The sequence below is a fragment of the Pleurodeles waltl genome, chromosome 6 (assembly GCF_031143425.1).
Source record: "Pleurodeles waltl isolate 20211129_DDA chromosome 6, aPleWal1.hap1.20221129, whole genome shotgun sequence".
Classification (NCBI taxonomy): domain Eukaryota; kingdom Metazoa; phylum Chordata; class Amphibia; order Caudata; family Salamandridae; genus Pleurodeles; species Pleurodeles waltl.
The window spans coordinates 1718801564-1719089921 of NC_090445.1; the positions used below are offsets into that span (position 1 = coordinate 1718801564).

The 288358-nt window shown below is 48.2% G+C and overlaps 3 protein-coding genes across 3 annotated transcripts; all 3 read right to left on the bottom strand.

Annotated features, from left to right (window-relative positions):
* Nucleotides 1–45805: 45805 nt before the first annotated feature.
* Nucleotides 45806–192830, bottom strand: LOC138301838 (platelet binding protein GspB-like). The gene is made up of 26 exons (XM_069242334.1): nucleotides 192596–192830; nucleotides 191687–191977; nucleotides 190763–191068; nucleotides 190415–190693; nucleotides 189134–189451; nucleotides 188390–188773; nucleotides 187109–187420; nucleotides 186044–186355; nucleotides 184979–185290; nucleotides 184175–184486; nucleotides 177995–178198; nucleotides 177626–177865; nucleotides 177119–177352; nucleotides 176516–176611; nucleotides 175568–175801; nucleotides 171710–171841; nucleotides 170954–171157; nucleotides 170585–170824; nucleotides 170078–170311; nucleotides 169175–169378; nucleotides 168806–169045; nucleotides 168299–168532; nucleotides 167804–168007; nucleotides 167544–167722; nucleotides 49351–49455; nucleotides 45806–45952 (listed from the first exon to the last, which is right to left on the bottom strand). The coding sequence occupies exons 1-26, from the start codon at nucleotides 192828–192830 to the stop codon at nucleotides 45806–45808; spliced, it is 6192 nt and encodes a 2063-aa protein (XP_069098435.1).
* LOC138301839 (calphotin-like) lies at nucleotides 192830–197027 on the bottom strand. The gene is made up of 3 exons (XM_069242335.1): nucleotides 196229–197027; nucleotides 195225–196039; nucleotides 192830–192847 (listed from the first exon to the last, which is right to left on the bottom strand). Exons 1-3 carry the CDS (start codon nucleotides 197025–197027, stop codon nucleotides 192830–192832), a joined length of 1632 nt encoding a protein of 543 aa, XP_069098436.1.
* A 110-nt stretch (nucleotides 197028–197137) lies between these two features.
* On the bottom strand, nucleotides 197138–210163 carry LOC138301840 (calphotin-like). Its single transcript, XM_069242336.1, has 4 exons — nucleotides 210085–210163; nucleotides 197966–198268; nucleotides 197262–197785; nucleotides 197138–197146 (listed from the first exon to the last, which is right to left on the bottom strand). The coding sequence occupies exons 1-4, from the start codon at nucleotides 210161–210163 to the stop codon at nucleotides 197138–197140; spliced, it is 915 nt and encodes a 304-aa protein (XP_069098437.1).
* Nucleotides 210164–288358: the final 78195 nt, after the last annotated feature.

A 288358-nucleotide genomic window follows, 5' to 3' on the forward strand; every position in this document is an offset into this window, starting at 1 on the left:
CCTTTGAAATTGCATTTCTCCACTCTACTGATTGGATCTTTTTTCATTTTTGTCTCAAATAATGTATTACATTTTACTCCATATTTTAAAATTTGTGTGGGATTTTTCTTGTGTTATGTTTTCACTTTATTACTGTTTGAAGTGATGCATAAATACTTTACACATTGCCTCTAAGTTGAGCCTGACTGCTTTTGTGCCAAGTTACCAGAGGGTTAAGCATAGGTTAATTTGGAGTTTGTTTGTATTTCACCCTAACAGAGACTCTGTGGATGACATGAAGCTATGATTTACAATTGGTAACTCCCAAGAATGGATGGAATTGTTCCAAACCATGATGCTGTTCATCGGTAACTGCATGAAGAGCAATCACCTTTGTAATAGGCCTCAAGAAAATGACAGAAGGCCTATTCTGGTCAACACACAACATAGAAAACAAATGTGCAGAAGTGTATATGATACGTGAAAAGTACAAGCCACGGGTTGTATAAAATGGTCACGTAGGGATGCAGGGACAGAAAGGAGAATGAGGAGAGAGGCCAGGTGCAGGGTAAAAACAGTCACAGTCCGACTTCGCTTGCCATAGATAATTTATAAGGATGCATACACAAAGGAGAGTCTGAGCCACTTTCTGATACCAAGGTTAGGAGAAGGGGTAAATCATGACAGGCTGAAAGGGAGACATGGCACTAGATGTTTGTGTTTCAAGGTTGGCAGCGAGTGGGAGACAGACCGTAAAACCTCAAAGGCTCGTAGATGTGTAGGGTGGACATATTGATAGAGTTCAAAGGGTAAGATCGAAGGTCACTGTGAATGTAGGAAGATATATGAATTATATCTGCAGTAACTGTATATTTGTAACAAGCAGTCAGATAGCATTTAAAGAATTATGGTCTTTTGTTAATTGTAAATGTATGAAGGAGGTGGAGGTGCCCACCAAGTGTATAAAAATCGCTGTTTGCAAGAGCTGAGTTGAGTATGGCTTCAATTTCAGAACTGTGCTGTACTCCCGGCTGTATTTTATTTACTTATAAATATACTCAATTATTATTAGAATTGTGTCACATCTTTATTTCTGACAAAAACTCGACTACATTTTGGCGAGTGGCAGCCAGGAGCCCGCTACTTTCTCAAGACCCTGGACGCGGCTGAAGGAAGCACCGCCGGTGACGCTTGAATAGAACATTGCGAGCAAACCAGGTTAGGATTACACCTGCCTGTCCGAGCGGACTGGCGAGGTTCCAGCGGCTGCTTCCCTAAGGTTGAGGAGGGGTTGGGCTTCGAACTCTGATAGTTAAAAGTGAATAATTCTGTCGTAATTTTAGTATGGGGAAGTAAGTGCATGCAGGATTTGTGTGGCTTTTTAAAAATATAGGGGGTCATTCTGACCCCGGCGGTCAGAGACCGCCGGGGCCAGGGTCGGCGGGAGCACAGCTGACAGACCGGCGGTGCCCCGCAGGGCATTCTGACTGCGGCGGTTCGGCAGCGGTCGGATGCGGGAAACCGGCGGTCTCCCGCCGGTTTCCCGCTGCCCTGCAGAATCCTCCATGCCATGGGGATTCTGACACCCCCTACCGCCATCCTGTTACAGGATGGCGGTAGGGGGTGCCGCGGGGCCCCTGGGGGCCCCTGCAGTGCCCATGCCAATGGCATGGGCCCCCGTAAGAGGGCCCCACAAAGTATTTCAGTGTCTGCTATGCAGACACTGAAATACGCGACGGGTGCCACTGCACCCATCGCACCTTCCCACTACGCCGGCTCAATTCTGAGCCGGCGTCCTCGTGGGAAGGTTGATTTGCCCTGGGCTGGCGGGCGGCCTTTTGGCGGCCGCCCGCCAGCCCAGGGCAAATCCCAAAATACCCTCAGCGGTCTTTCGACCGCGGAGCGGTATTTTGGTGGGGATACTTTGGCGGGCGGCCTCCGCCGCCCGCCGAAGTTAGAATCACCCCCATAATGTTGATGTAGAAATGAAATGTAATATCCCAGCCAAGCTGGAAGATGCACTATGTGTATTTGTGGATAACCTAGGAGAATAGCTCCTGGAAAACACACTAGGTTATTAGAGGATAACCTAGGAGAATAGCTCCTGGATGATGTAGGTGTGTGATAGTGGATAACCTAGGAAATAGTTCCTGGAAAGGACAGTTAGTATCCATTAGGTATCTCGGTTAGGTCCAGAGGGTGAGAGTAGAGAGTGGAGTGAATCAGGTAATGTATAAAGTCTGACAGAAGGCAAAGGGACGGCCAAGTGGTCGGTGTCCATTGACTTTACCCGGAGCACAGTCAGACCTTTCGTTGAAAACTAGAAAAAGTGTAATAATAATGACTAAAATATGTGATGTTAACAATGTCTAGTAAGGATGATAAAAATAATGTGAATTTCCATAATCATAGTGGGCAAATTGTATAGAACAGACAAGGATTCTCGCCCAAGGTTATAAAATCTGAAATAAGTGAGGAAGAGAGAGTGTTAGATCTTTGTCATATTTTTGATATCCCGATAGAAAAACTTGTAGTGTCCTGGGAGTGGGGAAACATCAGTGGAAATAAAACTGGAGAATAAAAATTATATGATATCAAGATTAGTGGAGATAAATAAAAAACCCTCATGAGTGAGATTGATAATTCCCTGTGGCAGGAAGCAGACACCCTCGATCTAGTTTTAACATTTCAATGGGCTCATTGCCAACCCCCTTGTCCGTGTGACACTCCTCAGTTTCACATAATAACGTGGGAAATTATTGTGGTAGAAGCCCTCCTAGATGCATTACAGATTTATATGAGTCTTGGGTTTTAAATGAAGAAAGGGACGTTATGTCCCCAAGTGCCACTGTTGATAATTCTCATTCATAATATGGTGTAACCTGTATTCGTTAGGTAACAATCTATTTCGTCCTCTATAAATGCACCCACACCCGACCTTGAGATAGAAGAAGTGCTATAGATTAGCGAGAATGACAAAAGAACACATACAGAGGAGAGAAAGGACATAAGGAGAGGGTGGTAATAAAGAATATATAGACATATAGGAAACATATGTCCTGGGGAAAATCATGGATGCTCCCCTGGAACATATGATGAAAACATTTTCGTCTGACAAGAAGAAAACACAGAAATATTGTAAGCAATGGTTTAGAGATACCAAAGACCATGCTCAGCCATTGCCTAAGGAAGGGACATTTGAGGAGGACATAGTTGAACATACATTGACTTACATTAAACCTAAATATCAGATGAAAAAGAGAAAGAAGAGGGAGCTATTTTTTCGTTATCGCAGATTTTCTGCGATACAAAGACAAATATAAAATCGACAATGTTTGAAAGGACAGTGACAGAAGCACAAGAAATATCCAGAGAAGGAGCTCCAGAGGGACCCCCACTGTATGGTGTCTACCCTATTCGGCCAGCGGCCGGATATCAAAATCCAGTACGGGTTGAATTTGAGGAAGGTGAGACAGAGGTGAAGGAGGCGGAGAGAACGCGTAGCCTAGTCCCGACAGCTCCTCGGGCAGAGCACGAACAGAGACGCAAGGGAGGAGCAATACCTAGCGTGCAACGCACTGGAGAACGGGCAGACAGATTTGAGAATGTTGACCCTCTTCGAGGGTGATGAACTACGGGCGGATTATTCTCAAATGAGGAGATACATCTGCGAATACGTTGAGAGAGGCAGCAGGAGAGTGGATTTGGAGGAAAGAGAGAAGGAAGAAGATGCAGAAAGGTCACAAAATTATAGATGTTTAGAAGAAACAAGAAGAGAAAAGGGAGCTGAGGCAGCAGTTGAGGATTGGGATGACGAGTCTGATACGAATGGGGGCACAGCAGGAAGAGACAGAAGCCTGTATAACTTTCAACCCCGTCCTATTCGAAGGTTACAACTAATAGCACGAGACTCAGGCGAAATAAAGAGAAAGTCAATTCTGAAAACAACCAAATTAAGGGTGTCACCTATTGAGACAATTGAACGAGAGGAGGGCAGGTATTTTTGCCAACCCTTTTCAGATTAATCAGCAGAATGGACTGAAAAAGAGGTGCGAAAACCATGGACCCAACATGGGTCTTTCCAACCCTATGATTTAGCTATAGCAGAAGACTGTATACGACAGGGACAGGGTGCCCCGGGTTAGGTTTAGACATACATGAAAGAGTGTCTTGCAGTTTGAGGCATGTATGCCGAAGACAAACCGACTGAAATGATATGCAGTAACAGGCCAGACCTGAGGTTAAGCCGTAGGTTAACAGGCTCCCCGCCTATCACCCAACTGCCTCTCATTTTTAAGGAAGGACAGGCACCAATAATATGTGCCTTGGCCACAGATGGACAAAAACAATTTAAAGAGAGCACAGCCCCCACTGTCTGAAGGTGCAGGAAAATAGTTAGGAAGTTTTGAAAAACATACTGCTGGAGTGAAACTTGCTCTGTGCGATGTCAAGAGTTTGTTGAGTTCTCTGGCAGGAGATGAGGTGAATACTATATTTACGAGAGCAGGGTTCCTCAAGTTACGTAGCACAAATACACAGTTTGATAGATCTTCCTTTAATAATGTCTGCCAGCATGTTTAAGATGCTCTGCAGCAGACATATCCAGATAGGCCAGATATTGGAGCTCTCCTGGCAGAAAGTATTAAGCCATCTGAGGACATTGCAGAGTTTATTACGAGAATGAAAGACCAATGGATACAGGAGGTAGTATGTACTTGAGAGAATACGGGAGGAAATGCACTTTGATTCTATAATGTGTTGAAGAGAGGCCTTCCCACAGTGATACAGGTAGATATAGATGGAGTAGTGCGAATTCAGGCTAAACCATGGCCAGAAACACAGGCTCACATAATACATTATTTTAAATGTAAACAAGAGTAAGATAAAGAGAGAACGGAGCAGGCAGAGAGAGCTATTGCTAAATTAGTGCAAAAGAAACTTAAGAAACCAAGTACAGAAGGAGCACTTGTGACAGCACCATCAGCGACTGTCACAACGCCAGTGCAAGGGCAAGTACCAGGAGGACAGGTAGTGAGTGAAACAGTGAGAAGACAAGGAGGTCCGACAGGAGAACAAGGAGCAATGCAGGCGAGAAGGCAAGGAGGGTGCCTAGGGGGTCAGCCATGTTATTATTGCTGTAGGTCGGGTCATTTTGTAAGAGAATGCAGAATTAAAAGGATAGATGAATGTATGCAGGGGTGGCCCACCTCGCAAAGACAAGTATTGAGACCGCCGCAGATGCAGTGGAGACCACAACAATTACGAGACAAGAGTGCCGCAAGACCCCTCAAGCTCATTGGATGGCACCTCAGGGGCCACTGCAGCAACATGGACCCCAGAGTGGCAGTAATACCATGGGTGGACAAGCGCAAGGGCAGGTAGGAGGAGTAGTGGTGCAAGGAGGTAACCCCTTTTGCACAAATATCTAGTGGAGCACTGACACCTAATTATGTCGAATGACAAAGCCCACAGGTAACAACTATGGGGGTCATTATGACCCCAGCGGTCGGTGTAATAGTGCCTCCACTATTAGGACAAACCGCCAAGTTAACACTCCGACCGCCACAGCGGTAACGACCACCAGGCTGGAGACTACATGGCATTTTGACCCCACCCACCGCAATGGTTTCCGTGGTTTTTGTACTGCCACGGAAACCATGGCGGTGAGCACTATCAGTGCCAGGGAATTCCTTCCTTTGCACTGATAGGGGTCTCCCCCGCCCCCTTCCCCTACCCTCCCCAGAGTCCTCCTCCATCCTCCCCCCACAAATACATACATACACGCACAAACATACACACCTATACACACACGCATACACATATTCACCCATGCATGCATACATTCATGCACACTCATAGCAACACTCACGAACATACATCCAGGCACACAAGCAATCACCCCCCCCCCACACACGAACACAACACCCCCCACCCTCCTCTCCTGCAGGTGGTCCTCCGGCAGGAGACGGGAAACGGCGCTGCTGCCAGCAGCAGCCTCCGCCAGCTAAACACCGCCAGGCCGTATCATGGCTCATGATACAGTAGGTGACGTTTTGCTGCATGGCACTGCCAGCAGCGCCTCCTTACTGCTGTCCGCCGCCATGACCGTTGCTGGAATTTGAATTACAGGTCTACCAGTGGTTCAACAACATTCAGTTATCCTGGTGGTGGTAGATAGTCTCACGAAATATGGACATTTCATTGCCTGTAAGAACTTGCCCACTTCCAGTGAACTGACAACTATTTTACTGAATAGAGTGGTTTGTTATCATGGACTGCCGAAAATGATCCTCTCCGATCGAGGGTTGCAATTTGCCTCCAATTTCTGGAAGACATGGTGCAAAACACTTCAAGAGATATCCACACTATCTACTAGCCATCATCATCAAACAGATGGTCAAAATGAGAGACTAAATCAGACTTTGAAGCAATACCTGCATGCTTATGCTGAAAAAGCACTTCATTCTTGGACATCAATGCTCTGGTTAGCCTACAACAACTCCTTCCACACTTCTACTGGCGTTACACCCTTTTTTGGCTTGTTTGGCTATCATCCTGACACCTTGCCCATCACGATCCCTCAAGAAAGTTCTCTTACACCAGCTGTGTCAGAAACCATTCAACATCTTCACCAAACCCAGATATTGATTCAACAGCATTTAAAAAAAGGCCAAACAAAAATACAAAAAGCATTAGGACAAGAAACATTGTGAGGGACCGCAGTATCAACCAGGTGATAAAGTGTTGCTTTCTACAAAACATATAGGTGGTCATTACAACCCTGGCGGACGGTGTTAAAGGTGCGGTAATACCGCAAACAGGCCGGCGGACAAAAAAGGGAATAATGACCCTGGCGGAAACCGCCAACTAAGACAGCCACTTTAACACACCGCCCGCCACGGCGGTACAGACAAGCAGCGCGGCGGTTACCGCCAACAGACAGGCGGGAGACAATGTACCGCCCACACTATTTCAACCCGCCAATCCGCCACCTTTTCCGGGGCGGATTCACCGTGGATAAAAACACGGCGGAAACAGCTTTTGCTATGGGAAAACGCTCACCTGAACACATCCCACGAGGAACCAGGACACCATGGAGGCCGAATTACAAATCCTACCTCCCCTTGTCTTTCTGCTCCTCTACGACCAACAGCTACGTAGGCACAGAAGACACAGGTGAGTACTGCACCTACGACACGGGGGAGGGGGGAGGCAAAAGTTAGGGGGACACCCACCAAACACCCCCACCATTGCATATTACAACATACACACCAATGCATTATCAAAAATCACGGTAACAACCCGCAATCCCCCCGGAAGAATGAAAAGACAATGCGAAATTCGGGCAAACATTGTAATGTGCTAATATACATGTCATACAAAAATATACAGATATATAACTCAAAATCACTCTTATTTACACATACAATCCGAGAAGTAGTGCAGATATGTACACAACAATGTCCGTGCACCAACAGTCCAAAAATGCATGGGCGAGGCCCACAATAGATACCTGACCAAAATCGAAGAGAACACTTCCCGGGCATCAGATAGAAACACTCCAGGCACCTCAGGGGGAAGGGGAGGGGGGGCACCTCAGCCAGATGAATGCGAACCCAGATCCACGACGGGGCTCCATGCCCATAGATGTATCCTGGGGAGTGCAAAGCCACAGTCTCTCAAGTCTCTACAGTGGGTGGGTTGTCCACTGTACCATCCTGGGGAGTGCAAAGCCACAGTCTCTCAAGTCTCTGCAGTGGGCGGGTTGCCCACTGTACCATCCTGGGGAGTGCAAAGCCACAGTCTCTCAAGTCTCACAAGTGGGTGGGTTGCCCACTGTTACATCCTGGGGAGTGCAAAGCCACAGTCTCTCAAGTCTCTGCAGTGGGTGGGTTGCCCACTGTACCATCCTGGGGAGTGCAAAGCCACAGTCTCTCAAGTCTCACAAGTGGGTGGGTTGCCCATTGTTACATCCTGGGGAGTGCAAAGCCACAGTCTCTCAAGTCTCACAAGTGGGTGGGTTGCCCACTGTTACATCCTGGGGAGTGCAGAGCCACAGTATCTCAAGTCTCTGCAGTGGGTGGGTTGCCCACTGTACCATCCTGGGGAGTGCAAAGCCACAGTCTCACAAGACTCTACAGTGGGTGGCTTGCCCACTGCCATATCCTGGGGAGTGCAAACCCACAGTCTCTCAAGTCTCTACAGTGGGTGGATTGCCCACTGTGCCATTCTGGGGAGTGCAAAGCTACAATCTCTCAAGTAGATGCAGTTCTCTACTTGTACTGGGTGGGACTGGTTCCCAGACTGGATGAGTCTCCCCGTGAAAGTTCATGTCCTGTCACTGTCCCAGCTGCACATGGGATAAGGATGCCTGATGTGGCGGCCTCTTCATTCCTACACGGTGCATGCCCTGTTCAGCGGTGCTTTGCCATGGTGGTCTTTGCCCTGTTCAGCGGTGCTTTGCCATGGCGGTCTTTGCCCAGTTCAGCGGTGCTTTGCCATGGCGGTTCAGGACTGTTCAGCGGTGCTTTGCCATGACGGTCTTTGCCCTGTTCAGCGGTGCTTTGCCATGACGGTCTTTGCCCTGTTCAGCGGTGCTTTGCCATGGCGGGCTTTACCCTGTTCAGCGGTGCTTTGCCATGACGGTCTTTGCCCTGTTCAGCGGTGCTTTGCCATGGCGGTCTATGGACTGTTCAGCGGTGCTTAGCCATGGCGGTTCTGGACTGTTCAGAGGTGCTTTGCCATGGCGGTTCTGGACTGTTCAGCGGTGCTTTGCCATGGCGGTCTGTGGACTGTTCAGCGGTGCTTAGCCATGGCAGTTCTGGACTGTTCAGCGGTGCTTTGCCATGGCGGTCTATGGACTGTTCAGCGGTGCTTTGCCATGGCGGTTCTGGACTGTTCAGAGGTGCTTTGCCTTGGCGGTTCTGATACGGACATTAGTGTGTGGCATGACGATCTGTACACTGGGCATTGGTGTGTGGCATGACGATCTCTACACTGGGCATTGGTGTGTGGCATGACGATCTCTACAATGGGCATTGGTGTGTGGTATGACGTTCCATCATTGCCCAGCGGGGCTGTGGCAGCCGGGCCCCTCCTGGGCTGTGACTCCGGCGGTGGTCTCCTGACCAGTAACAATACTTGTGCCCTCCTGGGCTGTGACTCCGGCGGTGGCGGTGGTTTCTGGACCAGTGACGATACTTGGGCCCTCCTGGGCTGTGACTCTGGCGGTGGCGGTGGATTCTGGACCAGTGACGATACTTGGGCCCTCCTGGGCTGTGACTCTGGCGGTGGCGGTGGTTTCTGGACCAGTGACGATACTTGGGCCCTCCTGAGCTGTGACTCCGGCGGTGGTCTCCTGACCAGTAACGATACTTAGGCCCTCCTGGGCTGTGACTCCGGCAGTGGTCTCCTGACCAGTAACGATACTTGAGCCCTCCTGGGCTGTGACTCCGGCAGTGGCGGTGGTCTCCTGACCAGTAACGATACTTGAGCCCTCCTGGGCTATGACTCTGGCGGAGGCGGTGGTCTCTGGACCAGTGACGGTACTTGAGCCCTCCTGGGCTGTGACTCCAGCGGTGGTCTCCTGACCAGTAACGATACTTGGGCCCTCCTGGGCTGTGACTCCGGCGGTGGCGGTGGTTTCTGGACCAGTGACGATACTTGGGCCCTCCTGGGCTGTGACTATGGCGGTGGTTTCTGGACCAGTGACGATACTTGGGCCCTCCTGGGCTGTGACTCCGGCGGTGGCGGTGGTTTCTGGACCAGTGACGATACTTGGGCCCTCCTGGGCTGTGACTCCGGCGGTGGTCTCCTGACCAGTAACGATACTTGGGCCCTCCTGGGCTGTGAATCCGGCAGTGGCGGTGGTTTCTGGACCAGTGACGATACTTGGGCCCTCCTGGGCTGTGTCTCTGGCGGTGGTTTCTGGACCAGTAACGATACTTGGGCCCTCCTGGGCTGTGACTCCGGCAGTGGCGGTGGTTTCTGGACCAGTGACGATACTTGGGCCCTCCTGGGCTGTGACTCCTGTGGTGGTCTCCTGACCAGTAACGATACTTGGGCCCTCCTGGGCTGTGACTCCGGCGGTGGCGGTGGTTTCTGGACCAGTGACGATACTTGGGCCCTCCTGGGCTGTGTCTCTGGTGGTGGTTTCTGGACCAGTAACGATACTTGGGCCCTCCTGGGCTGTGACTCCGGCGGTGGCGGTGGTTTCTGGACCAGTGACGATACTTGGGCCCTCCTGGGCTGTGACTCCTGCGGTGGTCTCCTGACCAGTAACGATACTTGGGCCCTCCTGGGCTGTGACTCCGGCGGTGGCGGTGGTTTCTGGACCAGTGACGATACTTGGGCCCTCCTGGGCTGTGACTTTGGCAGTGGATTCTGGACCAGTAATGATACTTGGGCCCTCCTGGGCTGTGACTCCGGCAGTGGCGGTGGTGTCTGGACCGCCGGAAATGATGGCGCACTTCTCCGCTGTGACGCTCACAACAGGCTGGGCAGACTTCCTCTGGACCTTCCCCCCCTTTGGTGGAGTTACAGCTGACTCACCAATCGCCTTCGAACCCATGTCACTTGTTGTCCCACCAGGAGTCTTAACACGGTCCCGTCGTCCACTCTCCAATTTCAGAGCCTTTACAGGGGGTGGGCTGCCAGTGCCTTGGCTCCGGGTCCTACTGCCTGCCCTGGTGGACGGTGCACTCCACAAACCTGGAACACGCACCACTGGTACTGGAGGCTTTTTGGCTGAGGCGCTACGACGGGACTGATGAATTGGAGGGGGCGGGCAAAAAGGTCAATTTGACATAGGGACAGTTTCTGACGGACACTGGGATGGGTAGCTGGAGGGGGTCTGGGAGTGGAGGAAGAGGAGATGGTTGTAGGAGGTGTCACTTTAGGTGTTTTGGGTGCAGGTGCAGGTACTGGAGGCTGTCGTGAGGTGGATGTATGTTGGGTGAGTGATTGCCAGCGTTTGTGTACTTTGGGAGAGGGCATCACAGACACACTGGGAGAGGACACAGGGGACGTGTAAATGGCAGTGGAGGTGGTGAGTGCAGGTGAGCGGCTTGTGGTGCTGGGTGTCCTGGTGCGAGTCCTAGTGCCTGTAGATGTGGTGCATGCAGGTGTGTGTGTAGACAAGACTGGGAGGGAGGAGGGAGAAGAGGAGGAGGGGGACACAGTGGAGACAGTGGATGTTACTGTGTCTGTACGTGGGTGAGGCTTGCGTGAGTGCCTGTGGTGTGTGTGGTGCCTATGTTTGCTTTAGCTACTTGTGTGTGTTGACTTGTGTGCATGCTGGTCTGTAGGTGTGCTTGGGATGGGCTGGGGTACAGGGGATTGGGTCTGGGTGGAGGAAGTTGGAGGGGGGAGGCTGGACACAGGGACAATGGCTGCCATCAGTGCTGAGGCCAGAGATTGCAGGGTTCGCTGAAGGGCAGCCTGACCAGAGTGAATGCCCTCCAGGAATACATTACCATGTTGCAACTCTCGTTCTACACCCTGGATGGCATTCACAATGGTAGACTGCCCAACAGTGAGTGACCTGAGGAGGTCAATGGCCTCCTCACTGAGGGCAGCAGGGGTGACTGGGGAAGGGCCTGAGGTGCCTGGGGCGAAGGTGATACCCACCCTCCTGGGTGAGCGGGCACGGGGCGACGCTGAGGGGCTGCTGGGAGGGCGGTGCTCGTAGGGGAGGTGGTGTAGGAGGCTGGACTGGCTTGTAGTGAGTACCTAGGGGTACTTACACCTTGCACCAGGCCCAGTTATCCCTTATTAGTGTATAGGGTGTCTAGCAGCATAGGCTGATAGATAATGGTAGCTTAGCAGAGCAGCCTAGGCTGAACTAGGAGACGGGTGAAGCTCCTACAGTACCACTTAGTGTCATTTGCACAATATCATAAGAAAACACAATACACAGTTATACTAAAAATAAAGGTACTTTATTTTTATGACAATATGCCAAAGTATCTCAGAGTGTACCCTCAGTGAGAGGATAGGAAATATACACAAGATATATATACACAATACCAAAATATGCAGTAATAGTCTTAGAAAACAGTGCAAACAATGTATAGTTACAATAGGATGCAATGGGGACACATAGGGATAGGGGCAACACAAACCATATACTCCAAAAGTGGAATGCGAACCACGAATGGACCCCAAACCTATGTGACCTTGTAGAGGGTCGCTGGGACTATTAGAAAATAGTGAGGGTTAGAAAAATAGCCCACCCCAAGACCCTGAAAAGTGAGTGCAAAGTGCACTAAAGTTCCCCAGAGGACAACGAAGTCGTGATAGAGGAATAATGCAGGAAAGACACAAACCAACAATGCAACAACTATGGATTTCCAATCTAGGGTACCTGTGGAACAAGGGGACCAAGTCCAAAAGTCACAAGCAAGTCGGAGATGGGCAGATGCCCAGGAAATGCCAGCTGTGGGTGCAAATAAGCTTCTACTGGACAGAAGAAGCTGAGGTTTCTGCAGGAACGCAAAGGGCTAGAGACTTTCCCTTTGGAGGACGGATCCCACTCACATTGGAAAGTCGAGCAGAAGTGTTTTCCCGCCGAAAGAATGCCAACAAGCCTTGCTAGCTTCAAATCGTGCGGTAAGCGTTTTTGGATGCTGCTATGGCCCAGGAGGGATCAGGATGTCGCAAATTGCGTCAGGAGAGAGAGGGGACGTCGAGCAAGACAAGGAGCCCTCTCAGCAGCAGGTAGCTCCCAAAGAAGTGCCAGAAACAGGCACTACAAGGATGCGTGAAACGGTGCTCACCCGAAGTCGCACAAAGGAGTCCCACGTCGCCGGAGACCAACTTAGAAAGTTGTGCAATGCAGGTTAGAGTGCCGTGGACCCAGGCTTGGCTGTGCACAAAGGATTTCCGCCGGAAGTGCACAGGGGCCGGAGTAGCTGCAAAAGTTTTGGTTCCCAGCAATGCAGTCTGGCGTGAGGAGGCAAGGACTTACCTCCACCAAACTTGGACTGAAGAGTCACTGGACTGTGGGAGTCACTTGGACAGAGTTGCTGGATTCGGGGGACCTCGCTCGCCATGCTGAGAGGAGACCCAAGGGACCGGTAATGCAGCTTTTTGGTGCCTGCGGTTGCAGGCGGAAGATTCCGTCGACCCACAGGAGATTTCTTTGGAGCTTCTAGTGCAGAGAGGAGGCAGACTACCCCCACAGCATGCACCACCAGGAAATCAGTCGAGAAGGCGGCAGGATCAGCGTTACAGAGTTGCAGTAGTCGTCTTTGCTACTATGTTGCAGTTTTGCAGGCTTCCAGCGCGGTCAGCAGTCGATTCCTTGGCAGAAGGTGAAGAGAGAGATGCAGAGGAACTCGCATGAGCTCTTGCATTCGTTATCTAAGGAATCCCAAGAGACAGGGACCCTAAATAGCCAGAAAAGAGGGTTTGGCTACCTAGGAGAGAGGATAGGCTAGCAACACCTGAAGGAGCCTATCACAAGGAGTCTCTGACATCACCTGGTGGCACTGGCCACTCAGAGCAGTCCAGTGTGCCAGCAGCACCTCTGTTTCCAAGATGGCAGAGGTCTGGAGCACACGGGAGGAGCTCTGGGCACCTCCCAGGGGAGGTACAGGTCAGGGGAGTGGTCACTCCCCTTTCCGTTGTCCAGTTTCGCGCCAGAGCAGGGCTAAGGGGTCCCTGAACCGGTGTAGACTGGCTTATGCAGAAATGGGCACCAAATGTGCCCATGAAAGCATTTCCAGAGGCTGGGGGAGGCTACTCCTCCCCTGCCTTCACACCATTTTCCAAAGGGAGAGGGTGTAACACCCTCTCTCAGAGGAAATCCTTTGTTCTGCCATCCTGGGCCAGGCCTGGCTGGACCCCAGGAGGGCAGATGCCTGTCTGAGGGGTTGGCAGCAGCTGCAGTGAAACCCCGGGAAAGGCAGTTTGGCAGTACCAGGGTCTGTGCTACAGACCACTGGGATCATGGGATTGTGCCAACTATGCCAGGATGGTATAGAGGGGGCAATTCCATGATCATAGACATGTTACATGGCCATATTCAGAGTTACCATTGTGAAGCTACATATAGGTAGTGACCTATATGTAGTACACGCGTGTAATGGTGTCCCCGCACTTAAGTGCAGTGTAAAATTGCTGTGAAATAACGTGGACATTATTTCACTCAGGCTGCAGTGGCAGGCCTGTGTAAGAATTGTCAGAGCTCCCTATGGGTGGCAAAAGAAATGCTGCAGGCCATAGGGATCTCCTGGAACCCCAATACCCTGGGTACCTCAGTACCATATACTAGGGAATTATAAGGGTGTTCCAGTAAGCCAATGTAAATTGGTAAAATTGGTTACTAGCCTGTTAGTGACAATTTGAAAGAAATGAGAGAGCATAACCACTGAGGTTCTGATTAGCAGAGCCTCAGTGAGACAGTTAGTCACTACACAGGTAACACATTCAGGCACACTTATGAGCACTGGGGCCCTGGGTGACAGGGTCCCAGTGACACATACAACTAAAACAACATATATACAGTGAAAAATGGTGGTAACATGCCAGGCAAGATGGTACTTTCCTACAGGTGGCAGCTGTACCTGTTGAAGTAGGGGGCAAAGATGGTGCCGCCACCACAGGGGAGCTCCCATCGGCGGACGAGTCCGTGTCGCTGGTTGGTGATCTGGTGGCCGACGTGAAGCTCCCCTCGCCCTCCGTCCCACTGGTGCATTCAGAGTCTGTGGTGTGGCCCTTCATGGCCATGTGGGATGCAGCTCCCTCGTGCTCCGGTGCCAATGTACCTCCGCCTGATGATGCTGATGTACAAAAGGACAGGGAGAGCAGGAAAAGGGGGGGAGACAGAAGATAGAGAGTTTTAGTGCCTGGCATTCCGCTACCGTTGGCGAACAAGACAGACGCAGCAGCCCACTGCATTACACCGTGCTCCTGCTCTCTGCACATGCAATTTCTGGGATAATGCCTACATGGCAATGGTGGACATGTGCGCACATAGATGCCAAGGGGCAACTATACCTCAACTTGCCACTCTGCTGAGGTGGGGTATAGTGCCAAATGGCCTACATTACGGAGGGGCCGTGCCTACCGAATTCCCCCTGGCCTAGGGACACCCACAGCCCACCTCCCCACCCAGACCCCTCCACTGCACGCAAAGTCCGCAGAATGAGGTTGTACTCACACCCTTGTGTCTGCTGTGATGTCCTCAAGCGCCCGTCCAACTCCGGGTAGGCCACCGCCAGGATCCGGAACATCAGGGGGGTCATGGTGCGACGGGCACCCCTCCCACGTTGGGAGGCCATCTCCAGCTGAGCCTCCGCCGTCTTCTTGCTGCAGCGGCGAATGTCCTCCCATCTCTTACGGCAGTGGGTGCCCCGTCTCTGGTGGGCCCCGAGCATCCGGACCTCCTTGGCGATGGCACGCCAGATGTCCCTCTTCTGGTGGGCGCTGACCTACATGACATGCACAAGTGAAGAGGAACAGTCATTACCAACTGCACCGTCAATGTGAGTGGCCCCCTCCCTACTCTGGCCATGTGGCCCATTCATTCCCATGCATTAATGTTCTATGAACTCTTCCCCCTTCCCTCTTCCACCCAGCCCTCTCCACCCAGGCCTAGCCCATCCAACGTGCTCCCAGTGTACTAACCTGTTGTTCTGGAGGACCATAGAGTAGCGGTACTGGGGGAGGACCCCATCCACAAGTTTCTCCAACTCCTGTGCAGTGAAGGCAGGGGTCCTTTCCCCAGACGCAGCAGCCATCGTCACTTCCAGACCGAGGTCACAGCAGCACTAGCAGTGTAGGTCCTCTCCTGTCGAAGGTCAGGTATCTAGTGATTCAACAGATAGAAAATGGTGGTGTCGTCCGCGGCGATGAGGTCCGCGGCGGTGCGCATCATCACCGCCAGCGCACCTGTTCATTGGCTCCTGGGACCCATAGGGTCCAATGTTAACCAATGCAGCAGTGCGCCGCGGTCTACGACCGCCTACCACAACGGTGTGCAACGCCAGAGCAGTTAACCCACAATCCCATTGTCCCAGTTTAGAGGTCAGGCAGACGCCATTTCAGGGGCCCACATGGCTTCATTTACTACTGCATCACACATAGCTGGGCCTACACTCAACAAACATACAGGAAGGGTTTTGTGTCTGGTGTAGTCTTGAGTGTAACAGTGCGTACATACCTGGAGGAATAGTGACTGGTTCTTCGCTGTTGTCCTTCGTAGGTACCGTCAGCTGGGACATATGAGAAGATGGCGGAATCCTCCGGTGTACCGACCACTGGTGGACCTGTTGACAATGGAAGAAAGACATGTCATCGTCACCTACAGGTTTGACCGTGCCACTATCCAGGAACTATGTACCCAGTTGGAGCCAGACCTGATGTCACCAATCCGCCATCCGACTGGAATCCCCCCTGACGTGCAGGTGCTGTCAGTGTTCCATTTCCTTGCAAGTGGGTCATTTCAGACAACAGTGGCCATGGCATCAGGGATGTTCCAGCCTATGTTTTCCAACGTGTTGTCCAGAGTGTTGTCTGCCCTGCTGAAACACGTAAGGAGATACATCATATTCCCTCAGGTGGAGGATTTGCCTACAGTGAAAGGTGACTTCTATGCCCTTGGACATATCCCCAACGTCATAGGTGCCATTGATGGCACCCATGTAGCTCTGGTCCCACCCCGCAGGAGTGAACAGGTGTACAGGAACAAGAAGAGTTATCATTCGATGAATGTCCAGATGGTATGTTTGGCAGACCAGTACATCTCGCAGGTAAATGCAATGTTCCCTGGCTCTGTGCATGACGCCTACATCCTGCACAATAGCAGCATCCCTGATATGATGGGTCAACTCCAGAGGCACTGTGTATGGCTATTGGGGGACTCTGGTTACCCCAACCTTTCCTGGCTATTGACCCCAGTGAGGAATCCCAGGACCAGGCCAGAGGAACGGTACAATGAGGCCCATGGGCGGACTAGGAGGGTTACCGAACGCACCTTCGGCCTTCTTAAGGCCAGATTCAGGTGCCTCCATATGACAGGAGGATCCCTATTCTACTCACCGAAGAAGGTGTGCGACATCATCATCGACTTCGCCATGCTCCATAATTTGCCATTGCGACGCCAGGTGCCTTTTCTGCAGGAGGATGATCCAGATGGCGGTGTTGTAGCAGCTGTGGAGCCTGTAGAGCCTGTGGACAGTGATGAGGATGAAGCTGAGGAAGAGGAAAACGACAACAGGGAGTCAGTGATTCAGCAATATTTCCAGTGACACACAGGTGAGAACATTTTCTGGTTTAACATTGCATTAACTTTCACACGTCTACCTCTATCCTGTACCTACATTTCACTCACTATTTGTTAATTGAGTTGTACCCTTCCATTTCAGTTTCACAAGTGTGGTAACCTACGTGTCAACTGCTTGCATCCTTGAAGGGCTTGTGATGTGTGACATTGGTATGTTAGCCTTACAATGGTTAACCCATTATGACTCTGTAATTGATAATACAATGTTCCAAATCATAGACTGACTCCTGTTTTTTTAGTGTTTCAAGGATGTTTATTTAAGTGCTCAAAAAATTAAGGGGGGTTGTAAAATGAGGATGGGTGATGATGGAGGAATGTCCATGGCAGAGTCCAGTCTATTAGTCTCACAGGTGCACTGCCCATCTGGGCATTGGAAGTGGAGCTGGGGCAGTTCCAATTTGGACAGGGTGATAAAGTGGGACAGTGGGGGGACAATCAGGGTGGTCTTATTTCCTGGCGGGGGTCTTGCCATCTTGCTCTGTCCTGTTCCTGGATCTCAGGGCCCGCTTGCGTGGTGGTTGTCCGTCTGCAGGGGGTGGGGTGCTGGTGTGGTGGTCCTGTGGCGGGGTGTCCTGTCCACTAGCGCCGGCGGAGGTGGTGGGTAGTTCGTCGTCCTGGCTAGTTTCAGGGGCCCCTTTGAGTGCCACGGTGTCCTTTTGAATGTCCGTCAGCACCCCTACGATGGTGCCCAGGGCGGAGCTGATGGTCCTGAGCTCCTCCCTGAACCCCAAATACTGCTCCTCCTGCAGACGCAGGGTCTCCTGCAACTTGTCCAGGACCGTCGCCATCGTCTCCTGGGAGTGGTGGTAGGCTCCCATGATGGAGGAGAGGGCCTCGTGGAGAAGAGGTTCCCTTGGCCTGTCCTCCCTCTGTCGCACAGCTGCCCTCCCAGTTCCCCGGTGTTCCTGTGCCTCTGTCCCCTGGACCGTGTGCCCACTACCACTGCCCCCAGGTCCCTGTTGTTGTTGGAGTGGTGGGTTACCCTGGGTGCCCTGTAGTGGTGGACACACCGCTGATTGACCTGTCCTGGGTAGGGAGGTTTGGGCCCGCTGGATGGGTGCTGTGCTGGTGTTACCAGAGGGTGGAAGCTCGGTGTTGGGCTATGGCTGGGCAAGGGGAACCGACTGTCCTGAGGCCGACGATGGTCCAGGCTGGTCATCAAGATCCAGTGGGGCAGAGCTGCTGTTGTCACTGTGGGCCTCTTCTGGGGGTGGAGTGGTGTTGTCTGGACCCTCTGGTGTGGTGACGTTCTTTCAGGTTCCTGCAGGGGTATAAGTACATGATTATTGCATGTGTGTGTTTCATGGTGTACAATGGTTGGGTGTGTGTGAACCCCAGTGCAGGCATTCCTGTGTGGGGGCTCGTTTGCTGATGGTTGGGAGGGTGTTCTGGGTATGTGCAGTGGGCATGCTTTAGTGATGGGTGTCCATGCTTAGTTGTGTCATGCAGGGCTTGGGGTTGGGATGGGTGGTTGGTGTCATGGGTACATTAGTGAGGATTTGGAGTGATAGGGGAGGGGGTGAGGGTGGGGGTGTGTGATAGCATGCAGGTAGGGTGGAGGATGTGATAGTTAAGATTTGACTTACCAGTGTCCGTTCCTCCACCGACTCCTCCGAGGCCCTCAGGATGCAAGATGGTCAAGACTTGCTCCTCCCATGTTGTTAGTTGTGGGGGAGGAGGTGGGGGTCCGCCGCCAGTCCGCTGAACCGCGATGTTGTGCCTGGAGACCGTGGAACGCACCTTCCCTCGTAGGTCGTTCCACCTCTTCCTGATGTCCTCCCTATTTCTTGGGTGCTGTCCCACTGCGTTCACCCTGTCCACTATTCTGCGCCATAGCTCCATCTTCCTGGCTATTGATGTGTGCTGTACCTGTGAGCCAAATAGCTGTGGCTCTACCCAGACGATTTCCTCCACCATGACCCTGAGCTCCTCCTCGGAGAAGCGGGGGTGTCTTTGGCGTGACATGGGGTGGTGTGGGTGAGGTGTGGGGTGGTGTATGTGGTGATGAGTGTTGTGAGTGTAGTGGTATGTGGTGTTTTGTGCGTGGATGTTGTGTGGGTGATGATGTTGTGTGCCTCTGAGTGATGGGGTTGTCAATAGCTGTGCTCTCTCTCTCGCCTTCTCTCAGAATTTCTGGTTGTAGGGGTTTGTGGGTGATGTGGGTGTGTATTTTATATTGTGTTGGGTGTGTGGGAGTGGTGTTTGTATGTGTATCAGGTGTGTGTATTTGGAATTGTCCAATGTGGCAGTGATTTGGAGCTGTGTGTGTATTTTGAGCGCGGCGGTGTGTACCGCCAATGGAATACCGCAGTTGAAGGACCGCCGCATGGATTCGTGGGTCGTAATAGCATGGGCGTGTTTCTGTTGGCGTGGAGGTGGAGGATTCGTTTCCGCATGTTTATCGCTGACCGTTGGTGTGGCGGTATTGTGTGGGTGTCTGAATTTCGGCGGTGTATTGGCGGTCTTATGCACGGCGGTAAGCCAATGTTGTAATGACCCCCATAGACTTCAAGAAGAAGAAGAAGAAGCACATGTTCAACCCTAAATTCATAGGTCCTTACACTGTCCTTCAGCAAATCAATCCTGTGACCTATAAACTGCAATTGCCAAGATCATTACAGATTCATCCAGTGTTCCACACTTCCCTCTTGAAAAAGGCAGTCCAGTAGGTCCGCCCTCATTCAGCTCCAGTTATAGTACAGGGGGAAGTAGAATACGAAGGGTGTAATCTATGGTACTTAATCTCATGGAAAGGTTATGGCCCTGAAAGTAACTCATGGGTTTCCACATCTGATATTCATGCTCCAGTACTTGTGAGGCGTTTTCATTGTCTTGATCCAGACAAACCAGGCCCTAGAGCGCGTCTGGGAGAGGGGAGTATTGTCAACATCCAGGCAGTGCGCGCTCTACGGGCGACTAGAATGCAAAAACCCAGCACTTTCAAGATAACGTAATTTATGCATTGTGCTGATATGCTGTTGTTTAACCTTTTGCATTGCAGAATTTAATCCTGAAGATTTATGTTCAAGGTGCTTTTAAATACCGTTCATTTGCAATGTATTGCTGCAAGCTTTCAGAGTGTGTCAGGGTGTGGTCCCTTTCCAGGGCCTTCTAGAAGCTTTCCCTGCAGCATGCCTGGGTGTGGTTTGTGGGCTTGGCCAGACTCTATATAAGGGAGCCAGCCCACCTCCACGTGCTCACTATTCAGAGGTCCCGGTGCAGAGCAGCAGCAACTTTCTGAACTCCTGTTCCGGAGGCCTACCTTGACCTTCGAGGCCATGCCCTTGCATTTTGTCAGTGATTCTTGATCAGGGCAGTAAGACAGAGGTCAGGCTGGGACCCCGATCCCGTTATCAAAGGTTTTCGAGTTCTTGGGCCTAATTAGCATGACAAAACAATTTTGCTCTTGTGCGTGTGAAAGTGCGCTTGATGTTTTATGGCATTTACATGCTGACACTTGAATCGGCAAGACGCACGATTCTTCACTTGTGTACAAATCTTCATATTTTTTGTGCGCTACCATTTTAGGGCATTTACACTGTAGCATTTGAATCGGCAAGACACGCGATTCATTTCCTGTGCTTAATTCATGTTATTCATTGTACGCTACCATTTCTTGGCATTCATATGGTGGTATTTGAATCGGAAAGTCTCACGATTAATTTCTTGTGCTTAATTTATGATATTCAGTGTGCCCTACCATTTCTTGACATTCACATGGTGGCCTTCGAATTGGCAAGACGCACGATTCATTTCTTGTGCTTAAATCACGATGTTCATTGTGCACTACTACTTCATGGCATTTACTTGGTGGCCTTCGAATCGGCAAGATGCGCGATTCATTTCTCGAGTCTAACTTATGTTATTCCTTGTGCACAATCATTTCATGGCATTTACAAACTTTTGTGGAAATCTGCAATGTGCGCAATTCATGTTCTGGCATTTTAAGAAAACTAAAGTGTTAGAATTCTAGATGTTATATTGTATGTGCATAATAAGTCTCTTAAGTACAATTCCTATGGTGTTATAGAAATCATTCAGATTATTTCCTGGTCCTCATGCAAAAGACTATACTTGAATTTGAAAGTGTATTTCTGGAAGGTTCTGATGTTTCTATTCCATGTGTAACATTTCATTGAGTGGTTCATTGGAAAGTTGTATTAATCTTTCTTGATTCCCTCACAGGTATCCAGACATCTTGCGGCCTAGTTATTTAAGTCCATGTTTAAGTTTTTCATGTTTCCAGTATGACAATGCTTAGAGTCATTGCCTAGTAATGATTAATATGATATAATCTTGATATTGTGTGTTTTAACCTTTTTGCTTCCTACAGATCTCCTTCCCAGTTGTTCCCTACCTAATCCCCTTTTCCCCACTTGGACTCTCTTAGACTCTGTGACATTCTAATCAGAGTATTGGAGCTGTCTTGTGGTGGACATGTTGGGAACGTGCACAGACCCCGAGGATCTGGTGACTCTGACACCAGGACCCCATTATGTGGGATTGATTAAAGGAGCTGAGGCTGTTAAAATGACATTGAAACCTGGAGCCATATTGTGCAGGACACGCCAGTACCCTCTGTCCAAAGAAGCAGAGGAAGGTATTCTACCTACATTTCAGGTGCTACTTGAGCAAGGAGTGATATATGAAAGATCAACACCATGTAATAAGCCTATTTTCCCGATAAGAAAAGCCAAAGGGGGAACTTGGAGAATGATTCAGGATTTACGCTCTCTGAATGATATTGTCATTCCGGAGTTCCCTGTAGTGCTCGATCCTTCGGTTATATTGACAAATATTCCTATAGATTCCACTCAGTTCTCTGTAATCAATTTGAAAAATGTGTTTTTCACTATTCCATTGCATATTGATAACCAATATTTGACCGAATTTACATTTAAAGATACACAATATTGCCATAGTGGGCTTCCTCAAGGTTTTTGCGAGTCCCCAAGTATTTTTAATCGAATAGTTAAAAAGGACTTAGCAAACAATCAATGAAAAAGTACGCTTTTACAATACGTGGATGACATTTTGGTTTTTAGTGCCACTGAAGATATATGTAGAGACAATGCATCAGCCTCCTCTGCACGCTTGCAGACAAAGGATACAAGGTGGATGAAAATAAGTTGCAGTACTTGCAGAAAGAGGTTCATTATTTGGGACAGATAATATCTAAAAATGGGAGGAAGATGACACCTGACAGAATAAAAGGCATACAGAATGCGCCCAAGCCAACCTCTACCAAACAGATGCAGCAGTTTTTAGTACTCTGTAATTATGTGATGCAGTTGGTGTTTGATTATGCTACGTTGACAGCACCGCTTCTCACTGCATTATAGGAGTCCCATGCGACTGCAAATAAAATACATTGGACAGGTGAAGTAGACACAGCATTCCTGGAGCTAAGTAAAGTAATTATAAATGCTCCATTGTTAGGTACAGCCGATTACAAGAAACAATTCTACCTCTTTTGCCATTGTAATGGAATGACTATGACTGCAGTACTGACTCAGAAAACATCTATGGGACATAAGGCAATTGCCTACTACAGTGGGCTGCTAGATCCTATCATGAAGGGCCACTATCCATGTGAGCAAGCCCTGGCTACAGCAGCATTTGCAGTTCAGAAGAGCACCACTATTGTGATGGGATCACCTTTAACAATGTATGTAGAGCATGCGGTATTCGCTATTTTTGAAAGAAGCAAAAGCAATCTCATGACTCAGAGAGTATCTGGGTAAGAAGTAATACTTTCATTACAGTTAATCCAGCGACGTTCTTTGCGCACCCAATTACTGATGACGAACTTGTGCATGACTGTGCCAATTATGTGCCAGAAGAAGAGAGTAAGGTTGAAGAAGATCCCATCCCGGGGAGTGTGCTGCTCTTGTGGATGGATCCTCTTTCATAGACCAGGAAACAGGGATTAGACATTCAGGAGCAGCTGTTGTAAGAGCCGAACAGCAGGGGTCGTCTGACACATTGCAGACAGTGAGTCAAGTACCATTACCCTCTCAGTTTTCAGCGCAAGCTGCGGAATTAGTGATTATTATTGAAGCATTCAACATGCTGAGGGGTTAGAAGTTACAATGTATTCAGATTCAGCATATGTTACTACTACTGTGCATTTGAGCATCCATTTTTGAAATCTCATGGGTCTCCGGTGATGCACAAAGATTTATTGGCAAAACTGATACATGCTCTAACCTTACCATCTAAGGTGGCGGTAATAAAATGTGCGGCACATACAAACAAGCAGGACCTTGTCTCCAGGGGTAATGTCTGGCAGACTGGGCAGCCAAGGAGGCAGCTAAGACATCTCCAAATGATAGTGAATCAGAAGAGAACACATTGGAAATGATAAGCAGACAACAGAATGATACTGAATTACCACCCTCAAATATTGAGACAGCACAATTACATTTACGTGAGTTGCAGGAACAGACCCCACTACATGAAAGGGAATTGTGGGAACAGCGAGGATGTATACAATCACCAACAGATTTCACCTACAGAAAGGAAAGTACTGCGAAACCGGTAATGCCACATGTTCTGTTGTAGTCAGCCCTGGAGCACCTGCATGTCCCTGCGCATGCGGCTTAAGAATATCTTCTAGCTACTTTGAAGGCAGATTGGTTTATCCCACATATATCCAAAATAATTACAATGTATATTGCTGAATGTGCAGTATGCCAACAATACAGGCCAAGAACTACATTGAAAGTTATTACATCAACAATCCCCTGCCCAACAGGTCCATTTAAGAATCTACATTTAGATTTCGCTGATTTGATCGATGGATGTAATAATTACAGGTACTTGATAGTCGTAGTCTGTCCTTTTTCAAGTTGGATTGAGGCAGGAACATGTGTACATAATGATGCTAAAACAGCAGCTAATTTTTTGATTCGAGAAGTAGCACCTAGATGGGGAATTGCAGAAACGATCCGCTCAGATAATGGCAGTAATTTTGTTAATGCCCTTTTTCATCACATTTGTACCTCTCTGGGGATAAAGCATATATTGTCATCTCTCTATCATCTCCAAAGTAATAGTATAGTTAAACGCCTTTACGGCTTGTTAAAAAACAAAATAAGTAAAGTGTGCGCTACATTGCATAAGAACTGGTTCTACTGCCTTCCATTAGCTTTGTATGCTCTTGGAAATCAGCCAGGAAGTGATCATCACCTGGCACCGCATCAGATAGTGACAGGATGGCCTATGCTGACTCCTTTAACGATAGCAAGGCAAAAGATAGACGCTCATAAAACCTCTGAAGTTTTGGGGAGGAAATGAATGGGTATTTGTCTCAGTTGTTGAAATCTGCTAAGTTATTTTTTAAGCAGGTGAACAGCAGCAGAAGTGCACCACCGCAGCCCAGCAGATTAGTCCAATTCCTGTGGTTAACACGTTTATGTACGAAACTTTGTGAGGCGATGGAAAGACAGCAAGTTCAAGGGGCCTTATCCTGTCACCCAGAGCACCCCCACTGCAGTGAAAGTGGAGGGCAGGATACCATGGATACATTTGTCGGACATTCAACTGGCCCCTGCCTTGTGTCAAACATCATAATTGGGACAGGAACTTTTAGAGGAGAGCAAACAAAAAGAGAAGTAACGTTGTTTTTCAAAGAGCAAGCGGAGCACCATATTAGCTCAGCCAACAGACTTTTTTGGACCATTGTATTATTTGTTTGTTTATATTTTTTTATATTCACTGCAGGTTTGAAGAGGTATTCTAGTTCATGTATAGTATCAAGTTTAAATATTGTGTGTTTGAAAAGAGAGACATATAAACATGAGAATATGTCTCATGTTGTACACCATAGGTTGTCCGATAATATGTGGTATCAGCATATGACAGACGTAGGGATGCAAAGCACTTATGAGTCTTGTCTAGTATGTTCTTTAATTTCACATGCCAGTGATTCAGATAGATTTCATTCATCTAAAGAAGTATCTTCTAATGTTACACAGTGTCTCCTCCATCTTTTTCTGTAAAGTGGGGGCATGGATGCAACCTTCACAAGTGCAGCAGGGAACATTTTTAATAAACATCACACAGTATGAGAAAGGGATAGCTGACATAACGAATGTTCTGTAAGGAAATAGAAATAGAAATAAAAATAGAAGCAATGACGAGGACAGGAGCTCCAAGATACAAGGGAGATAGGTGGAAGGCTAGAATATTAGGATAAGGATTCCTAGGGGTATCACGATCTACTCTTCTATGTAAGGATCCCCAGCCACACTTAAGCCCTACGACTGTCAGGAGAGACCTTATCTTAGGGCAAATGGTTCAGTAAATGTCCATGGTCAATGGCACCATGGAGCAGTATTTGGATGTAGAGCTCTCACTTTATGGAGAGGGAATGGAAATGACACTCACACACAACAGGATTGTCAGGCTATGTGGGATGAGAATATACAAAGTTTAACCTGGGTAGAAACACCTTCAACTCTTTGAGTGGGTTGAACACCTAGAGTTCTCTCCTTATGTTTTAAGGGAAACGGAACAGTTTCCTGTAGGGACAAATGTCAATTGCATCACCACAAGAGATAATGATGATATGCAATGAGGCACGTCCAGTTTAATGGACTATTATTGGCAGTATGGAGAATGGCTATATTTGCGACTTCCTTCAGGATGGAATGCTCTGTTCCTTAGTCACTGTGCACACCCCCTCCTTAGTGATTGCAGGAGTGGATGTTTCAAAGTTACATGAGCATTCTATGAGCCGTCCAACTGCTTTGTTACACCATCATCGGAGAAGAAGAGTTGCTGAATACTTTGGCACTGCAACATGGGCAGATGTTCCACAAGAATATCGATTGTTCAATGATGCCCAGTTGTCTTTTGGAAGCATCCTCCCATTCATTCAGGCTAAAGCCACTGCTCGTTGGCTGCAAATAACACATTGGGAACCGATGAAAGCCAGCAACGCAACGGAAGATGGTTTCAATGCAATCAAAGAAGAGCTACGGGCAGTGCGAGTGATGCTGATGCAACATAGATATGTGTTAGAGTTGATTATGGCAATTGAGGGTGGGGTTTGTGCCAAGATCGGTATGGCGTGCTGTACATATGTGCTGCTTCTTGCTCCGGTGGACAAAGATGGCTACATTTCTCACTCCGGTGGCCCTCATTCAAGCTGCTATTGCACTTGCTATCTCAAGGATGGATTAAGCTAATTCCTTACACTCTGGCATCCACAAATACCTCATTAGTATTCTACAACCTGTTCAAAATCAGGCCGCCCAACTTATATACAATTTTAGGAGGGAGGGGGGTGGGCGGGAAGCACACTCACAAGCATTAATTCACACATAAATGCACATCCATTCATTCACAACACGCATCAACATTCAAACATACACACATGCACCAAACATTCATTTAAAAATATACACACACACTTACCTTCAGCTTGGAGGTCTCAGGAGGATTGGGACTGCTGTCTTCCCTCACTGGCTGACCTTAGGTCAGCCAATGAGGGAAAGCAGCAGTCCCAACTTCATCACAGAGTGGGATGGGGTCAGTGAGACTTCTGACCCCAACCCACACTGTGACAAAGTGTCACTGATTGACACTCGCCCTGGATGCTTCAGGGCTTAAACCTGAAGCGCCCAGGTCGAAGTCAATGGGTGCCGCTTTCCTCGTCGCCGAGGGGGAGGGCCTTGAGGCACCTTTGCTGAGCCGAGGAGGTCACGCCCATAGGAGCTGTGACCTCTTCAGCCCAGCAAAGTTCTGCTCAAGCAGCCAGGAGTCTGCGCAAATCGCACATGTCTCACTCCTGGCTGCCTGTGCTGAACATGAAGAGTGTCTGTCAGGCTGACCTTTGCTCAGCCTGACAGGCACTCTTCATGAGGGACAAAAGGTGGGGGTCTGTGGTCCCTCCACCCTAAAGGATGGGCCGCGGCTGCTTAAATATATAAACAGCAAAATCGGTGCCATACTGCCCCCTCAGGTAAAAACGTCATTGGCTACCTATTGCACAAAGAACAATATTCAGAACTGGCTGTATCGTCTTCAAAAGACTCAACAATGAAAGTCCAGCTTTTATTGCCTCCCGCATTCAAAGATACACCCCCTGCCGTACTCGGCGCTCCACATACATGAATTACCTGTTGGTACCCACATTTATAAAAAAGAGGACGGACGGAGCCAGATACTGCCTAACATCTGGAATCTTTCCCTTCAGAAATCAGATTTGTCACTCGCTACCAGGAACTCAGGAAACAGGTGACAACCTGGTTATTCGCCCAAGCACACAATACCCCTCGGCTGCAGCTCGCTTACCCTACCTACCCCAGTTTAGCACCTTGAAACCGTTTTGATGTGTGTGCACTCTACACATATCCTAACATACCATTGGTGAGAAGGTGTATATGATGAGAATTAAAGGCTGGATTTATCCACAGTCTTCTGTGCTGGCCTTGTTTGTACACTCCCTCTATGTTGTTGATGACGGTTTATTCTTTAATGTTTCGCATTGTTCATTGTTCACTGGGTGAAATCTGACATTTCAACCTTATTATCAGATTGCACAGTAAACTGAAACAGATTCAGAAACATAAGAGAAAGTAGTAAATATTGCAATTTCTTTTTAATATCCGTTTTAAATACAATAATGGAATGATGTATTACTGTTCCACATTTGTGTCTGAAGTGGTGATTAATGTTGATTACTTGTATAAAGTTTTGCTCTTTAATACTGCAACACTTGTAACTGGAATGGTATTTTATAGTTCACTTAATAAAATATGGCCCTCATTACAACCCTGGTGGTCGGTGTTGAAGCGGCGGTAATACTGCCAACAGGCCGGCGGTAAAAAAAATGGGATCATGACCACAGCAGAAACCGTCAACACAGACAGCCACTTTAACACTCTGACCGCCACGACGGTAGCAACAAACACTGTGGCGGAACAGTCAGGCGGAAGACAATGTACCGCCCACCCCATCACAACCCGCCTATCCGCCAGCTTTTCCGGGGCGGTACCAGCGCCATCAAAAGCATGGTGGAAACAGGTCTTGGAAGGGAAACTACTCACCTCCCAACATTCAACGAAGAACCAAGACACCATGGAGCCTGAGCTGCAGGTCCTGCCTATACTGGTCTATCTCCTCATCTACCAGGAATACGAAAGGCGGTGACGACTACGGTGAGTACTGCACCTAGTACACAGGCGAGGGTGGAGGAAAGAGAGAATGACACACACACGCAACACGCAACACCCCCACCCTCACCCACACCACCATACACACAAACACATGCATCAACATTACAATTACAGCCCATAACCATCTGGAAGAATGCATTTACAAAAGAAATTGAGTTAAAGTGATATTTTAGAAATAGGCAGATATACCGAAGAAATAGAAATACAGTATTTACAAAAATATACAATATATATATAAGACGGTACATTGTCCATTCAAAATGTCGGTGGGCCACTGGGCCAAAAATCATGGGCCAAGTCCACACTTGACTCCTGCCTCAATATGGAGAGAACACTGCCGGGGCATCAGGTCGAAAACACACAGGCACCTCAGGGGGATGGTGAAGGGGGGGGCACCTCAGCCGGAAGATGGAATAACACCACTGCTCCTCAAGGGGGCTCCATGCCTACTGCTTGGTCCTGGGGAGTGCAAAGCCACAGTCTCTGTAGTGGGTGGTTTGTCCACTGCTCGGTCCTGGGGGGTGCAAAGCCACAGTCTCACAAGTCTCTCCAGTGGGTGTTTTGCTCACTGCTTGGTCCTGGGGAGTGCAAAGCCGCAGACTCTCTAGTGGGTGGTTTGCCCACTGCTTGATCGTGGGGAGTGCAAAGCCATAGTCTCACAAGTCTCTCCAGTGGGTGGTTTGCCCAATGCTTGGTCCTGGGGAGTGCAAGGCCACAGTCTCACAAGTGGATGGCTTCTTCCACTGGTCTTGGAGAGGGCCTTGTGCCCAGTGTGCTTCATCCTCCCAAGGATAGAGTGAGTGGATGCCTATCTCCATTGGTTCTGGAGGAGGCTTTGTGCCCAGTGTGCTTCATCCTGCCAAGGATAGGGTGAGTGGATGCATGTCTCCACTGGTTCTGGAGGGGGCCTTGTGCCAGGATGCAACACTTGGGGTGTCTGAGGAATGAGATTTGCAGGGAACAGGTTGTATGAAAGTCCATGGAGGCAGGGCTAGACTCAATCCTGCAGCTGCTAAGGCTGCAAACTGGTGGTAGTGCCGGTGCTGCTGGAGGTGCTGCCAGTGGTGGTGGGACGCTCCAGCCCTTCTCCTGCAGCCTTGGATGGCTGGCCACTAGGGCTGCTGTTGCTGGTAGTGGTACTACTGTCAGCAGTGCAGGTGGTGGTGCTTGTGGCGGGGCCTTCGGCGGTGCTGGTGGCGGTGCAGGCGGCGGTGTTGGCCTTGGTGCATGTGCCGGCGTGCCAGTGGTGGAGGAAGGCTCCAGCCCTTCTCCTGCTGCCTCGGACGGCTGCCCACTGGGGCTGCTGCTGCTGACAGTAGTGGTGCTAGCGGTGGTGCAGGTGGCGGTACAGGTGGTGGTGCTTGCAGCGGTGCTAGCGGCAGGGCTGGTGGTGGTGCTGGCTGCGGTGCAGGTGGCGGGGCTGGCAGTTGTGCTGGTAGCCACCAGGCCTTCACCTGCAGCCTCCGATGGCTGAAGTGCCTTGCCTGGTGTTTTCTGTTCCTTCCTCGCCTTGGCAGATGGTAGTGTGACCTTGGGTCTGGCAGCTGGAGTCTTTGAGGTGGCATTGCTGGGTGGTTCCTGCTCCTTGCCCTTGCTGCATGGTGTCCACCTCTTCACCTTGGCAGGTGGCGGAATGGTTTTGTCCTTTGTAGGGGTTGGTGGCACACTGGCTGGGCTGACGGGTGCCCCCTTTGAGCCACTGTGAGCTGCAGGAACCAGAGCGGACGTCGACTTAGAGGCTGCAGTGGTGGCCTGGGTTCTGGACACCCTGGACCGAGGGGAAGGACGGGGGGAGGGGTAGGGAAGAGGTCAATGTTTGCCAGGAAAATCTTCTTAGAGACACTGGAACGGGAAGAGGGAGAGGGTTTGGGAGTGCAGGAAGAGGGAGTGGTTGTAGGAGGTGTCTGTCTGCTGCGTTTGGGTGCAGGTGCATGGGCTGGATGCTGTTGTGAGGTGGATGGCTGTTGGATGGGTGGGTGCTTGCGTTTGTGTACTTTGGGAGGAGGGGTCACAGACTCACTGGGAGAGGACACAGGGGGCGTGTGCATGGATGTGGTGGTGGTGACTGCCTGTCAGGGGTGTGTTGTGATGGGCGTGCTGGTGATGGAGGTAGTAGATGAGGATGTAGTGCATGCAGGTGTGAGTGGAGATACTCCTGGGAGGGAGGTAGATGACGAAGAGGAGGGGGACATAGTGGAGGCAGTGGATGTTGGTGTGGCTGCATGGGGATGGTGCTTGAGTGAGTGCCTGTGAGATGAAGTGTGGTGCTTGTGTTTGCCTGACCCACTTTTATGTGTTGATTTGGGTGAATGCTGGTCTGAAGGTGTGCTTGAGATAGGCTGGGGTTGAGGGGGTTGGGTCTGGGTAGAGGAAGTTAAAGGGGGGAGGCTAGAGACAGGGACAAGGGCTGCCATCAGGGAGTAGGCCCGAGCCTGAAATGCTCTCTGTTGGGCTGCCACACCAGAATGAATGCTCTCCAGGTATGCATTTATTTGTTGCAAATGCCTCTTGACACCCTCAATGGCTTTCAGAATGGCTGACTGCCCAACAGTGAGGGACCTCAGGAGGTCATTAGCCTCCTCACTGAGGGCTGACTGGGGCAGGGCCTGAGGTGTGTGGGGTGAAGGAAATGCCCACCCTCCTGGGTGAGCAGGCACAGGAAACACGCTGAGGGGCTGCTGGGAGGGTGGTGCAGGTAGGGGGGTTGGAGGCTGTACCTGTTGTTGGGGTGGGCACAGAGGTGTCTGCCACCGCCAGGGAGCTTCCATCGGAGGAGGGGTCGCTGTCTGTGGTCTCCCATCCTGTCCCCCTCGTGGTACTCCCCTCGCACTCCGTCCCACTGGTGGCCTCACCCTCATTGGATTCGGCCTCCAGGACCATGTGAGATGCAGCTCTCTCCGTCGCAGGTGCCCCTGCTCCCATGGGGTACAATGCCTAATGCCATTAGCTGCACACCTGAAACCCACTGGATCCTGCCCAGTAGTAGATGCCCACTAACACTATTGCGGTAGGAGTGCTTCAGAGCCTGCCCAACAAGGGACCTACCCTGCCATCTTAACCCTGGCCTAGGGGCACCCATAGCTCACATCCCCAGGTAACTCTTAACGCGTGCAAAGTCAAGATTCAGAATCTGTACTCACCCCCTTGTGGCTGCTGTGAAGCCTTCAAGCGCCCATCCAACTCCGGATAGGCCACCGCCAGGATGCGGAACATCAGGGGGGTCAGGGTACGACGGGCACCCATTCCTCATTGGGAGGCCAGCCCTATCTGGGCCTCCACCGTCTTCTTTGCCCAGCGGTGCCGACCCTCCCAACACTTGCGGCAGTGGGTGCTCCGCCTGTCAACGACCCCCAGGGTCCGCACCTCCTTGGCGATGGCACGCCAAATACCCTTTTTGTGGTGGGCGCTGACTAGCATGAAAAGACAGCTGAATAGGGAATTAGTCAACCGTCTGGACCGTCACACTCGTGGCCCACCAGATCCCTCCCACCCCCTGAAGCACTTACATTGACCACCAAACATGCAGCACTCTGGCCTGGACGCCTCTGCCCCCCCCTACATGTGACTTACACACACAGCAATCCATACATTCATGGCCCACACATCGTGCTCACAGTGAACTCACCTGTTTGCCTGGAAGACCGTAGACTAATGTGTACTGGGGTAAGACCCCATCCATCAGTTTCTCCAACTCCTCCGCAGTGAAGACAGGGGCCCTTTCCCCAGACACATGAGCCATTGTCACTTCCAGACCCAGGTCACAGCAGCACTTGCAGTGTAGGTCCTCTCCTGTTGAAGGTCAGGTAGCAAGTGAGTGAACAGATAGAAAATGGCGGTCACGTCCGCAGCGGTGCGTACCTTCACCGCCGGCTTACATCGCCATTGGCTCATGGAACCCATAGGGCCCAATGATAACCAATGCGAAGTTGCGCTGCGGTCTTCGACCACCTACTGCGACGGCACACAACGCCAGCGGAATTACCTCATTTCCACTTGTCCCGTCTCACAGGTCAGGCAGCCGCCATTTCAGGGGGGCACAAGGAATGGCACCTAACTGCGTCACAGCAGACACTGGCACAGCAACTGATTCTCTGATTAACATACTGGTTCTGTAAAGGACAAAATGCATCATTAGTGTAATGGATGTGTGAATATGACCCTCTGCTCACCATTTTCTTCCATAGGCTTCAACCGCTGAGGCTGAATATGAGATGGCTGCATCCTCCGGTGTACAGACCCCTGGTGGACCTTACGACAGTGTAGGACAGACACATTATCATAACATACAGACTTGATCGGGCCACAATCCTAGAACTGTGTGCCCAATTGGAGCCAGACCTGATGCCAGCTTACAGGTATCCCCCTTCGAGTGCAGGTCCTGTCAGTGCTCCATTTCCTGGCAAGTGGTTCCTTCCAAACAACAGTGGCCATGGTATCAGGGATGCCTCAGCCAACGTTCTCCAACGTGTTGACCAGAGTGTTGTCAGCCCTGCTGAAACACCTGTGCAGCTACATCGTATTCCCCCAGGTCGAGGATTTGGCCACAGTGAAAGCTAACTTTTCTTCCCTGGGACATATCTCCAACATCATTGGTGCCATTGATGGTACACATGTGGCATTTCTCCACCCCCCCTGGAGAAATGAACAAGTTTTCAGGAATAGAAAAAGCTATCACGCAATGAATGAGCAGATGGTGTGTTTGGCGGGCCAGTACATCTCCCATGTCAATGTCAAATATCCTGGCTCTGTGCATGACACTTTATGTTGAGGAATAGCAGCATGCCATATGTGATGGGCCAACTCCAGAGGCACCGGGTGTCGCTAATAGGTGAGCCCAAGGTCCCCACACAGTATAAGTAGGTGCCTGGGTCTGGGGTTGTCCCTAAGGGTTAGTTCATATCTAACAGTTGTCCCTCGATATTTGCAGGTGAACCCCAACCTCTCATGGCTATTGACCACAGTGAGGAATGCCAGGACAAGGGCAGAGGAACGTTACAATGAGGCACATGGGCGTACAAGGAGGATTATTGAAAGGCCTTTGGCCTCTTGAAGGCCAGGTTATGGTGCCTCCATCTGACTGGTGGATCCCTGTACTACTCACCCAAGAAGGTGTGCCAGGTCATCATTGCATGTTGCACAACCTGGCCTTGAGACGCCAGGTTCCTTTTCTGCAGGAGGATGTGCCTGGAGATGGTCTTGTGGCAGCGGTGGAGCCTGTGGACAGTGAGGAAGAGGAGGCAAAGGAAGAAGATGTTGACAACAGAAGTATTATAATACAGCAGTACTTCCAGTGACACACAGGTAAGACACTGTAACTTCACTTTACTTTTCAATTTTGTGTTGGACATTGTACATGGCAGCCTGATTTCCCTATGTCTATGGACACTTACTGTACCCTTTGGCATCTCTATTTTCAGATCTCTGTGGCCCACTCCGGCTCCTGGTATATGTTCTGCTGCCCACTAAAGGTCATTCCAATGTAAATTTAACTGCACATGTGACTTGCAATGCTTTGATTATGTTGTACTAATACATAAGTGAATCATTTGACAGACTTCAGATTTGTCTTTGTTCCAAGGGTGTTTATTTAAATTTAAGTGCTCATAAGTAGAGGGGTTGTGCAATGGGCTGGGGTTGTGGAGGAGGAATGTCCAGTTAGAGTCCAGTCTCTTGGTTTTACAGGTGCATTGTCCAAGGGGGCCTAGGAAGGGGAGTAATGGCAGTTCAAGGTGGACAGGGTGACAGAGTGGGACAGAAGGGTGACAATCAGGAGAGTCTTATTTCCTGGCGGGGGTCTTGGCAATGTTCTCTGGCTTCTGCCTGGATTGCAAGGACTGTTTGAGGGGTGGTTCTCCTTCTGCAGGGGGTGGGGTGCTGATGGCCTGTTGTTCCAGTGGCAGTGCCTCCTGTCCACTAGCGCCGGCGGAGGTGGAGGTCTGTTCTTCGACGTGGCTAGTGTCAGGGGTCCGTTGGTATGCCACTGCCTCCCTTATGGTGTTGGCCATGCCATCCAGCACCCCTGCAATGGTGACCAGGATGGTGTAGATGTGTTTGAGGACCTCCCTGATCCCCAGGAACTGTCCCTCCTGCAGCCGCTGGGTCTCCTGCAACTTGGCCAGTATCTGCCCCATCGTCTCCTGGGAATGGTGGTTTGCTCCCAGGATATTTGTCAGTGCCTCCTGGAGAGTGGGTTCCCTGGGCCTGTCCTCCCCCTGTCGCACAGCAGTCCTCCCAGCTTCCCTGTTGTCCTGTGCCTCTGTCCCCTAAACCGTGTGCCCACTGCCACTGACCCCAGGTCCCTGATCGTTCTGGGTTTGTGGGTTTCCTGGGGTCCCTGTAGTGGTGGACACACTGCTGATTGACGTGTCCTGGGGACAGTGGCATGTGCCCGCTGGGTTGGTGCTGTGGTGGTGTTTTCTGAGGAGGGAGGCTCTGTGGTAGGTTGGGACTGTGGCAGGGTAACCAACTGTCCAGAGGTCCCTGATGGGCCAGGTTGGTCATCCTGATCCAGGCGTGCAGAGCTGCTGTTGTTACTGTGGGCCTCTTCTGGGGGGGGGACTGGATGTAGCTGGCACCTCCTTTCCAGTGAAGATGAGTAGGGGTCCTATGGGGATGCAAATGCAGTTTTAGTGTATCTCATCTTGTGCATGGGTGTGTTTCCCTGTATGATTGTGATTTCCCTGTCAGCTTTGCCTAGTGTGCGTCGTGATTTTGTGGGCTGGGTGATTCTCTCTACTGGGCATGCTGTGTTGATGGGTGTCCATGCAGGTCTGTGATGGGGGTCCATGCATTGGTGTTACATGCAGGACTTGGTATTGGGATGGGTGGATTGTGATAGTGGGGTATGTGTGAGTTGGTGGAGTGATGGGGGTGACGGTAGCGGTGGGAGTTTGTGATAGCATGCAGGTCGGGTAGGGTATATAGTAGTGAAGATTTGACTTACCAATCCTCCTGTTACTCCTGCGAGGCCATAAGGATGCATGATTGCCAAGACCTGCTCCTCCAATGTTGTTAGTTGTGGGGGAGGGGGTGCGGGTCCACCGCCAGTCCTCTGTACAGCTACCTTGTGTCTTGCAACCACGGAATGTACCTTCCCCCATAGGTCATTGCACCTCTTCCTGATGTCATCCCTAGTTCTTGAGTGCTGTCCCACGTCATTGACCCTGTCCACGATCCTCCTCCATAGCTCTATCTTCCTTGCAATGGACGTCTACTGCACCTGTGATCCGAATAGCTGTGGCTCTACCCGGATGATTTCCTCCACCATGACCCTTAGCTCCTCCTCTGAAAACCTGGGGTGTCTTTGGGGTGCCATGGATGTGGTGTGAGTGGAATGTGTGAGGATGTATGGGGTGATGTGTTGTGAGGTGCGTGGATGGTGTATGGGTGATGATGTATTGTGCTTCTGATTGAGTGGGTAATGTGGGTGTGTGTTGTATATTGGATTGGGTGTGTGGGTGTGGTTTGTGTATGTGTATGTGTGTCAGGTGTGTGTAGTTTGAATTGTCCAATGTGGTGTAGTTTTGTAAGTGTGTGTGTATTTTGAGGCCTTTGGTCTGGCGGACTTGTGTGGGTGTCTGTATAGTGGTGGATTTCTTAGTGAGGGTCATAATACCTGTAGAGAAATACCACCGCGGTCACAGTATGTTGGCACCAGTCAGCACGGCGGTAGGCGGCATTTACCGCCAGGGTTGTAATGAGGGCCTACGTTTCGATATTTTAGAATGAAGTTTTGATCAATAGTCTCTACAATGTTTCTGGTTGAACAATTGTATCTGGAATGGTCTTTTATTGGTTATCAGATTATGAATAATATGCTGTGTTGTCACAGCGTGTTTCTGGATTGCTTACATAGTTGAACACTGGTATGTGGAAGCTGTTAAGGTTTGACTGCTTGCATCTGGAGCAGCAGGGTATGGTCTAACATTGAAGCTGGAATGATGAATTTTTGGTAATTAGTTTTACCTGGAATACTGGTTCATTCCAATTGTTTGCTCTCTGAATCTATTTTTATGATTACACAATTTAAACTGGAATCCAGTTTTGCTGGTTATCATGTAAATCAGAAATATTTTGTTTATTGTTGATCGTTTTCAGGAAGCTTTTTTCCGTATAATGTGTAGACCTCCTTTTCCTTCTGGATTAGTTGCATCTAGAAGTTGTGTTACTACTGATTGTCTCTGGAATAATGCTTGCAAGTCATATGATTTTCACGTTTTATCTGACTTTGGGTCCCTCTGACTCACAACATTCCAGTTTCAAGCAACATTTTTCACTCATTCACCACATCCCAAATCCTATTTTGCCGTCATCAATTGCAGTAATTGTCTTTTCAGAAAATGAGTGACTAGGCTCTGTGCACTGAGCGCCACTCCCATAAACTTAGAGGTGAGGTGGGTGTGTCGGGGATGATCGCCAGGAGCGTGTACACAAGCATGTACACATTCACTGAAAAACACAAAGGTTACAGGGATGTTATAGTTCGGCTCAGACTTTACTCCCACAAAACCATAGAAATTCAGCAGTTATGGTTACCTGAGCTATCACTTACGCCCTCGTAATCTAGTGCTTATGGCCTCACATATTACATCACTCATGACATGGTCAGTGACATCACTGATGATATTTCAAATGTCAGAAGGTTCCGCATGATCGGGTACCACTGAAATATCCCGAAGCCAAGAAAGCACGATGAATTGCTCAGCCACATTAGCTCTTGTGGTAGTCTATAGAATTACTGCTTCCAGGTAACTCCAGGTAACTCCACCAGCAATATCTGGAAATGGTGCTGGGATAGAAGGTTTTTAGCTTCTTTTTAATGATTCACAGGATGGAGTTTTTAAATGTCAGATAGATTACTACCCTCTGGGAGCACTTCCAGAGAAGGATTGTTTGAAGGATTTGTTTTTCTGCAAGGCTGGGGTTCTTTCTTTCTTTATGTAATTTCTAAAACTGAAAATACCCAGCGGGTGTCCTTGCGGTAGCAGGAAACAAGTAAATAGTTACACACATTTTATGAGTGAAAACTGTCAGCCTGATCTGGCATTGTGAATGAAAATGATGACACTTCCACTTTGTGGCCACCTGAGAGGCACAGGATCTACTGTCTTGATGTGATTTTGTAATCTTGGGAGCCTTGAAGAACTGAGGAGAGGATGGCCGTAAAGTTCTCTCTGAGCAGTAGGGAGTGAACATTTGTTTGATAAATGCACAACCTGAATTGTGTAAAGGCTTTCGTATAAAAATATTTCTCGACCCTTAAAGCTAGTGGAGCAAATGCAGATGATTGGAGATGTGGACATGGGGTGGATGAGTACCAAACGAGCAGCACAGTTCAGCACCATCTGAAGCCTATGAAGATATTAGTCAGGTAGATCTAGATAAAAAGCATTGGCATAGTCCAACTAAGAATACACCAGTGCTCAAATGATGAGTGTAAGGAAATGCCTCTTTGACATGATTACCCCCTAACTTTTTGCTGCCTTTGCTGATGCTAAGTTATGATTTGAAAGTGTGCTGGGAACCTGCTAACCAAGCCCCAGCACCAGTGTTCTTTCCCTAAACTGTACCTTTGTCTCCACAATTGGCAAAACCCTGGCACTCAGGGTAGTCCCTTGTAACTGGTACCCCTGATACCAAGGGCCTTGGTGCCAGCGAAGGTCTCTTAGGGCTGTAGCATGTCTTATGCCACCCTGGGGACCCCTCACTCAGCACACAAAGCTTTAGAGGACTGCCCTGGATTACAGGACCAAGAAACTCCCGTGAACAGTGCCCCTGTTCAAAACCAGCTACTTCTTTGCAACAAAGAAGCAACTTCCAAAGACTTCACGTTTCCCGCCGGAAGCGTGAGACTCTACACTCTGCTCCCGACGCCCCTAGCTCGACCTGCAGAAAACCAGCATCTGAGGGAGGACTCCCCGGCGGCTGCGAGCCCTTGAGTAACCAGAGACGACCCCCCCCTGAGCACCCACAGTGACGCCTGCAGAGAGAAGCCAGAGGCTCCCCCTGACCGCAACTGCCTGTAACAAGGGACCCGACGCCTGGAACCAACACTGCACCCGCAGCCCCCAGGACCTGAAGGAACTCAACTTCAACGCAGGAGTGACCCCCAGGACACCATCTGTCTTGCCCAGGTGGTGGCTGTCCCGAGAAGCCCCCCCTGTGCCTGCCTGCACCGCTAGAGTGACCCCTGGGTCCCTCCATTGAAACCCATACAATACCCGACGCCTGCTTTGCACACTGCACCCTGCCGCCCCTGTGCCGCTGACAGTGAGTTTTTTGTGCCTACTTGTGTCCCCCCCCAGTGCTCTACAAAACCCCTCTAGTCTGCCCCCTGAGGACTCTGGTACTTACCTGCTGGCAGACTGGAACCCGAGCACCCCTGTTCTCCATAGGCGCCTACGTGTTTTAGGCCCCCCTTTGACCTCTGCACCTGACTGGCCCTGAGCTGCTGGTGTGTTAACTTTGGGGTTGCCTTGAACCCCCAATGGTGGGCTGCCTATGCCCCAGGACTGAGACTTGTAAATGTTTTACTCACCTCCTAATCTAACCTTTACTTACCTCCCCCAGGAACTGTTGATTTTTGCAGTGTGTCCACTTTGAAAATAGCTTATTGCCATTTTTACAAAGACTGTATGTGATATTGCTTTTATTCTAATTTCCTAAAGTATCTAAGTGAAGTACCTTACATTTAAAGTATTAACTGTAAATCTTGAACCTGGGGTTCTTAAAATAAACTAAGAAAATATATTTTTCAATATAAAAACCTGTTGGCCTGAAGTAAATCTTTGAGTGTGTGTTCCTCATTTATTGCCTGTGTGTGTACAACAAATGCTTAACACTACCGTCTGATAAGTCTACTGCTCGACCACACTACCACAAAATAGAGCATTAGAATTATCAAATTTTGCCACTATCTTACCTCTAAGGGGAACCCTAGGACTCTTTGAAATAGTATATACAGAGCCAACTTCCTACATTGGTGGATCAGCGGTGTGGTCTAAGACTGTGCATTTGCTGGTCTACTCAGCCAATACCTGATCACACGACTAAATTCCAAAAATTGTCATTAGAAACCGATTTTTGCAATTTGAGCTATTTTTCTAAATGTTTAAAGGTCCTGCTAGGGCCTTGTGTAACTCCCAGTTAGCATTTCTTTTAGAGTTCAAAAGTTTTGTAAAAGTGGATTAAGTTCTAGAAATAGTTTTAGATTCTTAAAAAGTATCCAAACTTTTAGAAAAATAATGTCTAGGACAGAAGAGATGGTGGTGGAACTCAACATCACTCCTTACCTGCATCTAAGGATGTCAGAGTTAAGGACTCTCTGTAAGATAAAAAATATAAAAACTGGATCAAACCAAAGTACAGCTTCAGGAGCTTTTGGCAGAGTTTGCAAGAGACCACCCCTCTGAATACAACCTTACAGAGGGAGAAACTAGTGACCAGGAGGACGATTCCCTCCCTCCTGTCCTATTTAGGGAGGCCAGGGTCCCTCAAACCCTGACTCCACAAGTGATAGTCAGAGATGCTGCTTCTCCCACAGGGGAGTCCAGCAACTCTGGAAGCATTGAGGGCATCCTCAATGAAGATGACCTCCTGTTAGCCAGGATGGTCAAAAGATTGGCTTTGGAGAGACAGCTCCTAGTCATAGAGAGCGAAAGACAAGAGATGGGTTTAGCTCCCATCAATGGTGGCAGCAACTTAAATAGGGTCAGAGAGAATACTGACATGCTTAAAATCCCCAAAGGAATTATAACAAAATATGAAGATGGTGATGACATCAGCAAATGGTTCACAGCTTTTGAGAGGGCTTGTGCAACCAGAAAAGTAAACAGCTCTTCCTGAGGTGCTCTCCTTTGGGAAATGTTCACTGGAAAGTGTAGGGATAGACTCCTCACACTCTCTGTAAAGATGCAGAATCCTATGACCTCATGAAGGCTACTCTGATTGAGGGCTTTGGATTCTCAACTGAGGAGTACAGGATTAAGTTCAGGGGGACTCAAAAATCATCGAGCCAGACCTAGGTTGATTTTGTTGACTTCTCAGTCAAAACACTAGATGGTTGGATTGATGGCAGTGGTGTAAATGATTATGAAGGGCTGTATAATTTGTTTATGAAGGAACACCTTTTAAGTAATTGTTTCAATGACAAACTGCATCAGCATCTGGTAGACCTAGGTCCAATTTCTCCCCAAGAATTGGGAAAGAAGGCAGACCACTGGGTCAAGACAAGGGTGACCAAGACTTCCACAGGGGGTGACCAAAAGAAAGTGGTCACACAGCCTCCCCAGGGGAAGAGTGTTGAGACATCCAAGGGAAAAAGTAAAGAGTCTTCTACAGGGCCCCAAAAACCTGCACAGGAGTGTGGGTCCAAAGCCTCTTCACAATCCTCATTTGGGTACAAGGGTACACACTTTGATCCCAAAAAGGCCTGGTGTCGCAGCTGTAGTCAGCATGGACACCAAACTGTAGACAAGGCCTGTCCCAAGAAAGGTTCCACTTCAACTACTACTCCAGTTAGCACTGGAATAGCCAGTCTCCAGGTGGGATCAACAGTGTGCCCAGAGCAATTCAGGGTCCACACTGAAGCTACATTAGTCTCTGAGGGTGGGGTGGACTTAGCCACACTAGCTGCCTGGCCGCCTAACACGCAAAAATACTGGCAGCATCTCTTTATTAATGTGACTAGAGTAGAGGCCCTGCGGGATACAGGAGCCAGTGTCAATATGGTGATAGACAAACTGGTTTCCCCAGTACAATACCTGACTGGACAAACTTATCCAGTCACCAATGCTGACAATCAGACTAAAGTACATCCCATGGCTATGGTAACTTTAGAATGGTGAGGGGTCACTGGCCTGAAACAGGAGGTAGTCTCTTCTGCTATACCAGTAGAATGTCTGCTTGGAAATGATCTGGAGTCCTCAGCATGGCTAAGGTAGAACTCAAAGCCCATGCAGCCCTGCTGGGTATCCCTGAACTGGTGTGTGTCAAGACTAGGGCACAGTGCAGAGCTCAGGGTGAAAAAGAGGTGTTGGAGTCTGGAATAATGGCTCAACCCTCCAAGAGAAAAGTAAAGAAGACTGGGGAACCAGCTTCAGCACAGAAAAAGAAACAGAACCTCTCTTCTCAGGAAGAAGTTCTATCCCCTGAGGGAACTGAGCCTATGGAGTTAGAACCTTACCAGGTTGAGATCTTGGGCCCAGGGGGACCCTCAAGGGAACAGCTATGCAAGGGGCAGGAAACTTGTCCCTCCCTTTAACGCCTAAGACAGCAAGCTGCTGAACAAGAAAAGGGAATTGTCAGTGGAATCCACAGGATCTATTGGGAAGATGGACTCCTTTACACTGAGGCTAGAGATCCCAAACCTGGTGCCACTAGGAGAGTGGTAATGCCTCAGAAGTTTAGAGAGTTTATTCTGACATTAGCCCATGACATTCCCCTTGCTGGGCATTTGGGACAAACCAAGACATGGGAGAGGTTAGTGAATCATTTCTATTGGCCCAATATGTCCCAGAAGGTAAAGGAGTTTTGTGCCTCCTGTGCCACCTGTCAAGCCAGTGATAAGACAGGGGGCCATCCAAAGGCCCCCCTCATTCCACTTCCAGTGGTGGAGGGTCCCCTTTGAAAGAGTGGGAGTGGATTTAGTGGGTTCATATCTTACTCCGCACTTTTTTACACCAGCACTGTACAGCACGGTTGCCCACCAAAACCTTTTCCCTCCCTTGACATTATTCAGTGTCCGTTTTGATGCATAACCTGTGTACCTTTACTTTTTAGGGCGACGGTTAAGAAAAATTTCCTTTTTGATGTAAGTGACTGGATACCTTTATGATAATTTCTAAATATATTTCCAGACCTCTCCCTTTTCATATCTAGGAGATACTCATAGCTGTTTATTGGTCCTGATGAAGCATCACTGGATCCGTATGGACCACCAGGATGCGAAACATGTTGACCCATGATAGGGATGGTTCCCCCACCCTTTCTTTGATTAGTTTGATACAGAGTGACTGAACATTATTTCGGTTTCACTCCTGTGACCGCTTTTAACCTTGGCCTCTTTTTCTTTGCATTGGGTTAATAAAGTAGTTACCCTGTGCCGATTTAGAGAGCCAATTTTAACCATCCGTTTTTTTTATCTCCTTCTATACATTCTCCCACATTTGGGGTCACAGCTTCACCACTACAAAAGATCTCTGGCAAAGAGCTCCCCCCTTTCGGGGTGGTGCCCGTCAGACATTGCAGCGCCGGTCTGACGAGGAGCAGCTCCGATGATGAAGCATGACATCCCTTGGGATGTGTGAGGTGCCTTGCTCCTAAAATTTAGGACCCCCTCTACGGTATCCTCTAGTCTCCTCTCACACATTTGGAACAGTGTATTATATATTTTTGACGTATTACTTGGGAGGATATACACTGGACCACAATACCTCCCCATCCCTCCTATTTTTCGACTTACTAGTACAGCAGCTTAGCTGTGGGATTCTCTTTGTTTTCTTATCACTAAACACCCTAAGATGGATAATTTCCAAGGGCTGAGTTTTGACGACGACATAGTATCTGCAATTCTTCAGACTCCTTCCATTCTGGGAAGTGATGGTGCTGGACCTTCGGGCCCTTCGAAGGAAGAGTGGGACAAATTGTCTACACTTAAACGTGACCTTGTAAAAACTGTCCTACATGGGACTATTATGACCGAATACTTGAGAGCAAATATAGCCCCTAATGGTCTCCTTGTCTCCAATATGCCCAGGATCTTTATTCAGGACTTGGCCTTTAGAAAAGACTGGGCGCAGATAGCATGGAAATGCACCAGGGACTGGCTGGTGCTGATGATCAATTCATCAAAACGGTTGGCTGACTCTATTATGGTGCAGATTACACACATGGAGGGCATGCTCAAAGCCACAGTTACACTGGCCTCCTTCAAAAGCCGATTAACAGAAATTAACTCTGAACTCAACGAAACTAAGGAGTTCTTAACCCAACAGAAGATCACAAAACTACAGAAAGACATCTCGCGGTTCAGCCGCGAGAAAGTTTAGCCATATATTACAGATGACTACACCTGCGAAACACACTCTGTCTCCTCAGACGAGTCATTTTCATCATTGAAGAAACCACGGAAATACAGCAATAGTTCCTCCTCGGACGGATGGAGCACGGACAATGAGGGCACTCATCCATTCTACCACTATCCACAATACCCTCCGGGACAACCCTTAGCCTGGCAACAACCCTTTCCCTTTTTTCAACCTCGCCCGATGTTACCATACTTGCCTTTTTTAGGCCACGGCCGGGGCAGAGGAAGAGGCAGAAGGAGAGGAAGAGGCAGGAGGGTACATTGGGCACAGGACGAGCCACAAATGGTGACCCGCAGCCAGGGGAAGAATCCTCCAAATCGGATTTAGTGGTTAATCTCTCTTCCAGAACTCTCTCACCTACTGAGATGCTGGTTTTGAACAAGGGACTGGGTTTTGTACCCACACCAAAAGAAGACACTTTTCGTCTCCACTGTGAAATGTCTAATTTTTTTAGGAAAATTAGATTACGATATTTCTTTAATGACAGACCCAACATTGAACAACCTATGGACACGGGCCTCAGAAAACCATCAAAATTTATGCCCCCTGCCTCATCAATGCCTTGTGAGGTGCTGGCATTCGAAAAAGCAGTCTTGAGAGACCTGTCTGCACTACAACCAAAGCACAGCTTCTCCAATGTTTCTACTATTGAAAGAGATGCTCTACGAACACTGGCCTCTGACACGAGCATAGTTACCAAACCTGCGGACAAGGGTGGAGCAATAGTGGTAATGAATTCCACTGATTACAGGCAGGAATGTCTACGCCTACTTGGTGACTCGACTTATTACGTCCCTATCAACATTGATCCCACGAAGAAACTACAAATTGAAATACGTGGCATGATAGAGGAGGCTTTAGGCAATTCATGAATTACACGCAAGGAAGCAGAGTTCTTGGATACTGAGAATCCACGTACTCCCTACTTCTACTGCCTTCCTAAAATTCACAAGAACAAGATCCCTCCACCGGGTCGCCCGATAGTATCGGGTATAGGATCTGTCCTTGAGCCCCTTTCTGTTTTTTGTGACCACTTCTTACAACCTATTGTACAGACATCCACCACCTACCTGAAAGACACTAAAGACGTCCTTAATTTGATAGATACCATCAATTCATCTGTGCAGGTTCACGCTTTAATCACTCTGGATGTCGAGGCCTTATATACCAATATCCCGCAGGAAGCCACGTTGCAAGTAGTTGAAACTGCTCTCCAATCAGCTAACCAATCTTTGACGTCTCCAGTACACTTCATTATGCACTGTGCAACTTTGGCTTTGAAAGAAAATTTCTTTCAGTTTGAGGATTTTCTTTTTCATCAGATCCGCGGGACTTCAATGGGGAGTACCTTCGCCCCCAGTCTTGCCTGTTTATACATGTTTGATTTTGAATCTCAATTCATACTTCCAGATACTAACCCTTTCCAGGCAAACATCAAACTATGGCGCAGGTACATTGACGATATCCTGGTAGTGTGGCAGGGCCCCCTCACTGAGGTTGAACATTTTACTACATGGATTAACACTCTAAACCCCTACTTACGCTTTACCTCCTCTGTGTCTGACACTCAGATACCTTTTCTCGACCTTCATATCAACATTGAAGGGGGCAAACTACATACACATACCTATCAGAAAAATACTGATCGTAACAGTCTCTTGCTGTATGATAGTCACCACCCTAACGCCCTAAGAGATAATCTCCCATACGGTCAATTCCTTCGACTCAGACACAACTGCAGTACCCCACATATGTTCAACTCCCAGGCCAGAGATCTTTCCACTAAACTTGATAACCGTCAGTATCCAGTTTCCTTGGTGAAGGCCGCATTTAAACGGGCTAAGTGCTGCAATAGGGATATTTTGCTTTCTACCACTCCTCGCAAATTGGACACTAAACTCACATGTGTGTCTACTTTTACTCCTTTGTCCATTTCCATCAAAAAAATCGTGAACAAGAGGTGGTCAATCCTATGCAGTGGGGGTGAACAGATGCCCAAACCTCTTTTTGCCTTCAAACGAACTACTAATATCAAGGATTTACTAGTCCACACTAGACCATGTATCACCCCCCCACCGGTCCGCCAGACTGTACTGTGGGATACTCTCCCTGTGGTGGGTCACTTTCCATGTGGGAATTGCAATGTCTGTACCTTGACGAAGAGACTGAAAACTGTTGACCTCGACCCCATAGGTACTTGGCGACTTGTTAACCACACCAATTGCAATACCCGTAACTGTATATACATGATTACCTGTCCCTGTGGATTACGTTACGTAGGGATGACCTCCAGAGAAGTTAAGCTGCGGATCAATGAACACCGTAGTAACATTAGATGTGGCCGCATTACCACCAAATTGAGTCTCCATTTCCTTGAAGTCGGACATGGTCCCGATGAGATGTGGTGGGTTATTCTACAAACAAACCCATTGAATTCCAGTAACTCCCTATTCGAACTAGAGCAACGGTGGGTGTTCAAACTGCGCACTCACGTAAAGGGTCTAAATGATGATATCCCGTGGATTAGTCAGACCAAGTAAACACTCTGGTAGATATGTCCTATTTACCCTTTGATTCCCAGCAGTGGCTACACTTATTTCAGATGTGTGCTGTGTTGTTCCCCTGACCACATTTACAGTTACTACACATAGCTAGCCTGCTCTTTACTGGTCCATAGTATTTATAAATTAAAAAAAAAAAAATCTTATTTGCCTCCATTGTCCCGTCTTCCATACCTTTTCAACTAGCTACATCGGACTACCGCAATCATTGTGAGTCCTTTGTTTATTTTTATTATCCAGGACTCTGAACTTGCGAGTCCTTTCTCTCTGTCTACACACCTCTGACCGGTACGCATGCGTCCCGGTAACTTCCTAGTTCCGGGTTACACTGTTTATTACCGGCGCCTCCGTGATTCCCTTTACTTTCCAGGGAACACGGACCCGGGTAGATGTACCAGCAGCGACGGCAGCAAAAACAAGTAAGCGACTTTGGTTTCTGGTTTCAAAACAACCCGTCTTTACTACGTACAGACTTGGGTTTGTTCACTCGTTTTACCCTATACCGACCGTGACTCGTACGGCAGTTTATATATGTTTTTTGACTTAATGATGCCGATTTTGGCTAACAAAATGCCTGCTTTCTATCCTGTTTCCACGTCCATTCTTTACATAACTAGTATGTTCTATAACCTGACAGATGCCTGGTTCCATTTATACTGATTCCGTGCGTTTTCCTTTTTCTTTAGAAAAATGTTACTGCCATTACAGATGGTTTGTTTTACTACTACAACTCCTGTGAATTCTACTCAAGGGTAGCAAGTTGTTCTTCCTTCAGCGTATTATGTGAACCTCAACATATAGGTTTTAACTATCTGTCCATACCCTCATGGTTTGTGTATCCCTGCTACAACCAACCGTTATATATATAATAATTCTTTGTTCTGTCGTGCACTTTTCCTGCAGATTCTTTTTGCGCTCGACCAAAGGTCTGTGTGGCCCTATGAAGTGCGTTTCCCTAATTGGGTTGGTAAGTTGGATATGACTTACATTCATATATATCTTACTCCGCACTTTTTTACACCAGCACTGTACAGCACGGTTGCCCACCATCACCTTTTCCCTCCCTTGACATTATTCAGTGTCCGTTTTGATGCATAACCTGTGTACCTTTAATTTTTAGGGCGACGGTTAAGAAAAATTTCCTTTTTGATGTAAGTGACTGGATACCTTTATGATAATTTCTAAATATATTTCCAGACCTCTCCCTTTTCATATCTAGGAGATACTCATAGCTGTTTATTGGTCCTGATGAAGCATCACTGGATCCGTATGGACCACCAGGATGCGAAACATGTTGACCCACGATAGGGATGGTTCCCCCACCCTTTCTTTGATTAGTTTGATACAGAGTGACTGAACATTATTTCGGTTTCACTCCTGTGACCGCTTTTAACCTTGGCCCCTTTTTCTTTGCATTGGGTTAATAAAGTAGTTACCCTGTGCCGATTTAGAGAGCCAATTTTAACCATCTGTTTTTTTTGATCTCCTTCTATACATTCTCCCACATTTGGGGTCACGGCTTCACCACTACAAAAGATCTCTGGCAAAGAGCCCCCCACTTTCGGGGTGGTGCCCGTCAGACATTGCAGCGCCGGTCTGACGAGGAGCAGCTCCGATGATGAAGCATGACATCCCTTGGGATGCGTGAGGTGCCTTGCTCCTAAAATTTAGGACCCCCTCTACGGTATCCTCTAGTCTCCTCTCACACATTCGGAACAGTGTATTATATATTTTTCACTTGAACCTCCCACAGCATAATCAGTATATCCTAGTAGTAGTGGATCATGCTACTAGGTACCCTGAGGCAATACCCCTTAGGTCCACTACTGCCCCTGCAGTAGCCACAACACTCATTGGTATTTTTACCAGAGTGGGATTTCCTAAGGAGGTGGTTTTTGAGAGAGGTACCAACTTCATGACAGCTTACCTGAAACACATGTGGAATGAGCGTGGGGTGACTTAAAAATTCACCACACCAAACCATCCACAAACCACTGGTCTTGTTGAGATATTTAACAAGACATTGAAGGGCATGATCATGGGGCTCCCTGAAAAAATCAAAAGGAGATGGGATGTCCTCTTGCCATGCCTGCTTTTCGCCTACATAGAGGTGCCTCAGAAGGGAGTAGGGTTTTCCCCCTTTGAACTTCTGTTTGGCCATCCTGTCAGGGGACCACTAGCTCATGTGAAAGAAGGCTGGGAGAGACCTCTCCATGAGCCTAAGCAGCACACAGTGGACTATGTACTAGGCCTACGTTCTAGGATGGTACATGGAAAAGGCAAATAAAAACCTTGAGGCCAGCCAACAACTCCAGATGATGTGATGTGACCAAAAGGCTGCAATGGTTGAGTTTCAGCCAGGGCAGAAAGTCTGGGTTCCTGAGCCTGTTGCCCCCAGGGCACTTCAGGACAAATGTAGTAGCCCCTACCCAGTGCTAGAGAAAAAGAGTCAGGTCACCTACCTGGTGGACCTAGGCACTAGCACGACCCTCAAGAGGGTGATCTATGTTAACCGCCTAAAACTCTCCCATGGCAGGGCAGATGTAAACATGTTAATGGTTACAGATGAGGACCAGGAAGCAGAGAGTGAACCTCTCCCTGATCTCCTCTCCACTGACCCTAAAGATGGCTCAGTAGATGGAGTGATCTATTCAGACACCCTCTCTGGCCAACAGCAGGCTGACTGCAGGCAAGTCCTCCCGCAGTTTGCTGAGCTCTTTTCCCTAACCCCTGGTCAGACACACCTGTGTACCTATGATGTGGACACAGAAGACAGCATGTCTGTCAAAAACAAAACATTCAGACAGTCTGACCAAGTTAAGGAAAGCATCAAGGTGGAAGTCCACAAGATGCTGGAATTGGGAGTCATTGAGCACTCTGACAGCCCCTGGGCTAGCCCAGTGGTCTTGGTCCCCAAACCTCACACAAAAGATGGCAAGAGAGAGATGAGGTTCTGTGTGGACTACAGAGGGCTTACTTCTGTCATCAAGACAGATGCCCATACCATTCTAAGGGCAGACGAGCTGATTGATAAATTGGGTGCTGCCAAATACCTGAGTACCTTTGACTTGACAGCAGGGTACTGGCAAATAAGAATGGCACCAGGAGCAAAAGAGAGAACAGTAGTCTCTACACCTGATGGGCACTACCAGTTTACTGTGATGCCCTTTGGCTTAAAGAATGCACCTGCCACCTTCGAAAGGTTGGTGAATCAAGTCCTTGCTGGCTTGGAGTCCTTTAGTGCAGCTTACCTTGATAACATTGATGATATTGCTGTCTTTAGCTCCAGCTGGCAGGATCACCGGGTCTACCGGAAGAAGGTTTTGCAGGCCCTGCACGGAGCAAGCAGCATGCCTCTGTATCAAGGCATCTAAATGTCAGATAGGGCAGGGTACTGTGGTTTACTTGGGACACCTTGTAGGTAGAGGCCAAGTTCAGCCACTCCAACCCAAGATCCAGACTATTCTGGATTGGGTAACTCCAAAAACTCAGACTCAAGTCAGGGCATTTCTTGGCTTGACTGGTTACTATAGGAGGTTTGTGAAGGATTATGGATCAATAATGACACCCCTCACAGAACTTACCTCCAAGAAAATGCCTAAGAAAGTTAACTGGATCTTGGACTGTCAAAAGGCCTTTGACACCCTGAAGCAAGCAATGTGCACAGCACCAGTTTTGAAAGCTCCAGATTACTCTAAGCAGTTCATAGTGCAGACAGATGCATTTGAACATAGGATAGGAGCAGTCCTGTCCCAAACAAATGATGATGGCCTTGACCAACCTGTTGCTTTCATTAGCAGGAGGTTACTCCCCAGGGAGCAGTGTTGGAGTGCCATTGAGAGGGAGGCCTTTGCTGTGGTCTGGACCCTGAAGAAGTTAAGACCATACCTTTTTGGTACTCACTTCATAGTTCAAACAGACCACAGACCTCTCAGATGCCTGATGCAAATGAAAGGAGAAAACCCTAAACTGTTGAGGTGGTCCATATCCCTACAGGGAATGGACTTTATAGTGGAACACAGACCTGGGACTGCCCATGCCAATGCAGATGGCCTTTCCAGGTTCTTCCACTTAGAAAATGAAGACTCTCTTGGGAAAGGTTAGTCTCGTCCTCTTTCGTTTGGGGGAGGGGTTGTGTAAGGAAATGCCTCCTTGGCATGGTTACCCCCTAACTCTTTACCTTTGCTGATGCTAAGTTATGATTTGAATGTGTGCTGGGACCCTGCTAACCAGGCCCCAGCACCAGTGTTCTTTCCTTAAGCTGTACCTTTGTCTCCACAATTGGCACAACCCTGGCACTCATGTAAGTCCCTTGTAACTGGTACCCCTGGTACCAAGGGCCCTGATGCCAGGGAAGATCTCTAAGGGCTGCAACATGTCTTATGCCACCCTGGGGACCCCTCACTCAGCATATGCACACTGCCTCACAGCTTGTGTGTGCTGGTGGGGAGAAAATGACTAAGTCGACATGGCATGCCCCTCAGAGTGCCATGCCAACCTCACACTGCCTGTGGCATAGATAAGTCACCCCTCTAGCAGGCCTTAGAGCCATAAGGCAGGGTGCACTATACCACAGGTGAGCGCATAGCTGCATGAGCACTATGCCCCTACAGTGTCTAAGCAAAACCTTAGACATTGTAAGTGCAGGGTAGCCATTAGAGTATTTGGTCTGGGAGTTTGTCAAACACGAACTCCACTGTTCCATAATGGCTACACTAAAAACTGTGAAGTTTGGTATCAAACTTCTCAGCACAATAAATGCACACTGATGCCCGTGTGCAATTTATTGTAACATACAACCAGAGGGCATCTTAGAGATGCCCCCTGAATACCTACCCGACTTCTACTGTAGGCTGACCAGTTTCTGCCAGCCTGCCACACACCAGACATGGGGAGAGTGCCTTTGTCACTCTGTGGCCAGGAACAAAGCCTGTACTGGGTGGAAGTGCTTCTCACCTCCCTCTGCAGGAACTGTAACACCTGGTGGTGAGCCTCAAAGGCTCACCCCTTTTATTACAGCGCCCCAGGGCATCCCAGCTAGTGGAGATGCCCGCCCCTCCGGCCACTGCCCCCACTTTTGGCGGCAAGGCTGGAGGAGATTATGAGAAAAACAAGGAGGAGTCACCCACCAGTCAGGACAGCCCCGAAGGTGTCCTGAGCTGAGGTGACCCCTGACTCGAGAAATCTTCCATCTTGAGTTTGGAGGATTCCCCCAATATGATTAGGGATGTGCCCCCTCCCCACAGGGAGGAGGCACAAAGAGGGTGTAGCCACCATCAAGGACAGTAGCCATTGGCTACTGCCCTCCCAGACCTAAACACACTCCTAAATTCAGTATTTAGGGGCTCCCCAGATCCCAGGAAATCAGATTCCTGCAACCTGAAGAAAGAAGGACTGCTGACCCTCAAGCCTGCAGAGAAGGAGGAAGACCACAACTGCTTTGGCCCCAGCCCTACCGGCCTGTCTCCAACTTCGAAAACCTGCTCCCGCGACGAATCCGACAGGGACCAGCAACCTCTGAAGCCTTAGAGGACTGCCCTGGACTACAAGAAACTCCTGTGAACAGCGACCCTGTTCAAAACCAGCTACTTGTTTGCAACAAAGAAGCAACTTCCAAAGACTTCACGTTTTCCTCCGGAAGCGTGAGACTCTACACTCTGCACTCAACGCCCCCGGTTCGACCTGCAGAAAACCAACACCTCAGGGAGGACTCCCCGGCGACTGCTAGCCCGTGAGTAACCAGAGACGACCCCACAGCGACGCCTGCAGAGAGAATCCAGTGACTCCCCCTGACCGCGACTGCCTGTAACAAGGGACCCGACGCCTGGAATCAACACTGCACCTGCAGCCCCCAGGACCTGAAGGAACCGAACTTCGATGCAGGCGTGACTCCCAGGCGACCCTCTGCCTTGCCCAGGTGGTGGCTGTCCCGAAAAGCCCCCGTGCCTGCCAGCACCTCTAGAGTGACCCCTGGGTGCCTCTATTGAAAACCTATACAAAACCCGACGCCTGCTTTGCACACTGCACCCGGCCGCCCCTGTGCCGCTGAGGGTGAGTTTTGTGTGCCTACTTGTGTCCCCCCCAGTGCTCTACAAAACCCCACTGGTCTGCCCTGAGGACGCAGGTACTTACCTGCTGGCATACTGGAACTGGAGCACCCCTGTTCTCCATAGGCATCTGTGTTTTTTTAGGCACCCCTTTGACCTCTGCACCTGACCGGCCCTGAGCTGCTGGTGTGGTAACTTTGGGGTTGCCTTGAACCCTCAACGGTGGGCTGCCTATGCCCCAGGACTGAGACTTGTAAGTATTTTACTTACCTCCTAATCTAACCTTTACTTACCTCCCCCAGGAACTGTTGATTTTTGTACTGTGTCCACTTTGAAAATAGCTTATTGCCATTTTTACAAAGACTGTGGTGGTCATTACAACCCTGGCGGACGGTGTTAAAGCGGCGGTAAGTCCGCCAACAGGCCGGCAGTAAAAAAATACCAATTACGACTGTGGCGGAAACCGCCAACAAAGACAGCCACTTTAACACTCCGACCGCCACGGCGGTACAAACAAACAGCGCTGCGGTCACCGCCAACAGACAGGCGGAAGACAATGTACCGCCCACACTATTATGACAGGCCAATCCGCCACCTTTTCCGGGGCGGATACAACTCGGATAAAAACACGGCGGAAACAGGAATTTCGAAGGGAAAACGCTCACCTCTACACACTCCACGAGGAACGAGGACACCATGGAACCGGAACTCCAAATCCTACCTGCGATAGTCTTCCTGCTCCTCTACCAGGAGCACAAACGCCGGTGGCAAAGACCACGGTGAGTGCTACACCTACGACACAGGGGAGGGAGGAGGCAAAAAACAGGGACACACACATGCAACACCCCCACCCCCAACCCCACCCTCATCCACTACAACACACACACTAATGCATATCAATACATCACAGTTACACCCCCCAAGCCCCCCCGGAAGAATGCAAAGACCAAAGAAAATGAGTGTAACCATCAGAATATATTACAAACAAGTAGGCAGATATATATAAATACACAATGTACAAAATATATACCAGACATAGTAGTCCAGGTTCTGCACAAAGAAAGTCAGTGGAACACTGGGACCACACGGTATGGGCGAGGCCCACACAAGATCCCCGACCATGACGGAGAGAACACTGCAGGGGCATCAGACAGCAAGAAAACAGGCACCTCAGGGGGAGGGAAGGGGGGGGCACCTCAGCCGCTTCAGTGCACGACACCAAATCCACGAGGGGGCCACATGCCCACTGTTCAATCCTGGGGAGTGCAAAGCCATAGTCTCTCAAGTCTATACAGTGGGTGGGTTGCCCACTGTTCAATCCTGGGGAGTGCAAAGCCACAGTCTCTCAAGTCTACACAGTGGGTGGTTTGCCCACTGTTCAATCCTGGGGAGTGCAAAGCCACAGTCTCTCAAGTCTCACAAGTGGGTGGTTTGCCCACTGTTCAATTCTGGGGAGTGCAAAGCCACAGTCTCTCAAGTCTCTACAGTAGGTGGCTGCCCACTGTTCAATTCTGGGGAGTGCCAAGCCACAGTCTCTCAAGTCTCTACAGTGGGTGGGTTGCCCACTGCCATATCCTGGGGAGTGCAAAGCCACAGTCTCTCAAGTCTCTACAGTGGGTGGGTTGCCCACTGCCATATCCTGGGGAGTGTAAAGCCACAGTCTCTCAAGTGGATAACAGTCTCCACTGGTTCTGGAGGGGGCATGGTGCCCAGAGTGCTTCATCCTGTGTAGGACAGAGGTAGTGGATGGATGTCTCCACTGGTTCTGGAGGGGGAATGGTGCCCAGAGTGCTTCATCCTGTGAAGGACAGAGGTAGTGGATGGATGTCTCCACTGGTTCTGGAGGGGGACTGGTGCCCAGAGTGCTTCATCCTGTGTAGGACAGAGGTAGTGGATGGATGTCTCCACTGGTTCTGGAGGGGGACTGGTGCCCAGAGTGCATCACTCACCCCGTGACGGACCCAGTTGCGTCAGTGCCCCTGCCGCTCATGGGCTAGCAGTGTTTGAGTTGGCGGTGCCCTGTTCAGCGGTGCTTGAGTTGGCGGTGCCCTGTTCAGCGGTGCTTGAGTTGGCGGTGCCATGTTCAGCGGTGCTTGTGCTAGTGGTCCTTCATGGCCCAGCGGGGCTTGTGCTGGCGGTCCTTCATGGACCAGCGGGGTTTGTGCTGGCCATCCTTCATGGCCCAGCGGGGCTTGTGCTGGCAGTCCTTCATGGCCCAGCGGGTCTTGTGCTGGTGGTCCCTCATGGATCAGTGGGGCTGGTGCTGGCAGTGGCCTCCTGGGCAGCTGTGCTGGGGCTGGCAGTGGCCTCCTGGGCAGCTGGGTTGGGGCTGGCGGTGGCCTCCTGGGCAGCGGGGATGATGGCAGTCTTCTCCGGAGTGCAGCTCTTCCCAGACTTGCCGGGTTTCTTGTGGCCCTTCCCTACCTTGGAAGGTGTCACAGCTGACTCCACACTCCCAACGGGACCCCTGGGAGCGGCTTTGGTGGCTGGAGACTTCCCCCTCTCCTGCCTGGCACTGGCCAGCTTCTGATGCTTCACAGGTGGGGGACTGTCTGTGCTGTGGCTCCGTGCCACACTGGCTGTCCTGGTGGCCGGTGCACTCCACATACCGGTGACTACAGGCACCACTGGTCCGGGAGATGTTGTGGCTGAGGTGCTACTTCGGGACCTATGAGATGGACAGGGTGGGGGAGGTGTGGGAAAAAGGTCAAGGCTGGACAGGAAACGTTTTTTGGACACACTGGGACGTGTAGCTGGAGGAGGTTTGGGAGTGGAGGAAGAGGTGGTGGTAGTAGGAGTTGTATGTTTGGTGACTTTGGGTGCAGGTGCATGCGCTGGAGGCTGTCGTGAGGTGGATGGCTGTTGGGTGGGTGTGTGCCTGCGTTTGTGTATCTTGGGAGGGGGCGTCACAGACACACTGGGAGAGGACACAGGGGACGTGTGAATGGTAGTGGGGTGGTGACTGCACGTGAGCGGGGTGTGCTGGTGAGGGACGTAGTGGCTGTAGAGGTAGTGCATGCAGGTGTGAGTGTAGGCGAGACTGGGAGGGAGGAGGGAGACGACAAGGAGGGGGACACAGTGGAGGCAGTGAATGTTGGTGTGTCTGCATGTGTGTGTTGCTTTCGTGAGTGCCTGTGGGATGTGTGGTGCTTATGTTTGCCTGAGCTTCCCTTGTGTGTTGAGGTGTGTGCAGGCTGGTCTAAGGGTGTGCTTGGGATAGGCAGAGGTACAGGGGATTGGGTCTGGGTGGAGGAAGTAGGAGGGGGGAGGCTAGAGACGGGGACAATGGCTGCCATCAGTGCTGAGGCCAGAGTTTGAAAAGCTCGGTGAAGGGCCGCCTGAACAGAATGAATGCCCTCCAGGAATGCATTAGTTTGTTGCAACTGCCTTTCTACACCCTGGATGGCATTCAAAATGGTAGACTGCCCAACAGTGAGGGACCTGAGGAGGTCAATGGCCTCCTCACTGAGGGCAGCAGGGGTGACTGGGGCAGGGCCTGAGGTGCCTGGGGCGAAGGTGATGCCCACCCTGCTGGGTGAGCGGGCACGGGCGAAGGCTGAGGGGCTGCTGGGATGGCGGTGCTGGTAGGGGGGGTGGCGGCTGTACCTGTAGATGCGGGGGGCAAAGATGTTGCCGCCACCACAAGGGAGCTCCCATCAGAGGACGAGTCCGTGTCGCTGCTGTCAGCTCCTGTCCCCGCCGTGGAGATCCACTCGCCCTCCGTCCCACTGGTGAATTCCGAGTCCATAGTCTCGCCCTCCAGGGCCATGTGGGATGGAGCTCCCTCGTGCTCCGTGCCACTGCTCCTCTGCCTGATGATGCTAATGCACACAAGAACAGGGTGACCAAAAAAAGGGGGGGGGACGACAGAAGAAAGACATGTTGAGTGCATGGATTACCGCTACCGTTGGCGGACAAGACAGACACGGAAGCCCCCTGCACTACGCAGCGCTCTTGGGCTCCACTGTTCAATTCCTGGGTAATGGCCTACAAGGCTATGGACAACATCTGCACACATAGATGACACAGGGGCATGAATAGCTGTACTTTGCACTCTACAGAGGTGGGCTGGGGTGCCACATGGCCTGCCTTACGAGGGGCCTTGCCTACGGAACTCTCCCTGGCCTAGGGAAACCCACAGCCCTCCTCAACCACCCAGACAACTCCACTGCACGCAAAGTAAGCAGAATGAGAGTGTACTCACCCCCTTGTGTCTGCTGTGATACCCTCAAGCGCCCATCCAACTCCGGGTAGGCCATCGCCAGGATCCAGAACATCATGGGGTCATGGTGCGACGGCCACCCCTCCCACGTTGGGAGGCCATCCCCAGCTGAGCCTCTGCCATCTTCTTGCTCCAGCGGCGAATGTCCTCCAATCTTTTCCGGCAGTGGGTGCTCCGTCTGTGGTAGACCCCCAGGGCCCGGACATCCTTGGCGATGGCACGCCAAATATCTTTCTTCTGGTGGGCGCTGACCTACATGAAATGTACAGGGGAAGAAGAGAAGTCATTACCAACTGCACCGTCAAAGTGATTGGCCCCCATCCCTACCCTTGCCATGTGGCACATGCATTCACCGTCTTTCATGCACGCAGCACTCTGCCCCCTTCCTTCTTACATCCAGCCCTCTCCACACAGGCATAGCCCATACAACATGCTCCCTGTGTACTTACCTGTTTGTCTGGAGGACCGTAGAGTAGCGTGTACTGGGGGAGGACCCCATCCACGAGCTTCTCCAACTCCTCCGATGGGCCCTTACCCCAGACACACGAGCCATTGTCTCTTCCAGACCGAGGTCACAGCAGCACTTGCAGTGTAGGTCCTCTCCTGTCGAAGATCAGGTATCGAGTGATTGAACAGATAGAAAATGGCGGTCACGTCCACCGTGGTGCATACCGTCACCGCCGGCGTACATCGTCATTGGCTACTGGGACCCATAGGGTCCAATGTTAACCAATGCAGCATTGCGCCGCGGTCTTCGACCGCCTACCGCGACGTTGTACAACGCCAGCGCAGTTACCTCACATCCCATTGTCCCACTTTACAGGTCAGGCAGCTGCTAATACAGGGGCCCACATGGCTTTATTTTCAACTGCGTCATATATACCCAGGCCTAGTCTCAACACACATACAGGCCACCTTTTGTGTATGATTGGTGTTCTCGGTAAACTGTGGGAACGTACCTTTGAGTTGTTTGACTCTGTGCTTGCTGTTGTCCTTCATAGGCACCGTCTTCTGGGACATATGAGGAGATGGCGGCACCCTCCGGTGTACCGACCGTTAGACCTGTCTACAATGGAGGAGCGACATTTGATAATCACCTACAGGCTTGACCGTGCCACAATCCAGGAACTGTGTACCCAGTTGGAGCCAGACCTGATGTCAGCAATCCGCCATCCCACAGGAATCTCCCCTCAAGTGCAGGTGCTGTCAGTGCTCCATTTCCTTGCAAATGGCTCTTTTCAAACAACTGTGGCCATGGCATCAGGGATGTCCCAGCCTATGTTTTCCAACGTATTGTCCAGAGTGTTGTCTGCCCTTCTGAAACACATGCGGAGCTACATCGTTTTCCCTCAGGTGGAGGATTTGCCTACAGTGAAAGGTGATTTCTATGCCGAGGGACATGTCCCCAACATCATAGGTGCCATTGATGGTACCCATGTGGCTTTGGTCCCCCCCCCAGAGGAGTGAACAGGTGTACAGAAACCGGAAGAGTTATCATTCTATGAATGAACAGATGGTATGTTTGGCAGACCAGTACATCTCCCATGTGAATGCCATGTTCCCTGGCTCAGTGCATAACGCCTACATCCTGCGGAATAGCAGCATCCCTTATGTGATGGGTCAACTCCAGAGGCACTGTGTATGACTATTAGGTGAGCACCTGGAAGCAAGTCAGTGGGAATGGTTGTCTGAGTCTGAGGTTATCCCTCCAGGTTAGTGTGTGTCTAACAGTTGCCCCTCACCATTTGCAGGTAACTCTGGTTACCCAAACCTGTCATGGCTACTGACCCCAGTGAGGAATCCCAAGGACCAGGGCAGAGGAACGCTACAATGAGGCCCATGGGCGAACTAGGAGGGTGATCGAGCGGACCTTCGGCCTCCTGAAGGCCAGGTGCCTCCATATGACAGGTGGATCCCTATTCTACTCACCAACGAATGTGTGCCAGGTCATCGTGGCCTGCTGTATGCTTCACAACTTGGCTTTGCGACGCCAGGTGGCGTTTCTGCAGGAGGATGGTCCAGATGGTGGTGTTGTTGCAGCTGTGGAGCCTGTGGACAGTGATGAGGAGGAAGCAGGGGATGAAGAGATGCACAACAGGGACTCAGTGATCCAGCAATATTTCCAGTGAGACACAGGTAAGAATACAATATTGCCTACTACATGTACTTTAACAATACTACCTCTCTCCTGCCTGTCGTTTTCATCCAGTGTATGGTCACTGAGTTGTCACTTTACCTTACGGTTTCACAGATGTGGGTCCCACTGTGTGACATCTGCTTAGATTCCTCATGGACTAGAGCTGTGTGACATAGGTATGTTGACATTACTATTTAAAAAACATTTTGTCACTGTAATTGCTAATACACTATTTCGAAATCACAGACAGACTCCAGATCATTTTGTGCTTTAGGTGTGTTTATTTAAATGCTCAAAATTGGAGGAGGTAGTGAAATGGTGAGGGGGGATGGCGGAGGAGTGTCCATGGCAGAGTCCAGTCTATTAGTCTCACAGGTGCATTGCCCATTTGGGCATAGGAAGTGGAGCTGGGGCAGTTTAATTATGGACAGGGTGACAAAGTGGGACAGTAGGATGACAATCAGGGTGGTCTCATTTCTTGGCGGGGGTCTTGGCATTGTTCTCTGTCTTGTTCCTGGATCTCAGGGACCGTTTGCGGGGTATTTCTCCCTCTGCAGGGGTGGGGTGCTGGTGTGGTGGTCCTGTGGTGGGGCATCCTGTCCACTAGCGCCGGCGGAGGTGGTGGGCAGTTCATCGTCCATGCTAGTGTCAGGGGCCCCTTGTAGTGCCACAGCACCCCTACGATGGTGCCCAGGGTGGAGCTGATGGTTCTGAGTTCCTCCCTGAAGCCCACATACTGTTCCTCCTGCATGCGCTGGGTCTCCTGAAACTTGCCCAATACCGTTGCCATCGTCTCCTGGGAGTTGTGGTAGGCTCCCATGATGGAGGAGAGGGCCTCGTGGAGAGTGGGTTCCCTTGGCCTGTCCGCCCCCTGCCGTACGGCAGCCCTCCCAGTTCCCCTGTGTTCCAGTGCCTCCGTCCCCTGGACCGTGTGCCCACTACCACTGCCCCCAGGTCCCTGTTGTTGTTGGGGTGGTGGGTTAGCCTGGCTTCCCTGTAGTGGTGGACACACAGCTGATTGACGTGTCCTGGGGACGGAGGTATGGGCCCGCTGGGTGGGTGCTGTGCTGGTGTTTCCAGAGGGGGGGAAGGTCTGTGGTGGACTATGCCTGTGTGAGGGGAACCGACTGTCCAGAGGTCCCCGATGGTCCGGGCTGGTCATCTAGATCCAGTTGGACAGAGGTGGTGTCATCACTGTGGGCCTCTTCTGTTGGTGGTGTGGACATGTGTGGACCCTCCTGTCCGGTGAGGTTGGGTAGGGGTCGTGCAGGGGTATAAAAGGATGTTTATTAAATCTGTGTGTGTAATGGTATGCAATGGGTGGGTGACCGTGTACCCCAGTGCTAGCATTCCTGTGTGGGAGCTTGTGTGATGATGGTTTAGGGGGGTGTATGGGTATGTGATGTGCAGTGGCCATGCTTTGGTGATGGGTGTCCATGCTTTGTTGTTGCATGCAGGGCTTGGTGTTGGGATATGTGGTTTGTGATGTTGGGACATTTGTGAGGAGTTGGGGTGCTGGGTGTGAGGGTGAGGGTCGGGGTATGTGATAGCATTCAGCTAGGGTGGGGGATGCAATAGTAAAGCTTTGACTTACAAGAGTCCATTCCTCCACCTACTCCTGCGAGGCCATCAGGTTGCAGAATCGCCAAGACCTGCTCCTCCCATGTTGTTAGTTGTGGGGGAGGAGGTGGGGGTCCGCCACCAGTCCGCTGAACCGCCAGGTGGTGTCTTGAGACCACGGAACGCATCTTCTCCCGTAGGTCGTTCCACCTCTTCCTGATGTCCTCCCGATTTCTTGGGTGTTGTCCACTGCGTTGACCCTGTCCACTATTCTTTGCCATAGCTCCATCTTCCTAGCTATGGAGGTGTGCTGCCCCTGTGATCCGAATAACTGTGGCTCTACCCGGACGATTTCCTCCATCATGACCCTGAGCTCCTCCTCCGAGAACCTGGCATGGGGTGGTGTAGGTGATGTGTGGGGTGGAGTGTTTGGTGATAAGTGTGGTGATATGTAGTGGTGTGTTGTGTGAGGTGCGTGGAAGCTGTGTGGGTGATGGTGTTGTGTGCCTGTGGATGCTGTTGTTCTTGCTGGTGGTGTCTCTCTCTGGCCTTCTTTCGGGATTTTTTGTCGTGGGGGTTTGTGGGTGATGTGGGTGTGTGTTTTATATTGTAATGGGTGTGTGGGAGTGGTGTGTGTATGTGTCTCAGGTGTGTGTATTTTGAATTGTCCAATGTGGCTGTGTTTTATAAGAGTGTGTGTATTTTGAGCGCGGCGGTGTGTACCACCAATGGAATACCGTGGTTGAAAGACCGCCGCGTGGATTCGTGTGTCGTAATAGTGTGGGCGTATTTCTGTTTTGTTTTTGCCAGTTTATCACTGAACGTTGGTGTGGCGGACTTGTGTGGGTGTCTGACCTTTGGCGGATTCCGAGATGTAGGTCATAATAGCTGAGTGGAATTCCGCGGCGGTGTGTTGGCGGTCTTCTGCACTGCAGTAAGCGCCTTTTACCACCAATGTTGTAATGACCGCCTGTATGTGATATTGCTTTTATTCAAATTTCCTAAAGTATCTAAGTGAAGTACCTTACATTTAAAGTATTAACTGTAAATCTTGAACCTGTGGTTCTTAAAATAAACTAAGAAAATATATTTTTCAATATAAAAACCTATTGGCCTGGAGTAAGTCTTTGAGTGTGTGTTCCTCATTTATTGCCTTTGTGTGTACAACAAATGCTTAACACTACCCTCTGATAAGTGTACTGCTCGACCACACTACCACAAAATAGAGCATTGGAATTATCTAATATTGCCACTATCTAACCTCTAAGGGGAACCCTTGGACTCTGTGCACACTATTTCTTACTTTGAAATAGTAGATACAGAGCCGACTTCCTACAATGAGGACATGGGTCAAAGTAGGGAGAAAAGCCAAACTTTTTAACATGATCTTAAGTGACAAAAGCAAGAAGACAATGGGGGTCATTATGACCCCGGCTGTCGGTGTAATAGTGACGGTAGTACCGCCAACAGGCTGGCGGTACAAACCTCCACTATTATGACATTGGCGGTTTGGCCAAAGCCAAACAGCCAAGTTAACTCACTGACCGCCATGGTGGTAACAACCACCGGGCTGGAGACTACAGTCTCTAGCCCGGCGGTCGTCACAACGCTGCCAACGGCATTTTGACCCCACCCACCACCATGGTTTCCGTGGTTTCTGTTCCGCAACGTAAACCATGGCTGTAGGCACTTTCCGTGCCCGGGAATTCCTTCCCTGGCACTGATAGGGGTCTCCATGGCCCCCTCCCGAACCCCCCCACATATACACACATGCACGCACATTCATACACACCCATACACACACGTATACACACATTCACCCACGCATGCATACATTCAGACACACTCACAGCAACACTCACAAACATACATCCAGGCACACACGCAATCACACAAAACAACATGCACATACACACACACCCACTCATGCACACAAGCATTACACATGCATGCACGCATTCAAACTCAGTCATACACACCCTCACACACGCACACAACACCCCCACCCCCTCTCCTGTTGGAAACTGGACGCGACGCTGCTGCCAGCAGTAGTGTCCACCAGCAAAACACCACCAGGCAGTATCATACAAGATACGGTAGACGGCATTTTGCTGGCGTGGCGCTGCTGCTCTCAGCAGCACCACCTTCCCGCCGTCTGCCACCATGACCGTAGTCAGAATTCCGCCAGCCTTCTGGCGGAATACCGGCTACGGTCATAATTCGACGAACAGTCGGTAGCCACGGCGACGGTATGTTGGAGGCTGTCGCTGTGGAGGAAGGCAGCATTTGCCGCCAATCTTGTAATGAGTGCCAGTGTGTCATCCATAGTGATTTCCAGATTTGTGATAGCTTGGACCATGGAGGGGCATGTGCCATGTTCAGCAGGCCACCAACTATCAGTTTAAAGTGAAGGACCTGCATCAAGAACAAGCATCTCAGCCTTGAATGAGCTCAGTTTCAAGTAGTTGAAGACCTCAAATTTCCTACTGTTTTTCACCCCAATACAAAATTATCTTGCTCAAAATCTTAGTTATATCAGTTCCTAATATAATTGAGTATCTGCATAGCACATGCAGGAGAAATGGTGGTGCCTGATAAACTCTGAAAGAGGGGTCACATACAAATTACAAAGAGCTTGACTCAAAGACCCCCCTGCGGAACACAACAGTGTAACATAGTGGTTATTGATCAGAGCGGTGCATGATTACTCTTTGGCTCCTTCTGATAAGTAAGGAATGTGAGCAATGCAGAGCAGGCCCTTTAATCTAACCTCTATAAAGTGTGACCAACCAGGTTAAAGGTGACAAAGAGATCACGAAAGTTTGGAGTTGTCACTTCGCCCCAATAAAGTATAATTCCACGTTCCTTTTGGACAGCAACCAGGGCAAGGTCTGTAGGCCACAGAATGGATCCTTGTGGTACACCCTAGGCTAAGTTAATGGGTCTAGATTATAATAATTTTAGAGAGAATGGTCAGAAAGGAAGTTGACCACCTGAGAAACAATGTCATCAATACCTGTATGCTCCATGACGGTACTGATTAGGATTGAATGACTGATGGCACTGAAGGCAACTGATAAACCAAGGAGCAGCTGCAGGTATACAGCAACACAGTCAAGAATCCCTAGCACATATTGTAGTAAAGGTGTCTTGGTCCTTGTAGGAGCTGGATTATTAGTTGGTAGGGTTGTGAGACATCATCAGGTAACACTGCCACAATTTACTATAAGGTCCAGTTAGGTCTTGATAGGTTTAACCTTAGCTCAACCCTTGGTAGCTTGGCACAGAGCAGCCAAGCCTAACATAGGAGAACCAAATGTATAAAGCATTTACCTACACCAAAACAGTCAAGAAATGGGGAGCACAACACAATAAAAATCCCATTCTCATTTGTGAAAGTAGCTTTTTTTATATTTAAATAAACTCTAAAATGACAATACATAATAGGGATTTAAAGTTATGAAATGTAAAAGATTAAAAAAATAAGTAATAAATGACTGCAGTTCACTGCAGTAGTCTGCAACGAGCCTAGAACAATAGGCTCCCTATGGGTTATTTCAAAGCTTCCTTCACTCTGGCAGTTCTCTACAGTGAGGGTAACAAATTCATCTCTTCCAGGGAAAGTGTCTGTGGCATCATAGTGACCTCAGAGGAAGGGGAGGCAGACTCCTATTCCTGCACAAGGGTGCCTTGGTCCATATGCTTTTGGCCCACTGCTGAGCAATGTAGGCAGACGTTTAGCTACACCACCAAAGACCTTCAACAGTCCTGGGTGGATTATGGGGATCTGTCAGTAAAGCCACTAGAAGGCTGGATAAAAGTTAACAAGGCGGACACTTATGACAGGCTTTATATAAGAGCACACCTTCAGCAATTGTTCCTCTGAGAAGTTGAAGCAGCATCTAGTAGATTAAAAGCTGTCTAATGCCAGGGAGCTGCGTAAGATGGCTGATGAGTCGACCCACCCTCAGGAGTCTAAAAAGCCCAAAGGGGGTGATTCCAAACTGTGGGTCTAGTCTCAAAGGTGAGAAAAGAGGAGAGCAGTAACCCTCCAAAGGAAACCTAGTTAGACTCCACTCCCAAGACCTGAAGAAGGGAAAAAGGCCCAATCCACTCCTGTCAGGAAGGGAAGTGGGTAACGAGGGGTAAAGAAACCCTTTGAGTACAAGTGCTATGACTGTAATCAGTCAATAACAGGTGAGAGGAGGCCTCTTGCCCCACGAAAAAGACTATCCCTACCGTAACAAGTATACTCTGAAGGGAAGAGCCCTCAGATGAGAAAGTATTGGTAGCCTGCAGTTGGGAGGCAGGTCCACGTGGTAAACTGGTGATCTCAGGAGGTGGTAGTAAACACTTTGATCAGGTCACAGGTAACAGGGTCCCTCCACTGCTCTGAAAGATTTAGATGCCATCAAGACCACAGGAGTGGAATGATTGATCTCCCCAGTCAGTATTTACTAGGGGAAGTTCTTAGGTAAAAAAAAAACAGGCCAAGGGCAGGCCACTGTCCAGACTGTGGCCTTGGTGTTCCTTAAATGGGGAGGAACCCTAACCTTAAGAAAAAATCTTCTAGTGTTCAAGCACAATCCCTTTTCCATGCTCCATGCCAAGAATTACTTCTAGTATGTCAGGGTATGCATTTTGCCATGTGTGTCCTTCCTTATTCAAAGAAGTATCTCCAATGTCAGTGGTAGCATGTTAACTTGAGGTGTCACGGTAATCCCAGATTTATATTGATAAACTATGGAAACAAAATCACTCTTACTCACTCACACTTTTCACTCTCAATTATACCTACTTCCTCTCTCATTCACTTCAATCTCACTCTAACCCAAACTTTCTTGCTTACATATTCTCACTCATCCTCATTCCTACTCACTGTTACACATACACACAGGTGCACTCACACACATTAATTCTTTCTCTCACTTGAAAAAAAAATACACACATTTAGCCTTTCATGCTCAATGTTTAACAGGATGCAGTGGGTCCCTCAAGCAGCTTGGCCCTGCTGCAAGTGCACCTGCTGGACCATTTATGGCTACCCCACTGACTCACTTCCCCTCCCTTTCATACTCTCCCCTCACTCTCCTTCAAGCACTCCCTTCTGATTGTGAATGCTAATGACTTCCCGCATTCAAAAAATCTTGTGGGATGTCTTCCTAGTAACTGGAAATAGCGTTAGGGGATGCCAAATCCCGCTTGTGCTTGCGTAGTTACCGTTCTGGAGCCTTGCACAAGAAATTATTCTGCCATGCGGTGATTGGTGGAATTTGGCGAAACTCCATATTACAAGGTACATTTGTACACATCTAAAAAAGCTCTTCTATCAGCCACCCTGAGAACAGTGGAAACATCTCAAATAAACAAAGCATCCTGGGGTTGCAGAAGCTTTACTTCCTCCACTTGCAAACTTTGGAACAGGATGGCTCTACATCTCAAATCCTACGCTATGCTTATCTGTTGTAGAAAACAACTTAACTCCTGGCTTTTTTTTATCTATGTTGCCCAATTAGTTCTACATACAGATACACCAGCACCAAGATGCCTCTGGGCTTTCGCGATGTTGTCCTTTTTGATAGTTAGAACCTGCTTACAACATTTGGCACAGTTTAACAATATCAATATCAAGAGCTACGCTGAGTCGCCAAATTCCACCAATTCTACAGGCGGAACTGAATATTCTACCCACCCCTACAAATATCCTCACATGTTTTCTGTACGTCCTAAATACTACCTTCCTTCATAAGTCACTCTTGAGAAACATGGACCAGATGGTGTTGTTCTCTTTCTATTTCATTTTTAGCAATATTTTCTATAGTGAGTGGTGATGGCATTAAAAGCATGAGAGTGCCAGGTATGGGGAATATTACTGAAAGGGTTTTAGTGCCAAGTGGATGATGTTAAAATAATATCCTTTTCAGTTTGAGCAAATGTTTTGCCTTGTGTAAATCATAGGTGAGAATGTGTATGGTATGGACAAATCATACAAATAAATATGGACAAGGAAATCAAGGAGGAGAAATTGTTGTTAAAGATAATTACATCATGAGTGAATATTTTAATATGAAGGTGTAAAACACTGCTGGTCAAGCCAGTTGTACACTAAGAAAGAGGTGACATAACTGCACCTGTGTCATTTGAATGGCTGCAGAGAAGGATAAAGCCAGATAGGAACACTTTGCAATAAGAAAGGATTAGCTGTGTCAGAAAGAGCCCATCCTTGCCCAAGGTGGTAGAGGATCACAGTTAATCTGATAATGAGAATTTGAAGATTTGATTACCAGGTTATTTCCTTCAAAGGAGGAGTGGGGTCAGCACAAAGCCATTTGCAATGAAGTGAGTTGTTGCAGAAAAAGCAAGACCTGTGTGTCGGGCACGTGGTGCCTGCCAGAGTGCCAACATGCCCATCAGGCCGGTCCGAAACTGCAGGCCTCCACCAGAGCTACCATGACAAATATAATAAATAATCCACTATACAAAAGAAGTGACATATCCATATTGTTCTGTGAAGAGGCAGGAAGCCGAGTCACAGTCAGGAATAAGGTTTCATGGGTGAGACTGACATTAGTTTCTGCCACTTCTGTTCAGAGCTTTGCTGCTGGTCCAAAGATGTTAGGAAGACATTAAAGAGGGCAAGAGGCTACTTTGGTGAGTGGTGTCTTGAATAATAGGCTTGAGTGGCATCTTAAAGAGGTTTTAATGACTGACTTTCCTATGAGAAGAATGACATGTGGTGGTCTAGGTTGAGGGATGATAGGAAAGTGTGATACAAGGTTGTGATTAGGGTGATCAAAGTTGGTAGAGGGTTTACAAGAGTTATCACAATCAAGGAGATTATTTATCTCTTCACTGAAGAGACACCAACTAATTCTGTCAGGACAAGGCTGAAAGTTGCTTTTGAAACAGTGCACATTGAAAGATAGCAACGGTCCAAGCAATGTCTCAGAACATGCAGCATGTCAGTGAGATTGGAGTGATAGGGAGAAGGTGGGAACTCGTTTGAGTGGAGAGTAGGATTAGGGGCACATAATCTATAGGAAAGGCTGTTCTATATACTGAATGAGAGCCTCGCGAGTATGTGAATTGGTATTTTATAGTGAAAGGTTATCCTGGAAATAATGTTTTATTGTTCTAGATTTGTAATTGATATTAAGCTATGTTGATGAACATTTGTGTGAGGAATTGTGTTTATTACTGAATAACTGTATCTTCCACTTCTATTATACAACTGTGTATGTTAAATAGTTACATTCCCAATGATATTTTATTATTGGATCGTTATACCTGGAGTGTTACTTTATTGTTGTTCAGCTATATCTAAAACACTGATTCGAATGGTGCTTGGAAATGTGTGTAATTGCAGAACATTTGATTCTAGAACAGTATTTTGCTGTTGAAAGTTTCATCTGGATTGAAGGTTTATTGTGGAAGAGCTGCATCATGAATAGTGCTTCCATGAGTGCAGTATAGTTGCACTGGTGTCTTACAGTTGTACAGAAAATCTGGAGTGATGGTTCATTTATATGTGATAGTATATTGTTCGGTTCTGGGAAGTTTTTTTTTTATCTTTGTATATCTGTGTATAAATGCTTCACAACTAAACAATATGTTTGGGTTGCTGTTTGATTTGATTGACAACATCAGTGCATTTTGTTGCTGAACAGTTGAGCCTCTCGTTGTGATTTATTTTACAGCAGCTGAACATTGGCTGGTGTTTTAATACTGAACAGCTCAGTTTAGATAGGTGGTTTAGAGTAAAGTTTCATATGGCTGCATCTGAAACAATGTTTATTGTAAAGCACATGGATCTTAAAACATTAGTGGCTTTTGTTGAAAATCTTTCTACACAAAGACATTTTATTCATCAACAGTCGTAGGTGTAACAGATTGTAGTAGTTGGATTTATCCAAAACATCTTGTGCTGTGCATTGTTTATTTCTATAATTAATTGTATTTAAAGATTATTCTGTCCGGAATCGCATTTATTGTTCAACAGTCATGTCTAGAAGGGTCTTTTATTGTCCAACAGTCATGTCCAGAAGGGTCTTTTATTGTTCAACAGTCATGTCCAGAGGGGTCTTTTATTGTTCAACAGTCATGTCTACAAGGATGCTTAATTGTTCAACACTCATGCTTAGGAGAATATCTTATTGTTCAACACTCATGTCTAAAAGGATGTTTTATTGCTCAACACTCATGTCCAGAAGGGTCTTTTATTGTTCAACAGTCATCTCCAAAAGGATATTTTATTGTTCAACCTTCATTTCTAAAAGGATGTTTTATTGCTACCAACTCATGTAAAGAAGGACCTTTTATTGTTCAACAGTCATGTCCAGAAGGGTCTTTTATTGTTCAACAGTCATGTCCACAAGGATGTTTTATTGTTCAACACACTGCTAGAAGAGTATCTTATTGTTCAACACTTGTGTCTAGAAGAGTCTTTTAATGTTCAACAGTCATGTTCAGAAGGATCTTTTGTTGCTCAACAGTCATGCCTTGAAGGGTCTTTTATTTTTCAACAGTCATTTGAAGAAGGGTCTTTTATTGTTCAACAGTCATGCCTTGAAGGGTCTTTTATTTTTCAACAGTCATTTGTAGAAGGGTCTTTTATAGTTCAACTCTCATGTCTAGAAGGATGTTTTATTGCTCAACAGTCATGTCAAGAAGGATGTTTTATTGTTCAACACTCATGTTTAAAACACTCTTTCATTGTTCAACACTCATATCCAGAAGAGTCTTTTATTTTTTAACAGTCATGTCTAAACTGATGTTTATTGTTTAACACTCATGTGTAGAAGGGTCTTTTATTTCTCAACAGCCATGTCCAGAAGGCTTTTTTATTGTTCAACAGTCATGTCCAGAAGGGCCTTGTATTGTTAAACAGTCATGCCTAGAAGGGTCTTTTATTGCTCAACAGTCATGTCTAGAAGGGTCTTTTATTGTCCAACAGTCATGTCCAGAATGGTCTTTTATTGTTCAACAGTCATGTCTAAAAGGATGTTTATTGTTCAACAGTCATGTGTAGAAGATTATTTTATTCTTCAACAGTCATGTCCAGAAGGCTTTTTTATTGTTCAACACTCAAGAAGGGTATTTTATTGTTAAACAGTCATGCCTAGAAGGGTCTTTTATTGTTCAACAGTCATGTCTAGAAGGGTCTTTTATTGTTCAACAGTCATCAAGAAGGATGTTTTATGGTTCAACAGTCAAGTCTAGAAGGGTCTTCTATTGTTCAATCGTCATGGCCAGAAGGGTCTTTTATTGTTCAACAGTCATGTCCAGAAGGGTCTTTTATTGTTCAACAGTCATGTCAAGAAGGTTGTTTTATTGTTCAAAACTCATGTCTAGAAGGGTCTTTTATTGTTCAACAGTCCTATTTAGAAGGATCTTTTATTGTTCAACAGTCATGTCTAGAAGGGTCTTTTATTGTTCAACACTCATGTCTAGAACGGTCTTTGATTGTTTAACACTCATGTCTAAAATGATGTTTTATTGCTCAACACTCATGTCCAGATGGGTCTTTTATTGTTCAACAGTCATGTCCAGAGGGATTTTTTATTGTTCAACAGTCATATCTACAAGGATGTTTTATTATTCAACACTCATGGCTAGGAGAGTATCTTACTGTTCAACACTCATGTCTAAAAGGATGTTTTATTGCTCAACACTCATGTACAGAAGGGTCTTTTATTGTTCAACAGTCATGTCAAGAAGGATATTTTATTGTTCAACACTCATGTCTAGAAGGGTCTTTTAATGTTCAACAGTCATGTTCAGAAGGATCTTTTGTTGTTCAACACTAATGTCTAAAAGGATGTTTGATTGCTCTACACTCATGTCCAGAAGGGTCTTTTAGTTTAACACCCATGTCCACAAGGGTCTTTTATTGTTCAACAGTCATGCCTTGAAGGGTCTTTTATTTTTCAACAGTCATTTGTAGAAGGGTCTTTTATTGTTCAACAGTCATGTCCAAAAGGGTCTTTTATTGTTCAACAGTCATGTCTAGAAGAGTCTTTTATTATTCATAACTCATGCCTAGAAGGGTCTTTTATAGTTAAACAGTCATGCCTAGAAGGGTCTTTTATTGTTCAACAGTCATGTCCAGAGGGGTCTTTTATTGTTCAACAGTCATGTCTACAAGGATGCTTAATTGTTCAACACTCATGCTTAGGAGAATATCTTATTGTTCAACACTCATGTCTAAAAGGATGTTTTATTGCTCAACACTCATGTCCAGAAGGGTCTTTTATTGTTCAACAGTCATCTCCAAAAGGATATTTTATTGTTCAACCTTCATTTCTAAAAGGATGTTTTATTGCTACCAACTCATGTAAAGAAGGACCTTTTATTGTTCAACAGTCATGTCCAGAAGGGTCTTTTATTGTTCAACAGTCATGTCCACAAGGATGTTTTATTGTTCAACACACTGCTAGAAGAGTATCTTATTGTTCAACACTTGTGTCTAGAAGAGTCTTTTAATGTTCAACAGTCATGTTCAGAAGGATCTTTTGTTGCTCAACAGTCATGCCTTGAAGGGTCTTTTATTTTTCAACAGTCATTTGAAGAAGGGTCTTTTATTGTTCAACAGTCATGCCTTGAAGGGTCTTTTATTTTTCAACAGTCATTTGTAGAAGGGTCTTTTATAGTTCAACTCTCATGTCTAGAAGGATGTTTTATTGCTCAACAGTCATGTCAAGAAGGATGTTTTATTGTTCAACACTCATGTTTAAAACACTCTTTCATTGTTCAACACTCATATCCAGAAGAGTCTTTTATTTTTTAACAGTCATGTCTAAACTGATGTTTATTGTTTAACACTCATGTGTAGAAGGGTCTTTTATTTCTCAACAGCCATGTCCAGAAGGCTTTTTTATTGTTCAACAGTCATGTCCAGAAGGGCCTTGTATTGTTAAACAGTCATGCCTAGAAGGGTCTTTTATTGCTCAACAGTCATGTCTAGAAGGGTCTTTTATTGTCCAACAGTCATGTCCAGAATGGTCTTTTATTGTTCAACAGTCATGTCTAAAAGGATGTTTATTGTTCAACAGTCATGTGTAGAAGATTATTTTATTCTTCAACAGTCATGTCCAGAAGGCTTTTTTATTGTTCAACACTCAAGAAGGGTATTTTATTGTTAAACAGTCATGCCTAGAAGGGTCTTTTATTGTTCAACAGTCATGTCTAGAAGGGTCTTTTATTGTTCAACAGTCATCAAGAAGGATGTTTTATGGTTCAACAGTCAAGTCTAGAAGGGTCTTCTATTGTTCAATCGTCATGGCCAGAAGGGTCTTTTATTGTTCAACAGTCATGTCCAGAAGGGTCTTTTATTGTTCAACAGTCATGTCAAGAAGGTTGTTTTATTGTTCAAAACTCATGTCTAGAAGGGTCTTTTATTGTTCAACAGTCCTATTTAGAAGGATCTTTTATTGTTCAACAGTCATGTCTAGAAGGGTCTTTTATTGTTCAACACTCATGTCTAGAACGGTCTTTGATTGTTTAACACTCATGTCTAAAATGATGTTTTATTGCTCAACACTCATGTCCAGATGGGTCTTTTATTGTTCAACAGTCATGTCCAGAGGGATTTTTTATTGTTCAACAGTCATATCTACAAGGATGTTTTATTATTCAACACTCATGGCTAGGAGAGTATCTTACTGTTCAACACTCATGTCTAAAAGGATGTTTTATTGCTCAACACTCATGTACAGAAGGGTCTTTTATTGTTCAACAGTCATGTCAAGAAGGATATTTTATTGTTCAACACTCATGTCTAGAAGGGTCTTTTAATGTTCAACAGTCATGTTCAGAAGGATCTTTTGTTGTTCAACACTAATGTCTAAAAGGATGTTTGATTGCTCTACACTCATGTCCAGAAGGGTCTTTTAGTTTAACACCCATGTCCACAAGGGTCTTTTATTGTTCAACAGTCATGCCTTGAAGGGTCTTTTATTTTTCAACAGTCATTTGTAGAAGGGTCTTTTATTGTTCAACAGTCATGTCCAAAAGGGTCTTTTATTGTTCAACAGTCATGTCTAGAAGAGTCTTTTATTATTCATAACTCATGCCTAGAAGGGTCTTTTATAGTTAAACAGTCATGCCTAGAAGGGTCTTTTATTGCTCAACAGTCATGTCTAGAAGGGTCTTCTATTGTCCAACAGTCATGTCCAGAATGGTCTTTTATTGTTCAACAGCCATGTCTAAAAGGATGTTTATTGTTCAACAGTCATGTGTAGAAGGGTATTTTATTCTTCAACAGTCATGTCCAGAAGGCTTTTTTATTGTTCAACACTCATGTCCAGAAGGGTCTTTTATTGTTAAACAGTGATGCCTAAAAGGGTCTTTTATTGTTCAACAGTCATGTCTAGAAGGGTCTTTTATTGTTCAACAGTCATCAAGAAGGATGTTTTATGGTTCAACAGTCAAGTCTAGAAGGGTCTTCTATTGTTCAACAGTCATGTCTAGAAGGGTCTTTTATTGTTCAACAGTCATGTCTAGAAGGTTGTTATATTGTTCAAAACTCATGTCTAGAAGGGTCTTTTATTGTTCAACAGTCCTGTTTAGAATGATATTTTATTGTTGAACAGTCATGTCTAGAAGGGTGTTTTATTGTTCAACACTCATGTCTAGAACAGTCTTTGATTGTTTAACACTCATGTCTAAAATTATGTTTTATTGCTCGACATTCATGTCCAGATGTGTCTTTTATTGTTCAACAGTCATGTCCAGAGGGATTTTTTATTGTTCAACAGTCATGTCTACAAGGATGTTTTATTGTTCAACACTCGTGGCTAGGAGAGTATATTATTGTTCAACACTCATGTCTAAAAGGATGTTTTATTGCTCAACACTCATGTCTAAAAGGATGTTTTATTGCTCTACATTCAAGTCCAGAAGGGTCTTTTATTGTTCAACAGTCATGCCTTGAAGGGTCTTTCATTATTCAACAGTCATTTGTAGAAGGGTCTTTTATTGCTCAACAATCATGTCCAGAAGGGTCTTTTATTGTTCAACAGTCATGTCCAGAAGGATATTTTATTGCTCAACACTCATGTCTGAAAGGATGTTTTATTGCTCTACACTCAAGTCCAGAAGGGTCTTTTATTGTTCAACAGTCATGCCTTGAAGGGTCTTTTATTATTCAACAGTCATTTGTAGAAGGGTCTTTTATTGCCCAACAGTCATGTCCAGAATTGTCTTTTATTGTTCAACAGTCATGTCTAAAAGGATGTTTATTGTTCAACATTCATGTGTAGAAGGGTCTTTTATTGTTCAACAGTCATGTCCAGAAGGCTTTTTTTTATTGTTCAACACTCATGTCAAGAAGGGTCTTTTATTGTTAAACAGTCATGCCTAGAAGGGTCTTTTATTGCTCAACAGTCATGTCTAGAAGGGTCTTTTATTGTCCAACAGCCATGTCCAGAATGGTCTTTTATTGTTCAATAGTCATGTCTAAAAGGATGTTTATTGTTCAACACTCATCAAGAACGATGTTTTATGGTTCGTCAGTCAAGTCTAGAAGGGTCTTCTATTGTCAATCGTCATGACCAGAAGGGTCTTTTATTGTTCAACAGTCATGTCTAGAAGGTCGTTTTATTGTTCAAAACTCATGTCTAGAAGGGTCTTTTATTGTTCAACAGTCCTGTTAGAAGGATCTTTTATTGGTCAACAGTCATTTCTAGAAGGGTGTTTTATTGTTCAACACTCATGTCTAGAACAGTCTTTGAATGTTTAATACTCATGTCTAAAATTATGTTTTATTGCTCGACACTCATGTCCAGATGGGTCTTTTATTTTTTATTGTTCAACAGTCATGTCTACAAGGATGTTTTATTGTTCAATACTCATGGCTAGGAGAGTATCTTATTGTTCAACACTCATGTCTATAATGATGTTGTATTGCTCAACACTCAAGTCCAGAAGGGTCTTTTATTGTTCAACAGTCATGTCCAGAAGGATATTTTATTGTTCAACACTCATGTCTAAAAGGGTGTTTTATTGCTCAACACTCATGTCCAGAAGGGTCTTTTATTGTTCAACTCTCATGTCCAGAACGGTCTTTTTTTGTTCAACAGTCATGAATTAAGGGTCTTGTATTGTTCAACAGTCATTTCTAAAAGAGTCTTCTGGAAGGGTTGTTCAAAAGTCATGTCAAGAAGGGTCCTTTATTATTCAGCACTCATGTCTAGAAGGGTATTTTATTGCCCAACTGTCATGTCCATAATGGTCTTTTATTTTTCAACAGTCATGCCTAGAAATGTTTTTTATTGCCCAACAGTCATGTCCAGAATTGTCTTTTATTGTTCAACAGTCATGTCTAAAAGGATGTTTATTGTTCAACAGTCATGTCTAGAAGGGTCTTTTATTGGCCAACAGTCATGTCCAGAATGGTCTTTTATTGTTCAATAGTCATGTCTAAAAGGATGTTTATTGTTCAACACTCATCAAGAACGATGTTTTATGGTTAGTCAGTCAAGTCTAGAAGGGTCTTCTATTGTCAACCGTCATGACCAGAAGGGTCTTTTATTGTTCAACAGTCATCTAGAAGGTCGTTTTATTGTTCAAAACTCATGTCTAGAAGGGTCTTTTATTGTTCAACAGTCCGGTTAGAAGGATCTTTTATTGGTCAACAGTCATTTCTAGAAGGGTGTTTTATTGTTCAACACTCATGTCTTGAACAGTCTTTGAATGTTTAACACTGATGTCTAAAATGATGTTTTATTGCTCGACACTCATGTCCAGATGGGTCTTTTATTTTTTATTTTTCAACAGTCATGTCTACAAGGATGTTTTATTGTTCAATACTCATGGCTAGGAGAGTATCTTATTGTTCAACACTCATGTCTATAATGATGTTTTATTGCTCAACACTCAAGTCCAGAAGGGTCTTTTATTGTTCAACAGTCATGTCCAGAAGGATATTTTATTGTTCAACACTCATGTCTAAAAGGGTGTTTTATTGCTCAACACTCATGTCCAGAAGGGTCTTTTATTGTTCAACTCTCATGTCCAGAACGGTCTTTTTTTGTTCAACAGTCATGAATTAAGGGTCTTGTATTGTTCAACAGTCATTTCTAAAAGAGTCTTCTGGAAGGGTTGTTCAAAAGTCATGTCAAGAAGGGTCCTTTATTATTCAACACTCATGTCTAGAAGGGTATTTTATGGCCCAACTGTCATGTCCATAATGGTCTTTTATTTTTCAACAGTCATGCCTAGAAATGTTTTTTATTGCCCAACAGTCATGTCCAGAATTGTCTTTTATTGTTCAACAGTCATGTCTAAAAGGATGTTTATTGTTCAACAGTCATGTCTAGAAGGGTCTTTTATTGTCCAACAGTCATGTCCAGAATGGTCTTTTATTGTTCAATAGTCATGTCTAAAAGGATGTTTATTGTTCAACACTCATCAAGAACGATGTTTTATGGTTCGTCAGTCAAGTCTAGAAGGGTCTTCTATTGTCAACCGTCATGACCAGAAGGGTCTTTTATTGTTCAACAGTCATGTCTAGAAGGTCGTTTTATTGTTCAAAACTCATGTCTAGAAGGGTCTTTTATTGTTCAACAGTCCTGTTAGAAGGATCTTTTATTGGTCAACAGTCATTTCTAGAAGGGTGTTTTATTGTTCAACACTCATGTCTAGAACAGTCTTTGAATGTTTAACACTCATGTCTAAAATGATGTTTTATTGCTCGACACTCATGTCCAGATGGGTCTTTTATTTTTTATTGTTCAACAGTCATGTCTACAAGGATGTTTTATTGTTCAATACTCATGGCTAGGAGAGTATCTTATTGTTCAACACTCATGTCTATAATGATGTTTTATTGCTCAACACTCAAGTCTAGAAGGGTCTTTTATTGTTCAACAGTCATGTCCAGAAGGATATTTTATTGTTCAACACTCATGTCTAAAAGGGTGTTTTATTGCTCAACACTCATGTCCAGAAGGGTCTTTTATTGTTCAACTCTCATGTCCAGAACGGTCTTTTTTTGTTCAACAGTCATGAATTAAGGGTCTTGTATTGTTCAACAGTCATTTCTAAAAGAGTCTTCTGGAAGGGTTGTTCAAAAGTCATGTCAAGAAGGGTCCTTTATTATTCAACACTCATGTCTAGAAGGGTATTTTATTGCCCAACTGTCATGTCCATAATGGTCTTTTATTTTTCAACAGTCATGCCTAGAAATGTTTTTTATTGTTCAACAGTCATGTCCAGAAGGGACTTTTATTCTTCAGCAGTCATGTCTACAAGGATGTTTTATTGTTCAACACACATGTCCAGAAGGGTCTTTTATTGGTCAACAGTCATGTCCAGAAGGATCTTTTATTTTCAACAGTCATATGTAGAAGGTTCTTTTATTGTTCAACAGTCATGTCAAAAAGGGCCTTTTATTGTTCAACAGTCATGCCTAGAAGGGTCTTTTATTATTCAAAACTCATGCCTAGAAGGGTATTTTATTGTTCAACTCTCATATCTAGAAGGATGTTTTATTGTTCATCAGTCAGGTCTAGAAGGATGTTTTATTTTTCAACACTCATGTCTAGAAGGGTCTTTTATTGTTCAACACTCCTGTCCAGAAGAGTCTTTTATTGTTCAACACTCAGGTCTAGAAGGGTCTTTTATTGTCCAACAGTCATGTCCAGAAGGGTCTTTTATTGTTCAACAGTCATGTCCAGAAGTGTCTTTTATTGTTCAAAACTCATGTCTAGAAGGGTCTTTTATTGTCCAACAGTCACAATCAATAGGGTCTTTTATTGTTCAACAATCATGTCTAGAAGGATGTGTTATTGTTCCACACTCATATCCAGAAGGGTATTTTATTGTTCAACAGTCATGTGTAGAAGTGTCTTTTATTGTTTAACAGTAATGCCTAGTAGGGTCTTTTATTGCTCAAGAGCCATTTCCGGAAGGTTCATTTATTGTTGAACAGTCATTTCCAGAAGGCTGTTTTGTTGTTCAACACTCGTGTCCAGAGGGTTTTTTATTGTTCAACACTCATGCCTACAAGGGTCCTTTATTGTTCAACAGTCATATCTAGAAGGGTTTTTTGTTGTTCAACATTCTTGCCTAGAAGGGTGGTTGATTGTTCAACACTGATGCCTAGAAGGGTCTTTTATAGTTCGACAGCCATGTCAAACGATGTTTTATAGTTCAACACTCATATCTAGAAGGGACTTTTATTGTTCAACAGTCCTTTTTAGAAGGATCTTTTATTCTTCAACAGTTATGTCTAGAAGGGTATTTTATTGTTCAAACACTCATGTCAACAACGGTTTTTGATTGTTTAACAGTCATGTCTAAAATGGTTCAACAGACATGCCTAGAACAGTCTTTTATTGTTCAATAGTCATGTCTAGAAGCGCCTGTTATTATTCAGCAGTGATATCCAGAAGGGTCATTTATTGTCCAGTAGTCATGTCCATAAGGGTCTTTTATTGTTCAACATTCATGACTACAAGGATGTTGTATTGTTCAACACTCATCAAGAACGATGTTTTATGGTTAGTCAGTCAAGTCTAGAAGGGTCTTCTATTGTCAACCGTCATGACCAGAAGGGTCTTTTATTGTTCAACAGTCATCTAGAAGGTCGTTTTATTGTTCAAAACTCATGTCTAGAAGGGTCTTTTATTGTTCAACAGTCCGGTTAGAAGGATCTTTTATTGGTCAACAGTCATTTCTAGAAGGGTGTTTTATTGTTCAACACTCATGTCTTGAACAGTCTTTGAATGTTTAACACTGATATCTAAAATGATGTTTTATTGCTCGACACTCATGTCCAGATGGGTCTTTTATTTTTTATTTTTCAACAGTCATGTCTACAAGGATGTTTTATTGTTCAATACTCATGGCTAGGAGAGTATCTTATTGTTCAACACTCATGTCTATAATGATGTTTTATTGCTCAACACTCAAGTCCAGAAGGGTCTTTTATTGTTCAACAGTCATGTCCAGAAGGATATTTTATTGTTCAACACTCATGTCTAAAAGGGTGTTTTATTGCTCAACACTCATGTCCAGAAGGGTCTTTTATTGTTCAACTCTCATGTCCAGAACGGTCTTTTTTTGTTCAACAGTCATGAATTAAGGGTCTTGTATTGTTCAACAGTCATTTCTAAAAGAGTCTTCTGGAAGGGTTGTTCAAAAGTCATGTCAAGAAGGGTCCTTTATTATTCAACACTCATGTCTAGAAGGGTATTTTATGGCCCAACTGTCATGTCCATAATGGTCTATTATTTTTTAACAGTCATGCCTAGAAATGTTTTTTATTGCCGAACAGTCATGTCCAGAATTGTCTTTTATTGTTCAACAGTCATGTCTAAAAGGATGTTTATTGTTCAACAGTCATGTCTAGAAGGGTCTTTTATTGTCCAACAGTCATGTCCAGAATGGTCTTTTATTGTTCAATAGTCATGTCTAAAAGGATGTTTATTGTTCAACACTCATCAAGAACGATGTTTTATGGTTCGTCAGTCAAGTCTAGAAGGGTCTTCTATTGTCAACCGTCATGACCAGAAGGGTCTTTTATTGTTCAACAGTCATGTCTAGAAGGTCGTTTTATTGTTCAAAACTCATGTCTAGAAGGGTCTTTTATTGTTCAACAGTCCTGTTAGAAGGATCTTTTATTGGTCAACAGTCATTTCTAGAAGGGTGTTTTATTGTTCAACACTCATGTCTAGAACAGTCTTTGAATGTTTAACACTCATGTCTAAAATGATGTTTTATTGCTCGACACTCATGTCCAGATGGGTCTTTTATTTTTTATTGTTCAACAGTCATGTCTACAAGGATGTTTTATTGTTCAATACTCATGGCTAGGAGAGTATCTTATTGTTCAACACTCATGTCTATAATGATGTTTTATTGCTCAACACTCAAGTCTAGAAGGGTCTTTTATTGTTCAACAGTCATGTCCAGAAGGATATTTTATTGTTCAACACTCATGTCTAAAAGGGTGTTTTATTGCTCAACACTCATGTCCAGAAGGGTCTTTTATTGTTCAACTCTCATGTCCAGAACGGTCTTTTTTTGTTCAACAGTCATGAATTAAGGGTCTTGTATTGTTCAACAGTCATTTCTAAAAGAGTCTTCTGGAAGGGTTGTTCAAAAGTCATGTCAAGAAGGGTCCTTTATTATTCAACACTCATGTCTAGAAGGGTATTTTATTGCCCAACTGTCATGTCCATAATGGTCTTTTATTTTTCAACAGTCATGCCTAGAAATGTTTTTTATTGTTCAACAGTCATGTCCAGAAGGGACTTTTATTCTTCAGCAGTCATGTCTACAAGGATGTTTTATTGTTCAACACACATGTCCAGAAGGGTCTTTTATTGGTCAACAGTCATGTCCAGAAGGATCTTTTATTTTCAACAGTCATATGTAGAAGGTTCTTTTATTGTTCAACAGTCATGTCAAAAAGGGCCTTTTATTGTTCAACAGTCATGCCTAGAAGGGTCTTTTATTATTCAAAACTCATGCCTAGAAGGGTATTTTATTGTTCAACTCTCATATCTAGAAGGATGTTTTATTGTTCATCAGTCAGGTCTAGAAGGATGTTTTATTTTTCAACACTCATGTCTAGAAGGGTCTTTTATTGTTCAACACTCATGTCCAGAAGAGTCTTTTATTGTTCAACACTCAGGTCTAGAAGGGTCTTTTATTGTCCAACAGTCATGTCCAGAAGGGTCTTTTATTGTTCAACAGTCATGTCCAGAAGTGTCTTTTATTGTTCAAAACTCATGTCTAGAAGGGTCTTTTATTGTCCAACAGTCACAATCAATAGGGTCTTTTATTGTTCAACAATCATGTCTAGAAGGATGTGTTATTGTTCCACACTCATATCCAGAAGGGTATTTTATTGTTCAACAGTCATGTGTAGAAGTGTCTTTTATTGTTTAACAGTAATGCCTAGTAGGGTCTTTTATTGCTCAAGAGCCATTTCCGGAAGGTTCATTTATTGTTGAACAGTCATTTCCAGAAGGCTGTTTTGTTGTTCAACACTCGTGTCCAGAGGGTTTTTTATTGTTCAACACTCATGCCTACAAGGGTCCTTTATTGTTCAACAGTCATATCTAGAAGGGTCTTTTGTTGTTCAACATTCTTGCCTAGAAGGGTGGTTGATTGTTCAACACTGATGCCTAGAAGGGTCTTTTATAGTTCGACAGCCATGTCAAACGATGTTTTATAGTTCAACACTCATATCTAGAAGGGACTTTTATTGTTCAACAGTCCTTTTTAGAAGGATCTTTTATTCTTCAACAGTTATGTCTAGAAGGGTATTTTATTGTTCAAACACTCATGTCAACAACGGTTTTTGATTGTTTAACAGTCATGTCTAAAATGGTTCAACAGACATGCCTAGAACAGTCTTTTATTGTTCAATAGTCATGTCTAGAAGCGCCTGTTATTATTCAGCAGTGATATCCAGAAGGGTCATTTATTGTCCAGTAGTCATGTCCATAAGGGTCTTTTATTGTTCAACATTCATGACTACAAGGATGTTGTATTGTTCAACACACATGGCTAGAAGGGTCTTTTATTGTTCAACAGTCATGTCAAGAAGGTTGTTTTATTGTTCAAAACTCATGTCTAGAAGGGTCTTTTATTGTTCAACAGTCCTATTTAGAAGGATCTTTTATTGTTCAACAGTCATGTCTAGAAGGGTCTTTTATTGTTCAACACTCATGTCTAGAACGGTCTTTGATTGTTTAACACTCATGTCTAAAATGATGTTTTATTGCTCAACACTCATGTCCAGATGGGTCTTTTATTGTTCAACAGTCATGTCCAGAGGGATTTTTTATTGTTCAACAGTCATATCTACAAGGATGTTTTATTATTCAACACTCATGGCTAGGAGAGTATCTTACTGTTCAACACTCATGTCTAAAAGGATGTTTTATTGCTCAACACTCATGTACAGAAGGGTCTTTTATTGTTCAACAGTCATGTCAAGAAGGATATTTTATTGTTCAACACTCATGTCTAGAAGGGTCTTTTAATGTTCAACAGTCATGTTCAGAAGGATCTTTTGTTGTTCAACACTCATGTCTAAAAGGATGTTTGATTGCTCTACACTCATGTCCAGAAGGGTCTTTTACAGTTTAACACCCATGTCCACAAGGGTCTTTTATTGTTCAACAGTCATGCCTTGAAGGGTCTTTTATTTTTCAACAGTCATTTGTAGAAGGGTCTTTTATTGTTCAACAGTCATGTCCAAAAGGGTCTTTTATTGTTCAACAGTCATGTCTAGAAGAGTCTTTTATTATTCATAACTCATGCCTAGAAGGGTCTTTTATAGTTAAACAGTCATGCCTAGAAGGGTCTTTTATTGCTCAACAGTCATGTCTAGAAGGGTCTTCTATTGTCCAACAGTCATGTCCAGAATGGTCTTTTATTGTTCAACAGCCATGTCTAAAAGGATGTTTATTGTTCAACAGTCATGTGTAGAAGGGTATTTTATTCTTCAACAGTCATGTCCAGAAGGCTTTTTTATTGTTCAACACTCATGTCCAGAAGGGTCTTTTATTGTTAAACAGTCATGCCTAAAAGGGTCTTTTATTGTTCAACAGTCATGTCTAGAAGGGTCTTTTATTGTTCAACAATCATCAAGAAGGATGTTTTATGGTTCAACAGTCAAGTCTAGAAGGGTCTTCTATTGTTCAACAGTCATGTCTAGAAGGGTCTTTTATTGTTCAACAGTCATGTCTAGAAGGTTGTTATATTGTTCAAAACTCATGTCTAGAAGGGTCTTTTATTGTTCAACAGTCCTGTTTAGAATGATATTTTATTGTTGAACAGTCATGTCTAGAAGGGTGTTTTATTGTTCAACACTCATGTCTAGAACAGTCTTTGATTGTTTAACACTCATGTCTAAAATTATGTTTTATTGCTCGACATTCATGTCCAGATGTGTCTTTTATTGTTCAACAGTCATGTCCAGAGGGATTTTTTATTGTTCAACAGTCATGTCTACAAGGATGTTTTGTTGTTCAACACTCGTGGCTAGGAGAGTATATTATTGTTCAACACTCATGTCTAAAAGGATGTTTTATTGCTCAACACTCATGTCTAAAAGGATGTTTTATTGCTCTACACTCAAGTCCAGAAGGGTCTTTTATTGTTCAACAGTCATGCCTTGAAGGGTCTTTCATTATTCAACAGTCATTTGTAGAAGGGTCTTTTATTGCTCAACAATCATGTCCAGAAGGGTCTTTTATTGTTCAACAGTCATGTCCAGAAGGATATTTTATTGCTCAACACTCATGTCTGAAAGGATGTTTTATTGCTCTACACTCAAGTCCAGAAGGGTCTTTTATTGTTCAACAGTCATGCCTTGAAGGGTCTTTTATTATTCAACAGTCATTTGTAGAAGGGTCTTTTATTGCCCAACAGTCATGTCCAGAATTGTCTTTTATTGTTCAACAGTCATGTCTAAAAGGATGTTTATTGTTCAACATTCATGTGTAGAAGGGTCTTTTATTGTTCAACAGTCATGTCCAGAAGGCTTTTTTTTATTGTTCAACACTCATGTCAAGAAGGGTCTTTTATTGTTAAACAGTCATGCCTAGAAGGGTCTTTTATTGCTCAACAGTCATGTCTAGAAGGGTCTTTTATTGTCCAACAGCCATGTCCAGAATGGTCTTTTATTGTTCAATAGTCATGTCTAAAAGGATGTTTATTGTTCAACACTCATCAAGAACGATGTTTTATGGTTCGTCAGTCAAGTCTAGAAGGGTCTTCTATTGTCAATCGTCATGACCAGAGGGGTCTTTTATTGTTCAACAGTCATGTCTAGAAGGTCGTTTTATTGTTCAAAACTCATGTCTAGAAGGGTCTTTTATTGTTCAACAGTCCTGTTAGAAGGATCTTTTATTGGTCAACAGTCATTTCTAGAAGGGTGTTTTATTGTTCAACACTCATGTCTAGAACAGTCTTTGAATGTTTAACACTCATGTCTAAAATGATGTTTTATTGCTCGACACTCATGTCCAGATGGGTCTTTTACTTTTTATTGTTCAACAGTCATATCTACAAGGATGTTTTATTGTTCAATACTCATGGCTAGGAGAGTATCTTATTGTTCAACACTCATGTCTATAATGATGTTTTATTGCTCAACACTCAAGTCCAGAAGGGTCTTTTATTGTTCAACAGTCATGTCCAGAAGGATATTTTATTGTTCAACACTCATGTCTAAAAGGGTGTTTTATTGCTCAACACTCATGTCCAGAAGGGTCTTTTATTGTTCAACTCTCATGTCCAGAACGGTCTTTTTTTGTTCAACAGTCATGAATTAAGGGTCTTGTATTGTTCAACAGTCATTTCTAAAAGAGTCTTCTGGAAGGGTTGTTCAAAAGTCATGTCAAGAAGGGTCCTTTATTATTCAACACTCATGTCTAGAAGGGTATTTTATTGCCCAACTGTCATGTCCATAATGGTCTTTTATTTTTCAACAGTCATGCCTAGAAATGTTTTTTATTGTTCAACAGTCATGTCCAGAAGGGACTTTTATTCTTCAGCAGTCATGTCTACAAGGATGTTTTATTGTTCAACACACATGTCCAGAAGGGTCTTTTATTGGTCAACAGTCATGTCCAGAAGGATCTTTTATTTTCAACAGTCATTTGTAGAAGGTTCTTTTATTGTTCAACAGTCATGTCAAAAAGTGTCTTTTATTGTTCAACAGTCATGCCTAGAAGGGTCTTTTATTATTCAAAACTCATGCCTAGAAGGGTATTTTATTGTTCAACTCTCATATCTAGAAGGATGTTTTATTGTTCATCAGTCAGGTCTAGAAGGATGTTTTATTTTTCAACACTCATGTCTAGAAGGGTCTTTTATTGTTCAACACTCATGTCCAGAAGAGTCTTTTATTGTTCAACACTCAGGTCTAGAAGGGTCTTTTATTGTCCAACAGTCATGTCCAGAAGGGTCTTTTATTGTTCAACAGTCAAGTCTAAAAGTATGTTTATTGTTCATAAGTCATGTCTAGAAGGATGTTTTATTGTTCAACACTCATGTCTAAAAGGGTCTTTCATTGTTCAACACTCATGGGCAGAAGAGTCTTTTATTGTTCAACAGTCATGTCCAGAAGTGTCTTTTATTGTTCAAAACTCATGTCTAGAAGGGTCTTTTATTGTCCAACAGTCACAATCAATAGGGTCTTTTATTGTTCAACAATCATGTCTAGAAGGATGTGTTATTGTTCCACACTCATATCCAGAAGGGTATTTTATTGTTCAACAGTCATGTGTAGAAGTGTCTTTTATTGTTTAACAGTAATGCCTAGTAGGGTCTTTTATTGCTCAAGAGCCATTTCCGGAAGGTTCATTTATTGTTGAACAGTCATTTCCAGAAGGCTGTTTTGTTGTTCAACACTCGTGTCCAGAGGGTTTTTTATTGTTCAACACTCATGCCTACAAGGGTCCTTTATTGTTCAACAGTCATATCTAGAAGGGTCTTTTGTTGTTCAACATTCTTGCCTAGAAGGGTGGTTGATTGTTCAACACTGATGCCTAGAAGGGTCTTTTATAGTTTGACAGCCATGTCAAACGATGTTTTATAGTTCAACACTCATATCTAGAAGGGACTTTTATTGTTCAACAGTCCTTTTTAGAAGGATCTTTTATTCTTCAACAGACATGTCTAGAAGGGTATTTTATTGTTCAAACACTCATGTCAACAACGGTTTTTGATTGTTTAACAGTCATGTCTAAAATGGTTCAACAGACATGCCTAGAACAGTCTTTTATTGTTCAATAGTCATGTCTAGAAGCGCCTGTTATTATTCAGCAGTGATATCCAGAAGGGTCATTTATTGTCCAGTAGTCATGTCCATAAGGGTCTTTTATTGTTCAACATTCATGACTACAAGGATGTTGTATTGTTCAACACACATGGCTAGAAGAATATCTTATTGTTCAACATATGTGTCTAGAAGGGTCTCTTATTGTTCAACACTCATACCCAGAAGGGTATTTTGTTGTTTAACAGTCATGCCTTGAAGGGTCTTTTATTGTTTAACAGTGATTTTTAGAAGTGTCTTTTATTGTTCAACATTCATGTCCAAAAAGGTCTTTTATTGTTCAACAGTCATGCCTAGAAGGGTCTTTTGTTGTTCAACCCTCATGTCTAGAAGGATATTTTATTGTTCAACAGTTATGTCTAGAAGGATGTTTTATTGTTCAACACTCATGTCTAGAAGGGTCTTTCATTGTTCAACACCCACGTCCAGAAGGGTCTTTCATTGTTCAACACTCATGTCTAAAAGAATGTTTATTGTTTGACACTCATATCAGAAGGGTCTTTTATTGTTCAACAATCATATCGAGAAGGATTTATTATTGTTCCACACTCATATCCTGAAGGGTCTTTTATTGTTCCACAGTCATGACCTGAAGGGTCTTGTATTGTTCAACAGTCATTTCTAGAAGGGTCTTTTATTGTTCAACAGTCATGTCCATGAGGGTCTTACATTGTTAAACACTCATGTCTAGAAGGATCTTTAATTGCCCAACTGTCATGTCCAGAATGGTCTTTTATTTTTCAACAGTCATGCCTAGAAGGGTCTTTTATTGTTCAACAGTCATATCCAGAACGGTCTTTTATTGTTCAACAGTCTTGTCTAGACAAGTCTTTTATTGTTCAACAGTTATGTCTAAAAGGATGTTTTATTGCTCGACACTCATGTCTAGAAGGGTCTTTTATTGTTCAACAGTCATGTCTACAAGGATGTTTTATTGTTCAACACACATGGCTAGAAGAGTATCTTATTATTCAACACTTATGTCTAGAAGAGTCTTCTATTGTTCAACAGTCACGTCCGGAAGGATCTTTTATTTTCAACACTCATGTCTAAAAGTTTGTTTTTTTTGCTCTACACTCATGTCCAGAAGGGTCTTTTACAGTTTGACACCCATGTCCAAAAGGGTTTTTTATTGTTCAACAGTGATGCCTTGAAGGTTCTTTTATTGTTTAACAATCAATTGTAGAATGGTCTTTTATTGTTCAACAGTCATGTCCAAAAGGGTATTTTATTGTTCAACCGTCATGCCTAGAAGGGTCTTATATTACTCAAATCTCATGCCTAGAAGGGTATTTTATTGCTCAACTCTCATGTCTAGAAGGATATTTTATTGTTCAACAGTGATGTCTAGAAGCATGTTTTATTTTTCAACACTCATGTCTAGAATGGTCTTTGATTGTTCAATACTTATGTCCAGAAGGGTCGTTTATTGTTCAACTGTCATGTCCAGAAGGGTCTTTAATTGCTCAACACTCATGTCTAAAATGATGTTTATTGTTCAACACTCGCATCCAGAATGGAACTTTATTGTTCAACAATCACATCTAGAAGGATGTGTTATTATTCCACACTCATGCCCAGAAGGGTCTCTTATTGTTTAATAGTCATGCCTTGAAAGGTCTTCTATTGTTTAACAGTCATTTTTAGAAGTGCCTTTTATTGCTCAACATTCATGTCCAAAAGTGTCTTTTATTGTTCAACAGTCATGCCTAGAAGGGTCTTATATTACTCAAAACTCATGCCTTGAAGGGTCTTTTATTGTTCAACCTCATGTCTAGAAGGATATTTTGTTGTTCAACAGTCATGTCTAGAAGGATATTTTATTGTTCAACACTCATGGCTAGGAGAGTATCTTATTGTTCAACACTCATGTCCAGAAGGGTTGTTTATTGTTCAACAGTCATGTCCAGGTGGATCTTTCATTGTTCAACTATCATGTCTAAAAGGATGTTTACTGTTCAACACTCATATCCAGAAGGGTATTTTATTGTTCAACAATCATATCTAGAAGGATGTGTTATTGTTCCACACTCATATCTAGAAAGATGTGTTATTGTTCCACACTCATATCTAGAAAGATGTGTTATTGTTCCACACTCATGTCCAGAAGGGTCTTTAATTGTTTAACAGTCATGTCTATAAGGGTCTTTTATTTGTTTAACAGTCATGTCCAGAAGATTCTTTAGTATTCAACAGTCATGCCTAGAAGGGTCTTTTTTTGATCAACAGTCTTGTCCAGCAGGCTGTTCTATTGTTCAACACTCATGTCCAGAAGGGTCCTTCATTGTTCAACAGTCATGCCTAGAAGGGACTTCTATTATTCAACACTCATGCATAGAAGAGTTTTTTATTGTTCAACACTCATGTCCAGAAGGGTTCTTTATTGTTTAACAGTCAATCCTAGAAGGGTCTTTTAGTATTCAACACTCATGCCCAGATGGGTCTTTTTTTGTTCAACAGTCATGTCTACAAGGGTCTTTTATTGCTCAACAGTCATCAAGAAGGATGTTTTATTCTTCAACAGTCATGTCTAGAAGGGTCTTGTATTGTTCAACAGTCAGGTCTAGAAGTTTCTTTCATTGGTGAGCAGTCTTGTCTAGAAGGGTACTTTATTGTTCAACACTCATGTCTAAAAGGATGTTGTATTGTTCAACACTCATTCCAGAAGGGTCTTTCATTGTTCAACAGTCATGTCTAGAAGGGTCTGTTGTTGTTCATCAGTCATGTCCAGAAGGGTCTTTTATTGTTCTATAGTCATGTCTAGAAGGGTCTTTTATTGTTCAACAGTCATGTCTAGATGGATGTTTTACTGTTCAATACTCATGTCTAGAAGGGTATTTTATTGTTCAACAGTCATGCCTAGAAGGGACCTTTATTGTTCAGCACTAATGCCTAGATGGGTCTTTTATTGTTCAACACTCATGTCTAGAAGGGTCTTTTAGAGTTCAACAGCCATGTCGAAGGATGTTTTATTGTTCAACACTCATGTCTAGAAGGGTATTTTATTGTTCAACAGTCAAGAATAGAAGGATCTTTTATTGTTCAACACTCTTGTCTAGAAGGGTCTTTGATTGTTTAACAGTCATGTCTACACTGGTCTTTTATTGTTCAACACAAATGTCCAGAAGGGTATTTTATTGTTCAACCATCATGCCTAGAGGGGTCTTTTCTTATTCAACACTCATGTCTAGAAGGGTCTTTCATTGTTCAACACTCACGTCCAGAAGGGTAGTTTATTATTCAACAGTCATGTCCAGAAGGGTCTTTCATTGTTCAACACTCATGTCTAAAAGGATGTTTATTGTTCAACACTCATATCCGGAAGGGTATTTTATTGTTCAACTATCATATCTAGAAGGATGTGTTATTGTTCCACACTCATGTCCAGAAGGGTCTTTTATTGTTTAACAGTCATCTCTATCAGGGTCTTTTATTTGTTTAACAGTCATGTCCAGAAGGGTATTTTATTGTTCAACCATCATGCCTAGAGGGCTCTTTTCTTGTTCAACACTCATGTCTAGAAGGGTCTTTCATTGTTCAACACTCACGTCCAAAAGGGTAGTTTATTATTCAACAGTCATGTCCAGAAGGGTCTTTTATTGTTCAACACTCATATCCGGAAGGGTATTTTGTTGTTCAACAATCATATCTAGAAGGATGTGTTATTGTTCCACACTCATATCTAGAAGGATGTGTTATTGTTCGACACTCATGTCCAGAAGGGTCTTTGATTGTTTAACAGTCATGTCTACACTGGTCTTTTATTGTTCAGCAGAAATGTCCAGAATGGTATTTTATTGTTCAACCATCATGCCTAGAAGGGTCTTTTCTTGTTCAACACTCATGTCTAGAAGGGTCTTTCATTGTTCAACACTCACGTCCAGAAGGGTAGTATATTAGTCAACAGTCATGTCCAGAAGGGTCTTTCATTGTTCAACACTCATGTCTAAAAGGATGTTTATTGTTCAACACTCATATCCGGAAGGGTATTTTATTGTTCAACAATCATATCTAGAAGGATGTGTTATTGTTCCACACTCATGTCCAGAAGGGTCCTTCATTGTTCAACAGTCATGCCTAGAAGGGTCTTCTTTATTCATCACTCATGCCTAGAAGAGTTTTTATTGTTCAACACTCATGTCCAGAAGGGTTTTTTATTGTTAACAGTCAGGCCTAGAAGGGTCTTCTATTATTCAACACTCATGCCTAGAAGAGTTTTTTTATTGTTCAACACTCATGTCCAGAAGGCTTCTTTATTGTTTAACAGTCAGGCCTAGAAGGGTCTTTTAGTATTCAACACTCATGCTTAAATGGGTCTTTTTTCGTTCAACAGTCATGTCTACAAGGGTCTTTTATTGTTCAACAGTCATCAAGAAGGATGTTTTATTCTTCAACAGTCATGTCTAGAAGGGTCTTTTATTGTTCAACAGTCAGGTCTAGAAGTTTCTTTCATTGGTGAGCAGTCCTGTCTAGAAGGGTCTTTTATTGTTCAACACTCATGTCTAAAAGGATGTTGTATTGTTCAACACTCATTCCAGAAGGGTCTTTCATTGTTCATCAGTCATGTCCAGAAGGGTCTTTTATTGTTCTATAGTCATGTCTAGAAGGGTCTTTTATTATTCAACAGTCATGTCTAGAAGGATGTTTTACTGTTCAATAGTCATGTCTAGAAGGGTATTTTATTATTCAAAATTCATGCATAGATGGGACCTTTATTGTTCAGCACTAATGCCTTGAAGGGTCTTTTATAGTTCAACAGCCATGTCGAAGGATGTTTTATTGTTCAAGACTCATGTCTAGAAGGGTATTTTATTGTTCAACAGTCAAGTATAGAAGGGTATTTTATTGTTCAACGATCATGCCTAGATTGGTCTTTTCTTGTTCAACAGTCATTTCTAGAAGGGTCTTTCATTGTTCAACAGTCATGTCCAGAAGGGTCTTTTATTGTTCAACAGTCATGCCTAGAAGGCTCTTTTATTTCTCAACACTCCTTTATTGTTTAACAGTCATGCCTAGAAGGCTCTTTTAATGCTCAACACTCATGTCCAGAAGGTTCTTTTATTGTTGAACAGTCATGTCCAGAAGGCTGTTTTTAATGTTCAATGCTCATGTCCAGAAGGGTCTTTATTGTTCTACAGTCATGTTTACAAGAGTCTTTTATTATTCAACAGTCAGGTCTAGAAGGATGTTTTGATAATTCAACACTCATGTCCAGAAGGGTCTTTTATTGTTCATCAATAATGTCTAGAAGGGTCTTTTATTGTTCGACGCGCTGAAACTTTCTTGCCGGGATTCGAGGAGGAGGAGGTGGGCAGCAGCTGTGTGCTGCCATCAATCAGGGCAGGAGCCCTTTAAAAACACGCAAGCGCTCCCGCTCCGCGGGACGCGCTGAAACTTTCTTGCCGGGATTCGAGGAGGAGGAGGTGGGCAGCAGCTGTGTGCTGCCATCAATCAGGGCAGGAGCCCTTTAAAAACTCGCAAGCGCTCCCGCTCCGCGGGACGCGCTGAAACTTTCTTGCCGGGATTCGAGGAGGAGGAGGTGGGCAGCAGCTGTGTGCTGCCATCAACCAGGGCAGGAGCCCTTTAAAAACACGCAAGCGCTCCCGCTCCGCGGGACGCGCTGAAACTTTCTTGCCGGGATTCGAGGAGGAGGAGGTGGGCAGCAGCTGTGTGCTGCCATCAACCAGGGCAGGAGCCCTTTAAAAACACGCAAGCGCTCCCGCTCCGCGGGACGCGCTGAAACTTTCTTGCCGGGATTCGAGGAGGAGGAGGTGGGCAGCAGCTGTGTGCTGCCATCAATCAGGGCAGGAGCCCTTTAAAAACACGCAAGCGCTCCCGCTCCGCGGGACGCGCTGAAACTTTCTTGCCGGGATTCGAGGAGGAGGAGGTGGGCAGCAGCTGTGTGCTGCCATCAATCAGGGCAGGAGCCCTTTAAAAACTCGCAAGCGCTCCCGCTCCGCGGGACGCGCTGAAACTTTCTTGCCGGGATTCGAGGAGGAGGAGGTGGGCAGCAGCTGTGTGCTGCCATCAACCAGGGCAGGAGCCCTTTAAAAACACGCAAGCGCTCCCGCTCCGCGGGACGCGCGCGGGCGGCGCCCGGGCGAAGCCCGGGCCAAGGGCGGGCCCGTCCTTGCCCGTCATTGCCAGGAAGAGGCAGGGCAGGGCCACCCCCCTGACATTTACTTTAAACTGTGGTCCCAGATAACCACTTTCTATTTGACTGCCCGAAGGACAAACTTAAGCCTATTTACACTGTGGCGGGGTAGCTTTCCCCCAAAGCTCTAGGCCTCTACCTAGTTAGTGGTCAATTTCCAATATTAACCTGCCTTTGCTCGCCCCGCTGTGATTTTACTTGATTCTCCCACTAAATCCAAGACCCCTGGTTCTTAGCAAAATGGGTCGACGACGCGGGGGGGCTGGATGGGAAATTGCACTCTAACCAAACCCTGGACGGCTTTTTACAAAAGGCCGTTGGGGAACTTGAAAGAGAAATAGAACTAGTACAACGTCGTCTTGCTGTCCCTCCTTCTGCATCCATTAGCTCAGCCCATGATAGCCCAGTCTCACAGCCCCACCTGCGACTAGAGCTCCAGTCTGCCCCGATTATCCATTCCCCTTCTCCGTCCAAAATTTTTCAAGAGATCCAAGATGATACTCCAATTGCACCTGCCATTTGTGCCGCATCAACTTCATTGGCCCAGTGTCCCCCTATAGAAGGTTCCCTTACTTTAACTGAATCTAATACCAAAGGGAAAAGGAAGCGTAGGGAACCTGTCCTCAAAAATAAACGATCTAGAACCTTGAGTCCCTCCAATCTGGCCCAATCTTCTATTAATGAAATGGCATCAATCTCCTCACACAATACCAATAACTCCCATGCTAACGAGTTTATTAGGGATCTCATAAGAGATGAGCTCTCTAAACTACTTCTTCCTATCTCCAACCGTCTCCAAAGAATTGAGGACAAACTTGAAAGTCTTACGAGCAGTCAGCTACCAACAATTTCTTTACCTGTAGAAATTCATCCTAATCATGACTCTACTGTTGCCATTAGTCACACAGGCCAAATTCCCAAAACTTTTCCTCCTACTCTAAATCACGTCTGGCCTAGTTCTGCTAAAACCCCCAGCATCCTGACGAACAAACCCCATATGGCCTTAGCTCCCTTATTAAAAGGAACCGCCTCATGGAACAATCCAGCAACTAATTCAGGAGACGGCCCCCCCTTTAGGGAATCCTCACAGCCAGCATACCAGAAGAAGAATAAGAGTTGGGACTCTCAAGAACCCAAAGTGCTTCATTTACCACCTGAATCATGCCCTTATGTTCTTATTATATCAAATGTTCCTGAACTCAAACCTTATTTTTCCGAATCCTTCACCGAACTCAAAAATAAGGTTATCCACTGGTTGCATGTGAATGCGGGGTTTGCTTTTTCCATGTCATCTTCAATACTGATGGTGAGAAGGGTAGGGTGGGTGGGCCCTCTAGCGAAGATCGGTTTTGGGGATTGTATCGTCATTAATTTTAATTCTCCCGATCTAGTCCAACGACTTTCTCTTAATGCCAACAGACTTTACCCTACAACTGGCAAAACTTCTCTTTGCAGGTTACAAGTGTTCTATCCTCCTTCTATGTCGTCCCGGAGTACTCAATCACCACCTTTACACGGGGCCGGCTCGGCCTCTCACACACTGCCTACCCCTGTAATTGGTTCTAGACGTCCTCTATCCTCCCTCTCCGATGCAGACTGACTAGGAGATGCCTTTCAGGATGCGGTTTTGTCTAACTGCGAAGCTGAGTCCATTTGCCCTATTGGTCTTAACATCTCGGCCGATTTTGTTGTCCCGGGTTCACCCAATAGTTTAATATGCCAAGCATCTGAGGAATGCATTTCTAATCAGTCAAACGCTCCCTATACCTTGGGTCACATCTGCATGGCCAACCCATCAAATCCTAACACTATTGAGGATATACCCAGCGAGGTTTTAAAGACTCAGAGTGAGAAACCTTCTGATCTTAATCCACCCGAGGGAAGCACCATGGTCCTTGACAGTCCCTCCCCTAGTACTCCATATGCCCAGAATAGAGTTGGGTCCTCATGCCCAGAGGATCTCGATAAGGTGCTCAGCTGGAATATAGCTGGATTGGAAAGCAAATTACACAGCCCAGGTTGGGGTAACCTTATTGATGATCACTTGATTTGTCTTTTTCAAGAAACATGGGCATTAGAACCCAAATACAGACTCGGTTTTAAAAGCTTCTGGGTTCCGGCCCGTAAGTCATCTTCTGGGAGACCTTCGGGAGGGTTGCTCGTGTGGCTAAATATTTCTCTCAGGTGCAAGATAGAAGAATTAGACACTGGTTGCCCGGACTTGCAAGCCCTATTGTTAATGATTTCTGAAGAAAAACCCCTCCTTTTAATTAATATCTATAACAGGAATGTGAGTCCCCACTTTGAGTCTGACGTTCTGTCAAACTTGGACTATGTTCTTAAAAGTAATTCCCCCTCTTTTGTTTTAATTGGTGGAGATTTTAATGTTACCTTCGAACCTAATCCTTTAGTCCAAGGAATCTGTAAAGAAGAGGATGCCCATTGGGGCATCCCCCAGTTAGTCTCCAACAAAAAACCAAGATTGAACAAATCTGCACGCTTTTTGGCTGACATCGCACTAGCTCATGGCCTCCGAGCCTGTAATGGCCGCTCACACTCGGATGCTATTTTGCGACCCACTTTTAGGCGCGGAGTACATAGCAGTCGCATTGACTACATACTTCTTGATATCCGTCTTTGGTGTTACATGGTAGATATGAGGGTAGATGAGCAGCCTGTGAGCGACCACGATCCCCTGATTCTATCAACCAGAGGTCTTTTTCCTTCGTTTATAGTGCCTCACTCTAGGTCCAACGTGTCCCAACTGGCCCTAACCAATAATAGACGCAATCTAAAATGGGAATCTGTTATCTCCTCCCCTAATCATTTAGCATCTATCTACAGTTTGCTTGCGAATCAAATGGAGTGTATGATCCGGTTAGATGAGTCCGAGGAGGGCGATAGCCTTCTTACAGCCCACACTGATCTGTTCCAATCTTTAAAACAATTTTTTACAAAAGAGTCTGTTAACAATTCCAATAAAAAACACAATGCCCCTTGGTTCAATAATTCCTGCAGATCAGCACAACTAGCTCTTCTGGATGCAATTAAAGAAGGCCATGCTGCGACGTTGAGAATAGCCAGGGCCGCTTATAAGAAGGAATGCTCAAAGGCACGCAGAAGTTGGGAGGAGGCCAGATGGGCCACTATCCTGGTTTCAGCCTCATCTAATAATACTTCCAAGTTTTGGAAACTAATAGCTGATAATGACAGTGACTCTCCAGCCGCGCCTGGCTCTACAATCCTCTCAGCAACTTGGGTAGAGCATTTTGGGCAACTTTATGGAGGTCCACCAGATGTTTCTCTGTGGCCCCCCAATGATTCATCAAACCAAGAGATCATTCCAATTTCTTTTTCTCTTTCCGAAACTAGAGCTGCAATAGACTCCCTGAAATGGGGGAAGGCGCCTGGCCCAGATAAAATTCCAGGTGATCTATATAAATCTAGACCTGATATATGGGCTCCCTACCTCAATTTTATCTGCAATACTATTGCAGCAGGCGCTCCAGTTCCATCTACTTGGAAAAGGGCAGAAATTGTACCGATCTTCAAAAAAGGAAATCCAAACATTCCGGCTAACTACCGTCCAATTAGTCTCCTCGATAACTTCCAAAAAATTTACGCTAAACATCTTCTGTCCCACCTTGAGGAATGGATTATTGAGTCTAAAGCCCTTTCTGATTTACAAGCGGGCTTCAGACCCGCTGTGAGCACAGTTGACCAAGCTCTAAGATTTAGGTCAATAAAATGGAAGAATGTTGACCTGGGGGGGGGCAACCTTTACGTGGTCTTTATAGACCTAAGAGCTGCATTTGACCTGATCCCCAGGAATCTGCTGTGGTCAACATTATTAAACATGGGAGTGCCATTTGGCCTCCTGAAACTCATAGCCCAGTTGCACCAAAATACCTTTGCCCAAATCAGGTGTGGACAAGGGGGCGAGCTGACTGACCCTGTAGCTATCAAAAAAGGAGTTAGACAAGGTTGTGTTTTGGCACCTACTCTTTTTCTGCTCTACATCAATAATTGCATCCACTACCTAGAGAACTGCATAAATGATTCTCCAAAACTAGGTGGGAAAAAAATCCCCTGCCTGCTTTATGCAGATGATACGATCCTACTATCAAAATCACCAATGGGAATTCAACACCTAATTAACCAGTTCTGTGCTTACTGTAGTGATTATGGTTTAGATGTAAATATTAAGAAAACTAAATTTATGATATTCACTACCTCTAAAAAACGACTGCGTACTAATATTGAGATGAATTCGACCCCATTGGAGAAAGTTGAAGAGTTTGATTATTTGGGTTTCAGATTATCTACATCGGGCAAATGGAAGGCAGCTATTGACAAGGGGGCTCTGATCATAAGCCAAAGAGGTGGGGCCTTAGTCCGCAGATCTAGAAAGGCACCAAGCCCCCCTCTGAACATTCTTGCGGAGATTTATAATGTTCAAATCAGAGCAGCAGCCCTATATGGAGCGGAACTTTGGGGGTCCCACAAAAACCTGGACATTCTGCAAACTAAGGAAAATATCTTCCTTAGGCAGGTGTCCAGGCTAGGTACGGGCACTCCAATGACCCCTTTAAGGCTTGACCTTGGTTTAAATGGCATTAAAACTATAGCGGCCTTAAGACCCCTTTCCTACTGGATTCGTCTATGGAAATCTGCTGAACTAGAACCATATAGGGTGGCTGTAAGAGAGTTGATAGCCGCCCCTAAGGCATTGGAGAGAATCCCTTGGCTGAAAGAGATGAAAACTGCCTGGGACAAAATGGGTCTTCCCCATTATTGGAATCACCCCGATCAAATCCCTGACAAGGCTAGGAGATTTGTTACGAACAGATATTGGGAGAAAGTTAACAAAGATTCCCTGCACCAAAAGAGGGCGGGTAGGTTAACTATGGATTTTCTCCAAATTAAGCATGAACCCTGGGCTGAGATTTTCCTGAACCTCCCTATCCCTCCATATGCCCGTGCTCTATACCTGCAGTTAAGATATGGCACATTGCCTACCAATGGTTTCACGGCCCATTGGCCATCTAACATCGCTACAAATGATAGGTGTATCTTCTGTCAACTTTGCAAAGAAACATCAGAGCATGTATTATTCTTCTGCCCTTTGTACAAGACACCAAGAAAGAGGTGGATTATTCCCCTCTGTAAAAACATGTCATTTCAGGACAGAGTAACAGCCATTAGAATCTGTACGCATGATTCTTCTCCCAGGGTTGCCATTCCAGTTACCAAATATTTATCGGAGGCCTGGTACATCCGTCGCAAGTTCATAGCACCCAAAGGCTCCTGAGCCATTTCTATATTTGTTTTCAGAAGGATTTTAATCTTCTTTTTTTATCCTTTTTGTATTGTTTTTAGTTGGAAATTTCCATTATGAATTTGTTGCTTTCCCTATGACTACCAAGACTGCACAAGCCCATATAGCCTTCTCATATAGTTATCCTGTTGTTTTCTTTGATTGGTACTCTGATAATGTCGTCTTTTAGTCCAATCAGACTATCTTCTGTCTTTTTTGTCTTTTGGTTGTGCATACTGGTCCTCCAGACAAAAAAGTCTTATACTTCAGTTTTTAGCCCTGTCCCCTTTTTTACTATATTTATTCATGTTTTATTTTATTGTATTTATATATTTGATGAAATGCTTTGTTTTGTTATTCTTATTGTTACACTGTTTTGATGTCTATTGGTTTTACATTGTTACCATGTTTTTATTACATCCCTTTTTAAGTATGATTGTTATTATTATTATTTTAAATGGTCTAGATTTCTAGACCGAATGAACTTAATAAAAAAATTGTTCGACAGTCATGCCTAGAAGGGTTGTTTATTGTTCAGCGCTGATGCCTAGTAGGGACTTTTATTGTTCAACACTCATGTCTAGAAGGTTCTTTTATATTTCAAGAGCCATGTCGATCGATGTTTTATTGTTCAACGCTCCTGTCTAGAAGGGATTTTTATTGTTCAACAGTCTTATCTAGGATGATATTTTATTGTTCAACAGTGATGTCTAGAAGGGTATTTTATTGTTCAACAGTGAAGTCCAGAAGGGTCTTTTATTGTTCAACAGTCAAGTCTAGAAGGGTCTTTTATTGTTGAACAGTCATGCCTAGAAGGATGTTTTATTGTTCAACTGTCATCACAGTGGATATTTTATTGTTCAACAGTTATGTCTAGAAGGGTCTTTTATGGTTCAACAGTCATTTCTAGAAGGATATTGTATTGTTTAACACTCTTGTCCAGAAGGATGTTTTATTGTTCAGCCCTCATGTCTAGAAGGGTCTTATATTGTTCAACACGCATGTGCCGAAGGGTCTTTTAGTGTCCAACACTAATGTCTAGAAGGTTCTTTTATTGCTCAGCCGTCATGTCTAGAAGGGTATTTTATAGTTCTATAACCATGTTGCAGGATGTTTTACTGTTCAACACTCATGTCTGGAATGGTCTTTTATTGTTCAACAGTCATGTCTAAAAGGTTGTTTTATTGTTCAAACACTCATGTCTTGAAGGGTCTTTTGTAGTTCAACAGCTTTTTCGAAGGTTGTTTTATTGTTCAATAGTCATGCCTAGAATGGTCTTTTATTGATCAACAGTCATGTCTACAAGGATCTTTTATTGTTCAACACTCATGTCCAATGTTTTTTTTAATGTTCAACACGTGTGTCTAGAAGGGTCTTTTATTGTTCAACAGTCATATCCAGAAGAATCTTTTGTTGTTCAACACTCATGTCTAAAAGGATGTTTTATTGCTCGACACTCATAGAAGGGTCTTTTATTGTTCAACACTCATGCCCAGAAGGCTCTTTTATTGTTTAAGCGTCATGGCTTGAAGAGCCTTTTATTGTTCAACAGTAATTTTTAGAAGGGTATTTTATTGTTCAATATTCATGTCCAAAAGGGTCTTTTATTGTTCAACAGTCATGCCTAGAAGGGTCATATATTACTTAAAACTCATGCCTAGAAGGGTCTTTTATTGTTCAACATTCATGTCCAGAAGGGTCTTTTATTGTTTAACAGTCAGATCCAGAAGGTTATTTTATTGTTCAACAGTCATGCCTAGAAGGTTCTTTTATTGATCAACAGTCATGTCCAGAAAGTTCTTTTGTTGTTCAACAGTCATGCCTAGAAGGGTCTTCTATTGTTCAACCGTCATCAAGAAGGATGTTTTATTCTTAAATTATCATGTCTAGAAGGGTCTTTTATTGTTCAACAGTCAGTTCTAGAAGGTCCTTTCATTGGTCAGCAGTCATGTCTAGAAGGGTCTTTTATTGTTCAACACTCATGTCTAAAGGGATGTTTTATTGTTCAACACTCATATCCAGAAGAGTCTTTCATTGTTCAACAGTCATGTCTAGAAGGGTCTTTTATTGTTCATCAGTCATGTCCAGAAGGGTCTTTTATTGTTCGATAGTCATGTCCGGAAGGGTCTTTTATTATTCAACAGTCATGTCTAGAAGGATGTTTTATTGTTCAATACTCATGTCTAGAAGGGTATATTATTGTTCAACAGTCATGCCAAGAAGGGTCCTTTATTGATCAGCACTGATGCCTAAATGGGTTTTTTATTGTTCAACACTCATGTCTAGAAGGGTCTTTTATTGTTCAACAGTCATGTCTAGAAGGGTCTTTTATTGTTCAACAGTCATAAAGAAGGATGTTTTATTCTTAAACAGTCATGTCTAGAAGGGTCCTTTATTGTTCAATAGTCAGGTCTAGAAGGTTCTTTCCATGGTCAGAAATCATGTCCAGAAGGTTTTTCATTGTTCAACCATCATGCCTGGAAGGTTCTTTTATTGTTCAACAGTCATGTCTAGAAGGGTCTTTTATTGTTCAACATTCATCATGAAGGATGTTTTATTCTTCAACCGTCACGTCTAGAAGTGTCTTTTATTGTTCAACAGTCAGACCTAGAAGGTTCTTTCATTGGTCAATAGTCATGTCTAGAAGGGTCTTTTATTGTTCATCAGTCATGTCCAGAAAGGTCTTTTATTGTTCGATAGTCATGCCTAGAATAGTCCTGTATTGTTCAGCACTGATGCCTAGATGGTTCTTTTATTGTTCAACACTCATGTCTAGAAGGGTCTTTTATTGTTCAACAGTCAAGTCTAGAAGAGTCTTTTACTGTTCAACACTCTTGTCTAGAAGGGCCTTTGATTGTTTAATAGTCTAAACTGGTCTTGTATTGTTCACCAGACATGTCCAGAAAGGTCTTTTGTTGTTCAACCATCATGCCTAGAAGGGTCTTTTATTGTTCAACAGTTATTTCTAGAATGGTCTTTCATTATTCAACAGTTATGTCCAGAAGGGTCTTTTTATTGTTCAACAGTCATGCCTAGAAGGGTCTTTTATTGCTCAACACTCATGTCCAGAAGGCTCAACAGTCATGTCTAAAAGGATGTTTTATTGTTCAACACTCATGTCTTGAAGGGTCTTTTATGGTTCACCAGCCATATCGAAGGATGTTTTATTGTTCAATAGTAATGCCTTGAAGGGTTTTTTATTGTTCAACAGTCATGTCTAAAAGGGTCTCTTATTGTTCAACACTCATGCCTAGAATGGTCTTTTCTTGTTCAACAGTCATGTCTAGAACACTGGAACAGTCTTATATTGTTCAACAGTCATCAAGAAGGATGTTTTATGGTTCAACAGTCAAGTCTAGAAGGGTCTTCTGTTGTTCTACCGTCATGTCCGGAATGGTCTTTTCTAGTTCAACAGTCATGTCTAGAAGGATCTTTTATTGTTCAACAATCATGTCCAATGCGTTTTTTAATGTTCAACAATCATGTCCAGAAGGGCCTTTTATTGTTCTACTGTCACGTCTAGAAGGATCTTTTATTGTTCAACAGTCATATCTAGAAGGGTCTTTCATTGTTTAACAGTCATGTCCAGAAGGCTCTATTATTGTTCAACAGTCATGTCCAGAAGGCTGCTTTTAATGTTCAACACTCCTGTCCGGAATGGTCTTTATTGTTCTACAGTCATGTTTAGAAGAGTCTTTTATTATTCAACAGTCAGGTCTAGAAGGATGTTTTGATAATTCAACACTCATGTCTAGAAGGACCCTTTTATTGTTTAACACTATTATCTAGAAGAGTCTTTTATTGTTCAACAGTCATGTCTAGAAGGAAGTTTTATTGTTCAGTACTAATGTCTAGAAGGGTCTTTTATTGTTCAACAGTCATGCCTAGAAGGGTTGTTTATTGTTCAGCACTGATGCCTAGAAGGGGCTTTTATTGTTCAACACTCATGTCTAGAACGTTCTTTTATAATTCAATAGACACGTCGATCGATGTTTTATTGTTCAACGCTCATGTCTAGAAGGGAATTTTATTGTTCAACACTCTTGTCTAGGAGGATCTTTCATTGTTCAACAGTCATGTCTAGAAGGGACTTTTATTGTTCAACTGTCATGTTCAGAGGGGTCTTTTATTGTTCACCACTCATGTCTAAAGGGATGTTTTATTGTTCGACACTCATATCCAGAGGAGTCTTTCATTGTTCAACAGTCATGTCTATAAGGGTCTTTTATTGTTCATCAGTCATGTCCAGAAGGGTCTTCTATTGTTCGATAGTCATGTCTAGAAGGGTCTTTCATTTATTCAACAGTCATGTCTAGAAGGATGTTTTATTCTTTAATACTCATGTCTAAAATGGTATATTATTGTACAACAGTCATGACTAGAAGGGTCCTTTATTGTTCAGCACAGATGCCTAGATTGGTCTTTTATTATCCAACACTCATGCCTATAAGGGTCCTTTATTGTTCAACAGTCATGTCTCAAAGGGTCTTTTATTGTTCAACAGTCATCAAGAAGGATGTTTTATTCTTAAACAGTCATGTCTAGAAGGGTCTTTAACTGTTCAACAGTCAGGTCTCGAAGTTTCTTTCATTGGTCAGCAGTCATGTCCAGAAGTGTTTTTTATTGTTCAACCATCATGCCTAGAAGGGTCTTTTATTGTTCAACAGTCATGTCTAGAAGGTTCATTTATTGTTCAACAGTCATCAAGAAGGATGTTTTATTGTTCAACAGTTATGTCTAGAAGTGTCTTTTATTGTTCAACAGTCAGATCCAGAAGGTTCTTTCATTGGTCAGCAGTCATGACTAGAAGGGTCTTTTATTGTTCAACACTTATGTCTAAAAGGATGTTTTATTGTTCAAAACACATGTCCAGAAGGGTCTTTCATTGTTCCACAGTCATGTCTAGAAGGGTCTTTTATTATTCAACAGTCAGGTCTAGAAGGATGATTTGATAATTCAACAATCATGTCTAGAAGGGCCCTTTTATTGTTTAACACTAATGTCTAGAAGAGTCTTTTATTGTTCAACAGTCATGTCTAGAAGGATGTTTTATTTTTCAATACTCATGTCTAGAATGGTCTTTTATTGTTCAACAGTCATGCCTAGAACGGTTATTTATTGTTCAGCACTGATGCCTAGAAGGCGCTTTTATTGTTCAACACTCATGTCTAGAACGTTCTTTTATAATTCAATAGACACGTCGATCGATATTTTATTGTTCAACGCTCATGTCTAGAAGGGACTTTTATTGTTCAACACTCTTGTCTAGGAGGATTTTTTTATTGTTCAACAGTCATGTCTATAAGGGTCTTTTATTGTTCAACAGTCAAGTATAGAAGGGTCTTTTATAATTCAACAGGCATGCCGAAGCATATTTTATTGTTCAACAGTCATGTCCAGAAGGGTCTTTTATTGTTCAATAGTCATGTCTAGAAGGGTATGTTATTGTTGAGCAGTCTTGTCTAGAAGGATGTTTTATTGTTCATCAGTCATCACGATGGATGTTTTATTGTTCAACAGTTATGTCTCGAAGGGTCTTTTATGGTTCAACAGTCATTTCTAGAAGGATGTTTTATTGTTCAACACTCTTGTCCAGAAGGATCTTTTATTGTTCAGCACTCATGTATAGAAGGGTCTTATATTGTTCAACACTCATGTCCAGAAGGGTCTTTTATTGTTCAACACTAATGTCTAGAATGTTCTTTTATAGCTCAGCAGTCATGTCTAGAAGGGTATTTTATAGTTCTATAGCCATGTTGAAGGATGTTTTAATGTTCAACACTCATTTCTCAATTGTGTCTTTTATTGTTCAACAGTCATGTCTAAAAGGATGTTTTATTGTTCAACACTCCTGTCTTGAAGGGTCTTTTATAGTTCAACAGCCATATCAAAGGATGTTTTATTGTTCAATAGTAATGCCTTGAAGGGTCTTTTATTGTTCAACAGTCATGTCTAGAAGGTTCTCTTATTGTTCAACACTCATGCCTAGAATGGTCTTTTATTGTTCAACAGTCATGTCTAGAACACTAGAACAGTCTTATATTGTTCAACAGTCATCAAGAAGGATGTTTTATGGTTCAACAGTCAAGTCTAGAAGGGTCTTCTGTTGTTCTACCTTCATGTCCAGAAGGGTCTTTTCTTGTTCAACAGTCATGTCTAGAAGGATCTTTTATTGTTCAACACTCATGTCCAATGCGTTTTTTAATGTTCAACAGTCATGTCCAGAAGGGCCTTTTATTGTTCTACTGTCACGTCTAGAAGGATGTTTTATTGTTCAACAGTCATATCTAGAAGGATCTTTCATTGTTCAACAATCATGTCAGAAAGATCTTTTATTGTTCAACAGTCATGCCTAGAAGGGTCTTTTATTGCTCAACACTCATGTCCAAAAGGCTCTTTTATTGTTCGACAGTCATGTCCAGAAGGCTGTTTTTAATGTTCAACACTCCTGTCCAGAAGGGTCTTTATTGTTCTACAGTCATGTTTAGAAGAGTCTTTTATTATTCAACAGTCAGGTCTAGAAGGATGTTTTGATAATGCAACACTCATGTCTAGAAGGGCCCTTTTATTGTTTAACACTAATTTCTAGAAGAGTCTTTTATTGTTCAACAGTCATGTCTAGAGGGGTCTTTTATTGTTCATCAGTCATGTCTTTAAGGATGTTTTATTTTTCAATACTCATGTCTAGAATGGTCTTTTATTGTTCAACAGTCATGCCTAGAAGGGCTATTTATTGTTCAGCACTGATGCCTAGAAGGGGCTTTTGTTGTTCAACACTCATGTCTAGAACATTCTTTTATAATTCAATAGACACGTCGATCGATATTTTATTGTTCAACGCTCATGTCTAGAAGGGACTTTTATTGTTCAACTCTCTAGTCTAGGAGGATTTTTTATTGTTCAACAGTCATGTCTATAAGGGTCTTTTATTGTTCAACAGTCAAGTCTAGAAGGGTCTTTCATTGTTGAACAGTCATGCCTAGAAGGATGTTTTATTTTTCAACAGTCATCACGATGGATGTTTTATTGTTCAACAGTTATGTCTAGAAGGTTCTTTTATGGTTCAACAGTCATTTCTAGAAGGATGTTTTATTGTTCAACACTCTTGTCCAGAAGGATCTTTTATTGTTCAGCACTCATGTCTAGAAGGGTCTTATATTGTTCAACACTAATGTCTAGAACGTTGTTTTATTGCTCAGCAGTCATGTCTAGAATGGTATCTTATAGTTCTATAGCCATGTTGAAGGATGTTTTATTGTTCAACACTCATGTCTCAATTGTATCTTTTATTGTTCAACAGTCATGTCTAAAAGGATGTTTTATTGTTCAACACTCATGTCTTGAAGGGTCTTTTATGGTTCAACAGCCATATCGAAGGATGTTTTATTGTTCAATAGTAATGCCTTGAAGGGTTTTTTATTGTTCAACAGTCATGTCTAGAAGGGTCTCTTATTGTTCAACACTCATGCCTAAAATGGTCTTTTCTTGTTCAACAGTCATGTCTAGAACAATGGAACAGTCTTATATTGTTCAACAGTCATCAAGAAGGATGTTTTATGGTTCAACAGTCAAGTCTAGAAGGGTCTTCTGTTGTTCTACCGTCATCTCCAGAATTGTCTTTTCTTGTTCAACAGACATGTCTAGAAGGATCTTTTATTGTTCAACACTCATGTCCAATGCGTTCTTTAATGTTCAACAGTCATGTCCAGAAGGGCCTTTTATTGTTCTACTGTCAGGTCTAGAAGGATCTTTTATTGTTCAACAGTCATATCTAGAAGGATCTTTCATTGTTTAACAGTCATGTCCAGAAGGCTCTATTATTGTTCAACAGTCATGTCCAGAAGGCTGTTTTTAATGTTCAACACTCCTGTCCAGAAGGGTCTTTATTGTTCTACAGTCATGTTTAGAAGAGTCTTTTATTATTCAACAGTCAGGTCTAGAAGGATGTTTTGATAATGCAACACTCATGTCTAGAAGGGCCCTTTTATTGTTTAACACTAATTTCTAGAAGAGTCTTTTATTGTTCAACAGGCATGTCTAGAAGGATGTTTTATTTTTCAATACTCATGTCTAGAAAGGTCTTTTATTGTTCAACAGTCATGCCTAGAAGGGTTATTTATTGTTCAGCACTGATGCCTAGGAGGGGCTTTTATTGTTCAACACTCATGTCTAGAACATTCTTTTATAATTCAATAGACACGTCGATCGATATTTTATTGTTCAAAGCTCATGTCTAGAAGGGACTTTTATTGTTCAACACTCTTGTCTAGGAGGATTTTTTTATTGTTCAACAGTCATGTCTATAAGGGTCTTTTATTGTTCAACAGTCAAGTATAGAAGGGTCTTTTATAATTCAACAGGCATGCCGAAGCATATTTTATTGTTCAACAGTCATGTCCAGAAGGGTCTTTTATTGTTCAATAGTCATGTCTAGAAGGGTATGTTATTGTTGAGCAGTCTTGTCTAGAAGGATGTTTTATTGTTCATCAGTCATCACGATGGATGTTTTATTGTTCAACAGTTATGTCTCGAAGGGTCTTTTATGGTTCAACAGTCATTTCTAGAAGGATGTTTTATTGTTCAACACTCTTGTCCAGAAGGATCTTTTATTGTTCAGCACTCATGTATAGAAGGGGTCTTATATTGTTCAACACTCATGTCCAGAAGGGTCTTTTATTGTTCAACACTAATGTCTAGAATGTTCTTTTATAGCTCAGCAGTCATGTCTAGAAGGGTATTTTATAGTTCTATAGCCATGTTGAAGGATGTTTTAATGTTCAACACTCATTTCTCAATTGTGTCTTTTATTGTTCAACAGTCATGTCTAAAAGGATGTTTTATTGTTCAACACTCCTGTCTTGAAGGGTCTTTTATAGTTCAACAGCCATATCAAAGGATGTTTTATTGTTCAATAGTAATGCCTTGAAGGGTCTTTTATTGTTCAACAGTCATGTCTAGAAGGTTCTCTTATTGTTCAACACTCATGCCTAGAATGGTCTTTTATTGTTCAACAGTCATGTCTAGAACACTAGAACAGTCTATATTGTTCAACAGTCATCAAGAAGGATGTTTTATGGTTCAACAGTCAAGTCTAGAAGGGTCTTCTGTTGTTCTACCTTCATGTCCAGAAGGGTCTTTTCTTGTTCAACAGTCATGTCTAGAAGGATCTTTTATTGTTCAACACTCATGTCCAATGCGTTTTTTTAATGTTCAACAGTCATGTCCAGAAGGGCCTTTTATTGTTCTACTGTCACGTCTAGAAGGATGTTTTATTGTTCAACAGTCATATCTAGAAGGATCTTTCATTGTTCAACAATCATGTCAGAAAGATCTTTTATTGTTCAACAGTCATGCCTAGAAGGGTCTTTATTGCTCAACACTCATGTCAAAAGGCTCTTTTATTGTTCGACAGTCATGTCCAGAAGGCTGTTTTTAATGTTCAACACTCCTGTCCAGAAGGGTCTTTATTGTTCTACAGTCATGTTTAGAAGAGTCTTTTATTATTCAACAGTCAGGTCTAGAAGGATGTTTTGATAATGCAACACTCATGTCTAGAAGGGCCCTTTTATTGTTTAACACTAATTTCTAGAAGAGTCTTTTATTGTTCAACAGTCATGTCTAGAGGGGTCTTTTATTGTTCATCAGTCATGTCTTTAAGGATGTTTTATTTTTCAATACTCATGTCTAGAATGGTCTTTTATTGTTCAACAGTCATGCCTAGAAGGGCTATTTATTGTTCAGCACTGATGCCTAGAAGGGGCTTTTGTTGTTCAACACTCATGTCTAGAACATTCTTTTATAATTCAATAGACACGTCGATCGATATTTTATTGTTCAACGCTCATGTCTAGAAGGGACTTTTATTGTTCAACTCTCTAGTCTAGGAGGATTTTTTATTGTTCAACAGTCATGTCTATAAGGGTCTTTTATTGTTCAACAGTCAAGTCTAGAAGGGTCTTTCATTGTTGAACAGTCATGCCTAGAAGGATGTTTTATTTTTCAACAGTCATCACGATGGATGTTTTATTGTTCAACAGTTATGTCTAGAAGGTTCTTTTATGGTTCAACAGTCATTTCTAGAAGGATGTTTTATTGTTCAACACTCTTGTCCAGAAGGATCTTTTATTGTTCAGCACTCATGTCTAGAAGGGTCTGATATTGTTCAACACTAATGTCTAGAACGTTGTTTTATTGCTCAGCAGTCATGTCTAGAATGGTATCTTATAGTTCTATAGCCATGTTGAAGGATGTTTTATTGTTCAACACTCATGTCTCAATTGTATCTTTTATTGTTCAACAGTCATGTCTAAAAGGATGTTTTATTGTTCAACACTCATGTCTTGAAGGGTCTTTTATGGTTCAACAGCCATATCGAAGGATGTTTTATTGTTCAATAGTAATGCCTTGAAGGGTTTTTTATTGTTCAACAGTCATGTCTAGAAGGGTCTCTTATTGTTCAACACTCATGCCTAAAATGGTCTTTTCTTGTTCAACAGTCATGTCTAGAACAATGGAACAGTCTTATATTGTTCAACAGTCATCAAGAAGGATGTTTTATGGTTCAACAGTCAAGTCTAGAAGGGTCTTCTGTTGTTCTACCGTCATCTCCAGAATTGTCTTTTCTTGTTCAACAGACATGTCTAGAAGGATCTTTTATTGTTCAACACTCATGTCCAATGCGTTCTTTAATGTTCAACAGTCATGTCCAGAAGGGCCTTTTATTGTTCTACTGTCAGGTCTAGAAGGATCTTTTATTGTTCAACAGTCATATCTAGAAGGATCTTTCATTGTTTAACAGTCATGTCCAGAAGGCTCTATTATTGTTCAACAGTCATGTCCAGAAGGCTGTTTTTAATGTTCAACACTCCTGTCCAGAAGGGTCTTTATTGTTCTACAGTCATGTTTAGAAGAGTCTTTTATTATTCAACAGTCAGGTCTAGAAGGATGTTTTGATAATGCAACACTCATGTCTAGAAGGGCCCTTTTATTGTTTAACACTAATTTCTAGAAGAGTCTTTTATTGTTCAACAGGCATGTCTAGAAGGATGTTTTATTTTTCAATACTCATGTCTAGAAAGGTCTTTTATTGTTACAACAGTCATGCCTAGAAGGGTTATTTATTGTTCAGCACTGATGCCTAGGAGGGGCTTTTATTGTTCAACACTCATGTCTAGAACATTCTTTTATAATTCAATAGACACGTCGATCGATATTTTATTGTTCAAAGCTCATGTCTAGAAGGGACTTTTATTGTTCAACACTCTTGTCTAGGAGGATTTTTTATTGTTCAACAATCATGTCTATAAGGGTCTTTTATTGTTCAACAGTCAAGTCTAGAAGGGTCTTTTATAATTCAACAGGCATGTCGAAGCATATTTTATTGTTCAACAGTCATGTGCAGAAATGTCTTTTATTGTTCAACAGTCATGTCTAGAAGGGTATGTTATTGTAGAACAGTCATGTCTAGAAGGATGTTTTATTGTTCAACAGTCATCACGATGGATGTTTTATTGTTCAACAGTTATGTCTAGAAGGGTCTTTTATGGTTCAACAGTCCATTTCTAGGAAGGATGTTTTTATTGTTCAACACTCTTGTCCAGAAGGATCTTTTATTGTCCCCACTCATGTCTAGAAGGGTCTTATATTGTTCAACACTCATGTCCAGATGGGTCTTTTATTGTTCAACACTAATCTCTAGAACGTTGTTTTATTGATCAGCAGTCATGTCTAGAAGGGTATTTTATAGTTCTATAGCCATGTTGAAGGATGTTTTATTATTCAACACTCATGTCTCAATTGTGTCTTTTATTGTTCAAAAGTCATGTCTAAAAGGATGTTTTATTGTTCAACACTCATGTCTTGAAGGGTCTTTTATGATTCAACAGCCATATCGAAGGATGTGTTTTTTGTTCAATAGTAATGCCTTGAAGGTTCTTTTATTGTTCAACAGTCATGTCTAGAAGGGTCTCTTATTGTTCAACACTCATGCCTAGAATGGTCTTTTCTTGTTCAACAGTCATGTCTAGAACACTGGAACAGTCTTATATTGTTCAACAGTCATCAAGAAGGATGATTTATGGTTCAACAGTCAAGCCTAGAAGGGTCTTCTGTTGTTCTACCGTCATGTCCAGAATGGTCTTTTCTTGTTCAACAGTCATGTCTAGAAGGATCTTTTATTGTTCAACATTCATGCCCAATGCATTTTTTAATGTTCAACGTCATGTCCAGAAGGGCCTTTTATTTTTCAACTGTCACGTATAGAAGGATCTTTTATTGTTCAACAGTCATATCTAGAAGGGTCTTTTATCGCTCAACACTCATGTCTAGAAGGCCCTTATATTGTTCAACAGTCATGTCTAAGAGGGTCTTTTATTGTTTAACAGTTCTTTGCAGAATGTTTCTCAATGTTTCTTGGATTGTTTTTATTGCTGGGCAGTTGTATCTGTAAACACGTTCACGGCTGGGTGGAATCTGGGATACAATGTTATTAATAAAACCATTTCATCAAAAGAGGTGTCATTTTTCAACAGTTGTGTCTGAAGCCGTGATTACTCTTGATTATCTGTGCATAGTTTAGTTGTTTAATGCTGCAACAGTTGCAATTGGAAGGTCATTTTATTGTTCACTGAATGAAACTCTAATGTTTCTTTATTTTTGCAGTGATATTTTTATCAATAGTCTTTACAGTTGCTCTTTTATGGTTGTTGTAAGGAAATGCCTCCTTGGCATGGTTGCCCCCTGACTTTTTGCCTTTGCTGATGCTATGTTTACAATTGAAAGTGTGCTGAGGCCTGCTAACCAGGCCCCAGCACCAGTGTTCTTTCCCTAACCTGTACTTTTGTATCCACAATTGGCAGACCCTGGCATCCAGATAAGTCCCTTGTAACTGGTACTTCTAGTACCAAGGGCCCTGATGCCAAGGAAGGTCTCTAAGGGCTGCAGCATGTCTTATGCCACCCTGGAGACCTCTCACTCTGCACAGACACACTGCTTGCCAGCTTGTGTGTGCTAGTGAGGACAAAACGAGTAAGTCGACATGGCACTCCCCTCAGGGTGCCATGCCAGCCTCTCACTGCCTATGCAGTATAGGTAAGACACCCCCCTAGCAGGCCTTACAGCCCTAAGGCAGGGTGCACTATACCATAGGTGAGGGTACCAGTGCATGAGCATGGTACCCCTACAGTGTCTAAATAAAACCTTAGACATTGTAAGTGCAGGGTAGCCATAAGAGTATATGGTCTGGGAGTATGTCAAACACGAACTCCACAGCACCATAATGGCTACACTGAAAACTGGGAAGTTTGGTATCAAACTTCTCAGCACAATAAATGCACACTGATGCCAGTGTACATTTTATTGTAAAATACACCACAGAGGGCACCTTAGAGGTGCCCCCTGAAACTTAACCGACTATCTGTGTAGGCTGACTAGTTTTAGCAGCCTGCCACAAACCGAGACATGTTGCTGGCCCCATGGGGAGAGTGCCTTTGTCACTCTGAGGCCAGTAACAAAGCCTGCACTGGGTGGAGATGCTAACACCTCTCCCAGGCAGGAATTGTCACACCTGGCGGTGAGCCTCAAAGGCTCACCTCCTTTGTGCCAACCCAGCAGGACACTCCAGCTAGTGGAGTTGCCCGCCCCCTCCGGCCAGGCCCCACTTTTGGCGGCAAGGCCGGAGAAAATAATGAGAATAACAAGGAGGAGTCACTGGCCAGTCAGGACAGCCCCTAAGGTGTCCTGAGCTGAGGTGACTCTAACTTTTAGAAATCCTCCATCTTGCAGATGGAGGATTCCCCCAATAGGGTTAGGATTGTGACCCCCTCCCCTTGGGAGGAGGCACAAAGAGGGTGTACCCACCCTCAGGGCTAGTAGCCATTGGCTACTAACCCCCCAGACCTAAACACGCCCTTAAATTTAGTATTTAAGGGCTACCCTGAACCCTAGAAAATTAGATTCCTGCAACTACAAGAAGAAGGACTGCCCAGCTGAAAACCCCTGCAGCGGAAGACCAGAAGACGACAACTGCCTTGGCTCCAGAAACTCACCGGCCTGTCTCCTGCCTTCCAAAGATCCTGCTCCAGCGACGCCTTCCAAAGGGACCAGCGACCTCGACATCCTCTGAGGACTGCCCCTGCTTCGAAAAGACAAGAAACTCCCGAGGACAGCGGACCTGCTCCAAGAAAGGCTGCAACTTTGTTTCCAGCAGCCTTTAAAGAACCCTGCAAGCTCCCCGCAAGAAGCGTGAGACTTGCAACACTGCACCCGGCGACCCCGACTCGGCTGGTGGCGATCCAACACCTCAGGAGGGACCCCAGGACTACTCTGATACTGTGAGTACCAAAACCTGTCCCCCCTGAGCTCCCACAGCGCCGCCTGCAGAGGGAATCCCGAGGCTTCCCCTGACCGCGACTCTTTGAACCTAAAGTCCCGACGCCTGGGAGAGACCCTGCACCCGCAGCCCCCAGGACCTGAAGGACCGGACTTTCACTGAAGAAGTGACCCCCAGGAGTCCCTCTCCCTTACCCAAGTGGAGGTTTCCCCGAGGAATCCCCCCCTTGCCTGCCTGCAGCGCTGAAGAGATCCCGAGATCTCTCATAGGCTAACATTGCGAACCCGACGCTGGTTTCTACACTGCACCCGGCCGCCCCCGCGCCGCTGAGGGTGAAATTTCTGTGTGGGCTTGTGTCCCCCCCGGTGCCCTACAAAACCCCCCTGGTCTGCCCTCCGAAGACGCGGGTACTTACCTGCAAGCAGACCGGAACCGGGGCACCCCCTTCTCTCCATTCTAGCCTATGCGTTTTGGGCACCACTTTGAACTCTGCACCTGACCGGCCCTGAGCTGCTGGTGTGGTGACTTTGGGGTTGCTCTGAACCCCCAACGGTGGGCTACCTTGGACCAAGAACTAAGCCCTGTAAGTGTCTTACTTACCTGGTTAACCTAACAAATACTTACCTCCCCTAGGAACTGTGAAAATTGCACTAAGTGTCCACTTTTAAAACAGCTATTTGTCAATAACTTGAAAAGTATACATGCAATTTTGATGATTTGAAGTTCCTAAAGTACTTACCTGCAATACCTTTCGAATGAGATATTACATGTAGAATTTGAACCTGTGGTTCTTAAAATAAACTAAGAAAAGATATTTTTCTATACAAAAACCTATTGGCTGGATTTGTCTCTGAGTGTGTGTACCTCATTTATTGTCTATGTGTATGTACAACAAATGCTTAACACTACTCCTTGGATAAGCCTACTGCTCGACCACACTACCACAAAATAGAGCATTAGTATTATCTATTTTTACCACTATTTTACCTCTAAGGGGAACCCTTGGACTCTGTGCATGCTATTCCTTACTTTGAAATAGCACATACAGAGCTTCCTACATTGGTGGATCAGCGGTGGGGTACAAGACTTTGCATTTGCTGGACTACTCAGCCAATACCTGATCACACGACAAATTCCAAAATTGTCATTAGAAATTGATTTTTGCAATTTGAAAAGTTTTCTAAATTCTTAAAAGACCTGCTAGGGCCTTGTGTTAGATCCTGTTTAGCATTTCTTTTAGAGTTTAAAAGTTTGTAAAAGTTTGAATTAGATTCTAGAACCAGTTTTAGTTTCTTAAAAAGTATTCCAACTTTTAGAAGCATAATGTCTAGCACAGATGTGAATGTGGTGGAACTCGACACCACACCTTACCTCCATCTACAGATGAGAGAGCTAAGGTCACTCTGTAAACTAAAGAAAATAGCAATGGGCCCCAAACCTACCAAAGTACAGCTCCAGGAGCTTTTGGCAGAGTTTGAAAAGGCCAACCCCTCTGAGGATGGCAACTCAGAGGATGAAGATAGTGATTTGGAGGGAAATTCCCCCCCTCCAGTCCTACTTAGGGAGAGCAGGGCTTCTCAAGCCCTGACTCCACAAATAATAGTCAGAGATGCTGGTTCCCTCACAGGAGGGACCAACAACTCTGAAATCACTGAGGATAACTCCAGTGAAGAGGACATCCAGTTAGCCAGGATGGCCAAAAGATTGGCTTTGGAAAGGCAGATCCTAGCCATAGAGAGGGAAAGACAAGAGATGGGCCTAGGACCCATCAATGGTGGCAGCAACATAAATAGGGTCAGAGATTCTCCTGACATGTTGAAAATCCCCAAAGGGATTGTAACTAAATATGAAGATGGTGATGACATCACCAAATGGTTCACAGCTTTTGAGAGGGCTTGTGTAACCAGAAAAGTGAACAGATCTCACTGGGGTGCTCTCCTTTGGGAAATGTTCACAGGAAAGTGTAGGGATAGACTCCTCACACTCTCTGGACAAGATGCAGAATCTTATGACCTCATGAAGGGTACCCTGATTGAGGGCTTTGGATTCTCCACTGAGGAGTACAGGATTAGGTTCAGGGGGGCTCAAAAATCCTCGAGCCAGACCTGGGTGGACTTTGTTGACTACTCAGTGAAAACACTAGATGGTTGGATTCAAGGCAGTGGTGTAAGTAATTATGATGGGCTGTACAATTTATTTGTGAAAGAACACCTGTTAAGTAATTGTTTCAATGATAAACTGCATCAGCATCTGGTAGACCTAGGACCAATTTCTCCCCAAGAATTGGGAAAGAAGGCGGACCATTGGGTCAAGACAAGGGTGTCCAAGACTTCAACAGGGGGTGACCAAAAGAAAGGGGTCACAAAGACTCCCCAACAGAAGGGTGATGAGACAACCAAAACTAAAAATAGTAAAGAGTCTTCTACAGGCCCCCAAAAACCTGCACAGGAGGGTGGGCCCAGAGCCTCTTCACAAAACAATGGGTACAAGGGTAAAAACTTTGATCCCAAAAAGGCCTGGTGTCATAGCTGTAAACAGCATGGACACCAAACTGGAGACAAGGCCTGTCCCAAGAAAGGTTCCACTCCAAACTCCCATCCAGGTAACACTGGTATGGCTAGTCTCCAAGTGGGATCAACAGTGTGCCCAGAGCAAATCAGGGTCCACACTGAAGCTACTCTAGTTTCTGAGGGTGGGGTGGATTTAGCCACACTAGCTGTCTGGCCGCCTAACATGCAAAAATACAGACAGCAACTCTTAATTAATGGGACTAGAATAGAGGGCCTGAGGGATACAGGTGCCAGTGTCACCATGGTGACAGAGAAACTGGTTTCCCCTGGCCAATACCTGACTGGAAAAACTTACACAGTCACCAACGCTGACAATCAGAGAAAAGTACATCCCATGGCAATGGTTACTTTAGAATGGGGAGGGGTCAATGGCCTGAAACAGGTGGTGGTCTCCTCAAATATCCCAGTGGACTGTCTGCTTGGAAATGACCTGGAGTCCTCAGCATGGGCTGAGGTAGAACTAAAAACCCATGCAGCAATGCTGGGTATCCCTGAACTGGTGTGTGTGAAAACAAGAGCACAATGCAAGGCACAGGGTGAAAAAGTAGAGCTGGAGTCTGGAAAAATGGCCCAGCCTACCAAGAGAACAGGAAAGTCAGTTGGGAAACCAACTGCAACACAGCAAAAGAAAGGGAACCTCTCTTCTCAGGAAGAAGTTCTGCCCTCTGAGGGAACTGAGCCTTTGGAGCTTGAACCTTATCAGGTTGAGCTCTTAGGCCCAGGGGGACCCTCAAGGGAGGAGCTGTGTAAGGGACAAGAAACCTGTCCCTCTCTTGAAGGCCTTAGGCAGCAAGCTGCTGAAGAGTCCAAAGGCAAGAAAAATGGAACACATAGGGTCTATTGGGAAGATGGGCTCCTGTACACTGAGGCCAGAGACCCCAAACCTGGTGCCACTAGGAGAGTGGTAGTGCCTCAGCTGTTCAGAGAGTTCATCCTAACATTGGCCCATGACATTCCCCTTGCTGGACATTTGGGACAAACCAAGACGTGGGAGAGGTTAGTCAACCACTTCTACTGGCCCAATATGTCCAACATGGTTAAGGAGTTTTGCCTCTCCTGCCCCACCTGTCAAGCCAGTGGTAAGACAGGTGGGCATCCAAAGGCCCCCCTCATTCCACTTCCTGTGGTGGGGGTGCCCTTTGAAAGAGTGGGTGTGGACATAGTTGGTCCACTGGAACCTCCCACAGCCTCAGGAAATATGTATATCCTGGTAGTAGTGGATCATGCTACCAGGTATCCTGAAGCTATTCCCCTTAGGTCGACTACTGCCCCTGCAGTAGCCAAGGCCCTCATTGGTATCTTTACCAGAGTGGGTTTCCCTAAGGAGGTGGTGTCTGACAGAGGTACCAACTTCATGTCAGCATACCTAAAGCACATGTGGAATGAGTGTGGAGTGACTTATAAATTCACTACACCTTACCATCCACAAACTAATGGCTTAGTTGAGAGATTCAACAAGACATTAAAGGGCATGATCATGGGGCTCCCAGAAAAACTCAAAAGGAGATGGGATGTCCTCCTGCCATGTCTGCTTTTCGCTTACAGGGAGGTACCACAGAAGGGAGTAGGGTTCTCACCCTTTGAACTTCTGTTTGGTCATCCTGTAAGGGGACCACTTGCCCTTGTTAAAGAAGGCTGGGAGAGACCTCTCCATGAGCCTAAACAGGACATAGTGGACTATGTACTTGGCCTTCGCTCTAGAATGGCAGAGTACATGGAAAAGGCAACCAAAAACCTTGAGGCCAGCCAACAACTCCAGAAGTTTTGGTATGACCAAAAGGCTGCACTGGTTGAGTTCCAACCACGGCAGAAAGTCTGGGTTCTGGAGCCTGTGGCTCCCAGGGCACTCCAGGACAAATGGAGTGGCCCTTACCCAGTGCTAGAGAGGAAGAGTCAGGTCACCTACCTGGTGGACCTGGGCACAAGCAGGAGCCCCAAGAGGGTGATCCATGTGAACCGCCTTAAGCTCTTCCATGACAGGGCTGATGTGAATCTGTTAATGGTAACAGATGAGGATCAGGAGGCAGAGAGTGAACCTCTCCCTGATCTTCTGTCATCAGACCCAAAAGATGGCACAGTAGATGGAGTGATCTACTCAGACACCCTCTCTAGCCAACAGCAGGCTGATTGTAGGAGAGTCCTACAACAGTTTCCTGAGCTTTTCTCCCTAACCCCTGGTCAGACACACCTGTGTACCCATGATGTGGACACAGGAGACAGCATGCCTGTCAAGAACAAAATCTTCAGACAGTCTGACCATGTTAAGGAAAGCATCAAGGTGGAAGTCCACAAGATGCTGGAATTGGGAGTCATTGAGCGCTCTGACAGCCCCTGGGCTAGCCCAGTGGTCTTAGTCCCCAAACCTCACACCACAGATGGAAAGAAAGAGATGAGGTTTTGTGTGGACTACAGAGGGCTCAATTCTGTCACCAAGACAGATGCTCATCCAATTCCAAGAGCTGATGAGCTCATTGATAAATTAGGTGCTGCCAAATTTCTAAGTACCTTTGACTTGACAGCAGGGTACTGGCAAATAAAAATGGCACCTGGAGCAAAAGAAAAGACAGCATTCTCCACACCTGATGGGCATTATCAGTTTACTGTTATGCCCTTTGGTTTAAAGAATGCCCCTGCCACCTTCCAAAGGTTGGTGAATCAAGTCCTTGCTGGCTTGGAGTCCTTTAGCACAGCTTATCTTGATGATATTGCTGTCTTTAGCTCCACCTGGCAGGATCACCTGGTCCACCTGAGGAAGGTTTTGAAGGCTCTGCAATCTGCAGGCCTCTCTATCAAGGCATCCAAATGCCAGATAGGGCAGGGAACTGTGGTTTACTTGGGACACCTTGTAGGTGGAGGCCAAGTTCAGCCACTCCAACCCAAGATCCAGACTATTCTGGACTGGGTAGCTCCAGAAACCCAGACTCAAGTCAGGGCATTCCTTGGCTTGACTGGGTATTACAGGAGGTTTGTGAAGGGATATGGATCCATTGTGACAGCCCTCACTGAACTCACCTCCAAGAAAATGCCCAAGAAAGTGAACTGGACTGTGGAATGCCAACAGGCCTTTGACACCCTGAAACAGGCAATGTGCTCAGCACCAGTTCTCAAAGCTCCAGATTATTCTAAGCAGTTCATTGTGCAGACTGATGCCTCTGAACATGGGATAGGGGCAGTTTTGTCCCAAACCAATGATGATGGCCTTGACCAACCTGTTGCTTTCATTAGCAGGAGGTTACTCCCCAGGGAGCAGCGTTGGAGTGCCATTGAGAGGGAGGCCTTTGCTGTGGTTTGGTCCCTGAAGAAGCTGAGACCATACCTCTTTGGGACTCACTTCCTAGTTCAAACTGACCACAGACCTCTCAAATGGCTGATGCAAATGAAAGGTGAAAATCCTAAACTGTTGAGGTGGTCCATCTCCCTACAGGGAATGGACTTTATAGTGGAACACAGACCTGGGACTGCCCATGCCAATGCAGATGGCCTTTCCAGGTTCTTCCACTTAGAAAATGAAGACTCTCTTGGGAAAGGTTAGTCTCATCCTCTTTCGTTTGGGGGGGGGTTGTGTAAGGAAATGCCTCCTTGGCATGGTTGCCCCCTGACTTTTTGCCTTTGCTGATGCTATGTTTACAATTGAAAGTGTGCTGAGGCCTGCTAACCAGGCCCCAGCACCAGTGTTCTTTCCCTAACCTGTACTTTTGTATCCACAATTGGCAGACCCTGGCATCCAGATAAGTCCCTTGTAACTGGTACTTCTAGTACCAAGGGCCCTGATGCCAAGGAAGGTCTCTAAGGGCTGCAGCATGTCTTATGCCACCCTGGAGACCTCTCACTCTGCACAGACACACTGCTTGCCAGCTTGTGTGTGCTAGTGAGGACAAAACGAGTAAGTCGACATGGCACTCCCCTCAGGGTGCCATGCCAGCCTCTCACTGCCTATGCAGTATAGGTAAGACACCCCCCTAGCAGGCCTTACAGCCCTAAGGCAGGGTGCACTATACCATAGGTGAGGGTACCAGTGCATGAGCATGGTACCCCTACAGTGTCTAAATAAAACCTTAGACATTGTAAGTGCAGGGTAGCCATAAGAGTATATGGTCTGGGAGTATGTCAAACACGAACTCCACAGCACCATAATGGCTACACTGAAAACTGGGAAGTTTGGTATCAAACTTCTCAGCACAATAAATGCACACTGATGCCAGTGTACATTTTATTGTAAAATACACCACAGAGGGCACCTTAGAGGTGCCCCCTGAAACTTAACCGACTATCTGTGTAGGCTGACTAGTTTTAGCAGCCTGCCACAAACCGAGACATGTTGCTGGCCCCATGGGGAGAGTGCCTTTGTCACTCTGAGGCCAGTAACAAAGCCTGCACTGGGTGGAGATGCTAACACCTCTCCCAGGCAGGAATTGTCACACCTGGCGGTGAGCCTCAAAGGCTCACCTCCTTTGTGCCAACCCAGCAGGACACTCCAGCTAGTGGAGTTGCCCGCCCCCTCCGGCCAGGCCCCACTTTTGGCGGCAAGGCCGGAGAAAATAATGAGAATAACAAGGAGGAGTCACTGGCCAGTCAGGACAGCCCCTAAGGTGTCCTGAGCTGAGGTGACTCTAACTTTTAGAAATCCTCCATCTTGCAGATGGAGGATTCCCCCAATAGGGTTAGGATTGTGACCCCCTCCCCTTGGGAGGAGGCACAAAGAGGGTGTACCCACCCTCAGGGCTAGTAGCCATTGGCTACTAACCCCCCAGACCTAAACACGCCCTTAAATTTAGTATTTAAGGGCTACCCTGAACCCTAGAAAATTAGATTCCTGCAACTACAAGAAGAAGGACTGCCCAGCTGAAAACCCCTGCAGCGGAAGACCAGAAGACGACAACTGCCTTGGCTCCAGAAACTCACCGGCCTGTCTCCTGCCTTCCAAAGATCCTGCTCCAGCGACGCCTTCCAAAGGGACCAGCGACCTCGACATCCTCTGAGGACTGCCCCTGCTTCGAAAAGACAAGAAACTCCCGAGGACAGCGGACCTGCTCCAAGAAAGGCTGCAACTTTGTTTCCAGCAGCCTTTAAAGAACCCTGCAAGCTCCCCGCAAGAAGCGTGAGACTTGCAACACTGCACCCGGCGACCCCGACTCGGCTGGTGGCGATCCAACACCTCAGGAGGGACCCCAGGACTACTCTGATACTGTGAGTACCAAAACCTGTCCCCCCTGAGCTCCCACAGCGCCGCCTGCAGAGGGAATCCCGAGGCTTCCCCTGACCGCGACTCTTTGAACCTAAAGTCCCGACGCCTGGGAGAGACCCTGCACCCGCAGCCCCCAGGACCTGAAGGACCGGACTTTCACTGAAGAAGTGACCCCCAGGAGTCCCTCTCCCTTACCCAAGTGGAGGTTTCCCCGAGGAATCCCCCCCTTGCCTGCCTGCAGCGCTGAAGAGATCCCGAGATCTCTCATAGGCTAACATTGCGAACCCGACGCTGGTTTCTACACTGCACCCGGCCGCCCCCGCGCCGCTGAGGGTGAAATTTCTGTGTGGGCTTGTGTCCCCCCCGGTGCCCTACAAAACCCCCCTGGTCTGCCCTCCGAAGACGCGGGTACTTACCTGCAAGCAGACCGGAACCGGGGCACCCCCTTCTCTCCATTCTAGCCTATGCGTTTTGGGCACCACTTTGAACTCTGCACCTGACCGGCCCTGAGCTGCTGGTGTGGTGACTTTGGGGTTGCTCTGAACCCCCAACGGTGGGCTACCTTGGACCAAGAACTAAGCCCTGTAAGTGTCTTACTTACCTGGTTAACCTAACAAATACTTACCTCCCCTAGGAACTGTGAAAATTGCACTAAGTGTCCACTTTTAAAACAGCTATTTGTCAATAACTTGAAAAGTATACATGCAATTTTGATGATTTGAAGTTCCTAAAGTACTTACCTGCAATACCTTTCGAATGAGATATTACATGTAGAATTTGAACCTGTGGTTCTTAAAATAAACTAAGAAAAGATATTTTTCTATACAAAAACCTATTGGCTGGATTTGTCTCTGAGTGTGTGTACCTCATTTATTGTCTATGTGTATGTACAACAAATGCTTAACACTACTCCTTGGATAAGCCTACTGCTCGACCACACTACCACAAAATAGAGCATTAGTATTATCTATTTTTACCACTATTTTACCTCTAAGGGGAACCCTTGGACTCTGTGCATGCTATTCCTTACTTTGAAATAGCACATACAGAGCCAACTTCCTACAGTTGTAAATTGTATCTGCAGTGGTGTTTTATTGGTTGTCTGATTAGGGTCGGCGGGAGCACCGCCAACAGGCTGGCGGTGCACCGCAGGGCATTCTGACCGCGGCGGTTTGGCCGCGGTCAGAAGAGGAAAACCGGCGGTCTCCCGCCGGTTTTCCGCTGCCCTGCTGAATCCTACATGGCGGCGCAGCTTGCTGCGCCGCCATGGGGATTCAGACACCCCATACCGCCATCCTGTTCCTGGCGGTTCGCCCTCCAGGAACAGGATGGCGGTATAGGGTGTCGTGGGGCCCCTGGGGGCCCCTGCAGTGCCCATGCCAATGGCATGGGCACTGCAGGGGCCCCCGTAAGAGGGCCCCACAAAGTATTTCAGTGTCTGCTCAGCAGACACTGAAATACGCGATGGGTGCAACTGCACCCGTCGCACCTTCCCATTCCGGTCGCCCGCCAGCCCAGCGGGAAACACAGAATACCCGCAGCGGTCTCCTGACCGCGGTGTGGTATTCTGGAGGGGGGAACTCTGGCGGGCGGCCTCCGCCGCCCGCCAGAGTTAGAATGACCCCCATAATTTGTCAGCGTGTTTCTGGATTGGTTGCATACCTGGACAATGGTAAATTGAAACTTTTAACTGTTGACTGCTTGCATCTGGAATAACAGTGTATTGTCTGACGTTGAATCTGGAATTATGCATTCTTGCTAATTGATTTTATCTGGAACACTTCATAATTGGCAGTTGTCTGCTTTTGAAATGTAGTATTATAATTTAACAGTTTCAACTGGAATCATGTTTCGTTGTTCAACGGTCACATCGGAATAGTTTTTTTTTATTGCCAATAGTTTTCTGAAATTCTTTTTCCATCTAATGTGTAGACCTCATTTTTATTCTGGATTGGTTATATGAGAATTTTTGTTGGTACTGACTGTTTCTGTAATGGTGTTTTATAGTTCATAGGTTGTGGTAGATTTGGCCTTAATGTTGATGTTTTTCTTTGAAATGGTAATTCATTAATAAAGAGCGTTTCTGAAATTGTGGTATTTGAAATCTGTATCTGGATTACTATTTCATGGATATTTATTCAAGCCAATAAACAAAGTTTTAACTTAACACACTGTAATGTTCGGCTTTTGGACACTCAGTCATTCTGATGTTTCATCTGACTTTGGGTCCCTCTGACTCACAACATTCCAGTTTCAAACAATTTTTTTTCACTCATTCATCACATCCCAAAGCTTCTATTTTGGTGCTGTCAATTTCAATAATTGAGTTTTCAGAAAATGAGTGACTTAACTCTGTGCCAGCACTGAGAGACACTCCCATCATTTCAGACACAATGCGGGTGTGTCAGGGATGATCGCCTGGCGTGTGTTCATACATATGCTTACATATTTAGAGGTGTCACCAAATACCCCACTTACTTGTGGATACATGTCTGAAGCTGCTGGTCCAGCTATTTGTGGAGTGTGGATTCTGAGGGAGCCAAGGAAGGGATTCAGGAGCCATGGCCCGGGGAGGACCAGGATCAAACGTTCCCTTAGCGGGCATCATCTTGGTGCTGGTTCTATGTCTTCACACAGCAGGTAAGAACGCTTAAATGATTAACGTGCCTTCCAACTAGAGAAGTACATTAGTTGCCAACAACTTTAAATCCTGGTAATTGGACTTAGCTTCTTGTACTTTCAAGGTCAGTATACTGTGTGCCTTTGAGGTGGGTTTAGCTAACAACTGTTATTTCAGTATTTGAGACTTTAATGATGTCAGATCCAATCGAAGAGTCTAGCTAGTAATATCTTTACTTAAATAACTGGTGAAATGATGGAACACTAAGGATACATCTAAGGTCCTAGCATGGTCCAGATTATAGGGGTCTGCAATATTCATATGATTTCATTTTGTGTAGTAACACACAATTTCCCAAAATGATGTGTAATAAAAAGAAATCACATTGTTATTTTATTCTAAACTTTTAAGCTAAATACTTTTTCACGACCATGTTGAGCATGAGTCCATTTCACGCTAAAAGAATAGTGTGAAGAAAAAACTGCCTCAGACAGCAGCATCTCTCGTGCTATTTATTTGTATTGTTCCCTTTCTCCTCTGATAGAATTTTCACCTGAACAAAATAAAATTATGCACTATGACGTAAATATGTATGATAAATTTACTTTGGGAATCATTTCACGCATATGTGCATAGTATTGGAACTTTTATACAAATGAAAGATTTGTAGACTACGGGCAAGAAGGAATATCATCCGTAATGAGTATCTTCAGAATGAGTTCCTATAAGCTTCCGAATGGTCAGGCGCCGCTGAACTGCAGAAAAGACCAGAAAACACAAGGAACAAAAGTCACACTCCACTAGAAACACATCATTTTGTATAACTGTGGTGAAATTCCACATCATTACTCAACTTCTCATAGTTCTACACCCTCTCCTTTCTTCACTCTAGGGCAGTAGTTGGCTTCAGGTTGTGACTGCATGTTTGCTTTTCGTGGTCGAGGGCTTGAGCCTATTACCAAGATCTAATGTTCTATCATAACTGTTTATCTCCACAGTTGGAATAATAACTGTAACAAATGAAACCGCCAGTAAGTCAAGCCTCTCATTACTTTTATTTAACATTTTTACTTCTTTTAGACATGTGGTTTGAGGTTTTTACCATCACACCTACACACCTTCCTTCTAGAGCCTTGTAACAAACCAGGCATCTCAAATCTCAGTGTTCAGCTTCCAGAGCCTGGTGCCTTCCTGGTTCTCTATCACTCACCCTTGTGTTCTCATTGGTGCCTTCCTGGGTCTCTATCACCCACCCTTGTGTTCTCATTGGTGCCTTCCTGGGTCTCTATCACCCACCCTTGTGTTCTCATTTGTGTCTTCCTGGGTCTCTATCACTCTATCAGGAATATGATAACAAGGAGGATGACTGTCTGATACCTGAAGGGGTCTGGGTGAAACATTTTACAAAGGTATTCCAGCCCGAAAATGACCCCCAACATGAACAAGGGGATTGTAGTAAATCGAATACGGTCGTACCAAACTTGAATACGAACGATTTATCCTTTGAGATACATGAGGTAATCACAGCTATTAAACAATAGAAATCAGGGAAAGCTCCTGGCCTGGATGGGGTACCGGTTGATCTCTTTAAATCTATACCTGACCTCTGGGGCCCGTTAATCACAAATGTACTGATCAGCGTAGCTAAAAGCAACATCTTCATGGAAAACGACAATAATTGTTCCTATTTTTAAAAAGGGAAATAGACAAGATCCAACTTGTTATAGACCAATTTCCCTTATAGATTCTACTGCCAAGATTTTGGGGAGTGTCATCTTGACCCGGCTTGAGGACTGGGTGGGAAAGACTAAAATTCTCTCCCTAATCCAATATGGTTTTAGGCCTGGCTTAGGTACAGTGGATCAGGGTTTAAATTTGCATCTCATTCTAAATAAATATGTTACCGCCAGGAGAGGATCTATTCACTTAGCTTTTATTGACCTATCTAGCATGTTTGTCTTGGTGAATAGAGAGAAGCTTTGGCAACTTATGGATGCAATGGGGGTCAACCAGGATGTGCTTGAGTTTATTAAACGTCTATACACTGACCTCACGATTTCAGTCCAATATGGCCAGCATGGCGAGAGGTCTTCTTCCTTTTCATCCTTGCGAGGAGTTAGACAGGATTGTGTTCTAGCACCTTTTTTTATTTCTGTTATATATTAATGGCCTTTACAGATTTCTAGTAAAGAATGGTAAGGACTTTCCTAGGATGGGATCTAGACAACTTCCGGTCTTACTGTATGCCGACGACGCTGTCTTAGTTGCTCGTACAGCAAATGGCCTTCAGAACTTACTGGATCTCTTTCTTACCTTCATGCAGGATCTTGACGTGAAAGATAATTTTACAAAGTCGCACGTCATGACATGCGGCCCCCGAAACAGACGAACCAAATGTTTTACCATGGGTGGAAATATTTTAAATAAAGTGAAAGACTTTTGCTATTTAGGACTATATTTAAGCTCTACCCTGTTGATCCCTCTTTTCATTTTTTAGACCCAACAAATGGATAGAAATATAGAGGCGATTTCTCGCTGTTCCCGTAAACTGGGGCATAGGCCTGTTCATCAGATTATCATGCTCTACAAGTCTAAATGTGTTACTGCAGCTACTTATGGGGTGGGTCTTTGGGGTTACACCAAACCAGTCCGTTTACAACATACAGAGAATACATTTTTGCACATTTTTGCACAGGTTGCTTTTGGTATCTAAGAATGTAGCAAATATAATTTACCACGAGGAGTTGGGAGCATGGTATATTGAGGACTTGATTGGCGTCGCCCCACTCCTGTCATGGTAAAAGTCTGGTCAAACCCTGTAGCTAGCTTGGTACAAGACTGTCTAACAGACTGTATTCAATCAGCTCACCATAATAACATTCCGTGGCTTACTTTTTTGCAAAATTCTTTTCGGAACTTAGGGCTGGAGAACATGTTTATTAACCCAGGGTCTCTGCCTATCAACGCTAAGGACACTAAGGAATTGGTTAAAACACAATACATAGAGTATGCTGCGAATCTCAGATATCAAGGGGCAGTAAAATTGAAAACATTTGATTCTTATGTTCAGATCTAAAGTTTAATTTTGGTAGAACCATATCTAACTTGGTTTCTGACCTCCTCATCAAATTCTCTCCTTGTCTTATTCAGATTAAATCTGATACATTTTAGAATGGCTTTTCCAAAGAAATGTACATGGCAACAAATGCTCCCGAGCTGTCCCTGTGATAACTCTTACAAGCAAAGCACTTGGCACTTTTTTCTATTCTGTTCGCTCTATTCTGTTCCCAGAAAAGTTTTTACATTGCCAGTTTTGCACAAATTGCAAACTGCTTCTTATAAGGAAGCACTGATTAGCATTCAAAGACTTTCTTCAAAACAATTGTGCTATCCTGTTTTAAGCTTTATTAAATCTGCCATGGCCATTAGGAATCAATATGAATTGGTCGAAGCAGCTACACCCTAACATAAACCAGCAATATATCATTTTATCTTGATGTTGGGATTTTACTTTTGTATATGCATATTATTATATTTTTATTTATATGGGTCACCGGACAGACTGACAAAGGCAATATATATAGTTTTGCAATATTGTTGATTGAAGATGTTTTGTCATAACTGTTTTAATTTATTCGTATTGTATTCTAATTATTTAAACTTTTTATTTTGAAATGTATATGTGCTTTTATGGCATACCACCGAAAAAAAGGTTTTGACTGACTGACTGACTGACTCTATCACTCACCCTCGTGTTCCCATTGGTGCCTTCCCAATTGTCCATCACCCACCATCATGTTCTCATTGGTGCCTTCCTGGATCTCTATCACCCAACCTTGTGTTCTCATTGGTGCCCTCCTGCTCCTCAATCACTCACCCTTGTGTTCTCATTTGTGCCTTCCTGGGCCTCTTTCACCCACCCTCATGTTCCTATAGGTGCCTTCCTGATTGTTCATCACCCACCCTCGTGTTCTCATTGGTGCCTTCTTGGTCCTCTATCACTCACCCTCGTGTTCCCATTGGTGCCTTCCCAATTGTCCATCACCCACCATCATGTTCTCATTGGTGCCTTCCTGGTCCTCTATTACCCACCCTTGTGTTCTCATTTGTGCCTTCCTGGGCCTCATTCACCCACCCTCATGTTCCCATAGGTGTCTTCCTCATTGTTCATCACCCACCCTCGTGTTCTCATTGGTGCCTTCCTGGTCCTCCATCAGTCACCCTCGTGTTCTCATTGGTGCCTTCCTGTTCTCTATCACCCACCCTCGTGTTCTCATTGGTGCCTTCCCGGTTGTCCATCATCCACCCTCGTGTTCTCATTGGTGCCTTCCTGCTTCCCTATCACCCACCCTCCTGTTCTGATTGGTGCCTTTCTGCTTCCCTATCACTCACCCTCATGTTCCCATTGGTGCCTTCCTGTTCTCTATCATCCACCCTCGTGTTCCAATTGGTGCCTTCCCGATTGTTCATCATCCACCCTTGTGTTCTCACTGGTGCCTTCCTATTCTCTATCACCCACCCTTGTGCTCCCATTGGTGCCCTCCTGCTCCTCTATCACCCACCCTCTTGTTCTCATTGGTGCCTTCCTGGTTCTCTACCACCCACCCTCGTGTTCCCATTGGTGCCTTCCCGGTTCTCCATCATCCATCCTCGTGTTCTCATTGGTGCCTTCCCGATTCTCCATCATCCACCCTTGCGTTCTCATTGGTGCCTTTATGTTTCTCTATGTCCCACCATCGTATTCCCATTAGTGCCTTCCTGTTCTCTATCACCTGTAGGGATATGGACCACCTCAACAATTTAGGGTTTTCACCTTTCATTTGTTTTAGCCAAAGTAGAGGTTTGTGGTCTGTCTGAACAATAAAGTGAGTACCAAACAGGTATGGTCTCAACTTTTTCAGTGCCCAGACCACAGGAGAGGCCTCCCTCTCTACGGCAGACCAACGCTATTCTCTAGGGGTCAACCTCCTGCTGATAAAAGCAACAGGTTGATCCTGGCCCTCAGTATTCAGCTGTGATTGCACTGCCCCAACCCCTAATTCAGAAGCATCAGTTTGGACTATGAATTTCTTGGAGTAGCAAGGGCTTTTTAGGACAGGTGCAGAGCACATGGCCTGTTTGAGCTCATCAAAAGTTTTTTGACAGCTAGTTGTCCACAATACCTTTTTAGGCATCTTTTTGCTAGTGAGATCATTAAGAGGAGCTGCTATGGAGCCATAATTCTTGATGAATCTCCTATAGTACCATGTAAGGCCTAAAAAGCCTCTCACCTGGGTTTGAGTTGTAGGAGGAGCCCATGCCATAATGGTCTGGATCTTCCCCTTGAGTGGTGCAATCTGTTCCCTACCTACTAGGTTGCCCAGATAAACCACTTTCCCCTGCCCTATCTGGCACTTTGAGGCCTTGATAGTGAGGCCTGCCTTTTGCAGGGCTTCAAAAACTTTCCAAAGGTGGACCAGGTGATCATCCCAGGTTGAGCTAAAGACAGCTATATCATCTATATATCCTGCACTAAAAGATTCCAACCCTTGCAGGACTGTGTTCACCAACCTTTGAAAAGTGGCAGGTGATTTTTCATACCAAAGGGCATTACTGTGAATTGATAGTGCCCTCCAAAGGTTGAAAATGCAGTCTTTGGTTTAGCATCTTGTGATAACCTGCCAATACCCTGCAGTTAGATAAAAAGTGCTTAGATACTTGGCAGAAGCCAGTGCATCTATGAGCTCACCTGCCCTGGGTATAGGGTGAGCATCTGTCTTGGTTACTTGGTTGAGCCCTCTATAGTCAACAGAAAACCTAATTTCTCTTTTTCCATCTGTACTGTGAGGTTTAGGGACAAGCACCACTGGGCTAGCCCATGAACTTTCTGAAGGCTCAATCACTCCTAAGTCCAGCATTTTCTGAACCTCTTGTTAAATGCAGTCCCAGACATGGTCAGGCTGCCTATAAATCTTACTTTTGACAGGTAAACTGTCTCCAGTATCAATTGTATGCTCACACCAAGTAGTGGTACCTGGTATCAGTGAGAAGAGTTCAGAAAACTGACATAAAAGATTTATACAGTTATCTTTCTACTCTGCAGTAAGACAATCTGCAAGTACTACTCCCTCCACTAAGCCATCAGCTTCAGTGCTGGAGAAGAGATCAGGGAGAGGGTCACTCTCTTCTTCCTGTCCCTCATCAGTTGCCGTGAGCAGGGTGAGATCAGCCCTGTCATTGTAGGCTTTTAGGCGGTTGACATGGAGCACCCTAAGGGGACTCCTGGAGGTGCCAAGGTCTACCAAATAGGCAACCTCACCCTTTTTCTCAACAATTAGATGGGATCCACTCCATTTGTCCTGGAGTGCTCTTGGGGCCACAGGCTCCAATACCCACACCTTCGGTCCTTGGACAGCCTTCTGGTCATGCCATTACTTCTGCAGCTCCTGGCTGGCCTGAAGGTTTTTACTGGCCTTTTTCATATACTCAGCCATTCTTGATCTTAGGACAAGTACATAGTCCACAATGTCCTGTTTAGGAGCTTTTAAAGGTTGTTCCCAACCCTCCTTAAAAAGAGCAAGGGGACCTCTCACAGGGTGCCCAAAGAGGAGTTCAAAGGGGCTCAAGCCCACTCCTTTTTGGGGTACCTCCCTGTAAGCAAAAAGGAGGCAAGGTAAGAGGACATCCCATCTCCTTTTGAGTTTTTCAGGGAGTCCCATTATCACACCTTTGAGAGTTTTATTAAACCTCTCAACCGGACCATTTTTTTGTGGATGGTAAAGGGTAGTGAACTTGTAATTTACACCACACTCCTTCCACATTGCCTTGAGGTATGCAGACATGATGTTACTACCTCTGTCTGACACCACTTCCTTAGGGAAACCCACTCTGGAAAAGATTCCCAAGAGGGCCTTTGCCACTGCAAGAGCTGTAGTGGTCTTAAGGGGATGGCTTCAGGGTACCTAGTGGCATGGTCCACTACCCTCAGGATACATCTATTGCCTGAAGCTGTTGGAGGGTCAAGGCGGCCAACTATGTCAACCCCTAGCCTTTCAAAGGGCACCCCAACCACTGGAAGTGGGATTAAGGGGGCCTTTGGAGTGTCACCAGTCTTGCCACTGGCTTGGCAGGTCACAAAAGTGCGACAAAACTCTTTAGTGTCCTCTGACAAATGAGGCCAGTGAAACAGGGAAACAAGCCTGTCCCATGTTTTCGTCTGTCCCAAATGCCCAGCCAAAGGAATGTCATGTGGCAAGGTAAGAAGAAACTCTCTGTACTGCAAGAGAATAACCAATCTCCTGGCAGCTCCAGGTTTAGGGTCCCTTGACTCAGTATATAGGAGGTTGTCTTCCCAATACACCTTATGGCTATCACTGACATCCCCATTCTGCTGTTTGACAGCTTGCTGTCTTAAACCCTCTAGTGTGGGACAGGTCTGCTGTGCCACACTCAGCTCTTCCCTAGCAGGCCCCCCTGCACCCAAAACCTCAGCAGTGTCTGCTGCCAGCTCATCTGGTGTAGGTTCTGCACAGGGAGAGGATTCCTCTTCCTCAAAAGGGGAATCTTCTGGAGAGGGAGGGATAGCGGGCAAGGATTTACCCTTTCTACCCCTAGCTTTTGGGAGCACTTGGTCCATTGTTCCAGGATCCAAGTTTCCCTGTCCTTTTTGCTTTTTGGCCTGAGCCCTTGTGAAAGCAAAAATATGCCCAGGAATGCCCAGCACTGCTGCATGAGCCTCCAACTCCACATCAGCCCAAGCTGATGTCTCCAAATCATTGCCTAGTAAGCAATCTACAGGTAATTCAGTGGCTACCACAACTTTCTTTGGACCAGTAAACCCCCCCCCCCCAGTTGAGATTCACAACAACCATGGGGCTAAGTGTGTTATTATGAGCATCAGTCACTTGGTACTGCTGACCAAGTAGGTGTTGATCAGGGTGAACCAGTTTCTCTATCACCATAGTTACACTGTCTCCTGTGTCCCTGTAGGCCTCAACCTCAACACCGTTGATTAGGGGTAGTTGCTTGTACTTACCCATATCAAGGGGACAAGCAACCAAGGTGGCAAAGTCAATTCCACCATCAGAGACTAAAACAGCCTCTGTGGTCTCCCTAACAAGACCAACCCCAACTACACTGCCAATAGTGAGCCCAGCTACACTGTTGGATTGGCTATTTGTAGTAGACTTCCCACCACCACTGCTATTACTAGGGGCACTAGAGGTTGCAGTTGGGGTTGTGGTGGTGGGAGGTTTGGTGTTTTTCTTTGGACAAGTGGAATCACTTGCCCAATGGCCTTTTACTTTACATAAATAACACCAAGGCTTTTTCTGATTCTTTGAAGAGGATTTGGACCCACCACCCCAGAGGATATTTGTGGGCCTGATGAAGACTCAGAATGTTTTTTTATCTTTGTCCCCACCCTTGTCAGAAGACTAACCATCCTTTTTCTTGCCATCCTTGTCACCCCCTGTATGAACTTTTCTGTTCACTCTTGATCTGACCCATTTGTCTGCCTTCTTTCCCAATTCTTGGGGAGAGGTCAGATCTGAGTCTACCAAGTACTGGTGCAACAAATCAGACACACAATTGTTGAGTATATGCTCTCTCAGGATCAGATTATACAGGCTTTCATAGTCAGTCACCTTACTGCCATGCAACCAACCCTTCAAGGCCTTCACTGAACAGTCTACAAAGTCTGTCCAGTCTTGAGAGGACTCTTTTCTGGTGTCTCTGAAGGTACGAGCTCTGCAGCGCCCTCTCTCTTTAATGGCCAGGACCGGACCCGCCTGCCCCTAGTGGTACGAGCTCTGCAGCGCCCTCTCTATTTAAAGGCCAGGAACAGACCCGCCTGCCCCTAGTGGTACGAGCTCTGCAGCGCCCTCTCTCTTTAATGACCATGAACGGACCCGCCTGCCCCTAGTGGTACGAGCTCTGCAGCGCCCTCTCTCTTTAATGACCAGAAATGACCTGCCTGGTCACAGCGGTATGAGCTCTGCAGCGTCCACTCTCTTAAATGGCCAGGAACAGACCCGCCTGCCCCTAGTGGTACGAGCTCTGCAGTGGCTTCTCTCTTTAATGACCATGAACGGACCCGCCTGCCCCTAGTGGTACGAGCTCTGCAGCGGCCTCTCTTTAATGACCATGAACGGACCCGCCTGCCCCTACTGGTACGAGCACTGCAGCGCCCACTCTCTTTTATGACGAAGAACGGACTCGCCTGCCCCTAGTGGTACGAGCTCTGCAGTGCCCTCTCTCTTTAATGACCAGGAATGACCTGCCTGCCCCTAGCGGTACAAGCTCTGCAGCGCCCTCTCTCTTTAATGACCAGGAACGGACCCGCCTGCCCCTAGTGGTACGAGCTGTGCAGCGCTCTCTCTCTTTAATGACCAGGAACAGACCTGCCTGCCCCTAGAGGTACGAGCTCTGCAGCGCCTGCCTGCCCCTAGAGGTACGAGCTCTGCAGCGCCCTCTCTCTTTAATGACAAAGAACGGACCCGCCTGCCCCTAGTGATATGAGCTCTGCAGCACCCTCTCTCTTTAATGACCAGGAACAGAGCCGCCTGCCCTTAGTGGTACAAGCTCTGCAGCGCCCTCTCTCTTTCATGATGAGAAATGACCTGCCTGTCCCTAGAGGTACGAGCTCTGCAGCGCCCTCTCTCTTTAATGACCAGGAATGACCTGCCTGTCCCTAGTGGTACAAGCTTTGCAGCGCCCTCTCTCTTTAATGACCAGGAACGGACCTGCCTGGCCCTAGTGGTACAAGCTCTGCAGTGCCCTCTCTCTTTAATGACCAGGAACGGACCCGCCTGCCCCTAGTGGTACGAGCTCTGCACCGCCATCTCTCTTTAATGACAAGGAACGGACCCGCCTGCCCCTAGAGGTACAAGCTCTGCAGCGCCCTCTCTCTCTTTAATGACCAGGAACGGACCCGCCTGCCCCTAGTGGTACGAGCTCTGCAGTGCCATCTCTATTTAATGATCAGAAACGACCTGCCTGCCCCTAGAGGTACGAGGTCTGCAGCGCCATCTCTCTTTAATGACCAGGAACAGACCTGCCTTCCCCTAGAGGTACAAGCTCTGCAGCGCCCTCTTTCTTTAATGACCAGGAACAACCTGCCTGCCCCTAGAGGTACGAGCTCTGCAGCACCCTCTCTCTTTAATGACCAGGAATGACCTGCCTGTCCCCAGTGGTACCATCTCTGCAGCGCCCTCTCTCTCTTTCATAATCAGACACGACCTGCCTGTCCCTAGAGGTAGGAGCTTTGCAGCGCCCACTCTCTTTAGTGACTAGAAACGACCTGCCTGGCCCCAGTGGTACAAGCTCTGCACCTCCCTCTCTCTTTAATGACCAGGAACAGACCTCACTGTCCCTAGTGGTACGACCTCTGCAGCGCCCTCTCTCTTTAATGATCAGAAACGACCTGCCTGTCCCTAGTGGTTCGAGCTCTGCAGAGCTCTCTCTCTTTAATGACCAGGAACGACCTGCCTGGCCCTAGTGGTACGAGCTCTGCACCTCCCTCTCTTTTTAATGACCAGGAACAGACCTCCCTGTCCCTAGTGGTACATCCTCTGCAGCGCCTTCTCTCTTTAATGATCAGAAATGACCTGCCTGTCCCTAGTGGTTCGAGCTCTGCAGCGCCCTCTCTCTTTAATGACCAGGAACGGACCCACCTGCCCCTAGTGGTACGAGATGTGCAGCGCTCTCTCTCTTTAATGACCAGGGACAGACCTGCCTGCCCCTAGAGGTACGAGCTCTGCAGCGCCTGCCTGCCCCTAGAGGTACGAGCTCTGCAGTGCCCTCTCTCTTTAATGACCAGGAACGGACCCGCTTGTCCCTAGTGGTATGAGCTCTGCAACGCCCTCTCACTTTAATGTCCAGTAACGGAGCGCCTGCCCCTAGTGGTACGAGCTCTGCAGTGCCCTCTCTCTTTAATGACCAGGAATGACCTGCCTGCCCCTAGCGGTACAAGCTCTGCAGCGCCCTCTCTCTTTAATGACCAGGAACGGACCCGCCTGCCCCTAGTGGTACGAGCTGTGCAGCGCTCTCTCTCTTTAATGACCAGGAACAGACCTGCCTGCCCCTAGAGGTACGAGCTCTGCAGCGCCTGCCTGCCCCTAGAGGTACGAGCTCTGCAGCGCCCTCTCTCTTTAATGACAAGGAACGGACCCGCCTGCCCCTAGTGATATGAGCTCTGCAGCACCCTCTCTCTTTAATGACCAGGAACAGAGCCGCCTGCCCTTAGTGGTACAAGTGGTACAAGCTCTGCAGCGCCCTCTCTCTTTCATGATGAGAAATGACCTGCCTGTCCCTAGAGGTACGAGCTCTGCAGCGCCCTCTCTCTTTAATGACCAGGAATGACCTGCCTGTCCCTAGTGGTACAAGCTTTGCAGCGCCCTCTCTCTTTAATGACCAGGAACGGACCTGCCTGGCCCTAGTGGTACAAGCTCTGCAGTGCCCTCTCTCTCCCTCTTCACTCTTGATCTGACCCATTTGTCTGCCTTCTTTCCCAATTCTTGGGGAGAGGTCAGATCTGAGTCTACCAAGTACTGGTGCAACAAATCAGACACACAATTGTTGAGTATATGCTCTCTCAGGATCAGATTATACAGGCTTTCATAGTCAGTCACCTTACTGCCATGCAACCAACCCTTCAAGGCCTTCACTGAACAGTCTACAAAGTCTGTCCAGTCTTGAGAGGACTCTTTTCTGGTGTCTCTGAACTTAATCCTGTATTGTTCAGTGGTTAAGCCAAAATCCAAGAGTGCATCCTTCAACACTTTGTAATTATTAGCACCGCGTTCTCTGATAGTAAGGAGCCTATCCCTACCCTAACTAGTGAAAGATAGCCACAAAATAGCAGCCCACTGCCTTTGAGGGACCAACTGTACCATACAGGCCCTCTCAAGTGCAGCAAACCACTTGTTAATGTCATCCCCCTCCTTGTAAGGGGGGACTATCTTATGCAGGTTTCTGGAATCTTGCTCTCTAACAGGATTGCTATCACAAACACTGCTGTTGCCACCATGGGGAACTAACCCCAATCTCTGCCTTTCCCTCTCTACATCCAGAGATTCCCTGTCTAAGGCCAGCTGCTGCTGTTTAAGCTTCAGCCTGGCCTCTTCCAACCTCAGCTTTCTGAGTTCCCTTTCCATTAAGTTATCCTCAGGGTGGGAGGCTTGGGAATGTTTAGATGAAGAGGAAATTTGGGTATTGGCAGAGAGAGACCTGTCCCTAACTGGCTGGACCCCAGTAACCTGCCTTTAGGGGTGAATGTGCCCTACTAGTGTGTGACCCCCTCCCACTACCAGTGTCACTAGGTTGCCTGCTAGGTGTCAGGTCTTTGTAAGAACCCTCTCCAATCTCTTCAGGGAACTCCTCTGAGTCTGACTGGGTACCTTCCCCTCCTACCTCCTGTTCCTGGGTTGGGCCAGACTGGTTCTGGTCATTTTCTAGGAGAAGGTTGAACAGAAAGGCTTTGGTAGGATTCTTACCAATGCTGAAACCTCTTTCTATGCAGAGACCCCTCAAACTTTTAAAGTTTAAACTCTCATAAGTTGCTTGAACAATTTTGGGAGTGAGCTCTACTGCAGACATGATAGAAAAGGTTTAGGACAGAGAGAGTTTTAGAACTTTTGAAAGCACAGAGAAAAAAACTTTTTGTAACTTTTAGAAAACTTGTAAAAGTTTTCAGAACTTTTGAGAAACTTTGTAGAAAGTTTTAGAGCAGAACGCCATCCAGCTCCTCTATCACCCACCCTTGTGTGTTCATTGGTGCCTTCCTGTTTCCCTATCAACCACCCTCATGTTCTCATTGGTGCCTTTCTGCGTCTCTATCACCCACCCTTTTGTTTTCGTTGGTGCCCTCCTGCTTCCCTATCACCCACCCTCGTGTTCTCATTGGTACCTTCCTGTTTCCCTATCAACCACCCTTGTGTTCTTATTGGTGCCTTCCTGCTCCTCTATCACCCACTCTTGTGCTCCTATTGGTGCCCTCCTGCTTCCCTATCACCCACTCTTGTGTTCTCATTGGTGTATTCCTGCTCCTCTCTCACCCACCCTCGTGGTCACATTGGTGCCTTCCTGCTTCCCTATCACCCACCCTCGTGTTCTCATTGGTGCCCTCCTGCTTCCCTAACACCCACCCTCGTGTTCTCATTGGTGCCCTCCTACTTCCCTATCACCCACCCTTGTGTTCTCATTGGTGCATTCCTACTCCTCTGTCACCTTCCCTCGTGCTCTCATTGGTACTCTCCTGCTTCCCTATCACCCACCCTTGTGTTCTCATTGGTGCCTCCCTGCGTTTCTATCACCCACCCTCGTGTTCTCATTGTTGCCTTCCTGCTTCCCTATCACCCTCGCTCGTGTTCTCATTGGTGCCTTCCTGTTTCCCTATCACCCACCCTCGTGTTCTCATTGGTGCCTTCCTGCTTCCCTATCACCCACCAAAACACCACATGCTCTTATAGTTATGAAATCAATTAGACCAATCAGAAGTCTCTAAATACAGATTTCAAATATGATTTATGTTATCTAAGTGCCACTAAATATTTATTATGTGAAAGAATCATCAATCCGAGGTTGCATGCACCACCTAAAAAAGGGAACACTCAGATCTGGGCCCCTGACCTCTAATACCAGGCTGGTGTTAGCCTGTCTCCGGGGCCCTGCAGCGTCAGCCCCCTCACCTCCTTAATGGTAAAAGAGAAGAGGCCTCTACTCCAAGTCTGACTAGTGGTAGCCCATTCTTTATATTTAATATTCTGTGGTGTTGTGTTGCACCCAGTAGTGCCTGGGTAATGCCCACAAGCCCAGAAATTACTAGATCAAAGGAATGTGAGAGCACCTGCACCAGGGGCCGTTAGTAACCTTAAAAGGTTGTGGGGCAAGCAAAGTGCCCGCTACTTCCCATAGAAGAAAATAAAACACCCCTCCCCCCAAAAGCCCATAATAAAACAACCCCTCCCTTGAAACCCCGATGTTAAATTAAAATAAATTTTACTTACCGACCACCGGACATCCACCTGTGTGTTATGCAAACTGAAGTCTGCTGTGGAGCTCCCATGACCAGTCCAGACACTGCTATCATGCTGTAATCAGCATGAGAGAAGTGCCTGGATTGGATAGCTGATTGGAGAGCTTCAAAGTGCGCATGTCACTTTGCTGGCGAAAATTAGCCGGCCAAAGTGGCATGTGCACTTTGGAGCAGCTAGCCAGTCACCGCTCCAGACCTCTGATGCTAATCGGCAGCAGTGAACACGTCCCAATGTCTTTTGCCTCAGAGCCGGGGGCACTGCAGCACACAAACGAGGGGGGAAGAAAAAATGGCAATGGAATAATTTCATTGCCATTTTATGTTTGTCACCCGTGGTCGCAGGGGGGGGCAACGCTCCCCTGCCCTCATGGAGAAACCACTGCTGGCTGGCACTTATTAAAAAATAGCACAATACTTTCAAAGTATTGTTCCTTTCATTGGTGCAAAGCACCAGGGAAAGAAAAAATGTAGTTTAATTGTTTGAAAATAGCTATATATTCTATGTTTTGCAAGCTCTACACCTTAAGCAATCATAAATGTGTACAGTGTTCGTGCTTAAGTAACATAGATACTCAGAGGCACTAGAGTCGAATGGTACAGCTGTGTTTGATGTCAGATCTGGTCCGTTTCCGTGGTCTAGTTCTGAACAAATACTCCTATTGGGACCCATAAGAGGTGACGTGGAAGGCACATCCCACAGACAGCATGTGTTTCGCCCTTTTAATGTGCTCAGGCCTAGGGCTTTCTCAAGGCTGCAACATTATCAACAGATGAGATAAACATTGAATGATTCTTTTTTCAAGTATTAAAATCATCCCTTGTGGCCAGTGGTCAGACTAGTGTCACAACAATCATGCTAGTCAAGTAACAGAAGTGTCTCAAGGGTGACCTTCCGCATACATCATGAGATAATCTATTGTTTGGAGCTGAAAGAATTGTGAAGGGAAAACAACGTACGCTTAGAAATGGACAGCAAGGAATTTATTTAGAAAACTGCGTCAGATACATGAGTAAATTGTTGTCCAACAACAGGGTTCCCCCACAGTAATGAACCTAGAAGGACTGCTGGGAAAACAAGCCCTTTGATAGTATTGGGGTGATCTAGCGCTGAAATAAAGGTAGTAGGTAGATGAACCATAAACTCAGGTTTGAGAGGGCAGTAGGGTTAGCTGTGTGATTACAGGAGGCATTAATAGTGGGTATTATATAAAAACAGGTTTGAATCAAATCCATTGGGGTAAATGGCAGAACGGAGAACTTGTGGAAGTCGTGTAAACCTGATAGTGGTGCTAGGGTGAGGGGGCTAGTGGCTCAAACTAGGTCTGGTGGGATATGGAGGGGGGTTGAGTTTTGGGGTTAGGGATATGAACAGAAGGTTGTCTGCTGTTTTGCTTTCGGACTGTGATGGAAGGTGGTTTATTACTAAGGAGAGGTAGGTACCTTCACTTAGTAATAACAGCACAATCAGAAATAAGTTCCACTCAAGATCTCAATGGATGAATCCCTGCTGAACCCTTGGTAGCCTAGCTGAGAGCAGACAGGCTTAGCGTAGGAGACAGGTGTGTATCGTATTAGAAAACAGCAATGCAGTAAATAAGTAAGACAACATACAATAAAAATCAAATACTACTTTATAAGAATAGAACTTATTTTTTTGATTAAGAGGACAACAAAATGACAATAATCCAATGCAGAGAACCGGAGCCATGATTTTTCAAAGATGAAGAGGTTACTCTAGCTCTGGATTTAGGCACATCAGAAAAGCAAGTTCTGTAACTTCTTTTCTGCCAGAGTTATAATAACTCTGACCTTGGCAAGTTGTTGGATTTATTCTAACTAATATTTACATACTTTGAAATATTATTTTAGCTCACTCCAGTCAAAGGTTAGACTGTATTAAAGTTAACAAAGTCCTCCCTTGTTACCTTATGGAGCTAATGCACTACAATGGGAAAAACAAAACTGGTCATTTTTCCCCTCACCAGGGCAGAGAAAACATCCTTTATAAAGCCCATGCTTCTAATTGTAAAGCACCCTATTCCTGGGGCACCTAGGAGGGAACGTAGGGGTGACTTTTATGTAAACATTTCGGGAGTACATTTAATTCCTTTTGCATGTAGTTTTAATTTAAAAGCAGTCTGCACGCCAGGGCTCGGCAGGCTGGCTCTTAAAATGACAGCAGGCAACAGAGCAGCGCAAACTTAAGTGCATTAAATCTACCGGACCTCTAAGGACTTAGTAGGTTGTCAGAACCAATTGTAATTACTCCTACTCCCATATAACCTTTTAAACAGGGCACTGGCCCTGGGACTGGTTAGCAGGACGCAGGGTGCAATCACAGTCCGTAACCACCAGTATCAGGCAAAAATTGGTATGATCAGCGCAAAAAGGAGGACTTTCTCACAGACTGTAGCTCAAATGTTGTTTAGTTTTGAAGAATGTTGAAGAATACGGAGAACAATGAAGTTTTTAAAGATTGAGATGATGGGATAAAAAGAGAAGGAAGGTACAAGGAGGGTCTGTGTGAAAACCCCTAAATTGTAACCGCTTTGGGAGATAATTGAATGCCTTTTGATTTTACCTGTATCAAGGTCCAGTGAGACACAAGAATGGAGATATAGGGTTGAACCTGTTTGTGGTCCTGTAGAAAAATGTTGGTTAAAGGCTGTAGTGATTTAAGACAGGCTCGGAGTCGTAATTTATTATTAGAAGGGTGATGTGCCAGCGGTGACGCACACCTGGTGGGACTAGTAAAATAAATTAGCCTCACTTCTCTCAAAACAGAAGCCTTAAAACAGAAAATGAATTCCTTAATTGTAGTGCTGATGGCTCAGGTTTTGAATTACTTATGGTCTAATAGACAGGTCAGTGTGCAGTAAATGGTCACCGTGCGGTCTGGAAACCTAATACAGCACAACTGCCAGCAGACTTCGAGTCTTAAATAATCATTTGTTAAAGGGGTAGACAAGAGACTGCCTGGCAGAAGCGTACAACATTCTTGTCGCGGTGTCAGGGTGGGGCATGTTTTAAGGGACTCTTGTATAAGACTGTTGGGGGGAGGAAAAAAAACAGGGTTTAAAACAGTGGACCACCCTCTTTCTTTAATGACCAGGAACGGACCTACCTGGCCCTTGTGGTACGAACAGACCTCCCTGGCCCAAGCGGTACGAGCTCTGCAGCCCCCTCTCTCTTTAATGAGTAGGAATGGACCTGCCTGCCCCTAGAGGTATGAGCTCTGCAGCGCCCTCTCTCTTTAATGACCAGGAATTACCTGCCTGGCCCTAGCGGTATGAGCTCTGCAGCGCCCTCTCTCTTTAATGATCAGGAACGGACCCGCCTGCCCCTAGAGGTAGGAGCTCTGCAACGCCCTCTCTCTTTAATGACCAGGAACGGACCCGCCTGTCCCTAGAGGTAGGAGCTCTGCAGCACCCTCTCTCTTTAATGACCAGGAACAGACACGCCTGTCCCTAGTGGTACAAACTGACCTCCCTGTCCCTAGAGGTACGAGCTCTGCAGCGCCCTCTCTCTTTAATGTCCAGGACCGGAACCGCCTGCCCCTAGTGGTACGAGCTCTGCAGCGCCCTCTCTCTTTAATGACCATGAACGGACCCGCCTGCCCCTAGTGGTACGAGCTCTGCAGCGCCCTCTCTCTTTAATGAAAAGAAATGACCTGCCTGGCCCCAGCGGTATGAGCTCTGCAGCGCCCTCTCTCTTAAATGGCCAGGAACAGACCCGCCTGCCCCTAGTGGTACAAACTGACCTCCCTGTCCCTAGAGGTACGAGCTCTGCAGCGCCCTCTCTCTTTAATGGCCAGGACCGGACCCGCCTGCCCCTAGTGGTACGAGCTCTGCAGCGCCCTCTCTCTTTAATGACCATGAACGGACCCGCCTGCCCCTAGTGGTACGAGCTCTGCAGCGCCCTCTCTCTTTAATGACCAGAAATGACCTGCCTGGTCACAGCGGTATGAGCTCTGCAGCGTCCACTCTCTTAAATGGCCAGGAACAGACCCGCCTGCCCCTAGTGGTACGAGCTCTGCAGTGGCTTCTCTCTTTAATGACCATGAACGGACCCGCCTGCCCCTAGTGGTACGAGCTCTGCAGCGGCCACTCTCTTTAATGACCATGAACGGAACCGCCTGCCCCTACTGGTACGAGCACTGCAGCGCCCACTCTCTTTTATGACGATGAACGGACTCGCCTGCCCCTAGTGGTACGAGCTCTGCAGTGCCCTCTCTCTTTAATGACCAGGAATGACCTGCCTGCCCCTAGCGGTACAAGCTCTGCAGCGCCCTCTCTCTTTAATGACCAGGAACGGACCCGCCTGCCCCTAGTGGTACGAGCTGTGCAGCGCTCTCTCTCTTTAATGACCAGGAACAGACCTGCCTGCCCCTAGAGGTACGAGCTCTGCAGCGCCTGCCTGCCCCTAGAGGTACGAGCTCTGCAGCGCCCTCTCTCTTTAATGACAAGGAACGGACCCGCCTGCCCCTAGTGATATGAGCTCTGCAGCACCCTCTCTCTTTAATGACCAGGAACAGAGCCGCCTGCCCTTAGTGGTACAAGCTCTGCAGCGCCCTCTCTCTTTCATGATGAGAAATGACCTGCCTGTCCCTAGAGGTACGAGCTCTGCAGCGCCCTCTCTCTTTAATGACCAGGAATGACCTGCCTGTCCCTAGTTGTACAAGCTTTGCAGCGCCCTCTCTCTTTAATGACCAGGAACGGACCTGCCTGGCCCTAGTGGTACAAGCTCTGCAGTGCCCTCTCTCTTTAATGACCAGGAACGGACCCGCCTGCCCCTAGTGGTACGAGCTCTGCACCGCCATCTCTCTTTAATGACAAGGAACGGACCCGCCTGCCCCTAGAGGTACAAGCTCTGCAGCGCCCTCTCTCTCTTTAATGACCAGGAACGGACCCGCCTGCCCCTAGTGGTACGAGCTCTGCAGTGCCATCTCTATTTAATGATCAGAAACGACCTGCCTGCCCCTAGAGGTACGAGGTCTGCAGCGCCATCTCTCTTTAATGAGCAGGAACAAACCTGCCTTCCCCTAGAGGTACAAGCTCTGCAGCGCCCTCTCTCTTTAATGACCAGGAACAACCTGCCTGCCCCTAGAGGTACGAGCTCTGCAGCACCCTCTCTCTTTAATGACCAGGAATGACCTGCCTGTCCCCAGTGGTACCATCTCTGCAGCGCCCTCTCTCTCTTTCATAATCAGACACGACCTGCCTGTCCCTAGAGGTAGGAGCTTTGCAGCGCCCTCTCTCTTTAGTGACTAGAAACGACCTGCCTGGCCCCAGTGGTACAAGCTCTGCACCTCCCTCTCTCTTTAATGACCAGGAACAGACCTCACTGTCCCTAGTGGTACGACCTCTGCAGCGCCCTCTCTCTTTAATGATCAGAAACGACCTGCCTGTCCCTAGTGGTTCGAGCTCTGCAGAGCCCTCTCTCTTTAATGACCAGGAACGACCTGCCTGGCCCTAGTGGTACGAGCTCTGCACCTCCCTCTCTTTTTAATGACCAGGAACAGACCTCCCTGTCCCTAGTGGTACATCCTCTGCAGCGCCCTCTCTCTTTAATGATCAGAAATGACCTGCCTGTCCCTAGTGGTTCGAGCTCTGCAGCGCCCTCTCTCTTTAATGACCAGGAACGGACCCACCTGCCCCTAGTGGTACGAGATGTGCAGCGCTCTCTCTCTTTAATGACCAGGGACAGACCTGCCTGCCCCTAGAGGTACGAGCTCTGCAGCGCCTGCCTGTCCCTAGAGGTACGAGCTCTGCAGCGCCCTCTCTCTTTAATGACCAGGAACCGACCCGCTTGCCCCTAGTGGTATGAGCTCTGCAGCGCCCTCTCTCTTTAATGTCCAGTAACGGAGCCACCTGCCCCTAGTGGTACGAGCTCTGCAGTGCCCTCTCTCTTTAATGATGAGAAATGACCTGTTCTCCCTAGAGGTATGAGCTCTGCAGCGCCCTCTCTCTTTAATGACCAGGAATGACCTGCCTGTCCCTAGTGGTACAAGCTTTGCAGCGCCCTCTCTCTTTAATGACCAGGACTGACCTGCCTGTCCCCAGTGGTACGAGCTCTGCGGCGCTCTCTCTCTTTAATGACCAGGAACGGACCTGCCTGGCCCTAGTGGTACAAGCTCTGCAGCGCCCTCTCTCTTTAATGACCAGAAACAGATCCGCCTGTCCCTAGTGGTACAAGCTCTGCAGCGCCCTCTCTCTTTAATGACCAGGAACTGACCCGCCTGCCCCTAGTGGTACGAGCTCTGCACCGCCATCTCTCTTTAATGACCAGGAACGGACCTGCCTGCCCCTAGAGGTACGAGCTCTGCAGCGCCCTCTCTCTTTAATGACCAGGAATGCACCCGCCTGCCCCTAGTGGTACGAGCTCTGCAGAGCCCTCTCTCTTTAATGACCAGGAACGACCTGCCTGGCCCTAGTGGTACGAGCTCTGCACCTCCCTCTCTTTTTAATGACCAGGAACAGACCTCCCTGTCTCTAGTGGTACGACCTCTGCAGCGCCCTCTCTCTTTAATGATCAGAAACGACCTGCCTGTCCTTAGTGGTATGAGCTCTACAGTGCCCTCTCTCTTTAATGACCATGAACGGACCCGCCTGCACCTAGTGGTACGAGCTCTGCAGCGCCCTCTCTCTTTAATGACCAGGAACGGACCCGCCTGTCCCAACTAGTGTGAGCTCTGCAGCGCCCTCTCTCTTTAATGACCAGGAAAGACCTGCGTGTCCCTAGAGGTACGAGCTCTGCAGCACCCTCTCTCTTTAATGACCAGGAACGACTTGTCTGTCCCTAGCGGTAGGAGCTCTGCAGCGCCCTCTCTCTTTAATGATCAGAAACAAACCTGCCTGTCCCTAGAGATAGGAGCTCTGCAGCGCCCTTACTCTTTAATTACCAGGAACAAATCTGCCTGTCCCCAGTGGAACGAGCTCTGCAGCGCCCTCTCTCTTTAATCATCAGAAACAAACCTGCCTGTCCCTAGAGGTACGAGCTCTGCAGCGCCCTTACTCTTTAATGACCAGGAACGGACCCGCCTGCCCCTAGAGGTACGAGCTCTGCAGCGCCCTCTCTCTTTAATGATCAGAAACAAACCTTCCTGTCCCTAAAGGTATGAGCTCTGCAGCGCCCTTACTCTTTAATGATCAGAAACAAACCTTCCTGTCCCTAAAGGTACGAGCTCTGCAGCGCCCTCTCTCTTCAATGACCAGAAATAGACCCTCCTGTCCCTAGTCGTACAAGCTCTGCAGCGCCCTTTCTCTTTAATGACCAGGAAGGGACCCACCTCTCCCTAGTGGTACGAGCTCTGCAGCACCCTCTCTCTTTAATGACCAGAAACAGACCCGCCTGCCCCTAGAGGTACGAGCTCTGCAGCACCCTCTCTCTTTAATGACCAGGAATGACCCGCCTGCCCCTAGAGGTACGAGCTCTGCAGCGCCCTCTCTCTTTAATGATCAGAAACGACCTGCCTGTCCCTAGTGGTTCGAGCTCTGCAGAGCCCTCTCTATTTAATGACCAGGAACGATCTGCCTGGCCCTAGTGGTACGAGCTCTGCACCTCCCTCTCTTTTTAATGACAGGAACAGACTTCCCTGTCCCTAGTGGTACGACCTCTGCAGCGCCCCCTCTCTTTAATGATCAGAAATGACCTGCCTGTCCCTAGTGGTTCGAGCTCTGCAGCGCCCTCTCTCTTTAATGACCAGGAACGGACCCGCTTGCCCCTAGTGGTATGAGCTCTGCAGCGCCCTCTCTCTTTAATGTCCAGTAACGGAGCCGCCTGCCCTTAGTGGTACGAGATGTGCAGCCCTCTCTCTCTTTAATGACCAGGGACAGACCTGCCTGCCCCTAGAGGTACGAGCTCTGCAGCGCCTGCCTGCCCCTAGAGGTACGAGCTCTGCAGCGCCCTCTCTCTTTAATGACCAGGAACGGACCCGCTTGTCCCTAGTGGTATGAGCTCTGCAACGCCCTCTCACTTTAATGTCCAGTAACGGAGCGCCTGCCCCTAGTGGTATGAGCTCTGCAGTGCCCTCTCTCTTTAATGAGGAGAAATGACCTGCCTGTCCCTAGAGGTATGAGCTCTGCAGCGCCCTCTCTCTTTAATGACCAGGAATGACCTGCCTGTCCCTAGTGGTACAAGCTTTGCAGCGCCTTCTCTCTTTAATGACCAGGACTGACCTGCCTGTCCCCAGTGATACGAGCTCTGCAGCGCTCTCTCTCTTTAATGACCAGGAACGGACCTGCCTGTCCCTAGTGGTACATGCTCTGCAGCGCCCTCTCTCTTTAATGACCAGGAACGGACCCGCCTGCCCCTAGTGGTACGAGCTCTGCACCGCCATCTCTCTTTAATGACAAGGAACGGACCCGCCTGCCCCTAGAGATACGAGCTCTGCAGCGCCCTCTCTCTTTAATGACCAGGAACGGACCCGCCTGCCCCTAGTGGTACGAGCTCTGCAGTGCCTTCTCTCTTTAATGATCAGAAATGACCTGCCTGTCCCTAGAGGTATGAGCTCTGAAGCGCCCTCTCTCTTTAATGACCAGGAATGACCTGCCTGTCCCTAGTGGTACAAGCTTTGCAGCGCACTCTCTCTTTAATGACCAGTACTGACCTCCCTTTCCCCAGTGGTACGAGCTCTGCAGCGCTCTCTCTCTTTAATGACCAGGAACGGACCTGCCTGGCCCTATTGGTACAAGCTCTGCGGCACTCTCTCTCTTTAATTACCAGGAACGGACCCGCCTGTCCCTAGTGGTACAAGCTCTGCAGTGCCCTCTCTCTTTAATGACCAGGAACGGACCTGACTGCCCCTAGTGGTACGAGCTATGCACTGCGTTCTCTCTTTAATGACAAGGAACGGTCCCGCCTGCCCTTAGAGGTACAAGCTCTGCAGTGCCCTCTCTCTTTAATGACAAGGAACTGACCCGCCTGCCCTAGTGGTACGAGCTCTGCAGTGCCCTCTCTCTTTAATGATCAAAAACGACGTGCCTGCCCCTAGAGGTACGAGGTCTGCAGCGCCATCTCTCTTTAATAACCAGGAACGGACCTGCCTGCCCCTAGAGGTACGAGCTCTGCAGCGCCCTCTCTCTTTAATGACCAGGAATGACCCGCCTGCCCCTAGAGGTACGAGCTCTGCAGCGCCCTCTCTCAGCGCATTCTTTCAGGAATGACCTCCCTGTCCCCAGTGGTACCAGCTCTGCAGCGCCCTCTCTCTTTAATGATCAGAAACGACCTGCCTGGCCCTAGTGGTACGAGCTCTGTACCTCTCTCTCTCTTCAATGACCAGGAACAGACCTCCCTGTCCCTAGTGGTACGAGCTCTGCAGCGCCCTCTCTCTTTAATGACAAGGAACGACCTGCCTGCCCCTAGTGGTATAAGCTCTGCAGCACCCTCTCTCTTTAATGACCAGGAACGGACCCGCCTGTCCCAACTGGTGTGAGCTCTAAAGCGCCCTCTCTCTTTAATGACCAGGAAATACCTCCCTGTCCCTAGAGGTACGAGCTCTGCAGCGCCGTCTCTCTTTAATGACCAGGAACGACCTGCCTGTCCCTAGCGGTAGGAGCTCTGCAGCGCCCTTACTCTTTAATTACCAGGAACAGATCTGCCTGCCCCTAGAGGTACGAGCTCTGCAGAGCCCTCTCTCTTTAATGATCAGAAACAAACCTGCCTTTCCCTAGAGGTACAAGCTCTGCAGCGCCCTTACTCTTTAATGACCAGGAACGGACCCGCCTGGCCCTAGAGGTACGAGCTCTGCAGCGCCCTTACTCTTTAATTACCAGGAACAGATTTGCCTGTCCCTAGTGGAATGAGCTCTGCAGCGCCCTCTCTCTTTAATGACCAGGAACGGACCTGCCTGTCCCTAGTGGTACGAGCTCTGCAGCGCCCTCTCTCTTTAATGACCAGGAACGGACCTGCCTGCCCCTAGTGGTACTAGCTCTGCAGCACCCTCTCTCTTTAATGAACAGGAACGGACCTCCCTGTCAATAGAGGTACGAGCTCTGCAGCACCCTCTCTCTTTAATGACCATGAACGGACCCGCCTGCCCCTAGTGGTATGAGCTCTGCAGCGCCCTCTCTCTTTAATGACCAGGAATGACCTGCCTGGCCCCAGCGTTATGAGCTCTGCAGCGCCCTCTCTCTTAAATGGCCAGGAACAGATCCGCCTGCCCCTAGTGGTACAAACTGACCTCCCTGTCCCTAGAGGTACGAGCTCTGCAGCGCCCTCTCTCTTTAATGGCCAGGACCAGACCCGCCTGCCCCTAGTGGTACGAGCTCTGCAGCACCCTCTCTATTTAAAGGAAAGGAACAGACCAGCCTGCCCCTAGTGGTACGAGCTCTGCAGCACCCTCTCTCTTTAATGACCATGAACGGACCCACCTGCCCCTAGTGGTACGAGCTCTGCAGCGCCCTCTCTCTTTAATGACCAGGAATGACCTGCCTGGCCCTAGCGGTATGAGCTCTGCAGTGCCCTCTCTCTTAAATGGCCAGGAACAGACCCGCCTGCCCCTAGTGGTACGAGCTCTGCAGTGCCCTCTCTCTTTAATGACCATGAACGGACCCGTCTGTCCCTAGTGGTACGAGCTCTGCAGCGCCCTCTCTCTTTAATGACCATGAACGGACCCGCCTGCCCCTAGTGGTACGAGCACTGCAGCGCCCTCTCTCTTTTATGACCATGAACGGACCCGCCTGCCCCTAGTGGTACGAGCTCTGCAGTGCTCGCTCTCTTTAATGACCAGGAATGACCTGCCTGCCCCAGCGGTACGAGCTCTGCAGCGCCCTCTCTCTTTAATGACCAGGAACGGACCCGCCTGCCCCTAGTGGTATGAGCTCTGCAGCGCCCTCTCTCTTTAATGACCAGGAACGGACCCGCCTGCCCCTAGTGGTACGAGCTGTGCAGCGCTCTCTCTCTTTAATGACCAGGAACAGACCTGCCTGCCCCTAGAGGTACAGGCTCTGCAGCGCCTGCCTGCCCCTAGAGGTACGAGCTCAGCAGCGCCCTCTCTCTTTAATGACCAGGAACGGACCCGCCTGCCCCTAGTGGTATGAGCTCTGCAGCGCCCTCTCTCTTTAATGACCAGGAACAGAGCCGCCTGCCCCTAGTGGTACAAGCTCTGCAGCGCCCTCTCTCTTTAATGATGAGAAATGACATGCCTGTCCCTAGAGGTTCGAGCTATGCAGCGCCCTCTCTCTTTAATGACCAGGAATGACCTGCCTGTCCCTAGTGGTGCAAGCTTTGCAGCGCCCTCTCTCTTTAATGACCAGGAACGGACCTGCCTGGCCCTAGTGGTACAAGCTCTGCAGTGCCCTCTCTCTTTAATGACCAGGAACGGACCCGCCTGCCCCTAGTGGTACGAGCTCTGCACCGCCATCTCTCTTTAATGACAAGGAACGGACCCGCCTGCCCCTAGAGGTACGAGATCTGCAGCGCCCTCTCTCTCTTTAATGACCAGGAACGGACCCGCCTGCCCCAAGTGGTACGAGCTCTGCAGTGCCAATCTCTATTTAATGATCAGAAACGACCTGCCTGCCCCTAGATGTACGAGGTCTGCAGCGCCATCTCTCTTTAATGACCAGGAACGGACCTGCCTGCCCTTAGAGGTACGAGCTCTGCAGCGCCCTCTCTCTTTAATGACCAGAAACAACCTGCCTGCCCCTAGAGGTACGAGCTCTGCAGCGCCCTCTCTCTTGAATGACCAGGAATGATCTGCCTGTCCCCAGTGGTACCAGCTCTGTAGCGCCCTCTCTCTTTAATAATCAGACACGACCTGCCTGTCCCTAGAGGTAGGAGCTTTGCAGCGCCCTCTCTCTTTAATGACTAGGAACGACCTGCCTGGCCCCAGTGGTACGAGCTCTGCACCTCCCTCTCTCTTTAATGACCAGGAACAGACATCTCTGTCCCTAGTGGTACGACCTCTGCAGCGCCCTCTCTCTGTAATGATCAGAAACGACCTGCCTGTCCCTAGTGGTTCGAGCTCTGCAGAGCCCTCTCCCATTAATGACCAGGAACAACCTGCCTGGCCCTAGTGGTACGAGCTCTGCACCTCCCTCTCTTTTTAATGACCAAGAACAGACCTCCCTGTCCCTAGTGGTACGACCTCTGCAGCGCCCTCTCTCTTTAATGATCAGAAATGATCTGCCTGTCCCTAGTGGTTCGAGCTCTGCAACGCCCTCTCTCTATAATGACCAGGAACGGACCCGCCTGCCCCTAGTGGTACGAGATGTGCAGCGCTCTCTCTCTTTAATGACCAGGAACGGACCCGCTTGCCCCTAGTGGTATGAGCTCTGCAGCGCCCTCTCTCTTTAATGTCCAGTAACGGAGCCGCCTGCCCCTAGTGGTACGAGCTCTGCAGTGCCCTCCCTCTTTAATGATGAGAAATGACCTGCCTGTCCCTAGTGGTACAAGCTTTGCAGCGCCCTCTCTCTTTAATGACCAGGACTGACCTGCCTGTCCCCAGTGGTACGAGCTCTGCAGCGCTCTCTCTCTTTAATGACGAGGAATGGACCTGCCTGGCCCTAGTAGTATCAGCTCTGCAGCGCCCTCTCTCTTTAATGACCAGGAACAGACCCGCCTGTCCCTAGTGGTACAAGCTCTGCAGCGCCCTCTCTCCTTAATGACCAGGAACGGACCCGCCTGCCCCTAGTGGTACGAGCTCTGCACCGCCAACTCTCTTTAATGACAAGGAACGGACCCGCCTGCCCCTAGAGGTACGAGCTCTGCAGCGCCCTCTCTCTTTAATGACCAGGAACGGACCCGCCTGCCCCTAGTGGTACGAGCTCTGCAGTGCCCTCTCTCTTTAATGATCAGAAATGACCTGCCTGCCCCTAGAGGTACGAGGTCTGCAGCTCCATCTCTCTTTAATGAACAGGAACGGACCTGCCTGCCCCTAGAGGTACGAGCTCTGCAGCGCCCTCTCTCTTTAATGACCAGGAACAACCTGCCTTCCCCTAGAGGTACGAGCTCTGCAGCGCCCTCTCTTTAATGACCAGGAATGACATGCATGTCCCCAGTGGTACCATCTCTGCAGCGCCCTCTCTCTTTAATGATCAGAAACAACGTTATTGTCCCTAGAGGTAGGAGCTTTGCAGCGCCCTCTCTCTTTAATGACTAGGAACGACCTGCCTGGCTCTAGTGGTACGAGCTCTGCACCTCCCTCTCTCTTTAATGACCAGGAACAGACCTCCCTGTCCCTAGAGGTACGAGCTCTGCAGCGCCCTCTCTCTTTAATGACCAGGGACAGACCTGCCTGCCCCTAGAGGTACGAGCTCTGCAGCGCCCTCTCTCTTTAATGACCAGGAATGGACCCGCCTGCTCCTAGTGGTACGAGCTCTGCACCGCCATCTCTCTTTAATGACCAGGAACGGACCTGCCTGCCCCTAGAGGTACGAGCTCTGCAGCGCCCTCTCTCTTTAATGACCAGGAACGGACCAGCTTGCCCCTAGTGGTATGAGCTCTGCAGCGCCCTCTCTTTAATGTCCAGTAACAGAGCCGCCTGCCCCTAGTGTTACGAGATGTGCAGCGCTCTCTCTCTTTAATGACCAGGGACAGACCTGCCTGCCCCTAGAGGTACGAGCTCTGCAGCGCCTGCCTGCCCCTAGAGGTACGAGCTCTGCAGCGCCCTCTCTCTTTAATGACCAGGAACGGACCCGCTTGTCCCTAGTGGTATGAGCTCTGCAACGCCCTCTCACTTTAATGTCCAGTAACGGAGCGCCTGCCCCTAGTGGTATGAGCTCTGCAGTGCCCTCTCTCTTTAATGAGGAGAAATTACCTGCCTGTCCCTAGAGGTATGAGCTCTGCAGCGCCCTCTCTCTTTAATGACCAGGAATGACCTGCCTGTCCCTAGTGGTACAAGCTTTGCAACGCCTTCTCTCTTTAATGACCAGGACTGACCTGCCTGTCCCCAGTGATACGTGCTCTGCAGCGCTCTCTCTCTTTAATGACCAGGAACGGACCTGCCTGGCCCTAGTGGTACAAGCTCTGCAGCGCCCTCTCTCTTTAATGACCAGGAACAGACCCGCCTGTCCCTAGTGGTACATGCTCTGCAGCGCCCTCTCTCTTTAATGACCAGGAACGGACCCGCCTGCCCCTAGTGGTACGAGCTCTGCACCGCCATCTCTCTTTAATGACAAGGAACGGACCCGCCTGCCCCTAGAGGTAGGAGCTCTGCAGCGCCCTCTCTCTTTAATGACCAGGAACGGACCCACCTGCCCCTAGTGGTACGAGCTCTGCAGTGCCCTCTCTCTTTAATGATCAGAAATGACCTGCCTGTCCCTAGAGGTATAAGGTCTGAAGCGCCCTCTCTCTTTAATGACCAGGAATGACCTGCCTGTCCCTAGTGGTACAAGCTTTGCAGCGCACTCTCTCTTTAATGACCAGGACTGACCTGCCTTTCCCCAGTGGTACGAGCTCTGCAGCGCTCTCTCTCTCTTTAATGACCAGGAACGGACCTGCCTGGCCCTAGTGGTACAAGCTCTGCAGCACTCTCTCTCTTTAATTACCAGGAACGGACCCGCCTGTCCCTAGTGGTACAAGCTCTGCAGTGCCCTCTCTCTTTAATGACCAGGAACGGACCCGCCTGCCCCTAGTGGTACGAGCTCTGCACTGCGTTCTCTCTTTAATGACAATGAACGGACCCGCCTGCCCCTAGAGGTACAAGCTCTGCAGTGCCCTCTCTCTTTAATGATTAGGAACTGACCCGCCTGCCCTAGTGGTACGAGCTCTGCAGTGCCCTCTCTCTTTAATGATCAAAAACGACCTGACTGCCCCTAGAGGTACGAGGTCTGCAGCGCCATCTCTCTTTAATAACCAGGAACAGACCTGCCTGCCCCTAGAGGTACGAGCTCTGCAGCGCCCTCTCTCTTTAATGACCAGGAATGACCCGCCTGCCCCTAGAGGTACGAGCTCTCTCAGCGCATTCTCTCAGGAATGACCTGCCTGTCCCCAGTGGTACCAGCTCTGCAGCGCCCTCTCTCTTTAATGATCAGAAACGACTTGCCTGTCCCTAGAGGTAGGAGCTCTGCAGCGCCCTCTATCTTTAATGACTAGGAACGACCTGCCTGGCCCTAGTGGTACGAGCTCTGTACCTCCCTCTCTCTTCAATGACCAGGAACAGACCTCCCTGTCCCTAGTGGTACGAGCTCTGCAGCGCCCTCTCTCTTTAATGACAAGGAACGACCTGCCTGCCCCTAGTGGTACAAGCTCTGCAGCACCCTCTCTCTTTAATGACCAGGAACGGACCCGCCTGTCCCAACTGGTGTGAGCTCTACAGCGCCCTCTCTCTTTAATGACCAGGAAATACCTCCCTGTCCCGAGAGGTACGAGCTCTGCAGCGCCGTCTCTCTTTAATGACCAGGAACGACCTGCCTGTCCCTAGCGGTAGGAGCTCTGCAGCGCCCTCTCTCTTTAATGATCAGAAACAAACCTGCCTGTCCCTAGAGGTAGGAGCTCTGCAGCGCCCTTCCTCTTTAATTACCAGGAACAGATCTGCCTGCCCCTAGAGGTACGAGCTCTGCAGCGCCCTCTCTCTTTAATGATCAGAAAAAAACCTGCCTTTCCCTAGAGGTACAAGCTCTGCAGCGCCCTTACTCTTTAATGACCAGGAACGGACCCGCCTGCCCCTAGAGGTACGAGCTCTGCAGCGCCCTCTCTCTTTAATGATCAGAAACAAACCTGCCTGGCCCTAGAGGTACGAGCTCTGCAGTGCCCTTACTCTTTAATTACCAGGAACAGATTTGCCTGTCCCTAGTTGAATGAGCTCTGCAGCGCCCTCTCTCTTTAATGACCAGGAACGGACCTGCCTGTCCCTAGTGGTACGAGCTCTGCAGCGCCCTCTCTCTTTAATGACCAGGAACGGACCTGCCTGCCCCTAGTGGTACTAGCTCTGCAGCACCCTCTCTCTTTAATGAACAGGAACGGACCTCCCTGTCAATAGAGGTACGAGCTCTGCAGCACCCTCTCTCTTTAATGACCATGAACGGACCCGCCTGCCCCTAGTGGTATGAGCTCTGCAGCGCCCTCTCTCTTTAATGACCAGGAATGACCTGCCTGGCCCCAGCGGTATGAGCTCTGCAGCGCCCTCTCTCTTAAATGGCCAGCAACAGATCCGCGTGCCCCTAGTGGTACAAACTGACCTCCCTGTCCCTAGAGGTACGAGCTCTGCAGCGCCCTCTCTCTTTAATGGCCAGGACCGGACCCGCCTGCCCCTAGTGGTACGAGCTCTGCAGCACCCTCTCTATTTAAAGGAAAGGAACAGACCAGCCTGCCCCTAGTGGTACGAGCTCTGCAGCGCCCTCTCTCTTTAATGACCATGAACGGACCCACCTGCCCCTAGTGGTACAAGCTCTGCAGCGCCCTCTCTCTTTAATGACCAGGAATGACCTGCCTGGCCCTAGCGGTATGAGCTCTGCAGTGCCCTCTCTCTTAAATGGCCAGGAACAGACCCGCCTGCCCCTAGTGGTACGAGCTCTGCAGTGCCCTCTCTCTTTAATGACCATGAACGAACCCGTCTGTCCCTAGTGGTACGAGCTCTGCAGCGCCCTCTCTCTTTAATGACCATGAACGGACCCGCCTGCCCCTAGTGGTACGAACACTGCAGCGCCCTCTCTCTTTTATGACCATGAACGGACCCGCCTACCCCTAGTGGTACGAGCTCTGCAGTGCTCGCTCTCTTTAATGACCAGGAATGACCTGCCTGCCCCAGCGGTACGAGCTCTGCAGCACCCTCTCTCTTTAATGACCAGGAACGGACCCGCCTGCCCCTAGTGGTATGAGCTCTGCAGCGCCCCCTCTCTTTAATGACCAGGAATGGACCCGCCTGCCCCTAGTGGTACGAGCTGTGCAGCGCTCTCTCTCCTTAATGACCAGGAACAGACCTGCCTGCCCCTAGAGGTACAGGCTCTGCAGCGCCTGCCTGCCCCTAGAGGTACGAGCTCTGCAGCGCCCTCTCTCTTTAATGACCAGGAACGGACCCGCCTGCCCCTAGTGGTATGAGCTCTGCAGCGCCCTCTCTCTTTAATGACCAGGAACAGAGCCGCCTGCCCCTAGTGGTACAAGCTCTGCAGCGCCCTCTCTCTTTAATGAGGAGAAATGACCTGCCTGTCCCTAGAGGTACGAGCTATGCAGCGCCCTCTCTCTTTAATGACCAGGAATGACCTGCCTGTCTCTAGTGGTGCAAGCTTTGCAGCGCCCTCTCTCTTTAATGACCAGGAACGTACCTGCCTGGCCCTAGTGGTACAAGCTCTGCAGTGCCCTCTCTCTTTAATGACCAGGAACGGACCCGCCTGCCCCTAGTGGTACGAGCTCTGCACCGCCATATCTCTTTAATGACAAGGAACGGACCCGCCTGCCCCTAGAGGTACGAGCTCTGCAGCGCCCTCTCTCTCTTTAATGACCAGGAACGGACCCGCCTGCCCCAAGTGGTACAAGCTCTGCAGTGCCATCTCTATTTAATGATCAGAAACGACCTGCCTGCCCCTAGAGGTACGAGGTCTGCAGCGCCATCTCTCTTTAATGACCAGGAACGGACCTGCCTGCCCTTAGAGGTACGAGCTCTGCAGCGCCCTCTCTCTTTAATGACCAGAAACAATCTGCCTGCCCCTAGAGGTACGAGCTCTGCAGCCCCTCTCTCATTAATGACCAGGAATGACCTGCCTGTCCCCAGTGGTAACAGCTCTGTAGCGCCCTCTCTCTTTAATAATCAGACACGACCTGCCTGTCCCTAGAGGTTGGAACTTTGCAGCACCCTCTCTCTTTAATGACTAGGAACGACCTGCCTGGCCCCAGTGGTACGAGCTCTGCACCTCCCTCTCTCTTTAATGACCAGGAACAGACCTCTCTGTCCCTAGTGGTACGACCTCTGCAGCGCCCTCTCTCTGTAATGATCAGAAACGACCTGTCTGTCCCTAGTGGTTCGAGCTCTGCAGAGCCCTCTCCCTTTAATGACCAGGAACAACCTGCCTGGCCCTAGTGGTACGAGCTCTGCACCTCCCTCTCTTTTTAATGACCAGGAACAGACCTCCCTGTCCCTAGTGGTACGACCTCTGCAGCGCCCTCTCTCTTTAATGATCAGAAATGATCTGCCTGTCCCTAGTGGTTCGAGCTCGGCAGCGCCCTCTCTCTATAATGACCAGGAACGGACCCGCCTGCCCCTAGTGGTACGAGATGTGCAGCGCTCTCTCTCTTTAATGACCAGGGACAGTCCTGCCTGCCGCTAGAGGTACGAGCTCTGCAGCGCCCTCTCTCTTTAATGACCAGGAACGGACCCGCTTGCCCCTAGTGGTATGAGCTCTGCAGCGCCCTCTCTCTTTAATGTCCAGTAACGGAGCCGCCTGCCCCTAGTGGTACGAGCTCTGCAGTTCCCTCCCTCTTTAATGACCAGGACTGACCTGCCTGTCCCCAGTGGTACGAGCTCTGCAGCGCTCTCTCTCTTTAATGACCAGGAAAGGACGTGCCTGGCCCTAGTGGTACAAGCTCTGCAGCGCCCTCTCTCTTTAATGACCAGGAACAGACCCGCCTGTCCCTAGTGGTACAAGCTCTGCAGCGCCCTCTCTCCTTAATGACCAGGAACGGACCCGCCTGCCCCTAGTGGTACGAGCTCTGCACCGCCATCTCTCTTTAATGACAAGGAACGGACCTGCCTGCCCCTAGAGGTACGAGCTCTGCAGCGCCCTCTCTCTTTAATGACCAGGAACGGACCCGCCTGCCCCTAGTGGTACGAGCTCTGCAATGCCCTCTCTCTTTAATGATCAGAAATGACCTGCCTGCCCCTAGAGGTACGAGGTCTGTAGCTCCATCTCTCTTTAATGAACAGGAACGGACCTGCCTGCCCCTAGAGGTACGAGCTCTGCAGCGCCCTCTCTCTTTAATGACCAGGAACAACCTGCCTACCCCTAGAGGTACGAGCTCTGCAGCGCCCTCTCTCTTTAATGACCAGGAATGACCTGCATGTCCCAAGTGGTACCATCTCTGCAGCGCCCTCTCTCTTTAATGATCAGAAACAACGTTATTGTCCCTAGAGGTAGGAGCTTTGCAGCGCCCTCTCTCTTTAATGACTAGGAACGACCTGCCTGGCTCTAGTGGTACGAGCTCTGCACCGCCCTCTCTCTTTAATGACCAGGAACAGACCTCCTTGTCCCTAGTGGTACGACCTCTGCAGCGCCCTCTCTCTTTAATGATCAGAAACGACCTGCCTGTCCCTAGTGGTACGAGCTCTGCAGAGCCCTCTCTCTTTAATGACCAGGAACAACCTGCCTGGCCCTAGTGGTACGAGATGTGCAGCGCTCTCTCTCTTTAATGACCAGGGACAGACCTGCCTGCCCCTAGTGGTACGAGCTCTGCACCGCCATCTCTCTTTAATGACAAGGAACGGACCCGCCTGCCCCTAGAGGTACGAGCTCTGCAGCGCCCTCTCTCTTTAATGACCAGGAACGGACCCGCCTGCCCCTAGTGGTACGAGCTCTGCAGTGCCCTCTCTCTTTAATGATCAGAAATGACCTGCCTGCCCCTAGAGGTACGAGGTCTGCAGCGCCATCTCTCTTTAATGAACAGGAACGGACCTGCCTGCCCCTAGAGGTACGAGCTCTTCAGCGCCCTCTCTCTTTAATGACCAGGAACAACCTGCCTGCCCCTAGAGGTACGAGCTCTGCAGCGCCCTCTCTCTTTAATGACCAGGAATGACCTGCATGTCCCCAGTGGTACCATCTCTGCAGCGCCCTCTCTCTTTAATGATCAGAAACAACGTTATTGTCCCTAGAGGTAGGAGCTTTGCAGCGCCCTCTCTCTTTAATGACTAGGAATGACCTCCCTGGCTCTAGTGGTACGAGCTCTGCACCTCCCTCTCTCTTTAATGACCAGGAACAGACCTCCCTGTCCCTAGTGGTACGACCTCTGCAGCGCCCTCTCTCTTTAATGATCAGAAACGACCTGCCGTCCCTACTGGTACGAGCTCTGCAGAGCCCTCTCTCTTTAATGACCAGGAACGACCTGCCTGGCCCTAGTGGTACGAGCTCTGCACCTCCCTCTCTTTTTAATGACAAGGAACAGACCTCCCTGTCCCTTGTGGTACGACCTCTGCAGCGCCCTCTCTCTTTAATGATCAGAAATGACCTGCCTGTCCTTAGTGGTATGAGCTCTACAGCGCCCTCTCTCTTTAATGACCATGAACGGACCCGCCTGCACCTAGTGGTACGAGCTCTGCAGCGCCCTCTCTCTTTAATGACCAGGAACGGACCCGCCTGTCCCAACTAGTGTGAGCTCTGCAGCGCCCTCTCTCTTTAATGACCAGGAAAGACCTGCCTGTCCCTAGAGGTACGAGCTCTGCAGCACCCTCTCTCTTTAATGACCAGGAACGACTTGTCTGTCCCTAGCGGTAGGAGCTCTGCAGCGCCCTCTCTCTTTAATGATCAGAAACAAACCTGCCTGTCCCTAGAGATAGGAGCTCTGCAGCGCCCTTACTCTTTATTTACCAGGAACAAATCTGCCTGTCCCTAGTGGAAAGAGCTCTGCAGCGCCCTCTCTCTTTAATCATCAGAAACAAACCTGCCTGTCCCTAGAGGTACGAGCTCTTTAGCGCCCTTACTCTTTAGTGACCAGGAACGGACCCGCCTGCCCCTAGAGGTACGAGCTCTGCAGCGCCCTCTCTCTTTAATGATCAGAAACAACGTTATTGTCCCTAGAGGTAGGAGCTTTGCAGCGCCCTCTCTCTTTAATGACTAGGAACGACCTGCCTGGCCCTAGTGGTACGAGCTCTGCACCTCCCTCTCTCTTTAATGGCGAGGAACAGACCTGCCTGTCCCTAGTGGTACGAGCTCTGCAGCGCCCTGTCTTTTAATGACCAGAAACGTACCCGCCTGCCCCTAGAGCTACGAGCTCTGCAGCGCCCTCTCTCTTTAATGACCAGAAACGGACCCGCCTGCCCCTAGAGGTAGGAGCTCTGCAGCACCCTCTCTCTTTAATGACTAGGAACAACCTGCCTGGCCCTAGTGGTACGAGCTCTGCACCTCCCTCTCTCTTTAATGACCAGGAACAGACCTCCCTGTCCCTAGTGGTACGACCTCTGCAGCGCCCTCTCTCTTTAATGATCAGAAACGACCTGCCTGTCCCTAGTGGTACGAGCTCTGCAGAGCCCTCTGTCTTTAATGACCATGAACGACCTGCCTGACCCTAGTGGTACGAGCTCTGCACCTCCCTCTCTTTTTAATGACCAGGAACAGACCTCCCTGTCCCTAGTGGTACGACCTCTGCAGCGCCCTCTCTCTTTAATGATCAGAAACGACCTGCATGTCCTTAGTGGTATGAGCTCTACAGCGCCCTCTCTCTTTAATGACCATGAACGGACCCGCCTGCACCTAGTGCTACGAGCTCTGCAGCACCCTCTCTCTTTAATGACCAGGAACGGACCCGCCTGTCCCAACTAGTGTGAGCTCTGTAGCGCCCTCTCTCTTTAATGACCAGGAAAGACCTGCCTGTCCCTAGAGGTCAGGCTCTGCAGCATCCTCTCTCTTTAATGACCAGGACATCTTGTCTGTCCCTAGCGGTAGGAGCTCTGCAGCACCCTCTCTCTTTAATGATCAGAAACAAACCTGCCTGTCCCTAGAGATAGGAGCTCTGCAGTGCCCTTACTCTTTAATTACCAGGAACAAATCTGCCTGTCCCTAGTGGAATGAGCTCTGCAGCGCCCTCTCTCTTTAATCATCAGAAACAAACCTACCTGTCCATAGAGGTACGAGCTCTGCAGCGCCCTTACTCTTTAATGACCAGGAACGGACCCGCCTGCCCCTAGAGGTACGAGCTCTGCAGCGCCCTCTCTCTTTAATGATCAGAAACAAACCTGTCTGTCCCTAGAGGTACGAGCTCTGCAGCGCCCTTTCTCTTTAATTACCAGGAACGGACCCGCCTGGCCCTAGTGGTACGAGCTCTGCAGCGCCCTCTCTCTTCAATGACCAGAATAGACCCTCCTGTCCCTAGTGGTACGAGCTCTGCAGCGCCCTCTCTCTTTAATGACCAGGAAGGGACCCGCCTGTCCCTAGTGGTACAAGCTCTGAAGCACACTCTCTCTTTAATGACCAGAAACAGACCCGCCTGCCCCTAGAGGTACGAGCTCTGCAGCGCCCTCTCTCTTTAATGACCAGGAACGACCTGCCTGTCCCTAGCGGTACAAGGTCTTCAGTGCCCTCTCTCTTTAATGATCAGAAACAGACATGCCTGCCCCTAGAGGTACGAGCTCTGCAGCGCCCTCTCTATTTAATGACCAGAAACGGACCCGCCTGCCCCTAGAGGTAGGAGCTCTGCAGCGCCCTCCCTCTTTAATGACCAGGAACAGACCTGCCTGCCCCTAGAGGTACGAGCTCTGCAGAACCCTCTCTCTTTAATTACCAGGAACGGACTCGCCTGCCCCTACTGATATGAGCTCTGCAGCGCCCTCTCTCTTTAATGACCATGAACGGACCCGTCTGCCCCTAGTTGTACGAGCTCTGCAGCGTCCTCTCTTTTTAATGACCAGGAACAGACCTGCCTGCCCCTAGTGGTATGAGCTCTGAAGCGCCCTCTCTCTTTAATGACCAGGAACGGACCGGCCTGCCCCTAGTGGTATGAGCTCTGCAGCGCCCTCTCTCTTTAATGACCAGGAACGGACCTGCCTGCCCCTAGTGGTACGAGCTCTGCAGCGCTCTCTCTCTTTAACGATCAGAAACGACTTGCCTGTCCTTAGAGGTACGAGCTCTGCAGCGCCCTCTCTCTTTAATGACCAGGAATGACCTGCCTGTCCCTAGCGGCACAAACTTTGCAGCGCCCTCTCTCTTTAATGACCAGGACTGACCTGCCTGTCCCCAGTGGTATGAGTTCTACAGCACTCTCTCTCTTTAATGACCAGGAACAGAGCTGCCTGGCCCTAGTGGTACAAGCTCTGCAGCGCCCTCTCTCTTTAATGACCAGGAACGTACCCGCCTGTCCCTAGTGGTAGAAGCTATGCAGTGCCCTCTCTTTTTAATGACCAGGAACGGACCCGCCTGCCCCTAGTGGTACGAGCTCTGCACCACCATCTCTCTTTAATGACAAGGAACGGACCTGCCTGCCCATAGAGGTACGAGCTCTGCAGTGCCCTTCTTCTTTAATAACCAGGAACTGACCGACCTGCCCCTAGTGGTACAAGCTCTGCAGTGCCCTCTCTCTTTAATGATCAGAAACGGCCTGCCTGCCCCTAGAGGTACGAGGTCTGCAGCGCCATCTCTCTTTAATGACCAGGAACGGACCTGCCTGCCCCTAGAGGTACGAGCTCTGCAGTGCCCTCTCTTTTCAATGACCAGGAACGACCTGCCTGCCCCTAGAGGTATGAACTCTGCAGCGCCCTCTCTCTTTAATGACCAGGAATGACCTGCCTGTCCCCAGTGGTACGAGCTCTGCAGAGCCCTCTCTCTTTAATGACCAGGAACGACCTGCCTGCCCCTAGTGATACAAGCTCTGCAGCGCCCTCTCTTTAATGACCAGGAACGGACCCGCCTGTCCCAACTGGTTTGAGCTCTGCAGCGCCCTATCTCTTTAATGACCAGGAAAGACCTCCCTGTCCCTAGAGGTACGAGCTGTGCAGCGCCCTCTCTCTTTAATGACCAGGGACGACCTGCCTGTCCCTAGCAGTAGGAGCTCTGCAGCGCCCTCTCTCTTTAATGACCAGGAAGGGACCCGCCTGTCCCTAGTGGTACGAGCTCTGCAGCGCCCTCTCTCTTTAATGACCAGAAACAGACCCGCCTGCCCCTAGAGCGACGAGCTCTGCAGCGCCCTCTCTCTTTAATGACCTGGAACGACCTGCCTGTCCCTAGCGGTACAAGGTCTGTAGTGCCCTCTCTCTTTAATGATCAGAAACAGACCTGCCTGTCCCTAGCGGTACGAGCTCTGCAGCGCCCTCTCTCTTTAATGACCATGAACGACCTGCCTGGCCCTAGCGGTACGAGCTCTGCAGCGCCCTCTCTCTTTAATGACCAGGAATGGACCTGTCTGTCCCTAGCGGAACGAGCTCTGCAGGGCCCTCTCACTTTAATGACCAGAAACGGACCCACCTGCCCCTAGAGGTAGGAGCTCTGCAGCACCCTCTCTCTTTAATGACCAGAAACGGACCCGCCTGCCCCTAGAGGTAGGAGCTCTGCAGCGCCCTCTCTCTTTAATGACCAGGAAGGGACCCGCCTGTCCCTAGAGGTTACGAGCTCTGCAGCGCCCTCCCTCTTTATTGACCAGGAACAGACCTGCCTGCCCCTAGAGGTACGAGCTCTGCAGCACCCTCTCTCTTTAATGACCTGGAACGGACTCGCCTGCCCCTAGTGGTATGAGCTCTGCAGCGCCCTCTCTCTTTAATGATCAGGAACGGACCCGTCTGCCCCTAGTAGTACGAGCTCTGCAGCGTCCTCTCTCTTTAATGACCAGGAACAGACCTGCCTGCCCCTAGTGGTATGAGTTCTGCAGCGCCCTCTCTCAATAATGACCAGGAACGGAAAGGCCTGCCCCTAGTGGTATGAGCTCTGCAGCGCCCTCTCTATTTAATGACCAGGAACGGACCCGCCTGCCGCTAGTGGTACGAGCTCTGCAGCGCTCTCTTTAACGATCAGAAACGACTTGCCTGTCCCTAGAGGTACGAGCTCTGCAGCGCCCTCTCTATTTAATGACCAGGAACGGACCCGCCGGCCCCTAGTGGTACGAGCTCTGCAGCGCTCTCTCTCTTTAACGATCAGAAACGACTTGCCTGTCCCTAGAGGTACGAGCTCTGCAGCGCCCTCTCTCTTTAATGACCAGGAATGACCTGCCTGTCCCTAGTGGAACAAGCTTTGCAGCGCCCTCTCTCTTTTATGACCAGGACTGACCTTCCTGTCCACAGTGGTATGAGATCTGCAGCGCTCTCTCTCTTTAATGACCAGGAACGGAGCTGCCTGGCCCTAGTGGTACAAGCTCTGCAGCTCCCTCTCTTTTTAATGACCAGGAACGGACCCACCTGTCCCTAGTGGTACAAGCTCTGCAGAGCCCTCTCTCTTTAATGACCAGGAACTGACCCACCTGCCCCTAGTGGTACGAGCTCTGCAGTGCCCTCTCTCTTTAATGATCAGAAACTACCTGTCTGCCCCTAGAGGTACGAGGTCTGCAGCGCCATCTCTCTTTAATGACCAGGAACGGACCTGCCTGCCTCTAGAGGTATGAGCTCTGCAGCGCCCTCTCTCTTTAATGACCAGGAATGACCTGCTTGTCCCCAGTGGTACCAGCTCTGCAGCGCCCTCTCTCTTTAATGACCAGGAATGACCTGCCTGTCCCCAGTGGTACCAGCTCTGCAGCGCCCTCTCTCTTTAATGACCAGGAACGGACCTGCCTGGCCCTAGTGGTACAAGCTCTGCAGCACCCTCTCTCTTTAATGACCAGGAACGACCTGCCTGCCCCTAGAGGTATGAGCTCTGCAGAGCCCTCTCTCTTTAATGACCAGGAATGACCTGCCTGTCCCCAGTGGTACCAGCTCTTCAGCGCCCTCTCTTTTTAATGATCAGAAACGACCTGCCTGTCCCTAGCGGTAGGAGCTCTGCAGCGCCCTCTATCTTTAATGACTAGGAACGACCTGCCTGGCCCTAGTGGTATGAGCTCTGCACCTCTCTCTCTCTTGAATGACCAGGAACAGACCTCCCTGTCCCTAGTGGTACGAGATCTGCAGAGCCCTCTCTCTTTAATGACCAGGAACGACCTGCCTGCCCGTAGTGGTACAAGCTCTGCAGCGCCCTCTCTCTTTAATGACCAGGAACGGACCCGCCTGTCCCAACTGGTTTGTGCTCTGCAGCGCCCTCTCTCTTTAATGACCAGGAAAGACCTCCCTGTCCCTAGAGGTACGAGCTCTGCAGCGCCCTCTCTCTTTAATGACCAGGAACGACCTGCCTGTCCCTAGCGGTAGGAGCTCTGCAGCGCCCTCTCTCTTTAATGATCAGAAACAACCCTTCCTGTCCCTAGAGGTAGGAGGTCTGCAACACCCTTACTCTTTAATTACCAGGAACAGATCTGCCTGTCCCTAGTGGAACGAGCTCTGCAGCGCCCTCTCTCTTTAATGATCAGAAACAAACCTGCCTGTCCTAGAGGTACGAGCTCTGCAGCGCCCTCTCTCTTTAATGACCAGGAACGGACCTGCCTGCCCCTAGTGGTACGAGCTCTGCAGCACCCTCTCTCTTTAATGACCAGGAACGGATCTTCCTGTCCCTAGTGGTATGAGCTCTGCAGCGCCCTCTCTCTTTAATGATCAGGAACGGACCTGCCTGCACCTAGTGGTACTATCTCTGCAGCACACTCTCTCTTTAATGAACAGGAAGGGACCTGCCTGTCCCTAGTGGTATGAGCTCTGCAGCGCCCTCTCTCTTTAATGACCAGAAACAGACACACATGTCCCTAGTGGTACAAACTGAACTCCCTGTCCCTAGAGGTACGAGCTCTGCAGCGCCCTCTCTCTTTAATGGCCAGGACCGGACCCGCCTGCCCCTAGTGGTATGAGCTATGCAGCGCCCTCTCTCTTTAATAGCCAGGAACAGACACGCCTGCCCCTAGTGGTACGAGCTCTGCAGTGCCCTCTCTCTTGAATGACCATGAACGGACCCGCCTGCCCCTAGTGGTACGAGCTCTGCAGCGCCCTTTCTCTTTAATGACCATGAACGGACCTGCCTGCTTCTAGTGGTACGAGCTCTGCAGTGCCCTCTCTCTTTAATGACCAGGAATGACCTGCCTCCCCCTAGCGGTACGAGTTCTGCAGCACCCTCTCTCTTTAATGGCCAGGAACGGACCCGCCTGCACCTAGTGGTACGAGCTCTGCAGCGCCCTCTCTCTTTAATGACCATGAACGGACCCGCCTGCCCCTAATGGTACGAGCTCTGCAGCGCCCTCTCTCCTTAATGACCAGGAAAGGACCCGTCTGCCCCTAGTGGTACGAGCTCTGCAGCGCCCTCTCTCTTTAATGACCATGAACGGACCCGCCTGCCCCTAGTGGTACGAGCTCTGCAGCGCCCTCTCTCTTTAATGACCATGAACGGACCCACCTGCCCCTAGTGGTATGAGCTCTGCAGCACCCTCTCTCCTTAATGACCAGGAACGGACCCGCCTGCCCCTAGTGGTACGAGCTCTGCAGCGATCTCTCTCTAATAATGACCAGGAACAGACTTGCCTGCCCCTAGTAATACGAGCTCTGCGGCGCCCTCTCTCTTTAATTACCAGGAACAGATCTGCCTGTCCCTAGTGGAACGAGCTGTGCAGCGCCCTCTCTCTTTAATGATCAGAAACAAACCTGCCTGTCCCTAGACGTACGAGCTCTGCAGCGCCCTTACTCTTTAATGACCAGGACCGGACCCGTCTGCCCCTAGAGGTACGAGCTCTGCAGTGCCCTCTCTCTTTAATGATCAGAAACAAACCTGCCTGTCCCTGGAGGTACGAGCTCTGCAGCGCCCTTACTATTTCATTACCAGGAACAGATCTGCCTGTCCCTAGTTGAACGAGCTCTGCAGCGTCCTCTCTATTTAATGACCAGGAACGGACCTGCCTGCCCCCAGTGGTACGAGCTCTGCAGCACCCTCTCTCTTTAATGACCAGGAACGGACCTGCCTGTCCCTAGTGGTACTAGCTCTGCAGCACCCTCTCTCTTTATTGAACAGGAACGGACCTGCCTGTCAATAGAGGTACGAGCTCTGCAGCGCCCTCTCTCTTGAATGACCAGGAATGGACCTGCCTGTCCCTACTGGTACGAGCTCTGCAGCGCTCTCTCTCTTTAATGACCAGGAACGGATCTGCCTGCCCCTAGTGGTACGAGCTCTGCAGCGCCCTCTCTCTTTAATGACCATGAACGGACCCGCTTGCCCCTAGTGGTACAAGCTCTGCAGCGCCCTCTCTCTTTAATGACCAGGAATGACCTGCCTGGCCCTTGCAGTACGAGCACTGCAGCGCCCTCTCTCTTTAATGGCCAGGAACGGACCCTCCTGCCCCTAGTGGTACGAGCTCTGCAGCACCTGATCTCTTTAATGACCATGAACGGACCCGCCTGCCCCTAGTGGTACGAGCTCTGCAGTGCCCTCTCTCCTTAATGACCAGGAACGGACCCGCCTGCCCCTAGTGGTACGAGCTCTGCAGCGCCCTCTCTCTTTAATGATCATGGGTGGACCCGCCTGCCCCTAGAGGTACGAGCTCTGCAGCGCCCTCTCTCTATAATGACCATGAACGGACCCGCCTGCCCCTATTGGTACGAGCTCTACAGAGCCCTTTCTCCTTAATGACCAGGAACGGACCCGCCTGCCCCTAGTGGTACGAGCTCTGCAGCGACCTCTCTCTAATAATGACCAGGAACAGACCTGCCTGCCCCTAGCTTAGGCTGAACTAGGAGACATGCAAAGCTCATGCAATACCACTTATAGGGCCAGATGTATCAAGGAGGCCTTTTGTGAGTTGGAAATAGCGATTTTTAAGAAATCGCTATTTCTGATTCACAAAATGCAATATATCACATTTGTGAATCGGTAATAGCAATTTCTTAAAATTCGCAAATGCTATTACCAAATCCCAAATTGCGATACCGGCCCTATTCGCACCAATGGGCCTCTAGGCCCATATCTGCAAATTTTTTGCATTTCCAAAATTGCGATTTCTTAACCAGAAATCGCAGTTTTGGAAATGCAAAACCTCAGGGTGGTGGGGGCCTCAGGCCCCCTCTGCTGCACCCCAAAATATTTTTTTGCAACATGTAAGGTGCACACATGCCAAAAGGGCATGTGTGCTTTACGTGTAAATTGAAAAAATGCATTTTAAATGCATTTTTTTAATTTGCACATGGTTACCATCAAGTTCAACTTAGTGGTAAATAGCGATTCCTAAATGCTCAATTCACTTTTAGGAATTGCTTCTTACATGTGCTTAGAAATCGCAAATAAGGAATCCTGATTTGCGATTTCTTATTTAGAGAGTCGCAATTTGCGACTCGCTAAACAGGGTCGCAATTTTAAGGAATCGCTATTTTAGCGATTCCTTAAAATTGCGTTCACAATGTCTTTCATACATTCTGAAATGGCTTTTTGCATTCGCAAATGGGCGTTCGCACCGTTTGCGAATGCAAAAAGCTTTCATACATCTGGCCCATAGTTACACAGTACTTATGCACAAGTAAAGACAATACTCAGTGTTACCAAAAATAAAGGTATTTATTTGGGTGACACAGTACCACAAATATCTTAGAGACAATACTCCTGGAGGTAATTATTATACACAATATATACACTAGACACCAAAATAAGGTAAGTAATTAGACATAGGATAGTGCAAACAATAGGAAATGCTCTAGAATGCAATGGGAGAAAATATGTCTAGGGTCAACACAAACCTTATACTAAGAAAGTAGAATGCGAATCACGAATTCCACCCTAGAAAGTTTAGTGTGTGCAGAATTGCTGGGAGAGTAAGAATACAGTAAAGGTAAGTAAATTACCCATCCCCAGAGCCCAGCAAAGCAGGAGTAAAGTACTGCAAGTGTCCTTAGGACACACTACACCTTGTGATTGGGATTAATGCAAGAACCAACCAAGTCTGCAAACAACAAACAGTGGATTTCTGGACCTGAATACCTGCAAAAGAAGGAGACCAAGTCCAGAAGTCGATAAAAGTTCCAGGAAGGACAGGAGCCCATGCCAACCTAGAAGAGGGTGAACAAGAATAGTCCCCGGTTGGACGAAGACTACAGAAATGCACCAAAGGAAGATGGCTGTGGGTTCCTGCATGATGCAATGGAAGTCCCACGAAGAGATGTTGGATGCAGGTGAGTTTCCGAGCTGGATTCGTCCAACAAGCCTTGGTTCAAGCAAAGTCACGTTTTGCGTCAAAGTGGCGCTGGCTGGACCCAGGAAGCACCTAGGGGCCTCAACTCGGACTGAGGAGGCAGAAGAGGCTCCCAACACTGGAGGGAACCTACAGATGACCATGAAGCACCCACGAAAGTCCCAAGACACGAGGACAAAGAAGGTGCAAATTGCGGATGGTACAGCATTACAAAAGAAGTTCATGCCGCCAGAGGTCAACTCAGCGAGTTGAGAGTCACAGGATAGAGTGCTGGGCCAGGCTGTGCACAAAGGATTCTTGCAAATAGTGCACAGAGGCCCCAGGAGGTGAATATGACGCGGTACACAGTGGTACTGTCGCTAACAGGGAAGGCAAGCTCTTACCTCGTCCAGATTTGGATAGCAGGACCTTAGGACAGTCTGTGTCAAAGGGGTCCACCACTTGTGTTCCAAGAAGCATGCTCGTCGCCAGAAGAGGAGTCCAGGAGTTACCGGTCGTCGACTTAGAAGGTGCCTGCTTGAGCAGGGGAGTGACTCCGTCACCCAACAGGAGATTTCTTTTGTCCTTCTGGTGCAGGATGAAAAGAGGGAGTCCCCAAAGTGTGATCACCATGGAAACTGTTGCAGTTGCTGGGTGGAGCTGAAGTTGCTGAGGAAAAGTAGCCCTTCTGGATATTTTGTTGCTGTTACAGCGGTCCCCTGGAGCAGTCTGTGGTCGATCCGAGGTCAGAGGATGTAGTAGTTGTTGTAGTGGAATCCTGCTGTAAAACTTACAAGTAGAATCTGGAGAGAAACCCACAGGAGAGACCCTAAGTGGCCCTGAGAGGAGGATTGGCTACCTTATCAGGTATGGACCTATCATGAGGGGTCTCTGACGTCACCTGCTGGCACTGGCCACTCAGAGGCCTTTAGGGTGCCCCCACCCCTTGCAAAGCAAGATGGCTGAAGTCTGGGACACACTGGAGGAGCTCTGGGCACCACCCCTGGGGTGGTGATGGACAGGGGAGTGGTCACTCCCCTTTCCTGTGTTCAGTTTCACGCAAGAGCAGGGACTGGGGGTCCCTGAAATGGTGTAGATGGCTTATGTGCCCTTCAAAGCATTTCCAGAGGATGGGGGAGGCTACCCCTCCCCAGCCTGTAACACCTATTTCCTTAGGGAGAGGGTGTAACACCCTGCTCCCAAAGGAAATGCTTTGTTCTGCCTTCCTGGGACCGAGTTGCTCTGACCCCAGGAGGGCGAAACCCTGTCTGTGAGGTGGCAGCAGCTGTAGCTGCAGTGCAAGCCTCAGAGAGCTGGTTTGGCAGTACGGGGGGTCCATGGTGGAGCCCCAGGATGCATGGAATTCGCTCCACAATGCTAGATTTGGAATGGGGGGACAATTCCATAATCTTAGACACCTCACATGGCCATATTCGGGGTTACCATTGTGAAGCTACATATAGGTATTGACCTATATGTAGTGCATGTGTATAATTGCGTCCCTGCACTCACAAAGTCTGGGGAAATTGTCCCTGGACTGCATAGAGGCAACCTTGCTAGTGCAAGGGAGCCCTCAGACTTAGTAACATTGCACCTAGCCTTCAGTAAATGAAGGTTAGACATATAGGTGACATAACTTACTTAAGTGCAGTGAAAATAGCTGTGAAATGATATGTGCACTATTTCACGAAGGCTGCAGTGGCAGTCTTGTGAAAGGGTTTGTCTGAGCTCCTTATGGGTGGCAAAAGAAATGCTGCAGCCCATAAGGATCTCCTGGAACCCCAATCCCTGGGTACCTAGGTACCATATACTAGGGACTTATAAGGGGGATCCAGTGTGCCAACTGGAATTGGTAAATGAAGTCACTAGCCAATAGTGACAAATTTAAAAGCAGAGAGAGCATAAGCAGTGAGGTTCTGATTAGCATAGCCTCAGTGACACAGTTAAGCGCTACTGACAACACACACATTAGGCCAAAACCTATGAGCACTGGGGCCCTCACCAACAGGATCCCAGTGAGGCAGGCAAAACACACTGACACACACTCACAAACAGGGTAAAAGTGGGGGTAACCATGCTAGAAAGAAGACACTTTCTCACACATACTGCTGGTGGTGCTTCCTTAAGCTGGCACCGTTACAGCTGAACATCTATGCTCCCTGGTTTTACCATGGTGACATACTGCTGGTGGTGCTCCCTTAAGATAACACAGCTCCATCAGCTCCCTGCTGTTACCACGGTGACATACTGCTGGTGGTGCTCCCTTAAGCTGGCACCTCTCCATTTGGACATCTATTTTCCCTGATGTTACCACAGTGACTTACTGCTGGTGGTGCTCCCTTAAGCTGGCAGATCTCCAGCTGGACATCTATACTCCCTGTTGTTACCTGGATGATATGCAGCTGTTGGTGCCCCCTTCAGCTGCCTCTGCTGCAGCTTGCAGGCTGTGCTCTCAGCTGCCTTCTTCACTGACTGCTGCTGAGCAGCACCTACCTGGTGCATATGATCTCTCCAACTGGACACAGGCCTTTGCCCCATGCCACTAGTGCCCCTTATTACTTCACTTCTACTTGTAAGCTCTGTATCTCCCATCTTCATGCCCTTCACTCTGCTTGGTGGCTTTGCTCATTTCACCTCATATTGAGGCTGTTGCCACCAGGTCTGTGCTTCTGTGTACTGGTGGCTTTCCCTTCACAAAGTGCTTTTTACCTTAATATTTGATGGATATAAATTGCTAAATGTGTATTTCTTTTGTTTATTAGCATCAGAAACTATAGTAGCTACAACAGCAGATACAACAGCAGCCACAACAGCTGCCACCGCAGTGGAAACAACAGCTGCCACCACAGCAGAAAATACAGCAGCAACAACAGCAGCAACTACAGCAGCTACAACAGCAGCAACAACAGCAGCAACTACAGCAGCCACAACAGCTGCCACAACAGCTGCCACCACAGCAGAAACAACACCTGAAACAACAGCAGCCACAACAGCTGCCACCACAGCAGAAACAACACCTGTAACAACAGCAGACACAATAGTAGCCACCACAACAGCAACTACAGCAGCAACAACAGCAGGCACAACAGTAGCCACAACAGCAGCAACAACAGCAGCAACAACAGCGGCCACAATAGCTGCTGCAACAGCTGCCACCACAGCAGAAACAACACCTGAAACAACAGTAGCAACGACAGCAGCCACAACAGCAGAAACAACACATGCAACAACAGCAGCCACAACAGTAGCCACAACCGCATCCACAACTGCAGACACAACAGTAGACACAACAGCAGCTACAACAGCAGCAACTACAGCAGCCACAACAGGTGCCACCACAGCAGAAACAACACTTGCAACAACAGCAGACACAACAGTAGCCACCACAGCAGCAACTAATACAGCAGCAACTACAGCAGCAACAACAGCAGCCACAACAGCTGTCAACACAGCAGAAACAACACCTGAAACAACAGCAGCTACAACAGCTGCCACTACAGCTGAAACAACACCTGCAATAACTGCAGAAATAACAGTAGCCACAACAGCAGAAACAACAGCAGCAACTACAGCAGCTACAACAGCAGATACAACAGCAGCCACAACAGCTGCCACCACGGTGGCAACAACAGCTGCCCCCACAGCAGAAACAACACCTGCAACAACAGCTGCAACTACAGCAGCAACAACAACAGCAACTACAGCAGCAACAACAGCAGCAACAACAGCAGTTACAACAGCAGCAACAACAGCAGCAACTACAGCAGCCACAACAGCTGCCACAACATCTGCCACAACAGGAGAAACAACACCTGAAACAACAGCAGCCACAACAGCTGCCACCACAGCAGAAACAACACCCGCAACAACAGCAGACACAACAGTAGCCACCACAGCAGCAACTACTACAGCAGCAACTACAGCAGCCACAACAGCAGCCACAACAGCTGTCAACACAGCAGAAACAACACCTGAAACAACAGCAGCTACAACAGCTGCCAATACAGCTGAAACAACACCTGCAATAACTGCAGAAATAACAGTAGCCACAACAGCAGAAACAACAGCAGCAACTACAGCAGCTACAACAGCAGACACAACAGCAGCCACAACAGCTGCCACCACGGTGGCAACAACAGCTCCCCCCACAGCAGAAACAACACCTGCAACAACAGCAGCCACAACAGCTGTCACCACAGCAGAAACAACACCTGCAACAACAGCAGACATAGCAGCAACAACAGCAGCAACTACAACAGCCACAACAGCTGCAACAACAGCAGCAACAACAGCAGCAACAACAGCAGCAACTACAGCAGCTACAACAGCAGCTACAACACCTGCAACAACAGCAGCAACTACAGCAGCCACAACGGAAGCCACAATAGCTGCCACCACAGCAGAAACAACACCTGCAACAACAGCAGACACAACAGTAGCAGCAACAGCTGCAACAACAGAAGCCACAACAGCTGTCACCACAGCAGAAACAACACCTGAACCAACAGCATCCACAACAGCTGCCACCACAGCTGAAACAACATCTGCAACAACAGCAGACATAACAGCAGCAACAACAATAGCAACTACAGCAGCCACAACAGCTGCAACAACAGCAGCAACAACAGCAGCAACAACACCAGCAACTACAGCAGCTACAACAGCAGCTACAACAGCAGCAACAACAGCAGCAACTACAGCAGCCACAACAGAAGCCACAACAGCTGCCACCACAGCAGAAACAACACCTGAAACAACAGCAGCCACAACAGCTGCCACCACAGCAGAAACAACACCTGTAACAACAGCAGACACAATAGTAGCCACCACAGCAGCAACTACAGCAGCAACAACAGCAGGCACAACAGTAGCCACAACAGCAGCAACAACAGCAGCAACAACAGCGGCCACAATAGCTGCTGCAACAGCTGCCACCACAGCAGAAACAACACCTGAAACAACAGTAGCAACGACAGCAGCCACAACAGCAGAAACAACACCTGCAACAACAGCAGCCACAACAGTAGCCACAACCGCATCCACAACTGCAGACACAACAGTAGACACAACAGCAGCTACAACAGCAGCAACTACAGCAGCCACAACAGGTGCCACCACAGCAGAAACAACACTTGCAACAACAGCAGACACAACAGTAGCCACCACAGCAGCAACTAATACAGCAGCAACTACAGCAGCAACAACAGCAGCCACAACAGCTGTCAACACAGCAGAAACAACACCTGAAACAACAGCAGCTACAACAGCTGCCACTACAGCTGAAACAACACCTGCAATAACTGCAGAAATAACAGTAGCCACAACAGCAGAAACAACAGCAGCAACTACAGCAGCTACAACAGCAGATACAACAGCAGCCACAACAGCTGCCACCACGGTGGCAACAACAGCTGCCCCCACAGCAGAAACAACACCTGCAACAACAGCTGCAACTACAGCAGCAACAACAACAGCAACTACAGCAGCAACAACAGCAGCAACAACAGCAGTTACAACAGCAGCAACAACAGCAGCAACTACAGCAGCCACAACAGCTGCCACAACATCTGCCACAACAGGAGAAACAACACCTGAAACAACAGCAGCCACAACAGCTGCCACCACAGCAGAAACAACACCCGCAACAACAGCAGACACAACAGTAGCCACCACAGCAGCAACTACTACAGCAGCAACTACAGCAGCCACAACAGCAGCCACAACAGCTGTCAACACAGCAGAAACAACACCTGAAACAACAGCAGCTACAACAGCTGCCAATACAGCTGAAACAACACCTGCAATAACTGCAGAAATAACAGTAGCCACAACAGCAGAAACAACAGCAGCAACTACAGCAGCTACAACAGCAGATACAACAGCAGCCACAACAGCTGCCACCACGGTGGCAACAACAGCTCCCCCCACAGCAGAAACAACACCTGCAACAACAGCAGCCACAACAGCTGTCACCACAGCAGAAACAACACCTGCAACAACAGCAGACATAGCAGCAACAACAGCAGCAACTACAACAGCCACAACAGCTGCAACAACAGCAGCAACAACAGCAGCAACAACAGCAGCAACTACAGCAGCTACAACAGCAGCTACAACACCTGCAACAACAGCAGCAACTACAGCAGCCACAACGGAAGCCACAATAGCTGCCACCACAGCAGAAACAACACCTGAAACAACAGCAGACACAACAGTAGCAGCAACAGCTGCAACAACAGAAGCCACAACAGCTGTCACCACAGCAGAAACAACACCTGAACCAACAGCATCCACAACAGCTGCCACCACAGCTGAAACAACATCTGCAACAACAGCAGACATAACAGCAGCAACAACAATAGCAACTACAGCAGCCACAACAGCTGCAACAACAGCAGCAACAACAGCAGCAACAACACCAGCAACTACAGCAGCTACAACAGCAGCTACAACAGCAGCAACAACAGCAGCAACTACAGCAGCCACAACAGAAGCCACAATAGTGGCCACCACAGCAGAAACAACACCTGCAACAACAGCAGACACAACAGTAGCCGCAACAGCAGCAACTACAGCAGCAACTACAGCAGCAACAACAGCAGCAACTACAGCAGCCACAACAGCTGCTGCAACAGCTGCCACCACAGCAGAAACAACACCTGAAACAACAGTAGCCACAACAGCATCCACAACTGCAGACACAACAGTAGACACAACAGCAGCTACAACAGAAGCAACTACAGCAGCCACAACAGCTGCCACCACAGCAGAAACAATACCTGCAACAACAGCAGCCACAACAGCTGCCACCACATCAGAAACAACACCAGCAACAACAGCAGCCACAACAGCTGCCACCACAGCTGAAACAACACCTGCAACAACAGCAGACACAACAGTAGCAGCAACAGCTGCAACAACAGAAGCCACAACAGCTGTCACCACAGCAGAAACAACACCTGAACCAACAGCATCCACAACAGCTGCCACCACAGCTGAAACAACATCTGCAACAACAGCAGACATAACAGCAGCAACAACAATAGCAACTACAGCAGCCACAACAGCTGCAACAACAGCAGCAACAACAGCAGCAACAACACCAGCAACTACAGCAGCTACAACAGCAGCTACAACAGCAGCAACAACAGCAGCAACTACAGCAGCCACAACAGAAGCCACAATAGTGGCCACCACAGCAGAAACAACACCTGCAACAACAGCAGACACAACAGTAGCCGCAACAGCAGCAACTACAGCAGCAACTACAGCAGCAACTACAGCAGCCACAACAGCTGCTGCAACAGCTGCCACCACAGCAGAAACAACACCTGAAACAACAGTAGCCACAACAGCATCCACAACTGCAGACACAACAGTAGACACAACAGCAGCTACAACAGAAGCAACTACAGCAGCCACAACAGCTGCCACCACAGCAGAAACAATACCTGCAACAACAGCAGCCACAACAGCTGCCACCACATCAGAAACAACACCAGCAACAACAGCAGCCACAACAGCTGCCACCACAGCTGAAACAACACCTGCAACAACAGCAGACATAACAGTAGCCACAACAACAGAAACAACACCTGCAACAACAGGAGACACAACAGTAGCCACCACAGCAGCAACTAATACAGCAGCAACTACAGCAGCAACAACAGTAGCCACAACAGCTGTCAACACAGCAGAAACAACATCTGAAACAACAGCAGCCACAACAGCTGCCACCACAGCTGAAACAACAACTGCAATAACTGCAGAAATAACAGTAGCCACTACAGCAGCAACAACAGCAGCTACTACAGCAGCTACAACAGCAGATACAACAGCAGCCACAACAGCTGCCACCACAGCAGAAACAACATCTGCAACAACAGCTGCAAATACAGCAGCAACTACAGCAGCAACAACAGCAGATACAACAGCAGCAACAACAGCAGCAACTACAGCAGCCACAACAGCAGAAACAACACCTGAAACAACAGGAGCCACAACAGCTGCCACCACAGCAGAAACAACACCCGCAACAACAGTAGACACAACAGTAGCCACAACAGCAGCAACTACTACAGCAGCAACTACAGCAGCCACAACAGCAGCAACAACAGCAGCAACTACAGAAGCTACAACAGCAGCTACAACAGCAGCAACAACAGCAGCAACTACAGCAGCCACAACAGAAGCCACAATAGCGGCCACCACAGCAGAAACAACACCTGCAACAACAGCAGACACAACAGTAGCCACAACAGCAGCAACTACAGCAGCAACTACAGCTGCAACAACAGCAGCAACTACAGCAGCCACAACAGCTGCCACCACAGCAGAAACAACAACTGCAACAACAGCAGACACAACAGTAGCCACAACAGCAGCAACAACGGCAGCAACTACAGACACCACAACAGCTGCAACAACAGCAGTAACAACAGCAGCAACTACAGCAGCCACAACAGCAGCCACAACAGCTGCCACCACAGCCGAAACAACACCTGCAACAACAGCAGACACAACAGTAGCCACAACCGCAGCAACAACAGCTGCCACCACAGCAGAAACTACACCTGCAACAACAGCTGCCCCTACAGCATCAACAACAGCAGCAACTACAGCTACCACAACAGCAGCAACAACGGCAGCAACTACAGCAGCCACAACAGTAGAAACAACACCTGCAACAACAGCAGCCACAACAGTAGTCACAACAGTAGCCACAACAGTAGCCACAACACCAGCAACAACAGCCGCTACCACAGGTGCCACAACAGCAGAAACTACAGCAGCAACAACAGCAGCTACAACAGAAGCAACAACAGCAGCAACTACAGCAGCTACACCAGCTGCCACCACAGCAGAAACAACACCTGCAACAACAGTAGCCACACCAGCTGCCACCACAGCTGAAACAACACCTGCAACAACAGCAGCCACAACAGCTGCCACAACAGCTGAAACAACACCTGCAACAACAGCAGACATAACAGTAGCCACAACAACAGAAATAACACCTGCAACAACAGCAGACATAACAGCAGCAACAACAGCAGCAACTACAGCAGCCACAACAGCTGCAACAACAGCAGCAACAACAGCAGCAACTACAGCAGCTACAACAGCAGCTACAACAGCAGCAACAACAGCAGCAACTACAGCAGCCACAACAGAAGCCACAATAGCTGCCATCACAGCAGAAACAACACCTGCAACAACAGCAGACACAACAGCAGCAACTACAGCAGCTACAACAGCAGCTACAACAGCAGCAACAACAGCAGCAACTACAGCAGCCACAACAGAAGGCACAATAGCGGCCACCACAGCAGAAACAACACCTGCAACAACAGCAGACACAACAGTAGCCACAACAGCAGCAACTACAGCAGCAACTACAGCAGCAACAACAGCAGCAACTACAGCAGCCACAACAGCTGCCACCACAGCAGAAACAACAACTGCAACAACAGCAGACACAACAGTAGCCACAACAGCAGCAACAACGGCAACAACTACAGACACCACAACAGCTGCAACAACAGCAGCAACAACAGCAGCACCTACAGCAGCCACAACAGCAGCCACAACAGCAGCCACAACAGCTGCCACCACAGCCGAAACAACACCTGCAACAACAGCAGACACAACAGTAGCCACAAGCGCAGCAACAACAGCTGCCACCACAGCAGAAACTACACCTGCAACAACAGCTGCCCCAACAGCATCAACAGCAGCAACTACAGCTACCACAACAGCAGCAACAACTTCAGCAACTACAGCAGCCACAGCAGTAGAAACAACACCTGCAACAACAGCAGCCACAACAGTAGCCACAACAGTAGCCACAGCACCAGCAACAACAGCTGCTACCACAGGTGCCACAACAGCAGAAACTACAGCAGCAACAACAGCAGCTACAACAGAAGCAACAACAGCAGCAACTACAGCAGCTACAGAAGCTGCCACCACAGCAGAACCAACACCTGCAACAACAGCAGCCACAACAGCTGCCACCACAGCTGAAACAACACCTGCAACAACAGCAGCCACAACAGCTGCCACCACAGCTGAAACAACACCTGCAACAACAGCAGACATAACAGTAGCCACAACAACAGAAACAACACCTGCAACAACAGCAGACATAACAGCAGCAACAACAGCAGCAACAACAGCAGCACCAACAGAAGCCACAATAGTGGCCACCACAGCAGAAACAACACCTGCAACAACAGCAGACACAACAGTAGCCGCAACAGCAGCAACTACAGCAGCAACTACAGCAGCAACAACAGCAGCAACTACAGCAGCCACACCAGCTGCTGCAACAGCTGCCACCACAGCAGAAACAACACCTGAAACAACAGTAGCCACAACAGCATCCACAACTGCAGACACAACAGTAGACACAACAGCAGCTACAACAGAAGCAACTACAGCAGCCACAACAGCTGCCACCACAGCAGAAACAATACCTGCAACAACAGCAGCCACAACAGCTGCCACCACAGCAGAAACAACACCTGCAACAACAGCAGCCACAACAGCTGCCACCACAGCTGAAACAACACCTGCAACAACAGCAGACATAACAGTAGCCACAACAACAGAAACAACACCTGCAACAACAGGAGACACAACAGTAGCCACCACAGCAGCAACTAATACAGCAGCAACTACAGCAGCAACAACAGCAGCCACAACAGCTGTCAACACAGCAGAAACAACACCTGAAACAACAGCAGCTACAACAGCTGCCACTACAGCTGAAACAAAACCTGCAATAACTGCAGAAATAACAGTAGCCACAACAACAGAAACAACAGCAGCAACTACAGCAGCTACAACAGCAGATACAACAGCAGCCACAACAGCTGCCACCACGGTGGCAACAACAGCTGCCCCCACAGCAGAAACAACACCTGCAACAACAGCTGCAACTACAGCAGCAACAACAACAGCAACTACAGCAGCAACAACAGCAGCAACAACAGCAGTTACAACAGCAGCAACAACAGCCGCAACTACAGCAGCCACAACAGCTGCCACAACATCTGCCACAACAGCAGAAACAACACCTGAAACAACAGCAGCCACAACAGCTGCCACCACAGCAGAAACAACACCCGCAACAACAGCAGCCACAACAGCTGCCACCACAGCCGAAACAACACCTGCAACAACAGCAGACACAACAGTAGCCACAACCGCAGCAACAACAGCTGCCACCACAGCAGAAACTACACCTGCAACAACAGCTGCCCCAACAGCATCAACAACAGCAGCAACTACAGCTACCACAACAGCAGCAACAACTTCAGCAACTACAGCAGCCACAACAGTAGAAACAACACCTGCAACAACAGCAGCCACAACAGTAGCCACAACAGTAGCCACAGCACCAGCAACAACAGCTGCTACCACAGGTGCCACAACAGCAGAAACTACAGCAGCAACAACAGCAGCTACAACAGAAGCAACAACAGCAGCAACTACAGAAGCTACAGCAGCTGCCACCACAGCAGAAACAACACCTGCAACAACAGCAGCCACAACAGCTGCCACCACAGCTGAAACAACACCTGCAACAACAGCAGCCACAACAGCTGCCACCACAGCTGAAACAACACCTGCAACAACAGCAGACATAACAGTAGCCACAACAACAGAAACAACACCTGCAACAACAGCAGACATAACAGCAGCAACAACAGCAGCAACAACAGCAGCACCAACAGAAGCCACAATAGTGGCCACCACAGCAGAAACAACACCTGCAACAACAGCAGACACAACAGTAGCCGCAACAGCAGCAACTACAGCAGCAACTACAGCAGCAACAACAGCAGCAACTACAGCAGCCACAACAGCTGCTGCAACAGCTGCCACCACAGCAGAAACAACACCTGAAACAACAGTAGCCACAACAGCATCCACAACTGCAGACACAACAGTAGACTCAACAGCAGCTACAACAGAAGCAACTACAGCAGCCACAACAGCTGCCACCACAGCAGAAACAATACCTGCAACAACAGCAGCCACAACAGCTGCCACCACAGCAGAAACAACACCTGCAACAACAGCAGCCACAACAGCTGCCACCACAGCTGAAACAACACCTGCAACAACAGCAGACATAACAGTAGCCACAACAACAGAAACAACACCTGCAACAACAGGAGACACAACAGTAGCCACCACAGCAGCAACTAATACAGCAGCAACTACAGCAGCAACAACAGCAGCCACAACAGCTGTCAACACAGCAGAAACAACACCTGAAACAACAGCAGCTACAACAGCTGCCACTACAGCTGAAACAAAACCTGCAATAACTGCAGAAATAACAGTAGCCACAACAGCAGAAACAACAGCAGCAACTACAGCAGCTACAACAGCAGATACAACAGCAGCCACAACAGCTGCCACCACGGTGGCAACAACAGCTGCCCCCACAGCAGAAACAACACCTGCAACAACAGCTGCAACTACAGCAGCAACAACAACAGCAACTACAGCAGCAACAACAGCAGCAACAACAGCAGTTACAACAGCAGCAACAACAGCAGCAACTACAGCAGCCACAACAGCTGCCACAACATCTGCCACAACAGCAGAAACAACACCTGAAACAACAGCAGCCACAACAGCTGCCACCACAGCAGAAACAACACCCGCAACAACAGCAGACACAACAGTAGCCACCACAGCAGCAACTACTACAGCAGCAACTACAGCAGCCACAACAGCAGCCACAACAGCTGTCAACACAGCAGAAACAACACCTGAAACAACAGCAGCTACAACAGCTGCCAATACAGCTGAAACAACACCTGCAATAACTGCAGAAATAACAGTAGCCACAACAGCAGAAACAACAGCAGCAACTACAGCAGCTACAACAGCAGATACAACAGCAGCCACAACAGCTGCCACCACGGTGGCAACAACAGCTCCCCCCACAGCAGAAACAACACCTGCAACAACAGCAGCCACAACAGCTGTCACCACAGCAGAAACAACACCTGCAACAACAGCAGACATAGCAGCAACAACAGCAGCAACTACAACAGCCACAACAGCTGCAACAACAGCAGCAACAACAGCAGCAACAACAGCAGCAACCACAGCAGCTACAACAACAGCTACAACACCTGCAACAACAGCAGCAACTACAGCAGCAACAACGGAAGCCACAATAGCTGCCACCACAGCAGAAACAACACCTGCAACAACAGCAGACACAACAGTAGCAGCAACAGCTGCAACAACAGAAGCCACAACAGCTGTCACCACAGCAGAAACAACACCTGAACCAACAGCATCCACAACAGCTGCCACCACAGCTGAAACAACATCTGCAACAACAGCAGACATAACAGCAGCAACAACAATAGCAACTACAGCAGCCACAACAGCTGCAACAACAGCAGCAACAACAGCAGCAACAACACCAGCAACTACAGCAGCTACAACAGCAGCTACAACAGCAGCAACAACAGCAGCAACTACAGCAGCCACAACAGAAGCCACAATAGTGGCCACCACAGCAGAAACAACACCTGCAACAACAGCAGACACAACAGTAGCCGCAACAGCAGCAACTACAGCAGCAACTACAGCAGCAACAACAGCAGCAACTACAGCAGCCACAACAGCTGCTGCAACAGCTGCCACCACAGCAGAAACAACACCTGAAACAACAGTAGCCACAACAGCATCCACAACTGCAGACACAACAGCAGACACAACAGCAGCTACAACAGAAACAACTACAGCAGCCACAACAGCTGCCACCACAGCAGAAACAATACCTGCAACAACAGCAGCCACAACAGCTGCCACCACAGCAGAAACAACACCTGCAACAACAGCAGCCACAACAGCTGCCACCACAGCTGAAACAACACCTGCAACAACAGCAGACATAACAGTAGCCACAACAACAGAAACAACACCTGCAACAACAGGAGACACAACAGTAGCCACCACAGCAGCAACTAATACAGCAGCAACTACAGCAGCAACAACAGTAGCCACAACAGCTGTCAACACAGCAGACACAACATCTGAAACAACAGCAGCCACAACAGCTGCCACCACAGCTGAAACAACAACTGCAATAACTGCAGAAATAACAGTAGCCACTACAGCAGCAACAACAGCAGCTACTACAGCAGCTACAACAGCAGATACAACAGCAGCCACAACAGCTGCCACCACAGCAGAAACAACATCTGCAACAACAGCTGCAAATACAGCAGCAACTACCGCAGCAACAACAGCAGATACAACAGCAGCAACAACAGCAGCAACTACAGCAGCCACAACAGCAGAAACAACACCTGAAACAACAGGAGCCACAACAGCTGCCACCACAGCAGAAACAACACCCGCAACAACAGTAGACACAACAGTAGCCACAACAGCAGCAACTACTACAGCAGCAACTACAGCAGCCACAACAGCAGCAACAACAGCAGCAACAACAGCAGCAACTACAGAAGCTACAACAGCAGCTACAACAGCAGCAACAACAGCAGCAACTACAGCAGCCACAACAGAAGCCACAATAGCGGCCACCACAGCAGAAACAACACCTGCAACAACAGCAGACACAACAGTAGCCACAACAGCAGCAACTACAGCAGCAACTACAGCTGCAACAACAGCAGCAACTACAGCAGCCACAACAGCTGCCACCACAGCAGAAACAACAACTGCAACAACAGCAGACACAACAGTAGCCACAACAGCAGCAACATCGGCAGCAACTACAGACACCACAACAGCTGCAACAACAGCAGTAACAACAGCAGCAACTACAGCAGCCACAACAGCAGCCACAACAGCTGCCACCACAGCCGAAACAACACCTGCAACAACAGCAGACACAACAGTAGCCACAACCGCAGCAACAACAGCTGCCACCACAGCAGAAACTACACCTGCAACAACAGCTGCCCCTACAGCATCAACAACAGCAGCAACTACAGCTACCACAACAGCAGCAACAACGGCAGCAACTACAGCAGCCACAACAGTAGAAACAACACCTGCAACAACAGCAGCCACAACAGTAGTCACAACAATAGCCACAACAGTAGCCACAACACCAGCAACAACAGCTGCTACCACAGGTGCCACAACAGCAGAAACTACAGCAGCAACAACAGCAGCTACAACAGAAGCAACAACAGCAGCAACTACAGCAGCTACACCAGCTGCCACCACAGCAGAAACAACACCTGCAACAACAGTAGCCACACCAGCTGCCACCACAGCTGAAACAACACCTGCAACAACAGCAGCCACAACAGCTGCCACAACAGCTGAAACAACACCTGCAACAACAGCAGACATAACAGTAGCCACAACAACAGAAATAACACCTGCAACAACAGCAGACATAACAGCAGCAACAACAGCAGCAACTACAGCAGCCACAACAGCAGCAACAACAGCAGCAACTACAGCAGCCACAACAGAAGCCACAATAGCTGCCATCACAGCAGAAACAACACCTGCAACAACAGCAGACACAACAGCAGCAACTACAGCAGCTACAACAGCAGCTACAACAGCAGCAACAACAGCAGCAACTACAGCAGCCACAACAGAAGGCACAATAGCGGCCACCACAGAAGAAACAACACCTGCAACAACAGCAGACACAACAGTAGCCACAACAGCAGCAACTACAGCAGCAACTACAGCAGCAACAACAGCAGCAACTACAGCAGCCGCAACAGCTGCCACCACAGCAGAAACAACAACTGCAACAACAGCAGACACAACAGTAGCCACAACAGCAGCAACAACGGCAGCAACTACAGACACCACAACAGCTGCAACAACAGCAGCAACAACTGCAGCACCTACAGCAGCCACAACAGCAGCTACAACAGCAGCCACAACAGCTGCCACCATAGCCGAAACAACACCTGCAACAACAGCAGACACAACAGTAGCCACAACCGCAGCAACAACAGCTGCCACCACAGCAGAAACTACACCTGCAACAACAGCTGCCCCAACAGCATCAACAACAGCAGCAACTACAGCTACCACAACAGCAGCAACAACTTCAGCAACTACAGCAGCCACAACAGTAGAAACAACACCTGCAACAACAGCAGCCACAACAGTAGCCACAACAGTAGCCACAGCACCAGCAACAACAGCTGCTACCACAGGTGCCACAACAGCAGAAACTACAGCAGCAACAACAGCAGCTACAACAGAAGCAACAACAGCAGCAACTACAGCAGCTACAGCAGCTGCCACCACAGCAGAAACAACACCTGCAACAACAGCAGCCACAACAGCTGCCACCACAGCTGAAACAACACCTGCAACAACAGCAGCCACAACAGCTGCCACCACAGCTGAAACAACACCTGCAACAACAGCAGACATAACAGTAGCCACAACAAAAGAAACAACACCTGCAACAACAGCAGACATAACAGCAGCAACAACAGCAGCAACAACAGCAGCACCAACAGCTGCAACAACAGCAGCAACAACAGCAGCAACAACAGCAGCAACTACAGCAGCTACAACAGCAGCAACTACAACAGCCACAACAGAAGCCACAATAGCGGCCACCACAGCAGAAACAGCACCTGCAACAACAGCAGACACAACAGTAGCCGCAACAGCAGCAACTACAGCAGCAATAACAACAGCAACTACAGCAGCCACAACAGCTGCCGCAACAGCTGCCACCACAGCAGAAACAACACCTGAAACAACAGTAGCAACGACAGCAGCCACAACATCAGAAACAACACCTGCAATAACAGCAGCCACAACCGTAGCCACAACAGGATCCACAACTGCAGACACAACACTAGACACAACAGCAGCTACAACAGCAGCAACCACAGCAGCCACAACAGCTGCCACCACAGCAGCAACAACAGCAGCAACTACAGCAGCCACAACAGAAGCCACAATAATGGCCACCACAGCAGAAACAACACCTGCAACAACAGCAGACACAACAGTAGCCACAACAGCAGCAACTACAGCAGCAACTACAGCAGCAACAACAGCAGCAACTACAGCAGCCACAACAGCTGCAGCAACAGCTGCCACCACAGCAGAAACAACACCTGAAACAACAGTAGCAACGACTGCAGCCACAACAGCAGAAACAACACCTGCAACAACAGCAGCCACAACAATAGCCACAACAGCATCCACAACTGCAGACACAACAGTAGACACAACAGCAGCTACAACAGCTGCAACTACAGCAGCTACAACAGCAGCAACTACAGCAGCTACAACAGCTGCCACCACAGCAGAAACAACACCTGCAACAACAGCAGCCACAACAGCTGCCACCACAGCTGAAACAACACCTGCAACAGCAGCCACCACAGCTGTCACCACAGCTGAAACAACACCTGCAACAACAGCAGACATAACAGTAGCCACAACAACAGAAACAACACCTGCAACAACAGCAGACATAACAGCAGCAACAACAGTAGCAACAACAGCAGCAACTACAGCAGCACCAACAGCTGCAACAACAGCAGCTACAACAGCAGCAACTACAGCATCTACAACAGCAGCTACAACAGTAGCAACAACAACAGCAACTACAGCAGCCACAACAGAAGCCACAATAGCGGCCACCACAGCAGAAACAGCACCTGCAACAACAGCAGACAAAACAGTACCCGCAACAGCAGCAACTACAGCAGCAACTATAGCAGCAACTACAGCAGCAACAACAGCAGCAACTACAGCAGCCACAACAGCTGCCGCAACAGCTGCCACAACAGCAGAAACAACACCTGAAACAACAGTAGCAACGACAGCAGCCACAACAGCAGAAACAACACCTGCAACAACAGCAGCCACAACAGTAGCCACAACAGCATCCACAACTGCAGACACAACAGTAGACACAACAGCAGCTACAACAGCAGCAACGACAGCAGCTACAACAGCTGCCACCACAGCAGAAACAACACCTGCAACAACAGCAGCCACAACAGCTGCCACCACAGCTGAAACAACACCTGCAACAACAGCAGACATAACAGTAGCCACAACAGCAGCAACTACAGCAGCCACAACAGCTGCAACAACAGAAGCAACAACAGCAGCAACTACAGCAGCTACAACAGCAGCTACAACAGCAGCAACAACAGCAGCAACTACAGCAGCCACAACAGAAGCCACAATAGCTGCCACCACAGCAGAAACAACACCTGCAACAACAGCAGACACAACAGTAGCCACAACAGCAGCAACTACAGCAGCAACTACAGCAGCAACAACAGCAGCAACTACAGCAGCCACAACAGCTGCAGCAACAGCTGCCACCACAGCAGAAACAACACCTGAAACAACAGTAGCAACGACTGCAGCCACAACAGCAGAAACAACACCTGCAACAACAGCAGCCACAACAATAGCCACAACAGCATCCACAACTGCAGACACAACAGTAGACACAACAGCAGCTACAACAGCCGCAACTATAGCAGCTACAACAGCAGCAACTACAGCAGCTACAACAGCTGCCACCACAGCAGAAACAACACCTGCAACAACAGCAACCACAACAGCTGCCACCACAGCTGAAACAACACCTGCAACAGCAGCCACAACAGCTGTCACCACAGCTGAAACAACACCTGCAACAACAGCAGACATAACAGTAGCCACAACAACAGAAACAACACCTGCAACAACAGCAGACATAACAGCAGCAACAACAGTAGCAACAACAGCAGCACCTACAGCAGCACCAACAGCTGCAACAACAGCAGCAACAACAGCAGCAACTACAGCATCTACAACAGCAGCTACAACAGTAGCAACAACAACAGCAACTACAGCAGCCACAACAGAAGCCACAATAGCGGCCACCACAGCAGAAACAGCACCTGCAACAACAGCAGACAAAACAGTACCCGCAACAGCAGCAACTACAGCAGCAACTATAGCAGCAACTACAGCAGCAACAACAGCAGCAACTACAGCAGCCACAACAGCTGCTGCAACAGCAGCCACCACAGCAGAAACAACACCTGAAACAACAGTAGCAACGACAGCAGCCACAACAGCAGAAACAACACCTGCAACAACAGCAGCCACAACAGTAGCCACAACAGCATCCACAACTGCAGACACAACAGTAGACACAACAGCAGCTACAACAGCAGCAACGACAGCAGCTACAACAGCTGCCACCACAGCAGAAACAACACCTGCAACAACAGCAGCCACAACAGCTGCCACCACAGCTGAAACAACACCTGCAACAACAGCAGACATAACAGTAGCCACAACAACAGAAACAACACCTGTAACAACAGCAGACATAACAGCAGCAACAACAGCAGCAACTACAGCAGCCACAACAGCTACAACAACAGTAGCAACAACTGCAGCAACTACAGCAGCTACAACAGCAGCAACAACAGCAGCAACTACAGCAGCCACAACAGAAGCCACAATAGCTGCCGCCACAGCAGAAACAACACCTGCAACAACAGCAGACACAACAGCAGCAACTACAGCAGCTACAACAGCAGCTACAGCAGCAGCAACAATAGCAGCAACTACAGCAGCCACAACAGAAGCCACAATAATGGCCTCCACAGCAGAAACAACACCTGCAACAATAGAAGACACAACAGTAGCCACAACAGCAGCAACTACAGCAGCAACTACAGCAGCAACAACAGTAGCAACTACAGTGGCCACTACAGCAGCCACAACAGCAGAAATAACACCTGCAACAACAGCAGCCACAGCAGTAGCCACAACAGTAGCCACAACAGCAGCAACAACAGCTGCTACCACAGGTGCCACAACAGGAGAAACTACAGCAGCCACAACAGCAGCTACAACAGAAGCAACAACAGCAGCCACAACAGTTGCCACCACAGCAGAAACAACACCTGCAACAACAGCAGTCACATCAGTAGCCACAACAGCAGCAACAGCAGCAGCAACTACAGCAGCTACAACAGCTGCCACCATAGCAGAAACAACATCTGCAACAACAGCGGCCACTACAGCAGCAACAACAGCAGCAACAACAGCTACCACGACAGCATCAACCACAGCAGCAACTACAGCAGCCACAACAGCAGAATCAACACCTGCATCAACAGCAGCCACAACAGTAGCTACAACAGCAGCAACAACAGCCGCTACCACAACTGGGACAACAGCAGAAACAACCGCAGAAACCACAGCTGCCACAACAGCTGCAACTACAGCAGCAACAACAGTAGCAACTACAGTGACCACTACAGCAGCCACAACAGCAGAAATAACACCTGCAACAACAGCAGCCACAACAGTAGCCACAACAGCAACCACAATAGCCGCTATCACAGGTGCTACAACAGCAGGAACAACAGCAGCAACTACAGCAGCCACAACAGCTGCCACCACAGCAGAAACAACACCTGCAACAACAGCAGACACAACAGTAGCCACAACAGCAGCAACAGCAGCAACTACAGCAGCTACAACAGCTGCCACCACAGCAGAAACAACATCTGCAACAACAGCTGCCACAACAGCAGCAACTCCAGCAGCCACAACAGCAGAAACAACACCTGCATCAACAGCAGAAACAACACCTGCAACAACAGCAGCCACAACAGTAGCCACAACAGCAGCAACAACAGCCGCTACCACAATTGTGACACCAGCAGCAACAACCGCAGAAACCACAGCTGCCACAACAGCTGCAACTACAGCAGCAAAAACAGTAGCAACTACAGTAGCCACAACAGCAGCAACTACAGTGGCCACTACAGCAGCCACAACAGCAGAAATAACACCTGCAACAACAGCAGCCACAACAGTATCCACAACAGTAGCCACAACAGCAGCAACAACAGCTGCTACCACAGGTGCCACAACAGGAGAAACTACAGCAGCCACAACAGCAGCTACAACAGAAGCAACAACAGCAGCCACAACAGTTGCCACCACAGCAGAAACAACACCTGCAACAACAGCAGTCACAACAGTAGCCACAACAGCAGCAACAGCAGCAGCAACTACAGCAGCTACAACAGCTGCCACCATAGCAGAAACAACATCTGCAACAACAGCGGCCACTACAGCAGCAACAACAGCAGCAACAACAGCTACCACGACAGCATCAACCACAGCAGCAACTACAGCAGCCACAACAGCAGAATCAACACCTGCATCAACAGCAGCCACAACAGTAGCTACAACAGCAGCAACAACAGCCGCTACCACAACTGGGACAACAGCAGAAACAACCGCAGAAACCACAGCTGCCACAACAGCTGCAACTACAGCAGCAACAACAGTAGCAACTACAGTGGCCACTACAGCAGCCACAACAGCAGAAATAACACCTGCAACAACAGCAGCCACAACAGTAGCCACAACAGCAACCACAATAGCCGCTATCACAGGTGCTACAACAGCAGGAACAACAGCAGCAACTACAGCAGCCACAACAGCTGCCACCACAGCAGAAACAACACCTGCAACAACAGCAGACACAACAGTAGCCACAACAGCAGCAACAGCAGCAACTACAGCAGCTACAACAGCTGCCACCACAGCAGAAACAACATCTGCAACAACAGCTGCCACAACAGCAGCAACTCCAGCAGCCACAACAGCAGAAACAACACCTGCATCAACAGCAGAAACAACACCTGCAACAACAGCAGCCACAACAGTAGCCACAACAGCAGCAACAACAGCCGCTACCACAATTGTGACACCAGCAGCAACAACCGCAGAAACCACAGCTGCCACAACAGCTGCAACTACAGCAGCAAAAACAGTAGCAACTACAGTAGCCACAACAGCAGCAACTACAGTGGCCACTACAGCAGCCACAACAGCAGAAATAACACCTGCAACAACAGCAGCCACAACAGTAGCCACAACAGTAGCCACAACAGCAGCAACAACAGCTGCTACCACAGGTGCCACAACAGGAGAAACTACAGCAGCCACAACAGCAGCTACAACAGAAGCAACAACAGCAGCCACAACAGTTGCCACCACAGCAGAAACAACACCTGCAACAACAGCAGTCACAACAGTAGCCACAACAGCAGCAACAGCAGCAGCAACTACAGCAGCTACAACAGCTGCCACCATAGCAGAAACAACATCTGCAACAACAGCGGCCACTACAGCAGCAACAACAGCAGCAACAACAGCTACCACGACAGCATCAACCACAGCAGCAACTACAGCAGCCACAACAGCAGAATCAACACCTGCATCAACAGCAGCCACAACAGTAGCTACAACAGCAGCAACAACAGCCGCTACCACAACTGGGACAGCAGCAGAAACAACCGCAGAAACCACAGCTGCCACAACAGCTGCAACTACAGCAGCAACAACAGTAGCAACTACAGTGGCCACTACAGCAGCCACAACAGCAGAAATAACACCTGCAACAACAGCAGCCACAACAGTAGCCACAACAGCAACCACAATAGCCGCTATCACAGGTGCTACAACAGCAGGAACAACAGCAGCAACTACAGCAGCCACAACAGCTGCCACCACAGCAGAAACAACACCTGCAACAACAGCAGACACAACAGTAGCCACAACAGCAGCAACAGCAGCAACTACAGCAGCTACAACAGCTGCCACCACAGCAGAAACAACATCTGCAACAACAGCTGCCACAACAGCAGCAACTCCAGCAGCCACAACAGCAGAAACAACACCTGCATCAACAGCAGAAACAACACCTGCAACAACAGCAGCCACAACAGTAGCCACAACAGCAGCAACAACAGCCGCTACCACAATTGTGACACCAGCAGCAACAACCGCAGAAACCACAGCTGCCACAACAGCTGCAACTACAGCAGCAAAAACAGTAGCAACTACAGTAGCCACAACAGCAGCAACTACAGCAGCCACAACAGCAGCTACAACAGCAGCAACAACAGCAGCAACTACAGCAGCTACAACAGCAGCCACAACAGCTGCCACAATAGCTGTCACCACAGCAGAAACAATACCTCCGACAACAGCAGAAACAACAGTAGCCACAACAGCAGCAACAACAGCATCACCTACAACAGCAACTACAGCAGCCACAACAGCTGCCACCACAGCAGAAACAACACCTGAAACAACAGCAGCCACAACAACTGCCACCACAGCTGAAACAACACCTGCAACCACAGCAGACACAACAGTAGCCACAACACCAGCAACAACAGCAGCAACTACAGCAGCCACAACAGCTGCAACAACAACAGCAACAACAGCAGCAACTACAGCAGCCACAACAGCAGCTACAACAGCAGGAACAACAGCAGCAACCACAGCAGCCACAACAGCTGCCACCACAGCAGAAACAACACCTGCAACAACATCAGACACAACAGTAGCCACAACAGCAGCAACAGCAGCAGCAACTACAGCAGCTACAACAGCTGCCTCCACAGCAGAAACAACATCTGCAACAACAGCTGCCACAATAGCAGCAACTACAGCAGCAACTACAGCAGCCACAACAGCAGAAACAACACCTGCATCAACATCAGAAACAACACCTGCAACAACAGCAGCCACAACAGTAGCCACAACAGCAGCAACAATAGCCGCTACCACAATTGCGACAACATCAGCAACAACCGCAGAAACAACAGCTGCCACAACAGCTGCAACTACAGCAGCAACAACAGTAGCAACTACAGCAGCCACAACAGCAGCTACAAAAGCAGCAACAACAGCAGCAACTACAGCAGCTACAACAGCAGCCACAACAGCTGCCACAACAGCTGTCACCACAACAGAAACAATACCTCCGACAACAGCAGACACAACGGTAGCCACAACGGCAGCAACAACAGCATCAACTACAACAGCAACTACAGCAGCCACAACAGCTGCCACAACAGCAGAAACAACACCTGCAACAACAGCAGACACAACAGTAGCCACAACCGCAGTAACAACAGCTGCCACCACAGCAGAAACTACACCTGCAACAACAGCTGCCCCTACAGCAGCAACAACAGCAGCAACTACAGCTACCACAACTGCAGCAACAACGGCAGCAACTACAGCAGCCACAACAGTAGAAACAACACCTGCAACAACAGCAGCCACAACAGTAGCCACAACAGAAGCCACAACAGCAGCAACAACAGCTGCTACCACAGGTGCCACAACAGCAGAAACTACAGCAGCCACAACAGCAGCTACAACAGCAGCAACAACAGCAGCAACTACAGCAGCCACAACAGCTGCCACCACAGCAGAACCAACACCTGCAACAATAGCAGTCACAACAGTAACTACAACAGCAGCAACTACAGCAGCTACAACAGCTGCCACCACAGCAGAAACAAGATCTGCAACAACAGCTGCCACTACAGCAGCAACAACAGCAGCAACAACAGCAGCAACAACAGCTACCACGACAGCATCAACCACAGCAGCAACTACAGCAGCCACAACAGCAGAATCAACAACTGCATCTACAGCAGCCACAACAGTAGCTACAACAGCAGCAACAACAGCCGCTACCACAACTGCGACAACAGCAGCAACAACCGCAGAAACCACAGCTGCCACAACAGCTGCAACTACAGCAGCAACAACAGTAGCAACTACAGCAGCCACAACAGCGGCTACAACAGCAGCAGCAACAGCAGCAACTACAGCAGACACAACAGTAGCCACAACAGCAGCAACAACAGCAGCAACTACAGCAGCCACAACAGCTGCAACAACAGCAGCAACAACAGCTGACACCACAGCAGAAACAACACCTGCAACAACAGCAGAAACAAAAGTAGCCACAACCGCAGCAACAACAGCTGCCACCACAGCAGAAACAACACCTGCAACAACAGCTGCCCCTACAGCAGCAACTACAACAACCACAACAGCAACTACAACGGCAGCAACTACAGCAGCCACAACAGCAGAAACAACACCTGCAACAACAGCAGCCACAACAGTAGCCACAACAACAACAACAACAGCCGCTACCACAGGTGCCACAACAGCAGCAACAACAGCAGCAACAACAGCAGCATCTACAGCAGCAACTACAGCACCCACAACAGCTGCCACCACAGCAGAAACAACACCTGCAACAACAGCAGACACAACGGTAGCCACAACAGCAGCAACAGCAGCAACTACAGCAGCTACAACAGCTGCCACCACAGCAGAAACAACATCTGCAACAACAGCTGCCACAACAGCAGCAACTACAGCAGCCACAACAGCAGAAACAACACCTGCATCAACAGCAGAAACAACACCTGCAACAATAGCAGCCACAACAGTAGCCACAACAGCAGCAACAACAGCCGCCACCACAATTGCGACAACAGCAGCAACAATCGCAGAAACCACAGCTGCCACAACAGCTGCAAGTACAGCAGCAACAACAGTAGCACCTACAGCAGCCACAACAGCAGCAACTACAGCAGCCACAACAGCAGCTACAATAGCAGCAACAACAGCAGCAACAACAGGAGCTACAACTGCACCCACAACAGCTGCCACAACAGCTGTCACCACATCAGAAACAATACCTCTGACAACAGCAGACACAACAGTAGCCACAACAGCAGCAACAACAGCATCAACTACAACAGCACCTACAGCAAGCACAACAGCTGCCACCACAGCAGAAACAACACCTGAAACAACAGCAGCCACAACAGCTGCCACCACAGCTGAAACAACACCTGCAACCACAGCAGACACAACAGTAGCCACAACAGCAGCAACAACTGCAGCAACTACGGCAGTCACAACAGCTGCACCAACAGCAGCAACAACAGCAGCAACTACAGCAGCCACAACAGCAGCTACAACAGCAGGAACAACAGCAGCAACTACAGCAGCCACAACAGCTGCCACCACAGCAGAAACAACACCAGCAACAACAGCAGACACAACAGTAGCCACAACAGCAGCAACAGCAGCAACAACTATAGCAGCTACAATAGCTGCCACCACAGCAGAAACAACATCTGCAACAACAGCTGCCACTACAGCAGCAACTACTGCAGCAACTACAGCAGCCACAACAGTAGAAACAACACCTGCATCAATAGCAGAAACAACACCTGCAACAACAGCAGCCACAACAGTTGCCACAACAGCAGCAACATCAGCCGCTCCCACCATTGCGACAACAGCAGCAACAACTGCAGAAACCACAGCTGCCACAACAGCTGCAACTACAACAGCAACAACAGTAGCAACTACAGCAACCACAACAGCAGCTACAACAGCAGCAACAACAGCAGCAACTACAGCAGCTACAACAGCAGCCACAACAGCTGCCACAACAGCTGTCACCACCGGAGAAACAATACCTCCGACAACAGGAGACACAACAGTAGCCACAACAGCAGCAACAGCAGCATCAACTACAACAGCAACTACAGCAGCCACAACAGCTGCCACCACAGCAGAAACAACATCTGCAACAACAGCAGCCACAACAGCAGCAACTACAGCAGCAACTACAGCAGCCACGACAGCAGAAACAACACCTGCATCAACAGCGGAAATAACACCTGCAACAACAGCAGCCACAACAGTAGCCACAACAGCAGCAACAACAGCCGCTACCACAATTGCGACAACAGCAGCAACAATCGCAGAAACCACAGCTGCCACAACAGCTGCAACTACAGCAGCAACAACAGTAGCAACTACAGCAGCCACAACAGCAGCAACTACAGCAGCCACAACAGCAGCTACAATAGCAGCAACAACAGCAGCAACTACAGCAGCTACAACAGCAGCCACACCAGCTGCCACAACAGCTGTCACCACAGCAGAAACAATACTTCCGACAACAGCAGACACAACAGTAGCCACAACAGCAGCAACAACAGCATCAACTACAACAGCACCTACAGCAGCCACAACAGCTGCCACCACAGCAGAAACAACACCTGAAACAACAGCAGCCACAACAGCTGCCACCACAGCTGAAACAACACCTGCAACCACAGCAGACACAACAGTAGCCACAACAGCAGCAACGACAGCAGCAACGACAGCAGCACCTACAGCAGTCACAACAGTTGCAACAACAGCAGCAACAACAGCAGCGACTACAGCAGCCACAACAGCAGCTACAACAGCAGGAACAACAGCAGCAACTACAGCAGCCACAACAGCTGCCACCACAGCAGAAACAACACCTGCAACAACAGCAGCCACAACAGTAGCCACAACTGCAGCAACTACAGCAGCCACAACAGCAGAAACAACACCTGCATCAACAGCAGAAACAACACCTGCAACAACAGCAGCCACAACAGTTGCCACAACAGCAGCAACAACAGCCACTACCACAATTGTGACAACAGCAGCAACAACCGCAGAAACCACAGCTGCCACAACAGCTGCAACTACAACAGCAACAACAGTAGCAACTACAGCAGCCACAACAGCAGCTACAACAGCAGCAACAACAGCAGCAAGTACAGCAGCTACAACAGCAGCCACAACAGCTGTCACAACAGCTGTCACCACAGCAGAAACATTACCTCCGATAACAGCAGACACAACAGTAGCCACAACAGCAGCAACAACAGCATCAACTACAACAGCAACTACAGCAGCCACAACAGCTGCCACCACAGCAGAAACAACACCTGCAACAACAGCAGACACAACAGTAGCCACAACCGCAACAACAGCTGCCACCACAGCAGAAACTACACCTGCAACAACAGCTGCCCCTACACCAGCAACAACAGCAGCAACTACAGCTACCACAACAGCAGCAACAACGGCAGCAACTACAGCAGCCACAATAGTAGAAACTACACCTGCAACAACAGCAGCCACATCAGTAGCCACAACAGTAGCCACAACAGAAGCAACAACAGCTGCTACCACAGGTGCCACAACAGCAGTAACTACAGCAGGAACAACAACAGCAACTACAGCAGGCACAACAGCTGCCACAACAGCTGCCATCACAGCTGAAACAACACCTGCAACAACAGCAGACACAACAGTATCCACAACAGCAGCAAAAACAGCAGCAACTACAGCAGCCACAACAGCTGCATCTACAGCAGCAACAACAGCAGCAACTACAGCAGAAACAACAGCAGCTACAACAGCAGGAACAACAGCAGCAACTACAGCAGTCACAACAGCAGAAACAACACCTGCAACAACAGCAGCCACAACAGTAGCCACAACAGCTGCAACAACAGCTGTCACTACAGCAGCAACAACAGCAGCAACAACAACAGCAACAACAGCTACCACGACAGCAGCAACAACAGCAGCAACTACAGCAGCCACAACAGTAGAATCAACACCTGCAACAACAGCAGCCACAACAGTAGCCACAACAGCAGCAACAACAGCTGCTACCACAACTGCGACAACAGCAGCAACAGCCGCAGAAACCACTGCTGCCACAACAGCTGCAACTACAGCAGCAACAACAGTAGCAACTACAGCAGCCACAACAGCGGCTACAACAGCAGCAACAACAGCAGCAACTACAGGAGACACAATAGTAGCCACAACAGCAGCAACAACAGCAGCCACAACAGCGGCAACAACAGCATCAACAACAGCTGCCACCACAGCAGAAACAACACCTGCAACAACAGCAGACACAACAGTAGCCACAACCGCAGCAACAACAGCTGCCACCACAGCAGAAACAACACCTGCAACAACAGCTGCCCCTACAGCAGCAACTACAACTACCACAACAGCAGCTACAACGGCAGCAACTACAGAAGCCACAACAGCAGAAACAACAACTGCAACAACAGCAGCCACAACAGTAGCCACAACAGCAACAACAACAGCCGCTACCACAGGTGCCACAACAGCAGCTACAACAGCAGCAACTACAGCAGCCACAAGAGCAGCCACAACAGCTGCCACCGCACCAGAAACAACACCTGCAACAACAGCAGCCACAACTGTAGCCACAACTGCTACAACAGCAGCTGCCTCTACAGCAGCAACAGCAGCAACAACAGCAGCCACAACAGCAGAAACAACACCTGCAACAACAGCAGCCACAACAGTAGCCACAACAGCAGCAACAACAACAGCCGCTACCACAGCTGCCACAACAGCAGCAACAACAGCAGCAACTACAACAGCCACAACAGCTGCCACTGCAGGAGCCACCACAGCAGCCACAACTGAAGAAACCACATCTACTACAACAGCTGCAACTACAACAGGAGCTACAACAGCAGCAACAACAACAGCAACTACAGCAGCTACAACAGCAGCCACAACCACAGAAACCACAGCTTCCACAACAGCTGTAACTATAACAGCAACAACAGCAGCTACAACAACAGCAACAACAGCAGCAACTACAGCAGCCACAACAGCTGCCACCACAGCAGCCACAACAACAGCCACAACCGCAGAAACCACAGCTGCCACAACAGCTGTACGTATAACAGCAACAACAGCAGCTGCAACAGCAGCAACAACAGCAGCAACTACAGCAGCCACAACAGCTGCCACCACAGCAGCCACAACAGCTGCCACCACAGCAGAAACAATACCTGCAACAACAGCAGACACAACAGTAGCCACAACAGCAGCAGCAACAACAACTACAGCAGCCACAACAGGTGCAACAACAGCAGCAACAACAGCAGCAACTACACCATCCACAACAGCAGCTACAACAGCAGGAACAACAGCAGCAACTACAGCAGCCACAACAGCAGCCACAGCAGCTGCCACCACAACAGAAACAACACCTGCAACAACAACAGCCACAACAATAGCCACAACAGCTACAACAGCAGCTGCCTCTACAGCAGCAACAGCAGCAACTACAGCAGCCACAACAACAGAAACAACACCTGCAACAACAGGAGCCACAACTGTAGCCACAACAGCAGCAACAACAACAGCCGCTACCACAGCTGCCACAACAGCAGCAACAACAACAGCAACTACAGCAGCCACAACAGCTGCAACTACAACAACACCTACAACAGCAGCAACAACAGCAGCAACTACAGCAGCTACAACAGCAGCCACAACCGCAGCCACAACAGCAGCCACAACTGCAGAAACCACAGCTGCCACAACAGCTGTAACTATAAGAGCAACAACAGCAGCTACAACAGCAGCAACAACAGCAGCAACTACAGCAGCCACAACAACTGCCACCACAGCAGCCACAACAGCAGCAGCAACATCTGCAACAATAGCTGCCACTACAGCAGCAGCAACAGCAGCAACTGCAGCTACCAAAACAGCAACAACAACAGCAGCATCTACAGCAGCCACAACACCAGAAACAACACCTGCAACAACAGCAGCCACAACAGTAGCCACAACAGCTGCAACAACAGCTGCCAATACAGCAGCAACAGCTGCAACAACAGCAGCTTCAACAGCTGTCACCACAGCAGCAACAGCGGCAACTACAGCAGCTACAACTGCAGCCACCACAGCATCCACAACAGCTGCCACCACAGCAGAAACAACACCTGCAACAACTGCACCCACAACAGCTGCCACTACAGCAGAAACAACTGCTGCAACAACAGCTGCCACTACAGCAACAACAACAGGTGTTACAACAGCACCAGAAACAACAGCAGCCACAGCAGCTGCCACCACAGCAGAAACAACAACTGCAACAACAGCTGTCACTACAGCAGCAGCAACAACTGCTGCAACAACAGCAGCCACCACAGAAGCAACAACAGCAGCTACAACAGTAGCCACAACAGCTGCCACTCCAACAGCAACAACCACTGCCACAACAATAGCCACCACAGCAGCCTCAACAGGTGCAACAACAGCTGCAACAACAACAGCTACAACAGTTGCCAGTACAGCAGCAACAACGGCTGTTACAACAGCATTAACCACACCAGGAACAACAGCAGCCACAACAGCTCCCACCGCAGTGCCAACAACAGCAGCAACCTCAGCAGCCACAACAACAGCAACAGCAACAACAACAGCAACTACAACAGCAGCCACCACAGCTGCCACCACAGCAGAAACAACACCCGTAACCACTGCAGCCACAACAAGTGCAACACCAGCTGCTTCCACAGCTGCCACAACAGCAGCAACAACAGCATCAACATCAGCCACAACAACTGCCACCACAGCAGCAACAACTGCTTCAGCAACAGCAGCCACCACAGCAGAAACAACAGCAGCTACAACAGCAGCCACAACAGCTGCCAGTACAACAGCAACAACCACTGCCACAACAACAGCCACTACAGCTGCAACAACAGCAGCTACAACAGGTGCCAGTACAGCAGCAACCACCACTGCCACAACAATAGCCACAACAGCTGCAACAACAGCAGCTACAATAGCTGCCAGTACAGCAGCAACCACACCAGGAACCACCGAAGCCACAACAGCTCCCACCACAGCGGCAACAACAGCAGCAACCTCAGTAGCCACAAAAGAAGGAACCACAGCAGCTACAACAGCAGGAAGCACAGCAGCCACAACAGCAGAAACAACAGCAGCCACAACAGCAGCAACAACAGCTGCTACAACAGCAGCAACAACAGCAGGAACCACATTAGCCACAACAACTCCCACCACAGCATCAACAACAGCAGCAACCATAGCAGAAACTACAACATCAACAACAGCAGCTACCACAGCAGCTTCAGCAGCATTAACCACAGCAGCCACAGCAGCCGCTTCCACAGCTGCCACCACAGAAGCAACAACAGGATCAACTACAGCAGCTACAACAGCAGCCACAACAGCTACCACCACAGCAGCCACAACAGCTGCCACATTGGCAGAAACAACAGCTGCAGCAGCAGCCACTACTGCTGCAATAACCACTGCAACAACAACCACTGCAACAACAGTAACCACAACAGCAGCAACAACAGCAGCCACAACAGCTGCCACAACAGCAGCAACATCTGCTTCAACAACAGCAGCCACTACAGCAGGAACAACAGCTGCAACAACATCTGCTACAACAGCTGCCAGTACAGCAGGAACAACTGCTGCTACAACAGCAGCAACCACAGCAACAGCAACTACATCAGCAACCACAGCTGCCATAACAGCAACAACTTCAGTCACCACAGCAGCCACAACAGCAGCAACCACAGCTACCACAACTGCAGCGACAACAGCAACAACAACAGCAGCAACAACAGCAGCCATAACAGGAACAACAGCAGCAACAACGGCTACAACAGCAGCCACAACAGCTGCCAGTACAACAGCAACAACCACTGCCACAACAATAGCCACAACAACTGCAACAACAGCAGCTACAACAGCTGCCAGTACAGCAGCAACCACACCAGGAACAACAGCAGCCACAACAGCTCCCACCACAGTGGCAACAACAGCATCAACCTCAGCAGCCACAACAGCAGGAACCACAGCAGCTACAACAGCAGGAACCACAGCAGCCACAACAGCAGAAACCACAGCAGCCACAACAGCAGGAACAACAGCAGGAACCACATCAGCCACAACAGCTCCCACCACAGCAGCAACAACAGCAGCAACCATAGCAGAAACTACATCAACAACAACAGCAGCTACCACAGCAGCTACAGCAGCAGTAACCACAGCAGCCACAACAGCTTCTTCCACAGCTGCCACCACAGAAGCAACAACGAGAGCAACTACAGCAGCTACAACAGCAGCCACAACAGCTACCACCACAGTAGCCACAACAGCTGCCACAACAGCTGCAACAGCAGCCACTACTGCCGCAGCAATCACTGCAACAACAACCACTGCAACAACAGCAACCAGAACAGCAGCAACACCTTCTGCAACAACAGTAGCCACTACAGAAGGAACAACAGCTGCAACAACATCTGCTACAACAGCTGCCAGTACAGCAGGAACAACTGCTGCTACAACAGCAGCAACCACAGCAACAGCAACTACATCAGCAACCATGGCTGCCACAACAATAACAACGTCAGTCACCACAGCAGCCACAACAGCAGCAACAGCAGCCACAACAGCAGCAACCACGGCAGCCACAACAGCAGCAACCACAGCTACCACATCAGCAGCAACAACAGCAGCAACAACAGCAGCCATAACAGGAACAACAGCATCCACAACAGCAGCAACACCAGCTGTCATCACGGCTGCCACTACTGCAGCAACAATCGCTGCCACCACAGCAACAACAACGGCTGCCACAACAGCAGCAACCACAGCAGGGAGCACAGCAGCATCAACAACAGCAACAACAGCTCCTACCACATCTGCCACCACAGCAACAACAACAGTTGCCACAACAGCAGCAACCACAGCAGGGACAACAGCAGCCACTTCAGCTCCCAGCACAGCAGCAACAACAGCAGCAACTGCCGCTGCAACAACAGGAGAAACAGCAGCAGCCACCACAGCAGGTACAAAAACAGCCACAACAGCTGCAACAACAGCAGTTACAAAAGCAACAACAACAGCTGCAATAACCAGGCGAGGCTCTTCCGCTATGGCGGAGGAGAGTCACCCCGCCAGTAGTAGCAACTGCAAATTGTTTACTACAAAATGATAATAAACTATATTTATTATTGTTTTGTAATAAAAGGGCGTAGCCACGGGCTATAATGGGAACGAGGAACAGTGCTCAGCACTCCCCCCCCCTGTGTGCATGAATGTTTGGCCGGACATCGTGGGCCGGCCAAACACACATGTGCCCTGGGAGAGAGCAAGCACAGTCTTCTAATCTGCCTGGGAGCGCCCTGGCTGGGTTGTCCCAGCCAATCCAAATGCTGCCGTCAGCAGCGTTCGGATTGGCTGCAGGGCAGGCTGGGAGCCTGTGCCTGTAGTGCAGGATTGGAGCGGTGCGGCAGCAGTAAAGCAGGTAAGTGATTTTTTTTTTTATTCATTTGCCTCCGCACCCAGCCCCACACCTCCCACATGCACCACCCATCACCCATCAAAGCCCCATGAACCACTCCCGGCAACAACAGAAGCAACAACATGAGCAACAACAGCTGCCATCACAACAGGGACAACAGCAGCCACAACAGTAGCCACAACTGCAGCCACAACCGGTGCCATTCCAGCAGCAACAGCCACTACAATGACAGGAGTGGGAACAACAGCTCAGATGACACAGTAACCACAGGAGGGAATGCTGCTACCACAGAGAGCACAACTACTACTGCTACTATATGAGGTTCTACCATTACTACTGCTGCAGGGACCACTGAGGGCATTACTACTACCACTTCTAGAGGCACCACTACTACCACTGCTACTACCACAGATGGAGGTGTCAATACTACTACCCTAGGAGGTGCTACAAGTACCACTGCTAAAGGTACCACTACTACCAGTGCTGCAGGAACCACTTCTAACACTGCTGGAGGCACCACTACTACCACAGGAGGCACCACTACCACCACTGCTGGAGGCACCATTACTACCACTGCTGGTAGCACCTCTACTACCACTGCTGGAGGCACCACTACTGCCACAGATGGAGGTGTCACTACTACTACCCTAGGAGGTGCTACAAGTACTACTGCTAAAGGCACCACTACTACCACAGAAGGCACCACTACTACCTCTGCTGAAGGTGCCATTACTACCACTGCTGCAGGCAACACTTCTAAAACTGCTGAAGGCACCATTACTACCACAGGAGGCACCACTGCTACCACTGCTGGAGGCACCATTACTACCACTGCTGGGGGCACCACTACTACCACAGATGGAGGTGTCCTTACTACTACCCTAGGAGGTGTTACAAGTACCACTGCTAAAAGCACCACTACTACCACAGGAGGCACCACTACTACCTCTGCTGAAGGTGCCACTACTACCACTGCTGCAGGCACCACTTCTAACACTGCTGGAGGCACCATTACTACCACAGGAGGCACCACTACTACCACTGCTGGAGGCACCATTACTACCACTGCTGGGGGCACCACTACTACCACTGCTGGGGGAACCACTACTACCACTGCTGGAGGAGCCATTACTACCACAGGAGGCACCACTACTACCACTGCTAGAAGCACCATTACTACCACTGCTGCAGGCACCACTACTACCAAAAATGGAGGTGTCACTACTACTACCCTAGGAGGTGCTACAAGTACCACTGCTAAAAGCACCACTACTACCACAGGAGGCACCACTACTACCTCTGCTGAAGGTGCCATTGCTACCACTGCTGGGGAAACCACTACTACCACTGCTGGTAGCACCTCTACTACCACTGCTGGAGGCACCTCTACTACCACTGCTGGAGGAGCCATTACTACCACAGGAGGCACCACTACTACCACTGCTAGAAGCACCATTACTACATCTGCTGGTAGCACCACTACTACCACTGCTGGAGACTCCATTACTACCACTGCTGGGGGCAGCACTACTACCACTGCTGGAGGCACCACTACTACCACTGCTGGAGGCACCACTACTACCACAGGAGCCACCACTATTACCACTGCTGAAGGCACCACTACTACCACAGGAGGCACCATTACTACCACTACTGGAGGCACCACTACTACCACAGGAGGCACCATTACTACCACTACTGGAGGCACCACTACTACCACTGCTGGAGGCGCCACTACTACCACTGCTGTAGGCACCTCTACTACCACTGCTGGAGGCACCACTTCTAACACTGCTGGAGGCACCACTACTACCACTGCTGAAGGCACCACTACTACCACAGGAGGCACCACTACTACCACTACTGGAGGCACCATTACTACCACTGCTGGAGGCACCACTACTACCACTGCTGGAGGCACCATTACTATGACTGCTGGAGGCACCATTACTACCACTGCTGGGAGCACCACTACTACCACTGCTGGAGGCACCATTACTACCACTCCTAGGGGCAGCACTACTACCACTGCTGGTAGCACCTCTACTACGACTGCTGGGGGCAGCACTACTACCACAGGAGGCACCACCACTACCACAGGAGGCACCACCACTACCACAGGAGGCACCACTACTCCCACTGCTGGAGGCACCACTACTACCACTGCTGGAGGCACCACTACTACCACTGCTGGAGGCACCTCTACTACCAGTGCTGCAGGCACCACTACTACCACTGCTGGAGGCACCATTACTACCACTGCTGGAGGCACCATTACTACCACTGCTGGAGGCACCACTACTACCACTGCTGGAGGTACCACTACCACCACTGCTGGAGGCACCATTACTACCACTGCTGGTAGCACCTCTAATACCACTGCTGCAGGCACCACTACTACCACAGGAGGCACCACTATTACCACTGTTGAAGGCACCATTACTACCACTGCTGGGGGCACCACTACTACCACAGGAGGCACCATTACTATGACTGCTGGAGGCACCATTACTACCACTGCTGGGAGCACCACTACTACCACTGCTGGAGGCACCATTACTACCACTCCTAGGGGCAGCACTACTACCACTGCTGGTAGCACCTCTATTACGACTGCTGGGGGCAGCACTACTACCACAGGAGGCACCACCACTACCACAGGAGGCACCACCACTACCACAGGAGGCACCACTACTCCCACTGCTGGAGGCACCACTACTACCACTGCTGGGGGTAGCACTACTACCACTGCTGGAGGCACCTCTACTACCAGTGCTGCAGGCACCACTACTACCACTGCTGGAGGCACAATTACTACCACTGCTGGTAGCACCTCTAATACCACTGCTGCAGGCACCACTACTACCACAGGAGGCACCACTATTACCACTGTTGAAGGCACCATTACTACCACTGCTGGGGGCACCACTACTACCACTGCAGGAGGTGCCACTACTACCACTGCTGGAGGCACCACTACTACCACTGTTTGAGGCACCACTACTACCACAGGAGGCACCACTATTACCACTGCTGGAGGCACCATTACAACCACTGCTGGGGGCACCACTACTACCACTGCTGGAGGCACCATTACTACCACTGCTGGAGGCACCATTACAACCACTGCTGGTAGCACCTCTACTACCACTGCTGGGGGCAGCACAACTACCACAGGAGGCACCACTACTTCCTCTGATGGAGACACCATTATTACCACTGCTGGGGGCACCACTATTACCACTGCTGGAGGCACCATTACTACCACTGCTGGGGGCAGCACTACAACCACAGGAGGCACCACCACTATCAAAGGAGGCACCACCACTATCACAGGAGGCACCACCACTACCACAGGAGGCACCACTACTTCCTCTGATGGAGACACCATTACTACGACTGCTGGGGGCACCTCTACTACCACTGTTGGAGGCACCACTATTACCACTGCTGGAGGCACCATTACTACCACTGCTGGAGGCACCATTACTACCACTGCTGGGGGCAGCACTACAACCACAGGAGGCACCACCACTATCAAAGGAGGCACCACCACTATCACAGGAGGCACCACCACTATCACAGGAGGCACCACCACTATCAAAGGAGGCACCACCACTATCACAGGAGGCACCACTACTTCCTCTGATGGAGACACCATTATCACCACTGCTGGGGGTACCACTACTACCAGCACCACAGGAGGCAACACAGCCACTAGTATAGGAGGTACATCATTACACTGAGCTGTATTGCTAGAGAATGTTCTTTGCTAGAAGATAAAGTCAGTGTGAGAGCATGGTGGACCAATGCGTGAACAAGACAATCCTATTTTGGGAACCCGCATATGGAGAGAGGCGGAGACTGGTGGCAAAATGGGGCACGGCCATGAGGTGTGGAGCCAGGACAGGGTGGCGCAATGACGACAGTCAGAGTTAACCAGAATAACAAAAGCCTTATTTGCACACGCGCCTCCTCTAAGTGAACTGAGAAGAAAAATGTGACAGTGAAGCTTTTCCACCTCAAGTAATTTGCCACAAATCAACTGCACTTAGGATAGCTTAGAAGTTCAGGAGCTTGAGCAGAAAAACATGAGAATCCAGCAAGTCTCAGGGTATAAAACTGGGGGAGTACCTCCAGTAGAGGCAAAGGAGGGTAAAGTTCATTTTAGCGCAATGGGGAGTGTAGTGGTAAAGGGAGGTTACGAGCAAATTAAAAAGAAAAGGGGTGTTTGGAATTTCCCCATGGAAAAAAAAATATATTAAATTTTATAAACGTAATACATATTTATATATATATTTTACCTAGTGGCGGATGTCATTCTGTAGTTATAGTAAAGACCACGTTTCCATAGTAAAAGCATTTTTTGACTTGTCTATATCTTTGGCACCCTCTGACGTCTTTTCACGAACATTTTCCCAAAAAAAACATTTTGTGTTGCTTCTTGTTGCACATGGAAAGTTTCAGGGTGATCCATCAAGTGGAGGATGAGAAAAAAAGGGGGGTCAAAAAAGTTGTGTTTCCCATGTGAATTCCCATAGGTTCTTTAGACATGTCTACAGCCTGAACCACTGGAAGGAATTACGCCAAATTTGGCAGAAAGCTAGATTTCGGTATGCAGATTGCGGTTACGGTAAATCCATTCAGTAGTTTCTGAGAATTTAAGGGAAATTCAAATTTGTATTTCCTGCCAAAGCAGCTCTGTGCTTGCTGAAGCAATGGCACCACGAGGGAAGCCTTAAGGTTTCCCCTGCAGTGCCGGATAGCGTTTTTGTGAAGCAAAAAAATAAATACATTAATTAATATGTAGGGAACGCTGGGGAGCCCTTGAGGGATCCTTTGCTGTCCCAGATAGCCCAAAAAAGGCTACAAAGGCAAAAAAACTATTGAAAAAAAAAGAAAATATCTCAGTGCGAGGGTTTAAATCCAGCCAGAATCGCTTTCATTTTTTTAAAATTACAAAATATTTTATTTTGCAAAATTGCAAAAGAATGACAGATACTTGTTTTATTTTAAATTGTACAGAAATATCGTATTCTAAGTAGATCATACATCAAAACCTAAAAAAACTCTATCTCTCTCCCCCTCGCTCTTTTTCTCTCTCTTTCAATCTTTTTCTCCCACTCACACATGCACTCATACCTTTCGCACCCACTCACAGACCCTCTCAGACCCTCACGCACCCACTCACAGACCCACTCAGTCCCTTGTGCACACTTACACATCTCCAGTCAGACCCTCACGCACCCACTCACAGACCCACTCAGACAGTTACGCACCCACTCACAGACCCACTCAGTCCCTCGTGCACACACTTACATATCTCCAGTCAGACGCTCACGCACCCACTCACTGACCCACTCAGTCCCTGGTGCACACTTATATATCTTCAGTCAGACCCTCACGCACCCACTCACAGACCCACTCAGACAGTTACGCACCCACTCACAGACCCACTCAGTCCCTTGTGCACACACTTACATATCTCCAGTCAGACCCTCACGCACCCACTCACAGAACCTCTCAGACCCTCACGCACCCACTCACAGAAACTCTCAGACAGTTACGTACCCACTCACAGACCCACTGACAGCTTCATGCACCCACTCACAATCCTGCCCACACACACACTCACTAAAACACTGATGTACGCACTTTCACACCCAGACACTCTCACAGCCAATCTCACCCCCAGATACACCTTCCCACACCTATTTTGACACCCAGACAGGCTGCAGCCAACTTCCACTGCACACAGCCAAAGTGCTGTGCACAGCATGGGGTTGGGTGGTTAATGGGGTTGGCCGCAGGGTCTGGCTGCAGGCCACGTTTTGCAGGCAACCTCCGCTGCACACAGACGAAGGCCGTGCATGGTGCAAGGTTAGGTGCGTATAGAGGGTTTGCCTCAAGGTCGGGCCCTAAGGGCCACAGCTGCCGTGTACGGCAGTGCACAGCGATTGTTGGATTAACGTATAGTAATGAAAATTACTTTATGTTGAAAAAAACATTGAAATGAAATGAAAAAAACAAAGTTTACAGGGACTTTATAGTTAAGAAAGAGAATTAAAAAAAAAAGAAATTAATTAAAAAAAACAAAGGTTACAGGAACGTTATAGTTAGGCTCACATTTTAAATGCATGAAACCATAGAAATTCACAATTTATAGTTAGAGTTACCTTTAGAAACTATGGCCCTCATTCTGACCCTGGCGGTCTTTGACCGCCAGGGCGGAGGACCGCGGGAGCACCGCCGACAAGCCGGCGGTGCTTCAATGGGGATTCCGACCGCGGCGGTAAAGCCGCGGTCGGACCGGCACCACTGGCGGGGTCCCGCCAGTGTACCGCGGCCCCATTGAATCCTCCGCGGCGGCGCAGCTTGCTGCACCGCCGCGGGGATTCTGACCCCCCCTACCGCCATCCAGATCCCGGCGGTCGGACCGCCGAGATCCGGATGGCGGTAGGGGGGGTCGCGGGGCCCCTGGGGGCCCCTGCAGTGCCCATGCCACTGGCATGGGCATTGCAGGGGCCCCCGTAAGAGGGCCCCTAAATGTATTTCACTGTCTGCTGCGCAGACAGTGAAATACGCGACGGGTGCAACTGCACCCGTCGCACAGCTTCCACTCCGCCGGCTCGATTCCGAGCCGGCTTCATCGTGGAAGCCTCTTTCCCGCTGGGCTGGCTGGCGGTCTGAAGGAGACCGCCCGCCAGCCCAGCGGGAAAGTCAGAATTACCGCCGCGGTCTTTCGACCGCGGAACGGTAACCTGACGGCGGGACTTTGGCGGGCGGCCTCCGCCGCCCGCCAAGGTCAGAATGAGGGCCTATAACTCTTGCCCTAAGGTACCTATGACTCGTGCCCTTGCCATGCACTGCTAATGACCCCACAAACTACGGCACTCATAACAGCTTTGATAACATCTTTGAGAGTAATGTAATATTTACAATGACATTTTTCATGAAAAAACTGTACATGGCGAGGGCGCGAGTTATAGTTACCTTGAGGCACGAGTTATAGTTACCTGGGGAAACTCTTTACTATAACTGGTGAATTTCTATGGTTCCGTTTTCTTAAAATATGAGCCTAACTATATTATGTATACATCCATAACTCCTGTTTCTCTGTGCTTACGCCAAGTAAATAGTCACGACCACCAACTCGTCATTTCAGTAGCAATTTATTTTCATAAATGTGACAGCTCTTCTAGTGCCCAACGTGTTTCGGAGACTCAGTGTCCTTGATCACGGCTCTTAAGGAGATTGAGGGGGTCATTCCGACCCCGGCGGGCGCCGCCCGCCGGGCGGAGACCGCCAGAAGACCGCACCGCGGTCAAATGACCGCGGCGGTCATTCTGACTTTCCCGCTGGGCGGGCGGGCGGGCGACCGCCAAAAGGCCGCCCGCCCGCCCAGCGGGAAAGCCCCAGCAACGATGAAGCCGGTGGAGTTGCTGGTGTGCGACGGGTGCAGTGGCACCCGTCGTGATTTTCAGTGTCTGCTAGTCAGACACTGAAAATCATTATGGGGCCCTGTTAGGGGGCCCCTGCACTGCCCATGCCTGTGGCATGGGCAGTGCAGGGGCCTCCAGGGGCCCCACGACACCCGTTCCCGCCATCCTGTTCCTGACGGTTTTTACCGCCAGGACCAGGATGGCGGGAAGGGGGTCGGAATCCCCATGGCGGTGCTGCGAGCAGCGCCGCCATGGAGGATTCTTTGGGGCAGGGGTAAACCGGCGGGAAACCGCCGGTTGCCCTTTTCGACCGCAGCTTTACCGCTGCAGTCAGAATTGCCCATGAAGCACCGCCAGCCTGTTGGCGGTGCTTCCGCGGCACTCTGCCCTGACGGTTGAAAACCGTCAGGGTCAGAATGACCGCCTGAGTATCTGAAACACGTTGGGACCTAGAAGAGCTGTCACGTTTATGAAAATAAACTGCTACTGAAATGACAAGTTGGTGGCCGTGACTGTTTACTTGGCGTCAGCAGTGAGAAACAGAAGTTATGGATGTAAGGGGAGTTGCTACTCGGTTACGACCTGCCGCGACAGGGAACTGGAAAGAAAAACATTGAGGTGGAATATATATATATATGTATATATATATATATATATATACATAACTATAACTTGCACCCTAAGGTAGCTATAACTTGCACCCCTGCCATGCAGAGCTTTCTGATCAGTAATTTTACTGCAGATGATACAGTGACATTATCAATGATGTTATCAAAGATGCCATGAGTGCTGTAATTTGTGGGATAATTAGCAGTGGACGGTAAAGGGGGGGAGTTAGAGTCACTTGTAATAACTCCAACTATAACTGTTGAATTTCTCTGGTTTTGTGCTAGTAAATTCAGAACCTAACTATTACGTCATCATAACCTTTGCTTTTTTTAGTGAATTTCTAAGGTTTTTTAAATTCTATTTTCCTAACTATAACGTCCCTGTAACCTTTGTTTTTTTTCAATGAATTTCTAGGGTTTTTAATGTAAAGTAATTTCAATCCCTATACTTTTATCCAATCACTGCTGCGCATGGCCTTCAGCTGTGCGTGGCATAGGTTGACTGCAGAGTCCCTATTGCCACCCAAACTTGTGCTGCACACAGGTTTTGGCAGTGCATGGCAGGGGTTGGCCACAGGGTCTGGCCTGTGGCCACCCAACCCCACACCACGCAGCCAACCCCTATATCCATCCAACCCTCGCCACCCACAGCCAGAGAGTTTTTCTAAGCTTTAATAAATGATGTAGTTAAAATTATATATTTTAGGCCATATTGATAAGAAAAATGTAATTGTCAAGTACAAAGAGTGCAATTACATTTCAGCATACATCCTAAATATTTGCATTTAAAAAGATTATAAAACAGGAATATGAATACTGAAAAACCTAGAGTGGAACCCTCGTCCTTTGGAGTGAACGTCTGAGACCTTTACCTCAAGGCCACAGGAAAGACATTGCAAGTTTGTGGCAAAAAGATGTAAATGTTTCATCACTAGGAATGTTTAACAGTCAAAACACTAGTAAGTAAACGGACACTCTGCATGAGATACCAGGACTTGGACCTTCAACCTACTGAGTAACAGTGCAGGAGCCTTGCCAGAAGGCCATAAGAGACTTGCATCTGCTGAGCCCCAAAACAAAGCTATAGCATTTGCAAGCAAACATCTTGCTTGTGTGCCGCTTTGAAGTCATTCTATGGAGAGACTGTTGGTATTGTCATATTCTCTCCATGGACTAACTTCAAAGTGGCATGCAAGCAAGTTGCTTGCTGCCAACGGAGTGCAGTGGGGGCAGCCTGATAGCCCCCATGGTTCTAGGCAGCTTCCGGCATGCTGTGGGAGCCAGCATTGCTCCCGCAAGCAGGGAGCTGTTTTAAATAGAGGCTCCCTGCTTATGGAAACAATGTTTTCATCTGTTTCCCTGCATGCATGTTTGTGTGCAGGAAAACAGATGAAAACTCACATTTCTGCATACAGGAGCTGTTTGACACCTCCCACTTGCAGAAAGCGCAATTATGTTTGCTTTTGCTTGGTGAGCGCTGTCAGTTCCCACTAAGCAAAAGCAAACAGCTATGCCCCGGGGGTGGGCACCTGGGAACTTAGAAAGAGCCGGTCCTGGGAGGTGGTGGTACCCAGGGCCATGTATGGCTCTACTAGGGGTGCACATGGCCCCCCTCCTAGGTTGTATTTGCCCCAGGGAGGTGGTGGTCCGCGGGGCCCGTAATGGACTCCCTTCATTCTTTTCTTTCAGCCCCGGCGAGGTGGCGGACCCTGGGGCTGCAGGAGGGGCATTCAGTTCCAGCTTGCAATTCAATATTTGCTCTGGGAAGGTGGTGGTCTCCGAGGCTGTGGGGAGCTATGCTGCACCCCTAGGTCTAATTTGTGTTTGCCCCAGGGAGGTGGTGGCCCCGCACATGCAAATTCGATTTTGCCCTGGGGAGGTTGTGGTCCCCAGGACTCTGAGGAAGGCCATACGGGCCTTCCCCCTATCAACATAACGTTTTGGCCCACGGACATGGTGGTCCCCAGGAGCACAGTGGGGCCCCACGGCCACCCACATTTTTATCTCTGATTGCTCCGGGAAGGTGGTCATCCCCGGACAGAATAAAAGCCCTTGGAGCAGGCACATGTGTCCCACACCTACCAGACCCGGAGATAATAAAAGCCCTTGGAGCAGGCACATGTGTCCCACTCCCACCAGATAGGAAAATAAAACCAAAGGTCAGATTTTTCTGAGATTGATTTTCAAAAAATGCTTTTTTGCCCTGGCGGGGATCCATGGGGGACTCCTAGACCAAGGCTAGGGTCTCTGGGTGACCCTACCCTGGCAATGTTTCCTTTTTTAAGCTATTTATGTGCGACAGCTCAAGCAAAGTACCAAGATGGCTGCCAACACTCCCTTGTTGAAGTGTTGGCAGCCAATCAGATATCACCAGTTGGATCCGTGGAATATCCGCATGCCTAGATATCTATATTTTTGAAAATCTAATATCTCAAAAACTACTCCACAGATTTACATAAAATCACAAAGAGCACTGTTTCTGGACGAAGAGCTAGCTTTCTGCCAAATTAGGTGTTATTCCGTCCAGAGGTTCTGGTTGGAGTCATGTTCAAAATCCCTATGGGAAAATGCATTGGGAAAACATGTTTCAGGACCCTCCATTTTTATAGGCCCCTGCTTAAAGGTTCACCCCAAAACTTTCAAGACAGTAGCTGAACTGACTGAAGTATATATAGCTACCTACTGGCAATCAGGTAAAAATAATATCTATATTTGTATGTATATATCTATATATAGATATATATTCGTGGGGAAAAAAAAGCTTGGTAAAGGCATATGTTGTAACCCAACAAGGAATTAGCCAATAAGGAATGCTTTACCCTGTGCTCACCTGTCCAACAGCTGCTGAGTTGTGAGTCGTAGCTCCACTCATTTCCAGCTGTCACTAGGAGAAGCTGCTGCCACTTCCAGGCAAAGCATACAACGGAAACACAGATTTCTCTTGATTTGTGTCATCTTTTCAGGTTAACACTGACTGAGGGGCCCAGCTCACTCACTGCTCCACTGTGTGCCTATCTCCATGGGCCCACACCCACGTCTGACATGAGAAGACTGCTGCTTGGACCATGCCCAGGGTTTACAAACTGAAACGAAATAGGATGTTTGTGCCTTTAATTTTTGCAGAGCAGCACCAGCCTCTCTGTCTCTGCACACAGAAGAGAAGTCTGGAGCCTGCTGCAAGATGGAACAAGGGACTGAGGGGTCCCCCATAGGAGACAGAGACTGGTGCCACGCGCCACTGGGCCTGGGGGGGAGGATATGTCTGTAACATCCCTACCTCCTGCAGTCTTCAGGTAGTCTTAGTGCCACTGCCAGCCTATAAGAACACTCACCTGATGTAGTCAGACTTGGTATGGCATTGGGTTCAGTCCTGGCCACCTGCTGTCTTCTTAAGGGCGGAGTGACATCCATTGGTCCCCTTGAGTGTGCCCTTGGAGGTGGTCTGCAACCAGCCTCATCTACATCTAGAATACTACTAGGTGGTTTAATGGAAGGCTTATAAGTACTGTCAAAGACTGTTGCACCCAACACCCCTAACCCTTTTTCTTGCATCTCCCCCAGGGACAACCATGCTCAGCGGAGGAGGCTCAGTCAGTGTTGAAGGCCTGAGTGACTGGCAGATCATCCTCATCAGCCTGGGGGCTATTGGGCTCGCGGCCACGCTGGTCGGCCTCTTCTTCATGGTAAGGACAAACATGGCGGCCGCATCATCATTGCTGAGGCTTGGTGGGATGGTGGAAATACTTGATACATGGGGCAGGGCCTCCTGAATGGGGGTCACTGAACAAAAGTACTTAGTGAGAATCACTGACTGTGAGCCACAGACAGAATAGAAACCAAATACGGAAAATTGCTTAAATGGAATCACTGAGCTTCAGTCACTGACTATGAGTCAGTGACTGGTAGTCTTTGAGACTGAGTCACTGAATACAAGTCACTGAATAGAAGCATCTAAATGGAAGTCTGAATTACAGTCACTGATTGCGATTCTTGAGATGGGAGTATGTAAATGGAGATTACTGAATGGGAGTCGTTGATTGAGAGTCGTTTAGTGTGAAACATTGAGTGAGATCATCAGAAGTGGGATAGTTTGATCAATTAGTGCTCCCTTACTGGGAGTAATTCCAGACAATTCACTAAATGAGATCCTGAATCAGGGGTCTGTTCATGATGTCCTTTGACTGATAACTACAGAGTGAAGGAACTGATTGGTAGCATTTGGCAGTGATCACTGAGGTACCATCAATAGGAGTCATCGATCTGAAACCATCAACTGCAGGCACCTGATCTGGGGTCAAAGACCAAAGGCTCCAGAGACTGGCAGCCAAGGACTGTCAATCAGTGATGTGAAATCATTGATCTGGAATTACAAACTGAGCATTATGCTTTGAGAGGTCTTGCTCATGAGTGCTCAACCAGGAGCAAGTGATTGGCAGTAAGTCTTGATTAATCGTGTGTCATTAATTCTGAATGATTGATTGGAGTGATTGAATTGGGTTACCAGTTAGTATCAATCAGAGATCATTGGTTAGGAGTCATCAAATTGCTCCCATTCGCTGTAGTCTTTAGTCTTAGGATGGCACCTGTTGAATGGCACTCATTCAATGAGGATAATCAATAAAAATCCCTCAATCTGAGTCATTGTTTGGTGGAAATAATAAATGGGAGACAAAGATTCAGAGTCAGTTTAGAGTCATCGATTTGGAGGTGTCTATTAGATTGGGGAACTGGGAGTCATTAATTAGGAGTCATTAATTGACGTCATCAGTTGGATTGATTGTTCAGAGTCACTGATTTAGAGACAGCAATTGGAGTCAATAGCTGAAGGTTACTGGGAGACATTTATTTTGAGGTACGTTTTGAGTGCTGTTGATGCAAGTTCTATATTCTAAGTTCTCCTTGGTCTTTAATGACTGGAGGCCACTAGTAGTCATAAATTGTTAGTTGTTGTTTGAGAGCAGAAGGGTAATTGATTTGGAGTGTCTGATTGGGTGTCAGCTAATGGACATTTGTGATTGGAGATATTTGGATTTAAATGTGTCTTCATTTTGGATTCATTCCTCGACTTTGAATAGGAATCAATAAACAGGAATTTAAAAATTCCGAGTTATGGGTTGGGGAGTCAGGGATTCATCAAACAAGTATTGTTGGCTTTGGGCGCGTACACGCGCATCTGCAACGTCTGTCTCTATAGCAGATTTCTGGATATCCATGAGAGATACATTTACGTACAATGATTCGGAGGGGCATCATTTTCATAGTCAAATGCCATGCTGAATATGAGGGCGGAATTAATAGCAGGCATCCCAATTTCAGAATCTTTGTTATGAGTCATTGTTGGAGAGATGCTCATTGAGCCACTGAGAGTGAATGATCATGATTCTTGTGTAGACAACAGTAACAGGTGACAACCTTGTATTTACCTGTTTTCGTATATATGGAAGTGACACATGTAGTCTACCAGTGACAGCAACGGAATGGCAAAACCCACTATAAAGAATGAGCTTGTGCTGGGGAGTATACACCGGAGTATTATATGTGCAGTGGAACCAGTTTTCATGTTTTTTTAAGAGGATTGATAGTAGGTTCTCTCCCATGGATACCTCTTAAAGTTAATCCAAAGAGTGGTGCTTGTTCTTGGTGGGAGTCAAGTGCAAATCTCCAAGGGATAACCCTACGGAGAAGCTTTGACCCGGCTCCAAGATCCCGCTGAGTTTGGATGTTCCCATTCTGAAGATTTTCTTTCAGTCTTGGTTTTGATAGTTCTCACTCTTCCTCACATTGTGTAAACATACCACTTTAGGGTATGTTGAACGACTCCACCCTCATTGACCCATTAGGGACTTTTACAATATTCCACCCTCACTGAGTGCTCTAGGGGTTATGGCAATGCTCTATTCTAAGAGGCTGTGTCAAAGAGTATTGTAATGTTCTACCCTCAGTGGCCACCTCAGAAACTACTGCAGGAGTCCACACTCACTGACCGCCGTAGAAACTATTGGTATATTCCACCTTCACTGGCTGCTTTAGAGGCTCTTGCCACCTTCCACTCTCACAGACCATGTTAGAGAGCATCACAGTGTTTCACCTTCACTGAAGGATTTAGGGACTATCAACATTTTCCACCCTCACTCACTGCTTTCTGCAGTATTCCACCCTCAGTGGCTGCTATCACAGATATTGCAATACTCACCCCTCGCAGACTGAGTTAGAGCGTATTGCCTTAAGTCAACCTTTAGTGTGGGTTTTAAAGAGTATTGAAAATCGGCAACCACACTGAATGTTTTTGAGGTTACTAAAATAATCTACCTTCACTGACCCCTTTAGAGACTATTGAGATACACCACCCTCACTGACTAGTTTAAGGGCTATTGCAATACCCAAACCTCACTGGGCATGATGAGGGATATTTGCAGTACTCTTCACTGGCCGCTTTAGGTGCTATTGCAATACTCCACACTCACTGGTCACTTTAGGGGCTATTGCAGTATTCCCCCTCCCTGGCCATTTTTATAGACTATTGCAATACCTCACCCTTAATGGCAGATAATGGAGCTAATGTAGTTCTCTACTCTCAATAGCCCCTATAGGGGACTTTTGAAATACTCCACCCTCACAGATTGCATGAGAGAGTGTTGCAATATTCCAACTTCACTGACCGCTTTAGGGACTATTGCAATACTCCTTCCGAAAATGTTGAGCCATAGAGTTCAGGCCATTCAGAACAAAGCAGGCAGACTGATTCACAAATTGCCAAGGTATATCCTAAGACCCCTCTGCTGGTTGCAGCAGGAGTGGATAATTAAAAATGACCAGTAAGCACTGGGCGCGGCGGGCCTATTTCATGTTCACAACCACCACCAGCAATCTCAGTCTCTTTATTGACCTGCAACTTTCATTCTTAGTCACACCTAACATGCATTGGTTTGTCTCTTGATCTATAGCTCCACATTGATTATACTGACACTTCTAGTTGCAAATGGGCATGCAGGAATTCCACAGTTCAGGTAAACAAACATCTTTCGAATAGCGATAAGCAACGGACTGCTTATGCTGCAAGCACAGATATGTCAGATATTGAGACTATTTTACCCCTCTTTTGGGGTTATGATGAAGCACCTGATAAACTGGACTTGATTTTGATGACAATAGCAGAGATCCGTTCAGCTCTGACTCTACTATGTGAAAATCAATGTAATCTTCTTAGAAACCTCCTAACAGTGACCGTGCCCTCACAAAATTGCATTATCGCGCAGATGCTTTAGCTTGGCAGGGTCACGATCTTGCAGAGCGGGTGCAATGCATGGATGACAGACTTGAAGATTTAGAGTGCTGTTCCCGCCGCAATAATGTACACATTATAGGCTTGCCAAAAGGCCTTGAAGACACAGATGCACAGATGCAGCTCGCTATATTAACGTTAAAGACTCCTTAAAAAACAATATAGTGTCTGAATCCATATCTTTGCAGTTCGTAGTGGAACAGGCTACCAGAGACACAGTGAGACTTCCACCTCCAGGATCACCAGCAAGGCCAATTTTCACCACAATTAAAAATTATTGTGACAGAGATGCTATTCTGATAGTAGTCCGAAAAAGGATTGTACTAAAGTTAAAAATGCGAAGGTAATGAATATACCATTGATGTACAACATAATGGTGTATTCATTTAACTAAGTTAAGGAGAAGCTACAGAATCTTGGTATGAAATATACACTATTATTCCACGAGCAAATGTGTAGATCAGGTGGTCAGCAGACACACTTTTTTATAGAAGAAGAAGTAGCCTCTGACTAGGCTTAGTCTAACGTCGAAGGAGATCTCAACTCATGCCCTAAACAGTCCTCAGCTGCCTCAATGCCTGGTCGCAGCTAGGTGGCGGCAGAGTACCTGATCACGGAGGTCCACTCGAAGGGGCCCCTCTCCATCTTCGGCATGGCAAGGACAGTGAAAGGTGGTGGCTGCAGCTTTGTACAACCCGCCGAACATCCCAATATTAATCTCCACTGAATCAAGAAAATAGGGTGATGACCCCCGGATGGCCACAGAGGAACTGGACGCCACACCTGCAGAATTGGTTATTCCACAAACTGCTGCTGAATTTATCTAAAATGATATCTTGTTCTTTCTTTAATAATACTCTTTGCTGCGATGTGCAAAGCTTGATCTCCTGCCCTGCCATGAAATATGTCAAATGTTTCCATCACCTATGACCTTTCTGCAGTAATACACCTAAGCCTCCAATGTGTGAATCTTCTTACACCTCTTATTTTCAGACAAAGGAAGAATCAGGCTTAGCTTTAACTGCAGAGAACTCCTCCCACTATTCATACCTATCAGTAGGTCCTGGTGTCTCTGCTTGTCTACTCCTCATGCCCCACCTTTTGTTCCTCGTCCTACTGTTGGGAATGAAACTGGCCAGACAAGTTGGGTGATTTGTCCTTTACGGGGTAACCGGTCATGTAGAGAGTTGTTTTTCCAAAAGATCATTCTTCCATTCCAATGGGAAGCTTGGTCTGCGAAGGTGCTTGAACCCCCAGTTATATGTTTAGTCAGTAATTCTTCTTTGCACATTATCTATGCTGCACCATTCGCAATTCTATATAAGTGCATAACATGAAAACTGAGGGGAATTAATTTTATGCAGAAACATCACAAATTTCACTCTGCTTTACTGGGGTGGAAAACCCAGGTTGCTTTTTTGCAAAGCAAGAGACCCATCTTGTATGTGTGAAAGTTCCCAAACTGCAATGCTGTTGGTATGGCCAACTAAACAGCACAATATACTTAGGATACGTGAGGCGGGCTTTAATTGGGATGAAGTCTGTTGTTTCCTTCAGTGTTGGATGAACATATGCTGATTATGAGGGTTCTCAGGTACTACTTAAAGGTAGGTTATATGGGGAAGCTGCTAATGCTGGGCTATCTCTGTGCCCCAAAACCTACCAAACTAAATAATGCTGCCATCTATCACCCTGCCTTGTGAACTGGAAACATGCACACTGAATTATTGGGGGTTATTCAAACGGTGAGTTGGATAAATCAGTGGACCGATCAGTGCCTCCTCTTTCCCAGTCTCCCACGATACGTAATGCCAAGGGCATTCAGCAAGGCAGAACTATTAATGTAATGGAAACACAATCTGCCATTACTAAACTATACAGCATTCTGCATCCTGAACTTGTAAGAGTGCTAATAAAGATTGTTAGAAAAAATAATGTACTGAGGCCTCAAGTCTAGTCCCCAAATTAGACTTGGAACATGCCACCAGAGTTTTAAATCTGGTGAATGATCGTTACTTTATGTGATATCTCCTTGAAATAAATATTTTTTTTACAGCTCCATGATGTTAAAAAATAGTTCATATAGAATCACAATTGCATAAAGAAACATCCCTGCACAGGTCCAGCTGCCTCTTCTGGTTTGTTTTTATGATAAGCCATGCTCTTGTTAGAAACATCTCCCCACATCTCCAGGAAGTCCTTCTGTAAGGGGTCATTAATGATGATAAGATGTGTCCCTCATACTAACAATTCTCCACAGCTCCAGGGTGTCCTTCTGTAAGGGGGTCCTTAATGATGAGAAGACAGGTCCCTGATACTAAAGATTCTTCACTGCTCCAGGATGTCCTTGTGTAAGGGAGACATTAATTATGATAAGACATGCCCCTGATACCAACTATTCTTCACAGCTCCAAGATGTCCTTCTGTAAGGGAGTCATTAATGATGATAAGACGTGTCCCTGATCGAAACATCTCTCCACAGCTCCAGGATTTCCTCCAGTAAGGGGGTCATTAATTATGATCAGACATGTCCCTGACACTAACAATTCTCCACAGCTCCAGGATGTACTTATGTAAGGGGGTCATTAATAATTATGAGCCATGTCCCTGATACTGACGATTCTTCACAGCTCCAGGATGTCCTTGTGTAAGGGAGACATTAATTATGATAATACATGCCTCTAATACTAACGATTCTTCACAGCTCCAGGATGTCCTTCTCTAAGGGAGACATTAATTATAATACGACGTGTACCTGGTAGAAACCTCTCTCCACAGCTCAAGGATATGTCCTTATGTAAGGGGCCAATAATTATGATTAGACATGCCCCTGATATTAACGATTCTTCACAGCTCCAGGATGTCCTTCTGTAAGGGGGTTATTAATTATGATAAGATGTGTCCCTGATGGAAACATCTCTCCACAGCTCCAGGATATGTCCTTCTGTAAGGAGTCAATAATGATGATAAGACATGTCCCTTATACTAACAATTCTCCACAGCTCCAAGATGCCCTTCTGGTAGAGGGGTCATTAATGATGATGAGCCATGTCCCTGATACTAACGATTCTTCACAGGTCCAGGATGTCCTCTTGTAAGGGGGCCATTAATTATGATAAGACATGCCCCTGATACCAGCTATTCTTCACAGCTCCAGGATGTCCTTCTGTAAGGGAGTCATTAATGATGATAAGACGTGTCCCTGATAGAAACATCTCTCCACAGCTCCAGGATATGTCCTTCTGTAAGGGATCAATAATTATGATTAGACATGCCCGATACTAATCATTCTTCAGAGCTCCAAGATGTCCTTCTGTAAGGGGAGCATTAATGATGATAAGATGTGTCCCTGATGGAAACATCTCTCCACAGCTCCAGGGTATGTTCTGTATGGGGGTTATTAATGACGAGAAGCTATGTCCCTGATACTAGCCGTTTTCCACAGCTCCAGGATGTCCTTTTGTGCAGTGATAATTTCTATAACATGAGAATTGTGTGAATAAATATCTCTCCACAGCTTGAACACATCTTTGTTTAGGGACATATGTATGATGAGAACACACGTAGCTGAGAAGGACAACTAGCAACAGCTACTTCCACCCCCTGTGGAAGTTGTTGTTCCCTGAGCATCTCTTCAGTATGAAACTCTCCCCACAGCAGCAGCTGTTGCAAGGTTTCTAATATTAGGAACATCTTCTGGTGTTGCCCATATTTGATGTTGAGTAATCTCTTCCAGTGCTTGCCATTAGTCTGTTAATTATGTCATTCTGTCTTGACTACATCTCTCATTGGTTTGGTGCTGCTATTTACACATTCTTCCTTCCTTCTCTTTCAGCTTGCCTCAGGAGGATTGTTTGGGATCTTTGGGGGCTCCTATTCACTAACAGCTGCCAGCTCTGCCAGCGCCAGGACAGATTTGACATCGAACATACCAAGATACAACACTCACTATCATCAAAGAGGTCCTCAACTTCAGAGTCAATGGGAACCATCCCACCACCACACCCTGGATCACAGCAATAGACACAGGGCTCGAGACAATATCTGGGATCATCACCACCAAGACAGAAATGACGATAATGGGGAACATAATAGCAGAATGTATCGATTTTACCCTTGACGAATTGACTCCTTCTGATGATTACATCCTGAGCTTCAGCAATTCGGCCACGAACTAATGCTTTCCTGCTCAGAGGCCATAGCACACAATATGAACCCAATCCCCATTCCTTCAAGCTAATCAGTCGACATTTCTCAGGTTCCCAGTTTGATAAAGAGAATGTAATTTTCTGCTACCTAACACCCTCCTTGTCAAGCTGGTGCTCCATTTGCAGAAAACCCTCTATGGATCAGTGATCCAGCCCAAACACTTCTTGGTGGGGAAGATGGAGTGAAGTCTACACTCATTCCCTCCACCTAGCAAAGAGGGGCAGACTATGCACTTATTGACACTCTCTTGCGTGGTGGAAGTAGGCTGCGTTGAGGGTCTTCAGCCACACTTAAACGGACACTAGAACTATGAGTAGCCCTTACTGGTGGACTACAGCTCTGTGTCTCCTGTATGTCTGAAACGGCATCTTGTGTGCTAATCTACACTGCAACGTATTTATTATTGATATTTATAATGCAAATAATTAATTTATATTCTCTGTATATCTGTGAGGCATACAGACATTCTGAGTGTATGTGAGATAAGGTGGATGATCTTGTTGGCATGAATGAAAAAAACACCATAAATGCACATCATGGCTAATGATGAACTGCTTGTGAAGACCGTCTAGAAACCCAACCCATGCACTTACAATAAAATGAAGTTACTTAAAAAATAGCCTATTCAGCATCCTGTTTTAATCTTTGCTAATGCAGTTTGTCTCTGTTATAGGACACTGAACGCAGTGTGGGCGTATAGTATCAGGATATTGTAACTAATCTGCCATCTGACAGACAGTGCTTAATTTAAGCCAGTGGTTGCAGGTTGGGCTAATCATTTTTGGGGACTCGCACTTATTTTTTCCCAGACTTTCATCGAGAATGAACTAGAAAGAAGCAGGAAAAGAAAGACAGAAAACAGTGACAAACGGAGAATGTAAGGAAGAAAACAAATCTGCACAAGTGACATAAAGAGGGCGGGAGACTCTGATGGTGGATGAAAGAGGCAAGAGACAGAATCCAAACACAGCCTTGGCATTCAGCATCCCTGATAATCGAAGTGTTAGCCATGGACTTCTCACCCAAACTTTATGCCCCACTGCGTATCGTTTTACAAATTAATTACTAAGACAGAAATATTGGCCCTGATTTATGCTTGTACACGCAAAACTGCATTAGCGTAGTTTTGCGTGTAAAAGTATAGCGCTGGGTAGTGCCATGCCTGGATGCCGGCCGGGCCCCATATTTAAGGAATGGCACTAGCCGGTGGTAATGCCCAGTTAGCATCATTGTAAATGACGCTAACCAGATGGGGAAGGCGTAGGAGGAACCGGAGGTTGTCCGCCGAATAACGGCACAACACTGTTTAGAGGCAAATAAATTCCCTCTAGGCAGAGTAACACCATTTCCTGGTGCACAACCCCCATGGACATGGCTCCTGTCTTAGTAAAGACAGAAGTCACAATCACCACCCCGATGGCCATGCCCAGGGGACAAATGTTCCCTGGGTATGGCCATTGGGGCCAGTGCCATGCAGGGGGTCCCAAGTCAGGGCCCCCGAGTGGGAAAAAAATTATAAATACTTACCGGGACTTAGCTAGGATGGGTCCCCCATCCTGTGGTGTCCCTCTGGTGTGGGTGGGGGTGTCCTTGGGGCTAGGAAAGGCACTTGTGGGCTCTTTCCATGGTCTCTGGCCATGGAAAAAGGCCTACAGGTCCCCTAAAGCCTGCCCATACCCAGGCGTTAGATAACAGCGCTAAGCAGGTTTAATGTCATTATTTAAGGTCCCCATGCCCCGTGCTTGAATTTAGCACGGGGATATAAATATGGCGTTAAGACCGTATCGTGATTTTCTGGATGGGAATGCCTACCTTGCATCTCATTGACGCAAGGTAGGTTTTCCCGTCCAGAAAATGACGTTAACTCCAATATCTTGGTGCTAGACATGTCTAGTGCAAAATATAAATATGGAGTTCAGTTTATGCAGGATTAGTGTAAACACAAATTACTATAATTCAGCGCAAACAAGGCCCTTTGTGTCTTAAATATTGTTTGCAAATATATACCCTCCTTTAGTAATAGAAAATCTCCACCCAATGGGATGATACTTTTGTAAAGTATAGTCTAACAAACAAGCAAGAGTGGGCCATCTCTGTACTGTCAATGGCCAGTTCGGTCGCTCGTGTCAGGTTTCATGAGGCAGTCTCACTTGAGCCTTCACAAGGTCATCAGGTCATCTAACTGTTGTCTGTTCCTCTTCTTTTTATGTGTGTGTTGGGGGGGACCAAGAGTACTGACCTCTGCTGCTTATAGAAGCTGTACCACTCTCACTTGACAACATTACCCGCTCAGTAGGCAGGCCATCTCTGAATAGGAGCTTCTGAATGTTTGGTAGAATGGTCAGCATTACAAGATAAAATTGCCTATACATCAGACTCACAGTCATTTCCTTAATGAGTCTTTTAGAAGCTTCTGATTATCTTTCCGTGTCTCGCCAACTCCAAGATTTAGAGGTAAGATTAAAAAAGACCCCGATGTGTTATCTGTAAAATCACCACGATAAGACGAGCAACTAAGTCAAATAATAAGAAATGAGAGTGCATTGGTTGTTAGGGCAATAACCACCGAACTGTAAAAACTATTCTCAGGTTATAAGCACCTGATACACAGCACTATAGCAGGATAAACCACTGTTCTGATGGAAAGACCTATAATCAGACCGAGGACCTGATTTAGAGTTTGACGGATCGGGTTACTCCATCACAGACGTGGCAGAGAGCCCGTCCGCCGCATCATGATTCCATTGTATCCTATGGAAATTGCAATGTGGCAGATGGGATATCTGTCACGTTTGTGATGGAGAAAACCGTTCGTCAAACTCTAAATCAGACTCTAAGGTTGGCATTCTGACCCTGTCGGTCCAACGACCGCCAGGGCCGTGGTGGCGGTCTCGATGCTGACGGGCCGGCGGTGAGGACCACCACATCACGAGTGTGGCAGTTTGTCCTGTGCCAGACCCCCACTTTCCCATGCTTACCGCCAGAGTGGTCAGACAGGCGGGGCGGATATAAGCATCTCTGACCCGGCAGTCCGCCCAATACCGCAGGCGGTATCACAAGTCCCCTTTTCGCCAGGGATTTCGTGGCTGTAGCACCGCCACAAAATCTCTGCCGGAAAGGCTACTGGTGACAGGAATTTGCATTTCTATCACCAGTAGACAACTCCCCCACCCTCCATCTACCCAAGAGCCCCCTACCCCTCTTTCCTTACAACAGTCCCACGCAGTAACCCCCACCCCCTGCTCCCAGTAATGACCCTCCTACCCCCACATATACATGCTCACTCCCCACCCCGATCCCCATACTTACCCCCCACCCACATACACGCACCTATCCACACGCACCCACAGACATGCACACCCTGACACTCACTCATCCACAGTCACAACACCCTTACACTCAAGTGCACAGACACACACAACAACCCCAATCCATGTACACATACACACACACATGCACAACACCCCCACTCACACACACACTCACTACATTTACCCCCATTGACATGCATACACATTCCATCCCCTCACCCCTCCTGTCCTCAACATACATACACACACAACTCCCACCGCTATCTACATGCATGCACACATGCACCCTGACCCAGCATTCACATTCAACCACACATGCATTGCCATCACCACATTTACACACAGACACACATGCATGCATGCACAAACACTCCCCCATTCATGACACTTATACACACACTCACACACATCCATTCACACTCCCTACCCCCCTCCCTTTGCGGAGGACACTTACCTCATCTGACAAGGTGCTCCTCCCTGAGGAAATGTGACCCAGCGCTCCCACCGCCGACAGGACCCCATTATCAGGATACCACCAGGCCATATTGCAGGTCCTAATACGGCTGACGGAGTCCTTTTGGTGGGGTGGGGCAGACGGTGGAACCGCCTCTGCGCTGCCGACTGCCAGCACAACTACTGGAGGATTTCTGCCCAAATTGTGGTGGAAATCCTTCAATACTTGTAAAATGGTGGTATTCTGGTAAAATCAGAATGATCACCTAAATGCTTAGATTATAACCACCTGATACTAAGGGGGTCATTCTGACCCTGGCAGTCAGTGATAAAGCGGCGGCCAATCCGCCAACAGGCTGGCGGTCCAAAAAATGGAATTCTGACCCTGGCGGGAACCGCCAGCACAGCCTGCCACATTACCACTCCGACCGCCACGGTGGGACAGACAAACAGCGCGGCGGTCACTGCCAACAGGCAGGCGGCAGACAAAGTACCGCCAACCCTATCACAACTCACCAACCCGCCACCTTTTCCGGGGTGGGAGCCCCGCCGATAAAAACACGGCGGAAACAGACTACGAACGGGAAAACGCTCACCTCTATACACTCCACGAGGACGGAGGACAGCATGGAGCCCGAATTACACATCCTACCCGCTCTCGTCTACCTGCTCATCTACCACGAGTACGAACTCCGGCGCAGACGACAACGGTGAGTACCGCACCTACGACACAGGGGAGGGGGGGAGGAGGAAGGGTTACGGGCACACACATACGCATCACACCCACCCCCCAACTATCTACACACCAATGCAGAGCACCAAGTCAAAGTTACCCCACCCAAACCCCCCGGAATAACGAAAAGATATGATTCAAGTGAGAAACAACATTTATGTACAAAATAGGTTCATTGAAGACATGGCAAAATAGGAAAATGATGGAAAAATTATCTAATGTAAACATTGCGTGACCGAGAAATAGAGGCAGAAAGTCCCGCACAGTCACAGAAATAGCAAATGTCCGTGGGCCAAAGTGTATCAACACATGGGCAAAGCCCACACAGGAGACCTGAGTCCGTTGGAGAGAACACTGCAGGGGCATCACATGACAAAACTACAGGCACCTCAGGGGGAAGGGAAGGGGGGGCACCACAGCCACATGAGTCCACGACGCCAGATCTATGAAGGGGCCACCATGCCCACCATCCAATCCTGGGTAGTGCAAAGCCACAGTCTCTCAAGTCTCTACAGTGGGTGGCTTGCCCACTGTCATATCCTGGGGAGTGCAAAGTCACAGTCCATCAAGTGGATAACAGTCTCCACAGGCAATGGAGGAGGCAGGGTGGGCCGAGTGAGGCGTGAACATTAGCACGACACAGAACCGGCACAGTCATTGGCCCAGCGGTGCATGAGACGGCGGGGCCCAGCGGAGCGGTGCTTGAGACGGCGGGGCCCAGCGGAGCGGTGCTTGACAGGAAGGGCCCAGCGGAGCGGTGCTTGAGACGGCGGGGCCCAGGGGAGCGTTGCTTGAGACGGCGGGGCCCAGCGGAGCGGTGCTTGAGACGGCGGGGCCCAGCGGAGCGCTGATTGACAGGAAGGGCCCAGCGGAGCGGTGCTTGACAGGAAGGGCCCAGCGGAGCGGTGGTTGACAGGAAGGGCCCAGCAGAGCGGTGCTTGAGACGGCGGGGCCCAGCGGAGCGGTGCTTGAGACGGCGGGGCCCAGCGGAGCGGTGCTTGAGACGGCGGGCCCCAGCGGAGCGGTGCTTGACAGGAAGGGCACAGCGGAGCGGTGCTTGACAGGAAGGGCCCAGCGGAGCGGTGCTTGAGACGGTGGGGCCCAGCGGAGCGGTGCTTGAGACGGCGGGGCCCAGCAGAGCGGTGCTTGACAGGAAGGGCCCAGCGGAGCGGTGCTTGAGACGGCGGGGCCCAGCGGAGCGGTGCTTGAGACGGCGGGGCCCAGCGGAGCGGTGCTTGACAGGAAGGGCCCAGCGGAGCGGTGCTTGACAGGAAGGGCCCAGCAGAGCGGTGCTTGAGACGGCGGGGCCCAGCGGAGTGGTGCTTGAGACGGCGGGGCCCAGCGGAGCGGTGCTTGACAGGAAGGGCCCAGCGGAGCAGTGCTTGACAGGAAGGGCCCAGCGGAGCGGTGCTTGAGACGGCGGGGCCCTCTTCAGCGGTGCCTTCCTGCACGGCGGGGCCCTCTTCAGCGGTGCCTTCCTGCACGGCGGGGCCCTCTTCAGCGGTGCCTTCCTGCACGGCAGGGCCCTCTTCAGCAGTGTTTGTCCTGTAATTCCAGGGAGTCTGACCTGGGCAGGACTCCCTGCTCAGTCGCCCTCCGACCGTGCAGTTGCTGGACCCTTCGGTGACGGTGTCCTGAGCCCTTGGGTGTCCTCCCTCACACCCGGGATGGGGCTTGTGGGGCCCTCCTGGTCCACGCTCCTGCTGCCTGACTTCTCCGCCCTGCTGCCCTTGCCCTCCTTCGCTGTGGCTCTCTGGGCCTTGCCTCCCCTGGATGTTGTGGCAGGTGAAGTGTCCGAACTTTGGTCCTTGGGGGCAGCCGTGGCACTCCTCCCGCGGCGGCCCCTCACTTTCCGGGTCCTCTTTCCAGGGGGGGGCTGGCTGTCCCTTTGCTGCTGACCGATGTCTCACTGCTGGCAAAGGGGGGACTCCAAAATCCATGGACTACGCTGACACGTGAACCCGTGCTGGTGGTGGCTGAGGTGCTCTTGGGACTCTTAGCAGATGGAGGGGGTGGGTCAGGTGAGGGAAAGAGGTCAAGATTGGAGAGGTAACACATTTTAGGACCAAGGTAAAAGGTAGGTGCAGTGGTTATGGGAGTGGAGGAAGAGGAGGTGGTTGTAGGAGAGTCAGGTGTGCTGTCCTTGGGTGAAGGAGCATGGACTGGAGGCTGTCGTGAGGTGGTTGGCTGTTGGGTGGGTGGCTGCCTGCGTTTGTGTGTCTTGGAAGAGGGGGTGACAGACACAGTGGGAGAGGACACAGGGGACGTGTAAACGGCAGTGGGGGTGGTGACTGCACGTATGCGGACTGTACTGGAGGGTGTGCTGGTGATGGGTGTACTGGCTGTTGGTGGTGTGCATGCAGGTGTGAGTGGCGACGTCACAGGGAGGGAGGAGGGAGACGAGGAGGTGGGGGACACAGAGGTGGTAGTGGCTGTTGGCATGTCTGCATCTGGGTGTTGCTTGGGTGAATGTTTGTGTGATCTGTGGTGCTTATGTCTGGAAGAGCTGCCCTTGGGTGTTGAGGTGTGTGCAGGCTGGTCTGATGGTGTAGATGGGATAGGCAGAGGAACAGGAGACAGAGACAGGGTGGAGGCAGTTAGAAGAGGGAGGCTGGAAACAGGGACAATGGCTGCCGTCATTGCTGAGGCCAGAGAATTGAACGATCGTTGATGGGCAGACTGACCCGAATGAATGCCCTCCAGGTATGCATTGCTACGATGCACCTCCCTCTCTACCCCCTGGATGGCATTCAAAAGGGAAGTCTGCCCAACAATGATGGTCCTCAGGAGGTCAATGACCTCCTCACTGAGGGCAGCAGGGGTAACAGTGGCAGGGCCTGAGGTGCCTGGGGCGAAGGAGACGCCCGCCTTCTTGGGCGAGCGGGCACGGAGCGTAGGCTGAGGGGCTGCTGGGAGGGCGGAGCTGGTGCGCTGGGTGGCGGCTGTACCTGTAGAGGCGGGGGCACGGATGTTGCCACCACCGCTAGGGAGCTCCCTTCCGAGGACGTGTCGGTGTCGCTGGTTTCACCACGGCTCCCCGTTGTGAAGCTCCCCTCGCCCTCCGTATCACTGGTGGCCTCGGTGTCTGTGCCATGGCCCACCGGGGCCTTGTGAGTCGCAGCTCCCTCGTGCTCCGGTGCCAAGTCTCCTCCGCCTGATGATGCTGAAGCACACATGCACAAGAAGATAAAGAAAAAGGGTGGGGGGAGACATGATAAAAGGTTGAGTACATGCATTGTCAACACCGTTGGCGGAGAGGACAGACACAGGAGCCTCATGCACTGACCCGCGCAATCGGGGTACACTACTGAGTACTTGTGACTGGGCCAACAGGTCTAGGGACAACAAACGCGCACATGGGTGATGCAGGACCATGGCTAGCTGTACCTGGCACCGTACAGAGGTTGGGGGCGGGGGCACAGGGCCATGCCTAAAGGAGGGGACTACACTACAGAAAGCGCCCTGGCCTAATGTCACCCACAGCCCTCCTCCCCCACCCAGATGCCTCCACTGCGTGTAAAGATAGCTGAATGTGCTGGTACTCACCCCCTTGTGTCTGCTGTGATGTCGTCATGCGCCCATCCAAATCGGGTAGGCCACCGCCAGGATCCGGGACATCAGGGGGGTCAGGGTACGACTGGCACCCCTCCTAGGTTGGGAGGCCATCCCCAGCAGTGACTCGGCGGTCTTCCTGGTCCCGCGGCGGATGTCCTCCCACCTCTTGCGGCAGTGGGTGCCCCGTCTGTTGTGGACCCCCAGGTTCCGGACTTCCTTGGCTATGGCACGCCAAATGTCGATCTTCTGATGGGCGCTGACCTATTTGACATGTACAGGGTGGAAATTGAAATATCATCAATTTTCCACATCATAGATGCGATTGGCCCCCCTCCCCAACCTTGCCATGTGGCACATGCTCTCATCTGTCGTGCCTTGCACTCCTCATTCGCTCCCCACCACACCATCTTACATCCACCATACACAACCCAGCCATAGCCCATTCAACGTGCACACAGTGTACTTACCTGTTGGTCTGGAGGACCGTAGAGTCGCGCATACTGGGGCAGGACCCCATCCACAAGTTTCTCCAACTCTTCTGTCGTGAAGGCAGGGGCCCTTTCCCCAGTCGCACCAGCCATTGTATCTCCCAGACCGAGGTCACAGCAGCACTTGCAGTATAGGTCCTCTCCTGTGGATGATCAGGTCTCGAGTGATTAATCAGATAGAAAATGGCGGAAATAAGATTTACTCTGACTTCTTATCCGGGAATTAAGGAGTTGAGGGACCTGGGGCTAAAAATGCAGGCATCATATCCAGATTAAAACCCCCCGAAATGAAAAGAGGGTCTTATTGGCTTTAAAAAGGCGAGATTGGCAGTAGCAGCAGAGGCGTCTAGCAGATGGTGGCTGCATTATTTTGGAATGGTTTAATCCGGATGAAGGGCGAGTATCATTGAACTCTATAGCCGGCCAGGACCAATAATGATTAAAATGAAGTAGCAACGTGATATGACTTGCTTACTGCTAATGGGGGAAAGCACAGACCGATAGTTTTTTGCAGTGTGTCTATACATGACTTTTGTACTACGTCTGGATACCTTAGAAGTCTGCGCTAAGCCGCAGTAACTATAAAGTTAGCTAGCTACAGCCGCATGGATTGACGCTCTATACACTATGTTCCGCAGTAATAACTGCGCAATACGGATGTAATCATAAAGAGGATTCCCCTTAGGATATCAATATTTCCTGATAGTTCTCCGCGCATCCTACATGAGTTTGGGCTGTCACTTTTGTTACAACAAAAAAATAGAAGGTGCGGTAGGAAGAGAGAGGAGAAACAATTCGGAACAGGGGGTAGAAAAAGACTCTATCTTCCTAGGAAGGAAGGTGTAGTATCTTAGGAAGCGTCAAATGCTCGTAGCCACATACAGAAATGCACTATGGCATATGCCTACTCCTGCACGGTCATTAAGGAGCGTGATTAAGCAAACAATAATAGAGATACTTGTGGCAGCAGTGGGCATAACGAGAGCCATTAGATCAGTATCTCAGGCCATTATAATAAACATGGCACCTAAAGCTAATCGGCATCTGGGGGATAAAAACGAAGGTGCCAAGACTGTGCGCTCTGGCAGAGGAAAAGGAGAACCACTGGGCTCTAATAAACGTCTAGCGTCTACAACCGGAAAAGCGGGTGGGGAGAATGCCTCTATCTTAGGACAGATGACAGACGCAAAGATGAGTACTAAAGCAAGTGATAGTACTACCCCCCTGCTGGAGGACAAGGTGAAAGGTAAAAACCAATCTACTATAACTGCCTTTCTGGCTGGAGGGATGCAAAGAACCTCTGTTGTCATGGCAACCTCTTCCTCTGAAACTGACTGTCTAGTAAAAGGATCCTCTTCACTAGACTCAAGTACTAGAAACCCAGACCACGGTGATAATCCTACAGCAAACATGTCAGAAAATCAAGATATCAGTCGGGAAGCAACTAGAAAAGTGCTCAGTCTTTGCGAAAATGGGCAGTTACAAACCCAACAGGTGGAGCAATGCGAACAGGCGGACCTCCAAAATAAGGGGAAACCTGGCGGCCTATCAGGATACACAGCAGAGGAGAATGAACCTGCCAATCCTCCCGGCAGTCCTAAGATACGGGACCAAATTATGGGGGAGGGGAAAAATCTCCAACTAATCGACTGGGGCAGAGAAAGTAGTGATAAGTTTTATTCCTTGACAGAGGAGTCCGACCCTGGTAGCGCTGATTGTAGTTTTAGTAAAACTGACGAGAGCGAGATATCTGAAACAGGCAACAAATCTGCAAGTGGGGAGTGCACAGTACGTAAGGCTCGCCAAATGAAATCTGTTAAATCACGCTCTGGTTTACAAGAGGGCTCTGAAAGTATGGCATCTAGGAATGGTAGGTCCTTAAGGTGGGACTATACAGGGATTAACTTGGCTGACACTTCTACAGGTGGCAACCAAAGCTCCGCTAAAGATAAAAATGGAAGTGATCCGGGACCTGCAGCCGGAGAGATAGGTGCCACTGGTAGAAACTATGAGATAGGCACCGATGTGGGGATCCTGCAGTCAATTTATGGCTCAATCAAAGAGCTTCAAACGGAGACGCGGATCGATAGCCATCGGGCAAGGGTTGCCACAAAGAGACTGCAAGGATCAGTCCGCAAGGTAGCTAAATCTTGCAAGGAAATCGAAGCGAAGCTATGCTCCATGGAAGATCGGATAGTGGCAGTCGAGGATGACATGGACACTCTCAAAGAACAGAATGCCACCCGAGATGGACAGCTAACGGATGTGATGTGGAAGCTAGAAGATTTGGAAAACAGACAAAGAAGGAACAATCTTCGTTTTCTGGGTATACCAGAAGGACTAGAAGGGGACAATATGCAGACATACATGGTTACTCTTCTGCGCGGGGCTTTTCCAGAATTAGGGAATCGGGACTGGGACAATGAGGTACAGAGGGCTCACAGGTTCCCGCTAAATACACGGGAGGGTAGCCAACGGGCAGACGCTAAATACCCAAGAGCGGTCCTGGTATATCTAGGGAGCTATCTGGTACGTCAAGAAATTGCTGATAAAACCCCTCCCAGAAATCCGCGTACTTATAATGGGGTTACATTTTTTACCCGCCCCGATTTCTGCCATGCTACAGTTGAGCGGAGATGGCGGCTGCAGCAGCTTATCAAGCCATTTTTTGAGAAAGGAGGTGAGGCCTATCTGCTGGCTCCCGCTAGGCTAAAAACTATAATGAGTGGGAAAATAAGAGTTTTCACGTCAGAAATCAAAGCAAAAGAATATCTGACGGGGGTAAGTGTATAGAGTATAAAGGGGGGGGGGAAATAGGGAAGACATAGGCGCTTGGGGTACCGGTGGGCTGGGACAGGCTGACATACGCACGACATCAACATTCAGGCCATTAGGGGTCTGATTGCTCTACAGAATGGGGGGCCAGTGTCAGTGGGGGGGGGGGGCAGGGGTGGGGTAGGGGGCGACTGGCCTGGGGGGAGGGCAAAGGAGAGGGGAAAGGGAAGGGGATGGGGAAAGGGAAAGTAAGAAGGGTGGAGGGAGGATCCATAATGGTAAAACTGGGGAAAAATGTGGAAAGGGAACAGTTAATGGAGACGAGAGATATCGGGGAAAGAAATGGAAAAGGAAGGAAAGGAAACCTAAGGGATGGTGTAGCTAGATATGGAAATTTGAGTGACCCCAAAAAAAAGAGATCCGAAATTATTAAAAAAAAAAAAGGGGGTATGGTTAGATTCAGAATTGCATCAATTAATACATGTGGTCTGAACGATCCTCATAAAAGAAGGAGAGTTGCTGAAGAATTGAAAACCTTTAAGGCAGATATTTTCTGCCTGCAAGAAACGCACATAGAATATAAAAACTCCGGGATTTTTGGCTCACTGGGCCTAAAGGCAATTGTTTGGTCCAAACAAGAAGCTAGAACTAAAGGAGTGGCGATTTTAGACCGGACCAGCAAATTACAATTTACTCGGCAAAAGGCTGATGCTGGTGGAAGATGGGCAATCTTAGAATGTAGATATGGCCATAGCAGCTTCACTTTATGTTCCATATATGGGGCGGTCACGGACGATCCGATAGTAATTGATACCTTAGCCATTGAGCTCACAGGATGGGTACCTCCCTATATCATATGTGGTGATTTTAACTTTAATGGCTCGTGGGAGGGATTACAGGATGTGTTAGCACTCGCAACTAAAAAGTATCAAGGGCGCAAACCTCGGGTGTATAAGGCCATGGGTGCTTTGCAACAAGAATTAGGGCTAGTGGATGCTTGGGTGAAGCTGCGCAAACCTGATCCCGGTTATACCTATTACTCGGCTCCGCATAAGAAATTAGCACGTCTTGACTATTTTTTAATCTCCCCGGTTTTCTTAAAGCAGGCTAGGATCGAATTATATCCCCGGATGGTTTCAGATCATAACCCTATAGTGCTAGATTTGGAGTTGGAGGGGCTAGAACTAAAGAGTAGTAGATGGACCTTTGAAAGAGGTCTATTAAAAAATCCAGAATACCGTGAACATATGACCAAATGGATAACCGAATTTTTGGGGTTCAATAGGGGATCTGCTTCAGTAGAAATGGTTTGGGATACTCTGAAAGCTGGTATTCGTGGAGAAACATTAAGTTTTAGTATTAATAGGCAAAAGGAGGTTCAAGGGAGAATAATAGAGTTTCAATTAAAGTTGCAGTGTGCAGAGAGACAGCTAGCCATGGCTTTAGAAGCTGGAGCAGATATAACGAAAGTACAGGAAGAGGTTGCCATAATCAAAGCAGCAGCAAATGAGACTACAGCTCAAAAAATAGCGGAGAAATATTTAGCGCAGCGGGCACAAAGGCTTGAGTTTGGGGAAAAAGCCGGGCGGCTATTAGCGGCTCGGGCAGTACAGAAAACAGCAGCTGGGGTAATCAGGGAGATCATAGATCGACAAGGACAGCTAATATCAGAGGTGGATAAAATAAGAAAGGCGTTTCATGGGTATTATCAGGAACTATATGATGATACAGCGGCTTATTCGGATGAAGAAGCCTTACAGTTTTTGTATCCTATCACGACAGGAAAACTAGATAAGAGCGACCAGCTACTCCTTGGAGAACAGATAGACATTACAGCAATAGAAATGGCAATGAACAATCTGCTCACAGGGAAGGCTACTGGCCCTGATGCTATCCCCTTAGAATTTTATAAAGTTTTTAAGTCACCTTTGCTTCCGGTAATGTTGGAGTTGTATGTTCAGGTACAAAAAGGAGGGAAAATCCCCCCGTCTTGGGACCTAGCTAACATAGTCATATTCCAGAAGAAGGGCAAATCCCCGTTAAATCCTGCCTCATATCGCCCGATCACATTAATAAATAGTGATGCCAAGATATATTCAAAGATCTTGGCCGCCCGATTGTCATTGGTGATCAAAAAGCTGGTTTCTCCGTGGCAGCACGGGTTTATTCCAGGGAGAGACACGACTAATCATATTCAGAGAGTCCTAGCACTCTTCGACTCCACGGAAGCTGTTAAAGAGCCTATGGCGGCTATCTTTCTGGATGCAGAGAAAGCTTTTGATCGGGTAAAGTGGAAGTACTTGTGGTTTGTAATGGAACAGCTTGGGCTAGGGAGGCAATTCATTATAGCAATTAGGGCCTTATACAGATCCCCAGCGGCGAAAATACAACTCATGGGAGGACAATCTGAGACTATATTGATTAGGAGAGGAACCAGGCAGGGGTGCCCCTGCTCTCCTCTTCTCTTTGCTCTGTATATAGACCCTTTGCTGAGACAATTGGAAGCGAATAATAAGATACCACCAATTCACAGGCAGGGATGGGATACCAAAGTTCTAGCATACGCAGATGATATAGCCATACTAACCCCATCCCCTGATTCAGCACTAAAAGAAATAGAAGTGGTGGCGAAAAAATTTGGTCGGTTTTCTGGATATTTGTTAAATGGAGCCAAGACACAACTGTTGGCTAATCAATATACAAATATTAAAGATACACGGAGGGTGGATCATGCAGTATACCTAGGTATTAATATCACACCGAATGTAGATAAAGTAGTAAATTTAAATATAGATCCTATACTTGCTAAATTTAGAGAAGATGCACGTAGATGGGATAATCTACATTTAACTATTGTAGGACGATGCAATATGATAAAGATGATTTTCCTTCCGAAGCTGTTGTATTTATTTCGCACTATCCCATTGTATTTCTCCAATCTAAAATTTAAAGAGATCGACAGAATGATCATGAGGTTTATATGGGCATATGGAAAGTGCAGGAGAGCGAGTAAATATATGTCTCTTCCACGGGAAAGGGGTGGATGGTCCTTACCGAATATAAAATTATATCAATTGGCAGCAGCCTTTCAATACATGCGTCCACTATTCGGATTTGATATGGAAGGTACTACAATTGCTGACAGCCCCAACATATATGAGCTGCATATAGGAGAAGCTGCCAATGGGTGTTTAGTAACATACCATGAGCCTGGATATTACAAAAAAACTAGGTATAAAGTGTTAGAAGCCGCTCACAAGTGGTGGCGATTTTGGTGTAAAAAAAAAGGACTAGGTAGATATAATTATTATACTATGATCAAGAAGAATCCATTACTCCCAGAAATATTTCACGATAAATATATGGCGAAGTGGTGTACATTAGGTGTAACTCGGTTAGGAAATTTTTTTGATAACTCGGGGGTCAAGACATTTCGAGACCTACAGGAACAGTATGGGCTACAGAAAAGGGATTTTTTCAAATACTTACAGATAAGGGATTTTTTAGGGAAAAAAACAGGGGGGGCTCAGGGATTTAAAAGTATCCAATTGTTGGACGACATGTTGGCAAAACCCAGCTTAGCCATTAGGTCAACCTACCCTATCTTTTTAGTAGAACAAGCTGACGATTTAGAAAAACACAAGGAGAGGTGGAGTAAGAAAATGGCAGAGGGTAGTAGCAATTTCCTGAGTTCATTGGAGTTGGCATGCACTATTTTATTATCATCTTCCCTACAAGCGCAGCATTATAAGACTATATTTGATTTGTATTATTCACCAGCCCATCTTGTCAAATGGGGATGTACGACAGGAACAAGCTGTCCGAGATGTGGGATGTGCAGAACAGATATTATCCATATGATGGCTACCTGTGGGGAATTAAAAGTTTTAAGGGAAGGGATCCAATCTGTTTTGAAGGAAGTAGTGGGCTATGATATAGACCTTACACCTGAAATTATGGTCTTTGGGACAGATGGCGAAATCGCTGGACCTTGTAGGGCATTTATATTCATAGCCATGGCGGTGGCTCGAATTTGTATAGCAACGGCATGGCTGGATCCACGACCCCCGTCCTGGCAACAATGGTTGGCTAGGTTGCTTTCCTCTTACTACTTGGAAAAATCATTGTATGAACGGAAGGGGAGACAGGCCAGGAGGAAGGGGAAGACAATATGGGGTCTGTTTCAGGCCTGGGTACAGGCCCATACCGGCTGGGGTCACCCATCTTCGAATTAAGGGGTACCATTCCCAAGTTAGTATTTGTGGGGTGGTTAGGCTTTGTATTTGATATGAATGATTTAATTTGGTGATGTTTTTTTTTTTTATTCTGTACTTTATCTTTTATCCCTTTTTCGTTTATCTTTTCTCTTTACCCCCATAGATTATCTTACTGTAAGTTTTCAGTCTATAATGATTTAAAGATGTATATGTAATATGTTTTCTTCCACCAATAAAAAAAAAAAATTAAAAAAAAGAAAATGGCGGTCACGCCCGCGGCGGCACGTACCGCCGCGGTGCGTTCCGCGACCGCCGTCGCAGCTAGTCATTGGCCCGTGAAACCCATAGGGTTCAATGTTAACCAATGCGGCTTTGCGCAGCGGTCTTCAACCGCCTACCGCCACGGTGTGTCACGCCAGCGCATTGACCTCACATCCCATTGTCACACTTCTCAGGTCAGGCAGCCGCCATTACAAGGGACCACAGGGCTTAATTACTACTGCGTCACACAGGCCTAGGCCTTGCATTGCCACTCATACAAGCCATTCAATGCATTGAGAATCGTGTACTGTGCAAGCTGTAGTTACGTACCTGTGGGTTGTTTGACTCTGTGCTCCATGTTGTCCTTCCTAGGCACCGTCCGCTGGGACTTGCGAGGAGAAGGATGAATCCTCCCGTGTACCGACCGCTGGTGGACCTGTCGACAATGGAGGAACGTCATATAATACTTCGCTACCGACTTGACCGAGCCACTATACATGAACTGTGTGCCCAGCTGGAGCCAGCACTGATGTCCCCCATCCGCCAACCCACAAGAATTCCCCCTCTGGTGCAGGTTCAGTCAGTCCTCCATTTCTTGGCAAGTGGGTCTTTTCAGACAACAGTGGCCATGTCATCAGGGATGTCTCAGCCTATGTTTTCTAAGGTTTTGTCCAGAGTGTTGTCTGCCCTGACGAAATACATGCGGAGCTACATAATTTTCCCTGAGGAGGGTGATTTGGCCACTGTGAAGGCTGACTTCTATGCCCTTGGACATATCCCCAACATCATTGGTGCCATTGATGGGACCCATGTGGCCTTAGTACCCCCAAAAGACGATGAGCAGGTGTACAGAAACAGGAAAAGTTACCATTCTATGAATGTCCAGGTGGTCTGTTTGGCTGACCAGTACATCTCCCATGTAAATGCCAAGTTCCCTGGGTCAGTGCATGACGCGTATGTTATGCGAAATAGCAGCATCCCCTATGTGATGGAACAGCTACAGAGACACCGTGTGTGGCTAATTGGTGACTCTGATTACCCCAACCTGCCGTGGCTACTGACCACAGTGAGGAATCCCCGGACCAGGGCAGAGGAACGGTACAATGAGGCCCATGGGCGAACTAGGAGGATCATAGAAAGGACCTTCGGCCTCCTGAAGGCCAGGTTTAGGTGCCTGCATATGACAGGGGGATCCCTCATGTACTCACCAAAGAAGGTGTGCCAGATCATCGTGGCCTGCTGTATGCTTCACAATCTTGCATTGCGACGCCAGGTGCCTTTTCTGCAGGAGGATGGTCCAGATGGTGGTGTTGTAGCAGCTGTGGAGCCTGTGGAGAGTGAAGAGGAGGAAGACGACGGGGACGACACGGACAACAGGGACACAGTCATACAACAGTATTTTCAGTAGCACCCAGGTAAGAATCCCCCACGTCATTTTACATTTACTTCTGGCCTCCTGCATCTCTACTTTCTGTGTTTCCCCCCAGTTCCTTTCAACTGAATTGTGACTTTCCCTTGGCTTTTCAGAGCTGTATGACCCACTGCGTGACTTCTGGTTTGTTTGGCAATGGAGTAAAGCAAATTGACATTGGTATGTTGTCATCACAAAGTAACTGCACATTTTTGACCCGTTATGCATAATACCTTTGTTAAGAATACAAGCAGACTCCTGAGTGTTTTATGTGCAATAAGTGATTTATTTAAAGTGCTACATATAGGTCCATGATAGTAAAACGGTGATGGGTGGGGGTGGAGTGATGCCCATGGCAGAGTCCAGTTCTCGGTCGCACAGGTGCATTGTCCATATGCCTGTGGAAGGATGGAGCAGGGGCAGTTCAAGGTTGGACAGGGTGACGATGTGGGACAGTGGAATGACATCCGGGGGGATCTTAGGCTGGCGGGGGTCTTGGCATCCTACTCTGTCTTCCTTTGTGATCTCAGGCTCCTCTTGCGGGGTGGTTGGTCTTCAGCAGGAGGTGGGGTTCTGGTGGCCCGTCGTTGTGTGGGGGCCTCCTGTCCACTAGCGCCGGCGGAGGTGGTAGGCTGTTCCTGGTCCGGGCTGGTGACAGGGGCCCTTTGGGGTGCCACATGGTCCAGCAATGTGGTGACTATTAGGTTCAGGGCCTGGACGATGTTCCTGAGCTCCTCTCTGTACCCCATGTACCGTTCCTCCTGCTGTGCCTGGATCTCCTGGAACCTGGCCATTACCGTCGCCATCGTCTCCTGGGAGCGGTGGTATGCTCCCATGATGGTGGTGAGGGCCTCTTGGAGAGTCGGTTCCCTGGGCCTGTCCTCCCCCCCTGTCGCACTGCAGCCCTCCCAGTTGCCCTGTTTCCCCGGGCCTCTGTCCCCTGGACGGTGTGCCCGCTACCACTGCCCCCAGGTCCCTTTTGTTGTTGGGGTGTTGGGTCAGCCTGGGTGCCCTGTAGTGGCGGACACACCGCTGATTGACCTGTCCTGGAGACAGAGGCATGGGCCCGCTGGGTGGGAGCGGTGCTGATATTCCCAGAGGGGGTTAGGTCTGCTGTGGCCTGTGTCTGTGTGTGGGGAACCGACTGTCCAGAGGTCCCCGATGGTCCGGGCTGGTCGTCAGGTTCCAGGTCGACAGAGCTGCTGTCCTCACTGCGGGCCTGTTCTGGGGGTGAGATGGACATATCTGGACCCTCCTGGCCGGTGTGTTGGCGTTCGGGCCCTGCAGGGGTGAAAGAGTATGGTTATAGCTTCTGTGTGTTCCATGGTGTGCGATTTGTGGGTGCCCTTGTCCCCCAGTGCTGGCATCCCCTTGTGGCAGGAGTTGTGAGGGTGGTTTGGGGGGGGGGATGGGTATGTGCAGTGGTCATGCATAGGTGATGGGTGTCCATGGTTTGTGTTGGCATTCAGGGTTTGGTTTTGGGTTGGGTGGGTTGTGCTGGTGAGACATTGGCAGGGAGGCTGTGTGCTGGGGGGTTGGGGGTGAGGGTGGGGGTGTGGGTTGGCATGCTGGTGGTTGGGGGGGGAGTAGTTGAGACTAGACTTACCAGAGTCCATTCCTCCGCCTACTCCAGCGAGGCCCACAGGATGCAGGATGTTGAAGACCTCTTGCTCCCATACTGTGAATTCGGGAGGGGTGGGTGGTGGTCCGCCGCCAGTCCTCTGCACAGCGATGTGGTGTCTGGAGACCATCGACCGTACCTTCCCCCGTAGGTCGTTCCAGCGCTTTCTGATGTCTTCCCGGTTTCTGGGATGCTGTCCCACAGCGTTGACCCTGTCGACAATCCTCTGCCATAGCTCCGCCTTCCTGGCTATTGTGGTGTGTTGCACCTGTGTGCCGAAGAGCTGGGGCTCTACCCTTATGATTTCCTCCACCATGACCCGGAGTTCTTGGTCAGAAAACCTGGGGTGTCTTTGGGGTGCCATGGGGTGGTGTGGATGAGGTGTGGGGTGGTGTTTGCGGTGATGTGAGTGGTGGTGTGTGGTGATGTGTGCGTAGATGTGGTGTGGTTGATGATGTTGGGTTCCTGTGTGTGTTGGGGTTTTCGATTGCTGTTCTCTCTCTCTCTCTTTCTCGCTCTCTCTCGCCTTCTCTCCGATTTCCAACTAGTGGGTGTTTGTGGGTGATGTGGGTGTGTGTTTTATAGTTGCTTGGATGTGTGGGGGTGGTGTTTGTATGTGTATCAGGTGTGTGTATTTCAAATTGTCCAATGTGGCCGGGTTTTGGAGCCTGGGTGTGTATTTTGACCGCGGCGTTGTGTACCGCCAATGGAATACCGCGGCTGAAAGACCGCCGCGTGGATTGGTGGGTCGGAATGGCATGGGGGTGTTTGTGTTGGCGTGGCGGTGGAGGTTTGGTCATCTCCAGTTTATCGTTGCCCGCTGATGAGGCGGCCTTCCGTGGATGTCGGGTTTTTGGCGGCTTGGCAGTTGTTGGTCAGAATGACTGTGGTGAGTTTCCGCGGCCGTGGCGGTAGAATGACGGTCTTCTGGCCGGCGGTAGGAGCCTTTTACCGCTGAGGTCAGAATGACCCCCTAAGAGCTCTAACAGGATCAATCATCATGGTGACTGTAAGACCTATAATCAAACTCCATGTGAGTATTGTATCCAATTCAAATTTAGACTAAAAAAAGATCAATCAGACGCAAACGTAAGATTATCACCACTTGACACTAAGATCAGTCACCACCCTGGCTGTAAGACTTATAAATAGACCCAGTCTTAAAAGTATAACCACTTGACAATAAGAAATATAAGATCAGTCACCACCCTACCTGTAAAGTCTAGAAACAATCCCAATCTTAAGATTATAACTACCTGAAACTATGAAATATGACAGGATCAATCACCACCCTGACTGTAAGAACTACAATCAAAACCAATGTGAGTACCTGACACTGAGGTTTATAATAAAATCAATCACCCCGCTGACTGTAATACCAATAATCATACCCAATATTAAGATTATAGCCATCTGACACAAACAACTATACAGTCTAGGAGCAAATGTAATACAAAGTTGGTGAGTAAGGAAGGGTACTCTATTCAATAGTGGCACAGGAAAATTCGTGGCCTCACAACTGGGTCAAATGAAAGCATATAAAGCACAAACATATCATGTTATTAAAATAGCAAATCATCATTCTCAAAATAATGGCAAGCAATGTGTAAACTTTACATACATGTAAAGTTCAAAAATTGACAACCAAAATACCATTGACCAAAATATACATTTAAGTTTGATTAATGTTATTCAAATATAAAATAAAACGATATTTCATTTCTTTTTTTAACATAAAAAATATATATATTCACTGAAAAAAACAAAGGTTAAAGTAATGTTATAATTATGTCAGATAAATATATCTATTTTTGTGTTTTTGTTAAACGTAGAAATTCACTGAAAACACAAAGATTAAGATAACATTATGGTTAGGTGAATATATCAGTGACAACATTAACGTTTTGAACTAAAACAAACACACAGACATTCACCAGTTATCAAATAATCAGGATGTGTAAAGTGAGACTAATCATCTATCAGGGTATCCAGGCATTTTCAGGTCCCAGAGGCTCATTCAAACAGCCAGCTCAGAAGTGAGGTGATGGTCCAGAGTTCTGTGGTGAGGCTGCACAAAAAACAGGAGAAAAAGCAAGGAGAAAGCAGTGTGAAACCAGGTAAAAGCACGGAGAAGGCACACAAAAATGAGGGAAAAACAAGGAGAAAGCAGTGAAAATGAAGGAACAGCGAGAAGAAGGCACACAAAAAACAGGGGAAAAGCATAGAGAAAACAGGACCTCTCCACTGACCTCATTATAACTTTCTCACTGGGCTGGCTGGGCCAGTCAGTCCAGTGGGAAAGGTGCAGCAACACCCTTGAAATGTGCACTGTCTGCACAGCAGACAGTACGCATTTCAAGGGTGCTGGGCAGGGGGACCCCTGAACTACCCACTTCACAGGCATGGGCAGTGCAGCCACCCCCCATTGGCCCCCTGCACTTGTTCTCCACTAGCCTTTTCATAGCTTCAGTACTGCCCTGGCTGATCACAACTAGGACCACCATCAGCCCATCGGGAGAAATGTTCCCAGCGGAGACGGTGGTCTTTTTGGCAGTCCGACCGCCAAACTCCTAATTTGACTGTCGGACCACCAGACTTGTAATAAGGCCCTCAGTGCTTGCTCCAGTTTGGCAAGAGTTTTAAAATGATCCTGCCAGGTGGGAGCATGCACAGATTTCCCTGTCCACGCTGGTGCAGGTAGGGAAACCACTGTGTCTCAGTAGTGGGTTCTCCCGGACACAGCATGTGAGCTGGCCCTGACGATTGGGATCCCTAAGGCCATTATTGGCTAAGAAAAGGGGGCCCTGATCCCTTCTAAAAAAGGTAGTAGGCCTGGGGAGTGAGGTCCCCAGGGCCTTTTCAAGGCTCGGTAAGGGGGCCCCTCCTCTCCTTTTGATTACATTTCAGCCACAGGTGTGGGCTCCCGGGGCATATGGTGGCTCAAGGAGTGAGGCATGCGTCCCTTTCCCTTTTTGTAAGATTTCAGCCCTAGAGTTTGGGCCTTTAATGGCTCAGGAAGGGGAGCCACGTGGCCCCCTCCCCTTATCGAATACAGGAGTGGGCCCCCTGGGGCCCATAATATCTCAACAAGGTGAGCAGTGAGTCCCCTCCCCTTAAGGAAAGAGAGCAGCCAAGGAGCCCTGAAAAATTGCTGATTGTTTTTCTTTTTGGTTCTGGGCAGTTTTTCTGGGTCCCCACCTAAGGGACCTGGGGGGAAGGTCCCCCTACCCTGACATTTTATATATTTTTTTATTTAACACTTCGGAACAGGTGACCAAGTCCCTGAGCCCTGCAGGGGCTGCCAGCAACATTTTTCTGAGGTCGCTGGCAGTCAAACAGACTTCAAAACTAAGAGTATTTTGGGGGAAAATATCCTACCACAAGAGTATATTTAGTAAGTGCAAGCGGCTGTTGGTGCTCGCATTTTGTGTACTGTTGCTATTTCTTAGTGCCAAATGCATTCTTACATCCATTTTTGAAGCAGGGTTCATTTTGCACTACGAAAATAGCACTAAATGCCGATAGTAAGTTAAGTTGAAATATCACCCCAAGTGCACACTTAGCTCTCCATTTATGTTCTGCTGCAGTTAATCTATTGCTTAGTGCAAAATGCATCCTTTCTTCCATTTTGCCTGCAAGAGGGCATTTATGCGCTAAGGAAATAGAGCTAAATACAGAATCACTCTTCTCATGAAATTCTGCAGAATTTCTGTGTTACTGTGTGTGATCCCGCCGCACAGAATTACCTGAGTTACGACTGGCCCAAGCTGAAACAATACAGCTCCAGCTGAAAGTGCTCTCCTGGGGTAAAGCATTCAGTCGCCCAGGAGAATGCAACTTTTTCTATAAATGTTCTTAGGGTGGCTGCTGCGCTTCCTGTAGTCCCCCAGAACATTTAAAAAAAAGCTTAGGGGCACCACACGCATATACCAATTGTTTGGAAAAAAGCCCTTGCAGCATCTTTTGGGACAATGCCTAGCCGGGTCAGTGAAGAGGAAATTGGGGGGCTGCTCTGCTAATTTCACATTTCTGCATTCTACTTATTTTCTTATTTGGGTGTGGGGGTGCACTCTTCCTCCCTTAGGAATTGAATATCCCAGGGACCCCATCCCCCGGGGCTCATTGCATTTTTTAGTTGAGAAGAGGAGCTTTGGAAGGACCCAGGGATATCCCAGGGACTGATATATTTTTATTAGAGTGGGGCATGCAGCCCCACTCCTTGAGCCTTTTAAAGGTTCCCACCCCTCACTCCTTGAGCCTTTCAAAGCTTCCCGCCCCTGGGGTCAATGCCTTTTTTTATTGGCGAGGGGGTGTGCAGTCGCTTTTTCCTAGTATTTAAAAGGCCCCAGAAGCCCCATCTCCTGGGGTCACTGTATTTTTTTATTTGAGGAGGGGGGCAGATGGCCGATAGCAGCAGTGTCCTGGGGATCCCAACTCCTGGGACAGTGAGTTGTCCCCTGCCTGGGGAAGTGCAGGAAGGGAGAAAACATTCAAGCCCCTGCCCGCACTCTCCCAGGCATGGAATATATAAAGCTGTTCCTGCCAAGCAAGAGCACACAAATGCATTCCATCACACCTGGGATAAGTGCAAGAAGGGAAGCCGGCAGGAGAAATCGGGAGGGCCCCTTAGGGTTCCCCTGTGGCCCCAAGCCCTCTAGTTATTGTGGGAAGAAGGGATGCATACGCCCCTCCCCTTCAAAAACATGATGCAGCCTTTGGGGCTGAGGAAATGTAAATGCTTAAGGAGGGAGGGCCCCCTGTCTCCTTAAAAACATGATGTGGCCCCAGAGTATGGGGTCCGTGGGCCATGTACTGGCTCACGGGAGGGGAGATGCATGCCCCTCCCCTTAAAAAATAAAGATGTGAACCCCCGAAGCCCTGGCCCACCTGGGGGGATTAAAAATGAAAAATGTGGGAACTAACCCTCTTTTTGCAAGACTGTAGATATGCAAAAACTCTGCGGTTCTACCAAAAAAAAAATCTATTTTTGCACCCATCAGGACAAGGGGGTCAGGGTATCCCTACTCTGCCCACCCTAAATGTTTTTAAAAATCTTTTTTAAGGACAGGGAACTGAGTCCACAAGGCCTAAAGTAGACGTTCCAATATCTTTGTTGATGTTGTGGCAGCAAATCAGATGTTATCTGTTGATCTGTCTGGGCTGCAGATCCTTCGCAGTGTGAAATCTACAAACATTTAAACCTTCATTTTGCAAAAACCACTACTACGCCAAAAGACAAAAAGCACAGTTTCTTTATGAAGGTCCAGCCTTCTGCCAAATTTGAGGTAATTCCGTTCAGCCGTTGCTGTATCACTGTTAATTTTCCTTTGGGAAATTTCATGCAGAAAAAACATTTTGGGATCTACTCCTTTTTCTTGGCCCCAGCTTGATGGATCACACTAAAATCTTCCTGGAGGAAACTGAAGTGAATGAAACTGTTTTGTGATGATTTCTCAAAGGCATTAAAGTTATTAGCAAAAGAAAAAAATTCCTATGGATATTTGATGACTGCTACAGGGTAATATATATATATATATATATATATAAAGTCATGCAAAGTGTCTTTTTTAATTATGTAATTTCAGATGTCAGTAGGGATGTTACCAATGCTGTCATTGAATATATCATGAGTGATGTAATATGTGAGTGAACAAATAATGCACGGTGAGAGTGAGAGTTGCAGACACTTTAGGGCAAATATTCTAGTTACTTGAGAAAAATATAACTGATGAATTTCAGTGGTTTTGTAAGTTTAAAACATTTAGGCCCTCATTACAACCCTAGTGGTCGGTGATAAAGTGGAGATAATACTGCCAACAGGCTTGCGGTAATAACCGCCAAATTATGACCATGGCGGTGAGAACTCAGATAGACAACCACTTTACCACACTGACCGCCAGGGCGGAAACAACAGCCACCACGGCGGTAGCCACCTACAACCAGGCGGAAGTCAATGTTCTGCACACCATAATAAGATACAGGAAACTGCCACCTTTTCCGGGGCGGTACCAACGACAGCAAAAGCCTGTCTGCCGAAGCATTGCACAGAAGAGAAAAGAGTCACCTTTGGAGACACAGGGAAAAACCACGACCATGGAGCCGGATCTGCAAATCTTCCCTATGATATTTTATGTCCTGCTCCACCAAAAACACCAATGACGGCGAAGACGACCACAGTGATTAAGAAAACATATTTACCCCGTACCCCTAAGAAATAATGTGAGGACAACACGAATAGATGAAAGTGAGTGTAATAATATAAATGCAGTAAAAAATACGAACATTCAATCTAAAAGTAGATATGCATATGTACAGTTCAAGGGACACTGTCCAGTCCTCAATGTGCGTGGGCCACATGACAAAGTCCAAGGCCCCACTTGTCTCCTGCATCATCATAGAGAGAACACTGCAGGGGCATCAGTTGGAAAATAGGCAGGCACCTCAGGGCGATGGGGGATGGGGGAGTACCTCAGCCGGGATATGGAACAACACCACTGGTTCTGGAGGGGGCAACATGCCCTGTGCTTGGTCCTGGGGAGTGCAAGGCCACAGTCTCTCAAGTGGGTGACTTGCCCATATGCTCTGGAGGGGGTAACATGCCCTGTATTTGGTCCTGGGGAGTGCAGGCCACAGTCTCTCAAGTGGGTGACTTGCCCACTGGCTCTAGAGGGGCAACATACCCTGTGCTTGGTCCTAGTTGTTCAGGGCCACAGTCTCTCAAGTGCGTGACTTGCCCACTTACTCTGGAGGGGGAAACATGCCCTGTGCTTGGTCCTGGGGAGTACAAGGCCACAGTCTCTCAAGGGGGTGACTTGCCCACTGGTTCTGGAGGGGGCATAGTGCCCTGTGCTTCTGATCCTGCTGAGGATAGATTGAGTGGGTACCGTACCCACTAGTTCTGGAGGGGACATTGTGCCCTGTGCTTCTGATCCTGCTGAGGATGGGGTGAGTGGGTGCCATACCCACTGGTTCTGGAGGGGGCATCGTGTCCTGTGCTTCAGATCCTGGGGAGTGCAAGGTCACAGGTTCTCAACTGGGTGTCATACCCACAGGACTTGCAGGGGGCAGGCTGCACAACAGCCTATGGAGGCAGACTACAGACCGCCCTCCGGTGGTGATGGCTGCTCAGTGGTGGTAGTGGTGTTTCTGCTGGTCGTGTTGGGGGAGGCTCCAGCCCATCCCCTGCAGCCTCGGACGGCTGCACAACCATGGTTGTTGTTGGGGGCTCTGAATGAGTCCCATCACCAGGCCCCTTGTCCTTTATGCCTGCTGGTACAGGACCCTTGCCCTTCCTGGCAGCAGCTGGGGATTGCTCCTTGTTCTTCTTGGCAGCACTTGGGGCAGGCTCCTTGCCCTTTCTGGCAGCAGCTGGGGATGGCACTCTGCCCTTATGGGCAGCAGCTGGGGAGGGCTCCTTGCCCTTCCGGGCAGCACTTGGGAAAGGCACCCTTGAGGCTGCCTGGTGCCCTGGATCCTTTACCAACACAAATGGGTGTGGGCACTACTGTGCCCATGGAGTGGGTGGCTGATGTGCTTGCCTGGGTTTTAGCCACCCTTGCCAGACGTGAAGGACGGGGTGGGAGGGGTAGCGAAGAGGTCAGTGGTGGATAGGAAAAGCTGCTTAGGGACATTGGGGCAGGAAGAGGGAGAAGGTTTGGGAGTGGAGGAAGAGGGAGTGGTTGTGGGAGGTGTCTGTATGCTGTGTTTGGGTGCAGGTGCATGGGCTGGATGCTGTTGTGAGGTGGATGGCTGTTGGGTGTCTGAGTGCTTGCGTTTGTGTACCTTGGGAGGGGGGTAAAAGACAAAGTGGGAGAGGACACAGGGAATGTGTGCATGGGTGTTGTGGTGGTGTGTGCCTGTGAGGTGTGTGTTCTGATAGGTGTGCTGTGATAGTGGTAGTGGATGCAGGTGTGAGTGTAGATGCAACTGGGAGGGAGGTGGAGGAGGAGGGGGCCACTGTGGAGGCAGCGGATGTTGGTATGTCTGCATCTGGATGGTGTTTGTGTGAGAGCCTGTGGGATGATGTGTAGTGTTTGTGTTTGCATGTGCCACTCCTGTGTGTTGTCCTGTGTGCATGGTCATCTGCCAGTGTTCTTGGGATAGGTTGGGGTTGAGGGGAATGGGATTGATAAGAGGAAGTTGGAGGGGGAGGGTGGAAACAGGGACAAATGGCTGCCATCCAAGAGGAGGCTAGAGCCTGGATTGATCTCTGTTAGGCCGCCAAGCCAGTGTGAATGCCCTCCAGAAATGCATTTGTCTGTTGCATTTGGGCTGCCAACCCGTACACGGCATTCACAATAGTTGACTGCCCAACAGAGATGGATCGCAGGAGGTCAATAGCCTCCTCACTCAAGGCAGCAGGGCTAACTGGGGATGGGCCTGCGGCGAAGGAGATGCCCACCGGCCTGGGGGAACGGGCACGGGCAACTCGATAAAGGGCTGCTGGGAGGGCGGTGCGGGTACCAGGGAACTTCCATCGGAGGAGGTATCTGTGTCCGAACTGTCCCCTCCAGTCTCTGCCGTGGTGCTCCCCTCGCCCTCCATCCCACTGGTGCCATCAGAGTCAGTGGACTCTGCCTCCTCGGTCCTGTGGGATGCAGCTCCCTCCGTTGCCGGTGCCTCTGCTCCTCCACCAGGTGATATTAATGCACATAAGGACAGGATGACAAAACAAAAAAGGGGGGAGACAAAGGATACACTGGGTCAATAGCTGCACCAACACCACTGTTGGCGTACATACCACCCTCACACAAAGGGAACAGGCCTACGCAGTGTGCAATTCACTACCAGCAACAATGCTAGCCACTAGGGCATGGGGAGGGACACATACCACCAACTGCAGCATACCTGGGACCCACACAGCCCTGCCCAGGAGTAGATGCCTACAAGCTAGGTAGGAGGAATATCACATCAGAACCCTGCCCAACATGGGACCTACTCTGCAATGTCAGGCGTGGCCTCGGGGCACCCACAGACATACATCCCCCACCCGGATACCACCCTACCATGCGAAAGCTGTAATGATGGACTCTGTAATCACCCCCTTGTGGCTGCTGTGATGCCCTTAAGCGCCCAGCCAGCTCCAGATAGTCCACCGGCAGTATGCGGGCCATTAGGGGGGTCAGGGTTCGACAGGCACCCCTTCCTCGTTTGGAGGCCATCCCCAGATGGGCCTCCGTGGTCTTCTGTGCCCTGCATCTCAGGTCCTCCCACTGTACCCGACAGTGGTTGCCTGCCTGCCGTAGACCCGCAGGGTCTGCACGTCCTTGGCCATGGCACTCCATATACCCTTCTTTTGATGGGCACTGACCTGCAGAGAAATACACACAGGGAAAGGTATTAGTCAGACCGTCCTGCCTGTTACACTTATGACCCACCAAACCCCTTCACAACGCCATTTGCACACACAGGGTCCAGCACACAAGCTGCACGCTGCCTCGGGGACATCCATCAATCCCCCCTACATGAGGCCTTCACGCACACCACTCCATGCATTCATGCCCCATGCATCGTGCTCACAGTGTACTCACCTGTTGGTGTGGAGGCCCATACAGCAGTCCGTACTGGGGTAGGACCCCATCCACCAGTCTCTCCAACTCTGCTGAGGTGAAGGCAGGGGCCCTTTCCCCAGTCACACGCGCCATGGTAGGTTCCAGACACAGGTCACAGCAGCACATGCAATGTAGGTTCTCTCCTGTTGAAGGTCAGGTAGCAAGTGGGAGAACAGATAGCAAATGGCGATGATGTCCGCGGCGGTACATACAGTTCACAATTGGACATACAAGACAAATGCCACTTATACATTTCAAATTAACATCATGCATTGTAATGCTGTGGCTACAATGTTCAGTTTGTGATCGGCTCATCACTCTTTTGCCCCCATAGACTGCTACCGCTGCAGATGAATAGGAGATGGAGACATACCCCTGTATACAGACCCCGGGTGGACTTGGCAACAATGGAGGACAGGCACATTATCCTTACCAACAGACTTGACAGGGCCACAATCACAGAGCTGTGTGCCCAATTGGGGCCTGGCCTTATATCTGCTATCCGTCACCCCACTGGGATCCCCCCTCTTGTGCAAATTCTATCTTTCTACATTTCATGGTAACTGGTTCTTTATAAGTGATAGTGGGCTTGAATGTCACAGCCAATGTTCTCACTTGTGCTGACCAGAGTGTTGTCTACCCTGATTAAGCACATGTGCAGCTACATTGTATTCCCCCAGGTGGAGGATTTGGCCACATTGAAGGCTGACTTCTATGCAATGGTTCATATCCCCAGCATTATTGGGACAATTGATTGAACACATATTGCATTTGCCCCCCCTCTGCAAAATGAACAAGTATTCAGTAATAGGAAGAGTTTACATTCCATGAATGTCCAGATGGTGTGCCTGGCGGACCAGTACATCTCCCATGTCAATGTTAGTATCCTGGGTCTTTGCATGATGCCTTTATTCTGAGGAATAGCAGCATCCCAATTGTGATGGCCCAACTACAGAGGCACAGGGTGTGGCTAATAGGTAAGCCCTGGTTCCCACCCAGTTGATGTTGGTGTATGGGTATGGTGTAGGACATATGGGATAGTGTGTGGCTAAATGTTGTCCCTCCATATTTGCAGGTGACTTAGGTTACCCCGACCTATCATGGCTACTGACCCCTGTGAGGAATCCCAGGACAAGGGCAGAAGAACATTACAATGAGGCACGTGGGCATACAAGAAGTATAATAGAACGTACCTTTGGCCACATGAAGGCGAGGTTTCGGTTACCAAGAAATGGAGAAAGATAGAATTTGCACCAGAGAGGGGATCCCAGTGGGGTGACGGATAGCAGATATCAGGTCAGGCTCCAATTCGGTACCTCCATCTAACAGGTGGATCCCTGTGCTACTCACCCAAGAAGGTCTGCCAGATAATCGTGGCATGCTGTATGTTGCACAACCTTGCCTTGAGACACCATGTGCCTTTTCTGCAGGATGAGGAGGCTAGAGATAGCCGTGTGGCAGTAGTGGACCCTGTGGACAATGAAGATGAGTAGGCAGAGGATGAAGATGAGGACAATAGAACTACAGTGATCAGACAATACTTCCAATGACACTCTTGTTTATCTTTGTCACTGGCATACTGTTACCTCCCACTTCTAAGCCCACTCACTGTACCCTATGGTAACTCATTTTGCAGATGTTGGTGCACCTCTATCGGTCATGGTGTGATCACTGCAGCCAACTACAAGTATTTCCAATGTGAAGATTACTATACATTTGAAATGCAATATTTGCCCCTGGTTAAACAAATACATACTTAAATCATTTGACATACTTCATACTTGTATTTTTTCAAAGAGTGTTTATTTAAGTGCTAGGAAGTAGAGGGGCAGGTGCATTCGGCTCGGGTGATGATGGAGGAAAGTCCAGGGTATAGTTCCACACTATTTGTATCACAGGTGCATTGTCCAAGGGGACATAAGAGGGGGATCAATGGCAGTTCAAGGTGAACAGGGTGACAGAGTGTGAGACAAGGGTGACAATCAGGAGAGTCTCATTTCCTGGAGGGGGTCTTGGCAATAGTCTCTGGCTTCTGCCTGGATCACAGGGAACATTTGCGGGTTAGTTCTTCTTCTGTAGGGGAGGGGTGCTGGTGGCCTGTTGGTCCTCTGGCGGGGCCTCCTGTCCACTAGCGGCAGTGGAGGTGGGAGGCAGTTCAGATTTCTGGCTGCTGGCAGGGGCCCGCTATTGTGAGGCTGCCTCCCTCATAATGTTGGCCATGTCTGTCAGCACCCCTGCAATGGAGACCAGCGTGGTGTTAATGGCCTGCAAGTCCTCCCTGATCCCCTGGTACTGTCCCTCCTGCTGCCCCCTGTTCTCCTGTACGTTGGCCAGGATCTGGCCCAGCGTATCCTGGGTATGTTGGTATGCTCCCAGGATCGCAGTGAGTGCCTCCTGGAGAGTCTTTTCCTTGGGCCTGTCCTCCCCCTGGCACACAGCACTCCTCCCAGTTTCCCTGTTGTCCTGTGCCTCTGTCCCCTGAACCGTGTGCCCACTGCCACTGACCCCAGGTCCCTGATTGTCTTGGGGGCGAGGTGTGCCCTGGGGTCCCTGTAGTGGTAGACACACTGCTGATTGACGTGTCCTGGGGACAGAGGTATGGGTACGCTGGATGGGTGCTGTAGTGGTGTTTCCTGAGGGGGGAGGCTCTGTGGTGGTGTATGACTGTGGATAGGTAACCAACTGTCCAGAGGTCCCTTATAGGCCAGGTTGGTCATCCAGATCCAGGCAACCAGAGTCGCTGTCATCACTGTGGGCCTCTTCTGTTGGAGGACTGGATTGTCCTGGCATGTCTTCTACACTGACGTTAGCTGGGGTACCTGTGGATATGTGAATGCAGTGCTATTGTTTCTGTGTGTGACATATTGTGCATCAGTGGGTTGCCCTCTTTGGTTGTAAATGCCCTGGCAGCTTTCACTTGTGTGAATTGGTATATGGTGGGCTTGCCGATTCTCTCTAGTGTGCATGCTTTAGTGATAGGTGTCCATGCAGGGCTGTGAGTGGTGTCCATGCATTGGTGGTGCATGCAGGGCTTAGCATTGGGATGAGTTATATGTGATTGTAGGTTGTGTGGGAGGTGGTGGAGTTATGAGAGTGAGGGTGAGGGTAGGGTTTTTGATGGCATGCAGGTAGGGGGGTAGTAGTATTATAGAATTGACTTACCAGAGTCCAGTCCTCCTGCTACTCTGACCAGGCCCTCAGGATGTATGATTGCCAAGACTTGCTCCTCCCATGTTGTTAATTGTGGGGGATGAGGTGGGGGTCCACCGCCAGTCCTCTGTACAGCGAGTTGGTGTTTTGCAGCAATGGACCGTACCTTCCCCCGTAGGTCGTTCCACCTCTTCCTGATGTCATCCCTGGTTCTTAGGTGCTGTCCCACGGCATTAACCTTGTCCATGATCCTCCGCCATAGCTCAATCTTCCTACCATTGAATATCTGCTGTACCTGTGTTCCAAATAGCTGTGGCTCTACCCGGATAATTTCCTCCACCATGAGCCTTAGCTCCTCCTATGAGAATCAGGGGTGGCTTTGTGGTGCCATGGATGTTGTGTGAGTTGTGTGGGTGAGGGTGTGTAGGGTGATGTGTTGGGGTGTGTGATGTAAGGTGTGTGGGTGGTGTATATGTGATGGTGTTGTGTGGCTCTGGTCTGTGGTCGTGGTGTCTGTCTCGTACCAATGGCTTGTGTTCGTAAAGGGTTGTGGGTACTGTGGGTGGGTGTTTTATTGTGGTGTGGGTGTGTGGGTGTTGTGTGCGCATGGGTGTCAGGTGTGTGTAGTTTGAATTGTCCAATGTGGTGTTGTTTTGTTTGAGTGTGTGTATTTTGAGCGTGGCGGTCTGTACTGCCAATGGTTTACCGCTGTTGAATGTCTGCCGTGGTGATTTGATGCTCGTAATGTGGTGGGTGTTGTTCTGTTGGCATAACGGTGTGGGTTTTGATACTGCCAGTTTATCACTGACCTTTGGTATGGCGAATTTGTTTCTGTGGCTGAATAGTGACGGATTGGTGTGTGTGTGTCATAATATAGTGAGCTGATGTCCGCCGCCGCGGTGGTAGGTTGGCGTCAGTCAACGTGGCGATAATCAGGATTTTCTGCCAATGTCATAATGAGGGCCTTAGTACCTCATTATGAGTTTGGTAGTCTGTGCACTGCCATGCCGACGTGGTGGTCCAACCACCATCGGCTTGGTGGTCAGACTACTGTATTATGAGTCATGCGGGCCTATGGAGCAAAGACCACCGTGGTTCCACCAGCACCTCCAGGCAGCACAGTCCGCAATTGTCAGGAGGCAGCACAAACAGTCCGGTGGAGCCTGTGTTTCCACCGGATACATTATGAGGTTGCACACCGCCAATGTGACTGTGGTGGTTAAACAACCACGTCTCAGCAAGTGGAAACGGACAACATAAAGGGAGTAACTCACCTGCAAGAAACATTACACATCCTGTGCGGCAATGGAGTCCATCACACATATCCTGCTGCTGTTCATCATCGATGGAGCACAAAAATCACTCTGCCGTGGGTGCAGCCAACCCTAATTACACCCACCTATCTGTGTCATTGTACAACTATCTGTGCGATTATGCTCAGCAACAGATTGTTGTGCCATCAGCCACATCACAAGGGGGTCACACTACGGGTGTCAAGTACATTTGACATTTTGTACACAGCTCAAGTCATTCACAAAGGACACATTCACAGCAACAAAACACCCCCTTTGGGAAGGTCACTCACACTACACAGAAACACATGTCTGCAAATCGCAGGGACAGTGAGGTGTACACAACATTCTGTCACATAACAACAGCCATACAGCAACATCACATCTACAAATACAACAGACATACTCACATTGCACACATGCCGTGGACCGTTCTCAAATTCAACACACATATGTATGGATGTGTCATGGAACACAAACACCTTTCCCATGAAACATCCCTGCAGTGGATACACACATCACCCACATTGCAACACAATGGAAGGACAATGGGATGCACAATAGACAGAGAGACAAATATAGAGTGTAGGAGGTTGGCTCAATTTCCGGTGTACACCTATGATGTTGCACTGTAGGAAGGTAGCCTCTTTCTAGCATTGTTACCCCCACTTTTAGCCTGTTTGTGAGTATATGTCAGGGTGTTTCTGCTGTCTCACTGGGCTCCTGCTAGCCAGGACCTAAGTGCTCATAGTGAAAATCCTATTTGTCAGTGTGTTTTATATGTCTCACTGGGATCCTGCTAGCCAGGAACCCAGTGCTCATAGTTTGTGGCCTGAATATGTTCCCTGTGTGGTGCCTAACTGTGTCACTGAGGCTCTGCTAACCAGAACCTGAGTGCTTATGCTCTCTCTGTCTTTAAAATTGTCACTGCAGGCTAGTGACCATGTTTACCAATTCTGATTGGCACACCGGAACACCCTTATAATTCCCTAGTATATGGTACCTTGGTACCCAGGGTATTGGGGTTGCAGGAAATCCCTATGGGCTGCAACATTTCTTTTGCCACCCATAGGGAGCTCAGACAATTCTTACACAGGACTGCCACTGCAGCCTGAGTGAAATAATGTCCACGTTATTACACAGTCATTTTACACTGCACTTAAGTAACTTATAAGTCACCTATATATCTAACCCTTACTTAGCGAAGGTTAGGTGCAAAGTTAGTAAGTGTGAGGGCACCCTGGCACTAGCTAAGGTGCTCTCACATTGTTCAGGGCAATTTCCCTGGACCTTGTGAGTGCGGGGACACCATTACACGCGTGCACTACATATTGGTCAATACCTATATGTAGCTTCACAACGGTAACTCCAAACATGGCCATGTAACATGTCTAAGATCATGGAATTGTCCCCATGCCAAATCTGGTATTGCAGTGTCAATCCCATGCATCCCCCGGACTCCAGCATGGACCCAGGGTGCTGCCAAACTAGCTCTCTGGGGCTTTCACTGCAGCTACCGCTGCTGCCAACCCACAGACAGGCTTCTGCCCTCGTGGGGTCTTGGCAGCCCAGTCCCAGGAAGGCAGAACAAAGGATTTCCTCTGAGAGGGGGTGTTACACCCTCTCCCTTTGGAAATAGGTGTTAAAGGCTGGGGAGGAGTAGCCTCCCCCAGCCTCTGGAAATGATTTGAAGGACACAGATGGTGCACTCCTTGCATAAGCCAGTCTGCACCGGTTCACGGATCCCCCAGCACCTGCTCAGGCGTGCAACTGGACAAAAGAAAGGGGAGTGACCACTCCCCTGTCCATCACCACCCCAGGGGTGGTGCCCAGTGTTCCTCCAGTGTTTCCCAGACCTCTGCCATCTTGAATGGAGAGGTGTGAGGGGACAGTGGAGGCCTCTGAGTGGCCAGTGCCAGAAGGTGACGTCATTGACCCCTCCTGATAAGTGCTTACCTGGTTAGGTGGCCAATCCTCCTCTGAGGGCTATTTAGGGTTTCTCCTGTTGGTTTCTCTTGAGATAACGAATGCAAGAGCTCACCAGAGTTCCTCTGCATCTCTCTATTCAACGTCTGCCAAGGATCCACCGCTGACTGCTCCAGGACACCTGCAAAAATGCAACAAAGTAGCAAGAAGAATACTAGCAACATTGTAGCACCTAATCCTGTCGGTTTTCTCGACTGTCTCCTGGTGGTGCATGCTGTGAGGGCTGTCTGCCTTCACCCTGCACTGGAAGCCAAGAAGAAATCTCCCATGGGTCGACGGAATCTTCCCCGTGCTAACACAGGCACCAAACTTCTGCATCACTGGTCCTCTGGGTCCCCTCTCATCTTGACGAGGGTGGTCCCTGGAACACAGGAGCTGGATCCAAGTGACCCCCAACAGTACAGTGGTACTTCTGTCCGAATTTGGTGGAGGTAAGTCCTTGCCTCCCCACACCAGACAGTAATCCTGAGTATTGCGTGATATGCAGCTGCTAAGGCTTCTGTGCACTTTTGCAAGGAATCCTTCGTGCACAGCATTGCCTAGGTACCCTGCACTCCGTCCTGCATTGCTCAACTCGCTGAGTTGACCACCGACTTCGTGGTACCCTCCTTTGTAGTGTTGAGACAACCGTTGTGCTCAGATTTCTTGAACACCTGTTTAAGTGCTTCTGCAGGTGCTGCCTGCTTTTGCGTGGGCTCTCTCTGCTGCTGAGCGCCCCCTCTGTCACCTCCTCCAAGGAGGCCCTTCCTGGGCCCAGGCCCCACCCATTTTCTTCAACTACAACCTTTGCAGCTAGCAAGGCTTGTTTGCAGTCTTTCTGCATGGAAACAACTCTGCATCATCCAGCACGCCGTGGGACATCTTCTGTGCAAAGGAGAAGTTCCTGGCATATTCTGTTGTTGCAGAATCTTCAGCTCCTTCATCCGGGGTTTAGTGGGCTCCTGCCCCACCTGGACACTTTCGTGACTCTTGGACTTGGTCCCCTTCCTTTGCAGGTCCTCAGGTCCAGGAATCCGTCTTTAGTGCTTTGCAGTCAGTTGTTGTCTTTGCAGATTCTCCTATCATGACTTTAGTGTGTTTCTGGGGAAGTAGGGTAACTTTACTCCTACATTTCTGGGTCTTGGGGTGGGGTATCTTGGACACCCTTTGTGTTTTCTCACACTCCCAGTGACCCTCTACACACTGTACTATGCCTGGGGTCCCTAAGTGGTTCACCTTTCACTTTCTTAGTGTATGGTTTGTGTTGGCCCTAGGCCTGTTGCATCCTATTGTATTCTACAGTGTTTGCACTATATTTCTAACTGTTTACTTACCTGATTTTGGTTTGTGTGTATATTTTGTGTATTTTACTTACCTCCTAAGGGAGTATATCCTCTGAGATATCTTTGGGCACATTGTCACTAAAAAAGTACCTTTATTTTTAGTAACTCTGAGTATCGTGATTCTTATGATATAGTGCTATATGATATAAGTGGTATAGTAGGAGCTTTGCATGTCTCCAAGTTCAGCCTAGGCTGCTCTGCTATAGATACCTCTATCAGCCTAAGCTGCTAGAACACTTCTAATCTACTAATAAGGGATAACCAGACCTGGCACAATGTGTAAGTACCATCAGGTACCCACTTTAAGCCAGGTCAGTCTCCTACATTGGTGGTACAGTGGTGGGATAAGTACTTGTAACTGCTTTACCACTTTGTCATTGGTGCTTTTCATAAGAAAAACATATACCAAATACTAAAAAATATATACAGTTAACCTAAACAGTTTAACTTTCTTTCTTTTAACTTTCTAAAACGTTTCTGAAAAGTTTGAAAAAGTTTTGAAAAGTTTGAAAAAGTTTTTCTCTTTTTTAAAAAAGTTTCTAAACTTTTTTCTCCCTGTCATAAACCCTTTCTAACAATCATTTCAGCAGTAGAACTTACTCCCACAGTTGTCCAGGCAACCTATAGTAGTTTAAACTTTAAAGATTGAGGGGTCTCTGCATAGAAAGAGGTTTAAGCATTGGTAAGAAACCCACCAAAGATCTTGTCCTTAGCCTTCTCCTAAAAAGTGACCAGAACCAGTCTGGCCCATCCCAGGATCAGGAGGTAGAGGAGGGGGTTACCCAGCAAGACTCAGAGGAGTCCCCTGAGGATGCTAGGGAGGTTTCATCCAAGGACCTGCCAGCTAACAGGCCTCCTAGTGACACTGGTAGAGGGAGGGGGTCACACATTAGTAGGGCACCTTTCACTCCAAAAGGCCAGGTTACTAGAGTCCAGCCAGTTAGAGACAGGTCTCACTCTGCCAATTCCTACATTTCTTCTGTGTCTCAGAAATCCCAAGCCTCCCACCCTGAGGATAACACTATGGAAGGGGAACTCAGAAAGCTGAGGTTGGAAGCGGCCAGGCTGAAGCTAAAACAGCAGCAGCTGGACTTAAACAGGGAATCTCTAGATGTAGAGAGGGAAAGGCAGAGGTTGTGGTTAGTACCCCATGGTGGCAGTAGCAGTGTTTTTGATAGCAATCCTGTAAGAGAACAAGATTCCAGAAACCTGCATAAGACAGCCCCCCCTTACAAGGAGGGGTATGATATTAACAAGTGGTTTGCTGCACTTGAGAGGGCTTGCATGGTACAGTGGGTCCCTCAAAGGCAGTGGGCTGCTAACTTGTGGCTATCTTTTACTGGTAAGGGTAGGGATAGGCTCCTTACTGTCAGAGAAAGTGATGCTAATAATTACAAAGTTTTGAAGGATGCACTCTTGGATGGATTTGGCGTAACCACTAAACAATACAGGACAAAGTTCAGAGACACCAGAAAAGAGTCCCTTCAAGACTGGACAGATTTTGTAGACAGTTCAATTAAGGCCTTGGAGGGTTGGTTACATGGCAGTAAGGTGACTGACTATGAAAGCCTGTATAATCTAATCCTGACAGAGCATATTTTGAACAAGTGTGTGTCTGATTTGTTGCACCAGTACTTGGTAGACTCAGCTCTGACCTCTCCATAAGAATTGGGAAAGAAGGCAGACAAATGGGTCAGAACAAGAGTGAACAGAAAAGTTCATACAGTTGGTGACAAGGATGGCACGAAGAAAGATGGTGAAAAATCTCAGGATGAGGATAAAGGTAAAATTAAAGATCCTTCTTCACATCCTAAACACACTTCAGGGGGTGGGGATAAATCATCCTCTTGTTCACAACCCACACACACTAAAAAGCATTGGTGCTATGTGTGTAAGAATAAAGGCCATTGGCCAGGGGATAAGTCCTGCTCAGGTAAACCCCCTGAGCCTTCCAACCCTAATACATCAAACTCTAGTGCCCCTAGCAGTAGTGGTAATAGTGGTGGGACTGCTGGCAACAGTCAAAATAAGGGTGTAGTTGGGTTCCTTTTTGGGTCCATCATAGAAACTGGGGTAGTCAGTCCCAAGACAGTTTCGGTCACACCTGGTGGCAGTGGCCTTGCCACACTGGCTGCTTGTCCCCTTAAAATGGATAAGTACATGCAGTCAGTTTCAATAAATGGTGTTGAGTCTCAGGCCTACAGGGACACAGGTGCCAGTATCACTTTGGTGACTGAAAACCTAGGGGGTCATTACAACATTGGCGGTAAATGCTGCTAACCGCCGTGCAGAAGACCGCCAACACAACACCGCAGCCGCGGAATTCTGCCACAGCTATTACGACCCACAGCTCAGAATCCGCCAAAATCTAGACACCCACACAAGTCCGCCACACCAAAGGTCAGTGATAAACAGGCGAAAACAAAACCTCCACCGTCACGCCAACAGGAATACGCCCACACTATCATGACCCACAAATCCACGCAGCGGTATTTCAACCGCGGTAATCCATTGGCGGTACACACCGCCGCGCTCAAAATAAACATACATTTACAAAACACCCCCACATTGGACAATTCCAGCTACACACCTGATACACATACACACACCTCTCCCACACACCCAATGCAATGTGAAACACCCACCCACATCACCCACAAACCCTTACGACCAAAAATTTAGAGGAAGGCCAGAGAGACAGCACAGCAAAGACAACACTAGCATACAGAGGCACACAACACCATCACACATACACATCCACGCACAAAACACAACACACCCCTAAACATCACCCCACACATCACAACACACACCACCTCACACATCACCCACACCACCCCATGGCACCGCAAAGACACACCAGGTTTTCAGAGGAGGAGCTCAGGGTCATGGTGGAGGAAATCATCCAGGTAGAGCCACAGCTATTCGGATCACAGGTGCAGCACACCACCATATCTAGGAAGATGGAGCTATGGCGCAGAATCGTGGACAGGATCAAAGCAGTGTTACAGCACCCAAGAATACAGGATGACATCAGGAAGAGGTGGAATGACCTACTGGGGAAGGTGCGTTCCGTGGTCTCAAGACACCACATTGCGGTTCAGAGGACTGGCGGCGGACCCCCACCTCCTCCCACACAACTAACAACATGGGAGGAGCAGGTCTTGGCCACACTGCATCCTGAGGGCCTCGGAGGAGTAGCTGGAGGAATGGACTCTGGTAAGTCAAATCTCGCCGCCAACCCACCCTACCTGCATGCTATCACATACCCCCACCCTCACCCTCACCCCCATCACTCCAACTCCTCATATGTGGCCCACCGGACAGGAGGTTCCAGACATGTCCACTCCACCCACAGAAGAGGCCAACAGTGATGACAGCAGCTCTGTCCAACTGGATCTAGATGACCAGCCCGGCCCATCTGGGACCTCGGGACAGTCGGTTCCCCTCACACTGGCACAAGCCACCACAGAGCCTCCCCCCTTAGGAAACACCAGCACAGCACCCACCCAGCGGGCCCATACCTCTGTCCCCAGGACACGTCAAGCAGCAGTGTGTCCACCACTACAGGGAATCCAGGATAACCCACCACTGCAAGAACAGCAGGGACCTGGGGGCAGTGATAGTGGGCACACGGCTCAGGGGACAGAGGCCCAGGAACACAGGGGAACTGGGAAGCCTGCTGTGCAACAGGGGGAGGACAGGCACAGGGAACCCACTTTCCACAAGGCCCTCTTTAACATCATGGGAGCTTACCACCATTCCCAGGAGATGATGGAAACGGTACTGGCCAAGTTTCAGGAGACCCAGCGGCTGCAGGAGGAACAGTATTTGTGCTTCAGGGAGGAACTCAAATCCATCAATACCACCCTGGGCACCATTGTAGGGGTGCTGAAGGAACTTGTGAACACCAGGAGGGACACTGTGGCACAACAAGGGGCCCCTGACAATAGCCTGGACGATTAACTGCCCACCACCTCCGCCGGCGCTAATGGACAGGAGGCACCGCCACAGGACCACGACACCAGCACCCCACCCCCTGCAGATGGAGAACCACCCCGCAAACTGTCCCTGAGAACCAGGACAAAGACAGAGAACAATGCCAAGACCCCCGCCAAGAAATGAGACCTCCCTGATTGTCATCCTTCTGTCCCACTTTGTCACCCTGTCCATCCTTAAACTGCCCCAGCTCCACTTACTATGCCCCTTTGGACAATGCACCTGTGAGACTAATAGACTGGACTCTGCCATGGACATTCCTCCACCATCACCCCTGACCATTTTACAACCCCTTCCACTATTTAGCACTTAAACACCCTTAAATCACAAAACTAGCTGGAGTCAGTCTGTGCTTTCACAAATGTGTATTAGCAATAACTGAGGGAAGTAGCAATGTCCATTGTATTGTCAACATACCTATGTCAAACAGCTCTTGTCCATGAGGTAACATAGCAGAGGTCACACAGTGGGACCCACATCTGTGAAATCGAAAGGGAAAGTGACAAATCAGTGTCCATACACTGGGTGAAGTGAGAGACAGATGAGAGGTAGGACAAGTGTATCAGATGTAGGAGGCAGTGATGTCTTCTTACCTGTGTCTCACTGGAAGTATTGATAAATCACCGTGTTTCTGTTGTCAATATCCTCTTCTTCTGCCTCCTCTTCTTCACTGTCCACAGGATCCACAGCAGCCACAACACCTCCTTCTGGACCATCCTCCTGCAGAAAAGGCACCTGTTCTCGCAAAGCCAAGTTGTGCAGCATACAGCAGGCCACGATGATCTGGCACACCTTCTTTGGTGAGTAGAATAGGGAAGCACCTGTCATATGGAGGCACCTGAACCTGGCCTTCAGGAGGCCGAAGGTCCTCTCTATAACTCTCCTAGTTTGCCCATGTGCCTCATTATACAGTTCCTCTGCCCTTGTCCTGGGATTCATCACTGGGGTCAGTAGCCATGACAGGTTGGGGTAGCCAGAGTCACCTGCAAATGTCGAGGGGCAACTGTTAGACACACACTAACCCTTAGTGACAACCCCAGACAAATATTCACACTGTATCGTGTCCATGTCCTTATCTAATAGCCACACACAGTGCCTCTGGAGTTGCCCCATCACATAAGGGATGCTGCTATTCCTCAGAAAGTAAGCGTCATGCACTGAGCCAGAAAACGTGGCATTGACATGGGAGATGTACTGGTCGGCCAAACACACCATCTGCACATTCATTGAATGATAGCCCTTCCGGTTTCTGTACACCTGTTCACTCCTGCGGGGGACCAAGGCCACATGTGTCCCATCAATAGCACCTATGATGTTGGGGATATGTCCCAGAGCATAGAAGTCACCTTTCACTGTAGGCAAATCCTCCACCTGAGGGAAAACGATGTAGCTGCGCATGTGTTTCAGCAGGGCAGACAACACTCTGGACAACACGCTGGAGAACATAGGCTGGGACATCCCTGATGCTATGGCCACTGTAGTTTGAAAAGACCCACTTGCCAAAAAATGGAGTACTGACAGGACCTGCACTAGAGGGGGGATACCTGTGGGATGGTGGATAGCTGGCATCAGGTCTGGCTCCAACTGGGCACACAGTTCATGGATTGTGGCACGGTCAAGTCTGTAGGTGACAATTACATGTCGCTCTTCCATTGTTGACAGGTCCACCAGCGGTCTGTACACCGGAGGATGCTGCCATCTCCTCACCTGCCCCAGCGGACGTGCTCTATGAATGAGAACAGCGAGCAGAGGGTGAGCCAAAACTGAGGTGCGAAAACACAACTTTATTCCACACATTTGTCAATCCGCTATGTGTATATCTTAGTGTGTATGCAAGGCCTAGATATGTTTGACACATTTACAATTAATGCCATGTGGCCCCCTGAAATGGCCGCTGCCTGATCTGTACGGTGGGACAAGGGGATATGAGGTAACAGCGCTGGTGTTGTACACCGTCGCGGTAGGCGGTTGAAGACCGCAGCGCAATCCTGCATTGGTTAACATTGGACGCTATGGGTCCCAGGAGCCAATGATGATGTACGCCGGCAGTGACCGTACGCACCGCGGTGGACGTGACCGCCATTTTATCTCTGTTCACTTACTTGATACGTGATCTTCGACAGGAGAGGACTTATACTGCAAGTGCTGCTGTGACCTCAGTCTGGAAGCGACAATGGCTCAAGTGTCTGGGGAAAGGGCCCCTGCCTTCACATCGGAGGAGTTGGACAAACTAGTGGATGGGGTCCTCCCCCAGTACACGCTACTCTAAGGTCCTCCACACAACAAACAGGTGAATACATTGTGAGCATGCTGTATGTGCAATGCCTGTTTGGAGTGGTGTGGATGGGAGATTGGGGGGGGGGGTGAGGCGTGCATGAAACGACGGTGAGTGTATGTGCATCATGGCAGGGGTAGGAACGTGGGCCAATGACTGTGACCGTCCGGACGGTTATATCTTCTCCTTTTCCCCTGTACTATTCCTGTAGGTCAGCGCGCACCAGAAGAAGGATATTTGGCGTGCCATCGCCAAGGAAGTCCGGACCCTGGGGGTCCACCACAGACGGAGCACCCACTACCGGAAAAGATGGGAGGACATTCGCCGCTGGAGCAAGAAGACAGTGGAGGCCCAGCTGGGGATGGCCTCCCAACGTGGGAGGGGTGCCCGTCCCACCAGGACTCCCCTGATGTTCCTGATCCTGGCGGTGGAGTATCCAGAGTTGGATGGGCGCTTGAGGGCACCACAGCAGCCACAGGGGGGTGAGTACCGTCACATCCATCTGACTCTGCGCACATTGGAGGTGTCTGGGTGGGGGAGGTGGGCTGTAGGTACCCCTAGGCCAGGGCCAGTTTTGTAGGCAAGGTCCCTTCGTAAGGCAGGCCATGTGGCACCGCACCCCACCAGTGTTAAGAGCCATCTACCCCTAGGCAGGCTCCTGTGACTTCCATTTGTGCAGCAGTCGGGCATAGGCCTTGTACCCCATGGCCCTGTGATTAATTAGGGAACTCTAAGTGCATGGCATAGTGCAGAGGGCTGCTGTGTCTGTAGTGTCCGCCAACGGTAGCGGTATTGCATGCACTGAACATGTCTTTTCACTTTCTTTCCCCCTCTTTTTGTGGTCTCCCTGTTTTTGTGTGCATTAGCATCATCAGGCGGAGGAGCAGTGCCAGGGGAGCAGGAGGGAGCTGCATCCCACGTGGCCCTGGAGGGCGACACTACGGACTCTGAATTCACCAGTGGGACGGAGGGCGAGGGGAGCTCCACGGCGGGGACAGGAGCTGAGACCAATGACACCAACTCTACCTCTGATGGGAGCTCTCTTGCGGTGGCGGGCCCCTCTGTGCCCACCGCCACCCCCTTTACCAGCACCGCCCTCCGAGCAGCCCCTCAGCATGTGCCCCGTGGCCGCTCACCCAGGAGGGTGGTCATCTCCTTCACCCCAGGCACCTCAGCCCCTACCCCTGTCAGCCCTGCTGCCCTCAGTGAGGAGGCCATAGACCTCCTCAGATCCCTCACTGTTGGGCAGTCTACTTTTCTGAATGCCATCAAGGGCGTAGAGAGGCAGTTGCAACAGACAACTTTTGCGTGGGCTCTCTCTGCTGCTGAGCGCCCCCTCTGTCACCTCCTCCAAGGAGGCCCTTCCTGGGCCCAGGCCCCACCCATTTTCTTCAACTACAACCTTTGCAGCTAGCAAGGCTTGTTTGCAGTCTTTCTGCATGGAAACAACTCTGCATCATCCAGCACGCCGTGGGACATCTTCTGTGCAAAGGAGAAGTTCCTGGCATATTCTGTTGTTGCAGAATCTTCAGCTCCTTCATCCGGGGTTTAGTGGGCTCCTGCCCCACCTGGACACTTTCGTGACTCTTGGACTTGGTCCCCTTCCTTTGCAGGTCCTCAGGTCCAGGAATCCGTCTTTAGTGCTTTGCAGTCAGTTGTTGTCTTTGCAGATTCTCCTATCATGACTTTAGTGTGTTTCTGGGGAAGTAGGGTAACTTTACTCCTACATTTCTGGGTCTTGGGGTGGGGTATCTTGGACACCCTTTGTGTTTTCTCACACTCCCAGTGACCCTCTACACACTGTACTATGCCTGGGGTCCCTAAGTGGTTCACCTTTCACTTTCTTAGTGTATGGTTTGTGTTGGCCCTAGGCCTGTTGCATCCTATTGTATTCTACAGTGTTTGCACTATATTTCTAACTGTTTACTTACCTGATTTTGGTTTGTGTGTATATTTTGTGTATTTTACTTACCTCCTAAGGGAGTATATCCTCTGAGATATCTTTGGGCACATTGTCACTAAAAAAGTACCTTTATTTTTAGTAACTCTGAGTATCGTGATTCTTATGATATAGTGCTATATGATATAAGTGGTATAGTAGGAGCTTTGCATGTCTCCAAGTTCAGCCTAGGCTGCTCTGCTATAGATACCTCTATCAGCCTAAGCTGCTAGAACACTTCTAATCTACTAATAAGGGATAACCAGACCTGGCACAATGTGTAAGTACCATCAGGTACCCACTTTAAGCCAGGTCAGTCTCCTACATTGGTGGTACAGTGGTGGGATAAGTACTTGTAACTGCTTTACCACTTTGTCATTGGTGCTTTTCATAAGAAAAACATATACCAAATACTAAAAAATATATACAGTTAACCTAAACAGTTTAACTTTCTTTCTTTTAACTTTCTAAAACGTTTCTGAAAAGTTTGAAAAAGTTTTGAAAAGTTTGAAAAAGTTTTTCTCTTTTTTAAAAAAGTTTCTAAACTTTTTTCTCTCTGTCATAAACCCTTTCTAACAATCATTTCAGCAGTAGAACTTACTCCCACAGTTGTCCAGGCAACCTATAGTAGTTTAAACTTTAAAGATTGAGGGGTCTCTGCATAGAAAGAGGTTTAAGCATTGGTAAGAAACCCACCAAAGATCTTGTCCTTAGCCTTCTCCTAAAAAGTGACCAGAACCAGTCTGGCCCATCCCAGGATCAGGAGGTAGAGGAGGGGGTTACCCAGCAAGACTCAGAGGAGTCCCCTGAGGATGCTAGGGAGGTTTCATCCAAGGACCTGCCAGCTAACAGGCCTCCTAGTGACACTGGTAGAGGGAGGGGGTCACACATTAGTAGGGCACCTTTCACTCCAAAAGGCCAGGTTACTAGAGTCCAGCCAGTTAGAGACAGGTCTCACTCTGCCAATTCCTACATTTCTTCTGTGTCTCAGAAATCCCAAGCCTCCCACCCTGAGGATAACACTATGGAAGGGGAACTCAGAAAGCTGAGGTTGGAAGCGGCCAGGCTGAAGCTAAAACAGCAGCAGCTGGACTTAAACAGGGAATCTCTAGATGTAGAGAGGGAAAGGCAGAGGTTGTGGTTAGTACCCCATGGTGGCAGTAGCAGTGTTTTTGATAGCAATCCTGTAAGAGAACAAGATTCCAGAAACCTGCATAAGACAGCCCCCCCTTACAAGGAGGGGTATGATATTAACAAGTGGTTTGCTGCACTTGAGAGGGCTTGCATGGTACAGTGGGTCCCTCAAAGGCAGTGGGCTGCTAACTTGTGGCTATCTTTCACTGGTAAGGGTAGGGATAGGCTCCTTACTGTCAGAGAAAGTGATGCTAATAATTACAAAGTTTTGAAGGATGCACTCTTGGATGGATTTGGCTTAACCACTAAACAATACAGGACAAAGTTCAGAGACACCAGAAAAGAGTCCCTTCAAGACTGGACAGATTTTGTAGACAGTTCAATTAAGGCCTTGGAGGGTTGGTTACATGGCAGTAAGGTGACTGACTATGAAAGCCTGTATAATCTAATCCTGACAGAGCATATTTTGAACAAGTGTGTGTCTGATTTGTTGCACCAGTACTTGGTAGACTCAGCTCTGACCTCTCCATAAGAATTGGGAAAGAAGGCAGACAAATGGGTCAGAACAAGAGTGAACAGAAAAGTTCATACAGTTGGTGACAAGGATGGCACGAAGAAAGATGGTGAAAAATCTCAGGATGAGGATAAAGGTAAAATTAAAGATCCTTCTTCACATCCTAAACACACTTCAGGGGGTGGGGATAAATCATCCTCTTGTTCACAACCCACACACACTAAAAAGCATTGGTGCTATGTGTGTAAGAATAAAGGCCATTGGCCAGGGGATAAGTCCTGCTCAGGTAAACCCCCTGAGCCTTCCAACCCTAATACATCAAACTCTAGTGCCCCTAGCAGTAGTGGTAATAGTGGTGGGACTGCTGGCAACAGTCAAAATAAGGGTGTAGTTGGGTTCCTTTTTGGGTCCATCATAGAAACTGGGGTAGTCAGTCCCAAGACAGTTTCGGTCACACCTGGTGGCAGTGGCCTTGCCACACTGGCTGCTTGTCCCCTTAAAATGGATAAGTACATGCAGTCAGTTTCAATAAATGGTGTTGAGTCTCAGGCCTACAGGGACACAGGTGCCAGTATCACTTTGGTGACTGAAAACCTAGGGGGTCATTACAACATTGGCGGTAAATGCTGCTAACCGCCGTGCAGAAGACCGCCAACACAACACCGCAGCCGCGGAATTCTGCCACAGCTATTACGACCCACAGCTCAGAATCCGCCAAAATCTAGACACCCACACAAGTCCGCCACACCAAAGGTCAGTGATAAACAGGCGAAAACAAAACCTCCACCGTCACGCCAACAGGAATACGCCCACACTATCATGACCCACGAATCCACGCAGCGGTATTTCAACCGCGGTAATCCATTGGCGGTACACACCGCCGCGCTCAAAATAAACATACATTTACAAAACACCCCCACATTGGACAATTCCAGCTACACACCTGATACACATACACACACCTCTCCCACACACCCAATGCAATGTGAAACACCCACCCACATCACCCACAAACCCTTACGACCAAAAATTTAGAGGAAGGCCAGAGAGACAGCACAGCAAAGACAACACTAGCATACAGAGGCACACAACACCATCACACATACACATCCACGCACAAAACACAACACACCCCTAAACATCACCCCACACATCACAACACACACCACCTCACACATCACCCACACCACCCCATGGCACCGCAAAGACACACCAGGTTTTCAGAGGAGGAGCTCAGGGTCATGGTGGAGGAAATCATCCAGGTAGAGCCACAGCTATTCGGATCACAGGTGCAGCACACCACCATATCTAGGAAGATGGAGCTATGGCGCAGAATCGTGGACAGGATCAAAGCAGTGTTACAGCACCCAAGAATACAGGATGACATCAGGAAGAGGTGGAATGACCTACTGGGGAAGGTGCGTTCCGTGGTCTCAAGACACCACATTGCGGTTCAGAGGACTGGCGGCGGACCCCCACCTCCTCCCACACAACTAACAACATGGGAGGAGCAGGTCTTGGCCACACTGCATCCTGAGGGCCTCAGAGGAGTAGCTGGAGGAATGGACTCTGGTAAGTCAAATCTCGCCGCCAACCCACCCTACCTGCATGCTATCACATACCCCCACCCTCACCCTCACCCTCACCCCCATCACTCCAACTCCTCATATGTGGCCCACCGGACAGGAGGTTCCAGATATGTCCACTCCACCCACAGAAGAGGCCAACAGTGATGACAGCAGCTCTGTCCAACTGGATCTAGATGACCAGCCCGGCCCATCTGGGACCTCGGGACAGTCGGTTCCCCTCACACTGGCACAAGCCACCACAGAGCCTCCCCCCTTAGGAAACACCAGCACAGCACCCACCCAGCGGGCCCATACCTCTGTCCCCAGGACACGTCAAGCAGCAGTGTGTCCACCACTACAGGGAATCCAGGCTAACCCACCACTGCAAGAACAGCAGGGACCTGGGGGCAGTGATAGTGGGCACACGGCTCAGGGGACAGAGGCCCAGGAACACAGGGGAACTGGGAAGCCTGCTGTGCAACAGGGGGAGGACAGGCACAGGGAACCCACTTTCCACAAGGCCCTCTTTAACATCATGGGAGCTTACCACCATTCCCAGGAGATGATGGAAACGGTACTGGGCAAGTTTCAGGAGACCCAGCGGCTGCAGGAGGAACAGTATTTGTGCTTCAGGGAGGAACTCAAATCCATCAATACCACCCTGGGCACCATTGTAGGGGTTCTGAAGGAACTTGTGAACACCAGGAGGGACACTGTGGCACAACAAGGGGCCCCTGACAATAGCCTGGACGATTAACTGCCCACCACCTCCGCCGGCGCTAATGGACAGGAGGCACCGCCACAGGACCACGACACCAGCACCCCACCCCCTGCAGATGGAGAACCACCCCGCAAACTGTCCCTGAGAACCAGGACAAAGACAGAGAACAATGCCAAGACCCCCGCCAAGAAATGAGACCTCCCTGATTGTCATCCTTCTGTCCCACTTTGTCACCCTGTCCATCCTTAAACTGCCCCAGCTCCACTTACTATGCCCCTTTGGACAATGCACCTGTGAGACTAATAGACTGGACTCTGCCATGGACATTCCTCCACCATCACCCCTGACCATTTTACAACCCCTTCCACTATTTAGCACTTAAACACCCTTAAATCACAAAACTAGCTGGAGTCAGTCTGTGCTTTCACAAATGTGTATTAGCAATAACTGAGGGAAGTAGCAATGTCCATTGTATTGTCAACATACCTATGTCAAACAGCTCTTGTCCATGAGGTAACATAGCAGAGGTCACACAGTGGGACCCACATCTGTGAAATCGAAAGGGAAAGTGACAAATCAGTGTCCATACACTGGGTGAAGTGACAGACAGATGAGAGGTAGGACAAGTGTATCAGATGTAGGAGGCAGTGATGTCTTCTTACCTGTGTCTCACTGGAAGTATTGATAAATCACCGTGTTTCTGTTGTCAATATCCTCTTCTTCTGCCTCCTCTTCTTCACTGTCCACAGGATCCACAGCAGCCACAACACCTCCTTCTGGACCATCCTCCTGCAGAAAAGGCACCTGTTCTCGCAAAGCCAAGTTGTGCAGCATACAGCAGGCCACGATGATCTGGCACACCTTCTTTGGTGAGTAGAATAGGGAAGCACCTGTCATATGGAGGCACCTGAACCTGGCCTTCAGGAGGCCGAAGGTCCTCTCTATAACTCTCCTAGTTTGCCCATGTGCCTCATTATACAGTTCCTCTGCCCTTGTCCTGGGATTCATCACTGGGGTCAGTAGCCATGACAGGTTGGGGTAGCCAGAGTCACCTGCAAATGTCGAGGGGCAACTGTAAGACACACACTAACCCTTAGTGACAACCCCAGACAAATATTCACACTGTATCGTGTCCATGTCCTTATCTAATAGCCACACACAGTGCCTCTGGAGTTGCCCCATCACATAAGGGATGCTGCTATTCCTCAGAAAGTAAGCGTCATGCACTGAGCCAGAAAACGTGGCATTGACATGGGAGATGTACTGGTCGGCCAAACACACCATCTGCACATTCATTGAATGATAGCCCTTCCGGTTTCTGTACACCTGTTCACTCCTGCGGGGGACCAAGGCCACATGTGTCCCATCAATAGCACCTATGATGTTGGGGATGTGTCCCAGAGCATAGAAGTCACCTTTCACTGTAGGCAAATCCTCCACCTGAGGGAAAACGATGTAGCTGCGCATGTGTTTCAGCAGGGCAGACAACACTCTGGACAACACGCTGGAGAACATAGGCTGGGACATCCCTGATGCTATGGCCACTGTAGTTTGAAAAGACCCACTTGCCAAAAAATGGAGTACTGACAGGACCTGCACTAGAGGGGGGATACCTGTGGGATGGTGGATAGCTGGCATCAGGTCTGGCTCCAACTGGGCACACAGTTCATGGATTGAGGCACGGTCAAGTCTGTAGGTGACAATTACATGTCGCTCTTCCATTGTTGACAGGTCCACCAGCGGTCTGTACACCGGAGGATGATGCCATCTCCTCACCTGCCCCAGCGGACGTGCTCTATGAATGAGAACAGCGAGCAGAGGGTGAGCCAAAACTGAGGTGCGAAAACACAACTTTATTCCACACATTTGTCAATCCGCTATGTGTATATCTTAGTGTGTATGCAAGGCCTAGATATGTTTGACACATTTACAATTAATGCCATGTGGCCCCCTGAAATGGCCGCTGCCTGATCTGTACGGTGGGACAAGGGGATATGAGGTAACAGCGCTGGTGTTGTACACCGTCGCGGTAGGCGGTTGAAGACCGCAGCGCAATCCTGCATTGGTTAACATTGGACGCTATGGGTCCCAGGAGCCAATGATGATGTACGCCGGCAGTGACCGTACGCACCGCGGTGGACGTGACCGCCATTTTATCTCTGTTCACTTACTTGATACGTGATCTTCGACAGGAGAGGACTTATACTGCAAGTGCTGCTGTGACCTCAGTCTGGAAGCGACAATGGCTCAAGTGTCTGGGGAAAGGGCCCCTGCCTTCACATCGGAGGAGTTGGACAAACTAGTGGATGGGGTCCTCCCCCAGTACACGCTACTCTAAGGTCCTCCACACAACAAACAGGTGAATACATTGTGAGCATGCTGTATGTGCAATGCCTGTTTGGAGTGGTGTGGATGGGAGATTGGGGGGGGGGGTGAGGCGTGCATGAAACGACGGTGAGTGTATGTGCATCATGGCAGGGGTAGGAACGTGGGCCAATGACTGTGACGGTCCGGACGGTTATATCTTCTCCTTTTCCCCTGTACTATTCCTGTAGGTCAGCGCGCACCAGAAGAAGGATATTTGGCGTGCCATCGCCAAGGAAGTCCGGACCCTGGGGGTCCACCACAGACGGAGCACCCACTACCGGAAAAGATGGGAGGACATTCGCCGCTGGAGCAAGAAGACAGTGGAGGCCCAGCTGGGGATGGCCTCCCAACGTGGGAGGGGTGCCCGTCCCACCCGGACTCCCCTGATGTTCCTGATCCTGGCGGTGGAGTATCCAGAGTTGGATGGGCGCTTGAGGGCACCACAGCAGCCACAGGGGGGTGAGTACCGTCACATCCATCTGACTCTGCGCACATTGGAGGTGTCTGGGTGGGGAGGTGGGCTGTAGGTACCCCTAGGCCAGGGCCAGTTTTGTAGGCAAGGTCCCTTCGTAAGGCAGGCCATGTGGCACCCCTCCCCACCAGTGTTAAGAGCCATCTACCCCTAGGCAGGCTCCTGTGACTTCCATTTGTGCAGCAGTCGGGCATAGGCCTTGTACCCCATGGCCCTGTGATTAATTAGGGAACTCTAAGTGCATGGCATAGTGCAGAGGGCTGCTGTGTCTGTAGTGTCCGCCAACGGTAGCGGTATTGCATGCACTGAACATGTCTTTTCACTTTCTTTCCCCCTCTTTTTGTGGTCTCCCTGTTTTTGTGTGCATTAGCATCATCAGGCGGAGGAGCAGTGCCAGGGGAGCAGGAGGGAGCTGCATCCCACGTGGCCCTGGAGGGCGACACTACGGACTCTGAATTCACCAGTGGGACGGAGGGCGAGGGGAGCTCCACGGCGGGGACAGGAGCTGAGACCAATGACACCAACTCTACCTCTGATGGGAGCTCTCTTGCGGTGGCGGGCCCCTCTGTGCCCACCGCCACCCCCTTTACCAGCACCGCCCTCCGAGCAGCCCCTCAGCATGTGCCCCGTGGCCGCTCACCCAGGAGGGTGGTCATCTCCTTCACCCCAGGCACCTCAGCCCCTGCCCCTGTCAGCCCTGCTGCCCTCAGTGAGGAGGCCATAGACCTCCTCAGATCCCTCACTGTTGGGCAGTCTACTTTTCTGAATGCCATCAAGGGCGTAGAGAGGCAGTTGCAACAGACAAATGAATACCTGGAGGGCATTCATTCTGGACAGGCAGCCCAACAGCGAGCTTTTCAGACTCTGGCCTCAGCACTGATGGTAGCCATTGTCCCTGTGTCCAGCCTCCCCCTCCAACTTCCTCCACCCAGCCCCAATCCCCAGTACCTCAGCCTATCCCAAGCACACCATCAGACCAGCATGCTCACACCTCAACACACAAGGGTAGCTCTGGCAAACATAAGCACCACACATCCCACAGGCACTCACAAAAGCATCATACCCATGCACACATACCAACATCCGCTGCCTCCACTCTGTCCCCCTCCTCCTCATCTCCCTCCCCCTCCCTGTCACGTCTCCACTCACACCTGCATGCACTACATCTCCAGCCACTACATCCATCACCAGCACGCCCATCACCACACACTGCTCACTTGCACTCACCACCCCTACTACCACTCACACATCCCCTATGTCCTCTACCAGTGTGTCTGTGAGCCCACCTCCCAAACTACACAAACAGAGTCAACCACACACCCAACAGCCATCCACCTCACGACAGCCTACAGCCCATTCACCTTCACCCAAAGTCAGCAAACGAACACCTCCCACAACCACTACCTCTTCCTCCACTCCCAAACCCCCTCCATCTACCCTTTCCAGTGTGCCTAAAAAACTTTTCCTCTTAAATGTTGACCTCTTCCCTACACCTCCCCCACCCCTTCCGTTCCCTAGGGCACTCCTTTCCAGGTCCCAACCCAGCACCTCAGCCACCACATCACTGGGAACAGTGGTGCCAGCAGTAACCGGCTTCTGGAGTGCGCCAAGCAGCAGGGAAGCTAGAGTACCATGGAGCCAGGCCATGGACAGTCCCCCACATCAGAAACATAAGAAGTTGGCCACAGCCCGGAGGGAGAAGGGCAAAACACCTGCCACCAAGGGCTCTCCCAGGACTACAGTTGGGAGTGGCAAGACAGCTGCGCCACTATCCAAGGTGGGGAAGGGGCAGAGAAAGAAAGGGAAGTCGCCGCCAACCTGCACGGCGGACAGGACCGCCACATGTACCGCCGCCACCAGCACCGCTTCCCAGGACAACGCCGCCACCAGCACCGCTTTCCAGGACACCACCGCCACCAGCACCGCTGCCCAGGACACCGCTGCCACCAGGACACTGCCGCCAGCAGCACACTCACTGAGCCACCCACCAGCACCGCTGGCCAATGAGCACCGCAAGCACCGCCACTACTGAGTCTGCCACATCATGTGCCAGTGGCACCACCGCAGACATGGCTGCCATACCCAGTGGTCAGTCGTACGAAGTTGGTGGTCAGTTCCGGGGGCCTGGACAGCTTCCATGTAGGCCCACTGTCAGTGGAGTGTCACATCCACTACCTCAGTCCTTGGCAGGATGAAGCACTCTGGGCACAAAGCCCCCTCCAGAACCAGTGGAGAAAGGCATCCACTACCTCAGTCCTTGGCAGGATGAAGCAGTCTGGGCACAAAGCCCCCTCCAGAACCAGTGGAGAAAGGCATCCACTACCTCAGTCCATGGCAGGATGAAGTACTCTGGGCACAAAGCCCCCTCCAGAACCAGTGGAGAAAGGCATCCACTACCTCTGTCCTTGGCAGGATGAAGCACTCTGGGCACAAAGCCCCCTCCAGAACCAGTGGAGAAAGGCATCCACTACCTCAGTCCTTGGCAGGATGAAGCAGTCTGGGCACAAAGCCCCCTCCAGAACCAGTGGAGAAAGGCATCCACTACCTCAGTCCTTGGCAGGATGAAGTACTCTGGGCACAAAGCCCCCTCCAGAACCAGTGGAGAACTGTTATCCACTTGAGAGACTGTGGCTTTGCACTCCCCAGGATAAAGCAGTGGGCAACTCACCCACTGGAGTGACTTGTGAGACTGTGGCTTTGCACTCCCCAGGATAAAGCAGTGGGAAACCCACCCACTTGAGAGACTTGTGAGACTGTGGCTTTGCACTCCCCAGGATAAAGCAGTGGGAAACCCACCCACTGGAGAGACTTGTGAGACTGTGGCTTTGCACTCCCCAGGCAAAAGCAGTGGGCAAACCACCCACTGTAAAGACTTGTGAGACTGTGGCGTTGTACTCCCCAGGATACATCAATGGGCATGGTGCCCCCTTGTGGAGCTGGCGTTGTGCACTCATCCGGCTGAGGTGCCCCCCCCTTCCCTTCCCCCTGAGGTGCCTGTTTTATTTCGATCTGATGCCCCTGCAGTGTTCTCTCTGTTTTGATCAGGTATCTTGTGTGGGCCTCGCCCAAGCCTTTTGGGCCCAGTGGTCCATGGCTATGTAGGTGCAGAACATGGACTTTAATTCTTGATGTATATATTTGTTATATAATGTATATATATTTTTGAGTAATGGATTTTTATTGATTACAATCATTCGACTCATTTCCTTTTGTCCTTGTGTTCTTCCAGGGGGGGTTGAGGGGTGTAAATGTAATGTATCAACATGTATTTGTGTGTGTGTTGTAGTGGGTGAGGGTGGGGGAGGGGGTTTTGCGTGTTGCATGTGTGTGTCACTCTCTTTTCCCTTCCCCCTTCCCTGTACTCACCGTGGTCGTCGCCGCCGACGTTCGTGATCCTGGTAGAGGAGCAGCAAGACAATGGCAGGTAGAATTTGGAGTTCAGGCTCCATGGCGTCCTGGTTCCTCATGGAGTGTGTAGAGGTGAGCGTTTTCCCTTCCAAGTCCTGTTTCCGTTGTGTTTTTGTTTGCGGTGAGTCCGCCCCAGAAAAGATGGCGGATTGTCCTCTCATGATACTGTGGGTGGTACATTGTCTTCCGCCTGTCTGTTGGCGGTGACCGCCACGCTGTTTGTTTGTACCGCCGTGGCGTTTGGAGTGTTAAAGTGGCTGTCTATGTTGTCGGTTTCCGCCACGGTCGTGATTCCATTTTTTTTTCCGCTGGCCTGTTGGCAGTTTTACCGCTGCTTTAACACCGACCACCAGGGTTGTAATGAGGGCCCTAGTGTCTCCTGCACAAAACATCATTGGACAACAGTACAAGATTATTGATGTCCATAACTCCACTCACTTTCTCCCCTTAGCTATAGTTCAGATTAGTTGGGGACGAGTTACTGGCCGTAAGCAGGTGGTAGTATTGCCTAGCTTATCTGTAGACTGTATCTTAGATAATGACCTAGAGACCTCAGGTTGGGCTGAGGTAGAGTTTAACACCCATGCATCCATGCTGGGTATCCCTGAGGAATTGTTCCCTCTCATTTCTACTGAAATGAAAAAGCAAAGGAGAGAAAAAGGCCTGAAAACTCAGGAACCTTCTCCAACAACAGGTAAAAAGGGCATCAAAGTATCCCCTAACCACCCTGCCATTAAGGATACCATTCCTGTGGTGGGACAGACCTCTCCTGGGGTGGAATCTGCACCAAGGGAACCATCAGCTAGCACAGCTGTACTCCCTGAGGAGAAAGTATCTCTCTGTGGGATAACTGATATTGGTGAGAAAAAGTGCACCAGTTTAGTGAACATGGAGCATCCCTCCAACCCTCCCAGAGAAGCTTAAGTGCAGCAGCCCTGCACTACCTCAAAACACTTAGGACAGCAGCCCTTCCCTAGTGTGGAGCTTATAGGACAGCAACCCTGCCCTGCTCAAACTAAAGAGAAACAGCATCCCTGTTCTCTCTTCCAGCCACATGGACAAAGTTTTTGCCCAGCTATGGCTTTATTGAGACAGCATCCCTGTCTGGCATTCTCATCACTTGATATAGGCCCAGTGGACAATTCCCACTGCTCTAAACTAAAAGATACTAATAGGAACTCTGAGAATATAACTTCACATTGTTGGCTAGCTAAAAAACTTCAAACAGGGTGGTTCACATCCCCACAGGGAAGTAATCATGCAGTGGATGATAAAGGGAGTAATCAATCTATTGGGGAGCTACTCTCTACTTATCACCAATTAGACAATAAAGACTCAACTGGCCAAGGTTAGCCTTTTTGTCCTTCATTTAGGGGGAGGGGGCTGTGTAGGAAGGTAGCTTCTTTCTAGCCTTGTTAACCCCAATCTTGGCATGTTTGTGAGTATATGTCAGGGTGTTTTTACTGTCTCACTAGGATCCTGCTAGCCAGGGCCCCAGTGCTCATAGTGGAAACCCTACGTTGTCAGGGTATTTAATTTGTGTCACAGGGATCCTGCTAGCCAGGACCCCAGTGCTCATACGTTTGTGGCCTATATGTGTTCCCTGTGTGGTGCCTAACTGTATCACTAAGGCCCTACTAACCAGAACCTTAGTGTTTATGCTCTCTCTCCTTTTAAAATTGTCACTGCAGGCTAGTGACTAATTTTACCAATTCTTATTGGCACACTGGAACACCCTTATAATTCCCTATTATATGGTACCTAGGTACACAAGGTATTGGGGTTCCAGGAGATCCCTATGGGCTGCAGCATTTCTTTTGCCACCCATGGGGAGCTCGGACAATTCTTACACAGGACTGCCACTGCAGCCTGAGTGAAATAACGTCCACATTATTTCAAAACCATTTTACACTGCACTGAAGTAACTTATAAGTCACCTATATGTCTAACCCTCACTTAGTGAAGGTTAGGTGCAAAGTTACTTAGTGTGTGGGCACCCTGGCACTAGCCAAGGTGCCCCCACATTGTTCAGGGCAAATTCCCCGGACTTTGTGAGTGCGGGGACACCATTACACGCGTGCACTACACATAGGTCACTACTTATGTGTAGCTTCACAATGGTAACTCCGAATATGGCCATGTAACATGTCTGTGATCATGGAATTGCCCCCTCTATGCCATCCTGGCATAGTTGCCACAATCCCATGATCCCACTGGTCTGTAGCACAGACCCTGGTACTGCCAAACTGCCTTTTCAGGGGTTTCACTGCAGCTGCTGCTGCTGCCAACCCCTCAGACAGGTTTCTGCCCTCCTGGGGTCCAGCCAGGCTTGGCCCAGGATGGCAGAACAAAGGACTTCCTCAGAGAGAGGGTGTTACACCCTCTCCCTTTGGAAAAAGGTGTTAAGGCAAGGGAGGAGTAGCCTCCCCCAGCCTCTGGAAATGCTTTCATGGGAACAGATGGTGCCCATTTCTGCATAAGCCAGTCTACACCGGTTCAGGGACCCCTAAGCCCTGCTCTGCGCGAAACTGGACAAAGGAAAGGGGAGTGACCACTCCCCTGACCTGCACCTCCCCTTGGAGGTGCCCAGAGCTCCTCCAGTGTGCTCCAGACCTCTGCCATCTTGGAAACAGAGGTGCTGCTGGCACACTGGACTGCTCTGAGTGGCCAGGGCCAGCAGGTGACGTCAGAAACTCCTTCTGATAGGCTCCTTCAGGTGTTGCTAGCCTATCCTCTCTCCTAAGTAGCAAAACCCTCTTTTCTGGCTATTTAGGGTCTCTGCTTTGGGGAATTCCTTAGATAACGAATGTAAGAGCTCATCAGAGTTCCTCTGCATCTCTCTCTTCACCTTCTGCCAAGGAATCGACTGCTGACCGCGCTGGAAGCCTGCAAAACTGCAACAAAGTAGCGAAGACGACTACTGCAACTCTGTAACGCTGATCCTGCCGCCTTCTCGACTGTTTTCCTGGTGGTGCATGCTGTGGGGGTAGTCTGCCTCCTCTCTGCACTAGAAGCTCCGAAGAAATCTCCCGTGGGCCGACGGAATCGTCCCCCTGCAACCGCAGGCACCAAAGAACTGCATTACCAGTAACCTGGGTCTCCTCTCAGCACAACGAGCGAAGTCCCTTGAATCCAGCAACTCTGTCCAAGTGACTCCCACAGTCCAGTGACTCTTCAGTCCAAGTTTGGTGGAGGTAAGTCCTTGCCTCCCCACGCCAGACTGCATTGCTGGGAACCGCATCTTTTGCAGCTACTCCGGCCTCTGTGCACTTCCGGCGGAAATCCTTTGTGCACAGCCAAGCCTGGGTCCACGGCACTCTAACCTGCATTGCACGACTTTCTAAGTTGTCCTCCGGCGGCGTGGGACTCCTTTGTGCAACTTCGGGTGAGCACTGTTTCACTCCTCTTCGTAGTGCCTGTTCCGGCACTTCTGCAGGTGCTGCCTGCTTCTGAGAGGGCTCCTTGTCTTGCTCGACGCCCCCTCTGTCCCCAGGCACATCCTGGTCCCTCCTGGGCCACAACAGCATCCAAAAACCTTAACCAAACAATTTGCAGATAGTAAGGCTTGTTGGCAGTCTTTCGGCGGGAAAATACTTCTGCACGACTCTTCACGACGTGGGACATCCATCCTCTAAAGGGGAAGTTTCTAGCCCTTGTCGTTCCTGCAGAATCCTCAGCTTCTACTGCCTAGTAGCAGCTTCTTTGCACCCACAGCTGGCATTTTCTGGGCATCTGCCCATCTCCGACTTGCTTGTGACTTTCGGACTTGGTCCCCTTGTTCCACAGGTACCCTCGTTTGGAAATCCATCGTTGTTGCATTGCTGGTTTGTGTCTTTCCTGCAAAATTCCCCTATCACGACTTCTATGTCCTTTGGGGAACTTTAGTGCACTTTGCACTCACTTTTCAGGGTCTTGGGGTGGGCTATTTTTCTAACCCTCACTGTTTTCTTACAGTCCCAGCGACCCTCTACAAGGTCACATAGGTTTGGGGTCCATTCGTGGTTCGCATTCCACTTTTGGAGTATATGGTTTGTGTTGCCCCTATCCCTATGTGTCCCCATTGCATCCTTTTGCAACTATACATTGTTTGCACTGTTTTCTAAGACTATACTGCATATTTTTGGTATTGTGTACATATATCTTGTGCATATTTACTATCCTCATACTGAGGGTACACTCTGAGATACTTTGGCATATTGTCATAAAAATAAAGTACCTTTATTTTTAGTATATCTGTGTATTGTGTTTTCTTATGATATTGTGCAAGTGACACTAGTGGTACTGTAGGAGCTTCACTCGTCTCCTAGTTCAGCCTAAGCTGCACTGCTAAGCTACCATTTTCTATCACCCTAAGCTGCTAGACACCCCTATACACTAATAAGGGATACCTGGGCCTGGTGCAAGGTATAAGTACCCCTTGGTACTCACTACAAGCCAGTTCAGCCTCCTATACCTAGGTAACCCATAGGGCAGGGTGCTGTGTAGGCAACATGCAGGATATGTACCTATGTAGTTTACATGTCCTGGTAGTTTAAAACTCCTAAATTTGTTTTTACACTGCTGTGAAGCCTGTTCCCTTCATAGGCTAACATTGGGGCTGCCCTCATACATTGTTTGAGTGGTAGCTGCTGATCTGAAAGGGGTAGGAAGGTCACATTTAGTATGGCCAGAATGGTGACATTGAATCCTGCTGACTGGTGAAGATGGATTTAATATTACTATTTTAGAAATGCCACTTTTAGAAAGTGAGCATTTCTCTGCACTTAAATCTTTCTGTGTGTTACAATCCATGTCTGGCTGGGTTTAGTTGACAGCACCTTGTGCATTCACTCAGACACACCCCAAACACAGGATACTCAGCCTCACTTGCATACATCTGCATTTTGAATGGGTCTTCCTGGGCTAGGAGGATGGAGGGCCTGCTCTCACACAAAGGACTGCCAAACCCCCTGCTGGGACCCTGGCAGACAGGATTGAACTGAAAGGGGAACCTGGTGCACTTCTAAGCCACTATTTGAAGTCTCCCCCACTTCAAAGGCACATTTGGGTATATAAACAGGGCCTCTGCCCCTACCAACTCAGACACTTCCCGGAGAAGAAACTTGTAACCAGAACCTGCATCCTGCCAAGAAGAACTGCCTGGCTGTCCAAAGGACTCACCTGACTGCTTTCTGTGAAGGACTGCTGCCTTGATGCTCTCTGGCTAACGTGAAGAAGTGCTCTCCAAGGGCTTGGATAGAGCTTGCCTCCTGTTCCCTTAAGTCTCAGGACCAAAAAGATTTGATCACCTCAAGAAGGACACCTTGTGTGGTGAAATTCGATGCACAGCCTGCCAGAAACGACGCACAGCCTGCACTGCGGTGAAAATGTCACTGCACGCTGAACAGGAACGATGCAGCCCGATTTCGCAACAAGAAGATCAACACAGCGCCACCGTAACGACTGGAAATTCGACGCACGGCCGACTGGATCGAAGCATAGCCTAGCCGGAACAACGAAGCACGACTTCCAGAGAGGAATCGATGCAGTACCTGCTGTGCTGTAGAAAATTAAACGCAACGCCCACCAGAGCGACGCAGCTCCTGTGACTTCATCCTGCCAGCACAGGAAATCAACGCATCGTCCCCGGGGCATGTGAAATTTACCCTGACTAGAGTGAGGATCCTTGCCTGGACAGGGGGCAACCTCACTGCCAACCAAAGACCCCATTTCTAACAAGACGGTATAGAGAAATTGAAAAATGAAAAAAGAATGAAAAAGGCAGCTTAAAATGTTTCCCAAAAATGACATGTAAGGCACAGGGGTTTTTGGCAACATTGATGGCACATAAATCATGCCAATTGACATTCTCCCCTTACCAAGGGAAAATATTGATCTGTAGCTGCACCCTAAAAAACATATGCTCTGTCACATGTATGGTGGCCATCTTCACATTACAGACAGTACTGAGGCACCAGCACCCATCACATGCTGAAGACAAGTAGCCTCTGAGTGGCAGATGCCAATATATGCATTTCACCAGACACATGTCTGAGGACAGTGATCCATCACTACCTTTATTTTGGCCTGTAACACACTGTGGAGGAGTGGTCTGTTGCATTGAATTTACACCCACTACAGCCACAAACATTACTTGATTGATCAATGTAGACAGTCACGTGGATTGTACACAGTTGTGTCCTAGGTCCATGGGCCAATAGGCAAGGCACATCAGTATGCACCACATGACATGTCTATACAAACAATCACTCATTTACTGTGTTACACATGGCACATCCCTAATTGTCAGGGGGAGCCTAACACATTCACTTGGCAAAGTGACAGGCAGAAATACGCCCTGTGCTCACCCATCTTGTGGCTGCTGTGCTGTTCTCAAAAGCCCATCAAGATCTGGGTAGGCCATTGCCAGAATGCGGGCCATTAGGGGGGTCATCGTCTGACGTTTGCCCCGCTCACACTGGGAGGATATCCCCAGCCGGACCTCTGCAATCTTCTGGGCCCAGTGTCTTGGGTCCTCCCACCTCCCAGGGTCCGCACCTTCTGGGTAATGGCTCTCTAAATCTCCTTCTTACGGGCGTTAAGCTGTGTGTATGTAAAAGACAAATCACGAGATTACAATCATACATTTTTACCCAAATAGAGTCATATACATGTCAGAAACACCAAGCTAGAACTTTGCAATTTGTTAATACTCCACAAGTGTGAAAGACACAAGTCAATACGTACAGGGACATGACTACATACATATATATTTCCATCTACAGACTAACCCACTACCCTGCTCATGGCCTACAATGACTGAGCAAGCTTACTGATATCAGATAGTCAATTCTCCAGCAACATGTACTGCAATGTGAGCCACAATGAAGCACTGCATACACATGGCTTCTGAAAGGTAGACTCCTTAGGCCTGAATGGACCACCGCACACATTCACATTGTGTGAGATTGGCTCACAGCATAGAGACCATACAGGCAACATCCTTAGTACAGACTTCACAATTACACTTGAGTGACAAAGGAAGTGTCTTCCTTGTCCATGTACGGAAATGTGGCCCAACAAATGCAGACTCATGCCATTTCAGGGGGTGGGTTCTGTGGTATGTACCTGTACCACGGAATACACCTTTTGCCATACATGTCCATCCCACAGAGATGGCATCCAACATACAAATGCATGTATTGTACAATTGCTGCTATGTGACCAAGCTACTAACTCACATATCATGGCCTCCCAGAACTCAACACACTATCTACACTGCGGGACTGTCGTTTGTGCAATAAGCCAGCACAGGACAAATATGACCTTTGTGAAGGTGACAACAGAGCTGTGGGAGTAAAGGGACCTGTCATAAGTTAAAGACACACATTGAAAATGATGCTAAATGCACTTGCAGACTAGCCCAGTGTAGGAAAGTACCATCTAGCCTGGCATGTTACCCCCATTTTTACATATATGTAAGTTTGTTTTCGCCTGTCTCACTGGGATCCTGCTAGCCAGGACCCCAGTGCTCATAGTTTGTGGCCTGAATGTCTGTATCTGTGTAGTGACTAACTGTGCCACTGATGCTCTGCTTACCAGAACCTCAGTGCTTATTGTCTCTCTGCCTTTAAAATTGTCACAACGGCTAGTGACCATTTTCACCATTTCTAATTGGCACACTGCAACACCCTTATAATTCCCTAGTATATGGTACCTAGGTACCCAGGATATTGGGGATCCAAGAGATCCCTATGGGCTGCAGCACTTCTTTTGCCACTCATAGGGAGCTCAGACAAACCTTTACACAGGACTGCCACTGCAGCCTGAGTGAATTAACGCACACATTATTTCACAGCCATTTTACACTGCACTTAAGTAACTTATAAGTCACCTATAGGTCTAACCCTCACTTGCTGAAGGTTAGGTGCAAAGTTACTAAGTGTGAGGGCACCCTTGCACTAGCAAAGATACCCTCACATTTTGTGAGTGTGGGGACGCCATTACACGCGTGCACTACATATAGGTCAATACCTATATGTAGCTGCACAATGGTAACTCCGAATATGCCCATGTAACATGTCTAAGATCATGGAATTGTCCCCTCATGGCAAATTTGGTATAGCCTCTCCCAGCCTCTGGAAATGCTTTGATGGGCACAGATGGTGCCCTCCTTGCATAAGCCAGTCTACACCGGTTAAGGGAACCCCCAGTCTCTGCACTGGCATGAAACTGGACAAAGGAAAGGGGAGTGACCTCTCCCCTGTCCATCACCACCCCAGGGGTGGTGCCCAGAGCTCCTCCAGTGCATCCCAGACCTCTGCCATCTTGGATCCAGAGGTGTGAGGGCACTAAGGAGGCCTCTGAGTGGCCAGTGCCAGCAGGTGACGTCGGAGACCCCTCCTGATAGGTGCTTACCTCACTAGGTGGCCAATCCTCCTCTATTTAGGGTCTCTCCTGTGGGCTTTTCCTCAGATAACGACTTGCAAGAATTCAACAGAGTTCCTCTGCAGCTCTCTCTTCAACTTCTGCCAAGGATCGACCGCTCACTGCTCCAGGACGCCTGCAAAACTGCAACAAAGTAGCAAGAAGACTACCAGCAACATTGTAGCGCCTAATCCTGCCGGGTTTCTTGACTGTTTCCTGGTGGTGCATGCTTTGGGGGCTGCCTGCCTTCATCCTGCACTGGAAGCCACAAAGAAATCTCCTGTGGGTCGATGGAATCTTCCCCCTGCTTCAGCAGGCACCAAACTTCAGCTTCACTGGTACTCTGGGTCCCCTCTCATCTTGACGAGCTTGGCCCCTGGAACACAGGTGGTGGACCCAAGTGACCCAGACTGTCCAGTGGTCCAACTGTCCAAATCTGGAGGAGGTAAGACCTTGCCTCTCCTCTCCAGACAGTAATCTTGTGCACCGTGTGAACTGCACTTACTATGGCTTCTGTGCATATTTCCACAAAATCCTTCATGCACAGCCAAGCCTACATCCCCAGCACTCTGTCCTGCGATGTTTAGCTACCTGAGTTGATCTCCGGCTTCGTGGGACCCTATTTCGCAGTGTTGAGACAACCGCTGTGTTCAGACTTCTTGAATCCGTGTTCAAGTACTTCTGTGGGTGCTACCTTCTTGTGCATTGGCTCTTTATGTTGCTGAGGACCCCCCTATGTCTTTTCTCCCAAGTGGTGACATCCTGGTCCTTCCTGGGCCCGGGCAGCACCCTTTCTCTTTAACAGCAACACTTGCAGCTAGCAAGACTTGTTTGCGATATTTTGCCAAGGGCGCACCTCTGCATCCTCCAGCACTCCGTGGGACATCTTCTACACAAAGGTAACATGCCTAGCACCTATCATTGTTGCAGAATCTTCAGCTTCTTCCACCCAGAGGCAGCCATTTTGTACCTTCATCCGGGGTTTAGTGGGCTCCTGCCCCCCCTGGACACTTTAATGACTCTTGGACTTGGTCCTCTTCCCTTGTAGGTCCTCAGGTTCAGGAATTCGTCTTCAGTGCTTTGCAGTCTGTTGTGGTCTTTGCAAAACCCTCTATCACGAGTTTAGTGCGTTTCTGGGGAAATAGTAGTACTTTACTCCTACTTTCTAGGGTCTTGGGGTGGGGTATCTTGGACACTCTTAGTGTTTTCTTACACTCCCAGTGACCCTCTATAGACTACAGTAGCCTAGGGGTCCATTCGTGGTTTGCATTCCACTTTCTTTGTATATGGTTTGTGTTGCCCCTCGGCCTAGTGCATCCTATTGTATTCTACAGTGTTTGCACTACTTTCTGACTGTTTTACTTACCTGATTTTGGTTTGTGTGTATACTTTATTTATGTTACTTACCTCCTAAGGGAGTATATCCTCTGAGATATTTTTGGCACATTGTCACTAAAATAAAGTACCTTTATTTTTAGTAACTCTGAGTATTGTCTTTCTTATGATATAGTACCTATATGAAATAAGTGGTATAGTAGGGGCTTTGCATCTCTCCTAGTTCAGCCTAAGCTACTCTGCTATAGCTACCCCTATCAGCCTAAGCTGCGAGAACACTACTACTCTACTAGTGAGGGATAACTGGACCTGGCACAAGGTGTAAGTACCATCAGGTACCCACTATAAGCCAGGCCAGACTCCTGGACCCAGTGATCTAGTTTAGTATCCATTCTTAATATTGTCAATGGACTGAGGCATTCAGGTCAGGTGTCACCACTAGAGCATCATATTGTCCACATGCCAGGATCTGCTGGTGTACAGGAAGTTGGCACAGTGACAGAGTTGCATAACCACAGTGTCTCTACCCAGCCAGGACTATCGGGGTCATTATGAACACGGCAGAAACAACCGCATGTTCATGCTGGCGGTCAAAACACTGACCTCCAGCGACCACTGAACCCCACCAGCCACATTATGAACCTTTCTGTGAGCCGGCGGCGGAAATATTGTTTCCGTCCACCGGCTCACAGAAAGGCTTGGCCGGGACATTGACGGTGGCTCCACATGGAGCCGCCGTCAATGCCTCTGTGCGGTAGGTGCAGTTGCACCCGTCGCACAGATCACTGCCCTAAAATTGGGCAGTGACCTGCGCAACGGGGCTCTGCACCGGAACCCCTGCACTGCCCATGCAAAGTGCATGGGCAGTGCAGGGGCCCCCAGGTGTGCCCCGGGGCACCCCGTCCACCAGTCTTTTCCTGTCGGGATATCCCGCCAGGAAAAGGCTGGCGGAAAATTAAACATTATCTGCAGGGTAGCGCCGCTACCCTGGCGGATGGTGTTTCATCCACCTGCCAGGCTGCCTTACGGCGGGAGCCTGGCGGTGGGTGACGGCTGCCGCAGGCAGCCGTCACCATGTTTATTAGATGGCGGTTCGGCCCGCCATGCTGGCTGGCGGCTTCAGCCACCACTGCCGGCATGGCGGGCCGAACCACCATGTTCATTATAAGGCCTATGTCACATACTAGAAGACACATTTGACAGGCCCTGGTCTCTGCAGTTTGAGCAGACAGAACCTACATGATACTTCATTTCCATCACTTCCGTGCATGGCAGTACATCATGTGGCCTTCAGCAATTTGGCATGTGGTGTGTGTGGCAACCTGAAGGGCAGAGTGAGTCATGATATAGATTTCAGACAACAGTTTGGCAAGGCCAGATGTGGGGTGAAAGACCTGTGGTACTATACACATTGCTTACAAGATTCTCAAATGACCCATACAAGATGCATATACAGCTCATGCTGTCATCCACATGCAGAATGTCCAACATTTACAACAATCATGAAGAAAATGTCATTCAATGTCAGTGAAGTCTTCTTACCTAGTTGTGTGCATCCAACACAAGGAGGATCTAGGACCCCAAAAACCTCACATAACACAATGTGACTGAACTTAATAAACAGTACAAGCCACCAGTACCTGCACATTGTACATCCCATTGTTGCCACACACCATGACGACTTGTTCCTAATGTCCAGTGGAGTAGGTCAGGCATCCGCCATTTTGGCAGCCTGAAATGCTGTATTGGGCTTTCTAAACAGTGTCACGCATACAGTGCTTGTTTTGCTGCATCACAAACATCCTTATCATGTCTCGTCATTAGGTCCTTCTATTCAACCACCATTGTAGTATGTTGCAGGGCACACATGGTATTTTAGAGCTGTACATGGTCCACCTCCACCGACGGACATTTTGGTGGTCAGATGATACAATCACATTTCGAGGGGCAATTGTGATGCACACCTTTGAGTTTTGTTCAAACCTGTTTTGGACACATGTTGAAAACCATGGGGGTCACATGTGACCCTTGTGTAGTTTGCAGCTGTGATGTGCACTGGGTGTCATGTCTATCCAGTCAGAAATGATTTGTCACATGAAATCATTGGCATGCATAATTTATTTTGCCTGGACACAAGGACTAATGTTACAACTCATGTCTTGTCACACATGAGTACCCTGGGAGAGGGAGGATGCAACAACCTCCTGTCTACCACCCACTGCCAGACCTTCAGTCCATGGAAGAATGCCAAATCATCATGTACTACCCTCTGATCAGGCAAACAATAGAGGACTTATGCCATCAGCTGGAGCCTGATCTGATGTCAGCTAATAGTAATCCAACCAGCATACCACCCATTGTACGAGTCATTGCACTTCCTGGCCACAGGGTCCTTCCACCATACAGTGGCCCTATCTGCTGGTATGTCCCAACCTATATTCAGTCAGATATTGAACGATTCCCTCTCAGCAATGATGAAACACATTGACAACTATATCAGGTTGCCCCGACGTGAGGATTTAGCCGATGTGTTTCATCATTGTAGGCCACTTTGCCTGTGCCACAACATTGACCTATGTTTGTGTCATGCCACCAGATGCATGGTCATTGGATTATGATGGGCCTATGATCAGAGACTGTTGTACTGCCATCTGTCTGTGTCTTGGATTATGTGACGTTGGATTACTTTGGTGTGGTATGTGATAAGGCTCAAGCTGGTGACCTCATCTACTTTAATGTTTGCCTATTCTACAAAATAATGTCTGACAAGGCCCTTCCTGCTGTGGTCTGTACCTTGAAATATGTACTTTGGCTCAGTATGTGTCACACATTCTTGTTTCTAAAGGTCCCAAAATATTGACAGCCAATGTGCTGTACACTGGAATTTAATTTTTGTTTTGACCAGACACTTGTACCAATGTGCTTGTGTGTAATAGCTGTAATCCTGTCCTGGACACTGTGTACCTGTAACATATCCCTCTTTGCACACGTAGCTGGTGTATTCATCATATGGTTCACATGGTCCCACATCTCAACATAGCAAAAATTTGAAAATTAAGCAAGCAAACAATGAGTTTGTGATGGGTGAATCTATTACAAAGCTGATGCAGGAAATAACTTTCGGACATGAAGAAACCAAAAAGTAAAGTGAAGGTGTCAGTCATGATGAATTAAATAATTGGAGTGATGGTACATCATTGGGAGTCCAAGGTCCAGAGTACTCCTCCCATTGTAACTTGTAGATGGTTGAGGATCAGTAAATAGAGTGAATGTGTAGCACTCAAAGGAGGTCCTTAAGGAAGTTGGTTATTACTGGCAGTGGTGGGTGTCTTGCCATCCGCACCCCCAGGATTCTTCGCTGGACATCCCTGCTTGCGTGGTGGGGGGATCTTCTGCTACAGAAGCAGGGGCATCTGGGGCTGATCCTTCCTCTGACTTGGCCTTCTTCCAGTGTCAGGCACCAATAATGATCTGCCTGGTGTTAATGAGCCAAAGGAAGGGGTAGAGTGGTTTTGGAAAGCCCTGCTCAGGGTCATGTGAATGTCCTTCATCACCGGTGTCAGGGAGATCATGTTGATATTGTGGGCCTCCATCTGTTCTTGTATGTCTCTGTGCATGTTCCTCTGTAGCTGCTTGATTTCCCGGAGTTCGGTGAAGACCTGGCACATCATGCCTTGGGATTCCTGATAGAGCCCCAAGACGTGGCTGATGGTGTACTGGCCATCAGCAGGCCCAAGGACCTCGCCCCACTGGCCCACAGCATGTCTCCCACGCACCATACCGCCACTGGGTAGGGTGTGTTGGAGGCGTACTACAGGGTGCCCTCTCCAACTTGTTCCTAGACCCTCATTGTCCGAAGTGTTGCACTGCAACTCAGGATCCAGGACTGGGAGACACTAGATGGTAGACCCTGTGCTAGTGACACAGGTTGGTGACTGCGTGGTTGCCTGTGATGTTGAGGCAACTGGGCTGGGAGGTGTTGATATTGCCACAGTGGGACTCACTGTTGGTGTCTGACCAGGTTGCCCAGATGGGCCAGAACTGTCCTCCATGTTCAGACGTCCAGGAGTGTCTTCTTCACTGAGGGCTAAATCCAGGAGGGTAGTGGCAGTCTCTTCTGTGACCTCTGAATGCCCAGTGGCAGCTTGACCTGTTGATGTAAAATGTAAAATGTACAATATTACTGGTTATATCTAACGCCAACAGTTTAGTGTTACAGTAAGCAGAGACCATGTCAAAAGTTTGGTTGCAGTTAATTCTACTCCTGGAAGTACTTGTGGTATTGTTTGTATTGCCATGACATTTGTGTGGCATTCTAATTCCATTTAAGTCAAGCTGCTGCTGAAATGTGCACATCAATGGCACTTGGGAGGATGGGCTGAGGATGCCATCTTGCCACCACTGCAGGCAAAACAGTGGCTGGGAAAGATATAACTTTGGCCATGTTGAGGTCTAGTTGATTGTGATTCAGGCAGACACAGGAGTTTGTTGTATATGGAGTCATCATGTTGTCAGTGCATTGTGAATGTGTCTGCTTCTGATACCATTCTGATTATGCATCTTGAGGCCTTAGTGATCATTTTCTACACATTGGGTAGGATGTCATTTCTTTCCTCAAAAATGTAATCTTGGGTTTACAAGTCAAGATGGATCTATGTTGACAGATACATCTGATTTGGGCATAATCTGTGCTTGAACACTCCCAGGTGAGGACACTTCATTTGAGAGTGGACAAACAGATGTTTTGTAGCTTGTGACCACTTGTCTGGTATTTGGAGCAGGAGAAATAGTGCCTCCTGGGAGTTGTAGTCATGTCACTCTCTACAACACTTGACAAATGTTAACCTCCCAGGTGAGTAAACTTCATTTGAAAGTTACCAGACGTGTATTTGTGCAAGTGACCACTGGTCTGGTGTTCGGAGTGGGAGAAACAGGAACTCCTGGGAGTTGCAGTCAGGTCACTCCCTTTACTTCTCACCTCTTGTCAAATGGTATATATCCAGGTGAGTAAACTTCAATTGAGAGTTGCGAAACAGAGGCATTTGTACAAGAGCGCACTGTTCTGGTGAGTGACGTAACAGTAACATAGCCTCCTGGCCTTAGACGTCATGTCCCTGTACTGCACACACTATGCAGACGGTATCCTCCCAGGTGAGTACAGTTCATTTGTGAGTTACCAAACCATGATATTTGGACAGCAGAACACTGGTCTGGTGAGTGAGTAACAGCAGCAGAGCCTCCTGGCCTTATCAGTCATGTCACTCCCTGTACTATGATGAAGGGAATGCAGAATAAATCTAACATTCAACCCCAGTCACAGACCTGAGTTTAATCCATCAATTTTTTTGCTCATCACTCCACCCCAGTTTCGACCCAGCCATATGCAGATCAGTCTTGACCCTGTTTCTGTACTACACACACTACACAAATGTGATCCCTCCAGGTAAGTATACTTCAATAGAGATTACAGAAGGGTATTTGGACAAAGGCACACCGGTCTGGTGCTTGGTGTTTCAGTAACGGAGCCTCCTAGGAGCTTCAGTCAGGTAACTCTCTGCGCTACACACACTTAACAAATGTTGTCCTCCCAGCTGAGTCCACGTCAACTGAGTTACCAAACAGATGGATTGGGGCATGTGGCCACTGTGCTGGTGGTTGGAGGTACAGTAAACTGGGCCTGCTGGGAGTTGCAGTCATGTCACTCCCTGTACTACACACACTGTACAAATATTATTTCCCAGGTGACTACACTTCATTTGAAAGTTACCAACAGGGGTATTTGGACAAGTGAACACTGGTCTGGTGTTTGGAGTTAGAGCCTCCTGGGAGTTGCAGTCATGTCAATCTCCAT

Bases quoted from the DNA above. Each gene is read 5' to 3' on its own strand.
- LOC138301839 (XM_069242335.1), bottom strand. From the start codon at position 197,027: ATGGCTGCTGTTGTTGCTGCTGTTGTTGTTGCTGTTGTCGCTGCAGTT. The intron at 196,040-196,228 runs GTGTGGTTGCTG...CTGCTGTTGTAG, and splicing joins TGTGGCTTCGGTGGTTCCTG to CTGCTGTTGTTTCTGCTGTG.
- LOC138301838 (XM_069242334.1), bottom strand. From the start codon at position 192,830: ATGGCAGCTGTTGTGGCAGCTGTTGTGCCTGCTGTAGTTGCTGTTGTT. The intron at 191,978-192,595 runs GTGTAGGGGCAG...CTGCTGTTGTAG, and splicing joins AGTTGCTGCTGTTGTTGCTG to CTGCTGTTGTGGCTGCTGTA. The intron at 168,533-168,805 runs GTGTTGTTTCTG...TTGCTGCTGTAG, and splicing joins TGTAGCTGCTGTTGTTTCAG to TTGCTGTTGTTGTTGCTGCT.
- LOC138301840 (XM_069242336.1), bottom strand. From the start codon at position 210,163: ATGGATGTCACTCCGCCCTTAAGAAGACAGCAGGTGGCCAGGACTGAA. The intron at 198,269-210,084 runs GTGAGTGTTCTT...CTGTTGTTGCAG, and splicing joins ACCAAGTCTGACTACATCAG to CTGTTGTGGCTGTTTTTGTA. The intron at 197,786-197,965 runs GTGTTGCTGCTG...TTGTTGTGGCAG, and splicing joins GGCAGCCGTGATGACAGCTG to CCATGGTTGCTGATGTAGTT.